At 37.0% G+C, this 243,793-nt stretch overlaps 1 protein-coding gene across 4 annotated transcripts; it reads right to left on the bottom strand.

Annotated features, from left to right (window-relative positions):
* Positions 1-15,438: 15,438 nt before the first annotated feature.
* MAP3K20 (mitogen-activated protein kinase kinase kinase 20) lies at positions 15,439-225,087 on the bottom strand. Of its 4 annotated transcripts, none has more exons than XM_020990990.2 (20): positions 224,833-225,087; positions 198,687-198,879; positions 131,267-131,354; positions 119,277-119,378; positions 113,574-113,639; positions 110,611-110,639; positions 110,378-110,515; positions 101,907-101,993; positions 94,865-94,939; positions 87,965-88,071; positions 77,563-77,698; positions 62,541-62,585; positions 60,309-60,339; positions 60,074-60,213; positions 55,701-55,763; positions 54,157-54,249; positions 32,087-32,203; positions 29,383-29,457; positions 27,175-27,325; positions 15,439-16,529 (listed from the first exon to the last, which is right to left on the bottom strand). In XM_020990990.2, exons 2-20 carry the CDS (start codon positions 198,843-198,845, stop codon positions 15,838-15,840), a joined length of 2,394 nt encoding a protein of 797 aa, XP_020846649.1. In that variant the 5' UTR covers positions 198,846-198,879; positions 224,833-225,087; the 3' UTR covers positions 15,439-15,837. The 4 variants fall into 4 exon arrangements, with proteins under 4 accessions (XP_020846649.1, XP_020846648.1, XP_078003096.1 ...); XM_020990989.2 differs by lacking the exon at positions 224,833-225,087 and adding an exon at positions 199,064-199,171; XM_078146970.1 differs by lacking the exon at positions 224,833-225,087 and adding an exon at positions 185,999-186,073 and having other exon boundaries at positions 198,687-198,754.
* Between the last annotated feature and the right edge of the window lie 18,706 nt (positions 225,088-243,793).

Here is a 243,793-nt window from a genome sequence, read left to right on the forward strand (position 1 = left end):
AAATTGTTCAAAATAGAGTGGTAACCTTATACAGAATTGAAAACTAATCATAGGAATTTTTGTTTTAATTTTTAAGAAAATCTTTATATTTATAATCCCGGCAGCTGAATGCCAAGTATATTACTTGTTAGAAATAAGGGCCTTCTCAAACCTCCTAAATAATTTCTTATTTGTAAATTTTCTTTTTGAACATGTTGATTTTTGTGTAGATCATGACCTTACTCTTCAGATCTTATGTTATGTACCTTCCCTGTGTACTTATTGGGAAATGCTATATATTACAGTGCTCTGTGTTTGTGTGTTGTCCCCTGAGGTTTCTGTTTTAACTAAACTTCCTGTCTTCCCCATTACCTAGTTCTGTGATTTCACAAAAAGGTGCTTAATAAGTTTGTTGTATTCAATAGGAAAGCAAGCAACACTAGCAAGTCAGCACAAGATACAGAGACTGAAGATGTTGAAAGGAGTGTTAGCCAAAGAAAACCTCCATATTTCTCAGCCTCTAGCCAGGTCACTTTTTCTTTTCTTTTTTCTTTTCTTTCTTTTTTTTTTTTTGTGAGGCAATTGGGGTTAAGTGACTTGCCCAGGGTCACACAGCTAGTGAGTATTATATGTCTGAGGTCACATTTGAACTCAGATCTTCCCGACTCCAGGGCCTGTGCTTTATCCACTGTACCACCTAGGTGCCCTTAGGTCACTTTTTCTTAAAGATAAAGATAAACTCAGAGAAATCCCACCTGCAAATGGGCACCTCCCATCCTCCACTCATAAGAGACTAGTGGGAAGCCAGGGGATAAACAGTCTTCTCTTGAATAAGGAAAATGCCTCCACAATGATTCTTTAAAAACCACTGTTGAATTTAGAAACAGTTATGGAGGACCTCTCCTGTGCCAGGCCCTGGACCTATAAGAATGCAAAAGGATCTCATGTTCTACTGGGGGGAAATATGCATACATGTAAATAGAGTACAACAAAGACTAAGGAGAGAAAAATACTGATATTTTCAGGTATCAAGGGGAGCTAAGTGGTGACAACTAAGTGGTGCAGTGGATAGATGCAGTGCTGGGCCTGGAGTCAGGAAGACTTATTTTCTTGAGTTCAGATCTGGCCTCAGATACTTACTAGCTGTATGATCCTAACCCTGTTTGTCTCAGTTTCCTCATCTGTAAAATGAGCTGGAGAAGGAAATGGAACACCTCTCCAGTATCTTTGCCAAGAAAATCCCAAATGAGGTTGAGTCGTGTGCCGTCTCTGACTCAGAGTTGGACATGACTAACAACAGAAAAACCCAGCTGTCAAAGACAGCTTCACAGACAAAGTAATACCCAGGCTGAGTCCATCAGGAAGACAAGGGGGAGAGAGTGAATTCCGGTTTGTATGAATGCTTACCTGAAGGTGGGTGACAGAATGTCAAATGTGGGGAATAGTATAGTTTGACTTGAATGCAAAGCACATGAAAGGGAATAATGGGAAATGAGTCCAGAAAGGTAGACTGGAAACCAGATTGTTGCAGACCTTAAAAGCCAACTTCATATTTACAAACTCCTTGCAAATGCATGGTGGCTGGAGGTGGAACATCCTTTTAGGGAAAAAGCTTAGAATAGTTTGGCTAAAAGTTGGCCAATACATGAATAACTTTAGGCAAATTCTGTATTAGCTACCTATCATATATGCAAAATGTTGATTTAATGTTTTAAATTAATGTTATTCATATAAAAATGTTAAATTAATTTAATTTAAAATTAATTAAAATTAAATGAAATTGTTAATATTAAATTTTAATGTTTTAAATTAAACATTTGCATTATGGCAAGACACATAAAATCCAGAACAAACAGCCCATTAAAATAGAGAAGTACACTGGGATCTGGTTCCCTTCTCCTGTTTACAGCCAATTAGGTCAAATTTTCCCATTGGAATGCAATGTATTTTGTGAATTATCTCCATTTTCTGTTTTCAGTGCCTTGGAATGGAATTGGTTCTGCTCTATCCTTGTTGAGTATAGGACTCAGACATTCCGAGTAAAAGACTGAACTCACCTTTTGCTTCCAGATCTGGACTTTTTCTCTCCCTGCATGGCCTCGATGGGAATCTTGTTGCCTCTTTCCATTTTTTGCCTTACATCCAAAGGATAGGGAGCTAGAGACTAGACCTATAATCTGATATGGGAAATATGGAGATGAGGAAACTTTGACTAATGCAGGTTAGAAACTTTGGACAATTGTCCAAAGCCTTGAGAGATTAAGTGATTTGCCTAGGTTCGTATGGCCAATGTGTTAGAGCTGGGACTTGAACTCAGGCCTTTCTGGCTCCAAGGCCAACTCTCCACCAGCTTTATGCCCACTGTGCTGGACTGCCTCCCTAGGATCATGGGATCACAGATGTAGAGCCGAAAGGAGCTTTTAGAGGTAAGTTAGTCCAAGTAGGTGGCTCAGTGGATAGAAAGGTGGGCCTGGAATTCAAATCTGACTTGAGAACCTTACTAGCTGTGTGACCTTGGCTGAATCACTTAACTTCTGTTTGCCCAGGAGGCAGCTAGGTGGCTCAGGGGATAGGGCGCTGGGCCTGGAATCAGAACTGAGTTCATCTGGCCTCAGACACACTAGCTGTGTGACCCTGGGCATGTCACTTAACCTCTGTTTTGCCTTAAACCACTAAAGAAGGAACTGGCAAACCACACCACTATCTTTGCCAAGAAAAACCTCATGGACGGTATGGTATGCAAAGTCAAGAGGAGTTGGACATGACTGAACAACAACAACAAAATCCAGTGGTATTAAACAAGAAAAAGAAAGGGATCCTTGTAGTACACATTTTGATTTAGAAGCCCACAAATTAACATTATCTATGTTGTATTGTATTTTTTTAAAATACTTTTTTTCCAAGTTTGTTTTGGGCCATACTCTGGTTTGGGTTACACTGGAATTTTGTGGGTCTCTTGCTGCTTTTGGACTACAAGTTTTACACTTCTCATCGACCAATCCACATTATTTAACAGTCAAGGAGACTGAGGATCAGAAAGGTTAAATGACCTCTCCATAATTACATGGCTAGTCAGTGGCCAAGTAAGGATTTGAACCCTATGCCTCTAAGTCCAGTGCTCCTTCTGCTCTTCCAGATACCTCCCTTTTCCTCCTAGTATATGGAGATAATCATAGTAACTGTGGGATGTGATTTAGTTAATATGAGGCACTGAATACAAGAGAAGTATTGCTACTGTTGGCATCTTTCCTACTTATGCTTGATGAAACTGTGTGAAAATAACTGGTGTGAGTGTGTGTGTGTATGTGTGTGTGTGCACATGCTCACGTGTGCACATGCACATTGGTGAAGGGAATAGTCAGCTAATGTGGCTCAGAAAAAAGCCTCCAAAATTACTTCTGAAAATATAGAGCTTCCAGTATTCATATTGTTTATCAGAGAGCTAAATCAACAAACACAGTCACATACCAAGCAAAATGAAAGGTCTCCGTTTTACAATAGCAATAACAACAAAAACAAAAGCCATCCTTAAATTCTCAAGATAATGTTGGGAAGACATACCCTTCATTCCTGAATCCAATAATAGACACAAACAACCCACATTCAAATTTGGGAATGTACACTCTCCAGGAATTTTCATCAGCTGTTACCTTGACAATTTGTGCAACTTCCTCCCAGGGACCAGGGTGTGGGAAAAACCAGACAGAATCAAAACAAAGCAAAACCAAGGAGAAGTCAGGATTCACCGGGTCCAAGTCATCTGCACGGAGTCGTTGTGCTTTTCTTTGGCTTTTTGAGAATGAATTCGTTAATTGTTTCTCAATTTTATTGGTCAGGACCAAGAATTATTTTGTTGAAGCAATTTATCAATTCAATTCAGTTCAATCCAATTCGATTTGGCACCTATTAAGTCCAATGAACTGTGGTAGGTTCCAAAGACATAAAAATAAAACAAAACCTAGTCTTTGATCCTGGTGAGTAAAATAAAACCAGAAGATGGCCCAGAGATGATGATTCACTTAGATACATCCAGAAACACCTCCAAACATCATGTAAGGGAGGAAGCCTGGAGGGGGTGGCAGACTTAGTTGTCCTGATTCTGCTACTACCCAATCAGGTGACATGAAGTAAATAATTAACCTCTCCAAGTTTATTTCCTCATCTGTAAAATGAAAGGTTTGATGACTTGTGAAGTTCCTCACACATCAAAATTTTATGCATCTATTTCTGGGCTATCTCTTGTCAGTTCCTGGACCATGGTAATACTCGCTATATTATTTGTTAAATTGAACTGAGTTGATTGCATACTAGTGTATTAGGAGATCCAATTAATTTGGTCAGTTAGAGGTTGAGTCAGCTTAGGAGCTAAGCTGGTCCCTTGCTTTCCCTCTTGACTATTTAATTATTCATCAGCAACTCTTTTAGGGGTGCCAGAATGGAAGGAAAGAAAAAGGTTGCAGGATGCAACTCAATTTAAAAAAGAGTTTTAAATTGATATCTTCTTTTTCTTACATCATTAGAGTTATACCAAGTATTCCTTTCCACCAACTAGAGAACCATCTCAATATAACAAATGGTATATTTTTTGAGAGGGGAAAAAAATGAGCACTACTATTCAATACATTGAGAAAGTCCAGAAATGTGTGCAATATAATACCCATGGGTCTCCCAAATCCACAGTGTTCTCTCTTATCTCTTCAATCTCGATCTTTTTTCTTCTGATCTTTGGTATGTAAAGCTGTTCTTTCCATTTACACTGCTGTAGTTACTGTATACAGTTGTCCCTTCCACATCACATAGGGGCATGGGGCCTCTGTGATCTGGAAATTTCATATAAAATATTTTAGCCCTCCCTTCATACCAGAGAAAAAAGTTTGAATTATTATGGCATTAAAAGATAAAATATGTTGGTATCATTCATTACTGTACATATATTTTATGCATTTCTGAGTTTCTAAAATTTTTCTGTGTCATCTTCTGGCCTTTGTGTGTAATCTGTGGCTTCTGCAAAACTCTCCCCAAATTCCCATTTAATTTCTTATGCTGACCTGTGATATAATGAAACTTTGATGAGGAAAGTCATAATATGGAAGGAATAATGGTATGTTATCTTCTTGGTTCTGCTTACTTCCCTCTGGTTTACTTACTTTACTCTGTGACAGTTATATAAATCTTTCCATGCTTCTTTGAATTCATCACACATGTCATACCTTATAGCACAGTAATATTCCATTACATTCATTTATCACAGTTTGTTTAGCCGTTCCCCAACTGATGGGCATTAACTTTGCTTCCAATGTTTAGTTATGACAAGAAGTGGTTGCTGTGAATATTTTCATATATATGGTGACTTTCCTCTTATCTATGGCTTTCTTGGGGTTAGGGTTAGGCTCAGTAATGGAGTCTTTGGTTCAAAGGATATGGACATTTTAGTTAATTTATTTGCATAATTCCTAATTGTTTTTCAAAATAGTTGTAGCATTTTGCAGCTCCACCAACAATGTACTAGTGTTCTTATTATTCTACTACCCCTTCAACATTGACTACCACCAATTTTTGACATTTTTGCCAATTTGCAGGAGATGAAGTGAAATTTGAGGGCTGTTTTGATTTGTATTTTTCTTATTATTATATATTCATTTAAAATTATTATTTGGAACATTTTCCATATGCTGGTAAATACAGTTCTTCTATTGGGAACTTTTTGTTCATATCCTTTCACTACTTATCTATTAGGAAAATGGCAAATATACATACATATATGCATATATATCTATACACACATATATACACATATATATGTATATATGTATATGTTTATTGTTTATATACCTTGTATCCCAAAACCTTATCAGAAAAATTTGATAAGAAGATATTTTTTCCCTTTTGACTACTTCCCTTCTTATCCATAGTGCGTTAATTCTGCTTATGCAGAAGCTTTTCAGTTTCAAGTAATCAAAGTTATCTATTTTATCTTTTGTCATTATCTCTATCTCTTGTTTGGTTAAGGATACATTTTGTAACTTGATTTTGTCATATGCTTCTGGTTAACAATGGGTTTAGTCAAAAAGAACGTCTACAAAAATTGCTTCAAATACGATTTTTTGAATTGCCGGTTGATTTAATTCACTATGCTAGTCTAGTTCCCAGTAACATAGCTGATTAAGGCCTGGCTGGATGACATATTTTGCCAAGAAACAGTTGTATATACAAATCACAAAATACTGTGTTGCCCTCTGTATACAAAGATGATGATTACTAGTCCATACTCTTTGAGTTTTTTTTTCCTCCAGTGGAATTAATGAACGTGTAGTGATCCATCAGTTCCTTTTTGTCCATATGGGACCAATGGTGATTCTGCAAGATGGCTGCCTAGGGTTTGGATTATTGATCAAGGCCAACATGTGGTACGTTGGGGTTGTGATGACATCACATTAAATTTACCAGAGGGTTTATTTTTTCAATTTTCTTTAGGTTTTTCCTGCTTTGACAGAGTTAGGCTGGTGGCTTTGAAATTTTCCACCTCATTTGTCAGCTTAAATATGAAGATAGTGGTAGAACTGTTAAACAAAACTTGCTACTAAGATCAATTGAAATTACTTCTAGCACCACAGACCCACCACTGTCATTGGCAAAGGGAAACATCAAATGGCATTTTCTTAAAGAATGGAACGCCTCTGTAATGATTTCTATACGAGTCCAAATACAGTATGTATCCCATGCAAATAGACACAGTGTTGATTATGACAGGTGCTACACTATTCCTAGAAAATTAATTTTCAACTCAGGTTTCCTCATCTCTAAGACAGGAGTTGGGAGGGGAGTGAAAGTCTAGAGAAATTATGTTGAATGGAGCCTAGGAGTACTGAGGAGAAACTAGGATCTTTATGTATTAGTTCATTCATTTTAGATCGGGCCTGTGATTTCACTGGTATAGGTGCCTCACTGTAAGGTAATTTATTCTACCAATGCAAATGGACACAGGCTGTACAAGTTATAGTCTCAGAAAGTCACCTGGAGCACTGAGAGGATAAGTAATTAGCCCATGGTCACCTCTTCTGAACCTATCAGAAGCAGAACTTGAACCTAGGTCTTCCTGACTGACACCAAGGCTATCCTCTACCCACTACACCACCCTGCCTCTCAAATGACCAGCCTGTATTGAGTATTTTGTGGTTTGTACCCAATTATTATAAAATTTCACATTGAACTTGTTTTGTTTCCTTTTCTGGCCCCATTCACCTACTTCTCTTTAAGAGTTGGAAGCAGAGTGTCATCCATCCCTACTGATGCTTCAGAAACTTTAGGTAGATAAACTTTTCCCAAATTTTTAATAACTGAGACCTAGCAAAAGATTTTTCATCAGCAGTGACTGCCATGTGATTGTTTTTAGTTTTAATAAGAGTGATCAATACCATCAGCTCCCCCTTTAAATGCTAATGAATGCTTTAACACAGCAGATGTGGACATACAGTACACAGCAGATTAAAATTAGGCACAAAATTAAATTGCTTACACACAGCAGAGGAGTCAGTTTGGACATCTTGATAATCAGTCCCAGCCAGCTGACGAATCATGCATTGTCAGTACCACCAACACACATTCTCCTCTGAAAATCTCAGTCAGATCAGGCATATTCTGGTATAATAGGGACCCTGCATCCCAGGGGTTTCAAGATCACAAACCTTTCTATACCAGGTATGTACTGGTCACAGGTCACACATCAAGCCAATGGGATGCTACAACCTAGAGAGAGGATCTCTGGGAGGGAGGGGTCCATCATTTTACTTTCATTTACAAAAACAACTCTGATCTGGTAGGGAAAGAAAGCCAAGAACTTGCATTCACACAAATCCACAACAGATGAAGTTTTCATGCGAAGCTTTAGCCAAGAGCTTTCTTATCTAATTGTCATTTATTCATTCACCAAATATTAAGGAGCTACTGTAATAATAATACATACAGTAATAATTCATATTTATATAGTATTTTAAGCTTTGTGAAGTGTTGTCCTTCTTTCTGAACACAGTAGGTATTTAATAAATTCTGGCTGGTTGAGTGATTAATTATCCCACTTTCACAGCTAAGGAAGCAATGGGTGAGAGAAGCTAAATGAATTGGCCAATGGTCCCATAGTAACTAAGGTCCAGAGTTATCTGACCTGAAAGGAGGTTGGGACTCTTTCCTTTGTATCAGGCTGCCCCTCACTGTGCATGGCTTTTTGTTAGATATTAAATGACACAGAAAAGGAATGGAAGATACAGGAAACAGTGGAATAAACATGGAAGTCAGAGGGCGCCCAAGTAATCAAAGTGTAAACGTTTTAAGATTTCAGAAAAGGAATAGATCGATATCCAAGGGAGTCACTGAGGAAAGAAAACCTTACTGAGGACTCTCTGATACCTCTAGTCAAAAATGTCTCCTCTCTCTCAGGCTTCACATTATATTGGTTTCACCTCAATGATGCACTTATTACGCATTATTGTAGACCCTATTTATCTATGTGCCCAATCCCACTATTGGACCCCAAAGCTCTATTGGGCAGGGAACCATATTTCTTTTGTTATCTCTCACAGCACTTAGCCCAGTGAAGGGCACACAGTAAGCACTTAATCAATGTCTGTTGAATTAAAAGGATAGGAATTGGCTGGGAGAATGAATGGGTAGGATTTGAATAGGTGGAAGAAGGGGATATCATTGGTATTCTATTCACTAAAAGGAAGCATGACTCTCAGTCTGTTTTGTTCTGAATTAAATAGGAACCATTTTTCCTCTTGGCCCAAGAATTTGCCTAATTCTGTCCATTCTGTCCTGCATTTGTTCTTCTTAGTCATGGGACATTACAACAAGATGCTAAAAAGTCTCTAAAGCCTGCTGATTCTTGTTAGGGAATCAAAAAACGTTTCCTAGATCTGATGATCTCATATTTGTTCTCTCTGAGAGGTAAATAGACATCTTTAAGGAACTTGGCCCCATCTCACGTTGTCTTTCACTGCCAGGCATCCTAACTTAATTGCAGTTATTCAAATCCAGTGAGAACTTGTGAGACTTGTTACCTGTGTGAATAGTGTCTCTGTAAATTGTTATTTCAGTGATGTCAGTCCTGGACAAATTGCTACACTCAAAATTTATGGCTCCTTACTGATAATGACAAAATTGGTGCTAGTAACAAATATATACTTAGAAACTCTAGACTATGAAACTAATTTAGCTGGATTGGGTCACACAACCAGTAAAATGGAGAACTAGAAATTTTCTCTGATCCTCTTGACCTCTCAGACTTCTCCAAGTTAAGAATTATGTGCAAGAGATGAAGCAATTTCAGTTGCCTCCATGGTCTAAAACACCAAGAACAGTAATGAAGCAACAACCCTATGAACCAACAAAAGAGAATGTTAATCTCTAATCCTTAACACACTCACTCAGCATCCCTTCCTCCAACAGCCACTGTGCTCTGGCAGGCCTATACAGACTGACTTACAGAATTGACCTACAGAGCTCAAATTTGCCCCACCTGTCCTCCTGCTCCTCTCTCTACACAGTAGAAAACTAAAAAGCAAAAGTCTGTTCTGGCTGGGGCTGTTGCATGGCAGCACTCTGTCCTACAACAGAACTCAATCAGACAACTGAGGAACAGAGGGAACAGAGGCAGGATGCCAGTGTGTGTAGCTCCACCAGGCCTGAAGCAAAGGGGACTAATATCCTACTCAGGCCAGTTCTGTCCTCCTAGAAGACAGCTGTGGCAGAGTCAAAGACTGGTGAATCATGAATTTCCCACTGTAGGAAGAGCCTGGGAGACCTTTGAGTCCCAGAACCTGGGGAACTACCATTAAAAGGAAAGGAGTCAGAAATTGAATGATAGGGGAATTTAAAGGGGGAAAGGTTGAAATTATCAAAGATCTCAGGAGGAAAAAAATCCAATTAAAGATCTTGAGAACAAGGAGATAAAACAACAGGGAAAATACTATTAACATGAGAGCATGTGGCCTATAGATTATCTAAATGAATTATACATTTATGAATATGTGTTGTGAGACAAAGGAAAATAAATCTACATCTGATGAAGCAGAGGGCTCTGTGGGTTCTTAAAAACCCATGGAACTACAAAAGTAGAATTTATGACCTCAACAGCAGAAATTGGCAGAATTAAAATGACAACAACAACAACTTGTATCCATAGGGGCAAACTTCACCAAATAAATAAAAGAGAAAAAAACAACAACAAACATTAAGAATGCAGACACATAGAAGTGAATGATAATCAAGAAAAAGTAAGAACATTAAAAACAAATATACCATGATCTCTATACAAGCAAAATCTAATTGATCTTGAAGATGAGATACTTAGAAATAAGAACTACACATACACTGGAACGGAGGTGTCAGATAGGCTGACTGGAGCTTGCTGGAGGTAGCCCAAACCACCTTAAAAATATTTAACAAAATAAATAAAAAGCAAATAGATCATAGATAATTTTAATAGGTCAATAGCCTGCAGGAATCATTTTGTAGAGTTTAGTGGCACTGTTTTTATTTGAGTTTGACACCACTGTTTAGAATACCATTCTTCTTATTAAACAGTGTAGTACAGTGGAGAGTGCTGAATCACATGACTTGGGTTTTAATTCTGACTTTGTTACTTATTACCCATGTGATTTGGGGCAGATTGCTTAATGCCACAGTTTGCCCATCAGTAAAATGAGCACACTGAACCAGTTGATATAAAGTCCCTTCCTGGTCTAACTCTATGATTCCAATCTTCCCAGCCATTATTGATCCCTCACTCATACAAACTCCAAACTTGTTTTCTAGAGTTCTTTTATACATTTGTACTAATCTAAATGATAATTATTTATGTCCCTGGACCATCTCCCTACTGGATTATAAACTCCTGGTGGTAGCGAGTATATTTCATTTATTTCTTCAAAGGAGAAAATTTATATAAAGCTCTTTTAAACCTTAATATGGGTTCTTAATCTTTTTGTATGTCATGGACTTCTTGGGCAGTCTGGTGAAGCCCATGGCCCCCTTCTCAGGATAATGTTTTAAAACATATAAAATAAAATACATAAGGTTACAAAGGAAAACAATTATGTTGAAAGATAGTTATCAAAACATTTTTTAAAAATCAAGTTCATAGATTCCAGGTTAAAAAACTCTTCCTTAAAGGGCCATATGAATATCAGCTATTATTAGAACTTAGCAAGATGCTAATAAATGTTCCTAGAATGACTGAATTGATCATTTAGTTTGATGGAAATAATCAGGCTTGCCCATCCCAAACTTGACAAACATCTCTCTTTCAACATGGCCAGATAGTAGTGAACAAGCATCGTGGAAAAAAAAAATCAATTCCATTATATCACCTTAAGATCAGGCAACTGAATGCAAATGCTGTTACTTATCAACTGACAGTAATTAGTCCATTAAGAATATTTCCATGATTTATCACATTCAGATCAATTTTAGGTGCTATTAGAGTCACTCCTGTCTGTTCATCTATTGTCCTAACCGTCTATCACTTTTAAGTAGGACAGTGATTATCTATTAAGGAAATAATCCAATTTCTCTGAGGTTGGAGCCTATTACACTAGGAGGTAGATAGATTGATGGATAGATAGATAAATAGATAATATACACATGCATACTTAATTTAAGATTAAGGGTGTTGGTCCTATTTGAGTCTAGAAGGCACTCTCATTTCAGCTTTGCTGAAATATTTAACCTGTCTTTCTATTGCAGGACCTCCCTATTGCCTCTAGGATAAAATTCTCTGTATCTAAAACTCTTCACAATCTGGCTGCAACCTATTATTGTGAAATGTCACATGTCTTCCATGGATACGCTCAACTTTCCATCCAAATTGGCCTACTTCAGGGTTGTTGTGAAGGTCACATGTGATTATGGATATTATAGCACTCTGCAAATCTAAAAGGGCTCTATAAATGCCAGTTATTAATTACTATTATTATTAGCCTACAGTCACTTGGTCTCCAGTATGGTGATGACTTCATTCATTGAGACTTCTACTATACTCCTGCTGAGCTCATGCAACATTTATAGCGCAATACAAGGGTCTGCTAGTAAATATTTAAAGCCGGGCTTCCCTTCCCTCACACTTCCCACCAAAAGTTCACAGGCACACATTTAAGTTTAATCTGCATTATCAGCACTTTGACACTTTCTTATGTCTTGACCAGTGGTACCAAACTCAAATAGAAATGGGGACCAGAAAACCTTACATAAGGACCCTTACAAGTACATATTGACTTAGAAAACCACAGATTAACATTATCTGTGTTTTATTGTATTTTTATTTACTATGTTAAATATTTCCCAATTACATTTTAATAGGGTTCTTCCCTTCTGGAGTTGGAAGGCTGTATGTTTGATCCATCTGGGCTAGATCCAGCAAAACAATATGTCGAGCCCTGATTTGTAGAGTGCCAATTTCTGAGGTGTAAATGCTCATATGGAAATTTTAACAATAGCTTTCCCAAGCCACTCAGAGTTGGCTCCAGTACACCCCTGGCTTTACTAGCTGTTGCACAAACATGACATTCCATCTCTCCCCACTTTGTTACAGAGACTGTTCCTACATGCCTGAAAGGCTCTCTCTCCATCTTTCTGTACTATAGAATCTTTCAGATCCTGGCTTACATGTCATCTCCTCTTAGGAGGTCTTTCCTGATCCCCAGTTATTAGAGTGAGACACCCTTCCCCAGTTAAATCCCTTTGTTTATATTTTATAGGTATTTATCTATGTACCTATTGTTTCCCCTAGTAGAATAAATCAATCAGCAAGCAGTTATTAACTGGCGTTTTTGTGCTGTTAAGTATTGTGCTTGCCACTGAGGATAAATACAAATGTGAAATAATCCCTGCTCTCCAGAAGCTTACACATATTCAAGTTGTCCCCTCTCCTCCCAGAGAATATAAACTCCTTGAAAGTAGAAATTGTTTCTTTTCTTTTTCTTTTTTCTTCTTTTCTTTTTTTGCTTTTTTATACTTAGTGCTTGGCACATGATAATTCAGCAAATGCTCGTTGAACTAAATTGTATTCTTTCCCCACAGGGCAGCTAGGAGGCACAGTAGACAGAGTGCCAGACCTAGTGTCAGGAAGATTCATTTTCCTGAGTTCAAATCTGGCCTCAGACACTTCCTAGCTGTGTGACTCTGGGTAAGTCACTTAACCCTGTTTGCTTCAGTATCCTCAACTCTAAAAGGAACTGGAGAAGGACATGGCAAACCGCTCCAGTATCTTTGCCAAGAAAACCCCAAATGGGGTCACGAAGAGTCGGATGTGACTGAAACAACTGACCAACATCAACAGCAACAACAAATCTTCCCACAAAGCCCAGGTTAAGTACTCCTTCCTTCATGAAGCCTTCCCAGATCTCCCCAGCTGAAACTGATCTCTCCACACTCTACTTTTCTGAGGGCATTTTGTCTCTATCTCTCCTTTGTACAGAGCTTAGCACGGTGCCTGGTACATAATAATCATAATTATGCTTGTTGACTGACTTGTCCTCAATATTCTACTTATTTGTACATGTGTCAATTTCCCCCACTCCCTGACCCCAATAGATCATAAGCTCCTTGAGGAAAAAGATCTTTTTCATCATTGTGCAACTCTTCTCCCAAAGCCAGAGTGGCCTTCGTCTCCGCTGATAAGGAGAGAATTCCATACCAATGGGCTTTGGGAGAGGGGTTCCACTTGTATTCCCAGCACCTGGTATGATACCTTGCTTAATAACAATTCGTTGAACTGAATTTTCAAGTTTATCAACCCAAACTAACAAGCATTTTTATTAAGTACTTACTATGTGTAAGGCATTGTGTTAGGTGCTAAGGGTACAAAGACAAAACAGGGGGAAATGGTCCTTGCCCTCAAAGTTCTTACATTTTCCTAGGAGGTGGCAGAAGGAGACAAAATATATAAGGAACTAAGGAGTAGGAAGGGAGCCCGACCATTGAGGGGCTCAGGAAAAGCTTTCCCTAAGTGCTGATCCTTGAAGGAAGTTGAGGAGTCTAACAGCCAGAGGGGTGAGGAGTGGATGCATTCCAAGCATGGAGGCCCAACAGCATCATTGGGGGAGGCATCTTTATCACCTGTGTAGGAGCAGATGTGCCCCATAAGAAGCAAATCTACTGTACTGTCATACCATGAAACCTTGGCTTAGTACACTTTCCTTCTAGCCCAGAGGTGGAATTAAAAAGGACCTTAAAGACCATCTAATTCAACCATTTCCTTTTACAGATGAGGAAACTGAGTCCCAGGAGGTTATGTAACATATTTAATGGGACCAAAGATCTAGAGCTGGAAGGGAACTTAGAAGCTATTGAGTCCAATCTATCATTAACTGAAGCACAGAGAGATTCAGAGACTTGCCCAAGGTCAAACAGGTAGTGACAGAGGAAGGATTTGAACCCAGGTCTTCTGGCCTCAGACCCAAGGTTGTTTTCATTATACCATACTGAATTCTACATATCTAACTAACCCAGTACTGTTTATTTTGTTTATTAAATTTGTCATTATGAATACCAATAACCACAAATAAAATGTTAAGTCACATTGCTAAATCAAGATAAATTAGATTGATCAGCTGCCTCTGTAAATGAAGGTAGGATTTCCTGTAATCTTCATCTTAATGCCCTTCAATTTACACCTGAACAAACTGTAGGTTCCTCAGAATAGGATTCTTGGGCCCTAAATGCTATACTTCAGCCAGACTGCTACTCTGGAAACATGAATGCACACTCTGACAATGACTGGTTTCTATTAAAAGAGCAGCATGTTATTGGATTTCTATAAAGCATTAAGAAAACTGTGCAGAGCAAAGGATATTGATATTCTGGGTTACTAATTCCTGAATGGGAACCTAAACTATCTGGGAATCAATACCAACTTATTTGCCAGGCTTCTCTGGTTTGTAAAATGTTAAGAACTGTGTATTTCTGATGTATGTACTCAGCAACTCCTGTCTGTTGTCCTGCAGGCAGCTTCCTCCCACCTCCACACTCCACCCATGCACTCCACCCCTCTACCCCCAGCTGCTTCCAGGCTTGCTGCTACAAGGCTGGTATTTACTGTCTTGCTCAAATAAAGATGTTGGTAATTTTAAATTTCTCAGCTTCCAGCTTGTGACGTTGCTGCCTTGCTTTCTATCTGTTTTCTTTCATGTCAAAATTTCTTAGATTCCAAGAAGTCTCACCATGGTGTTCCCAACCCTCCCCCACCCCCTTTACTTTGGTAAAATGCAGACAATAATATTCAAGAGAAAGGATCTGTCATTTGGAGCTTGGAAGAAATGTCCAGTCACCTGAGTAATTTAAATCTTTGGTTTCTGATGAATCTCAATGAATGCTATCCTGGGCATGAACTATAGTAAGACTGGTGACTTTTCTTTATTCAGTCAGGCTACTGTCCATAATAAAAACACAGATATGTGACTAAAATAAATACTAATCCACACTTTAATGAGATCATAAGTATTTTCAAAGTAATTTGATTTTTTAATAGGAGGGGCAAATGATGTTTTTTCTTCTGAATGGCAAATGTTAATTCAGAAAAAAAAATCAGAACAAAGAATTCTCCTTGATTTTCAAACCAGAAACTATCCACATTTCTCCCCCCTCCCCCATCCCCAAATGAGAGCAATGCTTGGTGACTGGCATCTTCAGATTTGCTCCTGGTTTGATTGCCATCTCTGAAATAGGTGGCATCCCATTCCCCTTTCCCTTTCCCATGACTAACATACTGTTGGGGTTTTTAAATAAAAGTCCAGTTGAAGGCACCACATGAGCAAAATCCATTACAAAAACCCTGTTTAGAAAACAAAATCAGCTAACGATGCATCAAAAATTTCTCCAGCCTCGATAGGCTCCTCTAGCTCTTTCTTTATTAGTTTTGACAGGAACAGGCCGGCGAGGTTTTTTGCGATATTCTACTTTTGTCCATCCGCCTTCACTAACTTTGCTTTCATCTTCATTTGCTCTTGGGTCATTTTCAGGGTTTACAGGCATCCCTGGGATGGTCCTAGGTTGATGGACTTCATCTGGGCTCTTTTTGGAGTCCAGTGACTGATGGGAACAGAGTGCTGATTGAGAGACTCTAAAGAATTTCCCAGAGTACCTTTCTGCTGAAGGAGCCGAGTGCTGGCTTTTCCCACTGTATCTTCCCTTGGGGGAAGAATTGAGGGAAACACTGCTTCGATTAGACTTATTCCTACTTCTCCCTGAATACTGACCCCTCTCAGAAGAGGTATCTGAATTAATGCTAGAAATACCACTGTCCCTGGAGTTTAGATGCAGTGAAGAGAAGTTTTTAGTCAATCCATATTGAGTAGGAGATGAACTTCGGGAATGATTTATAGGTGTGATTTGGTAATACTTAATGGGTGTTCTTTGGACAGCAGCAGCATAGGAAGCTTGATTGTGAAGGTAGGGTAGCCCAGCAGTAATAGGATTGCTCTGAGAACGTTGAAAGGAAGAAGGGTTGGAAGCAATTTGTCTCATCCTCAGGGTGTTTAACCATTGGCTATCTGTATCTGTAAAAGAAATGGAATTGAGACTCATAAGCTACTGCAATGTCACATTCCTGATTTATAAGAATTTTTAAGAATAACTCAAAGATACTAGAAACCATTTTACTTTCAGATGTTGAAATATAAACTATACCATTCAAATCATCCCTCTTTAAAACATTAATTGTAAGTATGAAAGTATTCTGGTATACGATATCATCCTTTTGAGATATCACTCTTTTATATGGAACAGTATATTGGTGAGTTGTATCTGCTTTGCTCATAGTTCTAAGAGTCTGAATCTCAGTTGCTAATTTTTGAATGACATACCATGGGATATTGGAGAGATATGGATACTGGAGCCATTATATTATTATGGGACAAAATGTAATTTATTTGATTGTTGACAGAAGATAAGAATTTGGTTACTAACCATAAGCTGAGGTGAAATCATTAGCAGAGAAAACTCAGAATTTGAACCCAGTAAGAGGGTGGAGAGAGGTGAAAGCACATATTTCATAACTAGATCAGCTAAGCTGGAAGTAATAGATATTACAGTTGCCCTTGAGGAGTAATTCTAAATGAGCAGAGGAACAGTTGACAAGCAGAAAATCAAAGAAGTTACCCAGTGGATCAACTAGTTTGGCTGAGATGTCATGTCTAATGAAGCGTTATTTAAGTATAGAATAGATGAATTCAAGCTTGGCAGTGGAAATATCTGTTAAATATGCAAGCTAAGTTTATCAAGGAACTTAGATAGACAGTTTCTGAGATGGAAAGAGGACACCAAAGTTTATAGTTCCACAACTGTGAGCTGCCCTGAGTACATGAGTTTTTCCACTCATATATCTTTGGAAGATTTCTGTAAATGGGTACTTACTATCTCCTGCAGATATTGAATGCGTTGACTGGAGAGTATGCCCCAGATTTATATATGGACTGTGATGTACTTATTATTCCTACATTTGATTTAAAATGAGCACCCAACATATTAATATAATTTCTTTTGCCTGAGCCTAAAGAAATGTATTACGTAGGTAAATGTTATGTTTAACATCTAAAAGTATCATTATATGTGGCTGGTTTATGGGAAAGGAAATTCATTGGTGAGGGCATGGAGATAAAGAGGTGAGTAGGGGAAGTGCATTCCCCACAACAGGGTTATCCCTAGGATCCTGAGGAAGTTTGAGCATAGCTACACTTTGGGAACCTAGACCTAGGGAAGCCTGGACCTGAGGAGGTTGGAGTAAGTGAGTCAGTTGAGAAAGTGAGTAGGTGTGTGAGTAGCCACCCCACCCACATATTATACAGGGTTATAATGCAATAATAACCACAATAATCAATGTTTTGATATGTTAATTATTTAGAAATATTAATTAACATATTAATTAACACACAATAATTAATATTAATTATTTGGAAACAATATTGTAATATTTAATAATGGCACATTAATATAATATAACAATATGCTAATAAGCAGCTCAATATTATAGCAGACTATCTCAAATAAAATCACACGTGTAAAGTGTTTTGCAAATCTTAAATATCATTACCATTATCATCATTACTCCTTTTCCTCCTTCTGACAGTAATAATACAAATGTCATTTAAAACAAGTGTGTTTATGAAACTTTTGTGATCAAAAGGCATCCTCCATTTAAGGATTTCAAAGTTTTTGACCAGTGGATATTTTCACATGTCAAGAACTTTTTTTTTTGGTAGTGGTGTTATAGAAAAGAAAATAAGAAAGAAAAAATACTTCAAACTGAGGTTCGATAGATGACCTTTAGGGTACCTCTGAGGTGTGATCCTGTCCATCTAAGACTCAACTGCAAATATGGCAACATGCGTAGAGAAAGTCTCTCTGTCAGAGAAGCTCAAGGTAGCATTTTTCTATGATACAGAATCATAGAACCTGAGACTTCAAGGATACCTCAGAAGTTATCTAAGCCTTCGCTATACCCAAGCAGCAATCTTCTCTAACACATTCCTGTTCAACAGCAAATGATCCTCTTCTTGTGGATTTCCATTAATGGGAAACCCATTTCCTCCTGAGGTAGCCTTTTGGTCAGCTCTAATTATTAGCTTAATTTTTTCATACACTGAGCCAACAAAGATGTCTTTGAAATTTCCAGACATTAATCCCACTTTTACCCTCTGGGATGAAATAAAACATGTCTACGTATAGTTGAAGACATTCTTGTGTTGGCCTAAGTCTTCTATTTTCCCACCTTATTTAATTGTTCTTGTATGTCAGGACTTTGGGTCCCTTCTGACCCTTTCTAGACTCACTCCAGCTTGTTAATGCCCTTCCTAAAATGTAGTGCCCCAAACTGGATTCAATCCAACAAATATTAGGCACCTACTGTATGCAAGGCATTGAAGGCTTTTCCATCCCAAAGAATATAAGTTCCCCAAGGTTTGGGGTTGTTTTGTTTATGTCTTGATCTTCTCAGCTTAAGATAATTTATGCCATATAGTGGGTGCCTAATATATGTGAGGAACTGAGTGAAATTGGAGGAACTATGCAAAGCACTGTAGACTCCAGATGGGACCTGATCAGAGCAGAGCATATACATATAATGCCCTTGTTCTGGGCATTATGATCTTATTAATTCTGTCTAAGATCACATTAGCCTTTCTGGCTGTCATGTCCTAGTGTTGATTCATATTAAGTTTGCATTCAAGTAAAACATCCAAGTCTTTTTTCACATGAACTAGCTTTGATTCCCTTATACTGTACTCACCATAGATTTTTTGGAATATAATTGTAGAATTTTACATTTATCATTATTAAAATTTCATCTTATTATATTTCATTCAGTATTTTAGTTTTTTGAAGTCTTTTTGAATACACATTTTGTCATGTAATATATTTTCATGGTTTGTAAATTTGACAATTGTTTCATTAATCAAGATTTCAACCAGAATAGGGTCAAAGAGAGAGAGAGCTGTTGTAATCCCCTAGAGATATCACTCCAGACTGAAATTGTTCCTTTAATTATCACTCATTGGATCCAGCCATTTGACTGGTTCTGAACCTACCTGACAACAGTATCATCTATCTCATATTCTCTAACTTGTCTACAAGGTTATCCTACAAGACTTTATCTCTTGCTGAAATCCTGGTATCCTTTCCCTGGTATTTTCTTACTCTTTAAGTCTAGTAATCCTTTTAAAAAGGAAATTTTGTTAGTCTAGTCTGAATTGTACTTGATAAACTCATGCAGACTTATAGTAATCATCAATTCATTTTTGAAGTTCTAAAAAGTCATCCTGTTAATAAGGCATTCTAGAATTTTTCAATCTGTTAAAATAAAGCAATGTTGAACTCACTTGCCTCTAGTTTGAAGACTTTACCTTCTTCTTCTTACTGAAAACTGGAGCAATACTAGTCTACCTGTAGTCTTGAAGCTTCTTTCCCAATATCCATAATTTTTTTAAAATAAGATCACCAACAATTATACCTTTAAATTATTTTTTTTAGTTAAATTTTTTTTTTTTTGCAAATTCTTTCATCATCCTGGGATATATCCATTGCAGCCTAGGGTCTTTAATTCATGGACAGCAGGCAGATATCTACCTACAATTTCCTTGTTTTTTTCATATTTCTATTATTAGCCATTTTCCCCCCATTATTTTTCAGTGGAAAGGCAGGATGGCATAGTGGATGCCATGATATAGCGGCGTTAGGAAGACCTGGGCTCAAGTCCTGCTTGTGATATACACTAGCTGTGGGACCCTGGGCAGGTCACTTAACCTCTTGGTATCTTCAGGCAACTTTCTACAACTATAAGTTGCAATGAAGATGCTAATCTGCTTTAGAAGAGTAAATTCCTCATTGGGAGCTCAATGAAATTATGGGTCTGGTTAAAAAAATATTAGTATGGAGGTTTTATATTACATGCTCTCCATTCTTTTGTTAAGACTTTAGTTATTCCACTTGTGAGGTACCATTTCCTTTGACCTATACTATTTCCCCCATCCTCTCCACCTATCCTTTAAGCTCCTGCTCAAAGTCTACTTCTTCAATTCATTTACTAGTGACTCCAGCCCCCTATTTGATCTTTGTCTTTTCTGATTTCCTGTAACAATTAGAAAGGACACATAGGACAGTGTTGAAAGTCAGGAGGTCTAGTTTGGCTCCTCCACTGATTCTCAATATCACCTTGAAAACTCCCTCTACCTTTCTGGCCCTTAGTTTCTTCATCTATACAATAAATTGTTGTTGAGTTGTTTTTCAGTCATGTCCAACTTTTCATGACCCCATTTGAGGTTTTCTTGGTAAAGATACTAGAATGGTTTTCCATTGCCTTCTCCAACTCATTTTGCAGATGAGGAAACTGAGACAAACAGGCTTAAGTGACTTGCCTAGGTCACATAGCTAGTAAGTACTTGTGGTGAGATTTGAAGTCAGGAAGATAAGTCTTCCTGATTCTTAGCCCAGTACTCTATCCACTATGGTGCTACCTAGCTGCCCTGTATAAGTCAGTTAGACTCAGTGCTTTCAAAGAATCCTTAAAACTTTATACTTATGAATCTAGAAACCATGAATCTGAGGATTTAATTATATGTTGCCTTGTATTGTTCTACATTTGTTCCATGTGAGCACATTTTGTCTCCTCAATTAACACTGAAGCTCACTGAGAGGAGGGGCCGTGTTTTATTCTTCTTAAGATTCCGCCATAACACCTAGCCTAGGCACTGGCCCCAGATGAGGTACTCAAGTAAGAACTTATTGATGTGTCCATTCATTGACTTGAGGTTAGGAATCAAACTTGCTTCTGTTGTTTCTTTTTGAGTCAATTCTTCTTCTTTGTTGTTGCTTCTTAGGCAATGGGGTTAAGTGACTTGCCCAGGGTCACACAGCTAGTACGTGTTAAGTGTCTGAGGCTGGATTTGAACTCAGGTCCTCCTAACTCCAAGGCCAGAGCTCTATTTACTGTGCCACCTAGTTGCCCCCTTGAGTCAATTCTTAAAGTCTATCAAGGGGCCATTTCCCTGAAATGTTGCAGAAAGGTCAAAACTGGCTTGGAAATGCTGAAGTAGGTGCTTTACATTCGTTCCTCATGTTTTCTTTAAAGGCAAATGGCACATATCTTGCTCCTGGAAATTATTAGGACTTCCATGACCATTCCTCTGTGGGTGGTTCAAGGACTTCCTGGAGTGGTAAATGAGAATATACTGGAAAAAAATAGCTCAGGGGAAGCCCTTATGTATCTATGTTCCTTTGGATGGGAATGACAAGAAAAGCCACTTTTCTGTACTGTACTTCATGCCATGTGGAGTACTTTCCTTTGTTAAGATATTTTCATTCTAAGAGAAACATTCCTTCCAGCTATTTTTTTTTCAGTTGAGAAAGAAAAGAATTCATTCCTGAGATTTTTTTTTCTTCATTACCTTAATGTCTGCACCACAGTACCCAACATTCCTGAGTCCTCCTGCCTGTTGTGACTGATTCCACCCACCACTCAGCCTGTTCTTGGCCTTTGGAAAACTCAGTCTCAGGAGAAGACTCTGCCATGCCTTCCTATGTTTATTCTCAGTCCTCTTGTTGGAACAGGGAGGTTTCTGTTATTTGTGTGTGTGAAGAAGACTCTTCACCTCAGGGTCTCACCCTGACAATTTTTATAAGCTACAACTCAATGATTCCTTCCCTTACTCACCCATACGATAAGGAAGGAAGAAAAAAAATTCAGGCACACTCAGTAGCCTTTGTTCAGGATATAAAAAACAACTCTTAAGTCCTTCTTGATGAGCAAACAAAGGCAGGGAAACCTGGAATGGGGGCTTATTATCCCAACCTGCGTTGGCTTTGGTGTCACTGCCAAGTTATTTTATCACCTTCCCACTTTTTTCCCTTCCCTTTAAAATATGGGTAATGTTAATTATTAACTAATCTTGGGATGAGTGCATATGACTCCAGGGGCTGAAGGAAGAGATTTTATATAGGTAGTATTGATAAAAAAAAAACCACCTGTAGGTGAAATACAAATTGTAGGTATATTTCAAAAGTTGAAATACAAATGGCAAATTTAATTTTTATCAGAAATGAATTTGGTGAAACTCTATTTATGGACATTACAGGGGAGATTTGACCTTTTTTTTTTTAGCCTCAAAAATCACTTTCTATCTATTGAAGGCAGATGATAAAAATTAATCTCATTATTTATCCATCTGCCTCTATCTATCTATTATCTATCTATTTGATCTATTTATTGTACTCTGTAAGTACTGTACTCTGAAGGTACATTGCTCAGAAATTATATACATCACAACATCATATGATTTCTGCATACAACATTTTATGGTTATAAAGTGCTTTAAATACAGATTTCATTTAAACCTGGGCAATAGGTTGTACACATACTATGATCACCATTTTGTAGAAGAAGAAACAATTCAGAGAGGTTAAGTAACTTCCTTAATGTCTCAAAGACTCATGGACTCAAAGATTTGGAAGGATTCTTAGAGGTCATCTAATTAAATCCCCTCTTTTTGCAGATGAGGAAACTGAGGCTCATTGAGGTCACAAAGTCACTCATCTAGTAAATGGAAGAATTGTTATCAGAACCCAGGTCTTTTTATGTCTAGCCACTACTTTCTGTCTCACAATCTTGCTGCTCTCAAGGCATTATTTGCTTCACCTTAGGATAGAGGATAAACAGCTTCAGAAGTTGTATATTATTTGTCTTTATTACATATTTGTTTTATTAAGAAACAGTAAAACAAAATTTTGATTTTCTGATAATGTTAATTAAATTACATCATGAGTTTTACATAGTTAATTTATACATATACACCTATTTGTGTCTAAGGGGTAGCCATCTCTAAGGTGGGGGAAGGGAGGGGTGAAAAAGAAAAAAAGGACATTTACATGATAGCTTTGTTGTATATTTGGAGGGAGTAGCAAGTTGTACATGGTAGATTTGCAGTTTCATGTGAAATCATCTTTTTTATTGTGCTGTGTTATGGAAATGCTTGTTTTGTTCCATAATTGAAAATAAAATAAATTAAAACAAATAAATTACACCATGAATGTTTGAGAAGAGGGGATTTCCAGAGCCATGCTGCTCTTACATTCTATGAGGTTTTTTAGATCCTAAATGCGGCTGTGCTGCTAAATGTTTTAATAAGGGGCTTTCTAAAATGTATGCACATGACATACTTTTAAATTTAATCTGTAGCATTAACATTTTCTCCATCCCTGTCTTAAGTATAGACAATCAACAAAACAATAAACCAAGCTCTGACTTATAGGTTTTGCCAATTTCCAAGATGTAAATGATTATACTGAAAATTTGAGAATCGACTCTCAGGAACCGGTTCCAGTATTACCCCTTCCCTGAAGGGAAACTTAAGTAGAAATACGTCATTGAACTTATCAGTAGCAGCTTTGGAGGTCGCCTGTTTTTAAAGTGAGAAAAATTCATTTGTACTCGAAGAACTCTGATTTGACTTTCTGTCGTAAGGTAGCATTGTCAAGGAAAAGGAGAACTTCTGCTATTGTCATTCAGTGTCAGACCATGAACAAAACATATGTACAGGTATGTATATATGTGTACATGTGTATGTATTTATGAATATATATGCTTATTGTGCATACATATGTTGATAATGATATGAATAATTATGGCTTTTCCCAGTATCTATATCCATCTCCCTCCTCCCAAATATATGTATACACACACTCATATATGTATATGTATCTATCTGTCTTTGTTTCTGTTTCTCTCACCTATCTCTGTGTATCTATCTATTAATCTCTATCCATCATTCTATCAAACTATGTCTATATCTATCTCTATTGATCTATCTATATCAATGTATACAATCTATTTATCTACATCCATCCATCCAACCATCTCTCTCTCTCTCTCTCTCTCTCTCCATCCACCCACCCACCCACCCACCCACCCATCCATCCATCCATCCATCCATCCATCCATCTATCCATCTATCTATCTATCTATCTATCTATCTATCTATCTATCTATCTATCTATCTATCTATCTACTATCTATCTATCTATCTATCTCCATGAAGTAACTGTCTTACATCCCAAAAATGTCTTGGGTCTAAAAGACATGCAAGCAAGCAATTCCATTTACTGAGGATTTGTCTCAATATGTCTTCATTCTTATAGCAACCGGCTTGTTTAATGAATATCTGAATTTGTGGGATTTGGCTACTTAGAGCAATTTTCTTCTAAGTCCATGTGAGTGTGCTGCACTATTTGAAAATATCTCTCCTTTCTCTTATATAAGATGTTCAATGCTATAAGTAGAATGCCTCTTTAGCCTCCTGTATATTCGTTCCCACGTCCTTTGCATGTGGGGCAAATCTTGAGTTACAAAGTAAAAATCAGGCACACTAAGTTTTGGTTTGTTTATTTGTTTTTTTTTTTGGTAGAGGAGAAGGAGCCAATATCAATTATTCTAGCCAAGAAAGGTCCTTCTCCACATACATGTTTTGAAATGATCACTATTTTTTTAGGGTGGATTCATATGCTTGTCTAAAAGAGGTGAATATGGATTATATTTTCTTAATAACTTGGAAACTTTGTATTTTTCAAGATTTCAAAATATTGAATAAATATATAAAATTCATATGTACATTTGTATACCTATACCTATACATATAAACATATACACAAACACACACACACACACACATATATATATGCACATACATATATACTCCATGTACTTTGCTTAGTACTACCAACTACTATACTATCTCAAACATGTCTCCTTATTTTTTTCCCTTTGTTCTTCTCCTCATCTTTTCATTTACACTATTACTTATTGTCCTCTTTTCCTTCATATCTTTTCCTTTTCTTTCCCCCTTGGCACTCAGCAGTAGAAATTAAGACTAATGGAGTTGTTTTTGATGGAGTAGAAGTTACAAAATGATCATGCCCTTTGACCTAGTAAGTTAGTTGTTGGGACTATACCTTGAAAGTGTTATCAAGAAAAAGTTATCTATGCAAAGATTTTCCTAGTAGCATTTCATGTGATGGCAAAAAAAAAAATCTGGAAACAACCTAAATATCCAATAATTAGAGAATGGTTAAATACATTTTGGTAACGAATGTAATGAAACGATATAATGCAATTAAGATGATCTGGTAGGAGCGGTATACAAAGAAATCTGGAAAGATCTAAATAATGAGAAGCAAAAAAAGTAAACTCACAAGAATGGATTATACACTCTAACCAGGAAGGAGGAAAAAAAGAATAAAAAGAAACACACAGAATTCTCATTAGAATATAGAGTGATTTTTAAAAGTTCATGATACTTTAGGCATTGAGATTAGTTTAAATGTAAATAGGTATTAAGCTAGTTTAGTTGGTTATATTAATTTTCTATGCACATTTTCCAATAAAACATTTTTTAAAAGAGATGGCTTTTATATTAGGTGGTACAGTGGACAGAGTGCCTGGCCTAAAGTCAGGAAGACCCATCTTGCTGAGTTCAAATCTGGCCTCAGACACTTCTTAGCTGTGTAACCCTGGGAAAGTCACTTAATACTACTTGCCTCAGTTTCCTTATCTGCAAAATGAGCTGAAGAAGGAAATAGCAAACCACTCTAGTATCTTGACCAAGAAAACCCCAAATATGGTCATAAAGAATTGGGCACAACTAACAACAACAAAAACAATAACTCCTAAGAAAGCATTTTGTGAGTGAAAAAAAAATGGCTGATATTCTTAAATATGTGTTCATTCATACTAGTGCACGTACGGCATAAATACACCTATGTGTAAGTACTTTACAGAGAACTTTTAAATTATAGTTTTTATTATAGTTTATCATGGTTTCTATGCTCTTTGACACAAAGCAGTAGTAGCACAATCTAATTTAGTGAGTACTTGATTTGAAGTCAGAGGATTTCGATTCTAATCCTAGCTATTCTACTTATTACCTGAATGATATCTAGCAAATCATTTTGCCTTTCCTGGTCTCCGTTTACTCAGTGGAAAAATGAGGGCGCTGGATAACGTCTAATTGTTCTGGTACTTTAAATTCTATAATTCTCTATTTCTTCAGCTATATAGTGAAATTTAATTATTATGCTTTCATGCTTACTTACTATTTCTCATTATTTAATGTTTTATTGATAGGTTCTGAACAGGGGTTCATAGCTATAACTCCCTTTATTTCCTATATATTGGATAAATGTTCTAGAAAGTAAGAATTGACAGTTATTAAGCTTTTTGAAGTTTGAAGGTGCTAATACAAACAATATCTCATTTTTATAGGTATTGTTATCCCCATTTTATAGATAAGAAAACTGGGGCCCATGGTCACAGAGCTAATAAATATCACAGGTGGTGTTTCAACTTAGGTCTTCCTGACTCTTAAGTCCAGTGGTCAATATGCTATGCTCTACTTCCTCTTAACAAAGCTGTGATTTATAGGGAAAGAGTCTAGACCTGTGACTTCATTGGTATAGTGAAGGGGAAAGGGAATAAGCATTTATTAAGCACCTACTATGTACTACACACAATGAGAATGTGGGAGGGAAATATGTCCCCTTCACACTCTCATTGTACAGATGAGGAAACTGAGGGGGAGGTCAATCTATGATTCCAGGTGTGATCTATTTCTTTTGGGGGGCTCTATGGTACCCCAACTATCTAGTTTACAAATCCTGACTTACTTGAGTTAGATCTGCTTCCAGCATTGCCCTCCGAGTTGGCAAATGATGTCTGAATTACAAGCTTTACTGCCTTTACTTCATCTACAGGCTTCGTTTTGCTCCACTGAATTGATTGGACATGTTTACTGCTTTTTGGAGATCTAACATCGCTCTGTTGAAAAAACAAACAAGGAGATAACAAGGGCAAAACCCAACAAACACATACAAAGCAAGATTATACAATTAGAAAGAAAACAACTGTGTCTTGCTACTGAATTTTTCCTTTTGGGAATATTCTGTATAGGCATTAGGTAGGAAATTTCTATCCTCTTTTAGTTTAGTTTTCTACCCATCTTCCCCTCCCCCAGCCCCTCCATTCTAGCATCTTAATTGGTTTAAAAAGATGGTTTAAGGTCCTTCTTCTGCTTTTCTTATCCTTTTAAACACAGGAAGTGAAAATACTTCTTCCCACCCAAAGAGCTATCCAAAAGTGGAATGGCTGGCCTTGGCAGTTAGGGGTTCTCTTCCTAATGACCTCCCCCCACTTGATCTCTCCCTGGACAAGCTGAGGCCTTTAAACAAAGGCTTATTGGGAATGTTGTAAAAGTAATTCTTGTTCAGGTATGGGGTAACTAGATGACTTCTAAGATGAGAGACTAACCACCCAATATCAATGTCCACAGAGATCACTAATCAGTATAGATTAGAGTATCTTTCTGGGAATCTTTCATCAATTCGAAGAAAACTGTAAGCTTAGGAACTATAACATGTTCAAAAATCTGTTGGAATGATGATATATTGAAAGGTAAAAACAAAAGGGTTTGGAGTTTATAAAAAATGAGGGGGAAAAAGTATGCCACATGGAATTTAGGTGAGGGAAAGAGACTTTACAATTATCCCTTCCATGTTGTAATTTCTCCCATAGTTGTTTCGATATATCATGGGTCAGCATAAGAAATTAAATGGGAATTTTTGAGGAGTGACACACAATGGCCAGCAAATGACACAGAAAAAGTTTAGAAACTCAGAAATGTATAAACTGTACACATAGTATTATATAATATCAACATACTTTTATCTTTTAATGTCATAATAATTCAGACTTCTTCTCTGGTATGAAGGGAAGGCCAAGAAACTTTACATGGATTTTCCAGATCCTGGGCTCCATGATACAAAAGGAGATAACTATATTTGGAAAATTTGAAAATCCAATCACTGTGATGGGCTTCTTATTTTTGGAGAGGTTATTAAGTCTTAACAGCCAAGGCAGGAGAGCTTTGAGGGGAAAAGAGCCTCCTTGCTCTTCATTCCTGCTCATCAAGCAACATTCTGGTACTCCAACACTGGTAAGGGGTGACTGAGGGGCATGAACCTTTAGTCACTGGACAGGTGAAAATTGGTCCCCCGATGAAAATCAGTCCTATGTGAATTTGGGGACTGTTTGTTGGAGTCTTCCTATCTCATTCAGGTTGGAGGTACAGCCTGCTCCTATTAGAATCATCATGGAAGTGTTGACCTGCTCCATTTCTGACCCGGGCTGGGTGCCCCTTTGTAGGCAGGTGGTTCCTCTCTCTACTCCCACTCACCTGGGCTTACCATATTGGTGCCTGACTTAGTGTGGACACATGATCAGTTTTAACCCTGCTGCAGCTCAGAGCTTTTGAGCTCAAGAATGCACCAGCCTCAGCCTCTTCAGCAGTGGGAATTATAGGCATGGGCCTATTTCTCCAGGGTTTGATTACCCTGAAATTGGCTACTGATTGGAGATATGAATTTCCAAGAATAAGTTGAGACCAAACCAAATCATAGACCAAACACTGGATTACAAAGGACTTCCTTAAGGTGTAGGCATCCATGACATACAACCTAGAACAGGCTGTCAAACTTCCTCTGCCTTATGATAAACCACTACTGGAAAGTAAAGCTCAAAGGACAGCACATTATCTAACCTCACTTGCCTTTGCCAAACTGCCAATTTAACTTTAACCTCTTACGTATTATTCTTCATCAAAATGCCTTTGTGATAATTACATTTCTCTATGTAAGCTCATCCAGATTCTCCCACTAATCTATTGGTACCTCAAGGGCAGAGGATATGCCACACTTTGATAGATATCACTCAAGGGCCCAAATATTATTTGTATATCATATACCGCATGACCACTTAGCAAACAAAGGCTAATTAATGGATGTTGAAAGAATTATTTCTCTTTTTTCTCCCACACTTACCTCATATGTTACAATGTACTCAACAGTCTGATTTGGATCAATTCCCACAATCCACTTTTCCATTACAAATGGTGGCTGAAAAGAAAATGGTCTATAATTATGACAGATTTTTAGTATTCTTTTTTTTTGCAGAATGATCTTCCAAACTACCTTTCCTATTATTCATAGGCTGTGTCCATCAGGTTATAATTTGGATTATTTCCCACACTAGATTTATATTTGTTTTGTATGTTTTTTTAAATTTATATATCTTGTTTTATTTATTATTTAAATTTATTTATATCCTTTTATTAAGGGGATTTGTGGGTGGGTTTTTTTTTTGCATTGTTTTTTGCTTTTTGGTGAGGCAATCAGGGTTAAGTGACTTGCCCAGGGTCACACAGCTAGTAAGTGTGAACTGCCTGAGGTGGGATTTGAACTCAGGTCCTTCTGACTCCAGGGCTGGAGCTCTATCCACTGCGCCACCTAGCTGCCCCATTTTGTATGTTTTGTACATAGTTATCTATATACACTTTTTCTCTCTGGTTAGATAAAAACTGCCTGAGGAGACAGCCTTATGTTTTCATCTTTGTAGCTCCAGTCCCAGGTACATAATACAAAACCATTACATTGTAAGCTTCTTGAGGACAGGCACTGTCTTTTGCCTCTTTTTCTATCCCCAGTATTAGTATAGTGCCTGGTATATACTATATTAATAAATATTTAATGAATGAATGAATGAATGAATGTTTGTTGATTAATAATGATAAAAAATAATAGCATTTATACAGCACCAACCATTAAACTCGGCATTGTGCTAAGTGCTTTACAAATAGTATTTTGTTTGGTTCTTAAAATAGCCTTGGGAGGTTGGTGCTATTATCATCCTCATTTTACAACTGAGGAAACTGAAGAAGAAAGAAGTTAAGTGACTTACCTAGGGTCACACAACTGGCAAGTGTCTGAATCGAGATTTGAACTCAGGTCTTCCTAACTACAGGCCCAGAGTTCTAACCACTGTGTAACCTATCAGCCTGATTTGACTGATTGTTGAATCTAAACCACTAAGAGGAAATGTTTCTTGCCTTTTTTTTAAGGTATGAGCTACTATTGTTTCAAAGTGTATGGGAAGAAGAGAAAATATTTTTCCTACATCTTTAAAACAATTGAGGAGGTGTCTATTTCCCCCCAAAAAACAAAAGAAAGTGAATATAAAATAATCATCTTTAAAAGTAAACAGTTATGTGGGAATAACTCATAGTTACATGGAGAGGCCCAGCAATGAAACGTTCTCCTGATGAACGCTTTTATAGTTAATGCAGATTTGGACCTTCAAGTTCTTTATGCACATTGAGAAACTAAGAGGCTGAATAATCTGATCTGATGTGCTCACCATAGATTGTCCTCCCAAAGGATGTCATCAAATACAAGTATGTATGAAAAATAAGATAGGTTGGTCATGTGCGGGGTGAACGGGGGGGGGGGGTCTTCAGTGAACTTATGAGAAGAATAGAGACAAAGGTTCTACAGGATGAATGGGTTGCAATCTGCATCACTGGAGGTGCTGTCCATACCAATGAGATCATATATCTATTTAAGTTTTTTATATCACTTACATTTTAACATACTTTAACATCTGACATTCTTAACATTTCTTTGCCATGTACCTCTCGTTTTCTTCATTGCATCTTGCTGGTATGTAGTTTTTACCATTTAATGGGGTTTGATTATTATTTGTAGCCAATATTCCTCAGCAAGGTGGTTTAATGATTACTTACACTACATATTGACCTTTGGGCCTTAAGCTGCTATATGTTCTGTTGGAGTGGGATTGTGATGGCAATGATAGGTTCTTGGTCAGAATCCTGCATGGTGTATGGTATTATGTAAATTGTATTATACTATGTATTAAATTATGTATGTCGTTCAGTTGTGTCTGACTCTTTGTGACCCCATTTGGGGTTTCTTGGAGTGCTTTGCCTTTTAATTCTCCAGCTCATATTACAAATAAGGAAACTGAGTTAAATGGTTAAGTGACTTGCCCAAGGTCGCACAGCTAGTAATTATCTGAGGTCAAATTTGAACTCAGGTCTTCCCCACTCCAGGGCCAGTGCTTTACCCACTGTGCCACCAGATGCCATATATAGTGCTGCATTATTCAGGTGCCTTAGGTAACTTGTGATTTACATTGGAGTTGTGACAAAACAATGAGAGATATTCTTCCCAAACACCTGTAGGACAGAGTACAGGGAGGCTTGCTTCATTAAAGACTTCTCCAAGCCTCCTGTTCTTCCTCATGTATATCTTTATTTCTGGCCTCTAAGGGAAGAGCAAAGAAAGATTACAGCTAGGTGTTCTTTCCAAGGTTTTTGAAGTTTGAAATGACCCTAAGTGTGAGCTCAGTGTTTTTATTGTTGGCATTTTCTTTTCCTTTAAATGTTGTAAATAACTGACTAAGGGTAAGGAAACCTGGAGTCAGAAAAGAAAAATTTTAAATGATTTTTTTTTCTGCCCTGCTTTATCATTCATGCAGCCTAAGTGGGACTTTAACAAAAAACTATTATGATCCCAATCTGCTAAATAAAACGTGCCTTTTAACAATCAGCTTGAGTCTGAGCTTATATGAGCGTCGAAAGGCACAAAAGCGCACTGCTGGAGTATTTTAATGTCTTTGTTTGAGATCCATGAATTCATAAAAGCTTTTAAGCTGTAAATAGAACCCTACCTTTGTCATCTTTAAAGTCTCCACATCAGGTAGGTTAGTGTTGAATGTCACATCCTTTATGTAGGTTATCGCAATTTCATCCCCATCCAACTCCATATACATTTTCCACTTGCAATCCTGGAATTAAAAACAAAATTAAAGAACTTGAGGAAGTGAAACAGTTTTTCACACACACCCCCAATCTCAATGTTTTAAAACCCACGAGTTATTTTGAATGTAGCATTATTGAAAGCATTTCTCTGCATGCCATCACCATCTCTCTACCCCACCCCCAATGCCCTGCTCAGTAGTGAAATGCCTTTGAATGACTTTCTGGGGTAGTGGAAAGAACACAGGATTTGGAACTGGAAGTTTGGTTTGAATCTCTGTTCTGCTGTCTACTATCAGGGTGACCTTAGGTAAGTTACCTTATTTCCACAGGCCTAAATCTTCTCATGCCAGGGCAGCTAGGTGGTGTATCGAATAGCACATTGGGCTTGGGATGAGGAAGACTTATCTTCATGAGTTCAAATCTAGCCTCAGATACTTGCTAGCTGTGTGACCCTGGGCAAGTCACTTACCCCGGTTTGCCTCAGTTTTCTCATCTGTCAAAAGAGTTGGAGAAGGAAACGGCAAACCACTCTGATACCTTTGCCGAGAAAACTCCAAATGGAGTCACAAAGAGTTGGACATGACTGAACAACAAAATCCTTTCCTATGTGAAATAAGATTAGGCCATATGATAGCACAGATTTCTTTCAGCTCTAAATCCTATGATTCTCATAGCATTTCTATTCATGTAGACCCAAGACATAGGTATTTTACTCTAAAAGATTTTGCATACTCCATTTTAGAACTGGAAAATTTATTTTCATAGGAGTCCACCTGGAGTGTCTTTCCTTAGTGTGTTGAGATAAGCTCTTATGGAACATAATCAAGAATAGCACTATTGAAAATTTATTGACTTCAAGAGAAAGCCAAGGGGCTTCTAGGCCTTCATTTAGACAACTTCCAGCTCAAAGCTGGACAAATTTCTGACCTGAGTACCTTCCTCTGCTTAGCACATTCATAAAAATGGAGAAGTAATTAGTGAGGGAAAAGACCAATAACATCAAAGCCCCAGCCTTATGCTCATTTGGACTGGTCACACAGCCCCTGCTGACAGAGCGCTTAGTGTTTACTTGTGTTGGGGCCTCAGCTGCCACAGCAACATTGGCCCTGAGAAGATCAGGAGGGTTAGGAACTGTTCCAACGTGCAAACAGCAGGAACTTCCTCGGGGCAGCTGAGTAATAAAGACTTAGAATTTTCATTAGCTCTGTTGTCTCTGCCAGGCAAGTATGGAAAGGAAGTTAGGCAAATACACATTTAGGAGATCTTGAAATGTGTTTGAGGATATGCTTTTATCTACCTTGTTTTTGCCTCATTATTTTGTCTCATAATCTCCAAAGGGGTGGAGATGGGGTTGGGCCCTACAATAACTCAGGATCTAAATCTTTACACACATGCGCAGGCAAACACACACACACACACACACACACACACACACACACACACACACACCCCTCTATACACACTCACCAATAAGATTTCCATGTTGTAGTGGAAGGGGAAGAAATACAAGAGCAATGCATCTGCAGTCTAGTATTATTAATTAATTGTTAAGATGAGAGGCAGTGTGTATAATGGATAGAAAGCTAGTCTCAAAAATGGGAAGACCTGGGTTCAAGTCCCATGTTTCATTCAAAATGGCTGTGTGATCCTGGATAAGGTTCTTAACCACTCAGGGCTCTAGGCCAGAGGCATCAAACATGTTGCTGCCACATGAAGCCCTTAAAATGGCCCAAACCAGATTAAAATGTGATTGGGAAATATTTAAGAAAATAAATAAAAATACAATAAAACATAGACAATATTACATTTTAAGATGAAATCAATATGTGGCCTGCAAAGATCCTTACGTATGATTTAATGGCCCTTGTTTCTATTTGAATCTGACACACCTGCTAGATAACTCTCTAGGATTATAAATTACAGAGATGGTGCCAATCTGCATTGATAGAAGGTGTCTCCTTGCTTGGGAGTTCCATATACTAAGAGAGTCATGAGTCCAATCCCTCTCTCTATTAAGATAACCAGAAAGCCAAGAGGGAAAGAGGTTGATGAGAAAAGTATAAAGACAGGAAGTTATAAGAAGTCATAAAGGATTAACAGTAAGAGTTCAGTAAATGTTGTTGGCCACTCCTTGACAATAGGGAAGAGGGGAAAGGCAGGTTACAAAGAGGTTTCCATAACACTAACAACCAATGCAGTCATCAAAACATCTATTAGCTAGTTTGGCTTCACTAATCCTTTTACAACTGGGGACTCTGTGACCCCCTTTCAACTTTCCTAAAGTCTTAGTTTGAGAAACACTGAGCTAAATACAGGCTTCTCCTGCACCTTCTATTTTTCTGCTATTTTTACCCCTTATTTAAAACACTTTTATATTAATGAGGAAAGATATTGAAAGAAGCAATAAAGCTACAATCAAGGAAGTCATAAGGAAAGGGAGAATTATCTATTCATTAACAAGTTAATAGTAATAATAGCTTCTATCAATCTAAGCCTTAAGGTTTACAAAAAGCTTTGCATACATCATTTCAAAGGACCCTAAGAATAATGCCATGAAGTAGGTGCTACTATTATCCCCATTTTATAGAGAAGGAAACTGAAGCTGAGACAGTTTGAGTGATTTGCCCAGGGTCACACAAATAGTAAGTGGTGAGAAAGGTACTGTTATTATCCCTATTTTTCAGAAGAGGAAACTGAGGCTGAAAAAGGTTAAGTGACTCGTTTAGGGTCACACAAATTTTAAGTGTATAACATGGGATTCAAACAGACGTCTCCCTGACTCCCCATTCCAGAGCTTTATCCACTTGGCCATGCTGGGTCTCAGATAGATACTACCTATGACATCACTGGATGAGAAGGGGAAAGAACATACAATTTTCACTGAAATGTAATCCCTAATTGAATTTCCTGTTTGCCTTGATATAGCTACAATGTGCTTTAGAGGCTACTACAACTTGTTCTGTATAGTCTGGCTAATTTTAATGTTCAAAGCATTCCACAAATATAGCAATTCAAGTGTTCTCTTAATTTCTTTCAATTCCAAATGACTGCAATGCCTGCATTTGATTTTTTTTTCTTTTTACTAGCTAGTTAGCCTAGGCAATTTTAGAGTTGTCTTAGAATACTAGGATGTAAATAGCAGTTCTTGAAATACCACAAAATAGAATTCTAGACATCAAAATATCATAGTCACCATTCCCCAAAGACATTCTAAGCTTTCTGGCCTCGCTTTCTTGTTCATATCATTCCCTGTATTTTCCCTTTACATCCTTGCCAGTTGAAATCCAGTTGATCGATTTGGATGAAGGCACTGACATTTAAAGTTGAAAGGCTCAGCTCAGACATCATGGCTTTTTTTGTGCCCTTCTTGATCAACCATAAATTGTATTTATTCTGTATATATTAATATATATTCACACACATGTGTATAAATGCATGTGCATATATACATATACATACACAATTTTCTCAGATATATGTATATATATACATTTACACATATTTTCTCTCACATATATATATGTATGCACATATACATCCACATATACACATTTTCTCATATATACATAACACATATTTCCTCAATACACAGATGTATACATATGAACATACATATACAGATTTTTCTCACAACGTATACATGTGTACATACATATACACATTTTCTCCCCAGATAGAAAGTAAGGCCCTTGATAATAGGAATTATTTAATTTTCTCCTTTGTATCCCCAGTGACTAACATAGTATCTGACACATAGTAGGCTCTTCATAAATGCTTTGTGGTGAGTTGATTCAGAAGTGATTCCTCTCACTTTAGACCACTCAGACACTTTTGCATTCTACTTTGTATATTTAGTTTAGTGGGTTTTTTAAAAAATCATATTTCATCTGAAAGGAAGCATGGTATAGGGTAGTGGTATCAAATTCAAGTAGAAATGTATCCCTGCTGGCTGTATATTGATATGGAAAACTACAAATTACCGTCATTTATGTTGTATTGTATTTATATATATTTTTTGTTAGGTATTTCCCCATCTTTTTTTTTTTTTTTGCTGGTGACATGCTGAGGCCACAGAGTTTAACACCTTTGTTGTAAGGGATAGAGAGTTAGATTTGAGGTCAGGAACATTCAACATTAGCTGTGCGACCCTGAGTGAATTACTTAATATCTCTGAGCCTCAGTTTCCTTACTGTAAAAGGAGGGAGTTGGACCAGATGGTTTCTAAGGTTTGTTCCAGCTCTAAATCTATGATTGTATGATCTCCTACTGATGGATTGTTAGCTCTTTGAAAGAAAGGGACTTCTAACTTGTACCTGTCTTCCTCTGCAGTGTCTTAAACAAAATAATACTTCCATAAATGCTTTTTGAATTAAATTTTTTGAATTGAATTTCCTAAGTCCTTGAGCTACCCATCTGTTGATGTATTTTATTATGTTTCAGTATTTCAAGGTCTTTGATTTTCATCTATGTGTGTAATCTCTTCACAGATGCAGATCTCAACCCTTTCTCTGCTTCAGTAGCCAGTTTTCATGCCTCGTTTTAGGCAAAACTTCATCATCATCATCATCATCATCACTTGGTGGCTAACCCTTTGGTGATAAGCATCTCTGAACTTAGCTAGGCGGTCTTGGATGTCACATACATGGTGCATTACCAGCTCTGAATATGAAGCTTTTTTGGTTCGGCAAGACCTGGTCCAGTATGTGAGATGCCAGCTATTTCACAATGAGTTGTGGGGCTTTCTTGCAGGGGAGGGAGGGGATCAAATAAATGGAATCAAATGACACTCACAGTAACCAAAGCAAACAAAACAAAAAAAACAAAACAAAACACCCACCCCTTCTGCTCTTAATTTGTAGATTTAGATACATTTAACTCTTATATTTTCATTATCCATGGAAATACCTGGACTGATTACAAAGCACCCATTTCATAGCCTTTCATAGAAGTTTGAAAGAAGCAATAGAGCTACAAGCAAGGCAGTTATAAAGGGTGCATTTTCTATCTATCTATCTATTTAGGTTTTAAGGTTTACAAAGTATTTTACATACCACTATTTTACAGATTCTCACAATAACCTTTGACTGGGGAGGCTAATTTTGGACACAAAATATCCAAAAGTCAATTTTCAGACTGAATGGAATGTCTACAGGTGAACTTTATTTAGAACTAGTCTGATAATAAGTGGAACAGATCGTTACCTACATTGTGAGATTTGAAGAGCCCCCACCAAAGACACTCTGCCCCAAATCCCTTGTCCCTAGGGCTCTGTCATGAATGCCTGAAATAGCCAGTTATTCACTCCTTTGGATTAAGGCATTGAAGTTTAAAACAGAAGTGTTAACTGAAAGGGATAATACATTTGGGCATTTAGGATTGGCCATTAAGAAATGTGTGAGTGCAGATTAGTTCATCAGATGAGCCACCAAGCAGTGATCTGAGGGAATGGCACATAGGGCAGGCTGGATTCACTGGCCACGAGGAGATAGTGAAATTCTGCTGTATGGAGAGTTGCCTTCAAGGAGAGGAGATCACATCAGGGGGAGGTGACCTTGGGGAAACTTGGTTTGGATATCCATGGGGCATCATTGAGTCCCTGAGGGGTGAATGAAAGAGAAGGTACAGTAAGGAGAAAGCAAGGGTATTTTTTGAAAAGCTTCACCATTTTTCTAGGGGCACCTCTGATTTTAGGTACCCCTCTCCTTTTCAGCTTCATTTATTCTTTTAAAAAATTATGGTGCTTTGTTTGGGGGAATGATGTAAGAATCAATGCTTGGTGTTACCCACCTCTTGAAAGAAATGATAAGCTCAAGATGCAGACTGAGACACATATTTTTTGGACATGGACAATAGGGGAATTTATTTAGGTTTTCTATGCATATTTGTTAGGAGGGGTTTTTTTTCTGTCCCCCATTGGGGGAAATTAACCAAAAAACCTATTTTCTCTACTTCTCACCTTCCTGGATAGAAATAGAGAAAAGGTTTCTTTCTTGTCTTTTTGTTGTTCTTGTTAATTGAAAAATCCAACGTTAAAAAAAAACCCACTCAGAGGTGATCACTACATAATATCTTTTCTTTTTTTGCTCAGTTCTTTCTTCTATGTTCATGCAAATAAACAATGCAATGGACAGGAGAAATGGATATATCCAGAGGAATACGGAATAGGAACTGGATAAGTGTTTTCAGCAGGTCAGGGTGCTCCTGAGTGGGGAAACTCCCTCTACCAAATGCAGGTTGGCACCTTCTGAGACAACTTAGTCCCAGAGCTTTGCCTTGGGTGTTGACAGGTTAAATGACTTGTCCAGGGTCATACTGTTAGAATGTATCAGAAGTGAGACTTGAACCTGTCTTTGAAACTCACTCTTGCTGTCTAGAAATGTGCCTAAAAATTACATGAAAAAGGAGCCATTCTCTAAAGCTAAACAAGTTGGTGGAAATGGAGTACAACTTCCCATTATCCCTTTCCCCCCCGTGAAACTGTACGCATCTTGTGACCAGGGACTATTTTACTTTTTTCCTCTGCCTAGCACCTGATAGGAACTTTATAAAAGATTTCTGAACAGAATTGAAGTAAATGGGAGAACTCACCTGTTAGATCATATAAACAGTTACATGAAGAGTTTACTTTTTGCTAGTTTTGTATCACTGAAAGCAAAGGTGGCAATCTTTAACCTATATATAAATACTTGTCATCTAAAAGATTCACCTTTGAAAAAGAAAAAAAAAAGATTGGCTTCTGGTCATTTTTAAAGCTCCTAGTAACAAGATATGATGTAAACAGCATTGGGCTTGGGGGACAAGGGGGCTAGGTTCATTTAATCACAGAATCTCAGAGTTCAGAATTTTGGGCCATCTAGACCAGCCCATACTTGACCGATAATCCCTTCTACCACCTACCCAACAAATAAGTGGTCATTCAACATCTTCTAGAAGAAGGGGAAACCTGTTACCTACCAAAAGCTATTCTGTTTTTGCACAGCTCCAAGCCTAAATCTGCCTCTCTGCACCTTCCATCTATTGGTCCTAGGTCAGTCCTTTGGGGTTCAAGTTCTGGCTCCACCACTGAGTAGTTCTGTAATCTTGGGGAAATCACTCAACTTATGTGGGCCTCAGTTTCTTTATCTGCAAAAAGGCTCTAGTTGATCTCTAAGGTCTCTGTCAGATATAATCGTCTATAGTTCTATAACTCTAGGCACCAATTGCTTCATTACCTACCAAAAGAGTAGATGGGAAAATATTTTAGATGTGAACTCATTGGACAAGTCTCTTCCCTACTATCAAGGCTTTTGATTACATTTTTTAAAGATTTGCAACAAATTAATGGTCCTCTTTGTATCTGGATGCAAATTTACTGGACAAAATGATTTCTATGTGGAAACAAATTCTTGGGGGAAAGAGAATATTGTAAGAGTTGCTTATCAATAGGAAAAGACTTGGAAACATTACAATGAATGGAGTGACTGGACTCAGGTAAGCAGCAGCTATTCATCTGGATGACAAAAAGCTTGCCTTTTGACAGTCTTTTCTGATCTTAAAGTACCTAAATAATTTGCATCTGGACACAAATCCACTGGAAACATCTTGATTTTTTTCACTTGATACAGCTAAAATTTGATCTTTAAATTTCCAGTGAGTGCCAAGGATGAGAATAATTTATTGAAGGTAGTTATTGAAATACTTGATTTTAGGACTGTGAGCATGGTGAATATGTAACTCAGAAAGGATCTAAACTAAGCCAGTTTGAACTGTTGCAACCCTTTCTGGTGATGTGAATATTTTTCCTGGCATTAATTTCTTGCCCAAATTAAACATAAACTCATACACTGTAATCAGATAGTATCTTAAACAACACTCAGTTAATACTAAAATAAATATTGCTTGGTGAGGAAACCACTGCTACACTCTTCACAAGCTGTTGGAAAACTCTTGGCATTCTATGCTAGCTCCAAGTGGTGTCAGATACTTTTCTAAGCCCTGACTCCTTTTTTTTTCCCCACTTTCCTCTCCCTTTCAAATTGAGACAGTAAAACTTTCTGAACAGAAAAAGAACAGAGGAACAGATAACTACTAACCTGAAAGCTCTAAATGTCTTTGAATAACCCAGGATTTAGACAAAACTAGCTGATGGTTTCCAACCTCAATTTTAAGGGAGGGAAGTTGTGGGGTTTGTGGATGTGTTTTTTATTTTCTTTTGTTTGTTTTTGCAATGCAGAAAAGTGAAAAATATCAAAGAACCACAGTTATCTAGGTTATTCCAGAAGGGAACATTCCATTAATGTTTTTAATCAGCTTTTTGGTTAGCATAGTAATTACCATTTACCTGAATGAAAAGAATAAGAACATCTGTAATAGTATTTTGTTGACCCCCCCAAAAAAAAAACCCAAATAAAACCCAAACCAAAGCAAACCAAATCTAGAGGTGGGGAAATGATAACATAATTATATACCTTTCAAGATCCTAGCAGATCAAACCTATTTCTTAAGAGGCCCCTGAGTCTTGAAAGAAATGTACATTCAGGGCTCATTTTAGAACACAGAGGTTGCCATAAACTTTTTTAAGATTCAAGAGGGGGAAAAAAACTGGAACTGGCATCTTAGCAGGAAATTGAATATTTCAAGATGTTCAAATGTAATGCAAGATGAAACAAAAATATGATACAAATGTTGGTCCTGCTGGTATTAAAAGTAGTAAGATGTTGTAGATTCCAGCCTCCAAAGGCTCCCTTCCCATTCTTAGCTATTATCTAGCTCAGCTGCTAAAACCTGCTGTTTTAAAGGCATAAGAGTTGAACCTCCAGTGACAGCACCTGGGTTATTTATCATTATGGATAACCCCGCTTACACTATATTTTATTATGTTGCCTTTAAAAGGAAGATAACACAAGTATGGTTAATTTGCTTCTCTTCTTTAGATATACAGTGTCATGACCCACGATGGCTTTGTCCCATGAGGTTTTTTTTTTAAACCAAAAAAGAAATCCATAAGAAACTCTCCCTAAAAATTCCATTAATAACCTCTTTTCGCGTGTATAGGTTGCAGGGTCTGGAACTAAGAATGTTTTAATCTCTTCAGCAAAACAATGTCTCATAATGATGTACAGGACTATTGCTGCACTGATGAAGAATCATACATAATTCAGCACCTTTCACTTGGCACCACTGCGATATCCTCATTAACAGTGGCTCACAGTGTCTGTCAGATGGTGTCCATGCGAATGCAGGCATTATATTGTCTCTGAGATGTGCAGCTGCTTCTATGACACTGCCAGTATATAAAAACATGACGCCAGTTTGTTTTATTTAGTGCTAAACCTTCCAGTTTGTAAAAACAAGGCTGACACAGAGCCTGACATGAGGCAGTGAAAATAATTAGCTCTCATTTTCTCAGCCTCCTATTTCCTTCTCCCTGCTGTGTTCTCTTTCCACTAAACCACCACATGTCAGTCGAAATGGGAGGCAATTAGTGGGCTCATTTCAGTCCCCACAACTGTGCTGAAAAGAAAGTATTTATGATGGCACAATGAACAGCTGAAAGATTAAATAACATTTGCCTTTTGAAAAGAAAATGACTTCTAGCTAAATGGGCAATTTTTGATTATTCTCAAACAAGCTTAGAGTAGTTGGTTTTTAAAATACAAGAAAGGAAAATGAGTCATTTTTAGGTGAAAGAATCAAATAAAACTTGACACAGTAATGCAAATAACTGATGTTTTATTGCAAAATATGTAAATGCGTTATACCCTTAACAATAGCCTGTGTCTAAGGTCAGGGCAGATTGGTGCCAACGAGACACCAGTACAGATAAGGTTGCTATATTGCATTTTTTTTGAGTTGTGTATGAAAAGGGGACTTTAGAAATACTGTTAAAACAGAGTGAAACCAATCAAGTGAAATACACTTTCCTGAGATGCACTGCATACTTGACTACATTAAATGGTTCTGGATGTGGGCTGCCATGTTTGCTAAAGGGCCTTTGATTATATTCGAAATCAGAAGGTACCAGGCATTTATCTCAGAAAGATTGAGTACTTCTTTCTTTTTAAAAAATATGTTAATTTCTGAGCCACTCAAAACTATCCAATATTCCCCCTTTTTGCCAAGGTTGATATAGAAAGCATCCCTACTCTAGGGGTTTGCTAGTTCATGGTGAGTTATCATTAAAAGGTTGGGTCCAACCATCCTTGGGTCTCACTATCCATTGGGAAGTCCTACTGGAGCATGCCTTGACATCACATACAGTGCAGAGATTCAGAGAATCCCACTGACTCATAATGTCATATGCTAACTTTCTTATAAAGGAACAATGGTTCATTCAGTCACCAGTGAGGTCTCCTCCAGCTCCAACATCGCTATGCTTCCATCATGACAGTCAGACTGTGCTCATCCTAATAGTGCAACTAAGAGGTACTTGTTTTATGACAGCCCAGAAGTCTAATAAGCCCTGGGCCCATATTGGAGTATTTCAGGACACAAATGCTCCAGTATGGATATTTATTAGAATTCTTTACTTTGGGGATAGGCTAGGATGTTGGCCTGAGGTTTAGGAGATCTGAGTCTTGACAACCTAGAACACTAGGATAAATTTGATGGGGGGAAATTTAATAGAGATATAAGGCTAATCTTACATTGGAGTTAAAAATCAGATTCATAATTTTACAATGGAAGAAGGAATGGTTAGATGATAGTTCATTTGCAAAAGAACTTGGTGGGGAGGTTAGTGGGCAGTCTTGGCAAGCTCAATAACAAACAACATTATGACATAGCAATTAAAAATTCTAATGTAACTTTAGACTACGTTAAGAGAGACATAGTGTCCACGGTGCTAATCTTGTCGTTTTCTGCTCTGGTCAGACCAGAGCTGGGATACTGTGATAATTTTAGGCCTCAGACTTTAGGAAAGACATTGACACTCTGGATAGTATACCAAGGAGGTTGACAAAGATGGTGAAAGCCTTAACATCATTCTATGTGAATGATCTGGAAGGAAATGGATTTGTTTAGCAAGGGAGGAGCTTAGTGTAGTAGAGGTAAAATGGAGATAGTAAAACCACCTACCTCACAGGGTTGTTGAAGATCTTATAAGAAAGACTATGCTACATATCGACCTCGCTTTGCAGAACTTAGCAAATACTACATAAATGTTGTTTACTATTATTAAAAAGAACTAAAGACTTAGGAAGGACATGATAGTTGTTTACAAATATGTGAAGAAAAATGGGATTAGATTTATTTTTCCTGGTACCATAGGGAAGAACTAGGTACTAAAAAAGGTGGGAATAGTGGTGAGGCAGATTTAAGTTTGATTTCAGAAGAAAAACAAAATAAAACTTTTGAACAATTAGTTATAAAAAATAGAAAGGGCTGCCCTGGAACATAATGAGTTCCTTTTTATGAGAGGTCTTCAGCCAAATGCAAGATTATGACTTACAAATTTATAGAAAGGATTTTCTTATTTTCTCTCAAGTAAGAGTTGGACTTGGCAGCCTCTGAGATATTGTATCCCTCTGAGCTCCCTGAATTCTCTTGGGGATAAATATAATGCGAATATCATTTAAATTTCAATATATTAAAAGATCTGCAATTTCAACCATGTGGGGGCTGTCTTCCTCCATTGATGCAGGTGGCCACTCATTTTTTGGTAGAAGATTTCATGAGTTGCTGTTGACAACCACCTGATGTTCTAACATAGGTACTTGGACGATGGATACATCAGAAAGCCTGGTCTCAAATCTTTCCAGCTTGGTGGGACTTGATGGGTACATGCATTCTCCTGGCATGGGCTTCAAGAATCTAGGGTTTCTTCCAAATAGCTAGCAAGGGCAGCTAGATAAAATTCTGGGTCTGGGGTCAGTTTAACCTGAGTTCAAATTCAACCTCAGTCATTCACTGAGGTTGAACTGTGTGACCTGGGACAAGTCACTTAACTCTGTTTGCCTCACTTCCTCATCTATAAAATGAGCTGGAGAAGGAAATGGCAAACCACTCCAATATCTTTGCTAAGGAAACCCCAAATGGGGTCACAAAGAGTTGGACACAACTAAACAATAAAAAAAGGTAAGCAAACTTCATTATGCAAAATTTTCAATGTAAAGGAGATACTTCATATGAAAAAAATTAGCAGTTTTAAAATTTACAAATAGTGTCCAGTGGTTTTCTTTCTTTTTCTTTTTTAAAAATTCTATACAAAATCCTTTTCTTTTCTCCCTGTTATTTTATTCTGTGAACACTTATTCTGTGAATTATTTTATTCATGTGAATCTACCCTTTTATAAAAATTATACTACAGAAAAAGACCTACTTGAGATTCTGGAAAATTTATAGGTATTTTAATATTTGAGAAAAGGGTAAATCTTCAATTAAATTGATTAAGCTCAACATTTTGTAAGCAACATAATAGAGGGCCTAAAGAAGTACTGTGTGAATAAGTAATACTTGAAAAACAAAGCAGTATTTTAAACTCTTAAGTTGAAAACATGATGAATGGGACTACTCAGTTACTTAGAATGCCCAGAGTTTAGTCATTGTGCTTTAAGTATGTAGATAGTAGATAAGTAAAGGAAAAAGAGGTAGAGGGAGAAAGTTAATTGGGCATTGACACATCACTTTTTTGAGTTTTAATTCTGTTTGCTCCTGAGTAGGAGCAGAAACCTTTCAGGCCTAAGTCTATGACCCTATGATCTTTCCAAGTACCTTCTCCCTTAAATACTTGAAGTGTCGGTTGGTTTGTGTAGAGGTGGAGCACACCTGGAGACCATTGTTGCCCATGGCTCAAGGAGATGTAGGAAGAATTTCTTTTTCCTTCACTTCAATCTAATCTTATAGTCCAATAAGTTAGAACACTAGGATCAATTTAATTTTAAGTGAGTAAAGTAGTTGCTATTAACTTTCCTTTACTCTGAATGGCTGCAGGGAAAATGGGGTGGGGGAGGAAATGTGAGAGAAAGTATCCAACAATTCAACACTGTCTTAAAGAGAATGAATAACTTAAACACGACTCCTTCAGAAATTTCTTCTTGAATCTTTCTGATAGAAATATTTTGGAAAGGTCTTGGTGAGAAATGGCTAAGTGATTTGACAGTTTATTCTTTGGCAATTTGAGGATGATTATTCCTTGCTGGTCAGATTTCAAGAATGATAACAAACTCCATTCAGCTTAATATCTCAATAACCACAGAGTGCCAGAGATGTAACCTCTTACTCTGAATGGAAAGATCTCTTTTCTCTGGCACCAAAGCAAATGTCCTAGATTACTGAATGTAAAGCATTCTTTATGTGAAATCAAAACAAAGGATTTAGAGCGTTTGGACCAACAAAATGCATTTTATGCAAAGGACGAGATGATGATGAATTTTACTTTCATCTTATATACTTGATTATAATTAATGAAATAAAACCAAACAAAAAATGTGCTTGCTATTCCAAGGTAGATGGAATGCAAAAGAATATTGCCAAGGATCTTCAAAAGATACTCCAGTTATCACTCTACTTTGAAAGGAGGAGATTGCTTTGGCAAATAAACACATCAAGAGACCTGGCATATAAAAATTCTGGTTGAGAAAGAAACAAGGTATTCCATTTCTATTTTAGAGAATTTTCATGCCGTTAAAACTGTCATCACACAGCATGGTGTGTAAGATAGTAAATGCCCGATTTTAATGACATTATAATTTAAGTGAATAGGAAAGAGCTCATTCTTATTGATTTTCTATTTACTTCTCACCAGTAATAATTTTAGCCTATAGATGAATTCTCCCATGAAGTTGAAGTAGGGCTAGAAACTGGACAGCTCTAGGTAGCATACTAGTATGCAAAAGTCTAAGGCCCTAGTATTTTTCCTCATTTGCAAGCTGTCATAATAACATTTCTCTATTCCTGCACCAAGCACAAAACTTGGGAACATAGGAGGTTTCAAAAGTTCTATCAGGATACCTTGCCAAAGTTATCTTGCCATTCATTTATTCATTTCTAAAATGGAACTAATTAGAAAGTAATTGAAACTCTTTGAAGAAAAGTCTCATTTTCTCATAATTTTTCTTCTCTTTCTCCCTTTCACTTCAATTCATGAATTTTTTTCTCTCTTTTAAATTTTTTTCCTTTTTCTTTTTAAAGAACACTCTTACTAGTAACTCTCAGAGCACTTAACATGTTCTATTTTCTATTATACTTATTTATGTACCCTACTAGATTATAAACTCCATAAGGACAAGTGCTATGTTTTTCATACTTTTGGATTCAAATTCTGTTGTTGCTCAGTTGTATCTGATTCTTTGTGACCTCATCTGGGGTTTCTTGGCAAAGATACAGTAATGGTTTGCCATTTCCTTTTCCAGGTCATTTCACAGATGAGGAAACTGAGGCGAACAGGGTTAAGTGACTTGCCCCAGGTCACATAGCTAGTAAGTGTCTTATGCTACATCCGAACCCAGGTCTTAGGGCAGCTAGGTGGTGCAGTGGGTAGAGCAGCAGCCTTGAAGTCAGGAGGACTTGAGTTTAAATCTGGCCTGAGACCACAAACTTGACGTTTACTAGCTGTGTGACCCTGTGCAAATCACTTAACCCCAACTGCCTAAAAAAATTTAAAAAAAAATCTACAGGTAAGGCTAAATGTTTAACAACCATCTCTCACTCAGAAAAGTATTAATTTACTTTCTATTACCTTCCTTAGTCTAGTCAATCAACAACAAAACAATATATCAGGCCATCATTTATAACTTTTGCTGATTTCTTAGGTATAGGTGCTTAAACTGAAAACTTAACAACAGGCTCCCCTGAGCTGGTAAGAGCTGGCTCCAGCACACCCTTGTGAACAGGACATCTCTACCTGAATCATAGATTCCCAAAGTCAGAAAGAACCTCAGAAACCACCTTGTTCAATCCATACCTACCGAAGAATGTCATTGAGCCTTTGCTTGAACGAATCTAGTGGAGGGAAACCACTCCCTCTTGGGGCAGCCATTGTATTTGTGGATAGTTCTAATTATGAGGATTGTTTATTTGGTTTTTTTTTTAACTTATACCAAACCTAAATTTGCCTTTTAGTAATTTCTGTCCATTGTTCCCAGTTGTGCCTCCTGGGGCCAGGCAGAACTAATCTAACCTTTCTTCCATGTGATAGCTCTCTAAATACTTGAAGACAGCTATCAATTCCCCATTAAGCAGAATCCTATCTTGAACTCACTCTTCACTGTCCCTACAAAATCTTTTTCATTTTCTTAGTTTTCCTATTTCTTTTGATGGCACTACAATTCTTTTATTCATTTATACTTGCAACCTGACTCCTCTCATTCTATGCATTTAATCCATCCCCAAGCCTTGCCAATTCAGCCTCTGTAATAAATCTGTCCATTCCTACTGCCATTATACTGATTCATACTGTTATTGCCTCTGTAGAAACAAATGCAGTAGCCTCCCTCTGGTTTCCTCTCCTTCCAGATTATCCTACCCCACTGCCAGACTGATCTTCCTGGTGCACAGGTATGCATTTTATTCTCCTGAATCATGTAGTAGCTTTCCTCTACCCACCAAATAAATACCAAACTCCTTAGCCTGATATTCGAGACCATACCTTATTTGGTTCTTTTCAATATTATACTATTTCCCCTTACATACTTGAAACTGCAGCTAAACTGGATTACTTACATCCCATGCCTTGGCTCATCCTTTTCCCTTTGCCTGGAATGCTTCCATACTCCACCTCCTCTGTCTACTGACATCTTACCTATTTTGTAAAACCCAAGGCAAGTCTCAGGTCTTCAATGAAGCCTTCCCTGATTTTGTCAAACTGAAAATTATTTCTTTCTTATCTGGACATCTGACTTCCTTGCACTTGACATACCTATCCCATTCCAATTTGTATTATGTTTATCTGTGTGTATGTTCTGTCTCCTCTTTCTGGATTATAAGTTCTGAGGCCAGAGAATTTGTCTTATTAACTTAGCATGCCCCACCAAACAGAGTACATCACATTGCATATCCTAGGTATTAACAAATATATCTTAAAATAAATTCTATTGTTGAATGTATATTTCTCAGAATCTAGCACAGGAATTGGTACACAGTAGATAATAAGTATCTGTTACATTGAATTAGTTGAACACACAGGGGGTCATAAATTTATGGACAGAAGAAACCTTTGAGATCATCCAGTCTAACTCCTTCATTTTAACAGATGAGGAAACTGATACCCAGGGAGGTCAAGTGATGTTCCTATACACTTTCTTGACTTTAGGAAGGAAAAGGGAGCAATTTTCTTCAATTGCTGAAATGGTTTATTTTTGCTAGAGGAAAATTGGTACCCAATATCCAAAGCTAAGAGAAAGTATGGCATTAAAATATTAATGTACTACATTTCCCCAATAGTCACCATTACTATACTATTTTTAAATTAAATTTATTCATTTATATAAATTTAATTATTATGCTACTTTAAGTACTACTATTATAAGTAATTTAATTACTACTATTCTGCATTTTAATTTTATTGTTACTTTTTTTGTTTGTTTTTTGATGGGACAATTGAGGTTAAGTGACTTGCTCAGGGTCACACAGCTAGTAAGTGTCAAGTGTCTGCGACTGGATTTGAACTCAAGTCCTCCTGACTCCAAGGCTAGAGCTTTATCCACTGTACCACCTAGCTGCCCCTTTACTGTTACTTTTATAAAGAAAAGATGAAATGGCCAGGAAGATAGCACTGAATCATAGAGACTTGGGAAAGAACCTCCTCTGTTCCACTCTCTTGCTTACTGGAGTTCTATGGCTATAAAGGGCTTTGAGGCATCAGGATTATCACAAATCTAAAAGGCAGTACTCTTAATGATTCCCCAGCAGCTAATTGGCTCAGTGGATAGAATGCTAGGCCTGAAGACAGGAAGACTCATCTTTTCTAGTTCAAATCTGGCCTCAGACACTTACTAGCTATGTGACTCTGGGTAAGTTACTTAACCCTTTTTGCCTCAGTTTCCTCATCTGTAAAAATGGCTGGAGAAGGAAATGGCAAACCACTGCAGTGTCTCTGCCAAGAAAATCCCAGATGGGACCATGAAGAATAACTAGACATGATTGAAAGCAGAAAGTAAGTATGTGGAGAACCAGGGTTTCAATTCTTTTCTTTGTTTCCCTGGCAACTAGTATAATGCTTTCATGTAGTAGATCTTTAATAAATGTTTATTGAATTCCTTAAATATCAGTTTATGAGTATTCAAGTAAGTGGTCGCTCATTGGTTTGGGGATGGCTGAACACTAACAGATTATCTCTGTGCCTTTAAGAACAATGAATATAAAACATTCAGAAAAATCTGCCAAGAATTGTACTAATTGATGCAATGTGAGATAAGCGGTACCAGGAGAACAATTTACTTGTTGATCACAATAACATAAAGGAAAACAAAACTGGAAGATTTCAGAACTCTGATTAATGCAGAGATCAGTTGTAACTTTAGAGGATGCAGAGTGAAGCATGCTTTCTGTTGTTTAGTAGAAAACTATAGGTATAGAACAGGGTAAACGTTGGCAGACAAGGCCAATGTATTGATCTGTTTTGCTTAACTATTTCTTTGTTACAAAGAAAAGTGCTTTTAGGCAAGGAAATAATTAGGAAGTAACAGCAAAGTAGGAACAATAATAATTTTAAAAAAATATTTAACTAAACATATTGCATAAGGGTTGTTTCTTTTGAACTTCAGAGCATTCTTTCCAAAATTGGAGGGTCAAGTTAAACAGGATTTTGTAGGAAAAAATAAGCCAGATCAAAGCACATTTCCAAGATAACTATTTCATGCAGTTAAACCTTAGGCCAAGTAGTTTGTTTACACAGTAGTTTACATGGTAGTTATGTTATGTACAGCAATGAATAAGCTAACCCAGCAGTTCTCAAACTTTTTGGCCTCAAGATCCCTTTACACTCTTAAAAATTACTGAAGACCCCAAAGAGACAGCTAGGTGGTACAGTAGATAGAATGCTGGGCCTGGAATAAGGAAGACCTAAGTTCAAATCCAGCCTCAGACTGTAGTCGTGGAACTTGGGCATGTCACTTGGGGATAATAATACCATCTATCTCACAGGGTTGTTTTGATGGTCAAATGAGATAATATTTGGAAAGCACTTAGTACAGTGCTCGGAACATAACAGTCATTAAATAAATGCTTGTTCCCTTTTCCCAAAGAGCTTTTATTTACATGTTGATATTTACCATATTAGAAATGAAAACATCTTGGTACTTCAATGAAATAATTTAGACCATACAAACTCCCTGAAAGGGTCTTGGGGAGCTCTAGGGGGGGATTGAACCAAGCTTTGAAAACTGCTGATCTAACCCTATCTTCTGTTAAAATATCTATTGAAAATTTTCATTGATATAAGAGCAAGCAAAAAGCGTGTTGGAAAATGTACTTCATTAAGAATCACTAGACAAAAAGTGTGTTATAGCAATAGACTCAGAAAAAGTCTTTGATAAAATATAGCATTTACACTAACAATAGCAAAGTATAGGTATAGAGGGGACTTTTAAAAATATCATAAAAAGTATATATCTAAAACCAAAAGCAAGCATCATATGCAATGGGGACACACTAGAATCTTTTCAAATAAATATGAGAGTAAAGCAAGGATGCTTATTCACTCTATTATTATTTGATAAAGTTATAGAAATACTAATAATAGCAAAAAGAGAAGAGAAAGAAATTAAAGGCATGAGGATAGGTATCTAGGAGATGACTATCTTTATTTATTGATGGTATGAAAATTACCTGGAAAATCCTGGGAATCAGCAAAGATACTAATCAAGACAATTAAGAGCTTCATTAAAGTTTCAGGCTACAAAACAAACCCTCAAAAATCAACTGCATTTTGATATAATATCCAAGATATAACATATTTGTGTGTGTGTGTGTGTATGTATATATATATATATATATATATATATATATATATATATATATATATATATATATATATATATATACGTATCAATATAAAATCCAAGATATAACAATAAAAAGGGAAATCTTATTCCAAATAACAAAAAAAAATCATAAAGTATCTGGAGAATCAACCTTCCAAGGCACACAAAAGACTTTTATATTTCTTACGTATTCAATTAATAAAGGAATAAAGAGCAATTTAGATAGCTGGAGGAATAGTCAGGGTACATGGCTGGGCTGTACTAATATAATAAGAACGACAATACCACCAGAATTAATTTATACTTTTAATACCATGCCAATTACATTATCAAATGAATATCTTGTAGAATTTGATAAAATAATAACAAATCTCATTTGGAAAAACAAATAACTTACAAATCTCAAGTCATGATCTAATCACAACAATTTGTGATCAGTCACACTAGTCATTCATTACAAGGAGCAACCTGAAATAAATGTGATCTAAAAGCTAGGCCACATATCCGGGTTTTGATCCTATCCCTGTGGAGCTAATATTCCATTTCATTCCTCCCATACCCTTCATGTGAAAAAATCTTCAATGGCTCCCTATCACCCTAAAGATAAAATACAAAAATCCTAATCTTGACACTTAAAGCCCTCTACAATCTTTCATTTACCATTTCTATCTTATTTCATATAAGTCTTCTTTATACACTCTCTGTTCTAGTAAAACTGCCCTGTTTGTTATTGTACATGACAATTTTGTTGTTGTTTGGTCATTCCGTTGTGTCTGACTCTCTGTGACCTCATTTGGGATTTTCTTGGCAGAGATACTAGAGTCATTTGCCATTTCTTTCTTTAGCTCATTTTACAGATGAGGAAATTGAAGCAAACTGGATTACGTGACTTGCCCTGGGTCATACCACTAATAAATGTCTGAGGCCAGATTTGAACTCATGAAGAGACTCTTCAGGCTTGACACTCTATCTGCAGCAGGTACTTAATGTTTGCTGTGCTGATTTGAATCATAGGTATTCATTGGATTTTGAACTAGAAGGTATCTCAGAGATCATTGAGTCTAGAATCTGTTTCTTTTACAAATAAGGAAACCGAATCCCAGAAAGTTGAATTGATTTTCTAACAAGAAATAAGAAAAGCCAGGTTCTGAATGCAGCTCCTCTGACTCCAAATCCAGGATACTTTCCTCTCTAACTCACTGCAATCCCATGACCATATCTCTCTCATTTTCAAATTGGTTTCCCATAACTCAAAAACAAAACATAAAAAAAACCCCCAAAACCAAAAAAGTAAAACAACACCACCAACAAAAACTTCTCAGCCCTGCAACTTCTCAAGCTACTGTCTATTCCTCCCTCTTCACTTTGGAATTTTTAGAATAATTACTCTGTGCTTGCTGGCTCCACCAACGAATTCTCAACCCTTTACAATCCTGTCTTCAGTATTCTACTGAAACTACTCACTCTGAGGTCACTAATGACCTCATAATTGCCAATGTTAATGGCCTCTTCTTAGATCTCAAACTCTTAAGTTTTCTGCTCCATTGACAAAGTTAACCACCCTTTCCCATCTTATCTATGATACTCTCTCTTTTCCGATCTTTTTTGAGGCTGCTCTCTATCTTGAGGCTGTTATCTTTTAGATGTGGCCTTCTCAAGTCTTCTTCATTGGTTTATCGTCTATGTAGACTCATTGCTATGGTTTCAATGCTCTATTCTATATTGATGATTCCTCAAACTGTAACTCTAGAACTGGCTTCTCCCTATCTCAGTTTGACATATCCAACTGCTCATTGGACATTTTCCCGTGGATATTTCAACCACATTTCAAATTCACTATGGCCAAACGTGCCCTTCCTTCTAACTTTCCTATTTCTCTTGCTGGTACTGCCATTTTCCTAACTACCTCAGGCATTAGCATTTAGGGGGACCAGAGGAGCCTTGTTGTAAAAACTGCCTCACACTGAGAATTGCATAAGTAGGATATTAAAAAACATTTGTTGAATGAATGATGGCACAGAGAGAAAAGCCTGATTTACTATGGCTAGCTATAACATGGGCCTTAGTTCTGTTCCCCCAACACCAGCAGTATAAAGAGGTCCTGAATTTGGGATATTGCATTTACATAAGTCTGTACACAATTTAGCTCTATTGCTTAACTTTATTATAAAATATTCTAATAAAGTATATAATCAGGAAGCTATACTATAAAAGGTCACCCTATAGTAAAGATTAGCTTGTGTTCTCCACTGTGTGTACTAGGCAACACACCTTAAGATTTGCCCCTGGAGGTAGTTTATGAGGTCAGCAATCAGTTGGGAACTGTTTTTTTTTTAATTTCACATTAATTTATTAATTTAATATTAATTTAGAACACATCTAATATCCCTTATTGAAAGGCAGGAAACTTTATAGATTAGGGAGCTAAAGTAGAATAAAGGAAATCTCAAATGGAATAAAATAAATTTAAAAGCATCCACATGATTTGAAATATAGTTGAGCCGCAAGGTTGTCAAGACATAGAAAATCCAACATATTCCCATCATTATGTTTGGTAGTAGCAAAAGAACCAACCAAACCAAAAAAACCCTAGAAGCAAGAGGAGTCTATCATTTGGAGAATGGCTGAACAAATTGGAATTTTGTAGTGAAATATTGTTTTACCCAAGAGAAATAATGACTATGAGGAATTCAGAAAAACAGGGGAAGACTTGTATGAGGTAGATTGAAATAAGCAGAACAAGAAGAATAATAGACACACTGAGTACAATAATATGAACCAAAATAACCCCAAAAGGCAGTTGAACTCAGATTAATTAAAATGATCAATCATGGTTTCTGAGAAGAGACGATGAAACAATTCCCCCTCTCAATAAGGAAGTGGGGGATTCAAGCTGTGGAATGCTGCACACATTATCAAATACAATAATTTCATGAGCAAGTTTTGCTTAGCTGCTTTTCTTTGTTATGAGGAATAACTTATTAGAGGCTGGGGGAGGAGCAAGTATGCCAGGAAACTCCCATATCGTAAAAAATAAAGACCTCAACAAAACTTAAAAATAAAAAAGAAATTTAGCTTACCTGTGGGCCAGTCCCTGGCTTCAAGTGAAAACCGAAAACAAGTTCAAGGTTTACAACCTTTTCTTCATTTTCTTCTAGTTCACCTGCTGAATCCTAAAATACAGGCACAGAGAACCACATAATCTGGGGTTATTGTTTTGTACTTTATACCTGGAGGGAAGAGAATGTCTCACTAATTTAGCAAAGGTTTCCTTTCCTGTCTACTATCTCACTTCTAGTATTATTAGGATTCCTTAGGGAATTCAGTTATACAGTGCAAGGGAAGGGACATATTCTAAGTTTTTGAGAATCTGGCAAAATACAAGCTCTTTTGCACTCAAAGGTGAATGTCACTGTCTTATTTTTCAGAGAAAAATTTAAGAACTTCATCTGCCACCAGGGATTCAGTTAGCACATTGAGATGCATTGTGGGACTTCACCTTGACAGCTTCCCCATGTTCAAGGCATTTATGAGCTATTTCCACTTACCTGTTATGTAGCAGCCAGAGAGAACATGGTGGGACTGCAAAACAGCCTGAACCTAGTGAGGGCTTCCCATGTGAGATTATCAGAATGTAGCATAGAAAAGTAAGGCCTTTAGAGAATCAGAGGAATCAGCTTTCATCACACCTCTCTTTGGACAAGATTTTGCAGCAAAGTATGTGAGTTTACTTCTGGCCTATTCAATAGGGCAGGCTTTAATTATGTCCACTAAACAGCAACACATCTGGTTGACAGTATTCAAAATGACAAAAATGAGATAATGCCACAAGTTCCTGAGCAAGTGATGCTTCAGGGACCCTCTGTGATATTTCCTTCAGGAACCTGGATACTGGGCAAAGGTCTCCTGGAGAAAGACAGGAGGCCAAGTCCTTCACTACAAATGTTAATATTTGGATGTCATAAGTTGAGATCTGTTCTCCTTATCATGAATATTGTGTTAATCTTTCAACCCGCAGGTGTCAAGGGTGTTTTAATGACAAACTTTTAAAACTTCACTCAAAGAGCCTTTTGTTTAGTGGAGATAACTTTTTTCCAGTGCAGTCATTCTAATAAGACTTCAAATAAACTTTTACTGACATTGGCAGATTGAGGAGTATATGTGACAGGTGCATGGGTTCCAAGTGTTTCCTGAGTCAGTAATTGTAGGTACACCTTCAGGCCTCTTTGCTGTTCCTCTGACAAGATCCCTCATCTCCCGACTCTAGGCATTTTCACTTATATCCTCTACGCCTGGATTTCTCTCCCTTCTCATCTCTGTCTCCTGGCTTTCTTCAAGTTCCTGCTTAAATTCCAACTTGTACACAAGCCTTTCCTGAACCCCCTTAATGCTAGTGTATTACCTCTGTTGAATATCTCCAAGTTATACAGTATATATCTTGTTTGTACATAGTTGTTTCAGATCATCTTCCCCATTAGGCTGCGAGTCCCTTGAGAGCAGGGACTGTCTTTTGCCTTTCTTTTATCCCCAGTGCTTAGAACTGTGCCTGGCTTAGCATATAATAGGTGCTTAATAAATGCTGGCTGACTTGACATGATTTTTAGCAAGAAAAGTCTTCACTTACCTTCATTAGTGGTGGGAAGTGAAATAAATTGAGGTAATCATTTGTTAATTTCTCAATGGCTGACTGCAAAAAAATTAAAATTAATCAAATTAATCATGTGCCTGTTACTCAGGACCCCACAGTAATAAGATCATGATTAAAACCAATAGTGCATATAAAGACCAAAGACTTTCATGGAAACTCTAATCCTGTAGGGAATCTCACATTCAACATATCCAACATTCAAGAGACATTCAACACAATGTATCTTATAATATAAAGCAGTATTCAAAGAGATACACAAAATGATAGAGTGGATTAAAAAAAATTGACTTCAGGGCCATGAGGAACAGGGTTCATTTGTCCCACAAACTGGTTCTGTGATGGAGCAAGTGACTTAACCTCCCAGTGCTCTAGGCATTTTGTCTGAGTTTATAAGTTACAGAAGAGGTATTTCCTGATTGGGAGGTCCCAGTATCACCTTATCCCCATCCAAAGAAGTGTGGGTGGTTTACACTAATTTAATAAAACATGAAGATGTAAGAAAGACAGGCAATATCGAGCTAAGAAATAAACAAAATATTCTTGCAGGTACTGTCAGGGTAGCTGTGACCAGCCAGGTCCCCGCTTGGTGAACGCAGGCTGCAAAACAGAAAAACAGCAATGTGCATGAACATCACATCAGTGACTATTTACCAAGGCTCAAATTCCATTAAATAGCTTATTGTATTTTAAGGACTTTCACGTGGATATGTCCAAAGCTCTCTCCCCTGAAGAAACACAAAGGATTGCTAAAAAATTTTTTATACTCATCAGGTGTAATTCAGTTTTTCTGTGAACAGCACATATTGTTATTCATGTAGGGAGGAAAACATACCAAATGTGTGTGTGTGGGAAATTAGATGCCTTTTTTTTTTTAAAGAAAAATGAAAGCTGTTGACACTTGACAATGTAATGAATACTTATTGGGTGTTCAATTCCTATGTTACAGTCCTTGTTGCTCTACATGGGAGCTTCAAGTGTATGGGGAAAGAAGGGAGCTGTGGGTAGGCTGAGAAGAACAGCCCTGGAGGAAAAGAAACAGCAAAAGCTTCTGGTTTTCCTACTTTATTCAAGGAGATTCATCTATATCCCAGCGGCACAGCCTTTCTGACCCTCTAGCCAGCTCTCAGAGTGAGATGGGCCGAGACCAAGAGACTCAAACTCACTCCCCTCAAATGTAAAATAAGGATCGTGATTCATAGATTTAGAACTGCTGAGGACCTTGGAAACCAACAAATCCAGCCAACTTAATTTAAGGATGGAGAAGTTTAGGCAGAGAGAGGTTAAGTGATTTCTTCAAGCTCACCCAAGTAGAAGGTGGAAGAGACCTGATTCGAACCTATTTCTACTACATCATAAGGCATGCTCTTGGGGCCTCTCAAGGAGAACATGCTCCCTCCTAGCTCAATGATCCTAATTCTGACTGGCAGGGGGAGCACTAAGGCAGATGTGGTCTTTGAGTACCTTTTCACCTCTTCTCTCTCCAGGACTTTTGCAGTGGATCCTAAGTCCCATCCCATCAGGGCTTTCCTTTCACTTTTCTCTGTTCAGGGGTTACACTGCTGACTACATCTGCTTTTTCATTTTTTAACTGGGGAGCTTTGAAGACGACAAGCCTTCAAGTTCTCTGATGATAGAATGGCAAAGAGTAAAGCTAACACCCTCTCCAATGGTACTCCCAGATGCCGCCTACACTGACATCTTATGAAATCTGTCCAATCATAGCCCTCTGATATCCACAAGAAACAGAATGATTCTATCTCTTGAGTATTGTTTGGACCTCCTGCAAACTTCCCATGCCCAGCACCATCAATATTCTGCAATCATCACATAGCATCCCCATTCTCTCCAGGCTTCTCTTAAATAGAGGAACTGGTGTTGAGGGCAAGGTTTTTTTTTTTTTTAATTCATTTATTTTTTTGAGGGTGGGCTTTTCACAACACAATTACATGTGCTTCTACCTGGGACCTTAGTAATAAAAAAAAATCCTTTATATAGAATGGTTTAACTAAGGAATGGTTAATGATGACAGAGTGACTTATGTTAATTATGACAGAGCCTCCTGATGAGCAAGCTGTACATTTTTGCTGGCTTATTTCTTGAGGTTTGCCTTCATTTGCCTGCACTGTATCCCAATGAGAGAAAAGAGACTGGATTTTTGCATTGTGTAAATTTGTTAGCAATGTAAACTGTGAGGTACTCATGCAGATGAGCCAATTTCCTTTGGTCATACTCAGAGGCTACCTTCACTGGGAAGCCTTGATCAATTCCAGGATGCATAAAGCCAACCTGAATGGACTTTAAAGGGGAATTCTCTAGAAAGAGAGCTTGAGGGTGATAGTCTATAACTGACTGGCAATTTTAAGAGCGATGGGATATTGTTGGAGGTACTGTGAGGTCATTAGAACTTGATGGGAAGCTGATACTCAGAATTTTTTCCTTTATTCTATTTTTACCATTCTCTTACTCCCAATGGAAAAAAAAAAGAACCAGTCTTATTTTATTCCCTAAAAGAACATACTTGAGAAGCTCTTCTGATAAATAATGCTCATTAGGTCATAGGATTTATGGCTGGAAGGAACCTTAGGCACGAACAAGTGCAATCTCTTCATTTATCTAATGTAGAAACTAAGGCCCAGAGAAATTAAATGACTTTCCCAAGATCACCCAAGTAGTAAGAAGCCAGAGTTGTGATTTGAACAAAGGTCCTCTCACTCCAAATACAGTGCTGTTCCATTATATCATGTTGTCTTTCATTTACTTCCAACAACTAAAAAAAATTTAGTAGCTAAAGTTCAGAAACCACAGCTCCTGGAGGTCTTTTCAAGTTATCTTAGGAGGACAATTGCTTTACCCTTTTATTTTTGCCTCTCTTCATTCATTTTGAGGTGATGTTTTATCTGGGGAAGACATTTGGAGAGTTTGGAATTTTCTGACCTACTTTGCCATCTTCCCAGAATCCCCTCGTTAGTGGTTTAATTCTGAAACTCCCTGCAACAATCTTGAGTAAGAATCCTTGGAAATACATGGAGACTTTGTAAGTAAACTGGATGAGTGGAGGTGGAACATCAGAATATGTGTGTTGATATCTACTCCAATTCAAAAGCATTAAGTTATGGAATTAATCAAATTTTCCCCTATGTTTTTCTTCCAAACTACTATAATTGTTGAAGGCACTACCATCATTCAAGTCACCAAGGCTCCCAACCTAAGTGTTATCTTCAACTCCTTACTCTCTCTCACTCCCACATCCAATCTGCCAAGTCCTGTTGATTCTTCCTTTATAACATCTCTTAAATGTCCCCTTCTCTCCTGTGTCACTGCCACCACTCTGGGGCAAGCTTTCATCATTATTGATGTAACCTTCTGGTTGGTCTTCCTACCTCAAGTCTACCCTGGCTCTGATCTATCCTCCATTCAACTGTCAAACTGGTCTTCCTAAAATGAAGGTCTCACCATGTTAATGAGCCCCCTCTTCCCATCTGCCTCATTTAATAAACTCCAGTGGCTTCTTATCACCTCTAGACTCAAATATAAAATTCTCTCTCCATTTCCAGTCTTCTTATATCTTATTTCTTTTTTGTTTATGATTTTGTTTTATTTTACTTAACAGTATTTTTTTTTCCAAATTAAATGTAGAGGCAATTTTCAACATTCATTTTTTGAAAGATTTCAAGTTCCAAATATTTTCTTCCTCCCTCCTTCCTGAACACACACCCCAATATATCAAGCAATCTAATATTGGTTATACATGTACAATCATGTGTCATGTTGCTTACACCTTATTTCTTCCATATACTCTGGACTCCTTAATGTTCCTCACACGAGACACTTCCCCTTCCAATTCTCATCATTTCACTGGCTGTTCTCCCATTCTTCAAGTTCCCCCTCCTCATCTCCTTCTCCTGGCTTCCTTCAAGCTCTAGCTAAAATCTTGCTCTCTGAAAGAAGTCTTTTCTGGTTCCCCTTAATGCTAGTACCTTTCCTCTGAGATTACCTCCAATTTATTCTGTATATATCTTGTATTTACATAGTTGTTTGCATCTTGTTTTCTCCATTAGACTATGAGCTCCTTGAGAGTAAATACTAGGGTCGGTTTTTTTTTGGGGGGGGGAGGTTTGACCTTTCCTTGTATTTCTAGTGCTTAGCATAGTGCCTGACATATAACAGGTGCTTAATCAATGCTTTTTGACTGACTATTTCAGTGTTTTAAAACTTTGCTGGATAAGGCAGATTTAGCTTAGGCCACTGGCCAAAATTTGGGTAGTCTCTTAATTAAATTTAATTTAAACTATGATGATTGTTGGTGATCACAGGTAATCACAGTTTTCAATATGTCTTATCTGAAATACCTTTATATGAATTATGTGTCCTTTAGAGATGATGCCCATGTCCTTTAAGTCCTCCTCATCAAGAAGCAGAAGCCGTTTCCCTGTGATGTTATTTTCTTTAAACAAGGTTGCATATATACTCATCTCTTCTGAAGAATCACCTAAGGGTTAGAAGAAAACAAACAAAATGAATCAGGCCAAACGAGGTCTCAAAGGAAACTAAATCCAAGAATTAAGAAAATATTATTCCACTTGCCTTTTCTGGTGAGTTGTTGCATCCAAAAGTACTGTGAAAGAGAGGGAGAATATAGTTTTAAATGCAGTTTTGTTGGCACTTTTTTTTTTTAATCCTGACATAGATTTTTTTGAAAACTTACTTGGCACTTGTGGCCAGGTTTAACACCGAACTACTCAATCTGTATCTATATCTATCTATATATTTTTCCTTAAATTTAAATTTCTGGCTCTGCTTCCAAGGGAAAATGAAAGGTCTTGCCATTTATAGTTTTAGAATTTTAAGGTTAACACTACAAGTATTTAATGATTCTTTAAAACAATATGTGCATCTTGTTGAGAAATTTAGGAATCTCATGGAAATTCTGTTTCTAAAGTATGTTCGGGATTTATATTTTCCACTTATTACAACAACTGAGAAACTGTATGGTATAACGGAAAGACAGCTGGCCCTGCAGCTAAGAAGATCTTGTCCTGCCTCTGATAACATCCCAGCTGTATGGCTCTGGGCAAATCACTTAGTCTCCCTGGGCTCTGGGCAACTCTAAGCATTGTTAGGAGGGAGTTTCCTTATCCAGGAATTCTCTATATTAATGAGATTACAGGTCTAGTCCCTCTGCTTATTGAAAGAGTTAAATGTGGTCCTAACCATTTAGCCATCGCTGAGGCAATTCACACAAGGACTGTCTTAGCCCTAGGCAGTATGAGAAGCAGAATGGAACAATGAATATACTGCAGGAGCAGGAAAGGCCTGGATTCAAATCCAACCTCTGCTACTTACCAGCTGTGTGATTAATGGTGAATCATTAAGCTCTCTGGGCTTCAGTTTCATCATCTAAGTAACATGGGTAAGACCTATATAGTCCTTACCTCACAGAGTTGTTAACGAGGCCCAAATGAGATAGTGTATATAGAATGTTTGTTATTATTGTAACATGGCAGAATGGGGGAAAAAAGGATTGGAAGGCATGGAACTTGGATTCTAGGCCTAGCCACTAATTAGTTTTGAGACCTAGGACAAATTGTTTAACCTTCCTGTGACTTAGTTTCCTTCTTTGCAGAATTTCTTCTAACACTAACACCATGATGGTGCAAGCTCTTATTATCAAACAAAAACTTGCCATTTCATTCTATGATAACTTTTAGCCCAGTGACTATATATATACATATATACATATGTGTGTGTATATATATGTGTGTGTGTATATATATATGTATATATATTAGGTGCTAGAGAAACCTTCTAAAAGGCAGTGATGAAGACCCATAACCCTGCTTGTGTCAAAGATTTTAGATGGTGCCTGTTCCTCATTAACCAAAAGTAGTCTGGTCCATGATCACCAGAAGTCCTTCTCATACCTCTGGCAGATCCTTTAGGAGGGGTAAAGGAAGAAAGCCTAGATCTCTCTACCGGTATGGTAGCCCATCTTTTCTAGGCACTAAATTATAGCTAGCCTATTTTTACCTTTTATCATAATGATCTCATGAGAGTGTAGAGCTGAACTCTGGGTGTCTGATAGATATCATCTAGTCAATTTTCATTATATCCCTAAGGAAAATTCATTGCTGTTTGCATGTAGAGAGACCGAAGACTAAGAATACTAAGGGCGAAGTAAGATGGCTACTTGATAGAGTTTTACTATGAGGTACAATGAGGCTTTTTATTGGACATAAGGACACTTGCAATTTCTACCCAATTTTCAGAAACCTGCTGGATTCTTAGGATTTGCAAAGACTTTCAGGAATTCCTTTGTATTTCCATTGTGGGAGTTTAAACTAAAGATGGCAAGCATGAGGCTATGTAGCTTGACAAATAGCAGGAGATGCAGGAATACTATACAGCTGTGCAGAATTCCAATCTTTACTCAATTTAGTAGGTCAGCTCTAAAAGAATCTGTAAAAGTAGCTTCATTAGGTTTCTTTAAAACCAAAACAAACCAAAAAGATTATGGCCACTTAGTCCTGAAGTAGACCCCAGTGTATCCTTATGACTTTTCAACCACATTCATTTATGGTTTGATCACCATCCAGATCAGTCAATGTGAGCACAAGGTATTTGAATGGCTTCAAATGGTCTTTGTTTTGCTCTTAAAGGGTGACTTTAAATCTCCAGTGGATTATAAGAAGAAAACTAGAAATATAAAGCTCATAGACTTTTCTATGGCTATAGTCACATTTTCACTTAAATCCTCGTTGCCAAATTCATTCTAAACACATCCAGAAAGAATTAATGGAACTAATAAAAGATGCTTACCACATCGTTTTCTGTCCATGCACCAATCTCAAAGGATGGCAGCAGCTGCATGGGAAATATGAAGGAGAAAAGAGTAATAATACCATTCTCTTTTGACCTATTCACCTAATTCCTTCTCTTAATTTTTGCCAGTCAATTGGACTTGGTTGCTCCCTCTATGTTTGACTAAGTCAGTATTTGTCTGATCATAAGATGTATTTATGAGCATTCCATGGATTTTGACAACAGCAGCAAATGATATTCACAAAGAATTTGCTACAACTTAATGAACATGTTATACAATAAAATACGTACAGAGTAGGAATAATGAACTTGTAGTTCATTCCTCAGTCTACGATAATCCTTCTCTATGATGGGTTTTAAAAGCATTAAGATGTGTCCTAACCCTATTAATGGCAGATTCCATCAAAGGTGATGCTTCCTTTACTGTGGATCTTCTCTTCATACACAGGCTGCTAAATTTCATTTGAATCATTATTGTCCCCATCCTTCCTCTCCAAACCCCAACAATTAAAAACTGATAAGGAAAGGGTATCTGATCATTCAACAATGGAGCCCCCAGCTAGTACAGTCAATTGTTAATTGACAATAATTTATAGGGTCATTTTGGAAAAAAATTATGAGCAAATTGATTTGAGTGTGCAGAGTTCTACAAAAGAAGGTATAGAAAATGGGCTCTCATGATCACAAAATATCATCTTTCTTTTGGATAGCTGTATACCATTAAATTCTGGCCTAGAAACTTTTCCAGATTTTACCTCAACCCTGCTCCTAATTTCAGGGATTATTTGGTGACCCTAGTGAAGAAAATATCAAGAATTAAGACCCTAACATTCCTATACTGATTTTACATTTCATAGTAGTCTTAGTGTTTGAAGATCTTTTGTGACAAATGTCAGACAGAGCCTCCTCCAAGATTTTTAGCTAATATTGGAAACCAAGCAATTATAAGGAATGGTGGATATAGCTATAAGGATGTGTATAAACAGTAATAAGAAATCAAGATACTGATGTGTGTGTGTGTGTGTGTGTGTGTGTGTGTGTGTGTGTGTAATCACAGATAATAACCCCAATATTGATAAGCAACTTTTTCTTGGGGAAGGAACCAGAAGTAATTATAAGGTAAGGAATTGCTGCTGTTTTGACACTGGCACATATATATCCCCTAAGACTGTGGTATCAAATTCAAATAGAAATGGGGGCCACTAGTCCACACATGAGGATCCCTTTGGGCCACAAATTGACTTAGACTTAAAATGTAGCATTATCTATGGTTCATTATATTTTAGTTTATTTTGTACATATTTCCCGATGACATTTTAATCTGGCTCTAGATACACTCCCATACTTGGGGGTAGTGCGGGTAGCACGCCTGCTATGTTTGACACCTCTGACATAGGAGGCTTTTTTCTAGAGATGTTCATCAGAAATTGTTTTTGGTGTCAAAGGTCAATCAATCAACAGGCATTTATTAAGGACTTGTTATGTACTAGGAGCTGGTGATACAAAGACAAAAATGAAACAATTCCTGCCCTCAATGCGCTTACATTCTAGAGGATTCTAAAGAGCCATCAACATCAGCATGAGACCCATGAATTGAATGATAATAAGATACAGCCCTTAACTTTTAGGAATTTAACCTGTCAATTGAATCTCTAGTAGGATTGCACTGAAAATAGCCCTTCATCTTCTTAATCACTCTGAACAAGCCACCTATTTTGCTGAATGAGGAGAAAAGAGTTCAAGGCAGTTTTATCTTCAGTATAAAAAAAAAATCAGAAGGTGTGCTCATTAATTATCAATTTCATTTTACCAAATACCCATTATTTGAGAGGCATTACGCTAGGTAACGGAGCCAAAACAACAACAACAACAACAACAAAGTAAAGAAATGGCATGGTGTCCGTCATTAAGGAGCTTACAGATCCAATAAGAGGGATAAGACATGTACATCAAAATGCATCAACTAAAGAAGAATGCTATAAGGGCAAAGGAAAGATCTAGTTATATAAAAATAAGAGGAGAAAGAGAGAGCCCATTTAGCTGGGAAGAGGATCAGAGAAATCTTACTGGAGAAGGGAGCCCTTGGAATAGGCTTTGGAGGAAAAGAAGGATTTTGACAGACGGAGAAGTGGAGGACTTATGGTTGAGGCAGAGGGGGATGGCCTGCACAGAGACAAGGGAGTAGAAAAAAGCATTGGGAAATAACTGATAATCCAATTTGACTGGAACATGATTGCATGAAGGGGAGTGAAATATGAAAGAATAAAGTGAAATAATTTTGGAAAGGTAGGCTAGAGTCAGGTTGCCAAAGGCCTTAAATATTAGGCTGTAGAGTAATTTGTAATGTGTTCCAGAAGCAATGAGGCACCACTGAAGCAGGTTTTTGAGAACAGGAGTGACATGGTCAGATCTATGTTTTAGAAAAAAATAATTTGGGTCCTGGGTAAAAAAGAGGAATGGAGAAGGGAAATTTTGGAGCTAATAAGATCATAAGATTGTCAAGCTAAGAAGCCATCTAATCCAACCACTTCATTTCACAAATGAAGAAACTGAAGCCTTTCAGTTTTCTTCCTCCAGAAATTGCAGTATGGTGAAGCTTCCATAATTACCTAGTATTTGTTGAGCAATTAGCATTGTGCTAGGTGTTATAAAGGATAATGAAGAAAGATAAAGGAAGGATACTGCCTTCAAGGAGGTTATAGTCCAGTTAGGAAACCAATACTAGCAAATGCCAAAAGAAGACAGTGTACTGTGAAAAGTTAAATTGTGTAGGGCAGATTAAGTGGTTCTAGGAGTTCAGGAGAGAAAGAAAACAATGGCTACAGTAGTTAGGGAAAGAGGTGATCAGGTTGGGCCTTAAATGATGAGATAGGATTTGGCCCCACTAAAGATGAACGGGCCCAGGGAACCACACAGGCAGAGGCAAGAAAAGTAGGAACGGGAAAAGTAAGAAGAACCTCTGGGACAGTGAGGAGACAGAGCAGAAGGTTTATTTTGGGTAGTAGTGGGATATTCATTTTGATAGCTTGGATGGATCCAGATTTAAGGGAGAAGTTTGAGAGTCAGGAAGAATTTTTCAGTCTCCATATTAAATGTCTAAGTTAATACACTTTGGGTACTTTGTTATAAGTCTCTCAGAAGAATACTTATCAAACTTTTGAAATCTCTATTATTCTATTGACTAGGTATGCTGTCTTCAATGTCTTCTCAGGGTACACTACATGAACGACCTTTCCCTATCCTATTTCCCTCTTTAATAGATGTTTGCAGAGGCTACCAAATGCATGTACTCACCTGTTTTAAAGAAAAGGAAGAGAAGATGACTTGGGGAACAGATTATAAAGCTAAGCTGGGTCAAAGAAAATACATTATAGACTTGTTTGCTTTACCAAACAGCTGGATCCAACTGTAAAGGCAAATTATTCCCTTAACCCTCCAAACACAAAAACAAATGTAAAATGAGAAGCTTTTTATCAGTTCAGAAAATAACAGAAAACTGAAGAAATATTTCTTGTGATTAAGCTAAATTTCTTCCCCCTCCTCCAGGGGGACAGTATGGGAATGCAAGGGACCCATATAGATTCCAAATGCTGAGTCAAACACAATCTAGAAATGAACATATGTTGGATGGAATCTTATTTATGGCTGAATTTGTAGTGGACAAAATCAGTAATTTTGGTGCTATTCCCGTGAAGAATTTAGGAGGCATGGAATAGAATGTGTCTTCTGATATTTATAGAAACGAGGGCCTTAAAGATGGCTCATTCCCAAAACCTTAAATGAGAAGCCACTAGGCTCTTTCTTTAGTTTGGATACCTGACTGATAGAACCCATTGGAGGTCATGAAAAGATCTAACATTACCAAGTCTCACTGGGGAAAGGCTGTCATGCTTCAAAGTGCTTTGAAAATGGACACAGAAAAAAGAACATGACAGTCTCTAAGTACATAGTGGCTTATCATTTTCTTTACATATTTCATCATTGTATAAATATAGTCAATATAAATATCTTAAATGGGAGAATCATTAGGGACATGGTAATACCCACAGTAACATCACAGTTCTAGATGTTGTTCCACCTTTTCTTCGAGATACAAAAAAACCCCACCTGATTCTCTACCTCATTATTGTATCAGTTCACTCCTTTTACTGATTTTTTTAAAAACTGCATGACTATGTGCACTGCATAGAGGATGGAGGGAAAAGTAGGAAGCATGTGACAATCATCCCTTTTGAAGGTGTTTAGAGATCCAAGCTAACACAGACACTGCATACACAGCAACACATAACCAAAGAATTTACTGTCAAAATGTTTATTGCAAAATAGAGTTTTAGAACAAAGGAAAGCAAAGGAAAAAAGTTCACATCAAAATGAAATGTATGACACCATTGAGATTACTGAATACATTGCTGGCTTTGTACTGGAATATTAAGTTTCTACTAGGAAGTAAGACAATGACGGAAAAGTCTCACCACACAAGACTATAATTTCATGCTCCATACAGATTCTTATACAAAATTCTGGCACCGGCCTTGCTCAGAATAATATCCCAACAGAATGAGAGAGAAAAAAATATTTTTAAAAAAACCACCGTGAAAATGCTGTCATTTCAAAGCTCATCTGACCACACTTAAAGAGTATAAATAGTATCATTTTCTATTATTTAGTACAAAACTTTTTCAAGAGTGCAAAAGCAATAAATGCAGTGTACTGTATCTGACATTAAAAAGGTATTATAACATTCAGCACACAATATAAAATATTTAATATAGGTGCTTGAAACTAAATCTGAAGTTAATATTCCCACACCAGAAAGCTCCACACAGGCATTAGAGTGCACACACTAAGTTGAAGTCTGGGGGAGAAAATGAAATGTTTTGTCCTCCAGATTTTCCTGGTAGTGGCTAATTTTACATTGTGGAAAATGCTTCATGAGTGCCCATCAAGCTACATTAAAAGGCAAAGAATAGAACAGATTGTCTCTAAGACAACATTTAAATGCTATCCTGGAAAAGGAGTCTTTTGAAAAACCTGTAAAAAGGTGCCTGATTACAGAAAGAAAATGAACAAAAGATGTAGGTGAAGTTGGCTAGTAACACCTTAGTGGTATTTGTGTAGTGTGGTCTCATTCTGACATGTGGCAAACTATTGCTAGTGTAATAATATTTAACTTGGAATAACTGGTTTCTTATTATCAGTCTTAAAATCTTTACTTCTTTGACTTGCAAAAAAAAAAGAAAAGAAATAAGATAAGGCCAAGTCTGTAGCATTACTATGAGATGCTGTTCTGGGTCCTACATGTTTTTGCCTTTCTTGGAATCCCAGTGCTTAGCACAGTGCCTGGCACATAGTAAGTGCATAATAAATGTTTGTTGACTGGCTGACCTGACTATTAAGTCCCTTGACCCTATTGATGTCCAATTCCAAATATCTGAACTGACTAAAGGATTATAAGGATCATAAATTTATCTGGAAGTGATCTCAAAAATCACCTAGGGCAACCCCCTCCCTTATTTTACAGATCGTGAAACTGAACCTAGAGAAGTTTGGCTACTTGTTACAGTTCACATAGGTAGTACACAACAGAGCAATGCTTTTATCCTAGCTCCCTTAACTTCAAATGTGTCCATGTGCTGCCTCTTAAAATGTGACTACTTAAACTGCTTGGTAAGGTCTGAAAAAACTAAGGTCCTTATCATCACCAATCCCACAATCTGAACTGAGTCCCTCACATTTGGTGTTGATATAAAATACAGATATTTCTGTTAAAAAAAATGAGTAGAGGGAAAGGCAGAACCATAAAGTCACAAAGCTAGTTCCTTGAATTTTCTCCTCTGAGAACTGAGGAGTTAGGGTAATTGAGAATGAACCAAGTTGGATTTTTCCCTTCAGCCCCATCTCAATGGCCAGTTTCCCCTTGTAAATGAAGTCTTCTGCCTTGTTATTCTTGGTGCTGAGAAGATAAAGGCTATGGATATTCTTAATTCAGGCTGAGTGTACATGTAGTAGCTATTATTTTGAAAATGCATGCACTGACTTTGGCAATTTGATTTATTACTCCTGAAGGAGAAGACACTCTAATATGAATGTAAAGCTGTCAGCGTCTACCTGAATAACCTTACAAATTAAGCCAGAATATTAAAGGGCAGTTAATAAGTCTTCAGATGTCTGGTCCTAACAATGATTATAAAAATGTAGAGATTCAATTCTCATTTTCAATACTGAAATTTCTCAGCATCTCCCAAATTGTCCTTACTAACAACATACATATCTTTATGAGTTAGTTACAGTTGTAAGACAAAATCTACACTAACACGTTACGTTTTGGCAGAGATATTTTAAAGTTGAATAAAAGTAAATTATAAAGTATATACTGAAACCTACCTCTATGGTTTTGCATTAATTCAATAAGTGCTTCTTTTAAAAATTCAAAGAAGAACCTATGGTTTGCTAAATTCTACCAAATGATGCTGGATAAAGGATCATTCTAACAAGAAATGATGATATGGTAGCTGGAAGCTTTCAAAATTCAGACTTAACCATGGCCAATGTCTTACTTTGCTTTTCATCAGTTGTGCTGAAATGTGATTCCATTTTAAAAATATATATTATCAAATAGCCCTACCCTAAATGAAGTTTATTAGAAATGTGCATCATCCAGCATATCTACTAAATAGCTACAGGAGTTACAAATGGATTCTAGTTCCAGCTCTTATAAGTATCATATCTCTTTAATTGACTGTAAACTCTACAAGTACAGGGATGAAGTCTAATGTATACTGTGTATGATAATGTATTTTTTTTCTTTTAGGCAATTGGGGTTAAGTGACTTGCCCAGGGTCACACAGCTAGTAAATGTTAAGTGTTTGGTCTGAGGACTCAGGTCCTCCTGACTTCAGGGCCAGTACTCTATCCACTGCACCACCTAGCTGCCCTATGATAATGTATTATACATACAAACATACTGTATTTAATAATTGTTTGTTGGACTGAACTAAACTTGCCCTGTGACCTCGATCAAGTAAGTCATTTTGCCTCTCCTAGTTCTCCATTTCCTCAACTCTAAAATGAGAAGGTTGACTAAATAATCTCTGGGGACCTTTCCTGCTAATTCTGAATATACCCTTTGACTTTCAGTGATACCTGGGCCTTTCTGGACAAATGGAGGAGCCACACTGCCCCAAATCAGCGAAATTACTAAGTGTTCCCTGAGTGGTAGGAAGGACTTCATGACACAACTCCAGGAAGAGAGTAATACACATTCTCCTCCTTGATGGCGCTGGGTCTCTTATAGCACATATGTGTACATTCTCTCAGTGTGGTCATGGCCAGCTACTACCATCCCTACACTGATGAGGAAATTGGCAAAGAAACATAAGTTAAGAAAAGCAGCTGCGTTTAAGTCAGCGGCAAAATTAAAGCACATAATGCCAGCAGTCCCTGACTCTCTGGGTTCTAACTTGTAATACAACAATCTTCCAATTGATTTAATATTAAAAGAAGGAAAATCCTCCTTTCCCAATAATTTATGTGTTCTAATTTGTTGTCAAAAGGTAAGATTTTTTTTCCTTTTATTTTTTTTTAATTTTTGTTTTTTAATATATGAAATGCCTAGATGCAGGAGGAGCAGCATGCATAGACACATTTTTCTTTACTTGTACAAGATGAGGGATTTGAGGCACAGAAAAGCTTTCCTTCATTTTTCATCGTTTGTCTACTACTATACCTGCCTAAGTTTGAAAGACTGTGGACTTTGGAAAGTATCATAACCCCCTCCCCCTCCACTTCTTGCCCCACACAAACAATGCATGGAGGGCACAAGTGTGTTAGTCACTAGGTACTACCCATATTGGTACAGTGGGAGAAGAATTATCTTTTGTTTGGCATTTCACAAACTCATTCTCTAACCCAAGGGTTAATCAATATGGGTCATCATGAACTTATTCTTTCTTTATATCGACTTAGCATGCATACTAATAACTTTGGCATTAATACAGCTTCCAAAGGTGCCTTACTTACTGTCTGTAGATAGCTCAGTACAGGAGAATTTATGAATAGCTGCTAAGGCTTTGCAATAGCCCTCAGGGTACAAGAGAATCCACCTGTTTGTTTACCTTACCTGACATTAGTTTTCTTCACTTGGAACATTATCTTCCTTTAGCTTCATGCTCCCAATGACTACAGGAGCAAAAACTATTCAGAACTGGTTTCCCAGGAAAGATTTGCTGAGGTCACTCACATTTCATTTTTTAGCCCCACTGACATAAAGAATTGTTTCACATATCACTTACAAAAATCTTAATATTTACTCCAAATGAGGAAGCTGGCACAACTTCTATAGATCTCTTTGGCAGTATTTTTAAAACTTTCAAAAGGGTATAGGAGTATAGAAGTTTTCAGGCTTGGATTAGCTATTACGATTGGAAATGGCAATGGATATATGTATAACTAATAACTTTTGTGATGGTCTTTCTTTAGGTTTTGTTAAGGGGAAAAATGCCACCAAAAGCATTTTATGGGAGTTAGTTTCAAGAAATAAATTGCTTCATAATTTAGTCTGGAAACAGATTGCTGACACTACTTCATTTAGAAAACATCTTAGCTTTGCCAGGTTTCTCAAGCAGTCACCAGAGAAATAACTATCAGTTTCTCTGTACAAGCAGTGGCATCTCTGAGTCACTGCAGAAAGAGGAATAGCAGCATACAGATGATTCTGGGGAAGTGTCTGAGAACCAAATTAGTGATTAGGTCATGATGGAGAGCTATTCAGATACAGAATCTGGTGCTATCCCCCCTAAGTAATTGTGGTCATTTTTCCTTTGAATTTTATTTCACAATGGTTAATTGCTTTTGAAAAATAGATTCAGGATACAGGATTACCATTCCATCTCTATTGACCATTGAAAGTAGGGCCATGTTTGGGACCCAAAAGGCTGGAAGGTGGTGCCCCCATCAATAGGAGCCTTTGTCTAATGTATACAATATGAGTTCGTTTACATAAAATAGAAGCTAACTTTTAGAGGAAAGTGCACTGATAAGTCTCCAAGGTTTGTAGAGATAAATATAAAGGACTCTAGCATTTGCTGTCAGTTTCAAAGATGAGTAGTCTTCCTTTCACTAACATGTTATTGATAAAATTGCTCAGGTTTTACTTTAAGCAACTGTGTTTCAAGAAGCACTAGGACGTTTTGGGATGAGATCTTACACAAATAGTAATTTGGTGTTGAAAATGTTCTTTGTTTGGGTATTACTGAAGATATGTATTTGAAACAACTTTCTTTGATCTCAGGTTCTTTTGTCAAAAATTTCAGTCACAACCAAGCATTTCTGACATCACCAAGTATTTTCATACAAAATAAATATGTAAGAAATTCACTGCTCTGATTTAAAAATAGGTTAACAGAAGAAATGAGTATTTAGGTTGAAATAGGAGTCCAGGAGCATTTGCTCAAAATACAAATATCTTAATCCATAGTAAGAGGGAAATAAAATTAAGCCAAATACACAGTACAAAACACTCGTGTTTCAAATATGTTAAACTATCCTCAGCATGAAAGTCAATTGTGCTTTTTTTAAGCCATAGAAATTTCTGTAATCAGGCACCACATTACAGTTGAATTGTGAGCTATGTCTATTTTTTCTTAACATTTTTCTTATTTTCCTTCAAAATTTCATTAAGCAAAAATAAATCAGTAGTAGTCTAAACAGAGAGTGCTGCCATAGTAAATGTGACTGGCCTAAAAAAAAAAACAAACCACAGTGTTAGATTTCTTCCTTGACTGTTTTTCATATAGATCAAAATTACAAGTTTCTTTTTTTTTCTGAACATTTAAAATTTTATTGCTTTGCTTTCAGGCTTAAGAGAATTCTGGATTTCTGATTTCATTCACTACTGTCATCCAGGTCATCCTCATCACCGTCATCATCATTGTCACCTTCTGACATGTCAAATTCACTGAACCCCAGGGCCATGTTGATTTTCTTTCCCCTTCTCTTAGATGTGGTTTTGGAAGAATTCTGCTTGGCTTGCATGTTTATCTGCATCCCCGAATGCAGGACAGCTCCTGCTTTGTTCATTGAGAAGACATCCCCAAAGCCCATCACCATCATGGCCTGTAGACTTTGCTTCATGCCATCTCCCTCCCCGTTACTTGTTGCTGTGATTTGACATGACATCTCTGCACTGTTTGATTCCTCTGTCTTAGATTCAAAGTAAGACTCCTCAGACATTCTTGCAGTAAGAGGCAAGAGAAGCTATCAAAAGGGAAGAAAGGACAGAAGTAAAAAAAAGGAGAGTTAAAAACCAAACTTGATTGAGGAAATAGGCACCACAAGATAAGCTAGAATTAAACAGAAGGTACAATGGTTAGTGAAATGAACTCAGGGACCAATGAAGGAATTCATTTAAATTCAGTTTGTTTCATTTTTGTTTTGTTCTTTACAAACGACAAGACAAATTCCAGTGGAAAGTCTATGAATAACCACAAGGAACATGATTTCAAATGAAAACATTATAACTTTCCAAGCCTCCATTTTGTGTACACAAAATGGTTTGGTAGCAGTCTCTTAGTTTCTGTTCACTTCACTTTACCACAGATTTTTTAAATTTTAATTGTCACATTTAAAAGTGAAAGGAAATAGATGGAAAATCCCAACAAAACCAAAGAAATCAAGAAAGCCTGGCCCAGAGCAGAGAAGTTTATGAAAATGTGCAAAAGAGTTCAGCAGGCAAGAGAATTTTGGGGAACCAAGGGCAGCCAACTTCTTTTTTTTTTTTTCTGGTTGTCACATTTGGGTATGGGCCTGAACTGAAAAAAAAGATCCACCCCTTAGCTCTTTCCATTTCTCCTGCATTTGGAGGCATTTCTGATTTACATAATTTACTTGATCTATGTCAGTATTTATTATAATGGAGATTCCTTTCTTGTGTAGGTTGAACTCCATGGTCACTGAAGCCCCTTCCACATCTCAAATTCTGTAATTCTGTGTATATTCTGCATATTTTGTTGGTGTCATTTAAAAATTGCAAACAAGTAAATCAATAGCCACATGTGAAAGCTGAGAAGGAAAGAGAAGCAATTTAGACTTTTCTTATCCCCTTTCTCTGACCCTGCCATTTTCCTCTGTTTTGGACTATCTTTTTTTTTTTTACTATCTTTTAATACTATTTTGCTTTGAGATGTTTTCTGTTCATGGTAGTCATATACAATGTTTTGTCTGTGAAGTGCAACTTTCAGCAACAGACTTGCCTCCATGTTGTTAATCATAAGACAGTAAAGGGTAAAGTAGCTGAGATATGGCAAAGTTACTGCCTCTCAAGGAAGTCAACCAAATTAGAATTTACAGCAATTTAGGACTGTTCCAGCATTTAGGTAATGTTGTGGTAGCACAGTGTGCAATTACTGTCCTCCTGGAATGACCTTTATATTGTGAGTCTAAAAACTGATTTTCCAATCCTTTCATTAAAGTTATGACTGAGTTTTTGAATGACATCTTATTCTATTAGGGAAATACTTCTAGAGATGTCAATACAAGAAAGTCACTTCAAAGAATCCAGCTGAAAGACTGCAGTGATGTGGAAAAATATTTTTCTTATGCCCTTTTGCTTTGGAAACTGGGTCTTTTCAGTCAAATTTCCCAGCTGCCCAAAGCAGTCTTCAGCTGGTAAGTGCTTAAGAACTATATTCACTTTTATTTGTTTTTAGGAGCCTTTCTTATTTCATGCCATAACAGACTATAAAGAGTTTACATAAATCATTCTGAGTTGCCTTTTTTATTCCTACTACATACCAGTTCCTCACAGACAATACATTTTCTTGTTATTCAAGAATAAAAATAGGAACTCCTTTTTCACAACATGTTTTGACCTATGACCTAGTCTCAACATAACATACAATGAGTTGAAAATTAATTTCCTCTAATAATTGTAGAACTGGGTGTGGGATAACCAACTGTTCATCCTTCAAAATATAAGGAAAATGCCTTATAGAGAATACTACTATTTTCATTCAATTATGCAAAGATACCTCCCCTTTATTGCCTCATTGTGGCATGGAAGTAACTACTAGATTATCAAAGGTCATATATGTCAGTAGAACACAAACTACTGAATGGAGGGCCAGGCTAAGTGAGCAGAAACTCTTCACCAAAAAGTTGTTTATTAAACTGGCCAACAACTCTTTGGCCACAACAATTCATGAAAACATCATCTAACATGTAGAAGGTCCTTGATCTGTGCTGGTGGAAGGATGGCACAAGTCAGTGGAAACACAGATCTTTTGAAGTATACAAGGATTACCTAAGTGCAACTTGCCATTTTGAAGAGAATCCAATTAATTTGAACATCATTCTAAACCATTCTCACAGCCACTTCTTTAAAGCTGTATTTACTATTTCTTTGAAGCTTCTATTATATAAACCATATTTAATATCAATTGGGAATTCAGATCCACGCTATGCACAAATGAAATATTTGTTGAATACAAACTATTTGAGTAAAAACATCCTTTCCTTCCAGCAGGTCAGCTTTCTGTGGAACAGGTGAGCCAAAAGTACAGTACAGAAAACTTGGGCTCTTGATTTTAAAAGTAAGGGGTGCAGTGGAGAGAAGGGATAAAAAGAAAGTCCTCATTAAGACTGCATCTCTTTCTGCCCAATGTTAGGTGATATTCATTAGCCCAGTTACATTATTGGAAGTTTCCTGAAGTGGAAGAAAGTTATTGTAAAAGAACAATCTCTAGAAGGATAAAAGCATTTGTTTTCTTATCTAGAACATGACTGGTCAGTAATAGTGTTATTGTGTTAAGATATAATCCACAAATTCTTACCATAATTCATGCCAAGAAACTAAGTAAAAAAGACATCTTTAAAAGTCCCCCAAACTATCCTTACAAGCAATTCAAAATTCATACAAAACTGGATAAAATTAATCATGCCATGCAGCGCTTTATAGTTTAAGGTCTCCATGTATTTAGAACTATTATCTCAAGGCAGAGAGCTGGCCTCAGAGAGTCAGGAGGACCTGGGATCAAGTTCATCCTCTAACACATACTGGCTTTGGGATCCTGGGCAAGTGATCAAGCCTCTTGGCACCCAGGGCAATTTCCTAAGACTTTAAGTTTCAGACCAAGTGATGATCTGCATTGATAGAGGGAGTTAAGTACTGGGAGTAACCAGTACTGATGAAGTTATACAGTGTGTAACAACAAAACAAAACAGAACAAAAACAAAAAATACACTCAGTGGTAAGAGTTGTTCTTGCCATCTTATAAATAAAGCAATTAGCCTGATCATTTGAATGATTATGGACGAACGACTCTCATGTGTAAGCATCATCTTTAGGCCACTAGGGCTGACTTTGTAAATAACTGCTGTGAACTTAGGACCAATGAGTCCTGAAATAATACCACCCCCACTATTGTTTAAATGTCCCATTTTAAAAATATTCAAATAACAAACTCATGCAATGCAATTAAATGTTACTTTGGTGGTCCACATGGTAGTCAGAGACAGGAGCAGCTAGGTGGAGCATACATAGAGCTCTGAGCCTGGACTCAGGAAGATGTGATTTCAAATCTGGCCTCAGACCCTTAACTAGCTGTGTGACTCCAGGCAAGTCACTTAAGCTGTTTCCCTCCATTTCTTCACCTGTAAAATGGGGATAATAATAGCACCTACTCCTCCCCCCACCCAGTGCTGTTGTGAAGACCAAATGAGATAACTAAGCTCTCAGCACAGTGTCTGGCACATAGTCAGTGCTATAAAAATGTTAGTTGCTCTTTTTATTATATCAAAATTCTTACTTGTATCCTTACAACTGGTCATTTTTGAAATACTAACTTCTTGTAGTAAAATAATAATTTTTATCATCTTTTCCTTCTTTATAACTGGTAAAAGCAGGACTGTGTCATTCATTCTGAAAAGTTTCTCAAAATTCTGAGAATCAAGTATAAGTCCTATGTGATCCTTATCTCCTTGTGACACTGAAGAAAAACCATATATGTACCTATACTCACTTAGGAGAATTATAATAAACATACTTTAACATGGAGACTCCTATGATGATCAGAACACTAGAGAGCTTAGGCTTCCTAATGGATAGGATGATTTTCTTTTTATAAAAGGGTGGAGGGGAAGGTAGAATGGATGGGATTTTATTAATGTAGCAGCTGATGTAAATTGCAGGGAATTGAATGACATGTTTTATTTTCATATCAATTTTCAGGATTTAAAAAAGAAAAAATTCTGCTCATTACAAGAAAACAAAAACTAGTGATATTGATATGTTGATGGTCATACAATACCATGGCAGTCTTATTTAAAAAAAAAAAAGATTACCCACATTGCTTCTTGGAGGACAACCAGATTTGTAAAAACCAAGATACTTTAAGTGAATCTACTTTTTATATTTGTCAATGTTTTTAAGTATCTGCCCTCTATGATCATACTAACACCAATGAATTGCACATGAACATTCAAGTTGGGTTGCCATGGAAATTTTATTAATCCATATTTAAGATATGTGGGTAAATACAGAGAAAGTAGAAAAAAATGGTTAAATCTGAGTTCAACTATTATTCCTACTAGCAATGTTATTTTTCAAATGTAGCTAACCAGCTCTGTGGGTAGTGAACTAGTTAATCATCAATGAGATACATTATGAGTTAATCAGCATTTAAGAATATTTTCTTAGAATTGAGATTCAGCAGGTGATGGTAAAATAGCAACAACAACAACAAAAACTTCTTGTCTATAAAGACACTGACAGAAGAACAGCTCTCAAGGACAAAGCCAAAAATAGAATACAATTTGCTGATGGTTTTCTCTGTGTTTTTTAATTGAAATTTGATATGAATATCACTTAGATGTAAATGGTGGACCACTATCAAATTACTGCCTGCAAAGCCATGGGGAGAAAGAATGAGAGTAAACGCCATGCTGCCATGCTTAGCCAATCTTTCTAAATGCTCTTTAAAGGGGAAGTGGGAAAGAGGAGGCTCATGTCATAGCACATACTTACAGGAGTATTGGACTGTTCGGTCAGCTTTTGCTCCCACATTTTTAGACGTCTCTCTCTTTCCTTCAGCTCCTGCTCTTTAAAGCTGAGATCTCGCTCCAGTTTCTTTAGTCTCTCAAGTGTTGCCTCGATTTCACATCTGTACCAGGACAACTAGGTAAGTCTTGGCTTTTCTCAGCAGATATAAATTGTTGAAAATTTCTATCAGAATGTTAAATAAAGATCTAACTCAAGCAAGCATCATACAATATTTAGTTACCTGGAAGAGGAAACCTTGATGTCTTTAAAAACTAAAAGGTAAAATTCAATGTTGGAATAATACACCAAATATGCCTAGCAATTTCCAAAAGTTCTCTTTTTAAATAAATTTAAATTTTATCACGTGTTTCTTTTGAATAACTAATGGTACCATTGATAATATTGAGGACTCATTTCCAAGGGCTATAGGGAACTCATTCAAGAGCAATTTCCCTAGCAGATAAGTGGTCACAGGATAAGAACAGGCAGTTTTCAAAGGAAGAAATCCATGTTATCAACCATCATATGAAAAAATGCTCTAAATCACTAATAACTAGAGATATGCAAATTAAAATACTTTGAGGTCCTACCTCATGCCTATCAGACTAGAAAAGATAAACAAAAGAGAAAAATGTCAAATGTTGAGGGGGGGAGTTTAGGAAAACACGTAAAGCAGTGAATTGTTGGCAGAACAGTGAATTGGTACATTCTGGAAAGCAATTTGGAACTTCACCCAGAAAGTTACCAAACAATGCATTCCCTTTGGTGTAACTATACCACCACTAGGCTTATACAGCAAAGAAAAAAATAAAGGAATTTACATAAACACAAAATATATAGCAATTTTTTTTGGTAATTTATGCACATGGTAGAATACATGCTGTAAGAAATGATGAAATAGACAATTTCAAAGGAAACTCAGAAGATCTTTATGAATTGAGGCAGAGCAAAATAAACATAATTAGGAGAACAATTTATACAATGAGAAAAACTACTTAAAAAGATTTTAGAAATCTGGTTAAGATAGACTACGCATCCAGAAGAATGAAAATAGAACACACCACTCATCATCTGACAGAGAGGTGATGAACTTAAAATGCAGAGACACATTTTTGGACATTTGTTTTGCTGGACTATGCAGCTATATATATATATATATATATATATATATATATATATATATATATGTATATATGTATATACATATATATATATATATATATATATACACACACACACATATATACTAACAGACTTGTTCTTTTATCTCATTTCTAAAATTTACTCAAGTAGTGGAATAGTGGGAGGGATAGATTAGTAAAACAAATACTTGTTACTTGAAAAAAGAACAAATCTAAATTCTATTCTTTGTCTCAATTGGATAACTACTGAAAGGAGTAAAGAGTAATTTGAGAATTCCAGTAATAGCTGCTTTAATTTTTTTTTTTGCTTTTTAGTAAGGCAATTGGGGTTAAGTGACTTGCCCAGAGTCATATAGCCAGTAAGTGTTATGTTTCTGAGGCAAGATTTGAACTCAGGTCCTCCTGACTCCAGTATTGGTGCTCTATACACTGCACTACCTAGGTGCCCCTGTTTTTAATTTTGATAGAAAGTCTCAGAACTAACTTAATTCTCACTTCAGGGACACTATAGAGTTTCTTATTCTTTTCTTTTTTAAAATATATTTTTATTTACTTTGTTAACTCTCCCTCCTTCCTACCCTTCCCCCATACCTTGAGAAGGCAAACAATGGTATCAATTATGCAAAGTCATACAAAATATATTTCCCTATTAACCAAGTCACAAAAGAAAACACATACATACAAGCAAGAGAAATGAGGTAAAAATAGTGTGCTTCAATCTACGTTCAGAGCTCATCAGTTCTCTCTTAGGACGTGGAAAGCATTTTTCATCATGGGTCCTTTGGAATTGTTTTGGATCATGGTCTTAATCAGAGTATCTAAGTCTTTCACAGGTGATCACTGTTACAGCATTGCTGTTATTGTGTACAATGTTTTCCTGGTTCTGCTCACTTTGTATCAGCTCATATAGGTCTTCCCAGGTTTTTGTGAAGCCATCCCACTCATCATTTCTTACAGCAATTAGTACACCACTACAATCATATACCACTACTTGTTGAGTCATTCCTCCACTGAAGGGCATCACCTCCATTTCCAATTCTTTGCCACCACAAAAGGAGCTGCTATGAGTATTTTTTTTAACATATAGGTCCTTTCCCCTTTTTATTGATCTGTTTGGGATACAGACCTATTAGTGGTATTGCTGGGTCAAAGTGTATATACAGTTTTAAAGCCCTTTGGGCATAATTCCAAATTGTTCTCCAGAATGGTTGCACCAGTTCACAACTCCACCAACAGTGCATTTGTGTCCCTATTTTTCCATATCCCCTCCAGCATCTGTCTTTCACCTTTTCTGTCCTGTTAGCCAGTGTGATAGGTATGAGGTGGTATCTCAGAGCTGTTTTAATTTGCATTTCTCTAAACAATAGTGACTTAGAGTATTTTTCATGTGACTATTGATAATTTTGATTTCTTTTTTGGAAAACTCCTATTCATATCCTTTGACCACATCATAGTGCTTCAAGTCCAAAACTTATTATCCTGTCTTTCCAGAAACCTCATTCTATTCCTTAATATGTACTCTAAACTCTGGCCAAAATGGACTACTCTCCTCCATGAATATATCTCATACTTTCTGCCATTGTTCATACAATTTTCTATACTTATAACGTCTCTACTTTCTACATGAAGCCTTTCTTGGTGTTTTCACCATCACCAACCACCTCCCAAACCTAGTAACAACTTTTTCCCAATGGACATCACAATGCACTGTTTTCCATTCACCATGTATAATTTTATATTATAATTATATGTATGTGTTAACCACAAGGGTTGGGGCTATGTCTTACCTAAACTCTATGTTTTCCTCAGCCTAACATCATGCTCTGCAAACAGTAAGCAGTTATTAACTGTGTTTTAAATGGAACTGAATTGAATCATATAGGTTCTTAACCTGGGGCCTGTGAACTTGGTTTTTAAAGACAGATAGATGGATAGATAAATAGCTGTATTTCAATATAATTGGTTTCTTTGTAATCCTATGTGTTTTATACCTTTAAATACATTCTTAGAATGTCATAGGTTTTACCAGAGTGTCAGAGAGGTTCATAACACAAAAAAACATTAAGAACTCCTGCTCTCAGAAATAGGAGTTCTTTCAGAAAGGTTTTTGGAACCTATAGTTAGAGACTCAGGTACCAGAAATCACACAAAGCTTCACTGAAAAAATTATATTAGATGTTTCCTTTCTCTTTGCAAAAAAAAAATAATTTTAGTTACTTCCCCTGAAATGATCCCTACTGACTAAGTAGTTTTTTTGTATCTCTGAGGTCTGAATGAGCACCCCACATGGGATCACAGAATTAATTATTTGGCCCTAGAGGGGTTCATTTAGTCCAATGCTTTCACTTTAGAAACTTGAGGCCCTGGAAAGCTAAGTGACTTGCCTAAGGTCACATAGGTAGCAAGTGGCAGAGCTGGGATTTAAACCCAGGACTTATTATTCCAAATCCAGTACTCTTTTTTAATGCCTGTAAATGTCATTATTGGTCATTGGCAAGTCCAAGGCAAAACAAGGAAGGAGGAAAAAAAAGGAGGAGAAAAAAAACCATCAGTAGGGACATGCAAAGACAAAGAGACCAAAAAAGAGGAGAAAGATGTTTATGATGGTTATAATAGTCAAGCGCTAACAACAGCTATTATAGGCACTATTCAGAAACATCTTGTCATAGGTAGCCAAACCTTTGGTTTAGGAAGTTGAAAATGAAGGGTGGCTGTACCTAATTAAAACTGTTAACTGCACTCTAAAGCCTGGCATTTCACTCCCAGGGAAACTGAGAGTAAATCAGTGCCCTGTTGTGGTTCCCTACTCTAATAACTACATGTATATGCCTAAATATAGTCTGAGCAGCATAAACTTCTCCATGGAGCAGGTGTCAAGGTAGGTCTAAATTTGGACCAAAAACTTTATATCCCACTAAGATGGAATCTGGCAAGCAATTAATATCATAATATGCTTTAATCACATTAGGTACTCTGAAAAGTGCCTTGTTAAAACAAGTGAGGCAATTAATGTTAAAAAGCAGCTGCTTGTGCCACCCTCAAGCACTTATTCTTTGTGAATCAATCATGGGGTGGGGGGGGAAGAACCTATTTCCCTTTGTGCACCAACACACGGGGATAGCACGTTGAAAGTAAGTACATAAACCACAAAAATAGCATCACTAAATACTTTGCTTTAGCAGATAGGGCGGGCTAGCCATGGAGCCAGAAGATTCAAGTCTTGGTTTGGACAAATACTGGCTCTGTGACTATGGGAAAGTCACTTCATTTCTCAGTGCTCCAGACAATGCTGTAAGCCTGTATCTAAACTGAAGGTGAGTTGCTGTCCTAAGTCTGTCCCTCTACAGTTTCCACACTTAGAGTTCTCTATACCAATTAAATCACAAATATAGATTTAAAAAAATTCCTCTACTAAAGATCGAAAAGAGGAGCACTGAATCATCAATTGCCTAGGATTTGTATTAACATGAAAAAAAATTCTAAAATTTGTCCTTGGGTTTTGTGACAAAACAAAACAAACAAACAAAACAACAACAAAGAACAACCCCAAAACAAAACACAAAAAACTTTATTCTCATTCCCAGGGAAAGTTTTTTGGAGTGTGTGTGTGAGTACGTATTTTAAATAGATGGATAGGGAGAATATAATAGCCAAAAGCTCATGCCCCTTACCCTTCTGTAGATCCTACAAGAGGTAGGTAGTTAGTGTTCCTACCATTTGGAGCATTCGCTTCTCTTGCCAATTATGCTGATCTCTCCAACGTGTATTTTTTAAAAACAGAACAAATGGCTAACAAACACATTTTTGCTTGTTAAGGATTTATCCCTAGCTTCAGGACTGAAAACCTTATGTCTCTACCCGCTGGGATCTCTAATTTCCCTGGAAAATCAGTCAACATTTAAATAAGTTATAGGCTGTTACACAGACAGACAGAAACAAATAGGTTGAAGGCATGAACATCTCCCATTTTTAATTTGTTTTAATTTGTTTCCCTGTGCCTCCCAAGGCTAATGAGAGTACCTGACGCCATGTGCCGTGAGGGCTGTAATACCTGTGCTGGCAGGACAAATTAAGAACAGTGGTCCCCCTTGCTTTGTTGATACCCTCCCTAGCTCAACCTCAATGCTACTTAAATGTAGTTTTTAGGTGTTTTAATCTATGCAAATTATGGTTTTCTCTTAAGCCAAATCCATCTAAGGTAAAGTCCTACTAACAGCAGTTTTTCATGTCAAAATCATGCACTGTACTATAATTATCTTTTTCATTAGACAGAAACTTCTGTTAAAATAAAAGGTCAGTCTGCAAAAGAAAAAAAACTCAGCCACATTGTGTATTTTGATAAAGTTGTATGGCATAATAAATCATCAATGTCATCAGAGGAAAAGCTTTATTGTCAAATAAGTGCACAAATTCACAAATACAGGAATCTAAAAAGGGTCAGACATGGCTGATATTTGTTTCCCCTAATTAATCTTTAAGCCATTGCATTGTGTGACTCAAGAGCAACTATAATTTGTCACAAGATCAACATTCTATATATGATTTTTACATATACAGAACAAAATCCAAAGATTAATGGTCTTTAATCTTTTTGGGTTTTCTTCTCATGATATTGCAATCACCAGTGGAGAACACTAACAAACAATAAATTGCAGAAAGCATGGAAAAAATACACATACTAAATCTGATTTCTCTTACACACACACAGACACAGACACACACACCACATACCTCAGCCATGCAAATTACCACAGGCCTTTGGCCTAAAAGGATTTAGGCAACTGTAGGAAACTAAGACTTCTAATGAAAAAGGAAAATATTACCCAGAAGACATTTTCTGGTTCCCTAATACTTGTAATCATGAACTCAATCATTACTAATTTGCTAGTAAATAATGAAGCATGATGAAAATATTGTGGCCTAACATATTTATGAAAAGTTTTAAACACTTAATTTCCTTTCTACCACCCAGAAAGGCAGTGGAAAGAATCTAATTTCAAGAAGACTCAGTAGGCATATTCAAACCATGTATTCAGCTTATTTCTGAAAGTAAAGTTTCACTTCATGTATGCCATGAAGCTTTGTTAGGTATAGAAAACTGTCAAAATTCCATAATTTCTAAAGCACTTGCTGAAATTTGACTCTGGCTAAAATTGGGTATTTGTACACATAAAAAAAATTGAAATGTGATAAATAATGGATATTTCATCCTAGTCTTTTTGAGAAATTAAGATGTTAATGTAACTAGGGGTTCAAGCCTAGCATTTTCATAAGACTTTCTTCATTGATAGAAAGAAGATTACTCAGTGCTATATACCTGCCTGAGGGGGAGAGTTGAAGAGAATGTGGAATGAATTGTGCCTTCTCTGACAGCTAGAAGCCAGAAACCAGGATGTTTCCTCTCCCAAGCTCTGGCTAGCTCTGCCCCTCAGGTAGGCACAGAGCATAGAATAATCCATCTTGCCACTAATAAGGAAAGCCTTATACAAATGTCAGGCTTGAGTGCCAGATTATATTAAGAAACACCTGAATGTTAAAATTTAACTAAAAAGCTAAACTTTTAGTCTGATTCATCAGAGTGAACTTGCCCAGAACTTTCTATATAACTTTAACTAATTTTATATCAAACTAAAGGTCCAGCCTAATAAAATACCATAAAACTACTGTGTAGTCTTTACACAAGTTTTTTTTTCCTCACAAGTTTTACATAAAAGATTGGCAACCTATAGAAATGGTGCCACTGAGTGGCATATAAGGCAACTGTTAGTAGCACATCACTTTTCATTATATTACTTTCCTTTTATACTTTTTCCCTACTTTTTCCTCTCTCCTTCTTTTGAACTTTTCTCTCATAAAAATTTGAAACAAAAGAAAACAAAAACCTCAACTTCTGTCCTCTTTTTCTCCTTAGGTATGGCATAGAACTAAGAACCCCGGGTTAGGAGTCAGCAGACCTGAGCTCTGATCCTAGCTCTGTTCTAGCTTCAGAGTTGGACAAGTCATTTTGTTTCTCTAAGCCTCAATTTTCTCATCTGTAAAATGGAGATGATATCCACCTGCCTACCTCATGTACTTGTAGTCAGATTCAAACGAGATAATGGATATGAAACTTCATTACACATGTCTATACCACTATAAGGTATTATTATCTTACTTTTTATGGGACAACTCATGAGCACTACTTGCCTCTCCCTCAGTGGCATTAAAGGGTAAAGAAGTTGCTGACCTCTATCTTAGAAAGTCTCTTTTAAGACTTTGGCCTCCTATTTTTCATCTTTGTCCTAGTTGTCTGTAAGATTATGATAAGACTCCATATCTGCCTCATGCGGTATACATTTTAATTTAAAACTGAAAAATGTTTTGAAGGTCAACGACATCATCCAATGATGTCTACTGAAAAAAAAATTACAGTAGAGTATTTTCCAATATCAGTGTTCTTCTACCAAAAAAAAAAAAGGAAAAAAGAGGGGTGAGTTGTTTGTACTTCATGTCACAGAAGACAGGTGACAAGATTTAAGTGAATTATTGACTAGAGAATTATTTTAATAATTCAGAAAATTTTCAGAATAAAATGTGCTAATTTAGGAAGATAAAATTTGTAAGTTTTTCCTAGGCAGGTACTTTATGAAACAATGTTATTTCTCAAGTATACCCAAATAAAAGAAGGAATTTCAAATACTATTTATTCCTAGGGTGAAAACTTTTGGCACCAACCCCTAAATCTCAAAAAAATTTAGTATATGAACCCTAGAGAATTGCTTTAGGCCCATAGAGGTTAAGTGACTGGCCTAGTAAATATTAGAAGTGGTAATTGAATCTAGATCTTCCCATCTCCAAGCCCAGTACTCCATCTAATATATAATACTACTGTTTCTTCCTTCAGTACTTTATGAAGGACCTGTGATCTTACATGTAATTTTGCATGTACTTCATCCATTAACATAAATCATAATCATTCCATGACTTAATAATTTTATGACTTCCTTAGGGAAAAAAAAGTAAATAAAATAATCCCCTAGTAGCTGAGTTTCTAGTGATCAGCCTCTCTGAAACTAGTGAAACTGGTCCTCAGACAATAGCCACATGGCTAATTATGAAAACCTTCCTTGAAGTCTTTCCATCTTGCCAGAACCTTCTAGAGCAGTGGTCCTTAACCAGGTGTCTGTGAACTTATTTTAAATATATATATATATATATATATATATATATTTTTAGGTTTTTTTTTTAGGCAACTGGGGTTAAGTGACTTGCCCATGGTCACACAGCTAGTAAGTGTCAAGTGTTTGGTCTGAGGCCCGATTTGAACTCAGGTCCTCCTGACTTCAGGGCCAGTGCTCTATCCGCTGCGCCACCTAGCTGCCCCTAAAAAATATATTTTGATAATTGTTTTCAACATAATTGATTTCCTTTGTAATCCTCTGTATTCTACTTTATGCATTTAAAAACATTATTTTGAGAGGAAATACATGGGCTTTACCAGGTTGCCAAAGGGGTTCAGCCTCTTCCCCCACCCCCAAATTAAGAACACTTGGTCTGGAGCTTTCAAAGCCTTGGAGAATCCTGGATTACCTTCATGTCATGACAAAGCATTAGACTAGTACTTCACTAGAGCATTAATGGAAGTGTGGCATAATGGAAAGAATATTTACAGCCAGAAGACCTGTTTTCTAAGCTGTTACCTACAACCTATATGACTTTGGACACGTCACTTAATTTCTCTGGGTCTCATTTGTAAAATGAGAAGTTTAGGCTGTGCTATGATCAAGTAAGTGGCTGACACATGATAATATTTAGATAGTGGAAGAGCCTTCAATAATAACTTATGTTCATCATGCCAAATCAATTAATTATATTCACAGACTTATTTGAATTTTTGTGATCTCTTCCTATTCCTATCATTTCTATGCAGTACTAACTCACTATCTACAAACTTTAAATTTGTTAGACTTCAAAGAGAAATCCCAGAGTTTGGCAATGTTTTACTTCCTTATTTCCAATTGATTTAGTAGGAAATGAAGAGAGCTTTTATTTTTCATTCCTGTTGCTTCCTTCAGCCTAGGAAAAGACCCGTTTGGATCTCTAAATTAATTCATTTTACCTAAATTCCCTGGTCTTAGTGGCGCATTTACTAAAAATAATGAAAATGAATGAGTTCAATGCAAAAGCCACAAAAACACAAAACCTCAAGAAAATGCCTAATTACAGGAATAGCAGTAGATAGGCAGCTATTTTTCTAAACGCTTGTAGTTTTAATTTGTTATCAGCAGATGGCGCAAAGTGTCTCCTTAGTGATAAGTGGAAGGGAGCTGGGGTGAAGTTACTTAGAATCTCTGCTGAGTCAGTTGAAGAATAATGTCAGCTCTAAAACATGCTATTTATACTTGAGCATCATGTGACCTGGCTCAAATTCTTCATCCTGTGCTCACTTTTTCCACTCACACGATGTAATTGCATCATTATTAAGTCTGTTTTTTACCAAATTCATAGAGTTCAATAACTTTGTAAATGTTTAAAATCTCATTTCAAAAAGAATATTCTTTGCCCCTTCTCTTCTCATCATCTACCAGTACACTGGTTTGCTAGTTTTATGACTGGGAAATAGTTTTACAGCAGTGTTCTAACTGGATGAGAGCCAAAGCTTCCTAATATAGAGTGTACACAGAGAAATGTCTGGTAACAATCTTCTCCCAAAGAAGATCTGATTTCAGTATTCTTTTCCAAACACTACAAAGCAACAAGTCCCATGGAACAGTCTTTGGGAAACTCATGTTATTTTCTGTCTACCTATAAACAGGAGAGCATATTAGGTAGGCTGTCAAACTTTTCACAGAAGTATTCACATTTCTAGAATGTACTTAAGACTGGAAATGGGGAGCTTTTTCCTGCTCCTTGGCCTGTACACAGCTGTGACACTCCCCATGCTCTTTAAATAGTTCCTATCTTCTGAGAGGCAGCATGTGGAATGGATAAAAAGCTGGCCTTGGAGCCAGAAAGAAAGGAGTTCCAATCTGGCCTGGGACACATACTGGCTCTGTGACCCTCAGCAAATCACAACCTCTTAGTGCCCTAGGAAAGTCACCAAGACCAAATATTACAAAGAAAGACCTAATTTGCAGAGGTAGAAGGATTTTTTTTCAAACAAGAGTCCTCTATACCAATTACATCACAGGCCCAATCTTTATGCCCATATTTTAAAAATAATTTTAAACTAAGCTGGTTTAAAATTTCAAAATGTAGATACTTACCTCCATTCTGCCTTATTATGCAGAAATGAGTTACACTGGTCAGGAAGGTTAGTGTCATTTGACATGGACTCCAGAATTGAAATGATTTGCTTGAATGATGGACGTTTCTGAAAAATAGGATAAGTACTTTTTCAGCAGGGATTCAAGGGAGAGATACTTTTGGTTTGGAGTTAATGGAAACATAAATATAACAATAAGTTATATTATATTATAAAAAATTATATCCTTCCCACCCAAAGATCAAAGAATCATAGATGTGGCTTTTAGACCTTTAAAGACCTTTCAATTCAACTCATCTAATTTTAGAGAAGATGGAACTGAAGCCAAAAAAGGTGAAGTGAATTGCCCCAGTGTACACTGGTCATAAGTTCCAGAGCTGGGATTTGATACATTTGAGTCCATCCCTTTTTGCCCTGTTTCAAGATAATCTACACTAAAAAAAAAATCAGATCCTCAATTCAGAGACATGTCTGGGAGATAATTTTGGAGCTACCAGTCTGATATTTTCTTCTGGAAGACAGCCTCGAGTGCATGTAAGAAGATGACTTCTCAAACTAACAAGTGCATGGAAGGGGGGGGATTATAAGAATAAAAAATTTAAATAATCCTCATTAAGGACATTGGTCATAAAGACAGAATCTTTATATAATGGCTTCTTTAATAGTGAGGGAAACTCAGTATTACTTGATAGCTCATTCACCCAAGACGAATTTTAAGACCAGTCAAGTCAATAAGTATCTATTAAGCACTTACTATGTGCCAGGCACTATGCTAAGCTCTGGGGCTACAAAGAAAGCCAAAAAAAATGCTCTCAAGGAACTCAAAGTCTAATGAGGGAACATATAAGCAACTATGTACAAATAAGACATATACAAGATAACCTGGAGATAATCTTAGAGGGAAGATGCCAGCATTAAGGGGAGTCAGGAAAGATTTCTTATAGAAGGTGGGATAAACTAACTCAACCAATGATTTCTTTGTACAAGAACTATGCTAGGCACTGGGGAAGCAAACACAGATACAAAACAATCCATGGTCTCAAAAAGCTTACATTCTACTAGTGGAGGGATATAGCACATAACAAGAAAGTAAATACGAAGTAATTTCTAAAATGGAGCATTAACCATTGGGATGCTCATGAAAGAGGAGGTGGTACCCAAACTTTGCCTTGAAGGAAGAAAATGATTCAGATAAATAGATTTGAGGGCATGGCCAGGTACGGGGAATGGCTAGCATGGAGACAGAAGATGCAATGTCAAATTTGGAAAATAGTCAAACAAAACTTGGTAGACCATACCATAGAATGTAGGAAGGAGAATAACATGAAATAAGGTTAAAAAGCCTAGCTGGGGCTTTGCTATTAAAGGTCTTCAATCCTTCAAGTTGAGGCTTTTGAATTGAATCCTTAGTTAAGAAGGGGCCATTGCAAGTTTTCCAGCAAGAGTGTGACATGGTGTGACCTATGCTTTAGGAAGACTATTTTGGCAGTTGTGTGGAGGATGAATTGGTGAGGGAGAGACACTAGAAATGGGGAGACCAATTAGGAAGACCAAAGCCTTACTGGCAAAGGCAAGACAAAATTTTAGGTTAATTAGTTTCTTAATTACTCATCCATTATGCACAAGAAGAAACACAGGTTGCTTTCCCTTTGCTTATTCTTTCTGAACTAGGAAACCTCTGGAGGGTCAATGAAGAATGTTCTTTTTTTTTTTTTAAAGAGTATCCATGCCCCAACCAACTTGTGGAGGCAATATTGAATACTCTTAGAATGACAACTTGCTTTTCCTCTTAGTTTCTATATTTTATTTACTTTAGTACCACAAAGATCTGTATTTTATTGGTGTAAGTACTCTTTTTGCTGAAACAGACTATAACACTGCAACTTAGTTGAAAATCTGTATAAGTTGCTGTGATTGGGAAAACAAAACAAAACAACAACAAAACAAAACTCCATGCAATAGCTGGTGAAGAGTTTTTTAGTATTGAGCTAAGCTGATGCTTAGCTCCTAGTTGGCTAGTCTTTTAATTATTTGTGTTTTTTTAATTAGCAATTTTTATTTTCTTGATAACCATTTGTTCATGCTCATTATAATAGTAGCAGGCACATCATTATGTGTCAAATGCTATGTTGGGCATTCGAGATAAAAGAAAAAAAATGTCCTAGTCCCTATCCTCAAGAAGCTTACATTCTACCAGGGTAGACAACTGTACACCCAGAAATATAAAAGTAGAGACAAAACAAATACAAGGTAATTGGAAGGGATTGGCACTAAGCCACAGGATTGCTCTGAAAGGGCATAAGGGGCAGTAATGAAGAACGCTGGGTTATCTTCATTCCAGGACAAGACATTGAAGGATTTTAGTGAGGAATGTTTTACTTAGTATGGGGTGGGGGTGGGGGAGAATTCCTAAGCCACTCAAACAAATAAACAAACAAAAAAACGCCCACTACTTTCAAAATCATACTAAGTGCACAACTTTGCTCCACATTACAGCTTCTTTTACAGCTGGAAGAAAAAAAGAATGGTACTGTTCAGTGAAAAATGGAAAATGCAGCACTGAAATGTATTTCTTTAGAGAGCAGTGACTATACTACTCCATTTGACAGACTCTAGCCAAGGTTGAGACAAAAGGTTAAAACAAAAATGGAGAGAGATAATAAAAGGATGATGCACATTCTGTCTCCATCATGCCTCATAATTATACCATTTCTGAACAAATTACAGTTGCAGCAATTAAAACATGCATTTTAATTTGGGAGCACAAAAACAAGTAGGAACAGTGTTGAGGTGCCTCTCTTTCTCTTGGGAACTGAGTGCTTCCTACTTTATGAAGATGGGTAATTTCTTAGCTTCCCACTGAAATAAGAAACCAAACTAAGACAAACATTCAGAGTCCAGACATCATCCCTTTCAAGTGAGTTATTTTGACAAGAGTTGGCAGTAGTCAATGGATGCAGCTCAATGAAAAGTGTGCAGGCCAGAGACTGAGAGCACGTGGAAAACAATGAAAGAATTGTTTAACTAACCCCAGGGAGTATATACGCTATTTTCCTTCCTTCATCTTTACCACCGACTTAATCTCTCTGCCGTTTATCAGGTTTAATGTAGTATTTGTGAGGCTACAGTCACTCATATGGGAAATAATTATAATATCACAAACAGTGGATTTTGATTTTAGGTAAAAAAGCAGCTAGCAGGAGCCCATGAACTCTGAGATAAAAAGCACTTTATCTTTAACTACTTCATGAAAAATGTTTTTTTGTTTGCTTTTTGTTTGTTTGTTTTTTACCCTCAAACTCCTAAATTCACAATGGGAAAGTTAGAATTTGTTCAAGAGATTATATCTCAAGATCAAATGATTACTATATGTGGCTGAATGAAACTAAGTACATGCACATTAGTATTATGGTCAAATTTGGGTCTAAATTGCTTCAAAAGCTCTTCTAGAAAGGTTTTGGTATTTATTCTTTTTAAAAATTTGGCTTTGCTTATGGGTTCTTATCTATTCTCAAATTCATATTTCTAGCTAATTTGGCTCAAAATGCTATATTTTAGTTTGTACTGACATAATCCTAGAGTGACTTGACACCTACTTAAAACCAACCATCATTTATGTCTACTTATCACTCAATAAGCATTTATCAAGCACTTACTCTATCTGTGGTAGGTACTATGCCAGGTACTCTCAGTAAAATAGTCTATGCTCTTGAAGAGGTGATATTTCATTGGGGGAGACAATTGATATATATGTAGTTGTGTACAAAATCCATACAAGACTATTTTGAGGAGAAAGGCACTAGCAAATGCTTAGTGGTAGAAGAACATTTTTTGAAACATGGGCTCTATATTTTACTATAATAGGCACCAATAAGCAATGAATTTTCTATTTAAACCACTCATTAACACAATGGTGTCAAACAAATAGAAATGGGGGACAGCAAAGTATACCTAAAGATCCCGAAGATCACATGTTGACATAGAAACTCATAAATGTTTATATATTTCTTTTCTTTTTATTAATACATCAACACATTAAAATGAGACTGAAATTATATTGTAAATGAGTTAAGCCACATTCAGTAGTGTTGTGGGCTACTGAGGGCCTGCCCGGCTATGCATTTGACACTTCTGTCACACAAACACATGAAAACAACATTCAACATAGACTACTGTCTATTGGTTGAGCAGTTACTGCATTCCAGCTTCAGAAGGAGGCAGCAAATGTACAAGTCTGCATTTTTGGGAGTCTGATTTGTGTGGCTACTTAATTAATATTTCCTGAGTACCTACTGTCTCCCAGGGGAATACAAAGTATAAGATAACACTCACTGCTGGCAACTGTTTAGCAGTAAAGTAGGCATACCTATAAAAATCAGTAGCATTACAAAGTAAAATATAATATAGGGCAAGTGGATGAGAGAGAGCAAGCGTGAGCTAACTGGGCAGCTAGAAGAGTTTCAGATTGATCCAGTGCAGGAGATAAGACTTGAATTGTGGCCTGAAGAAAGTCAGAGAAGCATAAAACGGTGGGTGGGGAGAGAGACAATGATTTAGTGGCAAGAAAATCCAAGACAAGTTTAAGATACAGTGAAAAGACTAGCTAGAAAAAAATTATGTAAGAAAGTAGTGGGTTGGATCAGACTGTGTGATTGTTACAAAGGTACTTATGATAAATTCACATACCCCCCTACCCTTTTATTATAATAAAATGACAGAGAGGTAGGAAACAAACAAAAAGCTTCTGAAAATTTGCTTTGAATGTCATATGGGTAGAAAATGAAAAATGATCCTTTGGTCCTTATTCCTCAGAACACTATGGTTTAGCCATTCCCTGCTACAGCTCCATGAATATACATACACACACACACGTATGTATGTATACATACACACATATGTATATACATATATAGCTTTAAAATTCAAATCCTAGTGTATACTTCTGTACCATAATTGGTCCAAATACAGACTGACCTAAGTACAGAGCATGACCCTAAAATGAGCTCTCTTTGATAGGATAAAAAAAATAGCTACAACTATATATACATATATAATATAACTATACATATCTATGAAATACATATATATACAAATAAAAATAATATAGATTACAGGTCTGCTCAAATTTTATACAAGTCAGATTTCACAAAAAAAAAAGAATGACCTATTTTCAATCCAACACAATACTGAATGGATTTTCTTTAAGAAATCAAAAAATTTCACTTTGCAGACTAATTTTTTTTTTACAAAGTGACTAGTTACAAAGGTATACAAAACAAATTCATATACAAAATGAGATGAAATTTTTAAAAATTAAATTTCTTGGTATCACAAAACCTGAAAAAAGCATCAAAAAATCTTATTGTGAAAAAAATTTAAAATTACTGTCAAAATGTCAGATTAGACAAATACATGTGGGGAAAGTGGTAACTTATCCTGATATACTACACATGCTCTAGACTAGTCTTGAAAATTGTCATTTACTATTAAAGTAGATAAATAGCTAACAATATAAGTGCGTCAGTCAATTTTTCTAAATGGACATTTTTGCTCTCAGCTCTGGGCATTTTCTCTGGCTTGTCCCCTATGCCTGGAATGGTTTCCCTCCTCATTTCTGCCTCTTGGCTTCTCTGGCTTCCTTCATGTCTCAGATGAAATCCCACTGTCTACTGGAAGTACTTTTCCTGATCTCCTTAATTCTAGTTCCTTTCCTCTATTGATTATCTCCACTTTATTGTGTATATAGCTTATTTGTACATAGTTGGTTGCATGTCATCTCCCCCATTAGACTGTGAGCTCTTTTACTTTTCTTTACATTCCCAGCCCTTAGCACAATGTCTTGTTCATAGTAGGTTCTTAACAAATGTTTATTAACTGACTGACCACAGTAGAAAGTTCTTTGAGGACAGGGAAGACCTAAGCACTATCTTTCTTGCTTTTGAGTCTCCAGTACTTAGCACAATGTCTGGTAGATAGAGCGTGATTAATAAATTCTGGTTGGCTGACTGATTAGAATTCTTCAAATTAAATTCTAGCATGCTTTCAAACCACTGAGACTTAATATGGAATAAAAAAATCATAATCAGGCACATCCCTACATGATTTCATTGATTCTGAGAAAACATACTGTTAAATGAAACAACATTACAGGGGGCAGTGAGTTTCATAGGAACAATGTCATAAATGCCACAAATGTAAAGACATTTTAGTGCGCTTGGGGAGGGGGTTGTTTGCTACAATGTATCAAAGACGTTATTGTGAAACATTTGTCTGGGCAATATTGTATGGAACATGCCTATTCTTTTAAAGGTCTGCTATTTGTACAATCATTGGCTCTTATAGCAATGCTAAAACCTGACAACCAGTATCTTCATCAGTACAGGAGCTCAATGGCTTAAAGGTTTACTGGTTTAATAAGCCAACTCTGTTAAAAGTGACAGCCCTTCATTTACAATGTTTTTAGTAGGTTGTTGACTTCGGCACTTAACTAATTTCATGAACATACCCTTAAGTCATTGATACTGAAAGTTGCAAAGAAAATAGATCTTTGATTTCTCAACTGAAATAAATAAGGCAATACCACCAGTTTGCAGTCCCAATTCTCACCTCTATGGCTCTTAGCTTCCTCAACAAGAGAATGTTAGAGAGACTATAAGCTTCACTTGACTGGCAGTCAAGAGTTCTGACATAAAATTTTTAAGAAAGAGAGAACCCACAATTCCTAAAGGTCAAAATGTAGTGTATTGGAATAAATAAATAATTTGATTACTATGGGGCTTAGATTCCAACAGCAGCAACACTTCAGCTTTACTGCTTGGTGAAGAGTTAGGGGTACTATTTACATTATGAAATGTAAAATCTAAACTGAAAAACACTTAAAATCATTAACTCTTTAACATACCTTTGAATCGGCTTCCCAACACTGATGCAGCAATTCAGCAAAGCTTCTGGGGCAACTGCTGGGAATGGTTAATCTCTGCATTAGAAACAGGATTTACTTGTTAATTAAGAAAAAACAATGGTTAGTTTAACTAATGCTATTTTTTAAAAAAGTGAACAGTAGCTTGAGTAAGATTTGCAATGTAAAGCTACTGTTAATATAGACTAGAAAAAGATTCATAACGACTGTGCTTTATATGTCTCTCCTCCCCAGTTAAGTCACAGGAGAGCAACAGGTAAAATCCAACAAATAGAAGTCAACATAGGAGCAAGTCTAAAAGGAACTATGACAGGTCTGAAAGAATCCAGAGTGTGGGCAAGTTGGAACTTACATCAACAATGAAAATAAAACCCATGGCTCTATCACTGTATTTCTTCAGGTTGCTGATGAAGTTTCAAACTATAAGGAAACAAGCCAGACAGCAAGGAAACGAGTTTGGCTTTTGGCAATAAGAATATGACTGGAGGTTGGGGGGAGGGTCTTTAGCCTGTGAGATCACAGAGCTAAATTTAAAGAACTACACATTTTTTTTTCAGCAGTATGTGTAGACACACTAAAGAACTGCCTGAGAAAATCAGACAGGAGAAACCTAATACAGCTTGATTCACTATTACATGGTTTGGGACATACGCTCAGTCAAATCATGTCTCCCCAAAAATAGCAATTGCGTACAATGAAAGTCTGATATAATACAATTAGCCTATGTCAAGAAAAGCAGTTCTGTTTCAGAGTTATGAAGGGGTTCTACTGTGTGTTTTACAAAAGGGATTTTCCAAATCCAGATTTTAAATAATGGAGTCAGTCAGACTTGGGAGGGGCTACAAATATGGGGGAGGGGAGTTCCTTTTTTTAAAATCAGCAACAGGTTGATGGTCTATATCTAGCTTAAGATATCTTTTAAAAGCTGCAACAATAAAAAGAAAGAAATTCCTGCTTTATCAGAGGGTATGCAAGGTACTTAGATGTATTCCAATCTTGACACTTTGTAAGCATGGTGAAATAAGACGTATTAAATTATACCTTAAAAAAACCCAACAAAATGTAACATACAGAAAACTCTAAACACTTAGATTATTAAAATAGCCAGGCATTTTTACCTTTCCTTTTAAAAAGTGTAAGCTATTTATAGAAGGGGAAAAACCCATTAAAATAATATATAGTCTAATTATAAGTATGAAATTGATTGTGTCTTTTAATTCACTCAAGTAGAAATGTTAACTTTAAAACATTATTAAAAGAATTATCTTGACATGGCAGGTGCATATGTCTCTTATTCTTATAGTACTTGCAAAGTTGGATAGTAGAATATATCACTCCCATTATTTCTTAACTACATTAACTTTTCAACTAGATATGTAGGAGGCAATATACAATGTAACTTATTTGTCTTTAGAAAAGTTACATTTGGAAACACTGGATAAATCTATAATCAGATATTTCATATTTATATTTGGTTTAGTGGTTTAAAATAGTTTTAAAAAAGCCTGAAGATATTTACATTATGATTATACTTTCTATAGATTTCCATAATACATTTAAAAGCATTCTGAAATAATAACATTTTATAAGTACCATGCTTTTGGGCAGAGCCAAGATGGTGGAAAAAAGGTAGCAACTCACCTGAGCTTTCCCTCAAACCCCTCTGAACACCTTTAAATAATGCCATAAAACAATTCCTGGACCAGCAGAACACACAAAAAGGATGGGGTGAAATAATTTTCCAGCCAAAGACAATTTATAAGGCTGTCAAGAAAGGTCTGTCACACCTGGGTGAGAGTAGAGCGCATATAGTTCAGGCTATGCCAGTACAGCCCCTGCCCCAGCAAACCAGGAGCAGGCCTTGGGAGCCACTAAATCAACAGTGGCAGCAGTTGCTCCTGGAGTTCTCAGCCCACAGATGGTAAGGAGGTCAAACAACTGGTCATAAGGGTAAGGGGTCTCTTTGCTAGCACTGAGGCAGGACTCTGTTGCTTTGCCTATATTCGAATCTGGGTCACAGTCCTGGGTGGCAGTCCCAGGGTGAGGAGGAGCACTAGCACAGCAGAGTTTGTCACCATAGTGGAGCAGGGACCTTCTACACACTTCCAGGGTAGAAAAGAGAGCTTGTGGTGACTCACAGACCAAAGAACAGGCCATAAGAGGAGTAAACACCTATCCTTAGATCATACCACCTTGGAAGAACTGAAAACTTAAAGGTGCCTAGAAGTATCTCTGAAAATAGCTGCACAAAACCTCTGAAACTTGGGACAATGCACTCTCCACACAGGAAGCAGAGCCTTACTTTAACAAAGAGTTAAAAGATAAGAAATAGGCTGGGAAAATGAGCAAACAACAGGGAAAAAAATTCTGAGCATACAAAGTTACTATGGTTACAAGGAAGCTCAAAGGATATACTCAGAAGAAGATAACAAAGTCAAAGCTCTTACATCCAAAGCCTCCAAGAAAAATATGAATTGGTCTCAGGTCATGGAAGAGCTTAAAAAAGATTTTGAAAATGAAGCTCAGAAAGGATTTGAAAATCAAGGTAGATGAAAAATTGGGAAGAAAAATAAGACTGAAGCAAGAAAATCATGAAAAATGAATCAACAGCTTGGTGAAGGAGACACAAAGAAATATTGAAGAAAATAACACCTTAAAAAAACAGATTAGGCCAAATGGAAAAAGAGGCACAAAAATTCACTAAAGAAAAAAAAACACTTTAAAAAGTAGAATTGGCCAAATGGAAAAGGAGGTACAAAAGTTCACTGAAGAAAATAATTCCTTAAAAATTTAAATTGTGCAAACGGAAGCTAATGACTTCATGAGAAATCAAGAAACAATAAAAAAAAAACCCAAAAGAATGAAAAAATAGAAGACAAAATGAAATATCTCATTGGAAAAACAACTGGTAGAGGAAATTACAATTAGCAATAGTAACCGTGAAAAAAAAATTTTGAAACAAGTTTCTCTGATGAAGGCCTCACTTCTCCAACACCTAGAGAACTGAGTCAAATTTATAAAAAAAAAAATAAGAGCCATTCCCCAATTGATAAATGATCAAAAGATATGAACAGTTTTCAGATGAAGTAATCAAAGCTATCTATAGCCATATGAAAAAATGCTCCAATTTATAATTGATTGAAGAAATGCAAATCAAAACAATTCAGAGATACTGCCTCATACCTATTAGATTGGCTAATAGGACAGAAAAGGAAAATGACAAATGTTGGAGGGGATGTGGGAAAAATGAGACATTAATGTACTGTTGGTGGAGTTGTGAACTGATTCAACTATTCTGTAGAGTAATTTGGAACTATGCCCTAAGGGCTATAAAACCATGCATGCCCTTTGACCTAGCAATACCATTACTATGCTGTATCCTAAAAGAGATTAAAAAAAAAAGGAAAAGGACCTTTCTGGTGGCAAAGAATTGGAAATTGAGGCGATACCTATCAATTGGGGAATGGCTGAACAAATTGTGGTATGTGATTATAATAGAATTGTACTATAAGAAATGATGAGTAGGATACTCTCAAAAAAACCTGGAAAGACTTACATGAGCCGATGCAAAGTGAAAGGTACTGTGGACAAAGTAACAGCAATATTGTAAGATGATCAGCTGTGAATGACTTAGCTATTCTCAGCAATACAGTGATCTAAGACAACTCTGAAGGACTTATGATGAAAAATGCTATCCATCCCCAGAGAAAGAACTGATGGTGTCTGAATACAGAATGAAGCATACTTTTTTTAACTTTATTTTTCTTGAGTTTTTTTCTTTTCTTTTCTTTTTTCTTTTCTTTTTTTGCTCTGTGTTTTCTTCCACAACATATCTAATATTGAAATGTTTTGCATGACTACACATGTATAACCTGTATCAAACTGCTTGCCTTCTCAATGGGGGAGGGGTGTGGAGGGAGGAAGGGAGAGAATTTGGAACTCAAAGTTAAAAAAAAAAGAATGTTAAAAGTTGTTTTTACACATAACTATGGGAAAATAAGGTGCTAAATAAAACCTTTAGTATTTGTAACAAATTAAAACATATCCAGATTATAAGTTAAAATATATTTTAAAACATTTGTTTAGAAATGGATTTTCCCTAAAATTATGTTGTTCCTTTTCAGAAGGAGTTTCTAAAGAAACAATTTGTAAAATTTGCTTAATTTTTTTTTCTAAAATATATCCCAAAACAATAGACTAAATTTTATAAGCGCTATCTTAAATATGGATGGTAATTCTGCTGTTTGGGTTAAACATATTTTAAAGTAAGCAAGAAGCTAAATATTTATAAAGCAGGAATTGTGCTGTCATAACATTCTGAATGAGTCGTTGGTTCAGTCTCATTAAAATGACTAGAGTGGATTTCCAAATTTGTTACAAACTTGAACTTCTTAGTAATGCCCAATCAATTTCCTGCCTGCCAGGCCTTTTAAAGAATTTATTGCTAATTCAGCATTGCTTTGGATTGCATTTCTGATACTCACTAGTTCAATAAGTTTTTCATGTAGAATCTTTTTAGGATTTCAGGGAACTCTATAAATTTTATTTTCTTTAATGTAGAAAGGGGCTTTTAATCTTTCTTGTGTCATGGACCCTTTGGCAGTCTGGTGGAGGCTATGGTATTCTTTTCTCAGATTATTAAAGTTTTTAATTACGTAAAATAAGATTACAAAGGAAACCAATTATACTGAAATGCAGTTATCAATTTTTTTTTAAACTTCATGGATCCCAGGTTAAGAAGTGCTGGTGTAGCATCTCAATTTCAACAGGAAATAAAATCATCTCTTCTGAAGGCCTCACAATATGCCAAAAGGAGAACTTAATGTACTAGAATGATTGCCGCTAATAGTCCAATGAGATCTTTAATCTCCGTTTGAAAGATGATAATGGAAATTAGGAAAAATTTGAATTCCATAGTTTTGGTAAGTTAATCATGTAAAAAGGGAGGAAAGCAAACATCTTTATATAGCCCAATTTTCTTCCATCTTGTTAAGAGAATTTAATAATATTCCTTCTTTGATTGACATACATTTGTTTAATTAACACAGAGTATCAGGTGCTTTGTATCATAATCTTACAGGTCACATTTCCCATAAACCAACTGGAACACATCGCTACCTTTGTAAACAATGGCTCACGTATGAGTGAGCTAGAAATGGACCTTGACGACATAAAGGAATTTTCTACTTAATAAAATAGTTGCATGACCAGCCTATAGTTCTGTTACAAAGTCTGAGAGGAAAGAAGGGCTTTAAAAAATGGTTATCCCCAAATCCTAAAGCTAATTCTCCAAAGCCAGCTTTCAAATTCCCTTTCACATCCTTCACAGCTACTCCATTGTCTTGACTAAGCTTTGGATCCACAATTGTACCTTACCATCATTCATGTGGAATGCTGTTTTCTGATTTCAAGCATTCTCTTGTACTACACATGTTTGGGGAACACATTTATTCTTGGAAGTACCTTTTCTCAGATTTATTGCAAGAAAAGTTAAAAAGAAGAGATTGCATTTCATTTTGAACATCAGTTATTTTCTTCACTTTCATTTGTAAGGCCAGTACCAAACATCTAGCCACCTCACTAGCAAAAATCCAACTGTCAAGCCCCTCATTTAGATCTCATATGCTTAAGAAGTCAGTTCTTTTGTGAATGTGTGACCACTTATCTAATGGTATACCAGGAAATAACATCACAATTAAATAAATCCTTATTAAACAAAAAGAAAGAAATATTCTCAACCACAATTTTATTTTAAGGTTTCCCCCCTTATAATCAGCAAATATGTTTTCCCCCATTTAATTAGCTAACCAGAAAACTTCTGTCATCCCCAATAAGTCTGAAGGACAATTTGCAAGGTTATCCTGTATTAAGTGTTTGAAAAGTTAGAAACTTGGTTACTACTAGTCAACAGTCCTTTTTTGGTTTACTCTAACTTCTTCCTGTGAGTACATGGAGATAAGAAGCAATATAATACATTTAAAGCATGTTTTAAAAAGTTTAAACTGTGCTACTCCCAAATCTTTCTCTTTTTTTTGACTATTTGTTAATTTACTCTATAGTTGCCTTAGCCACTTCTGGGAACTGGTTAGAAAAGATTTGAAAATCATGAAGCTATATGAAATAAAGCTATATTGTACAGCAAAGACAATGGCATGCTTCCATAAGGTTATCTACGTTCCCATAATACCTCGATATTGAATGCTTCATCCTTATGCTGACAATTTCCATGGCTGTACGTTTCAGTCACAATTTTAAACCTTTTCAAAATGTAGTTGCTCTCTTTGATATGAATGTGCCATGTTCTCTGATGTAGGCTCATAGGTCCGACTAACTGAAAGCCTCAATTTGTGGAAAGAAGAAAAGCGACGCTGGGGACACAGCACAAACGGTGTTTACGCCACTGAAGTCCTTTTGAAATGGAAAGGCTCTGCGTGAAGAAGGGAACAGTTATGCCACTGCCTCGCCAATTCCAGTGAGGAGCTCATCTTCAATGTCGTGGTGAACGTAGGTGGCAAAACTGTAATTTTTCCCCTTTTTTGAAACTATTTTTTCTTCTTTTATTTTGAAATTCTCATCTAAGCGACAGTTTCTTGTACTATAGTGACTCCTGCTGGGAGAGTTAAGTTGAAGTAGCTGAAGGTCTCTTACAGATAGATCAACTCCCGGCCAGTAAAAAGATGTCCTAAACGCAGGAGATGGAGTTAAACTGTTCCCCTACCTTGGACGCAATGGCTTCTTTCATCACTAAGAACAAACCCCTAGGTTTTACAATTGAGACTGAGAAACTAGTACAGTACTAGTACAATTTTTGATCTACAGCATCACGACGTGAAGCTGCAACAATTAGATGTAAAGGGTCCATTCATGAGGAATAACATCACTTTGACCCTTTGTGTTAGCTCCTACTGCTAATCTTTCCATAAGCGTGAACTTACTTTCAATTTGAAGAAGATGAAAAAGTCTTTTGCAAAACCCCAATACTGTTTTCTGATCTATGTACCTGAATGTAGAAACGTAGTCTTACCTCGTTTTTTTCCACTACAAGCCAAGCTACTTGTAATCCTTCCAAACCTTTAAAGGGGACCTCCCTTGTTAGCATCTCCCAGAGAACCTGGAACAAAAACAATATAAATTTTATTCCTGTTCTTTGTATTTTTGGAATATTATTGAAACTTGGTATAGCATATATCTGTAACCAATTACCAGCACATCAGATCCCATCTATAAAAACTTGAACAAATGAGCATATATATAAATAAGATTACCTCTAAACATTTTTATATTGTTCCTCTCTTTTTCTTTATTAAGAAATTTGGATTTAGAAACTGGAACATAAAGAGTCAGAGGACTTAAAAATTTTATCAAACCAATGGGCCTGAGTAAGCATCCTCATCTTATTATAATCTACTAAAATTCTCATTCATTCCCCTAAATCGGATTTTGTGTTTGGTTACTTGATATTTATGAAGTAATATATTCTTCCTGTCTCTACCTTGTCACTCCCACCCAGACTTTGAGAGATGTCTTTATAAGACAATCATTCAATATCTGATATATGTTTTGAAGGCTTAGTAATCCAATCCAAATTCAATACATGTTTTAAAGGCTTAGTAAAGGTCTCTTCAAATGTAATTTGCTCAAAATCCATACCTGTGCCAAAATACTTAACCCAAAATGGCAGGTACTTGAAAGAGTATAACTTCTAGGTTTCCAATTTTGGAGACATCTCTAGCCAACATGAATCCTCTTAGTGAATGGTCCACGTGGGACGTTAACATTTTCACTTTCCTCTACCTATAACATCTGTTATCATACTAAATTCAAAAAATCATAAAACCCTTTACTTTCATATGGATAGATCCACGGTTTATTTAGTTACTACTAGCTATTTCCTCAGAAATGACTAAACTTCTGAATAAGACTTTCTAAGTACATGACAAGATCAAGAGTGCTGAAAAGAATAAGGTGGTTCTAAAGACCAGGTAATGGATGTTGAGACATTAAGCTACTTTTCCCTTTGACAGCAATCAAAAGAATTAAGGTTCTCAGCACCTCAAGAATCAGGCCCACTTTACAGAAGGGCAAACTGAGGTGGTTTTTTTTTTGAAAAAGCAAATGATATGGTAGCACAACTGTAATTTTTGTATTCTATATACATGGACTCAGTCATAGAGGCAAGAGGAGAACTCAATGGTTTTGACTTCCACTGCTCTGCTCCAAATATAAAACATACTCTTTTCCTAAGTAAAAAGAACACAGATTGAGCATTAGATATCACTCAGGCAAAAGCTCTTAGCAGCATCCTCTAAGTCTATGTCCAATGTTGCCTTAGCCAGTACTCAGTCTTATTCAAGCACCTCCTGTTGAATGAATTCTGGCTAATACTGAAAGTAATTAGCAGAGAATCAGGGAAATTGGCAGATGCTGTTCAAGCAGGGAAAAAAATCCACTGAAGCATATTTGGGCTTTTAATCAAGTGTGTGAGGTGCTTCTTCAGAAGAGCTACTGAATAATTCTATTTGAGTCACAGAGCTTATTAGGAAAGGTAGAAGGGGTATTTTTATACAATATTTTCAGGACAAGAGAAGAATGAGAAGAGATATCCAATCACCTCTGTCTAGCCTAACAGTAGGCATAGGGGATAGGAGGTAGGATAGGGTAAGGTAAGGGTAAAAGGGAGGAAAAAATGAAACCCCTCAATTCGTTATTCCAATTACCACTCAACTGGTGGTAACACTCAGGAATGTAAGGGGTAGGAAGAGAACATGCGTGAAGTGATTTAATATTCCTACAGAGAATGGGCAAAGGAATAAGCCTAGAATAAATTAAAAGCCTCAGACCACCAAACCTTTAGAAAAAGTCTATGGCTTTTTTTTTCCTAGGACTTTCTTACACACAGCAAACTTGAACTAAAAACTTGGCTAATAACATTTTGAGTTAATGTGCATGATAAAGAATTAGGAGATTAAAAAAATTTAAATATTGATGTACATCTACATAGAAAAGTACCCAATTGGATGATTTCCAAAAAAATTACATGGAAGTTATATTTCTCTGCCCCAAAGAATATAAGCTACTTGAGGAGAGGGGCTGTTTTATTTTTGTTTTTGTATTTCAGGGACCTAGCACAGAATCTGGAGCATTGCTAGCATTTATTAAATATTTGCTGAATTTATTCTAAGGACTTTGAGTTGGAAATACAAAAGTTTTAAAAAAATTTTCTCTTCTTAGACATGCAATGGTTGTAGAACTCATCTGATGGATATAAAACAATTGGGGATTGAGCCATTAACTGCAGTGTTCTGAATGCCAATGATGTTTTTAGTTTAATTCTAGTACCAGCACATCTCGATGATTTCCTAGCTCAAGTTTCTAGCACACAATATTCCAACAGATTTTTCTGTCCTATCTACAATGGCAAATGTCAGAAGAAGGTTGAGCAACAGTATATAGGAAGATTTTCAGCGTTCTAAAAGAGTCAATTACTAGTATGCATCTGTAACAAAGCCATCTGATCAAGCTTGACTGTAACCTCAGTCCACCATTCTCTATTTCCCACCCCATCAGACCCCCACAATAAACTAGCTGAGGCTCTACTTTGGTCTTGAAAAAGCCATACCAGATCCTTTCAGTGAACTTAAGGAGGCAAGACAACTTTCATGTGCCTTCCAGCATTCTGAGAGATTCTGAGCTCATAGCAAAATAGGTGAATTTCTGTGGTCAACAACAGTGACTATGTACCCTAAAGTCTATTCCTCACAACCTGAATAGCATGGAAATCTTCCTCCTCAGAAAGCTTTCTCCATCTCATTTTACATAAAGAATGAGGTTATTCATTTTACAGAACTTACCTGTTGAAATAATTTTTGCTAAGAAAAAAATCCTGCTTTCAGTTTGGGGAATGATGGCTTGGGGAAAAATGGCATATTTTCTCTACTTTTCCTTTTACCAACAAAGAGAAGTCATTAACTGAGCAATGGCTTTTTCTGAAACATGGATCACAGACAACCAGGGCTGGTGTTTTCTCTCCTAATCGACTATTTTCAAAGCTCATTGTGCTTCAGAGGTTCCTAATATATAATCTCTTCCAAAAGTCATTTGGCATGTTATTGATTTTTAAGTGGAGAAAAAGAAGGCCTGATTGTTCTTAGAAGGATCACAGAACTCTCCTCCCCTCTAATTAAAGTCCATTTTTCTATAAAAGGGCACCAGATCAAATAATCAACACTTCTCACTTAATCCCAAAGAGGCCCTTCAAGTGGTGACTTAAATTTCAGACTTCTGCTTTTAGAATTACCATCACATACAAATATACAAACATCAAAATAAGTATCTATCATATTGTACTGTATCATATCGTATCTATCTAGCTATCATCTATCATCCATTTATCCATCTTCTTAAAGAAATGTTATTTGTTGATCATGGAAGAACCACTTGCTATGGCTTACTTGACAAGGGGTGGGGTCACTGAGTCATTTACTAACCATTTCTCTATGATGAATATATATATTTTAAGGCTTAAGTAAGTTATTTACTTGCTGCCAGACAGTTTTCATACCTAGGAGACACAGCTTTCAGAGGTCTAAGGCAAAATAGAAATAGATTTCCATTCCCTGCTCCCCAAAATCCAATTCATTTTTATAGAGTTTTGCAAAATAGCTAATTGATTTTTAACTGCCCTGTGAACCTCTGGAAGAGAATCAAAAGGTAGAAAGTGGAAAGACCTACTAACCAAAATATCTAAGTATCAGTCAGTGATCAAATATTTATTAAGAGCTCTCGCAGATCTGAAGTAATCCTTGGAAATATTTGTTATATGCCAAAAAGAGTTATGTCATTAATTCAAACTAAACCAATATGGAATTTGTGATCATTTTACTTGGGTAAAAATCTGACTTATCTGTATACATCTGTATGTATAGAAAATGCAAAGTATCAACTATTGTTGTTCTAAATAAATTGTTTAAATAAGATTATTAGGGATAGATTTAATTATTCCTCTCCATGCTACACCCCTAACTGTCCCAGACTTTTTCTACAATGCCCCAGAAATCTCTTCTGCTTAATGTCTCAAAAGGATCTATATGAAAAGCTATGGCAATAGTACAGGTTGCCACAAGCATTTAAAAATATATCATAATCCAGATTTTTCAGCTAATTCTTCTCCTTAGTGCCAATTTGTAAGTTCTTACTTTAATGCCTTGAAGACAAGAAACAAAGAGAAATGTGAAGAAGACTTTATTTTTGATTTTTCATATATTTGGTATTCACTTATATGCGTGTTCATTCATCTTTTCTCTTAACAGAATGTAAACTCTTTGAGGGCAGGGGCCGTTTAATTTTTGTTTCTGCATCCTCAGCACTTAGCACAGTGCCTGGCATCTAGCAGACAATCTATAAGTGTTTTTTGAATGAAGAGTGGCAATCAAGGCAATTGAGATGAATGACAACTTTTCCAGTTATCTCTGAGGTCCACTTTACTTTCTGAAGAATTACAGACATTCCCCTGCAGTCTTGGCAAATGTTCCCTCCCAAGTACCGCTCATTTCTAAAGGTATCTGCGCTAACATGATTATATTCTCCATCAAATCCATAGGCATTTTACTCTTATCTGTCATCCTCCCCACCCAACCACAATACCAAACACTACCTTTTAGATCTGATATCAATTTGTAGTTGACTACAGATAAGAGTCTGGAAAATGTTCCTTCTGCTCTTTCCCTACTTAAAAACCCTGACTACTGGGGTATTTGCTTAGGTCATTGCAAATGCTTTGGAATATGAAAGGGCCTGAGAAAAGTAAACACCCTTGCCTATAATTAAATTTAGTTTATGAAATACTGCTCTGAATGGGATTCTGCTGATGTAGCTTTTTAGGCAAGAAAAACCAGACATTTTAAGTGATGCTCTTCACGACTTTAAAATAGAAAAAGCTGCAAACAAAGTCATTCTGGGAACATTTCTGTATCTACTAGTCAAGAGAATAATATTTTCTCGTGAACGTAATTGGCCTTCAAAAGAATGTGAGGGGTGTGAATGTGTGAATGTGTGAGTGTGTGTAGGAGAGGGGGAGCAGAATTTGAAGAGATTCATGAGTTTAGAATATGAATTTGGAAATGGGGTGGGGGATAGGTGGAAAGTTTGCTTTATCTTGTTGAACTGTTTGTTGAAATGATTTAAATGTTTACTAAATCTCCAAATGGAAATACAGGAGGTAGACCTAGCCCCAAATCAAGATCTTGCTATAATGAGGTAAGATCTATACTGAGATCTCCCTAAATTCTATCTGACTCATGGAGAAAGTTCAGGCCTATGTAATGATGAACAGTGTTTAGTCACTTGAGTGGAAAAGCTTTTTTCCACAGTAAACTCAACATTTAAATCACAGAAAGGTTTGCAAATAAAAGCCCACTGAAAAAAAAGGCAGGGGTAGAAAAGAAGGCTAAAAAGATATAAAGGATACCCCTTACCCCACCCTGTCCACCTCCAATTTAACTCATTATAGTAACAAAGAAAACACAGGAAATCTGAGAATAACCCACAATGAGAACCTGTAGTCCCCCACCATGCTAGTAAGGTGGAACATGTGTTTCAATATTTAAACACAAAGTTGTTTTTTTCCTAAAGTCTTTATAGTTTACATCTGAAGTATTTGTTTTCAGTTAGCATTTAAAGTCCAATTCAATTGAACAAAAACAGGTTTTTATATCTCACACAAAGATCCCTAAAAAAATATTAGGTTTTCAAAGTATTATTTTCATAAATGAGGCTATTTTGAAACAAGGTCAATTTTCTTTATGACCAATGAATGCTCTTAAGTGGTCAGTCAAGATTTGAGAAGAGATTCCAAGCTTAACTGTAAGTGCCTGGTGAATTGAATTATTAAAATATTCACTTTGGATTTTTCAACATAGTTTTCAACACTATATTCAATTTTCCCCCTCAAAATGTAAAGCTGTGAATACCCAAATATATATACTTATGCAAATATGTATGAGAAGCAAAGAGAGAAGAATGAGGATTGAATATTTCAGCCAAAACAAGAGGAACTGCCAGAGGGAACTAAAAATTAGCTAAAGCATCATTTTCAGAGCATTTAGATCTTACTCTCACTGCTTTCTGGTTCAGAAATAAATATTCCTTTTATTTTTTCTACATACAAAAATACAGATAAACTTACCTTAAGGGACTACTCTTAATGATTCTATAATAGATTATGGAAGACAGTATCCACAATGGATTCTTAACATTTCTCTACCTCAACTCTCAAAGGTAGAATGTATATTTGAATCAAGATACCACTTTAAGACTCTCCTTTCTCTCAGAATTTAGATGTTCCTCCTTCCCTTCTCCTTTCAATAAAAATTATTTGTTCATTTCCAGTAATGGCTTACATCTCTTATTTTTGGTAACTGGCTCAGTTAAGTGACACTGAATCTTTGGTCAGATGCCAGTGTTGTCTTCCAAACTTTTAAATTCTAGCCTTTACACACACACACACACACACACACACACACACACACACACACACACACACACACACCTTGTCTGTAGCTTAGTTTTCAGCAAACATGGTTACTTAACAGACAACAAAATTTATATTCCATTATGTAATTAATTCAGTTACAAATTACATGATTTAATAGAATTTAGACTACTGAAAGCACGTTCAAAACTTGACTAAGGAGTTAGAAATAAATGGTAGAGAAGGATATTTAAGCAATCAGAAAAGAAGAGGGAAATATCTGATTTTTTTTCTTGTGGTGGGGGGAAATGGAGGAGTGGGGGATGTCTTTATACCCTCTGTCAACTGCTTTTTTTTCAGTCTGATTTATCTAGGAAGGTTCAATAGAGACCCCTGTAGGCTGGGGCAGTAAGTCAACTTCTTGTCCTAATCCTACAGGACTTTTCTCTGGAGAATTAAAAGATAATATAGCTAGAGAGGAGGAAAAGGGATGGGGGTAGGTAGGACAATATACCTCAGCCCAAGCCAAAAAGTTTACAGTGTGCCATTTTAAGAGTTGATGTAAATTACCCACATTTAAATTGTTATTCACAGCTTTGTTTTTAAAATCACAAAACAAAGCCCCTCAAAAAGTGCCTTCTTCCCATCCATGTCATTAGACTTTGTAAGACCTTGCCTTCTTTAGAACTTTCATCTGATTAATCTTGTACCTTTTCTTATTGTGACCTTACTTAATTCTATATTCTATTAATTATTTCAAAAACCTACTTAATACTATATTGTTTGCTTTTGTTGATATAACCTAGGCTCTAGTCCTGGGTTGGGGACCTTGTTACCCACTAATTAGCCTGAGGTTATAATTTTGTCATCTGTAAAATGAGGTTGGACTAAACTAGTGGTTTCAAACTCAAATTAAAACAGAGGCCACTAACCCATACGTAAGGTTTCTTATGGATCAGATATTTATTTAGTGTTAAAATATAATATTATTTAATTTATATACCTATATTATTTATTTTGTTAAAATTTTAACAAAAATATTTTAAAATATATTGTTAAATATTTCCTAATTACACATTAATCTGGTCCACACTTGGGAGTGTCGTGGGCTTCATGTGGTCTCATATTTGACACTTCTGGACAAGACCATCTCCAAGGTTCCTCCTAACTCTAATAGCTTATGAAAAATTATTAATACCTTAATTAACATTTATTAAGGGTATGTTATTTGACCAATATGCTGTTTTCATGTTGTTAAACTGTTTTGTTAACGTAGGTTTGTATTCCTTAGTTAGGTTTTCAACACTTTTAGGGATATTATGTCCTTTTTACTTCATGCCTTCTCCTCCATAATATCCTAAACCATAGCCCTAAATATAATTATCACTAAGAAAAAGTCTACTAACTCAATTAGCAGACCTCACTATTCTATTGATAGTTCCAGCTCCCAGAAATCTTTTCAGGTGAATCGTGTTTCAAACGATCCACTTTTTTCCAGCATAATTTCAGTGGTAGACATTCAAACTACTCAAATTCCACCCAGAAAAACAGACACTTTCTCTGAGGTTACAACTCAGAGCATTAGGGCCAATAGTATTATCCCAGATCTCTCCTCCTCTAGTGTGTTCTCATGAGCTAGCAATTTTTTTTCCCTCTAGAGAGAAAAGAAGCATAATGGTGACATATCATTCAGAACTGACACTAAATTAAAAAAGTTTATTTTACAAGTCAGCTAGAGCTCTCTATGATGCCCCTTTTCTTTTAATTTCAGTGGAATATGAAGACTTTTACAAAGACAGGATGAGTTCCTTCTATGTGGTATGGATAGTAGGCTCATAGACTCATAGCTAGAAAGGATCATGAAAACCATCTAGTCCAATCCCCTCTTTTTAAGATGAGAAAATTAATTTACTCAAAGTTACAAAGTAACACATGGCAGAGATGAAATTTGAGCACAATTACTCTAACTCCAGATGTGTCATGCTTTGTGCTTTCCATACCTATAATGGAATGTTAATTCAACTTACCACACCATAGGAATATGTATCACAAGTTTCAGAAACTGGAAGACTCTGGATAACTTCTGGGGCCATCCATGGAAAAGTGCCTACCAAGGACATGTGTGTTGTATGGTTATGGAACCGGGAGGCACCAAAATCACAGATCTGGGAAATACAAAATCACAAATCAACTTTGTATTTATTTGTGATCAAATAACAGTGAGATCCTTAAATTCTATATTTTAACAAAACATTCCTACCTTTAATACTCCATCAGCAGCTATGACAACTACAAGCAAAAAGAAAGAGAATTATATGACTATCAATCTCTTCTCTTTAAAGTAGCTTATTATTGATGAAAACCTAAAATTTCCGTGTTCTTTATAAGTACTTATAACTGAGTCACTTGGGAGATTTACAAAAAGAAGAAAATAGTAAGGCTGTAATAATGATGTTGCAAAGGAAAGGTGGCCTTGGTTTATAAACTAAAATACAGGAAATGAAAAGTCTACCAAGTCTTTTATTCATCAGATAATGGTACTGTTCAGTGGAAAAAAAGAAAAAAGTACTAGATTAGCAGTTAAAGTCTGGCCTTAGTTCTGCCAGTAGCTACTTTGTATGACTTTGAAGATGTCATTAACTGCTTCATGCCTAATTGTCCTCATCCATAAATTATATTTTTTTCATGTTGTATGTGTGAAGAAGTCTGGCTATACCAGGTTCCTTCTGGAGCAAGGAGGAAAGAAGGAGAAAGAAACAGCTAAAATGACTAACAAGTTCCTAAGTACAGTGCTTAATGCCAAAGGAATGAACACTACCCCTTGAGTTCATCCCTATCTAGCTTACTCATTACTAGTATACTCAAAGGTTTCTGGGATTTGCTTATCCTACACTGGTACTTTTTTAAAAGGGTTCAGCTCTTTTTGGCCTCATGAGCATAATATAGTCCTGAGAATCTCAGGCTATTAAGTAGCCCTTACTTCTGAGGCAGGGATTATTTCCAGGTACTATCACATACACTGACTATTTCTTTTCTGAGAACCAGAATTTATGTTCAGACCCAGGAAGCAGTAAGTCAAGCTGGCTAATTTAGCCTTACATGCTTTTATGTATTTACTAAAGACTCATTTATAAATAATCAAGAAACCCTTTACTTAGAACTTCTGAGTGTAGGGCTATATCTTTGTTTCATGTGATCCTGGACCAGACTAGATAAACTACTTTATTCCTACAAATACATTTTAAGCTCTAGAAGGGCAGGGGTTTATGTAGTATCCCTGTTCATATTCCCCAGAGCTGTGTTCTACATCTTATGCATCATAAGGGTTCAATGAATATTTACTATTATTGATGAGGGATGATAATATCTCTAAAACTTATCTCCCAAATATATCCTATGAATAAATCAAATTAAATCAAGAACAGATCAAATGAAATAACATAAGGCTGAAAAACTTAAATTGCTATATAAGGACCAGATGGTGTAGGCAAAGGCCTTTGTTGTTCAAAAGAAAAATTTGGTTATCAATAAAATTATATTAAAACAGTTAAAACAAAAAGAAGATGGTTAACTCTTTTCAATATTATGAAAAAATTTAAACAAGTATTGAAATACCTAATACAATCCCTTCTACTGACAGATTTTTATGGGACCTCAGAAAAATCATGAGGTTCCCACACATTTAACTCTTGACATATTCATGACTCTCCCCTGAGACATCTATTCAAATTAATTTGCCAGGGGACAAGGCATGTATTGTACAAAGGCATTAGCTGGATAGTTCTGGTATGATGATCACCAGTGCAATGATTAGCAGTGTTGACCTTTAAATGGTCATAATTAGTCTTCAAAGTTAATGTGCTATTAAGATGAATGGAAGATCAAGCCTCACCTTGTGCTAGTCTTTTAGCCTTGACTTAGGCTTAATGATACAACAATAGGCAGGGTGTTTGTTTTTTTTAAAGAATCAAATTTTGAGCATTGAAATCAGAAGAATTTGCCCAATTTTGCACATGGACATTATATCTTAAGGAATACAGCCAAGATATTCAGGAAGATCTAGAAGTCAAATTTAGTTTTGATGCACACAATATACTATTATAAATTAAGCTTGCAAACAGGAAGCTGCCATCTTCTTATTTCTGCTTTGTTGGAAACTTTTAATTCCTTACATGTCCATGTCTAAACAATACACATTCAAGGACAACAAGCAATATCTAGATTTCAACCAACCTTTGAATGATATTATGAGTTTTTCACTGTTGAGGCTAGGAATAGGGATACAATGAACTTTAATTTATTTTTCTTACAGAGCAATTTTAGCGGATTGAAATCACCAGGCAACTTACGGATGAGACTGACTTTTTTCCCCTTGATTTGCTGGCCATCCTAAGTACATCCTAAAAATTTTGAGGTCATAACAGTCTTTAAAAGTTTGCTATTTTCCACTGGAATCAAGAAACCCCCAAAATCATTTATTTTAGGAAAAGTATTGTAATCAAAATAGAAAACTCATAGTACCTAGTCCAAGGGAGCTTATAAGTGAGTACCAACATCACCTAAAACAAAGGGAAGTTAATGATCAACTGAAAACAACTAGTAGATTGTGGTGCTTGACTTGCTTAATCATAAGGTGGCAGCTACCACAATAGCCTTTGCCACATTTTTCACCTTTATATGTTTCTAGGTGGGAGAAAGGTGTAATTGGAGATCACTAGTACCTCCCCTTCAAGGGAAGCTCCTCTACCTCACCCCACATCCAACCACATGAACACCTGTCCAAGCATAATATCTCCTCATCCATTAGAAGACTAAAGTTATACAGGTTACAGGGGGGAAAGGGATAGCAATTCCCTGGACAGAGAAGAAACACTTCGAAAAGACTATGCCATTGACAGAGCTATTGATGTGGGTAGATTAATGGTTTTTAATAGCAAACCACCAAACTTCAGCTAGTTCTGCACAACTAAAAAATAACAGTCAATACATTTCCCCTCAGACAGATTTTAAGTGATACAGTGAATGGATGCTAATCCTTCCAGTTATTTTCATCACCACTTTGGCTCATACAAGTATGAGTGAGTCAAAGAAAAACTAAAACCAAATAATCCAAAAGTAATATGATTTTTCAAACAAGAATAAGCTCAGAACTGTTAGTGCAGAAAACCAAGCTTCCAAAATGGCTACAGGAAAAAGAAGATTAAAGGTACATAGCTACTTTACCATTTCTTGATTTGAGATCTCTGTGAATCACCTTGACTGGAGCCTCCATATGTAAATAGTGCATTCCTATTTGTTTGAGAAGGGGGGGAAAGGGATCACCAATGTTAGTTTCATAACACTGTGTCAGTACCACATTGCTTCTTTAAACAAAAATGACAACAGCACAAATTGGATTTTTGTATCTTGTTATTCTATGACTGATGGAGTGGAGACAGGAAATCATGGCACAGTCACATTGATGTACTTTGATCTGTTACATGTTGGATTATGATTAAAGGTGCTATCTATGGGAACTTCATTTTCTGGGTTTTGGATGAATCTAAGTGCTGTTATCAAAGTAACTGGTCAAAAGTGTGACCTAAGGCTAAGTATCCTAGGTATTCCATACCCTACTACCAGCAGTCCAAAGGTACTAAACATGAACTGGGGAATCTATCCTCTGGCAAGTAATATTAGTAGCAAGAGTTCTACAATTGAAGTCTGGAGACACTTAGGTTCAAACCCCACCTCCAATATTAATTTAAGTTGCCAAATTATGGTAACTTTATCTTTGTGAGCCTCAGTTCTCTTATCTGTCAAATGAAAATGATGATAGTACTTGTAATTCTTGACTTAGGACTGCTGTAAACATACTATAAAAACATGGAAAGCACATTGTAAACCTTAAAATCTTCTATACATATGTCTACTACTATTTTACAATATGTTTAAAATATTACAAATAATCAACATCCTTAATGTTTAGAAAATCCAGATTATTGACTGAATTTTTAAGGTTTCATCTGACTTTCTGGAGTGATCTAGATCCATCCAGGGTTTCCTTTCCTCATATTCATTACACCTGGGCATTAGAAAGAGGAGTAAGAATTAATGAGCTATCATTTACAAAGCAATTGACGCTTAGACAGAAATATATCATATATATAATAGATATAAAGTATTTTATTATTTTCACAAAGGCTTAGTCTCTGAAGAAATTTATATTTTAATTTGAACAGAAATTTTCTTCTACATATTTTGGCTAAAAGTAAGTCTGTTTAACTCTGTAAATTGAACACATAATTAACAAATGAAGTTTTGCCAATAAGGAATCCACTTAGTGTGGAAAAGCCCAGATTTGAGTCAGTGTCCCAGGAGTGATTTTTTTTTCGTTCTTTTGCTGCCTGAATTTACATATTGTCTATCTCCACAGTATGTAAGTGCTCTGACAGATGTGCTATTTTTGCAAGATGCAAATATAAAAATAGAAGAAAAATTTCTTCCCCTGTGTTTAAGCTATTCAAATGTTCCCTTCATGTAAAGAGGAGAAAATGGGAGCCCAAGGAATACCTCCTTACTTGTACAATTGCTTAAGTTTGTATATCCCCCCAAATAGTGTGTGGTTAATTTTGAAAATTCTGATTCTAGAAAATTATTTTTGTTGATATTTCCACTTTTTTTTTTTACTATATTCTCATTACTAAATTGTTTTTGCCAGGAATTATTTTTATAGTAGTAAAAGGACAAATAAAATCAAATGACATTATGTATAAAAAGTATTTTGTAAATCTTAAATGCCACGTATTTTATTATTTTTGTTAAAATTTATTTAACCTTTGATATTTCTGTATTTTAAAATATCTAAAAGCTATAGATAGAATGAACTCTTCTCAGAAGGAAAGAACTAAAGACAAGTTAAGAAAAAGGCTAATAATTTAAATGTTCTGAACAAGATGAAATTATAATAAAGTCTCTCTTACAAATTTGAACGTCAAGATACAGGTTCCCCTTCCCTTTTTTTCAAATGAAATCTTTTGAATACAATATTGATTACTTATTTACTGAGTGGATATAACACTTTTAATATTCTCAAGTTGTTAAAGTGAAATGCTTATGATTAGAATGTGCATTTAAAATCTTTCTCATTGAATTTGTTACTTCTTCCTATTATTGTTGTATTAATATATTAAGAGAAAAATTATACTGACAATAATTACTGAGATAAATTTCTGAAAAAAATTTGCCAAGCAAAATTGTTTTACACACTACAAAAGACAAAGACACATTTGTTGTGGTGGTTACTTTTGAACTATGTCACACTTATAAAGAATATGATTCTAAATACAAAGGCAATCATCACACTTATGATGGATCATGTTCCTAGACAAGACACTAAAGCTCCAATGACTCATGATAAACTTTATTTTTCCATAGTATAATGTTATGATTGGGAGTTAAAAAACCTGAACAAGAATTTGCTATCTAAGTTTTATAGAAATAACAGCAAATACTATATAATTCTGTATATTGCAAAATGTAAATCTTATTACATCTACAGAAATAAGATAAATGACGTATCAGTAATCAGTAATCGTGGGCAAGTAGGTGGTTCAGTGGATAGAGCACTGGGCTTGGAATGAAGAAGACTCATCTTCATGAATTTAAATCTGGCTTCATACAGTTACTAACTGTGTGACCCTGGGCAAATCACTTAACCCTGTTTACCTCAGTTTCCTCATCTTAAAATGGACTAGAGAAGGAAATAGCAAATCACTCCAAGAAAATCCCAAAATGGGGTCGTGAAGAGTTGGTCATGACTGAAGTGGCTGAACACACACACACAAAAATCTATCACACAAAATTATATTTAGTGTTACAGTATCAATGTTTACTATAAAGTTTTTACTTTTTTTTCAAACTACTCTTTTTTTCCTTTTTAAAAATGCAACAAATTTGAAAATGAAATAGTACCTTTTCTAGGTTTATATTAGTTTTGGGGAAGATGTTGATATGTGTCTTTTGAGGAGACTTCTGTGGAAACTTAAGGTTACTTCATACTATTAGAGAATTGACCCATAGATGTCTATTATAAGTGTTCAAGATCAGGTTGTTGGTTTTTCTGTCTTTAAAAATAGAAAGCCTTTCTGCTTTCTTAAACTGCTATCTCATTAGAGAAGTACAAGGTACTCATTCCTTTAAAATGTATGAGAATTCTTAGTTGCACTGAATTTTTCATCTTTTGGTCTCTCACCACCTCAAACTGTTGAAAATTCTTAAAGCTTTTGGCAGGTATGATGGTCAAATTCAAAGGCCCACAACGTTTGATCCTGAAGGTATAAAACCAAGTCTTTCCATCTAAGCTGTAAGTCCTACATGTTTCCTTATAAGAGTAGACTAAAGCCATGACTATAGTACTGTTTCTTCCCCTTTCCCCTCTATTTTTAGGAAATAATATAACTTTCTTTTATGGAAATAATGTGACTTCAAAGTATCAAAGTTGGTTCTCTCCCCCAGACATATTGAAACTTATGGATTTAAGTAACACAGCAGTTACTATGGTGAAATATTCCAACACTGCTGCTATTGTTCAGAACATTTTTTAGAAGTTTGAAGGGGAAATGCTCTAAGAACCACGTTACAGTTACATATTGCTTTACAATCACAGGACACATTTCCTCTATCCGGTCAGTTCAGAGGATTTTGAACTAGCAAGGTTCTAAGACATCGTTTGGTCCACCCTTTTAGCACAGTGCCTGTACAACTTAGTAGGTGCTGAATAAATGTTTCTTGACTGACAGCCAATCCTACAATTTTACATATGAGAAAACTGAGGTCAAGAGAGTGAAATAATACACATAAAATTACACAGGTTACTAAACAGTAGAGCTGAAATTTGAACTCAGATCCTCGTACTCCAATTCCAGTGCTCTTTTAACTGCCTCTTCCTATATTTCCTCCTGATTTGCTTAGTCTTTTCATCCCCGCACTGCTGCCGATGTATCCAGAGAGTACCCTAGAGAAGGGCTGTGATGTTGTTAGCTTAGAGCCAAATGACCTCTATGAATAGGATTTGTGGGTTTGAAGAGGGGCTGTTCTGGGATAAACAGAAGCCTGGAGCTATTCTCATACTTACAAGTAGTTTAGCAGGATACAAAACGACCAGGTTCATTTATATACAATGGATATTACTAAATAATGTAAATGAAAATCTAGGTAAATGCAATGGCAGGAAGGGGAGGCTTTCATGTTTGCACTGTTGCCATTCTTCTGTTATTTTGATAGGCTAAATGGGATGGGTTTTGTTGCAGCAGAACTTCTAATAACACTGTTAGATCTTTGCTTAAAGATGAGCCAGGCCCTTTGTGATATCATATGAACCCACAGAAAGATGACTGTGATATTACAACAAAATGCTTTGAAAAGGATTAAATTCTGAAACAGGATTCACCAGTTCTAGGTACATTATCTTCCAGGCTAAACCTCAAATAGGATAATTCCAAAAGGAATGTATTGCTTTTGATAATCAATATAACTTACTTTTTTTTTCTTTTGATGTGCAAATTTAGACATCTCCACTCTAAATGTTCAGATGGATTATTTGTGCCTGACCTGTGGTAGAGCCTTCTGAGCTCATATTGGTCTGATCACAGTCAGACACAATGTATGTTGACCTCAACATAGTGATGTCATTTTGGTCCTCTTGAGTATGAAGGACAACAACTAATAACTTACTAATCAAATCAAGGTAGGACTTGCTCCCTTTCCTGAATATGAAACATCATTAAATATTATTTTATATAGATGAATGCAGAAAGCTGATATTTTATATAATGACAACAGTTCACGTTTATATGGCATGCTCCTCCCAACAACCGTGTAAAGTGAGTAAAGTAAGTATAATCGTCCCCATTTTACAGATGAAGAAACTGAAGTGTAAGGAACTTGTTCACAATCACAGAGCTATGAAAGGTCTGAGGAAAGATTCAAACTCTTGTTGATTCTTAATTTACTATTTCTCCTCTTATGCCTTTAGATGAGCTACATAGAGTTAATTGCTCCAAGAAAATTTGGACATTGGCTTCCTAGGAGTTGCTGGAATACAAATGTAACTTCATTATTTAGGTCAAGTTGTTTCCAGAGCAACTTGGATAGTTATAAATAAAACTCCAAAAGGTTCACAGTTGTGAAAATGGAAAAGAAAAAAGATAAAAATAAATGGAATTTGAATTACTTCAGAAAGCATTAGGTTGTACATGAATTTATGAGAGAAAAAAAGGATTAGACATTTTATTGGCTAGTTTTCTGGGGACTTTGTAGGTTAAAAATATTTAATTTCCAAGAGTGATTTCTAAAACTGTATTAAATATAAAATGAAATCTGAATTGTTTTTATATGGCAGCATGAATAATATATTTTTTGAAAGTGATTTCTATTTTTAGTATATACCATGTATACAAAATGGGTAGACCTAATCCAATGATAAATCAGTTTCTCCTTGGGCCTGAGTATAAACCAAGTCTTGCAGAACAATGGCATTATGGTTTCTCCATCTAATGTGTCAAGAAATTACAGTGGTAAGATTGTCAATTACCCTGTCATATGATGCTGGGATACACTGAATTGTTGATGCTGGCTGGAGAGAAAAGAAGGAATGAAAATGAGGAGATAAGGAAAGGAAAAATAGAGTGGAAAAAAGAGAGTAGAGGTAGGGAAAAGAGAAAAGGAACTGAAAAAAGAAGAGAGAGTGGAAATGAAGAGAAAACAGAAGACAAGTTTAAATTTTGTAACAGGAATCAGTTGAGTATTAGTATATTCATTCTGGAAAGGGACAAGCATTCAACAATATAGTACAACAGGACATGAAACACTCTACTGCAGGAAAAGCATATTTTTCTCATTATGTTTTTATTTCAAGACAGGCTTAAAATCATAAAACACTCTTACCTTTAGCTACATCAGTGGCCCAAGTCATAATATGCTCCATATCCATTTCTTCACTTCTATTGCTGTTTATGTAATCATATAATGATCCTAGAGAAGCATACTCTGAAAAAAGAAGACATGCATATTAGAACCATAGATGCTCTTCTAAACTTGAATTTGATGATTCAGAAACAAGCCTTGCACTCCTGAAATATGAAAGCAGAATCGAGCCCTGTAGTAAAATGACTTAGGTAAAAGGCTTCATAAGTATATTAGAAAATTTAACAATTCACTATGCTAAAGTTTCTAAAAATTAAGTTATTCTAGAAAAATAATTCAAAGGCAAAATCCATTATTACAGACTTTTATTGGTTTAAAAGCAAAGAAGGAGAAAAATCGGCTACATAGAAATGAAAGAAATAAAATTAAAGGCTCCTAGAAGAGTATGTTTGGAATAAAGGTATGTATGCAAAAAGGGACATTAAAAAAAACTTGTATTTTCATTATACAGATTGTTAAATGTGTACATCAGAGCATATGTAAGATAATAATCAGACTAATTCTTGAAACACTTGTTTTTGTGAAGGGGCAGAATTGACAAAAGGCAGTTCTTCAAATGAAGCATTTCAATTTTACCCTTCACAGTTTAAATTATTGTTACTTAACACTATCATAACACATAATTTCACTTTTTTCAAAATTGAAAAGTGTCTTTGCAAAGGGCAAAGGACATGAAATTCTCCACAACATACTACTCCAATGCCTCATCATGGCTTAATGGTGAGCCTTGGTTCTTAAAGGCTATACCTTTAGGATCTCTGGTAGGTTCTACCATGTACAGTAAGCTTCACACAGAGACCTGGTAACAGTGTTTACTTCCCAAGGACCAGCGTAGCTAAGTTCAGAAGAGATCACCTCTCATAGACTGGCCACTAGGTCATGAATTCTTCAGCAATAGCAAACTATAAAACACAGAAAAACATAAAATGTCTAACACACCTGCACAAAGCCTCTATGCTTCTGCAGAGTGGTGACAGAGGCTGCTAAAAATCACATAATTTTTAGAACATCTATTAATATTAACTTGTTGGTTCTCTAAATGTGAGATTTCTTTTTTAGTGGACGCATTGCTAGAGAAACTGAATCATCTCAATATTGGTATTCTCTCTATAAAAAGACAAATGGAAGTTGCCTCTAAATGGAAGGGTATCTCACAGGTCCTTTTGGAGAGGCAAATAAAGGAATTGGTGGAGTTGGTCTTAATCAGGCTTCAACAAATATCTAGTAACATGATTTCATGGGATATTTCATCATCTCATATGAAAGCACTCCGGATGAACTTTTATAAAAAGACCACAATAAAGATAATTGCACCTTATGACCCACTATGAGGAGGGAGAAAAATTCTACAAAGAATTAATGAGAAACCCAAGATTTAGTTAACATATATTTTGATACTCAGTGACTTCAGTGAAAATGAGACTATGGCAGAGCTTGATAAAAATGTATTTATTTTGGAAAAGATGGCTTAGTAATAAGAAAGAGTAGGGGCCAAACACTCATAGACTACAGAGAACTCTCACACATATATTTACAGAATTGTGAGGCTTCGGGCATAGCAAGACCCACTAGCATCATAGCCAATGAAACTGACCATATCTTAACTTATAGGAAATAACCTGGATTACTAATGTGGGAGTGTTTTTCAATCAGCTTTCTCTTTCTGCGTATGTACTATCCACTTAGAACAAAGGTGAAAATTAATACAAATTAGAAGAAAGGACAGAAATGTGAAGCTAGAGTGTATAACTAAAACATTTCTAACCTGACCTATTTAAATAATCTATTATGAAAAAAATGGGAAATGGACAAAATAGCAGACATCAATACAAACTGACTGTTCAGTAAGAAAATTTAACCTACAAAAAGCAAATGCCACAACAAGGTGACCAGAAGAGCCAAGAAACCTCCTTAACCAGTAAAACTTGATTTTCTTGCCAAGGGAAGAGATGTGGCAGATAATATTAACACAAGATTAAAATACAAATTTGTTTATAAAATCTTATGGAAGAAAGGATAGTATGTACCTATAGAAGGAGAGGCAAGTTTACCCAAAGTGTTACAAGTGACTCAGTTAGACCAGATAATACTAAGAACATGAAATGGGGAGAACAACAAACAGATGAAAACTGGAAAAGATTAGTCAAGATTTTATAATGATCTATTCTTTTCACTAATGACAATGAATATGCTATATTTGGACTCTAACATCTATTTGAAAAATTAGGAATGTGGGGCAGCTAAGTGGCGCAGTGGATAGAACACCAGCCCTGGATTCAGGAGGACCTGAGTTCAAATCTGACTTCAGACACATCACACTTAACTAGCTGTGTGATTTGAGGCAAGTCACTTAACCCCACTGCCTAGCCAAAAAAAAAGAAAAAAAAAGAAAAGAAAAATTAGAAATATCATTACAAATTAGGAATGGACTAGTCCAAGTTACACAAAGGAGGTCTGTATTGGAGATATCATAAGAAGTGGATGCTACCAAATGACTCAAAAAAATTAAAGGAATTATATAAACCAGTAGAAAAGGAGATTGAGAAAAATCAATAACTATTGACTCATTTGCTTACTTTCCCATCACTATAAACTATTTATGGAAATGATCAAACATACTGAAGGCATCTTTGAGAATATGGAGACTTTCTTTTCGATTTGCTTGTTTTTTTTTATCATTTCAATTAAAAAGCATTGTTTGTCTCCTTGTTACCTCCCTCCTCCAACTGAAAAAAAAAGGTAAAATAAAACTCTTGTAACAAATATACAGTCAAGAAAAACAAAATCTCCCATTGGCCATGTATAAAAATGTATATTTCACCTCTACATATTTAGTCCATCACTTCTCTGTCAAGAAGTAGATAGTATCGGGGGCAGCTAGGTGGCACAGTGGATAGAGCACTGGCCCTGAAGTCAGGAGGACCTGAGTTCAAATCCTACCTGATACCAAACACTTGACACTTACTAGCTGTGTGACCCTGGGCAAGTCACTTAACCCCAATTGCGTAAAAGAAAAAAAAAGAAGTAGATAGTATCATCACCAAACCTTGGTGCTGTACCAGAAACAGTAACCTTAGAGGTCAAAGAAACGTAGCCTGCAGGATTGTGTAAATGAAGACAGACTCTTAGTCTGACTCCATCTCAAAAGGAGGTTTCCACTACCTTAGTCCTTTGGTTCCATCTAGACATTCTCTGAAATTAACTACAGAGAAATGCTCTTGTGAGAAAAGGCCTGATATTGGGTATGAAACATCAAAGTTACTCCAAAATTCAGACATTCTCTTCCTTCCCCAAATCACTTGACAACCTGTCAACTTCACAAATAAGGAAAAAGGCTAAGCAGCCTCACTTGATAGGCTTCTCTTGCTACCTGCCCTAAAGATGTTTGTTGTTCAGTTGTTTTCAGTCATGTCTGACTCTTTGTGACCCCATTTGGGGTTTTCTTAGCAAAGATTCTGGAGTAGTTTGCCATTTCCTTCTCCAGTTCATTTTATAGATGAGGAAACTGAGGCAAACAAAGAGTCACACAGCTAGTAAACATCTGCAGCCAGAGGTGAACTCACAAAGATGAGTCTTCCTGACTCCAGGCCCGGCACTCTATCCACTGCGTTACATAGCTGTGTAAATCTCCGTGTTTTGTTAGAGTTCCCAGTCACCAAACAACTAACCACCAGATGATGCTAATTAACTCTTTATCTTCTAGTTTTGCCTCTTGATTTATTGACTTCCAATCAAATGGACCTAAGTGAGAGGAATTACCCTTCAGGAGGATCTTAGATCTCTGGACTGAGGAATTCCCTAACAGCTGGTCATTGCATTGACCTAAGTTCTTAATTGTTTCTAGTTTGTTTGTTTTTACAATGTTGTTATTATGATACAAACTGTTTTCCTAATTCTGCTCACTTCACTTGGCATTTGTTCACATAAGCTTTCCTAGGTTTCCTTGGACCATCCATTTAAATAACTTCTTACGGCATAGTATACTTTACATTCATATGCCTTATTTTGTTCAGCCATTTACAGATTGATGGCCCACCCCTTTTGTTTCCAGTTCTTTGCCACCACAATAAGAGCTGCTATAAATATTTTTGGACATATGGTTCCTTTTCCTTTCTTTGATCTCTTTAGGGGTATAACCCTAGGAGTGGTATTGCCAGGTGACAGGGTATGCAGTTTAGTAACTTTGTGGGCCACAGTTCTAAACTGCTTTCTAGAATGGACACACCAATTCATAGCTCCTTCAACAGTGGGCCTATTTTCCCATAGTCCTTTCAATATTTGTAATTTACCTTTTTGTAAGCTTCAAATCTGATAAATGTGAGATACAATCTCAGAAAATAGGTACATTTTTACAGATACTATTCTATAGCAGACCACATCTATATAGTCACACTACTGATTAATTATTGTCTTGTGAAAGAAACAAAAGATCACATCATACTTATTGTGTGTTGACTATAAGAAAGCATTTGAACTGACAGAACAAAGTACCACTTTAAAGGCTTTCCTTAAACAATGTGTCTCACATGCACATGAAAAATCATATGAGATTCTTTGAAAGATTATGTGAGGCATAAAATAGGGGCACATATGCTCACCTAATGATGTTTGTCAGGGTCGTGCAGTCTATCCAGCAGATAGTAGCAAAGGCCAAAAGGAAAACAGATTCTCTATAGATGATGCAGCCCCTCAGATACTGATGGCATCAAGCCCCTAAGCATTGCACAGCCTCCTAACAAAATCCATAAGTACTCAAAAGAGTTTGGATTAACTGTCCATAAAAAATTCAAGTTCCTGAAGAATGTCTATTGTTTTGATGATGCTATACAATTATATGAACTCTTCAGAGAACTGATCTATCAGTATATACATACATGTATATACAGCATGTCCTAAAAGTCTTGCTGCAATTTAAATCCCTGGATATATATATATATATATATATATATATATATATATATATATATATATATATATATATATATATATGTATATATGTATATGTTCTATACATATAAATATAATACAACCATATAATTACACAAATAAACACTCATATATAAACACACACAGGCACACACACTATGCAAATACATACTGGGATAGAACCAGTTATAGAACTGAATAGGAGGAAAAATGACTGGATAGACTATGGGAAATTGTATTGTGTGTGTGTGTGTGTGTGTGTGTGTGTGTGTTTAAAGTTTGAAACAGCTGATGTGGGGCATGTGACAGGTAGTTACCTGGAGATGAGTAAATACATGAAGGTTTTGAAATTTTTCACAGGTTGATGAAAATGTGTACAACAATGTGGCATTATCCTCAAATGCAACTTTTGATCTCAGATCAGGATTTCTCAGGGTTCTAGACCAGCTTGGTCAGAGACCTTCTTTTTCTTTGGACCTCAAGTCTGAATTGTGGATTTTATATTTTGTCAATGTCTTGATACTTCAGGTGGGGATTGGATTATTTTTCCTCTTGGCTAACTGTGGATCTGGGGAAGTAGGGTTGGGTTTATCTTGCTCCCTACCACATTTTTCTAAATAATTGTTGTTGTTGAGTTGTTTTCAGTTGTGTCTGACTCTTCATGACTCCATTTGGGGTTTTCCCGGCAAAGTTTGGAGTGGTTTGCTATTTCCTTCTGCAGCTCATTTTACAGGTGAGTAAACTGAGGCAAATAAGGTTAAGCCACCTGGCCAGGGTCACAACGCTAGTAAATGTCTGAGGCTAGATTTGAACTCAGGTCTTCCTAACTCCAGGCTCAGCACTCTATCCACAACACCACCTAGTTGCCCCTTTCTAAATAATTACTGCTAGCAAAAATAGGCATGAGAAACAGGATGGCATGGTGGACAGAACTGTCTTTGGAGCCTAGACTACCTGATCTCAAGTCCTACTTTTGATACATACTTGGCTATGTTACCCATGGGCAAGTCATTCAACTTTTCATCGCTCTTAGAAACTAGATGACCACAAGTTGCTGAGAAGCTGATGACCTATATTGGCTGAGGGAATATCCTTACCTGGGAGCTCCCTATTCCACTGAAATAACAAGTCTAGTGTCTATCTTCTAGAAAGAAGTACAAGGGGTGATGAACTCTCATCCCACAATCAAGGTGATGGGATTACAGGTTGTGGCCTTTTGTTGAGTGGGAGAAGCAGACTACAACTTACCTTAGCACTTTACTGAGAGGACTCAAGGAAGTCCTATGATTGGCTCCTAGCAATTAGGTTTGCTTTTAAGAGATGCATCCTTCAAACAAAGGCCCACAACTTCTAAAGTCCAGTTAATTGGAAGTTTTCAATAATAAAAGCAGAGTAATACATCATAGCAAGTCTGTCTCCTGGACCTCAAGTAGAAAGGACATGATTTTCTGTTCTACTAATGCTTCTGTTTTTTCTTGGGGCTTAAAGCTCTACTTGCAAATCCAACTTCATTTTATTTTTGATAAAGAGCCAGGCCCACATTCCCCTGGGCTCACTTCTTATCCTCTCTATCTCATGCTTCCAACTCACAGTCTTAAAGATTTTTACAAGCATGAGAAAGCCTCACCTGAAGACACACAGATAAAACAAATAAAAATAAAACAAACCCAAACAAAATCCTTTGATAAGGATTTCCCCCCCTGAAACCCTAACTAAAGGTGCCTATGGTTTCCTGCAGCAATCAATCTTTTCCATCAACAAAGGATGTAGTGAAACAGTAAACTAGTCTAACTTCTTTCTAATACTTCAGCCTCAGACAGAAAGGCAGGTCTACCAGTGACTTGAAGCTGGCTGAGCTGGATTTAATCTCTATCAAAGATAACCTATATTTTTAATTTTTTTAATTAATTTATTTTGATTTATCAACAATCACTTCCACAAGCTTTTAAGTTTTAAAATTTTCTCCCCCCTCCCTTCTCCTCTTCCTCCCTAAGACGGCATGCAATCTTATATATGCTGTACATATACATTCCTATTACACATTTTCACATTAGTGATGTTGTAAGTAAGAATTAGAACCAATAAGAGGAACCACCAGAAAGAGGAAACAAAACACAACAGAAGAAAAAAAATAGCAAATAGTATGCTTCAATCTGCATTCAAACTCCATAGTTCTTTCTTTGGATGTGGATAGCATTTTCCATCATGAGGCCTTTGGAGATGTCTTAGATCCTTGTATTGCTGAGAAGGGTTAAGTCTATCAACATTAGTCATCGCACAATATGGCTGGTACTGTGTACAAAGATAATCTATATTTACACCATATCATACCAATCTACATGTATATTTTAAGTGAGGTTAGCAGTATTCTTTCTTGCCTATCTAACATCTTTTCTTTCCATAATTTGGCATACTCTGAGCAGGAAATGATGGAGATAATACTGATTGGGTCTTGAGTTTATGAAAGGCATGTTGGAAAAGTTCATGAAATGCTTTTGGCTGGTAGCTTAAAATCAAATAATGTAAACACAAGGTCAGGAAGATAAGCATCTGCTTTCTGGTAATGGGGATAATGCCTGCTAAGCCAGAGATTACTCTGCTTCAAGTGCCATGTAGCTTCTTGGGACTTAAACTTTTACATGCATGCAGTGATGCTGATTTATTCATTTGTCTTTTCTAAAGTGAAACAGAAAACAAGCCTCTTGTAGATCAATTAAGAGTCTGTAAGGTATAGTGGGTGGGGCACTGGAGTTGGAGCCAGGAAGACTGGGGTTCAAATCCTGCCTCAAATACTAGATGGGACCCTATGAAGGTTGGTTGATTTCTCTGGGTAGTAGTTTCCTCACCTTTAAAATGAGAGGATTGGACTCAATGACATTCTAGGTCTCTTCCAGGTCTAAATCTATAATCCTATGAATTTATATCCCAGAAAAGGGATTTTCCTCCCTAAAAGTGTTATGACTAGGGGGAGAGGGACAGAGATCACAGGTGATTGGAGGATTTGGAGATGGAAGGGATGTTAGAGGTAATCAAATTCAACCTTCTCATTTTACAGGTGAGAAAATTGAGGGCCTGAGACGTTGAGTTGCCCAATTTCATGCCAGAAGTAAATAGCAAAGACCTAGGTCTCCTGACCCTAAATCCAGTGCTTTTTACTTTTTACCATCTTGCTACAGGATTGGATGAAATCAAAGCTTTGGCTACTGTGATATTAATGAAAAAAATAAAACAAAGCATATCTAACAATGAAAACATGATTTGACATTTTTAGATGTGAGGAAGATAGCTGGAAATGAGACTGTCTTATCTACAAACAAGCCTATGGAATGTATAATCCACACCCTTTCTCCAGCCCCATTTTTGTTTCTTTCCCTCCAAATGACACCAGGAATAGTTTCTCCTTTTATTTAAATGAAAGCCCCACTCTCAAATACTCAAAGAGGAAGAAAGAAAGGTTTTTGATTTAAACAGGAGCACCAATCCCTTTGATGTGACACACTTTCATGTGTCACATAGGTGACATAGGTATAAGTCTGCCTTGGTGTTATCAAACTGGATTTCTGCAGATTAAGCCCAAATAGAACAAGGAACATAAACATTTAGAAGAAAAGGAGAGAAATCCAGAAGGCTATCAGAGATGATTATGACTGTGGTGATTTGGGGGATGATGATGACATTGGCAGATGTTTAATGTTTTAAAGTTCAAAAAGTTTAAATTTCACTCATAAATGTCACTCCTTGCCAGCAGGAGATAGCTTTTCAAGTTAATGTGGAATACAGGTGCCATGTATATAATTAAAATTATAGCAATTAAAATTCATAGATAACTTTAAAAATCCAACATGTTAGGCAATGATCCAGCCTCAATGATATTAAGACACTAATGAGAAGTAAAATGGAGGCATTTCAATTTCATGTAAGGGACTTGGGTACAGGTTCTGTGCAACTTATCTCTGGTATGCCTATATTTCCCCATCTTTAAAAGTATAGGGTTGTAATCATCTGAGAGGTAGCCTGGTCTAATGCACGGTGTACTGGACCTGTAATCAGAAGAACCTAGATTAGAATCTTGTCTTTGACGATTACTATAAGTTCTATGTAGGGAAGTGCTGATAAATGTTTAACAACTATCTCTCTTAGATATATACCATACATTTTAAATTTCATCTGCATCATTAACATAATCTCCATCACTTTCTTAAGTCTAGACAATCAACAAAACAATAAAGTAATGATTTGTAGTGTTTGCTGATTTACAAAATATGAATGCTCACACTGAAAATATAACAAGCGGCTCTTGCGAGCTAGAGTAAGCCAGCTCCAGCATACATTTGATTATGTGACTATAGTAACCTCTCTGAGACTCAGATTATTCATCTATAAAATGGGTAATAATGAGCAGGTAGGTGGTGCAGTGGGTAGGGTAACAGGCCTAGAATCAGGAAGATTCATTTTCCTGAGTTTAAATCTGTCCTCAGGTACTTCCTGGGCAAGTTGCTTAATCGTGTTTGCCTCAGTTTCCTCATCTGTAAAATGAACCGGAGAAGGAAATGGCAAACCACTCCAATATCTCTGCCAGAAAAACCCCAAATGGGGTCACAAAGAGTCACATGCAACTGAACAACAACAACAAAAATGGGTAATATCCACAGCTCCTAAGGCTCTAATGAGATAATATTTATAAAACCACTTTGTAAACTTTAAAGCCCTATAGGAATACAGTATCTGTGGTGTCATTGGTAGAGGGAACTCTGAGAAGAAGAAACTAATTCCCTTTACTGGTGGAGATCAGACTCTTTTCTGGGTCTTAAAGTTATTATGGAGTTGCCTGAGGCACTGAGAAGTTAAATTTCTTGCCCAGGATCACAAAGATAGTATGTGCCAGAGGAAAGACTTAACTCAGGTTTTCTGGCCCTTAAGGCCAGCTCTCTATCCACTGCCATGTTAAATACTACTACTACTACTACTACTACTACTACTACTACTACTACTATGACTACTACCACTACTACTACCACCACCACTACCACCATTACTACTACCACTACAACTACTACTACTGCTACTACTACTCTCACTGCTACTACTGCTACCACTACCACCACTACTACTATACTTCTACCACTACTATTACTACTGCTACTATTACCAGTACCTCTGCTACTGTGGATACCACTACTGTTATTACCACTTCTACTACCACTACTGTTATTACCACTTCTACTACAGCTGTGGCTGCTGCTACTAATACACTACACTCCTCCTCCTACTCCTACTACTACTATTGCTGCTAATGCTACTACTACTACCACCACAGTTACTTCTACTATTACTACTGCTGCTACTACTGCTGCTGCTGCTGCTGCTGCTGCTGCTTTTGCTATATATGGCATTGATTTGAATGTAATCTCATTGGGGGCAGCTTTTTTAGAATCCATTCTCATTTCTTTAATACACTTCTCTTAGTACAATGTAGGAGTACTCCAGGGATGTTTTATCTCTATGACTGATTCAAATCAATTCAACATCATTCAACAAACATTTACAAATTATTTCCCATGGTTAAGGCCCTGGGCTGGTATTGGAGTGGATATGTCTTTCCCTTAAAATTCCCCCAAAACATGAAAATATCTTGTTGATCTCTGATTCTAGAATCTCAATATTAAGGGTGAGGCTTAATTTACTGTGAATGTAACAAAGACTACAGAATCTGAAATGTAAGAATGAAAAAGGAGAAATGTATTAAGAAAGTTATAACTTGGTATAGACTTGGGAATTTGTGGAGACATTAAAGAAAAAAGAGATAATCTTTTGAAGATAGTTTATATGTAATTGATAAATTAGTCTACAAGTTTATAAAGTGATGACAATGTGTCAAGTAGCATTCTATGTGTTGGGATACAAAGACAAAAGTGAAATACTATCTGCCCTCAAAGAGATTCCATTCTGTAGTACACATTTTAAATGTATACAATAATAATACACACACACATACACACACATACACATATACACACACACAATATAAGTTATTTTAGAAACTAGAGAAATATTTGGGAAGAAGAAAAAGTCCTATCTTAGGGTAGACCAATGAACTCAACAACTCAATGACATCCTATTTAGACCTAAGTATCTAACATTATTGTCAGTCTGAAAAAAAAAGTGGGATTTTAATTAAAATTAGACCTGTGAAGAAGGGATTAAATTACTGGTCACATCTACTTTTGCTACATAATAATGTCTAGTAATTAAAATTTTTATATCCAACTTGAACCAACATCTCCCAAACTCTTTACATGGCTCTAAAAGACTATATTTTAAGGATCTTCTTGTTAGAAATGTCAGAGGCTCTTTAAAATTAAGCCCTGTGGTGATCATAGCCAACATTGTAGTCTTAACATTTTCTCACTGCAGAATAGAAATACATACAATCACAAAATACAAAAAAAAGGTGCAAAATTTTCTACATGTTCCATTTTAGAAAATATATTTTCACCTAGTTCTAAACTGCTGCTCCTAATTAACTGATGATTTAGATCAAGGTCATTATCAATTCAAATGACCAAACATGAAAAATGCTGTTCTCATGTCGGAGACCTTGAAGTAAGAATGTTCTGATGGGATTAAAATGCCTTGCAAAGAATTATAACAGGAATAGCTCAAGAAATCTTAATTTGTAAAAGGTCACAGAGTTGCAAAAAGCATCGCTCATTTCAACTAATTAAATGAAATTTTAGTTAAACAGTACCTTCAAATATTGGTATTGCAGCTGCAAGTGCATTTAAATAGCATTTACTCAGATATAATTAGCACAATTAAACATGGGTAGAAGTAGAAACACCATTCCTAATTATATTGATATAATCAGTTTTATTAATGCTTTATGGCAACAAAAGTGACATCTGACAGTAGAATACAGTTCAAAACTCTTTCTAGTGCTAAGCATTTTAACATATTTGGAGCAAAAAGCTTTGTAAATTGTGGAAAGAAAAGAAAAGCCTCTATACTAATAAAGGTGTTCTTACCTGTTACGATACCATAGTTGGGAGGTTCAAGAATTACTCCATAAAACTGGATGATGTTTCTGTGACTGAGGATACTGAGTATTTCTGCCTGTTGAAAAATCAAAGACAAGCTTGGATATCACTGCAATTTTCATGGTTATACAATGTTCTAGCAAATCAGAATTTTTCAATTTCTGACCACCTCAGTCTTTTATTTTCTCTAAATATACACCAATTTCTTTATGCAAAAGCCTATTGACTTTTGAAAAACTGTCTTTCATAGTACTCTAGGAAATAAAAATTTCCATTGAGTATTTAGAATAAAAACATGTTGGCAGGTGGTTTTGCAATGCTAAGTGTGCTATAATATGTTGAAGGGTTGTTACTATAAGGGCTTTCCCAAATTTTTACTTGGTAATACATCTGAAGCACTTTTACCTCTGCTATGTTCTATGTCTTTTGGGATACCAAACTGCTGAACAGGAATGCATGAAACATTCCTTTGTAGTCTTTCTTCCTGGACAGATTTTTTGTTTTGTTTTGTTTATTTTTGTTAAATACATTGTGCTTATCTTAGCCAACAGAGTAGTCTGAAGCGTTTCCTCTTTCTGTAGGAACAAAAATAAATTCTAAAAATATCCTTTTGTCAGTGGAATAGATTAGGTACACAATACACAGTAGTAAATGACCATGGTTATCTAGTGTTAAACTCAAAGATCCAAGCTTTGGGGGCAAGAACTCACCATTTGACAAAAATTGCTGGGAAAATTGGAAAGCAGTTTGGCAAAAACTAGAAATAGACCAACACCTCACACTACATGCAGAGATAATGTCAAAATGGATAATGATTTAGATATGAAGGAGGATATCATAAATAAATTAGGAGAGCATTGAAAAACCTACTTCTCAAATTTCTGAATAAGGGAAGAATTCACGAGCAAATAAGAGATAGAAAAGTTAATAGGAAACAATGTATGATTTTTATATAATGTAAAATTATAATTATATGAGATTAAAAAGTTTTTGCACAAATAAAACTAATGCAGCCAAAATTGGAAGGAAAGCAGGAAATTGGAGGAAAAAATTTTTATAGCTAGTTTCTCTGATTAGGGCCTCATTTCTCAAATATATAGTGTGCTGAAATTCATATTTGTGAAAATATGAGTGAATCCTCAATTGATAAATGGTCAAAAGATATGAACAGGCAGTTTTCAGAAGAAGAAATTAAAAACATCAATAGTCACATGAAAAAATGCTCAAAATCACTATTGATTAGAGAAATGTAAATTAAAACAATTCTAAGATACCACTTCACACCTATCAGATTAGCTAATAGGATAGAAAAGGAAAATGACAAATGCTGGAGGGGATGTGGAAAAATAGGGACATTAATGCTCTATTGGTGGAGCTGTGAACTGGTATAACCATTCTGAAAACAACTTGAACTATTCCCAAAGGGCTATAAAACTGTGTCTACCCTTTGGCCCAGCAATACCATTACTAGGTCTGTATCCGAAAGAGATTAGAGAAAAGGGGAAATGATCTATTTGTACAAAAATATTTATAGCCATTCTTTTTGTAGTGACTAGAATTAGAAATTGAGGGGATGCTCATCAATTGGTGAATGGCTGAACAAGTTGTGGTATATGATTGTGATGGAATACTACTGTTCTATAAGAAAGAATGATCAGGATGGCTTCACAATAACCTGGGAAGTCTTACATGAACTGATACAAAGTGAAGTGAGCAGAACCAGGAAAACACTATATATAGTAACAGCAATATTGTAACAATGATCAACTTTGAAAGTTTTAGCTATTCTGATAGATAATGATCACAGACAACTTCAAAGTGGCCATGATGAAAAATGCTATCCATCTCCAGAGACAGAACTGATGAACTGAGTACAGATTGAAGCCTATGTTTTTTACTTTCTTTGTGTGTATGTGTGTGTGTGCATGCGTGTGCACACATGTGCATATGTATACAAGTATGTGTATGTTTCTTTTAGAACATGGCTAATATGGAAATATATTTTGCATGACCACATGTATAATCGATATCATATTGCTTGCTTTCTCAAGAAATGGGGGAGGGGTGAGCAAATTGAAACTCAAAATTTTTAAAAATGAATGTTAAATATTTTTAAAAATATAATTAGAAAATATTAATATAAACAAATACATACTCATATAAATATATAATTATAATTGAATATTATAATATAGATATTAATATTGATGTTTTAAAAATAAAATGTCCTTTTGATAATACATCTAGATTATTAAAATTAGACAAGTTCTAGAAAAAGTAGGTATAATTCAATAGCTTTGATATGGTCATCATTGTCCTTTGAAAGGTTAGTATGATGTATGAAAAACAACACTAGATTTAGAGTCAAGAGAACTAGGTTTGCACACTATGTATTATCTTTGTGATGTTGGGCAAGTCATCTTACTTCTCTAGGGCTCAGTATTCCCATATATAAAGTGTGGGAGTTGGAGTAATGGTCATCATTCTAAAGGTCCTTCTATACAAAAAACTCTACAATTCTATGAAATCATGATGAATGATTTGCTAACAATAACTATGGACCCATATTGAACTTACCTGTATCTAACCTATCACTATTGTATATAGGTAGCTAACCTATCGCTATTGTTCTGTGTACTAGGGTGATCCAATGAGATAATGTATATAAAGCTCTTTGAAAAACATTGAGCAGAATGTAAATATGAGGTATTATGTAATAATGATGAAATAACAATAAAGGATGCAGGAATCAAGAAGCCCACCCAGATGTGCCTTGTACAATCATCTGGCTGCATCTTCCCAGGAACTCAAGAGGTCCTCATCTGATAGTAGTGCCTGAGTGACCAAAGATCTATCAAAACAGGAATTCAGTAGCCAAAATGTGACTGGCAGGTCCTCAGGATCATCAGATAAGCTCACTTATTTCTTTGTATCATAATAAAGCATCCTTCACCAAAGTGCTCCTCTAATGGTTCCTAGCAGCATGGGAGTAACCCTGGCTTCTCTGTTAGCAGACCATCTGCTCAGTGAGTCCTGCCATTTGGAAAGGCTTCAAGGACTACCCCAACAATGGACACAGCTATCCTAAAAACATCAGCCTAGATGAATGCAGAGAGGTTCGCCACCAGATAGTTGGCTAGCAAGTAATTAATGGATTTGGTCCCAGCAATTTAGGACGGCCATCAATTAAGGCACAGGGAGTTATGTTCATTGGGGGGAGGGACACTGAAAAAATACTAGGCCCCTGAAGTGCTGAAGTATAAATATAATGTATCAGAGATATGTTAGTTGCAGTGAGTGTGGTCAGGAGAATTCCTCATCTGCTAGTCTGGGATACTACAGGTACAATAACAAAACATATACTGCCCTTTTCAGTTAAAGTCATAGTTGTGCTACTGATAATGTATGTGACTCTGGACAAGTCACTCAATCTCTATGGGCCTCCGTCTCCTCAGTTGTAAAATGAGGGAGTTGGATTAGATGACCTCTAGGGTCCCAAGGTCTAGGGTCCTATGAATATTTTTGTTGATATTTGTCTTTGGTCTCGTGTTTATGTCCTAGCTCCCTGAAAGGCTCAATTACCAATAGAGCCTTTCCTGATGTAAAGTGTTGGTGAAATTGCTAGTGTTCTTCTACCTCCTTTCAATGAGTTTGTATTTATTTTGTATGTATTCTGTATTTATTTATCTATGTTACATGTTCTTTCCCCATAGAAGAATGTAAGTCCTTGAGGGCAGGCACTGTTTTTTTTGTTTTGTTTTGTTTTTGTTTTTTTGTCTTTACATGCCTGCAGCTTACCTTTGTGGCTGAAACCTAGTGGGTTCATGATAAATGCTCTTCAAATCAAAAGGAGTGTTGGTTGGTATCTGAGCCTTTGCAAGTAGATCCTCTTTGGGTAAAATAAATTTCTTTCCTTTTAAACTAATAAAATAAGTAGCTTTCCTTAGTTTCATGAAGAAATTCCCTTTGGAGAAACACCCTTAACTACCATAGCTAAAATGATTAAATTGACCAGCCATTTCTCTCATTTTGGTACTACTTTTTAGAAGATAAAGAAGGACTGGTAAGGAACTTCATTTTAATCACTGTTTATGTTATGAACCCACAAAAATTAGGACTCAATGATTTTTAATGGTGCATTGAAGCTTACTCTTTCTTCATTTGACATCCTCTTGGAGAACAGCTCAGGCTAGATTCCAAGGAACATGCTGCTCTAGTAAAGAGTGGGCTCTTTGGTTATATATCCTACTAAGGGCAAGCTAACCTGGCAAAACTGGAGGGGAACTGAAATCAAATGAAATAAATGGTGAAGATTTAACATTTGGGGACCATAAAAAGTCATAGAAAGCCAAGGTAAACTAGATTTATACAAATATGGTGCTTGTGTAGAATGCCATTCTGACAGCATGAGGAGCAAAAACATTTTACATATGAGTTAGAAGGAGTTCAGTGGGCAAAAGTACCTCCAAAACTCCAGCTAACAAACTTGTAATGCTACTAAAGAAATTGTTTCTGGTGCTAAAAACTGAGATATGACCGCAGAGGACTAATATTTTATAATATAAGGCCTTGAATTCACTTATAAATCAGAACTTCTGAAAGATGAGCCTTTTGTCAAATATTGACTAACAAGGAAGAGATCTAGGACAGTCAAGAGACCTGGGTTCAAATTCTATTTCTCCCAGCTATGTGACTTTGGTCAAGTCACTTAAATTTTCAGACTTTTAGCTTTCCCGTCCATAAAATGCACATAATTGCTGCCTAGCCTCTCTTGCAAGGTTGACATTAGAATTTGGTAAGATAATAGGTATGAAACCATTTTGTGAACAGTAAAATCAAAACAAACCTAGAAAAAGTTCTCTCTTATTAATCTAGACTTGGCTCTGTCACTAACTCACTGTATGACTTTGGGCACTGTCACTGTATGACTCTCCAATATGAATTTCCTCATTTATACAATGAGGGGATTGGACAATATGATTCATTGGATTGTACAATCACAGATTTAATAGTAGAAGGGACCTTTGAGGACTTCTTCAGTCTCTTCCAGAACCCACTAACAGTCTGACCACAAATTCTTCAAACAACAAAAACTTTTTTCTCTATTTACATTTTGGTCACAGGAAGAAGGTAAGTGATTCAGTGGATACAGCACTGGGCCTGGAGACAAGAAAACCTGAGTTCAAATCTGGCCTCAGATACCCACTAGCTGTGTAACCTCAGACCAATCACTTAAACTCTGTGTGCCTAATTCACTGGAGAAGGAAATGGCAAATCAGTCCAGTATCTTTGCCAAGAAAGCCCCATATGGGGTCATGAAGAGCCAGACATGACTGAATGACTGAATAAAACAACAAAATTTTGATCACACACCACTTCTCAAAACTGCACTGACCTTTCCAAAATCTAGAGTCTCATTATCTTTCCACTTCACCTATTCTGTCATTCACATGAAACATACTCTTTGTCTCTATTATAACTTTTGGGTCCCTTGACTCATCTTCTCTGCTAGTCCATCTATGGCTTTAATTGTTTCCATGTATATCTTGGCTCCATGGTCTATCTGCATCTACCATGTTTTACTAGGCATTGCATTAGAATCTTTTGCCCTGATGATCTTCGTTCCTGACTTTGGCACTTTATACAATGTCTGGCACATAGTTAGCACTTAATAAATGTTTGTTGAACCCTCATTTTGCAGTAATCTAGTCTACTATCTGATTTCTCTGTTCCTGCATCAAGGTTCTGAATAAAAATCATGAAATCAAACTGATTTTGCCCATTACAAATTTATCATTCCTGTCATCATTTAGGCTCTCTCAGTATCAGTCAACAAGACTTCTTTATTCTTTTGCTTCTTTGTCTCAATTTCTAAAGCAATTGGTCCAAATCTTTTCTTCTCTCTCCTCACCACTGATCTTCTCCCGACCTCTCCTCCACATTAAGTTACCTAATCTACCTCACAGGGAAGGTTGTGGCATGTATGAACCATTCCTCAATAGTATATGCCGCCCCCGCAACTGTAGGCTCGATAAGTATAATAACAATATCAAATTTAAGCTTTTTTTTTTAGCTCTGCACAAATAAGCAGTCAATGTTTATTGAATTAAACATACTGAATAAATATTATTCAACTGTGGAATTTACTACATAGGGTTCCCTAAAGTCTTAGTGCAGTTTTAAGTTTTAATAGCTCAAATAATTATTAAAGCTTTATTATTAATACTTAAAACTTTATTATTATCATTATTAATGTTTTATTAGCTTTAATAGCTTAAAACTACACTAAGACATTGGGGACATCCTGCATATTTTGCTTATTCTTTAAAAAACATTTTTATTTAAAGTTTTGAGTTTCAAATTCTATCCCTCCCTTTCTCCCTCCTCATTCCACTTTAATAATCTCATGTAAACTTTGACTAAGAATTATGCTCTTATACTCTTTTTTCTCTCTCTTAAATAAAATACTAAAAAGAGAAAATGTTTTTGACCAGAGGATCCATTAATAGAAACTGTCATTACCTAAAATGAGCTTACATTTAAACCTATCTCATCACCATGCTGCTAACTCAGCCTTGGACAGTCAATGCCTTTCTAACTCCCTCAAACTCCTCTACCCTCTGATAGGAGAGCTGGAAAATGGAACACTAAACCTCTCCAAAAGCTTTTTTTTTTAAAATAGAGGACAGAAATTGGACTTCCAGCTCACTCCACTATCCATCCGTAGCTCTGCTGGGTTTCAACTCCATGGAACAAGATTATCCTTTGCCAGGTACCTCCTGATGTCCTCCTCCCAGTTCCCTTTTTTATGTTGTCTTCCTCCATTAGATTGTAAGCTCCTATAGAGCAAAAACTTCTTTTTTAAAATTTGCATCCCAAGTGTTTAGCATACTGCCTGATAAATATTAATTGAATTGAATGGAATATCTGCATGCTATAAACTAGAAGGGCAGACTATTACCTCATAAAGGTATGATGGATCTGAAAATCCTTAAGCAGGGGTGGGTAACCTGTGACCTCAGGCCATATGTGGCCCTCTAGGTCTTCAAGTGTGGAAGTCCTCACATAGTTAATTTTGGATTCAGTCAAAGGGCTGCACTTGAGGACTTAGAGGGCCACATGTGGCCTGAGGCCCATCCCTGTCCTTAAGGCTTACCCAGGGTACTCAGCAGTTAATGTTTCCCTCTTAAGAAATGTCAATGATTAGTCACACAAGGTAAATACGAATTCCTCTAAGGAATTACCATGACCCCACTAGCTGATTCTGATACTTGGCTAGTTCAGGATCAAGTTCAGTATGCTCTTTACAGCAGTAGACCACAGGGCCAGCCAGAAGCAAACAAATTTCTTGCTAATAAAACTAGTTAATTGCACAGCATGAGACACCCTCTTTCTATGCAAAATTATAGGTTGAGGGATTTTCAGCTACTCCAGTGATCTGATTAGCTGAACGCTCCTAAGTGCTCTATAATATTACTCAACTGAGCAACAGAATTTGATTGTTTACATTTCAGAAAAGAAATGTTTGTCCCATTTGGCAATCTACATGTGGAAATCCACAAAATCATTGAGATGGATTTAGGCAAACTTGATTTTTTTTTAAGCGTCTGAAAGATCCTATTGCTGCCTGAGTCCTCTGATTAGATTGGCTCTTAATTATCAATCTATCCCTAGTCTGGAACTATATTAATGATTTTATTATTCCTATGATAAGTTTTTGTATGTTTGAATAGTGACTAATGAGAACTGTGTACCATAAACAATTGTTTGCCATTTTCTTTTTTTTATTAATTGTCAATAAGAGATACAAAATCTTAATAAACCCTTAATAAAAATGATAGTATTTTGAATGGAAGGGACCTAGAAGTTTTTTCCATCCTTGACCTTGAACTCTAGCCTTTATTCCTAGAGATGCTCCCTCAAACCCCCTCAAGCAGAAAACAGATCAGAATCTTATTTTCAAAAGACTCTAGAGGAGGTGCTACTACCTCCCTTAATAAGTTATTTTAGTATTTAATAACCATCACATACAGGATGTGAAAGTAATGAAGATGATATGTAGCACAGAGTCCTAGATTGATCATAGACTTATCCTCTTCAGGTTAAATATTTGCATTCAACAAAAATAGCAGCACCAAGGCAAGATAACTACCAGAAGACTTAATGTAAGCAGATCAGAGTACTTCTCCAAGCCTGAACAGTTCCTTATTAACTTGGAGGGAAAGCTGAGGCTAACACACAGTTGGCAACAGTGGAGCAGAAAAAGAGTGGACAGCTTTCAGAGATTTGGGTTACAGCACTACATTTGCTCATCTGGGTCAAAACTCTTGCAAACATCAAGACTGGTTTGACAAAAATGACGGGGAAATTCAGAAGCTGCTAAACAAAAAACGAGAACTCCACAGAGTTTACCAGCAAGATAGCTTGTCTGTCTCTAAGAAGGCAGAGTTTAACTCCACCAGAAGTAAAGTAAAAGTGAAGCTTACAGAGATATAGGATTTTTGGCTCAGTAAGAAGGCAGATGAAATTCAGTTTTCTATTGATTATAACAACCCAAAGTTCTTTTATGATGCCCTGAAGGCTATTTATGGGCCAAAGACCTATGGTACATCTCAGCTACTCAGTGCTGATGTAGCCACATTGATTAGTGATTAGAGATGGGCTGAACATTTCCATAGTGTTCTCAACAGAGTTTCATCAATCAATTCTGAAGCCACTAAATGTAAAACTCAGCTTGAAATCAATTCCTCTCTAGCCAAACTTCCAACTGAAGAAGTTTTAAATGCCATTAGGCTCCTCTCATTTGGCAAAGCACCTGGTACTGATTCTATTGCAGCTGAAATTTATAAGGCGGGGGGGGGGGGGGGTTCACTACTCGTACTAAAGCTGATGGAAATTTTCCAGGTTATATGGCAAGAGGAGTTTATCTCCCAGGAGCTCAAAGATGCTTCCATTGTCCATCTCTATAAAAGTAAAGGAAATAGGTTGTCCTATGACAATCACAGGAGTGTCTCTCTCTTAGTCATTGTTATCAAGATTCTTGCCAGAGTCATCCTTAATAGGCTGATCTTTGACCTGGAAGATGATCATCTACCTGAGAGCCAGTGTGGCTTTGGAAAGGGCAGAGGAATGGTTGACATGGTATTTGCTGCCTAACAATTCCAGGAGAAATGCCAGGAACAGAACAGAGATCACTATACAACATTTATTGATTTGATCAAGGCCTTTGATATATTAGTCATGACAGCTTGTAGAAAATTATGGCAAAATTTGGTTGCCCAGAGAAGTTCATCAGTATTGTATGCCAACATACGGAGGTCAGAAGAAGTGATAAAGGACACTCTCAAGATCTCTCTGAAGAACTTTAGTATTGATTGTGGGACACGGGAGACATTGGCAAATGACTGCTCCGCATGGCGTGCCCACCTCAAAGAAGGTGCTGTACTCTATGAGTAAAGCAGAATTGCAATAGCTCAAAAGATACATGAGATGTGCAAATTTAGAGGTATTTCCACTTCAAATGTTCATGTGGACTATTTGTATCTGACTTATGGTAAAGCCTTCAGAGCTTTACTACAGTTGGACACACTGTATCTTGACTCCAACATAGTGGTATCATTTTGGTCTTCATCAAGAATGAAGGACAATCAACTACCACCAGCCAGAAAATCCTGCCTTTTAACCAAGGGTGTTCTAGCGACAGCTCTATCCTGTTGGCAGAACTGATAATTAAATTTTCACTGTAAGCATTTATACTCCCAGAAATCAGCATTGTTACAAATCAGGATAGATTTATTATTTGGTTGATTGTCTCAATTTAAGAAAGTGTTAATCACACAGATTAAACTTAAAAGTGTGTGCATATATCCACAGCCCCCTGTTAAACAGATATCAACCCATCTCTGCTTTTAACTAACCTATATCCCTCCTGTTGAAAGGTGAGCCTCTTTCCTCTCTTCTCACCACCCATTTTTGGTCAGTGGATGTGGTGAACATTTTTAATCTTCTGGTAACACTTGTACATCATCATTAAATCAACACAAAGATGTTATTACATTGAATTTCAGCCTCCTCTTCTTCAGGCTGAATAATTCCAATCCCTTTAATCTTCCTAGACAAATCTTTTCCAGGACCTTAATCATTTTTTGGCTAAGTCTAGATAATGACACAATACCAAAAAATGTAGATGAAACATCCAAATGTCTGGAGTTGTGTAGATAAAGCATCCAGATGACTGTCTGAATTTTTCATTTTATCTAGAAGCTTTGGAGCTGTATATATCCACGTCTTTGTGGTTCCCCTGTGAACCATCTTAGCAATCTCCATATCACTGTCCCTTTGAAGGATACAGAATTATAGGTCTTTTTATAATGAAAGGACCAGATGTCCCTACATATTATTTCCCTACTTGGGTGCATCACTATCATATTTCCCCTTTAAACTTAAGTACTGCTTTCCTAAAAAATGTGCACCTAAAAACTTGTGTTCAGCTTTTATATCTATCATTATCTCTCAGCCTTTGTATTTGTACATATTTAGTTTATCCTTCCTCTCTATATATATGCTTTTATTTTTTTTGCAGGCAGCATTGTAATGGATAAAAAGTCTACCCCCCCCCCGTAAGGAATACATACCTGGGTTAAAGTCTTGCCTCTAACACACACTAACTGTATGACTAGGCAAGTTACTTAATCTCTCAATGCCATAAACAACTCTTTGAGAGTATAATTTAAATTTTTTTTCAATTACAAGCATTTATTTTCTATCTCTCCTATTTCCCTCATACATCAGAAAAAAAACCCAGCAAAACACTCATAACAATATGTATAATCAAGCAATATAAATTCAAGCATTAGCTACATCCATTTCTTTTTCTGCATATTGAGACCATCACCTCTCTCTCAGATTGTTATTAAGTTCTAAGACTATAAACTGAAGAGCAGGTATTCATTGGCAGAGGAAGTTCCCTCAACAGAAGTCTCCCTATATCAATGAAATCTCAGGTCTGGATTTCTTTCTTATCTGTAAAAATTTGCATAATAATGGTTGCCTCATAGAGGGCAACTTAGTAGTTTGTTGTCTAGATCAAATAAGGGGATATGCAAATTTTACAGCAAAGTGCTATAAAATGGTAATGATTATTACCTTAGATTAATCCTTATTGATCTTCTTCTTTCCATTTATGAAAGTTCCTTTGAATTCATATTATTCCTATCAAATATTCTACATAGTGAAAGTCAAAGCTAAAGAAACTGGAAAAGATTATCTACCCTCAAAACAGAAACCTCATTCCATCATGCTGAAGAGAAGGGAATAAGCATTGATATAGTACTCTGTGTCAGGCACTGGGATAAGTGCTTTACAAATATTCTCTCTTTTGATTCTCACAACAACCCTTCAAGGTAGGTGCTGTTATTATCCCATTTTATAGTTGGGAAAACTGAGGCAAATAGAGCCAGATTTGAACTCATCATCCAGACTCCAGGCTTGGACTCAATCCACTACACCAGCAGCAGTCTGATCCATGCTTAGCATCTGCGCTAACACTATGACTTAGTAAGTAGAATAAGTACTCCAAGGAACTAAACCAACTCAGTGCAACATTACCAACTTAACAAATATTTACTGAACTCTTACTATGTGTAAGACACTGTTTTAAGCATTTTGGTAAATAAAAACAGTGTCTCTCCTTAGTCTTTTCTATGTTAAACACCCTTTGTTCCTAAATTTTCTTCCAGCTCTAAATCTGTGATTTATGATATTTGACCATGTCTTATATAACATGGATTTTAGACACATTTGTTGGCCATCTTCTTCCAAATAGCCTTTATTTGTTCTTCCTAATTGTGGCACCCATGCCTAGACACAAAATTAAAAACTTGATCTAACCAATTCAAAGCTCCCTGGGGATATTAATTTCCTTGATCTAGACATTATTCTTCTATTATTGGAGCCTAGGAACTCACTCTTAACTTCTTAAAGTTAAAAAAAATTAATAACTTCTTTGAAAATCTTATCACCTCATTGGCTCAAACTGTGCATGTTTTTCAACTCAATACCCTGGAACTTTTTCAAATGCACAGATCAAGGCAATTTACCCTCTCCAACCACCTCCCCCCTCCCAATACACACATGCACAGAAAAAGTTATCTCAAAAGTCACCAAACCACCTTCTAATCTCCAAATTCCATTAGCTATTCTTTTCTAGTCTCCATCCTCTGACTTCTGAAGCTTTGGAATCATTGACCATCTGCTTTCTTCTTTCTCAATACCCTCTCCTGCCTTGGTTTCAAAGGCATGTTTTGGTTATCTTCCTATTTGTCTAAGTTTTTTATTTTTTTTTTGGGGGGGGAATCTCTTTTTCCTTCTCTTGACCCTTTGGGAAAGGTGTTCCCCAAGTGCTTCCTTTAGTAATTTCATTCACTTCAGCTTCAGTTACAACCACCAATGCTTTGGATTGCTATTAATCTCTGTTTGTTCGATGACAATATATTTTATATGTAATGGATATAACATACAATATGTATAACTATACTATATACAATGTATAATATAATATATACTATGCTATAAATTTAATACAGTCATTATCCTATCAAGCCACAAGGTAAAATGGAAAGACCAGGACAGAGGACCTGAATTTGAATCTCAGTTTTATTAATTGCTAACTATTGGACCCTAGGCAAGTCACTTAGCTTAGTTGGGTATCATTTCCATCATTTATAAACTGATTATCTCCAACATTCTTTCTACCTCTCAATCCTATCAGTGTGTCTATTCCTTTCTTTTTCTTTTCTTTTCTTTTTTTTTTTTTGGTGAGGCAATTGGGGTTAAGTGACTTGCCCAGAGTCACACAGGTAGAAAGTGTTATGTGTCTGAGGTCAGATTTGAACTCAGGTCCTCCTGAATCCAGGGCTGGTGCTCTATCTACTATGCCATAGCTGTCCCTAGTGTCTCTGTTTATAAGAACACATGCCCTTATACTTTTACAACAGCCCACTAAAGTATCTTCCCAACTACACTTTTTTCCACAAGATCATAAATTTAGATCTGGAATGAACCCTAGCAGTTATCTCATCTAACTCATTTATTTTATAAATGAGGAAACCAAAGTCAAGAGAAATGAAGTGACTGGATCAAGCTGAGATTTGAATTCAGGTTCTCTTCTTCCTAATCCAACACTCTTCCGAACTGCCCCTTCCAATCTATCTAGGTAAATTACACTTATACTTTGGTCTGCTCATATCATTCATTGGCTCAAAAATTTTCAGTAGCTCTCTTTTGCCTGAATAAAGTAAATAATCCCTTTCCTAGCATTCAAGGCCCTACAGAATTTCATAGCACCTTACCCTTCTGGGTGCCAATTATTTGCCACCCCTGTGCCTTTGTTCATAATTTTTCCTCTGCCTGAAATGTCATCCTTCCCATGCCTTAAAGAATAATTCAATACATTTACTCCATGAACCTTTGACCAACCTCACTTTCTTTTTCTCCCAATCAGTAACAGCCTCCTCCCTGCCCCCTGCCCCTCACCCTCACTGCCAAATATTAGTTCTTTTGGATTGTATAGTGTTCATCATTTCCCCTACTAGGCTACAAAATACATGAGGGCAGGAACCTGTTTTTACCTAAAGTAAAACTTTTTATCTTATTCAGTGCTCTCATTGAATAGGTATTTTATTAATGGCTAGTGAAATGAAGTGAAGCCAGGTCTCTTCTATCAGTTACACATGTAATTAATCTTTTTAAAGCCTAAACACAGAACCTTTCCATACTCCTATTCACTTTTATCTTTCTGCAGTCCCTCAATCTAACCTGTCAGTTTCTTTTAAAAATTCTTTTTTTCTGTCTGCCATTATCATCTATTTGTCATTGTGTCATCTGTAGACTTGATAGGAATGCCTTCTATAGGTTTATTCAAATCACTGATAAGATTTTTTTTTTAATAGAACAGTGCTGAAGAAAGAGCTCTGTCATTTACTATTAGACACCTCCATGCAGATTGACATTCATCTAACTAAATAAACTTCTTTGGATAGAGTATGGTTGTTTAAACAAAGTAAGACTTCACCAAACTATACTATCATATTCAGTCCACACTCCTGCATTCTGCCCACAGATAAAGAGACTCAGTGTGACAGAGTCTTGGGGGGAAAAGGCTAGTTCCTAATACCTGAAAATTCACACCAACACATTAGCTCTTGTATCTCATTCTTATCAGCCCAAAGCAGAGGACTATTTGATATTTCTGCTCTCATCTATTCTATCATGTACTAGGTAGCCTTCAAGGACCCTGTTCTGATCATCTAAAGATGTCTTTCTGTCCTCTATCTGGGTTCCTGAGGATTCCCCCTCAAGACCCAGATAACCCAAATTCTCAAGCCAGAGTTACCAGAAGGTTCTTTAAAAAGCAACATATGAAAGGAGAGCTTGATCTCCTGATTCTCTCCAACCCTGGCCACTCTGCTCTGCCCCAGCAATTCCATCCTAGGAACCCTGTGGACTTGTATGCCCACAATGATTCTGACTTGTTTTCTGCTTTGCTTTCCATCTATATTTACCCTTTAAGCCTGTCTCTGAAGCTCCAGCTACAAGATTCTATTTCATCTGCTCTATATATCTTTATTCTGATTCAAAACTAGCTCCAGTTAAAGCTAAGTAGGAACTCTGAATAAATAGATCCCACTCTCCTTACTTTTACATTGATCACTCACTGCCTAATTTTGATCAGGTCCCACTCTGTCTTTTACCCACTTGGTGATTGACAGTCAATGCTAACTGTTTGACAGCAACTAACCCCCCAGCTGGTTGAGTTATATCTAGCCCATCAGTCTTTCTGGCCTTCTCTGTCCCCAACATAACATTTTCCAAAAGTTTATAGAATTTTAGAGCTAGAGGTCAAAACACACATGTTATACTGTGGAAATTGATATTCAGATCAATTAAGTACTTTGCCCAGATCAAAAAGATAGCAAATGGTAGATATAGGACTTGAGGCCAGGTCTCCATACTTTTAATCAAGGGTGTCCTAAGGCTCAAATGAGATAATGGATGGAAAGCACTCTGCCAACCTTAAAGTTCAATATAAATGCCAGTTATTATGATTGTTATTAGCCTATAGTCACCAGGCCTTCAATCTAGTGATGACTTCATTACCTGAACCTTCTACTACACTTCTACTGAGCTCAAACAATATTTATCAAGTAATAGAGATATGTTTCAGTAAATGTTTAACACCCAGGCTGGGGAGTTGGAAAGGGGGGGGCGGTTGAGGATGCACACATACTTCTAAAGATTAAAATCTTTGTTATTAACAGTTTCTTAAGTCTTGGCAATCAACAAAACAATAAATTAAACCTAGATTTGAAGCAATTTCAAATTTCTAAGGTGTAAATGCTCACAATGAAAATTTAACAATTGATGCTCACAAGCCAGTTAGAGTTGGCTCCAGCATATACCTCCTCATTTTCCATAAAAGCAATAGAATTGTCTGTTTCAAATGGATAGGAAGATGATAGTGAAGAAAGAAGAGAAGGCAAAACTACTTAACTCTAATTTTGTAAATTTCTCTACAGTGGAAAGTACATATGTATATTGATAATAAAACAAAAATAGTTTAAAAGAATTTTAAAATGCAAGAGAAGATAAGAGGGCACCTAATTGCTCTCAATTAGTTCAATTGACTAGTCTTAGATGAACTGAGTGAGATTGCCCATGGTGTTTGAGGCATTGTGCATAGCAGATGGCCTGCTATGAGACAGGTGAACACCTTCCTAATTTTCACAGAGGCAAATATTACAAACGGGAGACTAGTAAGTTTTTACGCTAATTGTTAATACATTGTGGAGTGAATTATTAAGACGGTTTTTAAGCGCTTACAAGAAGTGATTACTAATAGCTAGCAAGAGCTGATAAAAGCCATTCAAGATGAACCTAACTCCCTTTGGGCAGGGTTTCTAGTTCAGGGTAATACAATCAACCCAACAATCAACCACCAAGCATTTATTAAGTGCCTACTGTGTTCCAGGCATTGTGCAAAGTACTTGGTGTGTAGTGTGAAAATAAGCTCCTGTCTTGAGGAGCTTATATTATACTGATACCATGGACATAATATATCTGTATTTCAGGAAGGAATTTTATTAAATATCTAAAGACTTGTACATGAGATGGCGGATAGGCAATAACAGGTGGATCTGGGACTAGTTGAAAAACTGAATGCAAATTCTTATTGCAGTAATAGAAGGTCTCTAATGGAGTGCCACAGTGGAATTCTCCTTGGTCCTGGTCAACATTTTTATGAATGATTTTGATAAAGACATAAAAGCATACTTACCAAATTCGAGAATGAAGTGGGGGGGGGGAAATCTCAACAGATTAAGGGAATAGATTGAAGCTAATAAGATGAATGTAATAATAAAGTGTCTACTATGTGCCAGGCATTGTGCTTAAGTGCTGTGGATATAAGAGAGGAAAAAGACAGTCCCTGCCCTCAAGTAGTTTACACTCTAATGAGAAAGACAACATGCAAATAAATATATACCAAGTGAACTATATTCAGGACAAAGAGAGAAGGCATTAGGAGTTAAGAGGGGCTGGGGAAGGTCAGATTTTAGGATTTAAAGAAAGCCAAGGAGGTTAGTAGTCTGAGTGGAAGAAGCTAATTGTAAAGCTCTGTTCCCCAGTAAAGCTTTATTCTGAGCCTTCATCATGCTGCAGAGGTGCCTGCATCCTTAAAGGCTGTTTCAGGGAAGTACAACTTCTGGTAGGTACTACCAATCTGGAAAGACCTTGAATATAGGCCCTGTAGATTGTAAGCCTGTCCTTTGAAGTCCAGTTTGGCTAAATTCAAAGAGACTCACTGACAGGTTGGCCCAGAACAATAAATCACAGATCACAGGAATTCTTCAAGATTGTCTAAGTCACTGATCACAACTCTACTATCTTGGTAGAATGAATACCTGCACCAACAAAATCATATATCATTGAAGTAAAGTTCAGTCTTTGGATTGAAAAAAATCAATTCCACAGGGGACATGTGGAGAGATGTAAAGCAGAAAGCAGTTCATGTGAAAAAGTCCTCAAGATTTCATTGTCTATAAGTTTGATGAGTTAGCACTGCAAAATGGCAGTCTAAAAATTATTATGAACTCAAGCTGCATAGATAAAAATAATTTCCAGAATGAGGGAGGCAAGAGTTCTACTATACTTTGCTCTGGTCAGACCACATCTGGAGTATATTGTATTCAGATCTCAATTAGCCTCAGAGTGTAGAACTTGTATCAGTGCATGAAAAATTACAGGGCACAGAGTTTAGCTCAATATAAGGGACAACTTGCTAGCAATTAGAACTGTCCAAAACTAGAATAATCTGCCTCAGAAGGTATTATCCCTCCCATCACCTATATCTTGAAGGGAAGGCTAGATGACCAGTAGCTGGGAATGCTGTTGTAGACTGGATTCATGCCTGGGATTGAGGTTGACCTAAATGTCTTCTGAGATCTTCCCCAACTATAGAATTCTATGATTTTTTTTTTAGCTTTTTGGTGAGGCAATCAGGGTTAAGTGACTTTCCCAGGGTCACACAGCTAGTAAGTGTCAGGTGTCTGAGGCAGGATTTGAACCTAGGTCCTCCTGACTCCAAGGGTGGAGCTCTATCCACTGCACCATCTAGCTACCCCCTATGATCTTTTCAGGGACCTGAGAGTCACATGATTGTTAAAGATTCTGTTTGTAGTCATCCTCACTCTGGGCACCATCAATTGATGCCAGCAAGAACTGGCATGTGTATGAGAACATGTAGCTATTTGTAGCAAAGAAAATAATGCATTCCCAACATTTTAATCATCCCTCACATCACTCACATTCTTGCAGCTTGAGATTAAAGGGATGTTTAAGGAAGCCTGTACTGTGAAATGTTGATCCTGGAAAAGTCTGGAAAACAATAATGATTCATTAATCTTACCAAAGCATGATGAGTACACTATCAGTAGGGCCAAATTTGAAAATGGTAGAGCAGGCTGGGCAACCTAATGTCAGGGTCTTGACAGAGTCTGGGCCTGCAGAATTTATCCTGAAGCCAAGGGCAGGTGAAAGAGACATGACCAGGTACTACAGCAAGGTATTTAAAGCCTTAAGAACATGAGGTATCCTTATTAACAGAGAACACAGATCACCAATAAAGAATCCAAGCTCTGTTAAGTATACCCCTCCTGGGCAGGGCATGAAAGGCTATATATATATATAGCAGGATACTTAGACAGTTATTACATGGTGATCTTAAGTGGTAAGATGGTAAGTGGAGTGGATGGAGGAAGAACTGTACAGAAGAAAAATTTCAAATGATGATGAAACTGCATGTTGCTGGGGGTAAAAGGTAACATATGGGTAAACTGAGTGAACAAAGTTAGTATGATGTTCACGAAAGGTTGGTAGGACATTAGCCCCAATGTCAATAAAACTCTACAAAGAATAGCTATAGTCATAAGCTAAAGAATAATGTAGTAGCATTGAGAGAAGCTAGTAGAGTGGACAGAGTACTAGATTTGAAGTCAAGAGATTGCCCTTAACTATGACCTCTAGGTCAAGTTATTTTCCCTCTTTAGACCCCAGTTTCCTTATATATAAAATGAAGGCATTGGCTTAGATCTCTAAAGTCCTACCCTTAGACCACACCTGCACAACTTGTAAGCTTCTTGGGGCTGCAGATAGGTTAGAATACAGACAGACAGATGATGATTGATTGCATGATGATGGTCATGTGACAAACACGAGAGTGGGCAGTGGCAACCCTACATTTTTCCTGGGCCACCCAAAATCCTTTGTGGTAGCCCGAAGGCGGTCTGTTGTGCAGGCCTGCCTTAGATCCTACTCCTAAAGTTCTAGGAGTCGATGAGCAATTAGGTGGGTATTACTCTTCCCTTCATCATCTGTGTCTAATTAGTTAACATCACAGCCACTGTGGCATTACTAAATAGGAAAATTCTATGCAAAGAATATTTCAATTTAACAAGTTTAATTCTTCAAACTTCTAAGTAAATGTCCCTCCTCCGCTGGGTTGTTGTGGGGATAAAGTGAGATGATATTTGTAAAGTACTGTGAAAACCTAAGAGCAATAGTATCGATGTTAGGAACTTAGCTAGCCATTGTTAGCCCTATGGTTGATCATTGAATTTTCAAAGCTAACCAGGATTTGATAAGAGAGGACCTCTATTTCCCTTTTCTGTCCATTAGCTTATAGTGCTACAATTCACTCAAGGCCAATACTATGATCCTTTTCCAATAAGTTCTATTGAGGCTCCTGTCAGTCTTTGGTTTTCAGTTTTTCTTCCTTTCAGCTAAGAGAAAGTAGTTTGTTTTGTTTACTTAGTTAAATATTTAAAGTAATTATAAAAACACTGGATATCCTTTGTATTCAAATGCAATGCTAGCAACTCAAGGTCAAGAAGTGTTTTTTTTAGTAGCAGTGATGAGTTCTGAAGGCAGTGTGATCACCTTGATATCAAGGTCACACAGCAGTGTGATGACCTATAAAGAACTGATCTTGACATCAGAAAGACCTGGGTTCAAGATCTGCCTCTGACATACTAATTACCATCCTGCAAGTTATTTAACCTTTAAGTGCCTCAGGCAACTTTCCCTTTTAAAAATCTTGTTTTTATCAATATATTTTATTTTTACCTCACCTTCACTTCTCATATATCTACTAGTGCTATTTCCCCTTCCCTCCTCCCTACAGGGAACCATCTCTTATAAGAAAGATTAAAAAGAGAGAAAAACAGTTCAGCAAAACAAAGCAACATATCAACCATGTCTGATGGTTTATACAATATTCTACTCCTATAGTCCCCTTGCTTGCTTGCTTACAATGAGTTACAGATAAATGGCAAATAAGTAGAGGGGATTCTCATACCTTGAATGATATCAAAGATCCCAGAACAACAACAAAAATAACTCAAAACAAACAAACAAAACCCCAAACAACCCCACAAACAAATGAACAAAAAAACCCCTACACATTTGTAAGACATCCAGATGCAAAACATTATACCTGAGGCTATGAGATAGAAGATAACTGATAAGTATAGGGACTGACCAAGACCTTGAATTCATGTACTTCCCTCATATCTCTTTAACGTTAGCTGCCTGGCCAGGTATCTGGGTAAACTGACATCAAAATGCAAGAAAAAGGCAGAGGAGAATCAGGAATACTGATTGAACTTTCAGAAGGCATCCCTACTTAACCTTATGAGCAATTATCACTATTTGCTAAGCACCCCCAGCAGAGTTCCTGCTGAGTATTATGGGCATCAGACTGAGATAAGCTATTTTTAAGGCGCCTGCTCCCAGCTGAGATCTGATGTTTTTGAAGCACTATAGCCAAAAGGGCTGGAGCCAAATCCGCCAAACTGTGGCATGTGGAATGAGACAAGCCCAACTTCTTATATCTTTCAAATCAGCCCATTAACCATACCACACAACTTCTGATGGCAGCCTCCCAATGACATGGGGTTATAACAGCCCCTGTACCAGAATGAAGGACAGAAATACTCACTGTAGCCATGGGGACAGGAGTATTCCCTTTCCCCCATCAACTTCCAGCTCCCAGATGGAAATAAGCTTAGCTTTGTCACCTCCCCTCATAAAAGTACATGTAGTAATCATATAAGTCAGACCTGCCATTATCCTTACTAGTACTACTACATACTAATACTAAGGAGTTGTGCTGTTTAATAAATGTCAAGTAATCAAAACATCAGTTTTGGTTACTAAAGAGAACAAGGTGGGGAGAAAGGTAGATCTTCACATCAGAGCCCACACTGAAAACCCATCTTACCATAAAGTTTTAGTAATAAAGGTCAATGGTTTTCATGCCTAGGATATCACAAGAGTCTTTAAAGTTTCTTTTCAGAAGAAGCCAACTAACATCTAATTAAGGGCATGTTAGATCCATTAAATCACATGCAATATTAGCAAAGTAAAATGAAAGCTATATAAGGCAGGAGTGAATGAGGTGGGGGGAGTCAGAGGGCTCAAAGGCATAAGGATTAGCTCAACGAATTTCTTAACTGAAATATATAGCAATTGTTTGTGCTGATAAATGGATAAGAGCAAGGCTCTTAACCATTTTTTCCCAGCTCTAAATCTGATGATTCTAAGTTTAGATGTATTCTTTTCTGAGTTAAATATGATCATTTGTATGGAAGGGACCACAGAGTTCACTTGAGGAACTTAGGAGCCTTTATTTTTCATTACTAAAATAAAGTATGGAGTTTAATTAGGTAATAATCACAGTAACAACTCACATTTATAAAACTCTGACATTTATAAAATGCTCTCCCCAGGGAAACCAAGTGAAGTAGGTACTCCAAACATTATCATCTTCATTTTAGCTACAAGGAAACTGAAAGTTAAATGACTCACCCATAATCATATAGCTAGCAACTATTAGAGCTGGGACATGAACCTCAGGCTTATGAATACCAAGTTGAATGTAATGGTCTTTGCACTATTCCATGCTACCTCATAATATTCACATTCTCAGCCTCTGATTTGGAAGTTCCTTCCATTGATGATATTATCTCTGGTTCATATCCTACCATCAGTTCACCATAGAGAGGAGTCTATCCAACATTCTGGTGGCCCTTTCTTGCTTTTGCTTGACACTAGAAGGATATGAGTGGAACACAATGGTGGTCTACTTAACAACTCTCTCCTTTGCCACATGACCAGCCCATGTTTTCTTCCTATCAAATGACTACTTGATGACATTTTACTCTTGTTTTCCTTTAGTGTTACTTACTGGGTACGTGGGAAACTATGGTGCCCACTCACATTCACCATGTACCTTCGTTGTTCTCTAGGTGATAATTGCTTTTTAATTATTTGGAGATGGTTGATTCCATGTGTCACTGCCAAAATGCATAGGTAGAATGTTGTCATCAAAAAGTATGGATAAGACACATTCTTAATCTACTTTATTTTCCCATTATGGATAGTTAGGCCAAATGAATCCTATTTAGAAGATACTACAGACTTATTTAACTTTTGGAGACAATTCTTAAAGAATTGGAAATAAAGACTACCCAAAAGGCAATAGAGTTCTATGGTGGGTATTATATAAGCTGTACTATAAATATGGAATTTCCTTATTATTTAGTTAAGGAGAACTGACATAAAGGATATTATCAAATAAATGTATGAGAAATAAAGAAGATAAACTAATCATTAGGCAAGAATGAGGGATAAATGCTGGATAGCCCATGTGCTTTACTGCTATACTTACAATATTAAGACAAAGAAAAAAGACCATCAGAACATTGAGTGGGCCCCTTTTAGCCTATTTATGAGAACACATGAACAAGTATTGCACTAGATAAGAAGGAATAGAGGGCTGCTTTCTTTATATGGGTCTACCTACATCAATGAAATTACAGACCCATTTAAGTATGTGGCTTATGTGGCCATTAAGAGGTAAGTAGGCATATAAGACTATCTTAACTCCTTAAGTAAGGAAAATAAAGTAGTGTGAAGTCAGGTGACAATAGTTACTAAACTTCTACTGTATGTCAATAAAGAACCCAGTATATATGAAGGGTTTGCAAATCCAGTTTCTTCTTTCTCTCTCCCTCCCTTCTCCCTTTCTTTCTCCCTTTCTTTTCCTCTCCCTGTACTTCCCCCACCATCTTTCTCTCTTTCTTCCTTTTCATCCCTCATGCCCTTTCCCTACCTCTCCTCATTTCACTAAAAGTATATAAGTGTAATGGTATCAGAGAGATAGAAAATCTAAATTTTGAATTAATAAAATCATGAGATAATAACTTAGATCAAAACTGCTATCAAATGTAATGGTACTTTAGGAAATTATAAGAAAAACTGTCTTTTTATCAACAGCACAAATACTGATAAAAATTACTTTTAAAATTTCAAATAGTTGAAAAATCACAGGGAAACACAATTTATCCAAATAAATCCAAGACTGTAGCTACAAAACAAAATCTTTCATGATTGTGAAAGAATATGGAGGGAGAAGTAAGGGGTTTGGGGTGGAGAATATTCCACTGTGATCAAATTTTAGCATATCATTAATGTTATTAATAATTTTCAAATAAAGACTTTGTATGTTGGACATTTTGGACAAGAGGAATAAATATAAATTAAAAACTATCAAAGTTAGATTATGTATAAGATAGATAAATGCATTAAGTATTCAAGATGTAAAAAGAGCTCTGGGTCACAAATGACAAGACAAACATTGGTATCCCTGGTATTATACAGGGTATGCCAAAAGTCTTCATGCAAGGTTTAAACTATTAAAGCTTAAAAGGTAATATAGGATGAATACAGATTTAGAAGTAAAAGAACCCTTGTAATTATTCACAAAGTTTTTTTAAAAATATTAAATGCCATGGAAACAGCTTTTCTCTCTTACCCCTACATACAAGTAGCATCTCTTGTTGATTCTGCCTCCATTATATACTTGGCATCCTTATTTCTTCTCCATTGCTGTTATCATTATCTTATTCCAAGCCCTAGTTTGCCTTGATTACAGTTTAGTCTCCTATCTGGAATTCCTGTCTCCAAATATCTTACCCCTACAAAACTGCACACTGCTGCTTGATTAATCTCCCTAAGGCACAGCTATAAGAATGTTACCTTCTTTCTTTAAAAGCTTCAATGGTTCCCCACAACACATAAAATAAAGCTTAAGTTTCTTAGCCTGTCATTCAAGGCCCTCTGCAAAATGACCTCGACATATCTTTCTAGATTTCTTTCTCATTAGACTGAGACCTCCTTGAGAAAAGGAACTGTCTTTTGCCTCTCTGTGTATTTCAAACACTTAGCATAGAGCCTGGCACATAAATGGTGCTTAATAAATGTTTATTGATTAATTGGCTGATTATACATCCTCTACTCCAACCAAACTGGACTATTTGCCATTGTCCAAGTATATATAGATATATCTATAGATATCTATAGATATATATATTCTGTCTTCTACAGGAAGACTTCTCCAAATCCCTCTTAATTCTAGTGCCTTCCCTCTTTTAATTATTTCCTCTGTGTGTGGGGGGGGGGGGGACAGAGGGGAAAGAGAGATTGGCAGCTAGGTGGCACAATGGATATAGTACTTGACCTGGAATTAGGAAGACTCATCTTTTTGAGTTCAAATCTGGCCTCAGACACTAACTTGGTGACCTTGGGCAAGTCACTTAACCCCATTTGCCTTAGTTCCCTCATCTGTAAAATGAGCTGGAGAAGGAAATGGCAAACTACTCCAGTACCTTTGCCAAGAAAACTTCAAATAGGGTCATAAAGAGTCATACATAACTGAAAAGTGAATGAACAACAAAAATATATTTACATTTTTTTCCCGCTTATTTTCTCCCCTCTACTAAATTGTAAGCTCCTAAAGGAACTTCTTTTTGCCTCTTTTTGTATCCCTAGCACTTAGCATAGTGCCTGATACTTTGTAGGTACTTAAGTGTTTATTGACTGATTTACTGATTATATGTACATCTTTTCTTACTTCCATGCCTTTGCTTACACCATTCCCACTTCCTAGAAAGCAATCCTCCTCCACCATTCTGTTTAACTAAAATTTACGTATCTTCAAGGCACAATACAAACAGTAATTCTTCCAAGAATTGATCCCTTCCTCTCTTCCCATTTCCCTTCCCCAACCCCACCATACACGCACAAGCTTCAGGTACTTTTTTCCTCCTATCTGGACATTTGTTAATACTACTCCTATAACAATATATTCAACTTTATATTATAGTTAATTATAGAAGTAACCTATTCCTGGCTGATAAGTAACTCCTATCTGGCTGTAAATTCTTTGAAAACAAACATTGGGTCTAATTCCTTTTATTTATTTCTCAGAAAGTCTAGGCCAATGATTGTTTATTGAACTAATAAATGGTTAAATGAATGAATGAATGAACTGCATAAACCAAACTAACGCAGATAGAAAAAATACTTTTCTCAACAGTTATTCTACTACTTTGTCTAACTTGGGATCCTATACATGGAAAAATTTTTTTAAATTAGAATAATTTGGAATATTTTGAATCTTTTGGCAACAATCCAAAAGAAAAAAAAATAAAAGGCCTGGAAAGATTTACCCAAATGAGATTATTTGGCCTAAGAGAAGTCAGAGTGAGAAGCAATTCATTAATAAATATTTTTAATGGCTTAGTGACAAGTGTTTTTATACACATATTTCAGCATGTTATTTTATAATATGATTTTAAAATTTTATTAATCCTTCCATGTTTGATATGAAGCCATTTCTACTGAGGGCAGCACAAGGGAATTAGGTTCTGAATTACAATTCAAGTTTAAACTTTATCAAAGAAACTCAAATTAAAATTTAAAAAGAATTTCTGGTCATGAGGACTGTAGAACTTACTGCCAAGAGAAGTTGAAGAATTTTAATAAAAGATACACGCCTGTTTATCTAAGATGGTTTAGGTATAACCCTGCCCTAAAACACATTGAGCTGTAATTTAAGGGGCAGCCTGTCCTTAGTTGCTGGGGATTTTGGATGAAGAAAAGAAACAAAATGACCATTCATTATTAATGCTGAGATAGTAATACATATACAACTTTCCAAGTATAGGGAACCTTTTCCCTTAAAATGAGAACTTTCACGAATAAAAGATTTTTTTTTTGAGTGGGTCTATTTTATCTCACCGAGGCTGGAAGTACAACACCCACTCTTGGGCTCAATCCCACTGATTGGCATTTGACCTGTTCCATTTCTGACTTGGATTTATTTGCTCTTCCTTAGACAGCCAGGTCTCCTTCCCACCCACCCTCACTACATCAGTGGTAGATTTAGCACACGCACAAACCTATTAGCTTAGTCTACTGAAGCTCAGAACTCCTAAATTCAAGCATTCTACCAGCCTCAGCCTCCCCAGTACCATGGACTGCAGGCTTGCATCACTATGCTTGGCTAAAAAGGAAGATATTAGGAAGCTGATTATCACATAAAATATCAGTTCAGTATGTTAGGAAAACAAATCTGTGGTCAATATTTATATAAATCTCTATCTATCCCATCTACCACCTATCATTCTCTCAAAAAAAATTTTTTTTGTGCCACTCTCTTTTCTCCCATTATCCTCCCTTTCTTACTAGCAACCACCTCTAGAACCACATACAACCATAGAACCTAGGCAATATATAATTGGAAGTTCAGAATGTGAAAAGCATAAGATAATCATAAATCATAAATAAAACAACTTAAAGTCTTCCTTAAAGTTGCAAACACCTGCAATGTCTGTATTCACATTAATATGGGAATCTTCTCAGTCTTGAAGAAGAAAAGGAAGAATCCTAAGCAAACTGATAAATCAAATTTGTGGGATGGCAGACTTATTACTTTTTTCTTGACGTTTGTATTTTTGTTAACAGTTTAAGCATTTGTGTGCTTAAACTCAGGCTACTACAACAAAAATCACTGGCTGAAAAAAATCTTTCCTTTTGGCATGACTCATGGTCATTTGCTTCTTAGGACCTGGAGAATTTAATAGGTATATTTAGGTTCAAAGTGTCTGTCACTAAAAATTTTTAAAGGAATTTTAGGCAAAGAACATTGTCATTTCTATTATTGAAAAATGTTCCTTGATTCCTTTTACAGGAAGAACATATCAAAATGACTTGCTCAGAGGGGAAAAATTACTTCTTAAATTGACATCTTAATGAAAATTGCTGCTTCTGTCTTTTCCCACCTCCATACTGACGCCTGCCTCACTAAACAGGGAACTTGGGGTATTTATAATTCTCATCTTTACACACCTGCACAACACAGTATGCCTCAATACCAAGGTGGCTGTCAAAATACAAAAGATTTAATGTAGTCATAAATGCTCGTTGAATTGAATTGAATTTTGGGGCAAGTGTTTTGGCAGATTTGGCAGATTCCTACTCTCAATTTTCTGATTTCTTCCAGATCACAGCAAGTGAAATATTCAGGACATGTATTTTTAGGCTTTAAACTTCTACTTTTAAGATAATAACAAAAACTCTACACATTTTGTGTCATTAAGAGTTTGATAAAATCCAATATTTTAACATATCTCCCCAACATTCACACATGCACATACACACATAAGATTTTATTTTCCTCTTTAAGACTTACAAAAACATAATACCAAATAGTCTTTATAATTCAGGTAATGAATCAGGTGGACCAACTTTCTGAATATTTTCTTTGCCACAGTCTCTGAAAAGAGGCACTTCTTAGAAGAAAAAGATTGAATAAAGATCTTAATAGTTCAGGTCTGAAAGGCATTTACATCAAAACCAGGTATAGTGGTCCAAACCTGAGCAGCCAAGCACAAACTATACACGATGGATGTCGGCACACTTCTGCCTAATAAAATCTGAATCAAACACTCTGCATCTGATTCTCCATGTGAGCTTTTATGCAAACTTCTAAAGTGCAAGGAATCCTGGGGTGGAAGAGCTATTCTGAGAGATTTCACATAGTTCATGTAATTAGGGAAACCACTTCCTTTGATTGTAAGTGTTCAAAACAGCTGAATTTCTTCTATCAAAGGAACTCTGTGATTTGGGTCACCTCTTTTACTTTTCCTTTCATGTTTCTCAGGATGAGAGGTGAAGCTGGAGAGCACATTATTTAGAGGGAAAAAAAAGATTCGGCTTTTTGTTTTAGGGATTGAACTTGCACCATTCAAAGGTTATCATTTAGAATTTCTCTTGCTTCTTTCTTTCTCTCCCTCTGCTGCCTTCCTTCTCTGCTGAAGCTCTTCACTAGTTGGAGAGAAACACAATCCAAAATGCCAATTTAAGGCAGGATAGAAAACTGGCATATTGTGCACAAAAGGATTCTAATTTTAATGTTTGGGCTTAAAACATAATTAGAAAGGACTGTTATCTGCAGGATCTTGATCTTCGTTTTGGGTTCTTTTTTGTTGTTGTTCTAGCTGTGAATAAGCCAAAAGGGGGAGGGGCAACAAATCCAGTTAAAGAAAGTTACCTCTCTGTTCTCTCCCTATGCCTCTGGTGCATCCTTTTCCCCTGAAAGTGGAATGCAGGCTGCCCTTCAGAAAGGTAGATCATGCTGCTTTTGCACCAGCTAATCTCAGAGCTGATGCTGTTAAGGTATTCAATGCCACTTATTCCAGAAGACCCTTGCCAGTTTAACATACTGGGCTTCTGTTGAATATATAAACCAAAAGAGCTGGAAAACCAATCCTCATTTTCCCATTTTGATTCCCAAATTTCTGCAGAACAACGAAGTACAACATCAGTCTCCTTGCTGGAAGCTTTACCATGCAAGAAGTCAGTTCTTAAGAATCCAAGTTAGTGAAAGCTAGCAAGAGAACAAGGCATATTAGAGCTCTAAAAGATCCATCAGGATAATTTGAAGATCACCTATATTTTACAGATAAAGAAACTGAAGCACAGAAGGGAAAAGTGATTTACTTGTAGTTATGCAACTAGTTAGCAAAAAGATATGATTAGAACCCAGGTCTCAGGAGACCTCTCTCAGAAAAATGTTTCTCCTTTCTAAGTTGAATGAATGGAAAGTGGTATATTTCCTTTTTGTTGTTCATATTTCCCCTTCTATTGTGCCTTTATTTTTTAAAATAAAAAACCATAAACTTTTCAACATACAAAGAAAAAGAGAGAAAAGGACTGTATATGTGAAACTGTGTATTTGGGTTACAAGTGGTTTGTGAAAATGGTGTATTTTCGGGGCAGTTAGGTGGTGCAGTGGATAGAGCACCAGCCCTGGATTCAGGAGGACCTGAGTTCAAATCCGACCTCAGACACATCAGACACATAACACTTACTAGCTGTGCGACCGTGGGCAAGTCACTTAATTCCACTGCGTAGCCAAATATATATATGATTTCGGAGCAGGTAGGTGGCGCAGTGGATAGAGCACTGTCAAATATGGCCTCAGATCAAACAGTTGACTCTTACTAGCTGTGTGACCCTGGGCAAGTCACTTAACCTCACACAAAAAAAATTGCCTCACACACAAAAAAAGGAAATGGTGGATTTTCCAAGGTCAGCCATGTCTATGGGGAAGAAAAAGAGATTACAGCATGGGGTGAGGGAGGAAGTTAGAGGACATAAAAACAGTTGGGAACATTTAAAAGAATAGAATACTTTAAATGATGGGGATTGTGGAAAAAAATTTAAGGGAGTCACATGAAGAGAGTAACTAGATGACATATCAAATACTGCTTCCTTCAATAACAAGGTCAAAATTCTGTCATTCACAAACACCGGTACAGGTTTCTCAATTTTAGGATACCATTCAAATTTGCCTTTTACATTTTCAAGGCATATGGATTCACTACAAGCTATGTGACACACTCTGCTTGATTTTCTACTCATTTGGGCGTCTTTTAACTCTTCACCATGCTCTTACTCTTCCACGGATTTAGGGAAAGAGCTTCCTTCTGCCAACAAGATTGGTCATATCTTTTCATATTCCCAATCTTCCATCTATTTTCTTGTCTCACCAGTCTTTGTTGTTGTTGTTGTTGTTGTTGTTGTTGTTGTTGTTGTTGTTGTTTTTAACTAATGTAAACAACTCTGGCATCAACCCCGCCTTCATCACGAAGGATAATTAATACAGGTACATCTTCATGTACTCTGTTTTATCCTCAAATTTTAGTATTTCAAAATAAAAGCTATGTGATATTTAAAAACTGCATTTCACTATTTTAGGTGCACAAATTTTTTTTAACAAAATGATTTTACTGAAAGATGTATCTTATCACTCAAAAACAATTTATAAAATTCTCCATAAATGGCCTACATTTAGCAAATACTAAATGATTGGTATCAAGTAAATCACCAGTTAAATTGACACTCCAGAGTTTTTCTAAATATTTTTGGTTTATTTCCCTTTTTATTTCTAGTTTCTACCTACCATTCCAACAAACTTCTTTCAATCCTTCTTCGAAATCCATGATACAGCATGGCATGGCAAGTTGAGTTGAACAGCCATTTTCCCATGGAACATGTCATACCTTCCCTCAAGGGTTTTGATTTGGAATCAAACCCACTGTGGAGGACAAAATTCCATGCTAGGACAAGGCTAGAAGGTCCCCTTTACTCCATGGCTAAACTAGGAAGTATTCTCAGGTGAATCGCCATCCAAAGATCACAAGATGGTGCCAACAAGGACCTGAACCATATTTCTTTTAATTTTCTTGATGAACATTATGTCTATCTTATTTTCCACTTTGTACCTCTCTTTTTCATCTTGCTAGGGAGGAAAACTGTACCTACCCCAATGCCCAACGAGTAACAAAGCCGTAAATACACACTGATGCAAAAAACCCCCCAAAAACCTATTGTCATTATTTGAAACTACCATGTTTTAAAATAACTGTTGTATATTGTTACCTAATAACATATTAACAGCTCAACCAAAAACTCAATAAACAATTTTAAGCATTAGGTTAGCTACTGGTGATACAAACATATGGTTCCACTCCCAATTGGGCCTGGCATTACTCTGAAAAAATGGTACTGTGAGGCTGCATACGTACACAAAGATGTGACTCCTGATTGTGTGTTAGACACCTGGGAGAAGGAGTAGACAAAGAGAAAGAAGGCAAAGTGTAAACTCTGAAGGGTAAAGGGGAACTTCCCTCACTACAGGCATGTTGGAAATGTGTTTTCCACTATATCATATATCTGGCATCCCAATATATTCATTGATTCCCAGTGCCTATAATTCTAGAAACTGCTAAGAGTGGATCTTATATGAGTATTCTCTTTCAGGTTGAGCTGAGATTTAATTTCACTCCAGGATCCCAGAGTATCCTGCCTTTCATATATTCTATATACTAAACTAATCTATATAACTCTGCAGATACTGTTTTGCTACTTGCTTTAATAAATATGTTTGCTTGTTATCCATCATTGCTTTTTACATAATAAGCATATGGTGGGGAGTGAAAGCTAAACTGGACAAGATTAAGTAAGCTCTTACCTTCCAGGTTGGGGCAGAACAATTCCCTTATAGTGACCAAGTAAAGTGGCTTTAATCCTGATAACCCACCGAAAAAGACTTGTACCTTTAGACTTCAAACATCTGGTGTGTAATTGATAGAAATATTTCCAAGAACCATAACCCCTTTGAAGATACCACAGCAAAGGAGTAATCACCCAACCATGGCTGTTCTCACAAAGACAGAACTCCAGTCTCCTTGAGCCATGGAGGAGGGCATTCCAGGTTTACCATTCATCTCTGCTACACACAGGCCACCCAGTCCTGTTATATGACATTCAATACTATAGAAAGAAAGAATAAAATAATCTCTCCTCATAAAGAGCTTATGTTCTAATTGAGGAGAAAACAAGTAAACATACAATATATGAGAATAATAGAAATAAAATATGTAAAAATAAAGAGGATAAAATACAGAGAGTACAGCTGAATATACTTAAAGACTAATATTTTCTCTCCATTATATGCACCTAATTTGATGGTTACTTGCTACAAGACTGGTAAAATAAATGATGGTTTGCCTTTTTTTTCATTGTACATCAGAATAAAATCACTAAATTCCTAAGAAATTTTCTCCCCAACTCCTCAACCAAATTGGGCATCTGTGGCAAAATGACTTAAAGACATGGACACTAAAGACAACGGGGAATCTGATGGCAATTTTTAAAAGTAATTAATTAATTCTCTATTAACACATCTTAAAGGATCATAGAGTTTAGATATGAAAATGGCCTTGGAAATTATCTAGTTCAATCCCCTCATTCTAATGAGGAGGAAACTGACTTGTTCGAAGTCATACAACTAATACATAGCAACACTAGGATTCAATCCTAAGTCATCTTCTTCCCAATACTGTGGTTTTTCCACTGTATCATGCCATGAGTTAAATCCAGGTCTTCTGACTTACAGGTCCAGGGCTGTATCTCAGAGGTAGATTTCCAAGATTTAGAGTGGTGTTTCCAACCTTTGGGGAATTGTAATATCCTGTTTTATTTCATGATCCTTCCTCGCCCATATATTTACTTCTAAAATTAAAATATGAATAGTTTCACCTCCCATGAGTTAATTCATATCCCCTTCTTTTATGGAAGGATTATTGGGAATTAGGACAGTAGAGAAGAAACACAGAGTGAGAGAATATACAGAGGGTTTTGCTGTCTAGTCGCTATTAACTGAACTGAGCAAGAGGGAATGCCTGAAATTTCTTATTAAGGCAGACAAGAAACTCTCTGAAAATGCTCCTAAAAAGAAAGCGATTATAATCTCAAATACAACTCACACATGCACTCACTGACCAAAGGCCAAGAGAAAAATACCTGTCAAAGGTCTTTGTTGAAATGAAGCCAAAGTCTATTTTTAGAACTGTCTATATCAGTTACAGCCAGAGGTTTTGAAAGACATTTGTTGGAGCCAGAAATGTCTTTAAAACACCAAATACAGTTGCAAATGAAGTTATTTTTAAAATTAAAAAAAAATTTGACCCAATCATGACAGCTCCCAATGCTTAAAACAGGCTTGCTTAGAATAGGAGCTTCAGGGAATTCTAAAAGTTTCAGACAGACTAGACTCTTAGAACTCTGGACAACTATTTAGTGGTAGTTGGGTGAAAGTCGCAAGTCTTCAATAAAACTTTCTCTTCAAGAATAATGACTCTTCCTAATTATAGTTTCACTCATACCTGCCACCTCCCTCCCTCCATCCAACCTTTTGTCTTGTCAACAATTCTCAACAACTGGCTTCCTAGTCAACAGTAATGAAACATCAGCTGTACATGGAGTGCTGGTCATCTGTCCTAGTATCATTTTTTTTTAATCATCATTCCCTTGTTCATCTCTAGGACTTTCAAAAGTACACAGAAGCTTTGTTATGTATATAGACTATACCTTGGGGCTACCAATATAATGAGGTCTTCTTTGATTACTAAATCTAACTTAAATCCCCCCTGAGGTGCAGTGTAAAGAATTTAGCATCAATCTCTTCTACTGCATAGAAACACTTTTTTCTGTTTTGTTGGTTGAGCAGTAATATAGGAAAAGAAAAGTGTTATGATTCACTGTATGCTTAAGGTTGGTTGTAGTACCACCTGAAACTGTTGAGTTCAAGTCGAAACTCTGAGGGGTATGTGGATGAGTCAGATCAAGTGAATTTTTTCAGTATTCTCTAATTATTCACAGTTATACACTCATAGCCCAAGAGTTTCTAAACATGACTTTATTAATATTGTATAGCTTCCATTATGAAGCAGCTATTAGCAGATAGAATGCTGGGCTTGGAATCAGGAAGACCTGAGTTCAAATCCAGCCTCAGACACTTACTGGCTGTGTGAACCTGGCACGTCACTTAACCTGTTTGCCTTAATCCACTGGAGAAGGAAATGGCAAATCACCCTAGTATCTTTGCCAAGAAAACCCCATGAACAACATTGGCATGTCCATGGGGTCACTAACATGACTGACATGACTGAACAACTGAACAACAATAACTTCCATTAAAGAGTATAAATGACCATTTTAATTTCTATCTTTTAATTAAACAAAATTAGAAAAAATAAAAGTACTAATAAAATTTGAATATTTTGAATTTAAAATAAGTTCCCCCCACCAGAACAGCTGTTGGCAATCTGGTTAAGGGACTTGCTGAGAGCCACACAGCTATGATTGATCAGAGGCTGGTCTTGAACCTAGGTCTTCCTGACTCTGAAGACAGCTGTCTCTCCACTATGCATTGTCTCCTATATATAAGAATATACATACACACAAAAACATATATATGCATATAAATATATAAGTACCTATGTGAATTTGATACTGTGTGCACATGTATTTGGGGGGGGGCAGGTTTGACCTGTAATTTCCTTGCTTCAGGAAACTCTTGATGTGGAAAATCTCTATATCAAAGCAGGCTGAGGGTAAATATAATGCTTTCAATGGTCACAAGCTTCTCTCTCAAACAAAGCCTCATTTTAAAATACCAGTATTCATCTGTTGATGCTATGTGCAAGACATGGAAAATGAGAGTGTCTGAAAAATTAAAACTATAGGCCACTGAAATGAGAGTAGAGTCACATGATGGGAATAAGTAAGCTGCAGCATGGGTTCAGTGAAGAAATGAGCAGAAGGAGCACCATATAAAGGAGATCATCACAGAAATGTATGGCTGGAAATGAATGCAGGTTAGTCATACAGGAAGACTAAGGGGTAACAGATGGGCAGTTCAAAATGTCCACACCCTTTGACCCAGAATCCCTGCTCCAAGGCATCTAGCCAAAGGAGTTCAAGTACAAAAAGAAAGGTCCCATGTCCACTAAAATATCCACGGCACTTTTCTCATGACAAATAATGGCACACAAAGTAGGTGCTCGTTGACTAGAGAATGAGTAAACAAATTATGCTACATGAATGGAATGGAATAGAGAAGAATTCAGAGAATAGGAGGTCTTTAAAAAATTTTTTTTTATCTATTTTATTTTTAATTTATGAAATAAAAAGATGAGTGCACATGAAACTGGAAAATCTAATATGTACAACTTGCTATTTCTTTCAAATATAAAACAAAGTTATCATGTAAATTTCTTTTCCTCTTTTCTCTCCCCCCCATATGGTTACCATTAGAAATAAATATATATGCCTACACACATACGCACACATAGGTAAAGTCATTCTCAATGCAGAACTAATGCAAAGTAAAGCGAAACCAGGAAGAGACTCCAACCAAAGACTACAAAAATGCAAAAGGAAACTACCAAAAGCAACAAATTGAATACTACACGAGTGAGGGAGAGAAGGCAGGCATTCAGAAACAAAGGTGATATAAAAACAAAAGGTATTTTTTAATGAGAAAAAGGTGGTTGTGATAAGGGATATGCAATTCTTACCTAGCTAGATTGCTGCCCTCCACGAATCTCAACGGCCTAAACTAGGTCTGAGGAATTGTAGCTAGATAGAGTGACGTAGAAAGTTTAGAGGCTTGTGGTCTGGGCCCAAGTAGATTAGTTTTATTCATACTTGTATCTGTTGCTGTGATGTGTTCATTTGGAACCTGTGAATTCTGTTTTCCAAATACCTCAGGACAAGGAGTTGGAGGACCTGGTTTCAAAGCCCCACTTTGCCACTTGCTATCTATATGACCTTGGACAAGTTATTTAGTCTCTCTGGGCCTAGTTTCCTATTCTTTAAAATGAGAATAGTAATACTTAAACAACTTGGTTCTCAGAGTCATTTTAAGGGCCAAATGATATTTTATCATTTACAAAACACTTTGTAACTCATAAAATATATTTATAATTTCCCTGTTTAAAAATGCCCTAAAATGTTTTCTTTCGGTGGTCTAGAACGTGTGCATTTTCTTCTCAATGCCGCTACACTGAATTCTTACTATCTTTCAAGTCTTGGCTCTCAGCCACCTTGTCCGTAATGTATTTCCTAGTTTCTCTGTTTTAGATTGGGCTAAGGAGTTTTATGTTAGTATGGTCTTATTATCCTTTGTGGAGATGGGTAGACTTGATGAGTGAAACAATTTCTCTTCTCTCCTACCTCTCTAAGAGCAATGTTTTTACTAGTACTGAGATGTGTGTGGGGGTTAACACTCAAAGCTTACTGGCGTGCTCATTTAATAGAGTATGAGTGAATGCACCTGGCTATACTAGCCTTTAGCTACCAGATCGCGCATACTGTGCAAGAGAGATAGCATCTACCATTTCCAGTGTCTCTCCAGCTTTTTCTCTTCTCAGTACTTTCTGGATTTCCCTTTCCTCTCTAGTGGTATGGACATTCCAGTAATAACTCATAACTCTCTTAGCCCACATGCCCCTACCAACTTGTATTACACACTCCTCTTCCCTCCTCAGTGTAACCTCAAAGAATTCATTCAATAGGCTAAAACACATTTATGACAATGAAAACAAATATAAAGTGAAGCAACTGAGCACATCATTGCTTTTTCCAGCTCATCCTATCTTAATGCTTCCCCAGAAATTTCTCTCAACTGCTAGCTTGTTAATGCCTTTGCTCCAAACTTCTCTTCTAAAATTCCCGTTTTCTATTGGGGCCACTAACTGTCCTCCTAGGAACCTTAGAGTCAACTTTGCCTCTTCATTTTCCCTGCCCTAACCCCTCCCCCTCATATCTAATCAGTCTCAAAGTTTTCGCAATTCCACCTCCAAAATATAATTGATAATCATCCAGTTCTTTGGTCCTCAGCACATCTTTCCTGAACTATCGCAATAGCCTTCCAATTGGTCTTACTTTCTTCCTTTTTCTGTTGTTCCAATCCATCCTCCATGTGGGAAGCACAGTTATTTTTCTAGGCACAGTTCTGACCATATCATTGCTCTCCAGCTTAAAGAATTTCAGTGGCTACTTGTTGCCTCGAATATACAATAAAAACTGCCTTATCCTCATGTTCTAAGTCCTTTAAACATCAAGCTCCAACCCACCATTTCAGCCTTCTTTCACATTATCCTTTTTCACACCATCTACAGTCTAGTGAAACTGGATTATCTGTGGATCCTGAAATTTTACATTTTATCCCCTAACTCAGTGATCTCATACAAGCTATTCCCATGCCTGGCCTGTATGTATTCCTTTTTCACCTCTTAAAATGCTTAGCTTCCCTAAATAATAATAGCATTTTATAGCTCTTTAAGGTTTAACAACCATTTTACAAATATTATCTCATTTGATTCTCACAACTCTGGGCAGTAAGGGCTATTGTGATACCCATTTTGTAGATGAGGAAACTGAGGCAGATAACAGTTAAGTTACTTGCCTTGGGTCACATAACTAGTGAGTGTCTGAGGCTGGATTCGAACTCAGATTTCTTGACTCCAAGTTCCACACCTCAAGCTCCAGTTCAGGTGTTACTTCCCATTAGAGATCTTTCCTGATACTTTCCTTCCTGCAAATATCAATTTCTCTCTCTCTCTCTCTCTCTCTCTCTCTCTCTCTCTCTCTCTCTCTCTCTCTCTCTCTCTCTCTCTCTCTCTCTCTCTCTCTTTCCTCCCTCTCTCCTTCCCTCCTCTCTCTTTCTCCTTTCTGTTTCTGTCTCTCTTTCTCTCTCTGTCTCTGTCTCTATCTATCTCTCTCTCCCTCCCTCCTCTCTCTTTCTCCTCTCTGTCTCTGTCTCTCTCCTTCTGTTTCTCTCTCTCTCTTCATATTACCTTGCACTTACTTATTTGTATATGTATCATATACCTTCCAGTAGAATGTAAGGTCCTTGAGGGTAGTGTCCATTGTTTTTTGTTATCTGTGTCCCCTTGCTCTTGCAGAGTACTTTACACATAATAAACAATAAATGTTTGCCAAACTGAATCACAGTGAGTTTTGTAGGGTTATGGAATGAGGGGTGGGGTGGAGAGGATTGACAATCTGGCTTCTTTCCTTCCATTTTCTTTCTTTGACATTAAAGCATTGATTATTATTGATGGGAAACATTGGTCTTTACTGTCCAGTTGAAATTCTGAAAGGAATCATAAAAGCTTAAAAACCCCTTTAAGTTTGTGTTTTACTGAGGAAATAGGCATCTCCAAACCACATATACTGAACAAAACAGAATGAGAATAGTTGCCTCAGCTGAGCAAGAACTCTACACCTGGTCCAAGGCAAGACCCCTAGAACAGCAGTTCAGGGCTGGTACACTGCCCATATGAATGTCTCTTCTTACTGAATGGCACAGTTAACAACGGCAAACAGGCACGACTGTGGGGCTAATTCCCCTTTCTTCTGTATGGTCAGTGATGTCTGTAAAATAAATGTTTTTAAAACACAATGTGGCACTTTGGAAAGAACATTGACTTTGGGGTTGGAAGATTTGTATTTAAAAATTGGCTCTGTCACTTACTACTTGCATAACCCTGGGTGAGTCACTTTACTTTTCTGGTTTTACTTCTTTTCCCCCCCTGCAAAGGAGAATGATTCTTACAATGGAAATGACAGAACAAAAATGGCTAATAGGAAATCTAAGCCAGGGTAAGTTAGGCAACAGTAAGAGAGCACCCAACTTCACTTTATGAATTCAAGTTGATTATCCAACATGAACTACATCTTTTGGTCCTGAAAAAAGTGGCAGATATGACTGCTGAACACGGTGATATGTAAAAGATTACGTAAAACAGGAAAGTCACAAGACTAGAGAAGGGCAAATGTTGTACCAACTTTCAAAACAAGAAAGAGAATAGAATCTGCAAACTGTATTCTAGTGAGCTTGACTTCAATTCCCCAGAACATTACAGAATGAATCATTAAAGAGATGGTTTGCAAAAATCCAGAAAAGGAAGGAGTGATTACAAAGGGCCATCATGGCTTCATCAAGAACAGGTCACACCAGACTAACATCATCTCCTTTTTGTGCAGAATTACTAAACTGGTAGATGAGAGAAATACTGTAGGTATAATTCACCTAGATTTTAGCAAAACTTTTTGATAAAGTAGTTTATATGATTCTTGAGGAGAATATGGAGTAGACAATAATACAATTAGATAGATTCAGACTAGTTAGATGGCTGGACTTACAGAAGAGTTGTTAATGATTCAGTGTCAATGTCTCCAGTGCAGTACCCCAGAGATCTGTGCTTGGTCTTTTTTTAAATATATTTTTATTAATGATTTGGACAAAGCCAAATGTTTATGCCTTCTCTGATAAGGTATGGTTCTCAAAGTTACAGACAACACAAAGCTGGGAGAGCTAGACAACATAATAGATGACAGTCAAGATCCGAAAGGATTGTGATGAATCTAATAAAACAAAATTTAATAGTGATAAATGTAAAGTCTTGCACTCAGGTACAAAAATAAATCACCTTCATAAGTATATGATGAGGAAATACAGGCAGTAATTGTTCTGAAAAAAATCAGGGAGGTGGGGCTTAGTGAATTGCCAGCTCAATATGAGTCAGCAGTGTGATGTGGCGTCCAGAAAAGCTAATGCAAGCATGGACTGCATTAAGAGACATAACTTCCAAGAATAAGGAACTGATAATCTCACTCTACCCAGAGCGGGTTTTTGTTGTTGTTTGTTTTTACATAATGCTATTGAAGCATTGCATTGTTAGCCCACATGCCAACACACACATATCCTACCATTATTTTTCTTGTACCAACTACAAGGAGCTAAATCTAAAATCCTGTGTAGTCTCAGCTTTAACCAGCATTTTCAGATGCCACAGCAGGGAAAACATTTGGAATAGAAAATTCTTCACATTAGACATAGCGTACCTCTATCCAGACACCTTAAAGAGGCAATGTGGTACAACTGACTTACAGTAAGGAAGAATCTGGGCTCAAATCCTGCCTCTTACAATTTTTAGCTGTATGATCATGCTAAATCATTGAATTCCTGTGCCTCACTTTTCTTATGTGTAAAACAGAGGCAACAATACCTATTGTACCTACCTCATAAGGTTACTGTGAAGCTTTAATGAGATGATATATGGAAAGCACCAGTCCTAATAGGGCTAGATATCAACTATTATTGTTGTTATTGTCATTTTTATTGTTGTTATTGTTGTTATTATATTCAATTCTCCCACCTCAAAGCATTTGCCATCTCTTATTCTGGTACTAGAATTTTTCTTATAATTTTCTAACTGAACAGATTATTGCAAAACAGAATAAGAGAATGGACATTACTTTTAGGAAACTGAAAAGGAAGCAAGAAAAAAATAATTCCCTTAGCAAACCTCCCTCAGAAATGATTTTTATTTTTAGTTTTCTGGCACTGTTCCTTTTTTGATAAGAGACTTATTCAACATTACTACATTCAATAACATAAGGTTCTACATCAAAGACCATTAGAAATATCAGTGAATTATTTGAAAATGAACCTCATTTTCTATTTTCAAACTGTGATGTGGCTTGAGGCTTTTCAGCTGAAAAAAAAAATACATGTTTAAAGTGTGTAGCAGATGAGCCCAAGGCTAAGGGGAGGTCATTATCAGAGTGTGAGGATATCTCTGCCCAAGCTAAGATTCTGCAAAGCCATAACTCTATTTTAGTTGTAGCCCCTGAACTACTGGAAGAAAATAGTATGGGTGAGAATTGCACTGTCTGGAAAAAAAGGAGCTTCCTAAAGAAGGTAATGGAAATGAGAATCTAAGCCTCATGTGGATGTATCTGAAGGAACATGAAACACACACTTCTACCAAATGGGTAAACCAAGGACTGTGTAGGGAGGAATAGCTGCACCTTTGTTCCTGTACAGAGGAGCCTAGGACTCTTATTCTACAATCTCTTATCTCCCCTCCTGTCCCACATTGCTGAGACATCTCCTCTGCTCCTGAATCTATCAGGACATATGATATATAAATTATAAACCAAAACTTCTTACAATTAATTACAACATTCTAATGTTCATTTTAGAAAACTAGATCTATAAAGAAGGTCTTATAACCCCCTGGGTGAAAGGAAAAGAGAGACTGAACACATTTGCCCTTCTAATAGAGAAAAAAGATAGTGAACTGTTCTAATTAAGATCAAATTCTAGCCAAAGCTTTTCCATTAAACACTTTCTGATCTTTAAGGAATTCAATAAATCTTCTTTGCCAAATATATCCTTTTCTTCTTATAGTCTACATGTACCCAGTCACTATACAACAGGATTACTTTAAGTTCATTTAGCAACATACATACACATAAATGGGTGTTGTATGTATATGTGATATATATATTTGTATGAGAGGCAGTGTGGTATAGGGGATAAACAGCTAGCTTCAGATTTAAGAAGACCTCAGTTCAAATCCTTCCTCTCACATATGAAGTATTGGCTGCTACTCTGGACAAGTCTCTGCCCCTTAGTACCCTAGTCAACTCTCTAAGACTATTAGTTACAGAACTGGTGCTGACCTACACTAGTAGAAAGTTTCCTCACCGGGCATTCCTAAAAGTTCTGTCTTTGTAAATAGAAACTCCTCTTGACGATGCAGATCAACACTTGTCCTGCAACTTTTTGTCTTAGAGAGTCTTAACTTACAAATACATGCACACATCTATATTCACTTATCCATCAAAAACTTAGGTAACACACAATTTTTACCTTCACAATTCCCTAAGCTATTCTTATTGTCTTCTTCATCTACTGAAATAGCTTGTAAGAAGTAACTGGTCAATAAAAATATTTGGTTAGTATTTTCTTCCCTCCTAGAATCATCAGAGGACCTGAGTTCAAATTCTGTCTCTGCTATTTAATACCATGTGGTCATAGCAAGTCATTCTCTACACCTTAGTTTTCACATCTGCAAAATGAGGGATTGGACTAAATGGTTTGTAATTTCCCTTCCAACTCTACATCTTATAAGCACATGAATTTAAAAGATGACTTACTTCAGATTTGTTTATTTCAGGCATATTAATTTAAAATACACTTTTTCTTCCTTTTAAACCTAGATGCCCTAACAACAAAAGAAATATTCTGCAAATCCTGCTTCTAACAATTTTTAGCTGTTCTACTGTTTAGTCATTCAGTCTCATCCAACTCTTCATGACCCCATGGACTAAGCTCTTCTATTCTCTACTATATTCAAAGTCTGTCCAAGCATTATGTTCAGCGCTTCTATGACACTATCTATTCATCTCATCCTCTGCTATCCCCTTTTTCTTTTGCCTTCAAACTTTCCCAACATCAAGGTCTTTTCCAATGAGTACTATCTTCTCATTATGTAACCAAATTATATAAGCTTCAGCTTCAGTATTTGGCCTTCCAATGAATAGCCTGAATTAATTCCTTTGACTGATTTGATCTCCTTCTTGTCCAATGGATTCTCAAAAGTCTTCTCCAGCATCACAGTTTGAGAGCATCATTTCTGCAGTGTTCAGCTTTCCTTATAGTCCAACTTTGATAGCCATACATAGCTACTGGAAAAACCATATGTTTGACTATATGGACCTTTGTCAGCAAGATGATGTCTGCTTTTTAGTATGCTGACCAGATTTGCCATTCCTCTCCTTCCCAGGAGTGTTTTTCAAGTTGCCATCTTCAGTGATCTTTAAGCCCAAGAATATAAAATATGACATTGCTTCCATTTGATGGGATTAGTTGCCAAGATCTAAATTTTTTTGATGTTAAGTTTCAAGCCAGCTTTTATACTCTCCTCTTTTCATTCTCATCAAGAGGCTTCTTAATTCTTCTTTCCTTTCTGTCATCTGAGTGGTATCACATGCATCTGAGATTGTCGATATTCCTCATGGCTACCTTAATTCTGGCTTTTGATTTGTCTACCCTGGCATTTTGCATGATATACTCTGCATATAAACTAAATAAGTAAGGTGACAATCTTAAACCACTCAGTTGTTTCAATTAGGTTCTAATTGTTGCTTCTTGACCTGTATATAGCTTCCTCAGGAGACAAGTAAGATGATCTGGCACTCTGTCTCTTTGGGGACTTGTCCCATTTTGTTGTGATTCACACAGTCAAAGGCTTTAGTGTCGTCAATGAAGTAGAAGTAGATGTTTTTCTGGAACTTCCTTGCTTTCTCCATAATCCAACAAATGTTGGCAATTTGGTCTCTTGCTCCTCTGCCTCTTAGAAAACCAGCCTGCTCTTCTCATAATTCTTGGTTCACATATTGCTGAAGCCTATTTTGCAGCCTTGCTGGCATGTGAGATGAGGGCAAACTGTTCAGAAATTTGAAAATTCCCTGTCATTGCCCTTCTTTAGAACTGGGAAGCAAACTGATCTTTTCTAATCCAGTGGCCACTGTTGAGTTTTCCAAATTTGTTGGCATATTGAATGCAGCACATTAACAATATCTTCTTTTAGCTCTGTTGTTAGCAATGCTTTCCAAGGCCTACTCAACTTCATTCTCCAGGATATCTGGCTTTAGGTGAGTAAACCACACCATCATGGGGTGATCTTTCTTATATGGTTCTGTATATTCTTGCCACTTCTCTTTAACCCCTTCTACTTCTGTTAAATCATTACCATATTTGTCTTTTATCATGCCCATTTTTATGAAATGTACCCTTATTACCTCCAATTTTCTTGAAGACATCGCTTATCTTTCCCATTCTATTATTTTCTTCTATTTCTTTGAATTGCCCATTTAAGAAAATCTTCTTATCTCTCCTCGCTGTTCTTTGGAATTCTGCATTCAGTTGAGTATATTTTTTCTATTTTCCTTTACCTTTCACTTTCCTCCTTTCCTCTGCTATTTGTAAAGTCTTGCCAGATAGCCATTTTGCTTTCTTGTTCTTCTTTTTCATTGGAATGTTTTGCTGCCTTCTGTATAATATTTTGAACCTCTAGCCATAGTTCTTCAGGCACTCTATCCCTTATATCTGTTTATCACTTCCACTTTATATTTATAAGGTATGTTATTTAGGTCATGCATATATAATCTCATGACTTTCCCTACTTTCTTCAATTTAAGTATGAATTTTGCAATAAGAAGCTCATGATCAGAGCTACAGTCAGCTCCAGGTCTTGTTTTAATTGACTGTATAGAGCTTCTCCACCTTTGGCTGCAAAATATGCAATCTGATTTTGACACTGAACATCTGGTGATATCCATGTGTAGAGTTGCCTTTTGGGTTGTTGAAAAAAAGTGTTTGCTATGACCAGTGGGTTATCTTGACCCTCCTTCATTTTGTACTCCAAGGCCAAACTTTCTTGTTATTCCAATTATTTTTTTATTTCCTATTTTAGCATTCCATTGGTGTCACTCTAGAAGATATTGTAGGTCTTCATAGAACTGATCAACTTTGGCCTCTTCAGCATAAGTGAGTTTTAGCACAGACTTGTATTACTGTGATGTTGAATGGTTTACCCTGGATTAGAACAGAAATCATTTTGTCATTGTTGAGATTATAACCCAGTACTGCTTTTCTCACTCTTTTGAGGGCTATGCCATTTCTTCCAAGGCAGGGGTGGAAAACCTGGGGCCTTGAGGCCACATGTGACCTTCTAAGGTCCTTGGGTGCAGCCTTTTGACTAAGTCCAAGTTTTACAGAACAAGTCGTTAAGGGATTTGTTTGGTGAAGTTTGGATTCAGTCAAAGGGCCACAGGTGAGGCCCTAGTGGGCCACATGTGGCCTCAAGGCTGCAGGTTCCCCACCCCTGTTCTAAGGCATTCTTGCCCACAGAGGTTAGTATATGCAATGATCACCTGAATTAAATCCACCCATTCCGTCCATTTAATTTCAATGACACCCAAGATGTCAATGTTTAATCTTTCCATTTCCTATTTGACCACATCCAGTTTGATCATGCTAAATCATTAAATCTTTGTGCTTCACTTTCCTCATCAACAAAATGGAGACAACAATACGTGTAAGAGTATCTACCTCTAAGGTTGTTGTGAGGTTCTAATTAGAAGAGGTTATGTAAAGTACCAGCCCTAATAGGGCTATGTGTCATCTGCTACTACTATTATTATTGTTATTATTATATTCAATTATCCTGCCTCAAAGCATTCACCAATTATCAAAATAGTTTCAGAGAAGCAATAAAATAACTCTGAAGTCAATCAAATGACTTGGTTTCTCCAGTTGGAAGAGGAGAATCTTCATTCTAACATCAGATAATATGCTTTGAGATCCAAATGTTTAGATGACTTGAATGCAAAATGCATAAATGCACTTTTTAATAGTGTTTACCCATACCACAGATTTAATCTGTATTACTCAGGAAGGTGTCAAATTATGACCTTGTTGCTTGTATAACAACAGGAAAAGTCCATAATATGGGTATTGTCTTGGTAAAACAGAGAATTTTTTGATAACATGTCTGACAAGTTTAACAAAGAAACTGGTAGCCATAAGAAGTGTATACTGGATACTACAGCATTCTTTCAGACACAGTCCCATAGATAAGTACTATTTTTACGTATTTTAGAATTTATGCCCTTCTGCACAATTAGAAATAACAATTAAAAATTATTAACCTATTTTCCTGTGAGTGATTACAGATGTTTCAATTAACACACTCAAACAGGGAAATCTCACTAAGGAAACGGGGGGGGGGGGGGGCTTGCAAAATAAGTCAGGTAAATAAGAGGTTTGCAATTTTCTTTTCTTTGGAAGGAAAATAAAATATTTTACTTATATATATTAAAAAAACAAGCTATCTCTGAATGGATAATTTTGATTAAAATCTTTCCTTTGGTGGTGATAATCTTTTCATTTCCTTTTTACTATTTTCTCAAATAAAAACTGTCATATTGGCCAAAGTACTTGTAATATTTTGGGGGAAACCTCCAAAATCACTTGGGAGGGAAGGGAGGTGAAACCTTTAAATGCAAAGGAGATGTCTTCAGATTTAATGTTGTCCTATTATATCTACAAGACATGACACAGGATTTAACTTTACATTTCAGAAATGATAAACAATATAAACAGAGTCCAAGCATCCCAGAATATTTCCCAAATAGATTCTGCCAAGAGGATTCCTCTTGGAAAAGCCTTTACTCCTCTGTCTGTGGGTGGAATGACGCTTTCCCTGGTAAAAGGTAACAAGCAAGGCAGACAGACCCCTTTCTATTCTCCTCAGTTTTGTCTCATTCATTTATTTCTGTGACTAGACTAGGACAAAGGAATCAACATGACAACACTTTATCACACACACACACAAAAAACAATCATCCAAGGTCAAAGAAGGTTGAGCCTTTGATTTCTGCTTTCCCTTTTCTATTCTGAGTGGTTTACAGAAATGAATCCCAGGAATGGAATGTACCCCTTGTAACATCAGAAGGAACCTAGGCATTTAACAATAAGGAGATATGGAAATGACATTTGCATTTGTAAAAGTTATTTCCTTCCTAAATAGGCTTTGCAGCAGTGTGTGTGTGTGTGTGTGTGTGTGTGTGTCTGTGTGTGTCTGTGTGTGTGTGTGTGTTTACATTGAAACAATTTGCTTGGCAAGCCCTGTTTTAAAATTTCACTTCCAAATATCTTCTCTGAAAAAAACCTTCAATATCTACTGTATCAAAGAAGAAAATGGTTTTTAAGATGACTTTCAAAAGTTGTATGCCTATGCCACCAATAAAGTATCATCTGGGCATTCATATTAGTTTTTATTTCAACATTCTTTACTTTTACTGATAAATATACAATTAATCTTTTGACTATATTATATTTATCTGAGTAGGAGGAATAGCATAGAAAAAAGAAAGGGCAATGTTATGCCAGGGGACTGAAGCTTTCATGTAGGGTTTGTTCCAAGTAATAATGAGAGTCAAAGTCAGGAGGATAAAATTAGGCAAATCATTTACCCTTCCTGGGCCTCAGTTTCCTCACATGTCCAATAAGGAAGTTGGATTAAATAACTTCTGAGGTCCCTTCCAGATCTAACTTCATGATCTTATGAAAAAATACTTTAGGGTAGCCTAAACAAAGTTTGAAAATTAGGCCTCCACCTAAATGTACAAAATAAAGAAATGCTTAATTCTAGTATATTCAAGTTAATGGGACTCTGATGCAATTAAAATGGACAAATACAAAAATACAAAGGAATCTACCCATTTCACAATTTAGTAACTCAACTCCCACAATCTTCCCTGTTCAGTCTGCCCACTCCATCAATATGACTTGAAAATATTACCACCTACATCCTTGACTTGACCTACTTCTGTCCAGTCTTCAGCTCAGGTATTTAGCTGTTGAACTCTGACTCCCTAATCATCGCTTATCTTTCGAATGGTAGCAGGAACTGAAAACCTGTCTCAAAGGTAATTATCCTAAGAAGAAAGCTAAACACCAATGTGTTGTACATAATACAAATGTCTAACTCATGTAAGCACTGATAAGTACCCTTTCCTTTTGAAACAGTCTTAACCATAATTCAAAAGAAACATGGAGAATTTCAGGGCAGATTTTGCTTATAAATGAAAGATGTCAGTACATCAATCTTGCTTTCTGTGCCTCTTAATCATAACCAAGTGTACAGAAGGAAAGAAATTCTTTCTCCTCTCTGAAACCATCTCTGAATGTAAAAGTTAATGGAGACTCTGCCCTTCTTTCTCTGCAGGGCTCTGCTAAGATAAACAGGTGTTGAATGTTTCCAATAGTTTATATAGTGTTCTTAAAAGGGAAATTTTCTTCCTACTCATTCTGACAAATGGCAGTAGGTAAACATCCAAGGATTTGTGAAAATAAAACATGATAAAGGAAAGACTTCAATATACTAGGAAAGCCTAGATCCCAAATTTTCTTGCTGTTATCCCCTATTGATTTTCTCCTTAATAATGATTCCCATATACATCATAGTCAGGTCTGCTAGCAAGAGGGAGGCATCTGTCACCAAAATTCAAAACTAAAGACTTCACTATGTCGTGAAGTTCTCAATTTATAATCATTAAAGGGGTTAGGGTTGGTGAGGGGAATGGGAAGGGTATCCAAAACTCAGAAAAGCTCAAATTACATTAAGTTCTGGGTTTATCTATAGAATCCCTTAACTTAAGATGGCAAAAATCCTGAACCACAAGACTATTCCCTTCTATGTGTATTCAGTTTGACTAGAGGAAAAACTTCAGAAAAATAAAATGGAATAAGGATAATTTTTTTCATTGTCCCTCACCATGGTCTAGAAAAGTATAAGAAGAAAATATCTAATACTAGCAATACTACTACTAGCAGTATACATAAGACACTCACACATATTATTTGGGGAGGCTTTGGCATATTGCAAGAACCAGGAGGTGTATTAAATATATAAAAGTTTTAATAAAGGCTAATGGTTATCTCATTTATTCTTCAGAACTTCCAGAAGACAGCAAGGAGAACATTAATTTCATGTTTGCAAGCAAGTCTTGCAAAGACAGGTAGAGGTACTTTGTGCCTTAATAAACGCATCAACACACACAGGGTTGTGAGGATCAAATGAGTGTATAAAAAGCATTTTGCAAATCTTAAAGTGCTACATAAATATCACTTCTATTATCCCTACAATTCCATGTCAAAGTTGTTTCCTAACCTAAATAAATTGGGTATGTTTTCTTTTTAAACACCATACTTGAAATTCCTAAGTGTGTTTTTTGGTAAATATTTTAAACAATATGTTTTTAAAAAGAAGATGATGCCCAGAAAGTACACAGACCTGAATCAAGAAAGCCCAGGTTCTGGTTCTTGGCCCTGTTCTCAAGCCCCAGACATGGCTGTACCTCACTCCTCATGCCTGCTGCTGAAAATCCTCAGTAGAGCTAACAACCTCTGCATTCTCTTCAAGTCTATTCTATTTCATATAAAGTCTGGATTGAGTATACCTAGTCTCCCTTTGCTAAGTATTTTTTTTTCCTTCCATCTTGGTATGCCATCCTCCTAAGTATCCAGTGTCTAAATATTTAATTCCCTTCAGCCTATATTCAAAACTCTTTGCAGGGAAGTATTTGGTAAAAAAAATAATCAAAATTACAAATGACCAATACTTCTCAATATGCCATCTTCCCTAGAAAAACCTACATTTTAACTGGGAAGAATGGGTTTAAGTCAAAGGAAAGAAGCAATGACTAAATTTTAGGCATTAGGTAAAGGTGAAATTTGGGAAGGAAATGGGATTTTCCTAGTACTCCCTCAACTCACGTCAGAGAGGTGGTCATCCAATTCATCTACTCTTGAGGACACTTGAGAATCTGCCCACAGCACTGGATTTCTGGATATAGAGTCAGATTCTCTCACGGACATTCCATGGATTAAAAGGGAGGCCCTGCATAAATCTTGAATGCCCGACATATTTGGTTCCGATCTTCCCTATGGCCTTGAAGTACTACCTACATTTTCAGAATAAAAGTACAAAGTAACTTTGGACCTACTTAGACGACAGACTCCCAGCGAACAACAAAGTTTCCCTTGAAATATGTGAATAAGGAAAAGTAATTTTTTCTTTTTAATGGAAAATTCAGACATCCCAGAAGTAGCTTAGTGTTCCATGGATAGAAATACAAATCCTTATGTACTTTTTTAATCATCACAATGAGTTACGAAGCCATTTTGATAAAGTCTCTCAGCTACAAAATGACCAGCTTATATAGCTATCATATTATATGTATATACACATATCATAATATAAACATGTGTGTCAGAATACCTATATCTATCTATCTACCTGTCCATCTCTCGATTGCATGCACTCTATTTTTTTCCTGAAATTGTTCAGACTGGTGATATAAAGACACATTTTCATTTAGGCAGCTTAATTCCTCTCAGATCATGAACCTGTGAACACTTGCTAATTAGAACAGCTATGAAAAAGCTACTGTTATTCTATTTTTTCCCTTTCAAATATTTTATTTAAGACAAACTAGCCAGAATAGGAATTCCTGGATGTGACTTGATTAGGGTCATTCATTCAAAGTCAAACTAATGCCAGATTATATTTACTCAAAACAATCCACAACTCAGTCAACCTAGGAAGTTTCAATATTGCCCGAGGTGAGTACAGTTTCAAGGAAACAAATCCCTTTCTATGAAATCAAAGACTTTCTGTGATTCTCACAAGGATCAGTGGGTTATCAATTTAGAGATAGTGGATATGTAAGCAGATCCAAGATATATCATGCTGGGAGCACTTCATGGAAACAACCAAACTTAAGATAAGAGTAATTGGTCTAATGCCCCTGTCTAAAGAAATGTCTTTTTGTACTTCTGGTAATCTGAGGGATTATCAGTGATGTTGGGGCCACTATCACCTCTCACTGGAGGATCACAAAAGCCTTCTAACCAGATGCACTAAATCTTCCCTCTCCAATCTATTCTCCACATGGCTACCACACTTACATTTCCAGAAAACAACCAGATCTGATTATGTCATTCCCTCTAACCCTCACCTTACTCAAAAATCTTAAGTGGCCTCCTACTGCCTCTGGCATTTAAAGTCCTTCACAATGTAGGTCCTAGCTTTACTTTCTTGGTTTATTTTGTATTGTTGTCTTTCACCCACTTTCCAGTCCAATGGACCTACGAGCTGTTAAGTGACACTCTATGTATGTCCTACTTCTGTCCTTTTGCAAAGATGGCTCCCTATTCTTGGAATGCACTCTGTCCCTATCACTACCTCAGGATTCCTCGCTTCCCTCAAATTACAATTTAGATGCCATCTCCTATAGGAGGCCATTGATGGTCCTCTCTCTTTCTTGAAATTATTTTGTTATTATTTCATGCATACCTGGCATTTTTGTTTCTGTGTATACATTGAACCTCTTCAGTGGAATATAAGTCCTTGAAGGCAAGAACTATCTTTGGTTTTTGTCCTTGCATTCCCAGCTCTTGGCCTTCCATAGAGCAGGTGCTTACTAAATGCTTGCTGAATTAAATTAAATTACATACAGATCACTGCACTTGAAGGCAGGAGATCTGGGTGTTAGTCTTGGTTCTGTAACTGCATAATAATAAATAGCAATAATTGTCGGTAAGTCAACTAGCATTTATTAAGTGCCTACTATGTGCCAATCACTGTGCTGGGGATACAAACAAAAGCAAAAACAGTCCCTGCCTTCAAGGTGCTTACATTCTAATGGTAGAGACAACACATAAACACTATGTACAAACAAGCTATATACAGGATAAATTGGGCACTATCTCAGAGGGAAAGCACTAAGATTAAGAAATCTTGGGAAAAGCATCTGGCAGGAATTGGGACTTTAGCTAAGGCTTGAAGGAAAGCCAGGGAAGCTACAAGGTCTCTAGAAATAATGAGGGAAAGAATTCTAAGCGTGGAACTGACATTTCTACAGTGCTTTGAATACATTATTTATTTGATCCTCACAACAATGCTGTGAGATAAATAGTACAGGTGTCATTACACCCTTTACAGATGAGTAAACTGAGGCTTAGATGTCAAAATGATTTGCCCAATGTTATACATCTATTGAGAATTGCAACTAGAATTTGAAGCCAGGTCTTTTCTAATGTCACAGTTAGCACCCTTTCCACTACATCTTACTTTCCTTCCTATTTATTTAGTTGTATGACTTCAGGAAAGCTATGCCACCTCTTTCAACTTCAATTTCCTCAACTGTAAAAGGGGAATAATAATATTCCTTCTGTCTTCATAGGTAACCAAGTGATCTGTTTTTAGGGCTGTTGTTAGGATCAAATGAAACAATATGAAATATCTTGAAAACTGCAAAGCACCATATAATTGTGAGCTACTATTCATCACAGTTTCCAAAACTGAGTTCTCAAAAAAAAAAAGTACTCATGATATAGTTGTGGTCATTTATTCTCCTGTATGCCCTTGAAATGGGGAGAAAAGTCTAGCAAACCATTATAATCAGCTAGGTCTCCAAAAGAGTCAATAAGCTATTTACTAGCAGGAGTATTAGTAAGGCACTTTTAAATTGTCCCATCCATACAATAGGTTCTCCCTAAGAAGTAAACCTGAAAATAAAATCTGAGGTTTTAGATTAAAACAGAAGTAGTGTTTGCATTGAAGTGATGCAGCTTCAGGCCTTTGGAAGAGTTATGAGGTCAAGTCAACAAACATTATTAAACTTTCTTACTATGTGCCAGATACACTGCTAAGAGCTGAGGATACAAAGAAAGACAAATATACAGTCTGTCCTCAAGGATCTTGCATTTTAATCTGGGAGACAACAAGTAGGCAGAGAAAATATACACAGGGTAGATGGAAGGTTATCAGGCCAGGGAGGTTCTCAGTTACATGTATATAAGTGAGTTATACAGAGAAGGTAAAATTTGAGCTAAATCCTGAAAGAAGTCAGAAAAGCTGAGGCCAAAGGAAGAACATTTCAGACTTGAGAGACATCTAGTACAAAGAATCAGAGCTAGGAGACAGAAGGTTGCTTGAGGCACTGCAAGGAGGCCAGTGTTGCTAGAACATAAAGTATGTGGAGGAAAGTATAAGAAGATTAGAAAGGTAGAAAGGGACCAGTTTATAAAGTGCTTCAAGTGCCAAACAAAACAGTTTGTATTTGATCCTAGAAAGCCATTAGAGTTCACTGAACAGGTGGGTGACATGGTCATACCTACACTTTAGAAGAATCACCTTGAGGGTTGGCTGAGTGGTGGATAGAATGGAGTGGAGAGAAACTGGTAATGTATAGATCCGCCAGAAGGCTTCAGGGGGGAGATTATGAATGCCAGGGTGGTGGTTGTGTACAAGGGGAGGTATGGGAGAGACCTTGAAGGTAGAAACAATAATGGATTGGATATGTGGGGTAAATGAGAGGTCAAATATGACGTCTTGGTTGCCTGTCTGGTGGGATGTGGTGGTGCCCTCAACAATATGAGAGAAGTTGAAAGAGGAAAGGTTAATAGGGAAAATATAAATGAGTTCTGTTTTGGACATGTTGAGTTTGAGATGCCTGTGGGATATCCAAATCAAACTGTCCAAAAGGCAATTGGTCATTCATATTATTTCCTAATCTTTATAATTGCATTGTACAGAAATTCAGATTTTTTTTCTTCCAAAATGATTACTTTGTAAAGCACAACCCACATTGCCACATTTTTATTGTCTTTATTTATAACAAGAATTGTCCATGTGATAAATGGATATCTTTTATGCATCCAATTTAATTTTTAAAAAGTTGAAAAATGAAAAAAAGGGTAATTTGATAATGAGACTAAAAGCTCAGGAGAGACTAAGATTAGATTTATAGATCTGAGAATCATCTCAGAACTGATAACTCAATACCTAGAAGCTGCTGAGATCACCAAATCAGATAGTATAGACCAGGAGAAGAAAAGAGGGGCCAAGACAGAGTCTTGGGGGATGAAGAACAGTCAAAGGACACTGAAGAGCAGTCAGACATCTAAGAAGAGAGCCAGGAGAAAACAATGTCACAAAAACCTATAGAGAAGAAAGTATCCAGAAGAAGATGATTCCCATTGTCAAATGGTGCAGGGAAGTTGAGAGGGACCAGGACTGAGAAAAGCCCTCTAGATAAAGAGAGACACTGGTAACTTGGAGAAGGCAGTTTAAGCTGACAAATTGGGTTAGGAGCCAGATTGTTGAAGATTTAGAAGAAGAAGAGAGAGAAAGTGGAAGTAGCAAATGTAGACGACTTTATCAAGGGGTTTAGTCAAGAAGGGGAGGAGAGATATAGTAAGATGGCTAGCCAAGATGGTCAGATGACCATTTTAAGGATAGGGGAGACATGGGAGTATTTTCAAGCAGCAGAGAAAGAGCCAATAGATAAGGAGACACTGAAGATCAGAGAATGAGTTAGGATGAAAGTGGGTCCGATTGGCTGGAGAAGTTGGGAGGGCCTGGGATCAAGGGGATAGAGGGTTTGGCTTTGGCAGGAAGGGATTCCTCTTCATTGAAGACAGGATTAAAATCTGAATTTCATGAGAGAAGGAGGAGGAAAAGAGGGGAGCTTTCAGCAAATGGTCATAATTTTTTTTGTGTGTGTGAAGTGAGTGCCAAGGTCTTCAAGTTAGACAGGAGGAGAAGGGGTACAATGGGAAGCTAGACGACAGATGAAAAAGTCTGGAACAGTTACTCTGGGGAGTGAGATAGTAAATTTATCTTGATCTGTATATGGCCACTGGACCTAGATAGCTCTGGAGGAGAAAGTGAGACTGGTGACATTGCACAGCCCTTCCTCACTTAAATCCAATTCAGTTGTAAGTCATGTCAGCCTCTTCCTGAAGTCACGGTCTTCTTCAAGAACAAAGGACAAATCACAACATGAGAGTAGTCTGAGCTGCCCCAATGGGGACCTAGAGGGCCAGTTCCAGTTGGGCAACTCAACTTATTCTCCCTTCCCCTTTCCTGTCCCCATATGGGGTATCAGGTACCCCTACCTGAGGCTGTTCTGCCGAAAGGAAAGGTAAATTTTGATGGCTGAAACTTACCTAGTTATCTTGGGGTTTACTGGCTAGACTTCCTTCTTCAAGATCATGTTTTAACTCAGTTCACTCTGGCTCTAAGCACCACTTAAAGATTATTTTTTCAGCCCTGATGGCTGTGAATGTTAATAGTAATTGTTTCTCTTTAGACCAAGCAACCCTGAGGGTCTTCCCCTCCCAGCTTGATTTTTCTTTTTAGTTAAAAGGGCCCTATCTTAACAGGCCTAATCACTGACTGGGCCTTGCCTCACTCAAAATGAGAACTCAGAAAGACCTTAGCTTAAAAATGCCAATATCTCTCACTCCATCCTGGGCCATCTCCAGCTGATCTATATCTTGCCACTAGACCCAGATGGCTCTGGAGGAGAAAGTAAGGCAGGTGACATTGCACAGCCCTCTCTCATTTAAATCCAATTCAATTGCAAGACATGTCATTATCTTCCAGATGTCCCGGTCCTCTTCAAGAAGGAAGGATAAGGGCAGCTAGGTGGCACAGTGGATAAAGCTCTGACCTTGGAGTCAGGAGGACCTGAGTTCAAATCCGGCCTCAGACACTTGACACTTACTAGTTGTGTGACCTTGGGCAAGTCACTTAACCCTGATCGCCTCATCAAAAAACAAAAAAAAGGACAAAGACAACCTGATTAGGGAGGAATAGAGTGTTTGCCTCAATGTAGTAAGGGCACAGCTGAGGTTTGGAAGCATAAATTATGAATTATGGGATGACTTTAAGAAAGCCAGAGTGATTAAGTATAGGCCAAGCTAGCCAGAAAGCTTCAGCCGCCTATCAAAAGTCATCACAGGGGAACTCAAAGCTTTAAAAACTTTTAAAAAAAGTTTTAAAATCGTTTTAACGTGTAATTGGGGAAAAATAAAATTATATTCATGTGGATACATATACGTCATCACAGAGCTCCTCCAACAAACTCCTTGATGTTGTCTTCCAGCGTTCCACTTGCTGTTCACGTTACCTTGGTCGCATAGTTGCTACACATCAAGGAAATGACTTCCTGTGGTCACAAAGGATTTTGAAGATACCCGGGCTGCTTTTAGAGATAGAAAAAAAGTAGTTTGGACACAATTTGACAAGAAATATAAAGAGAATGTCTGAAGGGACCTTAAGACTACAAGCTTTTTATTAAACCAAAGAAATTGATTTTATTTTTTAAAACAGAAGTTGAATCATCTCTTACGAAATTTCTAAAAGTGGGTAAAGGAGGAGGGGTTCATTTCTCCTTCCATATTGGGCTTTGATTTCAGGTTTTGAGTTCCTTAGAAACTATTTCAGTTGTGTGATGCAACTTAATTTTCTCCTAGACTTGCATAAGATGAATGTTATAGTGTGTGTGTGTGTGTGTGTGTGTGTGTGTGTGTGTGTGTGTGTGTGTGGAGAGAGAGAGATGTATATATATATATATAAATATAGAGAGATAGAGAGATAGATGGATAGATAGATAGATAGATAGATAAACTGGAACATACTCATCACTGTAACTGCAACACAGTGTCATATATCTGAGTATGTTAGAATGTATCTGTTAGGCTTCCTACTGACTCCAAGCATAAGGCCAATAAAGCTTTTCAGGGAAAACTAAAAACTAAACTAAACTAAAACTAAAGCAACATCTATATTCACACTCAGTTTAATTTTTCTCCTATCCACCCTACCTCCTACCGCCCCAGTGTCTTAAGTCTCTCTTTGTTTCCTTACACTTCATTTTGCCTTAGCAGAGCAATAAGAGTAAGAAGGGCTTCATCTTGCAAGATGGCTTTTGTATAAAATATTTTTCTGGCCACACCAACTGTTTCAAAATGCAAATTTAATATCCAAAGAGGCCAAGAATATAAACAAGCTTTCTGTTGCTTATACTTTGCTTAGTACAGCACCTGGCAGACAGTAAATGCTTAATAAATGTTTGTTGACCTGACTTAATAAATGCTTGTTGAGTGGTGCAATGGCTGTCTCCTTAGAATCAGAGAGACAGCTACTATCTAGGCAGATACTATACAACATGTAATTCATGTCTTTTTGTTTATCACACTTCCCTTGACCCCATGCCATCCAAATATATCTCTCTAATTACTCCCCCTTACCAATTACCCTAAGAATATAGACATTAATATCTGTAGTACATATTGTAAATGCATGATATTTAATCATTTAATTCAGGAAATAGATCAAAGAGCTTTAGAGTTGGAGCCTTAGATCCTTCTACCCCTGCCATGGGTTAGCCACATGACCTGTTTCTGTGCCTGTTTCTTCATCTGCACAATGAGGGTATTGGACTAAAGGATTTTTGAAGGGCCTTCCAGTTCTGAGGTTCTATGCCCTTGTTCAGTATATGTTTAATGATTTGTACCTCTTTTGTAACTGCTTGCCTCAGGTTTTGTCTTCAATTATAAAGTTCCAGATGACAGAATGTCTGTACATTTTTTGTAAAGTGCCATACAAAATTTTCAACACATGCTTTTGGATGATTGCTGAATGGTACTAATTACTAAAACCAAACAGCATACTGCTCCTGAGTATCAGGATAGTTCATGAAGAGCTTGCAATTTTTCTGTAAGGCACAGTGAAATAAATGCTCCCCTTTCATAAAGCAATTTTTACAATTCGTTATGCAGAAATTAGGTATATGTATTAAATGAAGCAGGCAGCTGGGGTGCTTAGATAGAGTGACAAACATTGAGTCATCTTCCCGAGTTCAAATCTGGCCTTAGACACTCATTAGCTGTATGACTCTGGGCAAGTCACTTTAACCCTGTTTGCCTCAGTTTCTTCATCTGTAAAATGAATTAGAGAAGGAAATGGCAAACCACTACAGTATTTTTGCCAGGAAAACCCCAAATGGGGTCATGAAGAGTCAGACACAACTGAACAACAACTGAAATACAACAACTTAAATGCAGTGTGGTATAAGGGAAAGAACACTGTGGAAGACTTGAGTTCAAATCCATACACTGTTACTTAGAACCTGTATGACCTTTGTGCAGGTCACTTTACCCCTCAGGGCTTAAGTCTCACCAACTATAAAATCAAAGGATTAGACTAGATGATCTCTAAAATCCTTTCCCACTCTAAATTTGTGATAACCTAGGTAAACAAAACACGACAGCAGACTAATGGAAACTGGTCTAGGAAACAGGACAACTTAGATTCAAGATCACCCTCTGGCATATACTACTGGCTGTGTGACCTTGTGTAAAGCACTTAACTTCTCAGTGACATAGGCAACTCTCCAAAATAAGAGGCTACAGATAAGACAGCCACCTGCTCTGGAAGAGGAAATTTCCTCACCAAGGAGTTCCCTGTATCACTGAAATCATGTTTGCCTCTCTTCCTCCATTTGTATCCCTATACAAAGATGTGCCATTTCTAATAATCAATTATTAGCCATATTAAAATCCAGGGAGTATTCTGGATATGGTAATGATATTATGTATCCTACACAGAAATTAGTACTTAATCTTAGGTTACCCCTCAAAAGAAACTAGAGCTCATCAAAGACAAAGGCAATTAAAAATATTACGGTCTTTAATTATTAGCTTATCCTTAGAGTTAGCTAAGGTCTCAATTAATCAGTGAAGAAGTATTGACTAAGTGGTAGGAAATAGACATTCATGTTTTCCTACAGAATCATCTCATTGTGTACTGCTGTGTCAACGGAAAGGCTCTCTTTTTTGGCATTTTAGTTGAGAATAAGAAATATGAAACTTTAAAAATAGAGTAAAAAAAAGGATTGATGGGACAACTTGCAAAAGTATATTAGGTACTATGGGGGATAAAAATATAACATAAAGGCAAAATTCCCTGTCTACAAGAAGTTTACAATCTATTAAAAAGACTTCACATCAATACACAAAAAAGTTAAATAACCATACAAGATGACAAAATATGCGATTTCATAAGCTAGTGTAGAATTAGGAACCAAATCAATAAGTGCTATTAAAAAAACCTACTTTAGGGGTTACAGAATATCTTCAGAACAACAATCTGACCAGATGGGGGTACTATTATTCCTATTTCACAGATGAGAAAACTTCTATGGTCAAAAGTTTAAGTGTCAGAACTGGGATCTGAATTTGCTCTACTCATCCTAATAGAAGAGTTTACTGTGAATCAAAAGGAGTTCAATGGCTTTCATGGAGGGTAGAATTTATGTAAAGGGACAAGAGAAGGAGAACTTTAGGTAGGGAAACAAACTGAGCAAAGCGCAGAGGTGTGAAATATGGTTAAATTTAAAGGGAGTGGGAGTAAATCAGTTAGGATGGAAATTTAGAATGGCAGCTTATATTGGGAAATAATGCTTGAAAGGTAATTTGGGGCCAGATGAAGGAGAGTCCTGACTGAATCATTGTGAAAGGACACTGGCTTTGGAATTTTCCAGTTAGGGTTCAAGATATGGCTCTGCCACTTACTACATGTGTACCCTTGAGCAAGCTGCCTTTACTCTCTAAGACTCAATTTTCTCATGTATAACATGGGGACATTGATATTTAGTCCTGCAGGACTATGTTTAAAGTGCCATATAAATATAGTTATTATTATTAGTTATCCTGAAGTATCATATATGCTTGCAATTCTTAAGCTTGAGTTTACTGTGCTATATGATGCCAAGACAGACCTGATACTTAAGTGAAGGTGGGACCCATTTTTATGGAGAGATTTTATGGCCTAAGAGTCGATCTTTTTAAAATATGTCTCCTAACCTATCCTGCCAATGGGTACAGAATTTTAACCTTCATTCCTCTGAGTTACACATAGAACACCTAATTCAAAATGTTGGGTAAGAATAAAATATTAAGTCATTGTCATCCATTAGCAGGGATTATTTAATCAGATTAACTACTTGAGCATTCAGAGGAAGTGATATAATGTAAGATTCAGTGGCTTAAAAGCAAAATAAGTCCTATCAGACATAATATTACAGGTTCAGAACGGGAAGAGGACTTAAAATTTGTTTAATTCAAACCCCTTATTTTACATCATTACTGCCTAGGTGAATGTGGTAGATTATATCTTGGTAGATTTAGCCAATAAGGTGATAAAATATAAGAGGGGGAGGTGGATAGGAGGGCAAAGCCCTGTTTATTCTGTCAAAGGTATCTGGTATTACCTTTAAATTTAATAGCTTCTGATATAAAAAGGCTTTATGGAAATAGATAAATGGGAGTGGAATTCTTCTGTGGGTGGAAGCTGCAGTTGTAGAAAGAGTATTGACTTGGGAGTCAGAGGACTTGGGCTACAATCCCATGAGTGATGTCAACTACCCATTTGATCTTGGGCATGTCAGTCAGTCAGTATAAATTTCTTAAGCACCTACTATGTGTCAAGCACTGTGCCAAGCACTGGAGATCCAAATAAAGGCAAAAAACAGTCCCTGTTTTCAAAGAGCTCACAATCTAATAAGTAAGACAACATTCAAGTAACCAGGTACAAACAAGGATATATATTATGCATATACACACATATATACACATATGTATATACATACAGTACAGATTGTAGATAATCAATGAAGGGAAGGTACTAGTATTAAAAGGGATCAGGAGGGGCAGCTAGGTGGTGCAATGGATAGAACACCGGCCCCAGATTCAGGAGGACCTGAGTTCAAATATGGCCTCAGACATATAACACTTCCTAGCTGTGTGACCCTGGGCAAGTCACTTAACCCCACTGCCTAGCCAAAAAAAAAATAAATGAAAGGGATCAAGAAAAGCTTCCTGTAGAAAGTTGGGTTTTGGATTTGAAGGAAACAGGAAAGCAAGGAGGTGGAGATGACAAGGCAGAGAATTCCAGGAACAAGGGACAGAATCTCCCTGAGGCTCAGTTATGGATAAGGAATGTCATCTTATTATCAGTTATAGACAAGGAAATTGGACTAGATAGCCTCTGACCATCCCTAGATCCATATCTTTCTCTACTCACTGTATGACATCTTGAAAAAAAAAGTGGTTTATAAGGAGGATCTTGATATATCACAGGAGTGATGCCAATTTATCAACATATTTATCAAGCACATTATGGGTACAAGTACAGCACTAGACTTTTGAAGGAGTTACAAAGCTAAAAGACCCAGTTTTCCTTTCCTTGTCTACTACATTCTTGAGAAAAGATCAGTGGGGAATGGGGAGTTAAAATGGGATTCCTATAACTCTAGTTGTAAGAAAAGAGATCTTGCAAAATCAATTTTTAGCCTATAAATCTATGAAGGAGGGTGGGGAAGGGTGGGGAAGGAAGCTCTTCTAATGACCTAATAAAATGATAACAGCATTAAACTTGCCCTCCAATGGAAAACCTCCCAGAAGGGAGGTCATTCAGAGCCAGCAGCAAGCACTCAATATCTATAAACTGTGTATAAAAAAGATCGCCTCTATTTTTAGTGCTGCCCAAGTTCAGCATCCATTTCATTTTCCATTTTTGTCTTTTGTTTTACTGTTATTTTTTTTCCTTCCGATGAGAAAAGTAGTTAGGTCCTTTTGCTGAGACAGATTTTATATAATAATCCTTTCTCTTCATTTACAAACATTCATGTTACAATCCAATGATACACAAAATCATGAAACTAATTTCTATGCCTTCCAACATTACTTCCCTTGTTAACCTTTGGTAGAAATTTGGAGTTGAAGTAAGTTGGAAAAGTTAGGTAAAATGAAGACAAGCTCTCGGTACATAAGAATTACATTTCTTTCCAGTCATTCTTTAAAAAACACATCTTGTTTCCTCCCTACTGATTTGTAAATCTCTTTTCCTGACACTATTTTAACACTAGTAGAATTCAAGGAAACACATAGGCTTTCAGAATCCCAAAGCAAAAGCCTGTACAGACACGTCTTGAGCAAAATGTCATCAAACAAAACATAGTAGTACCAGAGGAGAATTAAATTGGGAAATGAACTTTTAAAAATTCGTGTTGTGAAGCTGATGAACCGTTTATGTTTGTGACAGCACCTTTCTTTCCCCTTTGAATGTTTTCAATAACAACACAGTTTAATTGGTTGGCCTTTTAAAATGTTCAATTCCACCCCATCCACACCCCTCCCCCACTGCTTACATTTCTTTCCAAAGAGATCATTGTCTCTCATCTGGAATTTAGCAAATAGATACCAGGAGATAAATAGATCTGTCTATATCTGAATACATATATTTACACACATGTAAATACATATATTCATGTATACACACACACACACACACACACACAGACTTCTGGTATTTAGCTATCCCTGGGACCACATTGTTCTTTTCTGTCTTAAATACTTCTTACAAAATAAAGGAATATTGTAAGCAAATCTGCAAATAACATAAACAAGTTAGAAGAACCATGGCTGACGCACAACAGAGTTTTGGCTCCAGAACAGCTCTGTTGAAATCAACATTAAGCACTTCAGAGGCACACGCTGAAACAAGAAAAGTGATGAGATGTGGTATGTGAAGGGGATTTTATTTATTTTTGCTAATGTTTTTTTGGTTTCTTTTGTCTTTACATTACTGACATTTCCCACTTTCCCATTCCCCACCCCCATAAAACTCTCTCTGGCAACAACAACCAAAACAATCAAGCAAAAATATTTAATACAGTAACCACATCTAGTAATGCATACACTATTCTGTTCCAGTAACCCTCCACCCCTCTGCTATAAGATACTATGTTTTATTATCTGTTTTCCTGTATGTTCATTAGTATATAAAGAATTTTTAAAATCCACAATTTATGCAAATAAGTATGGAAAGTAATTTATTATAACAATGGTTGACAGAAGTAGGATTTTTAATTAAATGTTTCCAAACCTAATATTTAATCTGTAACCACCATTTTTGGCAAAAAGGACAAAAGGCCACTTCAGAAGAAGAAGTAAATTTTCTCTAAATGTAAACTCTAAGTTAAAGATTAATGTGGAGTGAGCTATACTATATTTCTAATTACATGAGTATGTTTTGTGAAAGATAATGCTCTACAGCTTCCAAAATTGGTGGCTGTTTATTTATGTACTTTCTACCTTGGAACATTTATGTCTTCTCACAAAAGAAAGTCACATTGGGTAAAAAATAACAAGGTGCAGCAAACATTTCTGCCAGGTGAAAACAGGTTTCTGATTTAGTCCTCCATGTATCCTGGTATAGCAGAAAGACTTAGTATGGAATAGAAAGATTTAGCATCAGAACACTCAGTTTCAAAAACTAGTTCTATTTCTAACCGTGCTACCACTTGACCTCCCTAATCTCCCTAAACCTCAGTTGCATCCTAATAATGCTTGCTTTGCCTACATGACAGGACTAGGGGGGAAGTATTTTATGAACTGTAAAGAAATGTGTTAAGGTGAGTTATTAGTTTTAATGTAGCTAAACCATCTACATAAGACTAGGAACCCATTCTTCCCCTTACACACTCACAAGTATTACCAGAATATATATCAATATATATAATAGTACAAATAGCAACAGATGGCATTTATATAGCACTTTAAGGTTTTATAAAGCATTTTTCATGTTATCACCTTTGGTCCTCACAACATCCCTGTGAGGAAGGTGCTATGATTACCCCCATTTTACAGATGTTGCTGACAGGGTAAGTAGGCCTGCTTTGCCTACTTTGCCTCTGATAGGCCACAGAGCTGGTAAGCGTAGGAGTCAAACTTGGGACACCATGTTCCTCTATCCACTGCAGCACCTAGCTACCTTAACAGTATTCTAACAGCTAATATGAACACGTGCTATATAGTATATTGATAATTTATAAAGTAAACATATTTTTCCCTTCCAATAATTAATGCTGCTGTATCTGACTATCTTAAATGCCATTCAACTCCCATTAATTCAGTAAATGTTGACTCCTTCAATATAATTTACAATCAATCAATAAGCATTTATTAAATACATGTTATGTGCCAGGTACTATGCTCAGTTTTAGGGATACAAAGATGATAGCAAAATATTCCCTGCCCTAAAGGAGTTTATATTCCAATAAGGAACATAATATATAGATATATTTGTTGTTCAGTTACTTTCAGTCATGTCTGACTCTTCATGACCCCATTTGGGGTTTTCTTGGCAGAGATCCTAGAGTGGTTTCCCATTCTCTTCTCCAGCTTATTTTACAGATGAAGAAATTGAGGCAAACAGGGTTAAATGACTTGCCCAGGATTACATAGCTAATAAGTGTCTGAGGCCAGATTTGAACTAAGAAAAATGAGTCTTTCTGACTTCAGGTCTGGCACTCTACCCACTGTACCACCTAGCAGGCCTTATAAATACAAATATATAGGTCAATAGAAAATAGATATAGGTAATTTTAGGGTGTGAGTCCTTAACATCTGGTCTGTAAACTTGTTTTTTCAAATATATACACATATACACACATATGTATACATATATATATATATATACACATATACACACATATGTATACATATATATATATATATATATATATATATATAACTGTATTTCAATATAATTGGTTTCCCATATAATCCTTTGTGCTTTTCTTTTGTGAATTTAAAAACTTTATTCCAAGAAGAGGTCTTTTAGACTCCAAAAGGGTCCATGGCACACAAAAAGATTAAAAACTCAGGGAAGAAATTAATACTCTTTCAATAACAATAAAAAATTCTGAATTGTATACCAAAGAGGAAATTAAATTTTTCCCATACAACCAGGTGCTTTCAAGTATTTGAAGTATCACTGGAATTAACTTTTGAAAAAGCCAACTTTGGGCATTTAAGTCAAAATAATACACAGCATCTCTCTGTAATGTTTCTATTTATCCATGTGCTTATCTACCTTTAAACACACAAGCCATACCCTCAATAATAATGCATTTGTGTTCATGTATGAATTTGGATGCATTTAATGCTGTTATACCAAAAATTGTTTCATATCTCATAAAAGCCCAGGATAACAGATTGGACCTGAAAGGACCCTTAGAGGACTGTAACTCCAACCTCCTCATTTTATAGATGAAGAAACTGAGGCACTGAGAGGTTATTTGACTTGTCTGAGATCACACCATGAGGATCTTAAATGGTCAAATTTGAACCCAGGTTTTCCTGACTCCAAGGCAATATCTGCTATCCCATGTTGCCTCCTTAATGAAGTTCCATTACATATGCTGACAACATTAACACAGTTATATGTCTCTCTGAATAAATATTTGATGAAAACTGACTGCATTTGGTTGATTTTATTTTAAAATAGCAGTTCTTTTGTTAAAAGTCAATTGGTCAACCAACATTTCTTTTTTTTTGGGGGGGGCTAGGCAATGGGGTTAAGTGACTTGCCCAGAGTCACACAGCTAGTAAATATTATATTTCTGAGGCCAGATTTGAACTCAGGCCTATCTTGAATCCAGGGCCGGTACTCTATCCACTGTACCACCTAGCTGCCCCTCAATCAACATTTCTTAAGAGCCTACTATGCTAAGTGCTAGGATACAAATAAAGGCAAAAGATAGTCTCTGCTTTCAAGGATCTCATAATCTGACATGGGAGACAACATGCAATCATGTACAAACAAGATAAGTGTAAGATAAATTGGTAGTAATTAACAAAGATGGACAAAGTACAGTTTCCTGTGGAAGGTAAGATTTTAGCCGGGACTTGAAGAAAGCCAGAGAAGCCAGGAGGTGAAGGTGAGGAATGGGAGAATTCCATGCATAAGGGACAGCCAGTGAAAATGTTGGGAGATGGACTACCTTGTTTGAGGAATATCAAGGAGGCCAGTGTCACTAGACGGCATTATGCCTGGTGAGGGAGGAAGGAGCAGCTGAAGGTACATAATATGTAAAAAAGAATGGAAAGTCTGGAGTAGAGAGAGATTCTGAAGTAGAGAAGGTTTGCCAACCAGGTTTTATATTTGATCCTGCAAGTGATACTTGAGTAGGAGTTTATTGAGTAGGAAAGTAAAGTCAAAGGACAAGAACTCTGAAGTTTGTTTCTATTCCTTTTGTCATCACTAGCTTGATCTTCAACATGAAGTAGGATCTGAGCTAAATTTCCTAATCTAAAAAATGGGCACAAATTTTCTATAAAGAACTTTGAGAGGTAGCATGACTAAGCAGATAGAGAGCTAGCTATGAAGACATACATTCGCTTCTAACATACACTGGCAGTGTGACCCTGGGCAAGTCACTTAATCTTTTAGGCAACCCTCTAAGTCAGGGGGCTTTAACCTCTTTTGTATGTTATGGATCCTTTTGGTAAGATAGTGAAACCTATGGACCCCTCCTCTGACTAATATTTTGAAATAATTAAAGGAAATGCTAAATTTCATTAAGAGATTTTGTGATTAAGTAATTTTCTCAGTAGTGGTCAGCTCTCTGTGACCCCATTTGGGGTTTTCTTGGCAGAAATACTGCAATGGTTTACCATTTCTGTCTCCAGCTCATTTGACAGATGAGGAAACTGAGGCAAACAGGGTTAAGTGACTTGTCCATCATCACATAGCTAATGTCAAAGGCCAGATATGAACTCAAGAAGATGAATCTTCCTGACTTCTCTATCCACTGTGTCACCTAGAGATTATTGAAAATAAAAATGTAAATTTTCCCCATCCAAATTCATGGACTCCCTGAAATCTATCCAAGGACCTTGGGGTTCCCAAGTTAAAAACCTTGCTCTAAGCCTATAAGTTGCAGAGAAGGTTCCACCCTACATTGATAGAGTAAGTTTCTTCATTCAAGACTTCCACATATCAATGAAATGATGGTCCGGTACCTAATCCCTATAAAGCTCCTTGAGTTGATCAGATGAAAGGCCCTAGGTGCAGTATAGAGTAAAAGACTGTTTTATTACTTGGCTAGCATTCAAACATTCTTTTTTTTATGTAGAAGGAAAGAAAGAGCCAAACCCTATAATTTTGCTTCACACTGCTCTCCTGTTTTAGGTACACACTGGTTTTAAGAACTCCCATGTCTTAAGTGCTTTAGAAATCCCACAAATACCCTAACGGAGAGTTATCCTAGTGACCTAGTCCTTCTGGCCTGGCTTCACCCACTGGAAACACAGTTGGTAATCATACAGCACAGCTGGGAAGAAATTCCTTATGGCACTGCTCTTTAAGTTGTTTTCCCTAATCAATTGTTATGGCTATTGGCAGTAATTAGTGGGGAAAAAATTATATTAGTCAGGGAGATAGAAAAGTTATTTCTGGAAACATTCAGTTTATAAAGATATCTGGAACAACAATACTTAGCCAAAATGATTAAATTGCATATCTAATAAGTGATGTGACTAGGAATCACCAAAATCAAGCTATTAAAAGCAATCCTTAATATGTTCTAGGTGAAGAGGCTTAGCACAGAAAGGTGCTGGGCTCTGGGGAAGCCCTAACTTGAAAGGCAAATAGCTGTGTGTAAAAGGCAAAAGAGTTTCACAGCTTCCCATAATTGGTAATTACTCCCTGGCCTATAAAAGAGCATCAAGATGTCCACCTTGGTGATCATGCTTTGGCCTCGGAGTGAGAACTAGCCCTTGGGTGTGTTTGCAGGGGATTGTGGCACAGTAATTGAATGAAAAAAGTAAAATGGTGGTTAGGGAGAGAGAAAGTAACCGAGTCAGTGTGCCTCTGTGAGGAAAAGTGATTAGATATATGGGTAGAATGATGTGTTTCTTCATAGTATGAGCACCTTGGGGATTGCACATTGATTTATGGGAACACAGAATGAATACTGAGGCTTATAAAGGCTGGCATGTTTTTCTGGGGTTTCAAGTCCTGAGGATGGCTATGGCTCTGCCTTTTCATGGAGAGATAGAAGCATTTTGGGAGCTGGGATGACCATGTTCTGGCCAATGTAAATATGGGACTGGCATAGTTTTGAGATCCCCTATCATGGGCAGTAACCATGGGAGTCTGAGAGAAAAAAGAATTTTGTTAGAAGTTGGTAGACATTGGGTTTGTACATGGAGGGTTGCACATAAGGGCCAACTTTAGAACTATAACTTTGTACATGAAAGGCCAAATTTGAATAGTGTCTCCAACATAAATTTGAACATTAAAAGATGCTGCATTAAATTACTAAGATGGATAAGATAAAGCCCTCAGACTGCTCAGATGCATTTCAGTTTCCTTCCAGGAGAGAACCTTGTCTTTGGCCTAATTCAAGGGCCTAATTTCTCTGTTGGTTGGTAGCAGAATAAAGTGACAACAGGTGCTAGTAGAGGGGATGCAACTAAAACTGGGGATTTAAGTCTTAGGACAAAATACAACTTTCAAAACTGATTAAATGTGGCCAACATTCTAAGGTGCTGCCAACTGTATAAAAGTCTCATAGTACCCAAAGAGGGAAATGGGTAAAGAGGAATATGAACTTCATGTACTGCTCTCCCATGACTACCCCATCTAGCCAGGGGAGTGAAAACCTTGCTTCCAAGAAGGATTTGAATCTCACCTTGCTCCCTCTGAGGGCCAGGGAACACAAAGTCTTTTATAACGTGGAAAGAAATCCTCTTAGTTGAGATGACCCCTAGCAGAATGCAACCTCAAAGCACACTCACTGTAATAATTTCTGTTTATGGGGCTCCCAGGATGAGAACAGGAAAGTTCCATAGATCAGCCCCACACACTTCTTCATGTCCCCTCTGATAGGAGAAGCTTACAGAAATGTCATCAAATCCAGTTCTGATTGTAAAAGACGAAAAAAAGTTAAGCAAAAGCCTTACCTCTTTCTCTATCTTGAGCAGCTTCTTCACAGCCACTTCCTTGTCTTGTGATATCCATCTGGCTCGATAAACACTCCCAAAACTCCCTCCGCCGCAGTTTTCAAAAAACTGCAAGTCATCAAATTTGATTTGCACAAAGGAAGTACCGAGAGACGACATCTCATAATGACAAAGTAATATACCTCCACAAAATCTGCAAAGAGAAAAGAGTCCAGTCAGTTCATGTCCTATTAGAACAGCCCCCGAATCCTATTTTAGGTAACATAGAATGTGTCCTTTGGAACACTCAGAGGGTACCACATTAACTGAAGAGAAAGAAGGGCAAGAAAGGAGCCTGTAAATATGTGGGTTTTTTAAAAAATCAAAACAAAACTCACCCTGGCAGCCTATGAAAAATTTAAAAACAACTCATCCAGGCTTTGAAACACAGCTGCCTACAGAGAAGTGGCTCAGATTTCCCCTGCAGCAGATTTGAAGCCACACTTCCTGCCCTCATGCACACAAGGAGGAGGTCTGTGAAAAGGCTAGTGTGTCACCAGGTCTATCATGAAGCCCTGACAAACTGGAAACGTGCTTTCAATTGCAAGCTTGCATAGCTGTTCTGGAATCCAAAGCATGCCATCTTTCCCCGTTGTGATCATTTTACACAAAATATACACAGCCTAAGCAACTGAACATCCTGGCAAAATTACAGCCCAAACCTGGCAAAACCAAACATGCAAAGAGCACTCAAGAGGATAAAAGCAACCTTTCAGTTACAAAGATACTATAAATCTGGCCAAATGTTTTCCACAAGTATCTCCCTGGTCTGTATACCATAGCAAGGTTTAATTAAAGAGCAGAATAGTTTCCCTTGATTACAGTATATTAAATCATCCCAAAGAACACTGCCAAGAATGAATCTTATGGTTGTTAAATTTTTTATTATGTTTGTTGCCAAAGGAACAGAATACCCCACCCATAGATTATAACAGTGATACCTTCTGTAGTCTAAGGAGTTTTACTACTACCCAGGTACATAAATGTTACTACTGCACAGTGACAGCATTACTGGACACAGGTACAAGTGATGACAGCTTAAAACTTGGGGCAATGAAGGTTTTGCTGATATGAGATGACAGAAGTGTCATCACTGAAAACAAGTAAAGAAGCAGTGCCTAACTATATGCTCAGCTACTCAAGACTCTTAACATGGAACAGACTAGGAAGCCAGTGTTAGAAACACTGGGTTACCAAAGAACATAGGTCTCAGATATGAAATCAAATTCAGAGGTAAGATCAAGCCTAGATGGGGATTTTGTTTCCTTCCTTATCCTCCATGTTCGAGGACGCAGAAAAACAAAATGATAAACATTTTAAAGTCTAGCTACTGTATCAGATACAATTATAATTCTTTAGTTTTATCCCTCATTGGCTACAATAGTCTTTTTACTTCAAGACAAAACCAGTTAAGGCAATATAGGGGAACAAGAGAAAAAGTTAGGATATAGTTAGCTGTGCACTGGAATGAGAGACAATCAATCCATGAGCATTTATGCCTACTATGTCCCAGGTACCACAGAATGCAAAGGGAAAAAAAATCACTTAATGAAAATGACATTGGTTTTCAAAAGAAAAGAAACCACCAACTGAAAAATTGTCTCATATCATAAGTAATGATTTCTTCACTTAAGAACATCTACTAAACTTGAATTGCTGATGGAGGAAAAACTTAAGACTACTGAGACACTAGAATAGGTTGATTAGGAAAGCTGATTTCATTTCCTGGAGGTCTTCTTTAAAAGAATAATTACTCACTTGTTCAGGAACGTTTAGGTATGATCTGGCCTAGAGGCAGAGGTATGTACCTAAGTTCCATCCAGCTCAAGAACTCTATAAAGATCATTACTGAACTATCTACATTTCCAAGTATATTAGATCAAATCCCCAAGTATTCCTACTTAGCTTTGAAAAAGTTGGCCATTTAAATATATATATATATATACATACATATATGTATATATATATACATATATGTATGTATATATGTATATATATGTATGTATATATACATATATATATATATATATATATATAATATATATATATATATATATATATATTATATATATATATATATATACCTCCTGCCACCTCTAAAAAAAAGAGACACAGGTAGAAAAGATGAGGGTTTGGAATTCTGTTCCATTTGCTCAACAGGTTCTGGAGGGTGGGGACCATTCCTATATGTCTTTGTAGCTCTCACAAAGCCAAAGTTGCACCTTGCACACAGTAAGTACTCACATATGTATCTATTCAATGAATAAAACTATTTATCATAAATAGGAAAGCTTCACCATGGTAGGGGAAGAGGTTGGGGAAGAAGAACCAGCTTTTCAAGTTGTTCTGAGTTTCAATCAGTCAAAGAAATGTCTATTAATCAGCAAACTTGTATAAGGCACCTGTTAAGCTCTGTAGGAGAATGAAGCAGTGTAGTATAGTGGATAGAGTGCTGGATTGAGAACGAGGAAGAACTGGCTTCAAATCCTTCCTCTGACACTAGCTGTTTACAGGCAAATCACTTAACCTCTGAACCTCATTTTCATCGTCTATAAAATGGAGCTATGAAAACTGGCCTTAACTATCTAACAGGGTTGTTCTAAGTCCAATGAATAATGCGCACAAAGTGCTTTGCAAATCCTAAAGTACTATATAAATGTCAACTAGTATTATATTAAGAAGCATAAGGCATGGGTCTTGCCCCTAAGGGGTTTATAATCTTGACTGTTCATAGTGAAAATTTCTGATAACACTTATTCTTAAAGGTAATAGAAGATAATTTAAAAGTGTGAATTGAAATTCAGCAGTGATTAGTAATTTATTAAATTACCTGAATAAATATGGAAAATATTACCTAGTTTGTTGTCTGGTTATTTAAGAACACTTTGGTTTTTGTCATTTTCTCTGTGACATTTTGTTACAACAGTAGAGTGGGAAGAGGAAATTTTGTTGGCAAACCCAGTGGCACCTTGCATATAAAAATACTGATTACTAAAAATTAATATATCTGACAGTCAATGACTTTTCAAAAAGAATTAATGTTGTAAATTTGAGAAAAAAGCCAACCATCCCTCATGTCTTATAATTGAAATGAATACATGTATTCCATCTGCTGATTTTTAAAAAATTACTGCCAGGTATTCATTTTCCTGTTTTCACTTGGCTTGATGTAAACAATACAAATTCCTGTCAGTTACCCAAACTTATAGTCTGAAATCAAAATAAGAGAAAATTAGTTAAAAGAGTTTAAAGGAAGTTAGTTTATTTTCCCAGAGAGTCATTTCCCACAACATACTTTTCATTCTCCACTTGCTTGAATTACCTTAGTTACCTGAATAGTAAATGGCCCTTGCAGGGTATTTCTCTAAGAAACATAAAATTCTAAAAGATACCTTGTCCTTCTGGGAATGAGCAGTTAGTTATCATACAGGGGCTACTCACCTCCAGGAAATAGATAGTAAGAGAAGGATCACATTCTTAACATAGACACAGTAGTCATACTGGAGAGGAGGTGCCTTTATGTCAGAGGCTGAGCCCAACTGTAGCTGTACATTTGTTCTCCTGGCAGCCTGAAGAAAAGATATCACCAGTACTATTCCTAGCTGACCTGTGATGAGGATTCACTAGTCAACAACAGTGGAAGATCAGGGGAGCAAGGGATTCTAAGGTAGCAGCTTATGAACAAATAAAACGGTAAGACCTTGGCATCAAGGGTGGTTTAGAAACAAAGCCTACTGGAAAGGATGGACTAAGAGAATAGGGATGGGTCAAGGAATTGTAGAGTGAAGAGTAGGTTTAGTTAAAGAAGTTTAAGAAGTTGGGCAGAGACTGAAATTCCAAACTTGAGACCTTGGAGACAGAGCAATTTGAGGAACTTGTAAAGACCTAAAGAATGGTCATTTGGGAGTGTGTGTCTGAAGCTGGGTGAAAAAGGTCACTAATTTAGTATCATAAATATGCCTATACTTTACAGAAATATAACTTAGAACAAGAAGACAAGAAAAAGAAATGAAAGGAATGAGATTTGGCAAAGAGGCAAAATTATCTTGATTGAAGATGATCCAATGGAAGAGGCTTGGTTTTGTGTAGTTCAGTTTTCATAACTGTCATCAGCCTACCAAGGTTCCCCCAAGTCAAGGAAGGGGCTGGAATGGAAAAGAAGGAGCATGAGGTGGGTAATAAATCACTGAACAACTAGGAGAATATTTAGAAAATGGCCAATAATACAGAAAAAAGTGGGAAACATATGGTAAAATAAGATCCTGTGGAGACTGTGAGAAAGGTCATGGAGGATGGCAGTAGAGGAATTGCCTTGGGAGCCAGAGTAAAGAACAAGAAGTGTATAGGACACTCCTCCTGGTCCTGTGAGTTAAGAAGAAGAGAACTGGTCACTACTACAGAGGTTTGCAAGGGATGTGATGGCTTCAGAGAAGAGTCACATTAAAGTAAAAATATGGACGAATGTTGGCAAAAGTTCACAGATATAGGAGAATTTGTTGACAATGAAACAAGCATTTCAAAGGACACAGTAGAGTGTGCTAGGCAATGGGTGGTCCAGGTTGAAGGGCGTTAAAGATTTGGGAAGAGGTAGTATGGACATGCTATTGGCAGGAAGGCAATGAGACTTAATAACAGGGATTGGGGTGCCAGTACCCCAGGAGGCAAATTAATATTGTATGTTCCCTAGGGAGAACTTAACCAACAGGATTTACAGAGTTGATCTGCCCCTGAATTTTGAATCAAATTTGGATTCTTGGATGTTATAGAATATGCCTCCATGATATTGCTCCTCCAGTTACGCTTTATAACTTTGATTGAGGGAAGGGCACTTGGAGCTTGAAGCTCTGGGCTTATGGTCTGATATTATGGGGAAATGAGAAAGATCAAAGAACTATGGATAAGATGTCAATGCACTCTATAACCCTTCTGATTGGTAGCCATTCAGTTGATGGCTGAACACTTCCAGTGCCAGAGAACTCACAAGGAAGTGCATGCTACTTTTAGAAAACCCTAATTGTTAGGAAGATATTATTTATATTGAGCTTTAATCTGCCTTCCTGTAGTTTCTTCTCATTGTTGCTAATTCTGCCTTCTGCAGCTGTGTAGATTATGGGTCTGTCTTCCATAGAGCAATCTTATGCATAATGGAAATCAATTCTTGTTCTTGATTTCTTATAACCCTCCCCTCCCCCAAACACACAAAAATTGTCACCTTTGTATAATTATCATGTCTAATTCCTTCAGCTCTTCCTCCAATGACTTGACTACTAGACTATGCATCATCTAAGTGAAGTCAGCCAAGTCAACCAGCATTTATTAAGCATCTACTATGTGTCAGGCATGGTGTTAAGTGTTGGGAATACAAAAAAAAAAGGCAAAAAACAGTCCCTGCTTTTATGGAGTTCACAGTCTAAAGGGAGAGACAGCATGCAAACAACTTTTTACAGACAAGATATATACAGGATAAATTGAGGGTAGTCTCTGAGGGAAAGTATTAAGATTAAGTACTGGGAAAGACTTCTTACAGGACACAGACTTTAGCTGAGGCCTTAAGGAAGCCAGAGAAGCTAGGAATAGAAATGAGGGAAAAATTCCAGGCACGAGGAACAGTCCATAAAAATGCTTCAAGTAGGGATATGGAGTCTGGTGTTTGAGGAACAGTAAAAATGCATCACAAAGTGCAAGAAGACTGACAAGGTAGGAAGGGGCAAGGTTATTGAAGGCCTTAAAAGACAAACAGAGAATTTTGTATTTGAACTTAGAAGGAACAGGGAGTCAAAAGTTTAATAAATGGAGGAAAGGGAAAAAGGATAGTGATATGGTCAGAATTTCACTTTAGGAAGATCAATTTGATAGCCAAGTGAAGAACAAATTGGAATGGGGAGAGTCATGAGGTGATGACAGCCTGCCTGAGGGCAGTTACAGTGTGAGAAGGCAGAAGGATGTGGTGGGGGAAAGTGGGGAGTGGGGAGAATGTAAGAGAATCCAGAGTTGAGGATGACCCCTAAGTTTCCAGCCTGGATCATTAGGAGGATGGTGGTACCCTTGACAGTAATATGGAAGTTAAGAAGAGGAAAGCATTTGGGGAGGGGCAAGATAACGAATTCAGTTTCGAGCATATAGCTTAAGATGTCTATGGGACATCCAATTTGAGAAGTCTGGAATAGACAGTTGGAGATGAGAAACTGAAAATCAGGAGAGAGGTCAAGGCTGGAAAAAAATAGACCTGAGAGTCATCTGCATGGTAATTGAGCCCACAGGAGAAAGTAAATGAGAAATTAAAATAGTATAGGAGAAGGGGGCCCAGGAGAGAGCCTTGGGAGGCCCTATAGTCTTCCTTCTCTGAATGCATTACTGTTTGACTCATTTCTATGTTATTATCTAGTCATTTCACTTGTGTCTGACTCTTTGTGACCCCTTTTGGGGATAGTTTGTCATTTGCTTCTCCAGTTCATTTTACAGATGAGGAAACTTAGGCAAATAGGGTTAAGTGATTTGCCCAGGGTTACACAGCTGTAATTGTCTGAGGCCGGAGCTGAACTTGAAAGATGAATCTTCCTGACTCCAAGTCTGGTGCTTTATCTACTGCATCATGTAGTTGCCCCTATTGTTTCTCTACACATCTATATTCAGGAAACGTATTGGATAGACTACTAGACTTTGAGCCAGTAGTACTTGGGCTTAGATCTTTGCCACTTGCTAGCTGTAAGACCATGGAAAAATAATTCAATTTCTTTATGCCTGCTTCCTATGAAGGGAGTTAGAGTAAATGACTGCTAAGGTCTCTCTCAGCCCTAAATCTAGGTTCCTATGAGCCTATGATCCTAAGATACTGCACTACGAAGCAATTAGAAATATGATCCAGTTCTATGTATGTAGAGTCATACCCTTGGGTGGAGGTGGTGAATGACATTTGTAGAGGAATAAAGGGAAGCTTTGGGACCCAATGGATAGGCATCAGGCCTGGAGTCAGGAAGACTTGTCTTCCTAAATTTGACCTCAGACTCTTACTACCTGTATTACCCTGGGCAAATCACTTAATGCTCTTTGCCTTCATTTCCTCATCTTCAAAATGAGCTAGAGAAGGAAATGGCAAACCACTCCAGTGTCTTTGCCAAGAAAACCCCAAATGGGATCACAAAGAGTCAGAAAGTACTGAAAACGACTGAACAATAAAAACAGAAGCCTCAATACTGAAGTCTGATTATTGACACAAATGCTCCTTGGTACATATTCTAGCAAATTTCACCCCACCCTCTTCTTACCTTACACCACATCCCCAAATACTTCTAAAGATCAATTCCAGTGTTTAGATCTGGAATCACTATGGGCTTTCTGGGTTGCTACTCAGATTCAGACCCTTCTAAGACCAAGAAAGCAATCTTAAGCCATATGGCTATCCTGGTCCTAAGAGTATGAATCCACTTAAAGGCAGGTTTTGGATCTTAGTTTGAATTCCTTGTTCCAGGACCCCAAGATTAGGGGTAATTAAAAGGAGGACTAAATCCCTAAATTGGAAGATTAGTGGGCTCTGAAGGAAACTGAGCTCTGAAGGCTGAAATGTCATTTGCCACGACCTTCATTCCATGACATGACACATTTGGTCAGATACTTTTCTAGAACTGCTGTGACCCACTCTGGAATCCCAACCTGACATCTGGAAATTAAATATGTATGAGTGGAACCATACAGTTACTTGCATGTTTTATTGAGACTTAAAAACAAAGTCTGAATTCTGTGGACATTAAAAAGAAAGCTCCTCAGGGGCAGCTAGGTGGCACAGTGGATAGAGCACTGGCCCTGAAGTCAGGAGGACCTGATTCAAATCCCGCCTCAGACCCAACACTTGACACTTACTAGCTGTGCGACCTTGGGCAAGTCACTTAACCCCAATTGCCTAAAAGCCAAAAAAAAAAAAAGGAAGCTCCTCTTGAACCTGACAAAGTATTATAGACTTTGCTGAAAAAGTTGGCCAATTGAGAATCTCTTCCCTATAAGAACACTGGTAAATTAATTAATATGCAATTTTCTCCCTGATTGAGTTTTTCCTACTTTATTCATGAACGAGCATTTAGGGTAGTCAACTGAACAATTTTATACCCATCAGCACAGGGAAATCTGAGTTGATAATCATATTATGGTAATTTTGGTAAGAATACTATCTGATGAAATAAGGACAGTTAGTTACACAAAATAACCTATGATTGATTATGTAGAGCAGTTGTGTCAAACTCAGAAACAGACCCCTAAGAGCCACACTGACCTTAAATTAACTTTATGTCATATTATATTTTTTATTAATTTTGTTAAATATTTCCCAATTGCATTTTAATCTGGTTTGGCTGCACTCTGGAGTTTTGCATACCTGACACCTCTGATGCAGAAGAACCATGTTAGTTGTTATTCTAATACATCAAGTTAAGGATGCTGCTCCCACAGAAGTCCACTGCTTCTTTTCTGGGTTTTCATTACCCCAGTTGTTTCCAATGTCACAAAACTCTTAAAACAAAAGTCACTAGGCAGCCAGTAGCATAATGGATAAAATGCTGGGCCTGGAGTTAAGAAAACTGGAGTTCAAATCTGGCCTCAGACACTGAGTTGTGTGACCGTGGGCAAGTCACTTAACCTACCTACCTCAGTTTCCTACACTGTAAAAAGGGGATAATTATAGCACTTACAGGATTATTGTGAGGATCAAACAAGATAATATTTGCAAAGGGCTTAGCACAGTGCCTGGCACATATTAAGTGCTTAATAAATATTCCCTTACCTATTTTTTCTACCATCTTCATATGTATATATAGATAGATATAAACATACATATATTATATATATGTATATAGATACATACACAGATATACATACATACATACATACATACACATACATCCAGCAATTAAGGCTGATGTTGAAGGACAGATATCACAATACTCAAACAATGATAGGGTTTCACAATTTCCAAAGAGATGGAAATAGTTGATTTTGTAGCTGAAGTCATCCATTCAAGTAAACTGGTACTATTGTGTGAGAAAATTATTTTTTTAGCCAATAATTAAGCTGTCATCTTGCTTTAGATTTTATTTTGTCTCAGGAGTCAAATGATGAATCTGGGCTTAAACCTTCTGGCTTTAGTGGAAATCCCTAGAGCATTAGGGTACCAAATTAAAGCTTTCATTTTTCAGGGGTAAAAATGTGACCTTGGTTTCTCTGTTTTAGAATTTGCTATTTTACCTTTTGACTCTTCAGTCAATTGATGGTTAGTACAAATATGTTGGGTTTTAGGATTCATTCCATGGTTTTATCACACAAAATATAAACAATGCAAAGGTCAAGCATGTTGACAGATGATACAAAAATCTGTGTAGATTGACTTTGAGCTTACTGATAGATAATGCTAAGGGATCAGTGACACATTGAATTCCAAGTATTTGAAGAAACCATTCAACTCCCAGGAACTCTTTTTTACCTATTAATGTCTTATTAATTCACATAAATCAAAACCAAAGACAGACAATTTTAGGATTTAATCCAACCTTTCTATTTATGATTTCTATCCCTGTAGTTATTTTAGCAGTAGAACTCAGAAAATTTTGCTTTTTACACTCTCGTCTGGAATTCCATCTTACAGCACCAGTGGTCTGAAAAGACCCATAGTCTTTCTGATTATTAAGCATCCATTACATTCATAAAGTGCCTCCAAATCCCCATCTGTTTCACCAATCATCATTCAGAGTACATATGATTTTGCACTAATGTCTGCTTATAAAAAAGACTTAAAGAAATAGACTTAGCACAATTTTAGGAGTATGGTATTTCCAAACCCAGTAATTTTGAAAGTCTAAATAATTTTCTCCCATCACACACTGCTCCCCTAAACTACCTCAATTACACAATATTATTATGCTTTTTGGAAAACCCTTATTTTACAGTAACTCCATTTTCCTTCAGTTCTTTGCATCCTCTGACTTAAAACGTTAAGACATAATGACAGACTTTTGGATGTTGGCCTTTACATCTACCTTTTTCTGTTCAGAAAGCTTCAAAACTAAATGTGAAGCTGCAGCTATACTGGTCATGCAGTGGTAAGAGCCCTGGCTTTGGAGTAAGAAGGTCTTTGTTCTAATCCTGGCTTTACCACTTATCACCGCTTGGTAGCCAGATGGCACAGTGGGTGGAGCCTGGGGCTTGGAGTCAGAAAGACCTGAATTCAAATCTGGCCTCAGATACTTACTAGCTATGTGACCCTGGGCAAGTCACTTTAACCACTGTTTGCTTTAGTTTTCTCATTTGTACAACGGGGATAATAACAGTACCTATCTACCAGGATTATTGGGGAAATTATGTGGGATAATAATTGTAAAGCACTTAGCACAGTGCCTGGTATAGGGTAGGTGCTATATAAATGTCAACTATTATTATCACCTATATGACCTTGGGAAAGTCACTTAATCTTCCTACAGTTTCCCCCTCTGTAAAACGGGGACTAACTCTAAATTGAGAACACTTCTCATTGGCAATGCTATCTTACTGAAACTAATCTTGCCTTTTTTCAAATTTCTTCCTTTTATGACCTTCCGGTAAAGCTTCTGTCTTTGGGTTACATTCTTAAAGATCTTAACTTGAATTTATATTATACAATACTCACCATCCTGCACATGACTAGAGCCACTCTACAGATTTTTGTTATGTCATATCAATAGGGCTCTCACTGAAGAAATGCAAATATTCTTTTCCTCCCTAACCAGTTTGCTCTTCCATTCACCATAGCGGCTATTGCAAACATTGTCATCCCTCCTCAATTCTTCCAAGGTACACTGTATCCCTACTCTCTCAGCCTAGTACCTCACGCCATACTTTCACTGAAAACTCTCTCTGCTCCCTTCCTCATCTTACATCAATCAGACATTTTACCCAATTATCTATTCTACCTGTTTTCATATGAAGAGGTGACCTTTCTCCTTGCCAAGGCAAACATATGTAACCTTGATCCAATTTTCCTCCATCTAATCTAGTAGACTGCCCCTCTCTATCATTCCTACTTTGTCCCCTATCATTAGTCTCTTCTTTTCTATGGGTTTTTCCCCTGCTACCAATGTCTCTTCTATTATTTAAAAAATGAAAAACAATCCTCACTTGATCTTACCATACTTTCAATTTTCCTATATCTCACTTCTTCTTCTCGGCCAAACCACCTGGGAAAGCCACTGGCACCAGCTGTGTCTTCTTCACCATTCACTTCTAAACCCTTTGAAAGCAGGCTTCCAATCTCATCAACATTCAAACGAAACACATCTCTTCAAAGTTAACAATGAGCTCTTAACCACAAAATCTAATGGTCTTTTCTCAGTCCTTGTCCCTCTTGACTTCTCTGTTGCCTTGGACAATATCAATCACCTTCTTCTTCTGGATACGTTCTCCTTTTCTCCTGGTTCTTCCCCTACCTTTCTGACCACTCCTTCTCATAGTCCTTTGATAGATCTCCATCCTTGCAAGGATGCATCCTTCAAGGCTCTGTCCTAGGCCCACATCCATGTCTCTCTCTCTCTCTCTCTCTCTCTCTCTCTCTCTCTCTCTCTCTCTTTGTGTGTGTGTGTGTGTGTGTGTGTGTGTGTGTGTGTGTGTGTGTGTGTGTGTGCGTCTTTCTTCCCTCCCCTATTTTGGACAGCTTATCTCATAGGTAATTCAAACTCAATGAACTCATCTTTCCTCCTAAACCCTCTATTCTTCCAATTTCTCTATTACTGGGAGGGGTATCACCACTGTCCCACTAATTCAGATTCATAATTTCAGAGTCAACTTGAACTTCTCACTAATAATCACCTCAAATACTCAACTCTATTGCCAAATTTTTTGTTTATATGTTCACAACATCTCCCAATACATCCCTTTCTCTCCACTCCCAGCCACCACCCTGCTACAGACTCTCATTACCCCATCCCTAGACTACTGTGATAGCTTTCTCTTTGGTATCCCTGCCTCAAGTCTTGCTCCATTCCAATCCATCCTTCCTGCAGATGTCAAAGTTATTTTTCTTTTTTTTTTTTTCATTTTCAATCGGGGTTAAGTGACTTACCCAGGGTCACACATCTAATAAGTGTCAAGTGTCTGAAGCCAGATTTGAACTCAGGTCTTCCTGACTCCAAGGCCAGAGCTCTATCCACTACACCATCTAGCTGCCCCAAAAGTTATTTTTCTAAAAGGCAGGTCTGACCCCATCATCCCCCTTCCATTCAACAAATTCCAGTGGCTCCCTGTTACCTCCAGGACCAAATGTAAAATATGCTGGCAGCCAAAGCTCTTTAAAACCTGCCTTCATCCTCTAAAACCAGACTTCTTTCTTTTTATTCCCATCAATTTACCCTATAATCCAACTACACTGGCCTAAACCCAATCTCTCCACCCTGTGCCTTTTCACTGGCTGTCTCCCATGACTGGAATATTCTCTCTGCTCATCTCCAGTTCCTGGATTCCTTAGTTTCTTTCAAAGTCTGAGCTCAAATCCCTCCTTCTGCAAAGGCTTTCTAGGTATCCTCATCCTTCCCCCCCCTTCCCAATGTTTTTCCTTTGAGATTACCTTTGATTTATACTGCATGGCAAAGTTATTTGCATATTACCTCTCCCATTAGAAGAGGAACTCCTTGAAAGCAGGAAACACATTTCCCCCCCTTTCCTTATATGCAAAGCACTTAGCACGGTACCTGGCATCTAGTCAATATTTAATAAATGCTTGCTATTACAAAGTTCCAAAGGACATATTATCAAAAATGCTATCCACCTCCAGAGAGAAAACTGATGGAGTCTGAATGCAGATTGAAACATACTTTTTTTTACTTTATTTTTTTCATGCTTTTTTTTTTGGTCTGTGTTTTCTTTCACAACATGACTACTATGGAAATATATCTTGCCACACGTATAACCTATATCAAATAAAATAGTGACAGCGAGGTGATGCAGTGAATACAGTATCAGGCCAGGAGTCAGACACTTACTAGCTATATGACCCTGGACCAGTCACTTAACCCTGTTTGCTTCAGTTCCCTCATCTGTAAAATAAGCTGGATAAAAAATTGGCAAAACACTCCAGTATCTTTGCCAAGAAAACTCCAAATGGGGTCACAAAGAGTTCACTGAAACAACTGAACAACAACAACAACAAACAGTGAAAATCATAAGAATAGGGCTTTGTGGTAGATAAATTCAAGTCTCAAATTTCAATGTGTAGAAACACTACAAAATTGTTGTAGCAATGCAGAGGTGAATAGCACCCTTTGCAAGATAATTTCTATTTTTCTGGACTGAGCCATTTTGACTGTATTGCTAACTTCACAGTTCCATGAAAAATTCAAAACAGAAAATATTCATCGTGATAGTCTAACCTTTTGCAGAAGAGCATGACTAGCTCTGTACTACACCCAAAACAGTCATTGTTCTCTTCCCAACAGATAGAGTTTGGATTTTTTTTTTCAGGTGGAGAAATGTCTATGTTTCCATTGGATTCTTTAGCTTCTACCATCAGGAGCATAATGGTGCATTCATATTTCTGAACAGTTTGTACCACCACATTTTTGAACAATAAACAACTGTCCCCATATTAGGCGCACATTCTATGGCAAATTTCACTTGATTTTAACTTCTGACAGCAAAAGCCCCAACAACACTTTGGTGTTCAAATGGAAGAACAACCACCATTTTGAAACTGTGACAGCAATGCTAACTTCATATGTTCTTCTGAATACCACATGTACAGACATGTGGTAATTAACTATGCCAGATGAGCTTGTCCCTGGGTGATTTCAGAGGGGTATTGTATTCTCTTTTTGAAGTGATGAGATAAACTATAATTGTATTAGAGAGAGTCCTTTCTTTCTCTTCCACTGCAGAGAGATCTAGTTATCTCTGTGATTACCTAGAAACACTAGTAGAGCCTGGATGGACTTTAGGAAATTGTATCAGTATCCTACCCAGATCATTATATGTCTGGAGCTCATGGAACACTTCTGTCTCTCAAGAATTGAAAATGTATATTACCAATGGCAATGGAGAGACAGGTGTTGGGTGTAAGGAGATTGTGACATAACAAAAAGAACTATGTAGAACTGGATGTGGGATGTCATCAAAGAAATATATGATTAGGGGCAGCTAAATGGCACAGTAGATAGAGCACCAGCCCTGGAGTCAGGAGGACATGAGTTCAAATCTGGCCTCAGACACATAACACTAGCTGTGTGACTCTGGGCAAGTCACTTAACCCCAGTTGCCTTGCCCAATATATATGTATATAGATAGATAGATAGATAGATAGATAGATAGATAGATAGATAGATAGATATAGATATAGATAGATATATACATATGTACATATATATATACATACACATATATATGTACGTATATATATGTGTATGTATATATATGTGTATGTATATATATGTGTATGTATATATATGTGTATGTGTGTGTGTATATATATATATATATATAGATATAGATATAGATATAGATATATATATAGATATAGATATAGATATAGATATATATGTAAGTATGTGTGTATATATGATTAAAGAAGATGGGCTGGACCCAAGGCAAATACAAGGGATAGCTAAGGAAAGCCTGTATGCTACATCCTTGATACCAAAAGAAAGTGAGAAAGATACTCAATAATTAGGTGGATTTTTTTTGTGGCAAACTTAGTGGCAGGCATAAAAAGGCCTCAATCTACATAACTGGAGAGAACACACAGATCCTTTTAACCATCTGATTACTTGAGTATGGATAGTATACCAAAAACTCATTAGAGGTTAGAGAAAGCCTGGAATTTTGGAAATAACTAGCACCACAGGCCAGAGTACCTGTGGGTAAAAAATATAGGTAACATAAAACCAAAGAATATTACTCTTTTTTAAAAAAAGAGATATATTCCAATGTACTACTTTCTTGTCATATGTTTTTTCTTTTTAGTAGAGGTAGAATTCAATCAACCAACAAGTATTTACTAAGTGACTGCTATGTGCCAGGCAGTGTGGTACTTACTGGGGATATGAATACAAAGAATGAAATACTAGCTACTCATGATAAATTTATATTCTAATAGGGGAGAGAGCAAGTCCATATACAAATATGCATGACATAAAGATAGATATCCATACATAGCTACACAGTGTAGTTAAATTGATACAATGTATCAAATGAAATTATATTATTTTTATATATTACACATCTAAAGTAGGTAAATACAATGATACAATGAATGACTGCTGTCTAGGAGAACAGAAAGTAGGGTTACATCATAAAAATACCATTTTGATAGGGTCTGCCATTGACACTAAAGTTGGACCAGTCGATATGAAGCATATAGATTTCATTTTCTGGCTCACTTACTGCACAGTAAGTTGCTATGCTTTATGGTGCTGTAATACTGACTGATTCTTTGTTGCTAAGGATTTTGGAGAAGACAGGGAAGAGCAGGTTATGTAATTATGGATCACATTCTTCAGAGTTTGTTAAGAAAGCAACTCACTGGTGGGTGGACAGAAACAGTAAGTATCTGAGAGGTATCAATAGGTTCAAAGTGGTACCCATAGCTTCCATCATCTTCACTTCTACCTATATTTTGCCACTTATTCTATGAACTCTACCCCAACACTCCATTTTTCATTATAATGGATTCACATCTGATGTAGAGGCTTGGGCCTAAAGTCAGCATGGAAGATAAAGATTGAGTTTAAGCCAATCTTTAAACAGTTATAGCTAGAAAGGGACTCAGGTTTCTTTAAAAGGTGACAGTTTAAATCAGAGAACATAAATCTGAGATGGTTACTATAGGAACAACTGAATTTTTTTTAACTACATCTAGCTAAGCTACTGATAAAAGAAAGCCAGGATCAGGACTTCTACTCAAATACAAAAAAACAAAAACAGGTAAAGACCTAGCTGAGAGAAAATGCAAAGAAAAAGGAAAGATACTCAAAAGGACTTCACATTGTAATTATATCAGAGGGCTATCACACCATCACATGACTTTATTCTTCCTGCTTCCCCAAGAGGCCAGTATACACAAAGAAGTCAAAGGGACTACAGCTGACCTGGAATGCTAAGATCAACCAACACTGTCTCTCTCATTAGTACTACCAACCTAAGCACAATACTTTATAGGTATGATGAACGCGATTCTAGAGTCACATTCAGCACAGGAAAATAGAGAGGTGGCCAAATAGAGTGAATTGGACATTGGACTTGGAAACCAGGAAGACCTGGCTTCAAATACTGTTATTATTCAATTGTTTCAATAGTGTCTGACTCTTCATAACCCCATTTGAGGTTTTCCTGGCAGAGATACTGGAGCAGTTTCCTATTTCCTTCTCTAGTTCATTTTACAGATAAGGAAACTGAGGCAAACAGGGTTAAGTGACTTGCCCAGAGTCAATCCTGCCTGACACTAATTATGTGATCCTATGCAAGTCACTTTACTTTTCTGTGCCTCAGTATTGTTATCTACAAAATGAGGGGCATTGGTCTCTAAGGTCCCTTCCAGCTTTAAATCTATGATCCTACAATTCTAGGAGGCCACACACATACTGGGACCTACTGAGGGGACAACAGATTCATGTTTTCCATCTCAGACTCACTCATAAGTAGAATAACAAGGTGAAAATGCCTTCACTATTTAAATCATAACTTTTCTTTCTTTTGGCTTAGCATACACAGATGAATGCATATAAGTTTCATATGTGACTCCACTCTATAGGGAAAGGAGAAGATAGTCACAGTGGCTTGCTATGAGCAGTGGGTTCAATTCTGAATATTACATTTTAGTGGGAGTCACTTGAATCTGAACGTGTTAAGAGGAAGGGGACTAGAACAGTAAGAGATGCAAATGAGGAATGATTGAGGAAAGTGGAGAATAGTTGGCCTGGAGAAGAGATAAATAAGGAGAAACATAATTGCCTTCAAATATATTTGAAGGTCTGTCATAGAAGCAGAATTTGATTTATTCCTTATAGTTCAAGAGGACAGAACTAAGAGAGTTAAAAAGAGGCAGATTTCAGTGCAATACAAAGAATTTCCTAAAACTGAAGCTATGCAACAACAGAATGGGCTGTCTTGTGAAAATGTGAGCTCCTGGTTATTGGAAGTGCTCAAATGGAGGATAGACCACTACATGATGTTGAAGACATTCCAGCTTTTGATGGGGGAGGGGGGAGGAATGAAAATTGGACTAGAAAACCTTTAAGACTGTATAATTATCTGACTCTGATCCAGCACTACTCCTTCTTCTCTTGTGGATGCAATGAGAACCTTATGACATCCCCAAAGGGGCACAGTAATAGCTACCATGATTAAGGTTTATCATATCATTTGGGAATGGGGTAGTGGGTCCTGGGAGCCATATGAGAAACTTTTTCCTACAAGCCTGCCCCAACATTCTCCAAATGTAGAGAGCAAAATATGCCTTTAAAGTCTCAGTGTGACTGGTCCAAAGCTTAATGAACTTTCTGTTTTGTTGTTCATTTCTTGGATCTTAACTCAGTCCTGCATTCTTCACTATTGAACTATATCGCATTGATCTAACACTGCAAGCCTAGGCCAAGGTCAGGCTGGGCTCCCTAGAATGTGTGGGCCCTTAGTAGGACATGAGGTCATAGATTTAGTGCTAAAAGGGACCTTAGCATTTAGTCTGACCCTCTCATTGTACAGATGAGGAAACTGAGACCCAAAGAGGTTACCTGACTAATAGTGACGAAGGAGAGACACCAACCCCAGACGTCTGACTCTGAGCCCAGTGCTCTTAGAACTCTATCACACTGTCTCATTTCTCCCATGACTTTTGACACTTCATTAAAAATTACAGTCAATGGCATTTCTTCATTTTTCTGGTTCCCCTTGAAACAAGATTATACTAAACTACGCTAAGAAGAACCAGCTATGAAAATGGTCCCACCAGGTTTAAATTATGACCTCAGGGTCATAACTTCCCCTATTTATATAACCTCTGAGTTCTTTCTGACTATTTCTCATGCTCTTTATATAGATACTAAGTGCCTTAATAATATCCTTCACAGATCAGATTTTATATTGGAAAACAACTTCCCCATACTTCATATACTAGAAATAAACACTTCAACATTGATGTATGTAAGTCCAATTTATATCTCTCCGTACTCTTAAAGTCCTTACCAGAATCTGAGCAACAGATTATTTTAGAATATGATGATGTTAAGAGTCAGGGGAGCAGCTAGCTCCCAAAACACACACTTGTATAGCAATGGGACAGAACACTTGAATTTAACAGGCCTCCTTCTGGGTGGAGTAGGCAGACACCTCTGTGATATAGTTTGAGGGGCACGGAAAGGCTGTGATCTGACCAAAAATATTTCCCTCAATAGTTTACAATGATCATCAGCCTGAATTGCCCAATGACAGTTACTTTGGAAGGCAGGGAGTTCCTCTCAGTGGACAACTTCACAAAATGGCTAGATGTGCCCTTGGCAGACAGCTCATACAGAGAGTTGCTTTTACCACTGAAGCGCCTTTCAGTTTTAAAATCCCACAATTCTATTACAGGAAATACTCTAAGGCAGGGGTCCTTAACCTTTTTAAAAATTAGTTTGACAACTATTTTAACATAATTGTTTCCTTTGGAATCTGAGGTATTTTATTTTATACATTTAATATTAGTTTAAGACAGGGGCCATACACACACACACACACACACACACACACACACACACACTTTTTTTTTAAGAAAAAAAACCTTGCCTATGCATAGAGAAACATCTCGGTAAGGTTGTTCAGGCTCAGAGCAGGCAAGTAGATCTCAAAAGCAATTCACAGAACTGTGAAGAGTCTTAGAGTTGGAAGGGACCTCAGAGGCCATAACACCTGCACATGAATTTTCTCTATAGTATGTTGCTGTTGGTCAGTCGTTTTTCAGTTGTGTCCAACTCTTCATGACCCCATTTGGGGTTTTCTTGGCAAAGATACTAGAGTGGTTTGCCATTTCCTTCTCTATCCCATTTTACAGATGAGGGAACTGAGGCAAACAGGGTTGAGTGACTTGCCCAAGGTCATACAGCTAGGAAGTATATGAGGTGGAATTTGAATTTAGGTCTTCTTGACTTCCCAGTCCACCACTCTTACCCTCTCTGCCATCTAGCTGACCTGACTGACCATCCTATGACATGGCCTACAGTATTCTTATTCTGGTCATCTTTTTCTGGGCATGTTCCAACTCGTCAACAATCCTAAAATATGGGGGTCATAATTAAATATAGTACCCCAAACATAGTCTCCCTGGAACAGGATAATGGATCTAAGGCTGGACTCCAGGGACCTTTTTGACCATTAAAGGACCTTGGAGGCCTTTTTGTCCAACCTCCTCATTTTACACATGAGGAGACTGAGGCTGAGGGTGGTGAAGTGACTTGCCCAAGGTCATACATGTAGTAAACCCCAGAGGCAGGTTTTGAACTTAGGACCTTGGTCTCCAGGTCCATGCACTGTACTGCATCTGGATATTAGGCTTTTTGTATCATAGTCTAAAGTCAGATTAACTTTTTCCACTGACAACACACAGCTAAATTATGTTAATCTTATTATGCAGCCAGGTGTACAGTGAAAGGAGTGCTAGAGTCAAATCCAGCCTCAGACATTTACTAGTTGTGCTACTCCGGCCAAGTCATTTAACCCTGTTTGCCTCAGTTTCCTCATCTGTAAAATGAGCTGGAGAAGGAAATGGCAAACCACTCCAGCATCTTTGCCAAGAAAACCCCAGATGGGGTCATGAGAGTCAGACAGGACTGGAACAACTGAACAACAAGAAGACAATGCAGTAAAACTCTCCAATCTCTTTCACGAGGACTACTATATAACCATTCTACCTCACTCTTGTAATTGAGGAGTTATTTTTGAAGTGTAGGATTTGACTTTTACCTTCATTAAATTTCATTATATTTGAATTGGCAGATTGTTCTAACCTGCCCAGGTCTCTTGGGATCTTGATCCTGCTATTCTTTCATCTCAATTTTACGTCACCCAAAATTTGATAATTATGTATATGTGTCTTTATCTAAGTCACTGTCAAAACATCAAATAGTCCAGGACCAAAATCCTTAAAAAGAATATATCCATAGTGCACTTCCCTCCAAGATGGCATGTATCCATTGGCTTTTTTTTTTCACTGGTATTTTCTCTGGTGAGAAGACTTCCTCAACCTCTGTTCCACTATTTTCACAATCCGAAACATGCATGTTTAAGGGTACTCCCAGAGGCAACTCTACTACAGAAAAGTAGACGAGGATTGGATATCAAACTAAGCTAATCAAACTCTGAGGGAACAGAAATGCACACCCTAGCACTGGGTCCTAGAAGCCTAATACTACCTACAGTGAGTCATATTGGCAAGCCAAATCTGAGACCACTCCCCCCACTTGCTTTCACATTGACTGATAAGGTGCATATTCTGACATAGCATCTCCCACTGAAACTTTTGGGGAATTATTTTCAAGCTGCCCCTTGCAATGGCATTTACCAGTTGACAAGTTCTTTTTGCTTAGGAACATCTCCCTAAGCTCTAAGAGTCGAGGCTTTGTAGCCCTATTTACCTTGCCTTTCTACTACTGACAAGGGCTTTTTAGAGCAATGTACATTTTCCCAGGCTTGAGGAATTTGTTTATGTGAAAGGGTACTCAGTAATATATTGGTTGACTAACTTGCACATAGTAGGTTCTTAATAAGTATTAGTTGAATTGAATTGAATTGACTAACTCATCAGCAAAGAACCAGTTCATCTGGAGATCAATTTGGAAGTATGCCCAAAGGCCTATAAAACTGTGCATACTCTTTGATCCAGCAATACGCATCAGAAATGAGGTCACTATCAGAATTGCTAGGTCCATATGGTACGAAGTTCCTCAGTGAAAGCATTATGTGGCATATTTCATCACAAGTTACTGAGCTTAAGGTAATAGTTTTCACTATTTTATCTATATGTTAATTCTTTAGAATTAGTTTTGAAATGCCATTGTGGATGTGATTAAATAAAACATGTAGTCTAGAATTTTAGTTATTTCATCATTTTTAATAACAGTCACAGAATTTTAGAATGGGAAAGGACCTTTTCTAAACCATATAAGAATCAGCTATAGAACATTTCCAACAAATGGTGGTCCAGAGACAATGTATAAAGTGACTTGCAAACTTTAAAGCTTTTTAAATGTGAACTTTTATGACGATGATCATCAATCAGCAAGCAGTTAGTTACTCAGCACTAACTCTGTGCCAGGCACTAGCTAGACAATGAGGGTCATCTCCAGTTGTCCTGATCTATATCTGGCCACTGGACCCAGATGGCTCCAGGAGAAAGGTGGTGACTTTGCACAGCCCTCCCTCACTTAAAACCAATTCATTTGCAAGTCATGGCATTTCCTTCCTGATGTCATGGTCCTATTAGAAGACAAAAAAAAACACTACTAGGTCTGTATCCCAAAGAGATCCTAAAAAAGGGGAAAAGAACTACATGTACAAAAATATTTATAGCAGCTCTTTTGCAAATTTCAGGAATGCCCATCAATTGGGAAATGGCTGAACAAGTTGTTATATGAATGTAATAGAATACTATTGTTCCATAAGAAATGAGGAGCAGGCAAACTTCGGAAAAACCTGGAAAGACTTAACATGAAGTGATGCTGAGTGAAATGAGCAGAACCAGGAGAACACTGTACACAGTAATAGCAACATTGTGTGATGATCAACTTTGATAGACTTAGCTCTTCTCAGCAAAGCAATGATCTAAGACAATTCCAAAAGACTCATTATGGAAAATGCTATCCACATCCAGAGAAAGAACTAAGGAGTCTGAATACAGATTGAGGCATACTATTTTCTCTCTCTTTTTTTTTCTTTCTCATGGTTTTTCCTTTTTGTTCTGATTCTTCTTTCACTAATGTGGAAATATGTTTAATATGAATAATCAGATTGCATGCCATCTTGGGGAAGGGGAGGGAAGAAATTTTAGAACTCAAAATCTCATAAAAGTGAATGTTGAAAACTAAAAATAAATAAAGCAAAAAGAAAAAATTTAAAAAGAACTAGTTCATCAGGGTTTCCTAGAAGAGAGCAGGACCCTTAGGATATATGACAGAGAACAGGTAAGTTTTATTTTGGCATAGAAGAAAGGAAGAAGAGTCTAGACACTGCTAAGGGAGACTCCAAGCACTTGGGAGGTAGAAGGTAGGTGCTGGGGAATATGTATGTCCAGCGGGTCGGGGAGGAGGGGAAAGAGGAGGCAGAGGGAACAATGCTAAAGATAAATGTCAAGTTCATCACTTTAACAAGACAAGCCCTGACTTAAAACTATATCTCTCAAAATCATCTTATCCTCAACCTATTTTGTTTTTCTTTTGTATGCAGATCAATTTCATACTTTCCTAAATACTTTATTGATATGTTGTCCATCTGAAGTTCAACCTGGGATGTTAAAAAAAGTCATAAACACTTTGCCCCATAAAACTCTTTATTTAGGGTTATTTAGCTACTGATCTAGTCAGACTCTGACACACACTGTCTGTGTGAATGTTGGGAAATCACTTAACCTCTTGGAGCTCAAGGCAACTGTCTTACACTCTTAAGTTGCAAAGAATTCATTGGTAGAGAGAATTTCCTCATCTGGGAGTTTCCTCCATCAATAAAATCCCAGGTCTTGTCTTTATCCCTAACCTACTGTTACAGCAAGCAACTGTGCTAGGAAAAGTTGGGACAGCAGGTTCTAAATAATCCACTTAAACTTCAGGCATTCATAACTTTCCTCCCAAACCAGGTATGGCTTTCTAGTCATATATTTGATATATTTGAGGGATGTATTAACTGAATTGTTTACTAACATCAGTATGTGAGATCTGGGAAGACAGTGGAAGATGGTCCACACCTCAAAAGAATGTCACCTCCCACAAGCTAGCTACGTAAGTCAGGCCAAGATTGGCCTTAACTTTCCTTGGATAGACAAGAAAATCTGACTGTCAAGCTGTATTGGTTGTAAGAAAATGAAAAACAGATGATCTAAATTACTACTTTTAATTTTAGGAGCTTAACATTTGATTATCTCATTCTAAGACTTTCAGGAGTATTTGCACAGATGTCTCCATTGAAACTTGTGATTCTTCTTTGTCTTCATGATCTGGATTCACAACCTCATTAGATATCTTCACTAGAATCAAATGTCTGCCTCATTTTTTAACTCAACACTGTCTTTTTTGTTGTTGTTCAGTTGTGACTAATGCTTCGTGACTCCTTTTGGGGTCTTCTTGGCAAAGATACTGGAATGGTTTGCCATTTCCTTCTCCAGCTCATTTTACAGATACAGATAAACTGAGGCAAAAAGGGTTATGTGATTTGTCAGGGTTACTCTCTGGCCAGATTTGAACTCAGGAAGTTGAGTCTTCCTGACTCCAGGCCTAGAGCTCTATCTACTGTACTACCTAGCTACATGGAACACTATAACAGCTTTACTTCTGGCCTCTCTTCCTATTATCTACATTCTAATTTCTCAAGTGCTTTCTCTGATAATTAATTATTCATCCCACACCCCTGATTATTTCAGTTTAAAATTCTGCAACCCTGTCAAAGTCAGTTTCTCTGCTCATTCCAGATAGGCACACTGCCAATATATTGCCAATAGCACTCACTCTTGCACTAACTTAAAATACACAAGACTACTTGCCAAGTTTCCTTATTTGGCAAGAAGGTTCCTTGGTTCCCAAGATCTTTGACCATCCATTTTTAGACCCAAATCTTTGTACTTAATATTTGAATATTGCTTTCAGTCTTTAAAATACCCTGACACTCCCTTCAACGGTAGGGGAAAGAAAGCTAGTTACCTTTTTGCTTTACTGGTAAAGAAAAATCTTTGTTGTTCAACTATGTTACCACCCACTTAGGAACATATACAGGTTTGCCAAAACTGAGGAGCTAAATATTAATTCTCCTTTCTCTGTTTAAAAAATAACAATACATTCACCTTAAGAAGATTAAACTGCAAAAGATTAAAGAAACTCACTACAGACTACTCTTTAATTCATATAAATTTACAGAGTTGCAGTGGAGTATATGGAAAATATGTTTCACAGAGACCAAAAGCCATAGTTTCTACACCTGGACATGCCCCCATGGAGTTCCATGACCTAGGCAAGTCCATTCAAGTCTCTGGGCCTCTTCTCTAAAATGAGGGGTTTGGACTCCATGATTTCTGAGCTATCTTCCAAGTTATAGAAAATTCTATAATTTTGTAAAATCTCTCACTAGTGTAGCTCAAGTTTAGAACAAAGGCTCTACAAGGCACCAGTGCTATAATTATAATGCAGTCATCTCTTTTGTCTTTGAAAATTAAAAAGGAATGAAACTGCCTGAAATGGACTTGCTGTACAGGAAAAAAAAAATTTAACCAGTCTTGAATGCCTTTATTGTCTGTGCCTTACAGAAATGTTTCTAGAGTATTTCAAATGAGGCCAGAGGAGGAGTTTGAATTTAGATATTTTGAAATCGGCACGAACGTTAAAATAAACATATGTTTTAATAGAAAAAAACATTTCATGGAAAATCCCAACTTTTTTTTTCTACAATAGGATGACAACACAACACATGGAAGTTAACTATTGCCACGTTTTTGGTATGGTTCAGTCTGTTGTCAGTTTTACCTTATCATTAAAAACAATAGTAATAAAAATAACTATGCTGCACTTACATGAAGAGGACCCCCAAACACTTTACAAACACTGATTCTTAAGCCCAACAACTTATTGCCAACTTTATTTTTTTGAGGGCAAATTCAATGTTATCAAAATATCCATTAAAGTTTTACAAAAGATGAAAGAGATCAATTACATAAGGAATCCCACATTGGCTAGGCTTACTGAACAGTGTAAGGCGGGTGAATTCACTTGATATGAAAACATCAGACTCAATCTCAGAGATCAGGATAACTACACAATATTGTTTCCTTTTTGAAACTTGAAGAGAAAAGAAACCTCAAGATTAGATGTGTAGAGAAAGTGGCTTTTCTTTTCATAATTGTTTAAGATCAAAGGAAGAGGCCAAAGTGTCCTTTATATCGGCCTAATTTTGCAGTAAGCTACAATTATTGAATGCATACACTCTTAGCAGATTCTGAAGGGCAAGTTAAGTGCCCTATAATCTCTATTTAGAGGACATGCTGCCCCAATTTGACAGGCACAATGTTGCCTGAACAAAAATGAACAGAAGACCAACTACAAAATCCTTTTTTTGTTTATGTATACTTCTTTTACTTTTTGTACACGTTTTCTTTCCAAAATTCTTTCGGGGGACGGAGGGGGAGGGGCGGGAAGAGGAAGGTTAGGTTCATGAACAGGAAAAGCCGGTGTCTCCCTAAACCGGTAAGGGCTGGAGCCAGGGAGGGGAAGGCTAGAATGCCGGCAGAGAGGAGGCATACAAGAGGAGAAAAACTGTAGAATATGCAAGAAAGTTGGAAGCTTCCTCCGGTCACACCCGCGGGTTCACTTGCTCTGTTAAGTGCTCTGGACGTCAGGAAAGTTCTTTAAAGGATGGAAAAGGCAGAAAGTGTAGCTCATTCTTGGCCCGTGTGACCCTTCCAGAAGAGAAGGCGCAATTTGCACTTCAGCGTAGGAAACTTTGCCCGGCCCGAACCAAAGTCAAGGCCGACGTCTGAACATTGAACTCCCCAATAATCAAAGTTGCGTTGGAACTTCCCTCGCCTCCCCTTTTCTTTCTTGAGCTCTCCACTCGATTCCCAAGGGCTGGGCCCCCCTCCGGGAAGTGCCCTCCCCAAAGCTGCCACCGGGGCTGGCACCCGCAGCTGGGAACTCGGGAACCCAGTTCTCTCCTCTCCGCCCGCACCGCTCTTTGGAGAGGCCCCCTTTGGACTCCCCGTGCCCGGACAGCCCGGGCGCACGCTACAGTCCCTGCCGAGGCCTACAAGCGAGGGGCCCGAGGCGCCCCTCTGGCCTGGGACAAAGTGACAGCAGAAGCAGTGGGCACTCGGGTGCCCCCTTCCCTAGGACCTGAGCTCCGGGCAGGACCCCTCTCTCCTTTTCCCTCCACCCCACACGCCTCTTACCTGCCTCCCCCTCTGGACCTAGCGCAAGAAGCCCGGCTCCAGGAGCGGGGAGAGCCTGGCCAGGAGCGAGTAGGAGGCGGCCCGGCGAGCGCGAGCTCAGGCGGAGGGTCCGAGACGGCGGGAGTTCCAGGCAGGCGGCGTGAGTGTGGTGGCTCTCCCACGCTTCCGCTTCATGTCACGGAGTTAAACATTCCGCCTCTCTTCCCCTCTCCAATGAGGAAGCCACAGTCACGGCAACAGCACCACCTACCCTCTGGCAGCAGCTATGACCCCGGCCCGGAACATCAGGACCTGGCTGGCACTGGCCAAGTTGTCCCAGACCCCTGCACTGCTCTAACCCTCCACCCCCGGGGAAGAAAGAAGGCAGACGATCTTGGGGAAACTCCAAGGAGCCGCGTAAACGAGTCCGTCTAGACTCGAGATGTGGGGGAAACCGATGTGCAGCCCGCTCTTATGCACACCAACCAAAACCATCTCTTTGAGCCTCCCTCCTCCTGGCTTCAAGTTGAAGCCTCACTGAGCTTTTTCACCTTGACATTAAGGAATAAAAAACAGCCAAATCCCAGCCAAGCGAAGGCTGAAGCCAGCAGCCTGCTCGTTATATAAGAGAGAAAGATGCAAGTTCAATAAGAATCCAAAGAAATGCCATAGTGCTCTCTGCAGACTGGAGAGCTAGGAAAGGGAGAAAAAGTAGAAAAATCCCACTATTGATTCCCTTTCAGTCCTCTATAAATATATATTTTAGGAAGTTACACTATGCATTTCATCAATAATATTAGAAATACTTGGAGACTGATGGATCTGTTCTCTCATCTGTGATGGTACTTTCATTAGGGCACAACAAAAAGAAACCCATCCATTCCTCACATCTTGTGCAATTCTTGTCCAATCAGATACAAATCTGCCATAGGAGGATCTACCCAATATTCTGTGAGACTTCCTCTTGAATGACCTCTAGACGTTGAATTTGTTGTTGTTAGCTCTTTGTTTTCCAAAAGAACCAGTCCTGACATCTTGACTTGTGCATGAATTGGATTGAAGTGAGGCAGAGTTGCACCAAGTCTTCAGCTTCACTTTCTCTTCCAGAGGCATTGAAATCCAGTGACAAAAACAAAAGTCAAGGCACTAATGATAGCCCTGGATGCAGTGGATAACCTTGGTGTCTTTGATGTCTGACCAACCTCTAAGTGCCCCACAGCACCTGCTTCAGCCACCTTCAGGACCTGTTGGAATAAATTATTCTCATCTGCCCGTTCTGTTGGGGAAGTTTTCACATGCTGGGGCTAGACACCTCCCTAACTCACCAACCAGTTTGAGGTCCATCAGTGACCCCTCAACCTGGTTTAGCCCATCTGCTGAGAAAGTTTACCGGGTGTGTCCAATTAGTGCTATAGCTTTTTGGAGCCACAGACTGAGTGGCCGGTAGACAACAAAGGAGAATGAGCAGCATTGAAAAGGGTTTGGCAAGCCCTCACACCAGAGGGGCTAGATCTCCTTGAGCATTCCACACAGCCCAGATATTGAGTGGATACCTATGGAACACCCAGGTTGTCGAATCAAAAGTCAGAAAGGATAGAGCTTGGGGGGAAAAGTGATAGTTACTATGCAGGTGGACGAGTCCAACCAGCAGTTGCAGATAGAGAAATAAAGGGAGAAATGAAGAATGGGAGTATAGATTTTGGGAATCTTTTGCAGCTGCAGAAATGCGTAGGTTTCTAAGGGAGAGAGTAAGAAAAATTCATAGGATCATCAATTTAGATCTGGAAGGGCCCTTAAAGCCCATCAAGTCCGACCCTCTCATCTTACGGATGAGGAATCTGAGGTCCAGGGAGGTTAAATGATTTGCTAAAGATGGCACAGACAGTAACTATCACAGGTGAGATTTTACCCCATGTCTTCTGACTCTGCAGTTATTATTCTTTCTGCAACATCAGAGTGAGGACAAAGTCTTATTAGTTAGACATGTACTCTTAGGGGACACAAGAAACAATTCAGAAAGAGCACTTTGCTCATAGGCACATAATAAATGTCTCTCAAATTGAATCAAATCAGTAAATGTCTACTATGTACTTTGTGCTAAATAAGCAGGGTTGTTGTTGTTAGTTGTTTCAGACATGTTAAATTCTTTGTGATCCCCTTTTGTGGTTTTCTAGGCAAAGATATTGGAGTGGTTTGCCATTTCCTCCTCCAGCTCATTTCATAGAAGAGGAAGCTGAGGCAAACAGGGTTAAGTGACTTTCACACAGCTAGTAAGTGTCTGAAGCCAGATTTGAACTCATCTTCTCAGACTCCAGGCCCAGCATTCTATTCACTCTAAATTCTCTGATTTTTAACCCAGATGTGTATTGGGCAGCCTTAGCAATCATGAAGCTTTTTACAAAATGCATTCTACTTTTTGCAACATTCTTAATCCATATTCTATCACCTTCCCAGGCATCTTTTGTTGCTTCCTTCTACCACCTCTCCCCATGGTAATAATCTAAGACAACCAATCTGTCCAGAGGAAATACATTATATTTGAATCTCATCACAATTAGGGGAAAGAATGGTTAGTCTTGTTTCTCCAACTACATTGTGAGCTCCCTCCTTAGAAGTCATAGGCCAAATCTTCAACAGTTTACCTCATGAAATATGTAATTAAAATACACTGTCCAGAGCATTGAAACTGAGGCCTTGGGTGAAGCACAAAGTTTCACTAAAATGCCATCTGAACCCTTATGGAGATTACACACACACACACACACACACACACACACACACACACACACGCACGCACAAATGTGTATATATATATATATGTATATATACACATATGCACACGAGTATATAAATACAATGTACATATGAGTTTATTTGCATATGCACAAATAACTAAGATAAAATCATGCATAAATATCATATTTCAATATCTACTCATGGAACGTAGAACCATGTTAAACACATAATGATAGGTGGCACAGTGGATAGGGCTCTGACCTTGGAGTCAGGAGGACCGGAGTTCAAATTCACCTCAGACACTTGACACTTACTAGCTGTGTGACCCTGGAAAAAGTCACTTAACCCCCACTGCATCCCCCCCCAAATAAAAACACCACATAGTGATGCTCAATAAATATTTGTTGATTAATATCATATTTCCAATAGCTTCTTCACATACACATCAACTTCTTCATTCAGCTTATTACCTAATTCATTTTAAGATTAACCTGATTTGCTAATCTTAAGGACATATATGGGTTGGTGCTAATTTCCCTGCTAACTTTGATTTTTCAATCTTTCAATTTTATTATTCGTTCCTGTTTAATCCTCTTGGTCTCCTGAGTGCTAGACCAACCAGAGAGTCTGTGTTAATTTCAAAACCAAAAGGAGCCTCACAAATCCTCAGTCATCCAGCCTTCCTCTTCTTTCACTTCAAATGATTCCAATTTTTTTAAAGGCCCACTGTCATTAATAATGCAGAGTGTCAGATATCAATCTCATTATGATAGAAGGATAAGCAAATCAGAAGAGAGAAAGCTTCCAAAGTAGTCTTCCTCTTACCCTCTAGCACTAAGAACTATGGTGCAAGCTCATACCCAAAGGCACCTTCTCTAGCCATCACAGATAGCCATCTTAGATTGTGGTACGTGTAATTCTGTGTCTGGCTCCTAACCATAAATTATTATGCTAACGTACAAAAGACGGCATTTGAGTTCCTTTGCATCCCTAAGATCCTGGGAAAATCCCTGCTCACAATCACCATGAATTTAAATAGTAAGTTATTTTTTGAAGGATAAAATAGAATAAATGGAAAAAAATTTAAAAATAAAAGGATAAATAGAATTTTTCTTCATCAGCATTATATTCAATTGACAAGATTATAGTTTTAATTTAATTTTTCTTATTTAAGAGTGTCCTGTAGTGTCCCTATATCCTTTTGTCTACTCTAATATACAGATTTTGTCCACGTTTTCAGCCTTTGCTTATGTGCATGCCGTTTTTAACCTTTGCCTTTGCATATGTATAGGACATATGAAAAGTTCTTCCTTCTCTGATAGTCTATATTTTTCATCACCTTAAAAATGTAGATACAAATTCAGATGTCTGGGAATCTTCAACTGTTTATCCATCATGAGTCTGTCCACTTCCTACTCAGAAACTTTTCAGAATGTATATTGTTAGTTTCTGTTTTATCAATTTTCATTTATGAGTCTGTAAATGCTTCCTGGGCAAGTCACTTTACCCTGCTTGCCTCAGTTTCCTCATCTGTAAAATGAGCTGGAGAAGGAAATGGCAAACCACTTCGGCATCTCTGCCAAGTAAACCCTAAATGGGGTCACAAAGAGCCAGACATAACTAAATAAGAATAACAATAAAATACTTTCTTCAGCTTGTGTGTGTGTGTGTGTGTGTGTGTGTGTGTACTCAATTAGACTATAAGCTCCCATATGTAAGAAGCTATATTTTTAAAAACCTTTTGTGTTTCATCACAGTGCAGACATTGCGTAGATATTGCTAACCGACTTGTTGACTGGTACCATTGTATAATCATTCAATTAAAGTCAACAATTATATTCATGGCACTGTGCCAGGCCTTTTGATACAAAGATATGTTTTTTTTAAATGGCCTAGTTCTCTCCCTCTGGGAGTTTAACTTCTTTGCGGTAGACATGGGCAGAGCCAAGGATAATTTAAAGTAGGAAATAATGGGGGCAAAGGAGCAATCCAGACATATCACTCCAAGAAAATTTGAGGAAGGAGAGGAGACTTTTAGCCAGGGAGAGGAGCAGCAGGAGATAGAGAAGGTATCATTGCCAGATCAAGAATTGTCTAGCTACATCCAAATTACTCAGAAGTAAAGGGCACAGGAGGTCCATTGTTTTAAGGTAGTGCGTTTATCATCATGTATCAGCTTTCCTTGGATTTTTTAGCTCCAGAATTTTAAGTATAAAATCAAGCTGAGGTTACTACTTCTCCAAACCTTTTCTCTGCCCTTTGTGTCAAGCCTGACAACCTGGTGTCTTTCTCTTCCCTTTTATTGTCTTCCCTGAACACCCAGACAAGTGCCAAATCTTTCCATTCCTTTCCCTTAGAATTGCCAAAACCCTGATTATCCTCCAGCTTAACCTTATCAGTCAATTTTCCAGACTACAGGTTTTCCCTTTCATTCAATCCAAAGGTTATTGTGACTGCCTTCAGATATAACATAGTCTAATTCATATTATCTGTGCTGAGATTAGCTACATGAGGTTCAAGTCATCTCCCCACTTCTAGCTATCCCAGCCCTAACTCCTTCTTCCCTGATCTTAGGCTCCCTTCCTCTGCTTCATAGTCTTGTTCGGCAGTCCCTCCCTGCCCCCCAGCCAAATAATAAAATGTTTGAGTTGAAAAAGGCTTGAGATCATGAAATCAAACTCATTTTTTATATTAGGAAACTGAGGCACAACAGAGGATAAATGGTATGCCTAAGGACCCACAGGTACAAAGTAGCCAAGCTACAATTCCAATGTCCATTTTTGGGCTGCATCTAGAGCTCTTTCTGCCTTACCTTTTCCTCATTACCACCTCCATCTTTACTGCCATGGGTCCTCATTGCTAACTCAACACCTCATAGCTGATGCTCAAAGATGAAGCTTATCTTTCCTGCTGTGTTAGCTTATCATCCATCATCCTATACCATGAACACCAATGGTCTCCTTTTCCAGAACTAATAATCAAGAGGTGACTATAATGTGTCTTCCATTACTGAATTTCATCACTATGCTATCCTGTTGTTCCCCAATAGATGTTGTCTGCTCTCATTTTACCTTTAAAACACTGCTTAATGTTATCCTATTAGTCTCACTGTTACTTATTTTCCTAACTGCCGTGGCTTCTCACCCCTGATTTTGCCCAAACTACACCTGTTACTTCATTCATTCCTGGTTTTTTACACTTATCCCATGCTGTTTCTCTATGTTTATCCCTCCAGGGAGCTGTGCCAGGCCTGGTCTTAGTTAACAGTATTACAGATGATCCGAAAGAGGGAGTTCACAGCAACATCTCTGGGTTTATAGATGACACTGAACTCTTCCAGGCCAAGTGAATTCCAGGCTAAGAAGCCAAAGATCTCCAGGGAGGCTGTGAAAAGCTATTTGCGGAGGGTAGAAAATGGCAGGTGAGCTTAAGCACAGGAAAGTATGGGGTAATACATTCATGGAAAAATCACTCAGGCTATAGAATGGTTGTGAAGTGATGAGGCACAAGTGAGGGCTTAAGGCAGGGGTCTAGGAGCCATTGTTCATTCAGAACATCACTCTATTGTGCTGTTGTAGCCAGAAAAGTTACTATAGTTCCATCCTATGGTGCCACTCACTGTCAAAGACAAAATATTTCTGTAGCTCAGCCTTGGACCTCACTAGCACAATACCTCTTAAGCTCCATTATTCCACTTCCTCCTGAAAACTCATTATTCTGCCTCAAATCATTAAGTAGTTAAATAATTAATCAATTCACTTGCCACAGTCACTAACAAACTCTTCGTTGCTTCTATAATTATTTTTTTTAACAAAAGTATTGCCTTTATATGTGATACTTTCATGGCTTCAAAGACTTGTAAAAGGACAAATTTTGCTTTCTGGTGGTGCACCTATGCTACTAAGAGATGCTAATAAGGTCACCCTTGGGAGACACCATTTCATATAGGGTAGACACACACACACACACACACACACACACACACACACACACACACACATATATATATATATATATATATGTGTATATATATATGTGTGTGTATATATATATATATATATATATATATATATATATATATATATATATGTAACAATCCCAGATTAGAGAGAGGAGAAAATATAGCACATAACAAAAACTGAATTTTTTATTACATTATATTGGAAAAAAAGCAACATTTAAATGGCCAGGACATTTGTTTGTGATGTCCTAAGCGAGATCAATTAATGGTAGCTTACCATCTAGAAAGTACAATGCAGCATTACCTAAATGGTGAAACATGGAAACTTGGTGATGAATATAATGTGAAAAGCAATGTTAGGTAAAACATTTCACTGCTATTTATAATTTTATCTTACTTTAAAGTATGAAATATGTACTTTAAAACTTAACAAATTTGTGACTTTATCAATATAGATTTTTCCTACACTGATGATAACATTCCTCCAGGCCTTCTAATCCTGTACAATTCTTGCCTATTTATTTCAGCAAATCTTACCTAAAGAGCCCACAAAGTTGCAAGAAAACTTCTTGTCATTATTTAATAGGTCAAAGGTACCTCTGTAACATTCAGTTCATCTACTCTCTCTACAACACTAATTCATTTCCTTATCTGGCTACATATGTCCATGATGGAGAATACTCACCAGAAACTCTTACACCTAGGGCAAATTCAAGATCTTCTGTAGCTGCCAAAAAGATGGCTTTCTGCAATAGCAAGTACTTTGAGATCTTCTTAAGCACTTTGTAGTTTCCCAAATGTGATACATCCTGATCTTCTCCCATTAAAATCTGAGCCCAGCTCATTGTCCATCTGTAACCACCTCTCCAAGATGCATCTACAGATGCATCAGTAGACTTCCCACCCAATTGCATGTCTTAACTCTGACTACATTAATTTTTCATCCACTTTGTTTTTCCAGTGTGGATAGGCTGATCTCTTTCAAATGAGTATGAATTTCATTGAAGACACTTTGTTTTGTCATGGTGGGGGTGCGAGCGGAGGGGTAACTCAAGAAGTATAATGCCACTTCTAAATGTGATAACTTTTAGAGAATTTTGTCATGAAAAAAGAACGTGAAATCTATTTGGACCCCAATGAAATTTCTTCCATGGCAGTGGAAAATAACACTAGTTGAGGTTCTGATCCTCAGCAGATTATTGAACAAGGTAACCTCAATAGTTGTAAGTGTCATAGAATCCTCTAAGATTTTAATATAAATGTGAGAAACACCTTGATTGAGAGGCTTTAAAGCTTTATTTTGTTCAACTGAGTCAATGCTTTTTGAAAAAAGATAAGGAAATAAGGCAGAGTAAGATACTACATTCTCTATTCCCATTTGTATAATTGCGAAGTTGTGAAATACTATAGAAAATTATTTTGGTAAAGCTGACTGTTTTCTTGTTTTCATTGAGGATACCCTGCATGGAAGATGAGATTTTAGCTGAGACCTGAAGGAAGGTGTGGAAGCTAGAGAGTAGAGATGAAAAAGGGAGAGAATTCCAGGCATGGGAGATAGCCAATGACAGTCAGGAGGTAGAGTGTCCTGTTTGAGGACCAGCAAGAAGGTGAGTGTCACTGGATGGTAAAATGCCTGGAGAGGAGCAAAGTGTAGATGAAGGCATGGAAGCCAGGTATTCAAAGAAGTAGAAGTAAAGCTAGAATACATTCCCCAACAGAGAGGAATGGGCAGAATGGATGTTAATCATACAGCATTCTGAAATGATTTTATGTATATGATATTTTATTTTCACCCAGTTACATGTTAAAATAATTTTTTAACATTTCTTAAAGTTTTGAGTTCTAAATTTTCAAATAATTAGAAGTTATAAAATGGAGTCAAAACCCTCCAAAGGAGAACTGGGAAACCATTAGCACTGAATCCTAGTCCATAGTATCCAGAGATTCTAAACTCCTGTGCATTTAGTTTGTTGGGGTTTTTTTCCTACCAAATAGCCTCCTGACTGGTCTCCCTACCTCACGTCTCTCCTCCCTTCAGGCTGTCTTATGCACTTTTGCTATAGCAATTTTTCATAAACAAATATCTCACCATGTCATAGCTTTGTTCAGTCAACCCCAGTGGCTCTTTAATGCCTGTAAGAAAAAAAAAAAGGATACTCTGCATGGATTCATCTATTTAGAGTTGGAGGAGATCTTAGAGATCTAATCCATTCCTCTCATTTTACAAATTAATAAATTCAGGCCTAGAGAGGTGAAGATTACAATGGTTAGTGGAAGAGCTGGGATTTGATTGTAGGTCCTGTGATTCCTGGCCTTTTCCCACAATACCATACATGCATAGATAATTCTTCTAATAACTTTGTATGGATAAGAAAGTAGGCATATGGTCAATAGCAACAACATTAATACCTATCATTTAAATAATGTTTTAAGGTTTTCAAAGCTTGGTATATTTGATCCTCATTTGATCCTCACAAAACCCTGTGAAGTAGATTCTATTACTCTTCCCATTTTACAGATAAGGAAAACTGAGTTTAAGTGTGGGGCAGCTAGGTGATGCAGTGTATAAAGCACTGACCCTGGAGTCAGGAGGACCTAAGTTCAAATCCGGCCTCAGATACTTAATATTTACTTGACTGAGCAAGTCACTTAACTCCATTGGCTAGCCCCCCCAAAATGTGGGAGAGGGTTCAAGTGACTTGTGAAAGGTTACCCAGCTAGTAAGTATCTGAGGCAGCTCTTCTTGACTACAAGTATAGCACTGTTACCTACTGCACCACCTAGTTGAAGTTTAGTGATTCCTGCTGTCACCTCAGTGACCTAAAAGCAAAGAATTAAGGTTTATGATTTTTCCATTCTTTATACTCTTGCCCTCATCTGACATATCTTGAAAATTGACTTTGAGTGTCTTTGACATTTTACTGCACCTAACATACATTTCTTCTGAATATCTTTGGTCAGGTCCTCCCATCTTCATCTTAGCATATGCATGGTGAGGTGGTAAAATTTAAATGTAGTGGTTCTATGATCAGCACCAATGGGATTAGATCACTATCGAAATGCTGACAGATTTGTTCCATATTCTATGTCTATTCATTGTCCTCATTCCATTTTGATCTTTGAATATTTTAGAAATGAGCTGGCCTAGCCAGATGTTATTGATCTTGACCTTGGTTCAGGTTATCAATGATCTGACTGTACATAATTGGCTAATTAAAAAGTATTCCTGTATCAGTACATAGTTATTTCTTCTCTATTGAGATGTAGCTTTTTTTTTTTTTGCATGATAACATTTGGTCCTTGAGTCATCCAAGCCTATCTGACTCTTCTTGAAGAAAGTATTCATCATATATAGGTGTAGCCTCTGAGTGGTCTTCAAGCCTTTGGCTTCTTTCATTCCTTAATCCTAACCTATATTTTCCAACACAGTTTTAATTGTCCTCCTACTGGTTTACCTTCTCATTAAAGTCACCAAGAATCAACACATATGCTTATTTGTTTTAGAGAACTTTGTTAAGTTCTTTATAGAATTTCCCTAGTTCATGCTGAGTAATGGATGTTAGGGTTATCATATTCATCTCTTTTTTTTGTAGGAAAAAATACTTTTGTAAGTGGAGTAGAATATTATAAGCTCAAGACAACTCATAGGCAAAGAAGTTAACTCCCACAACTATCACTCATCTCTGCAAAAAATGTTTATATGGAACATTCATCCAATAAAAGCCAACACCCTCTCTCCCCTGAAATTTCATCCAGGTTTTTCTGAAAAACCTCTGGACTGCATGTTTGTCTTAGAATGTCCTCAGAAGACTCTGTCAATGGTTAGATAATTAGATAAAACCCCCAGAGTCTGTTCAAATAGCAGAGGAAAAGAGAGTGGGGGAGAAGTTATTCAAACTTCATCTTCTTTCCTTGTGGCTTCTCCTCTCTTCTTCCTCCTCTTCAGCCTCCTTGGAAACCACCCCAACCTCAAAAGTTTCCTCAGCCTTTGCCACCAAAGCCCCCCTGGCTTCCTCTACTACCACCTCAGCCACTGAAAACTCCATGACCACCACTGCCATGAGTGCTACCATGGCCTCCAGAGCCACTGGGTTTGGCCAAATTCAGAGTTATTTTCTTTCCATTAATCTCTCCATCTTCCATGGCCTCTTGCAGCTTTAGCATCTTTTTTTTATGTAAGACAATTGGAGTTAAGTGACTTACCCAGAGTCACACAACTAGTGAGTGTTACGTGTCTGAGGCCGAATTTGAACTCAGGTCCTCCTGACTCCAGGTCCAGTGCTCTATTCACTGTGTCACCTAGCTGCCCTGAGCTGTCCTTTAGCTCAGCTTTATAGAAGGAGCATTCACAGGTTCTCCTCAGAGTGGTAAATAAAGAAATTGACATGTATATACATTTTCTCTCTCTCTCTCTCTCTCTCTCTCTCTCTCTCTCTCTCTCTCTCTCTCTCTCTCTCTCTCCACACACACACACACACACACACTATGCACATACATACATAATTTATTTCTTCACATAGTATGTCAAATCCTTGATTATTAGACAAAAAACACACTTTAAGAAAAATAAAATAAAATAATTAAATTAATGTTTCCAGACAATCTAAGAAATATAATTCTGAGTCCCCCTGTCTTGTTTTCTAACACTTCAATACCCAGAATTTTCTGTACTAGTTTTTGTTTCACAAGCCACAGTGGCCAAAAACTTCATCACCTAGTGCCCAGCTCCTTGTGCCTTTCCTTAGGCTGGTTCTTAGACAGCAGATGCTATCTGCTACCAAGCCTGTACTTAAAGCCTTATGTTTTGTTGTCATAGCTTTTGAAAATCTAGACTCAACTCTGTGATGGTACTTCAGGGAAGGCTTTCATAGAGAATGAAATAATGTATGTATTAAAAATAGTCTTCAGTGTGGCACTTTCTCATTGTGAAAAAGGGCTGAATTTGTTCCCTTTTGCTACAAAATATCCTCAATTAACTTTTATTTTAAGAGCATTTTATATGACTGTATATCTCCTTTTCTTTATGGTCTATGTCAATCTATTTCAAGGCCAAAAAAATGTCTTGTGGCCAAATATAAATATGAAAACACTTCTATAGAGAATAGAAGCACCTAATTTTTTCTTCCTACAATTTTTTTTCCATATTAAAACGTGTGGAAGGGGAAAACATTAGAGGAAAACCCAGAAAATTTAAAAGTATTGACTTCAAGATTTTAGCCCCCAGTTACAGGCTAAAAATCACCTTGTTCATTGTTTTCTAAATATGTTATAGTCTCTTCAAATGGAGAATTTCCCTTAAAGGCTCTGATTTTTCTGCCTCCTTTATTAAAATAAAATGAAGGAGAAAATCTCATTCAGTTATCCAAATAATAAAGAAGTCATTTCAGTGTGTTTTAAGATAAAAGAAATAAAAATTATTTCTTACTTTTTTTTCTAAAGAGAAAGATTCAGTTTTGAACAACTGGGTCACAGCTTCTCTCTTATGAGAGATGTCAATTAATAAGTGAAAAACAAGCAGCTAAAATGTTATTGAGTCATACCTCACAGAGATAACTTCAGGTAGCTGAAAATACCTACCTGGAAAATACTTCAGGAGCCTTTGGGATTGAACCAGATAGCCTTCCCTTTTTCTTGCATATGACAGGGAATGAAATGATCCCAGAGCTCACCTTTAATAGTTTTTTTATTGATAATGAAGCTTACCTAGTCTGAAAATCTGAGCCCTTTCTTCTTTCTTTGAAGGAGGAACCTGAAGAATATGGAATCAGCTCAAATTTAGGGACTTTTCTCCCAAGACTAGTAAGAATATCATGAAACTAACACCTTTTTGGAAGTGCTGGGAAGCAAGAAAGGAATTGGTTCGCATAAATCAGGGATTCTTTAACTTTTTTATGTTATGGACCCCTTTGGCAGTCTATTGAAGCCTATGGATCCCTTCTCAGAATAATGTTGATAAATGTACAAAACAAAATACATAAGATTATAAAGGAAACCAAAAGTTAGCAAAAATAAAGACATAATCCTTTTTTCCCGCCCAAATACATGAAATTTATCTCTGACTCCTTGGGGATACATGCGTCTTGAATTAAGATGATAGATACAGATACAGATATAGATGATCCATTGGGGTTCATTGCTTCTGCTGAAACAGCGGTTATTCCATCATCTCCCTTTGCCCTATCCAGTGATGTCATTAGTCCCTTTCATTTGAGACATTTAAGATGGACTGGAGTGGGGAAAGTCTTGTGGTAGGCATATGAGGGTCGGAAGGGCCTTCTTAAACTTGTTGATTCCAACAAAGGGAAGTGGGAGGGGATGAGGACAGGGGAAAGAGGGAAGTAATTTAGTTTATTTTTTTTTAAAAAGTCTTCTTTTCAAAAAAATTCACATTATATTTCCTCACTATATATCAATTAATAACCTCAGTGGCATAGAACATAAAATACTGTTATTTAGAGTCAAGAAGATATGAGTTCACAATGTGTAACTAATGCTATGACATTGGACAAATTGTTTGACCTCCCTGTCTTCAATTTCCTCATCTCTCACATGAGGGGTTTGAACAAGATTTTTAAAGTTTTTTTTCTAGCTCTAAATCTGTGATCCCGGGCCAATTTATTGACTATGTAGCCTTATTAGATTGAACATAATTTTTTAAAAAATCTCAGTTCAAATTCCACACCTGCCTTCTAATAGCTGGGTGATCATGAACAAGTCAATTCAGCTCCCAAAGCCTAAGTTTCTTCATCTACAAAATGAGAACAATAATCTTTGTAATACCTATCTCGCTGGATTATTGTGCAGTTAAGATGAGCAATGTATGTAAGCTGTTATGCATAAAAGTATCTTTAACTTCAAACATTTATAGAAAATTGTTGTATAAGTTGAGTCAATTGGCCAATGAATTTATTAAGCATCTACTAAGTGCCAGGTACCATGCTAAATGCTAGGGATACAAAGAAAGCCAAAAGACAAGCTTTGATCACAGTCTAATGGGAGAGACAACATGAAAACAATTATACAGAAACAAGTTATATACAGGATAAATGGGAAATAATCAGCAGAGGGAAGGCAGTACAAGTTAGGGGGATGTAGAAAGGCTTCTTGTAGAAGACAAGATTTTACCTGGGACTTGAAGGAAGCCAGGAGGTAGAGATGAGGAGGAACAGCATTCCAGGCATGGGGAACAGCCACGGAAAATGCCTAGGGTTGGGGAGATGGCTTGTCTTGTGAGAGGAAAAGCTAGGGGATCAGTGTTATAGATTAAAGTGGGGGAGAAGGAAACAGTGTGAGATATAAGAAGACTGGGAAGTGGGGGGAATAAAAGGGTTAGTAAGGGCTTCAAATGCTAAACAGATGATTCTATGTTTGATCTTGGAGGTGATAGGAAGCCAGTGAGATTTATTGAGTAGGAGGGTGACTTGGTCAGCTCAGTGCTTTAAGAAGATGACTGGATAGCTGAGTGGAGGATGGACTGGAGTGGGGAAAGACTTGTGGTAGGCAGCCCCAGGTTGCAATAGGCCAGGTGTGAAGAGATGAGGGCCTGATTGAGGGTGGTGGTGGCTTCAGAGGAGGTGGTTCAAACGCACATATAAGCTTCTCAAGGGCAAATTGTTTCACTTTTGTCTTTATATTCACAGCTCCCACCATAGTGCCTGGTACATAGTGGGTACTTAATAATTGCTTGCTGATTGATTGACTTACTGACATATGTATTCCTTTCTTTACTCTCTCCATTTCCATACTCATTTTAGCATACTTCCCAGCCTCCAATTTTTCTTCATTCTCCCTAGGACCAAAGTGTCTACATATAGTCCAGGTTCTGCCTGGAGCTGATTCTATTGCTATCTCTGACTCTATTTCTTGACCTAGGGCATCTTCTAATATGGCCTCCATGGCATATATTGCTCTAACACTCCCAATCTTTTGTGCATTGGTCTTTTGGAAATTTGAATCTCCCTGAATTATAATAATCACATTTAAAAACTTAATCTATCCCCCCATTATGTTTTCTAACTTTTTAAGGTCCATTCATAGACCACTTCTGCCTGCATTGTTGTTTGTAACACCTTTCAATTTAGTATCATCTGCAATTTTCATTAACATGCTATTTGCTCTCTCTTCCAGATCATTAATAAATGCTGTTTCTTATGTATTAGATGTTGCGGTCGAATAAATTTAATTTGCTGTTCTAATTTCGATGAATGTTTTCTAAAGATACAATGTGGTTAAGAATGGTCTTAACATGGGCTTAAATCCATACCAAGTTTATAGTTATTTTACTATTATGCAATCCATTTGTGTTCTCTAATCAGTACTGTTGTAAGCTCCACTGAAGCAATAATCTATTGATTTTCTCTTGCTACTTTTTCAATACAGTCATCATCTGGGTTTTAAATGCACTGCAATAGCAGAGATAGAGCTATTGTTATGCAGTAAGTCATAACTATTTATAAACAGGAAAATGGAGACTTTTTTCTCAGTAGATAGTCTTCCACTGATTTAAGAAAAGTAGCCCACGTTAACTAAATTGCATTATAACCACCATATCTGATTTCCTAATTTGTATTCTCACTGTTCTAAAAAGAAAAAGAATCCAATCTGACTCTTAACTAGCAGGAGCGACCATATCTTACATAAACCTCAATAATTAGGGTAAGAAATTTGATCACTGTCTTCTAGTGAATCTGGGGTAAATCTGAGATCACCATGTTTATTATGCTAGCATCAACCACAGCACCTCCTAAATCAGAGAATGATCTTTACTAACTTATTTTTTTTATGAAATATTACTTTATTTGGAGAGGTAACCCATAATAGATACTAAAGGACCTGGGTTAGAATCCTTCTTTTGACATGTACTAGCCTGTGTGGCTTTAGGCAAGCCGATTTTTGACTCAATGATTCTTTGAATTAACCTCCCAGTGCCTCCTAGTTAACCCTCTAGGACTATTTATTATGGGCAAGTTATTAAATTGCATTAGTGGAGGAACTTTCCCTACCTCAATGAAAGTATAGTTCTGCTCCTCCATCTCCCACCCCCCCAAAAACCCCAGCAATCTTTTATTAGGCCTTTGATAGCTAGGTGGTACATCTTCCTGAATTCAAATCCAGCCTGACACTTGCTGTGTGACCCTCAGCAAATCACTTCACCCTGTTTGCCTCAGTTTCTTCATCTATAAAATGAGCTGGAGAAGGAAATGGCAAACCACTCCAGTACCTCTGCCAAGAAATTCCAAATGGGGTCACAAGTCAGACACAACTGAATAACAATTACGGTAAGATTTCATCTTTGAGGAAGTGAATATTCTAACATATTACCTGCCACTGCATACCTATTTCCATATATTGGAATTTAAAAAGCATTGTGTATAGCAATTTTTTTTCATCTTTCTAGTTAATATTTTCAGGAAAAATGCTTCTCTTTCTTCTTTGGATGGCTTATCACAGAGGCAGAATTTGGTGATAACTCTTTTTTTTTAATTTTGGCTCAGTGAGGAGTATGTCTTTGTAGCCAACAGAGCTCAGGCTGGGCCATTGAGAGGGTTACGTAGGATGAAATGGATTCTTCCCAGATCTTATTTAAAACGCCCAACTCTAATTCTGGCAAGAGCCTTGTGGATGAGCTCACTGGCTACACATTTCAAATGCAGTCAATTTCATGCCTGTTATTTTGCTACACTCCTTCCCAGTCCCATTTCTTCTTTCAGCAGAAGACTTGTTATACTTTTCTGAGAAAATAAAGGACATTTGCTATAAGCTCTTCCTTCTCCACTTCTCTATGTCTTAAAACCCCTAGACATCATTCTGTATTTTCTCCTCCCTTACTTAGAATCTGACTAAGAAGTGGCCCCTCTACTCAACAAGGCAAACACATTTACTTCAGCCTTTCTTCCTATGCCCTCTCCTCTCCCTGGGAGTTTGTTTCTACAATGTCCAGCCCCATCTCTCATCTTTGTCATCTCCCTATCTACTGGCTCCATCTGTGCTGCCTACAAAAGTATGTTCCCATCCTAAAAATTAATAAAATAAAATCCCTTAATAGAGCCTCTCAACATCTCTAAACTATAGTCCTTTCTCTCTCTCCTTTTCATAGTAGCTAGGTGGTACAGTGGATAAAGCACCAGCCTATAGTCAGGAAGATCTAAGTTCACATCCAGCCTCAGACATTTACTAGCTGTGTGACCCTGGGCAAGTCACTTAAGTCAATCAGGTTTATACCTTTGGAATTATCTTCAACTTCTGCATCCATAGGTTCCTAGAGCTGAAAGACCATGTCTTTCACCACCATATACAACCAGTTGCCAAATCTTAGTGATTTGACATATAGCCCATCTCTTGTATCCATTCCCCTCTCTCCCATCACATTGTCTTCACTCCATTTTAGGCACTTGTCACCTCTTTCCTAGACTATTGAAATAGCCTCCTAATTTGTCTTCAGGCTTCATTTTCCTCACTAAAATTCATCTTCCACATTCTTGCCAAAATCATGTTCCCAAAGCGGAGTCTAACCAAGTCATTCCCCAACACCAGAAGTTTCCATGGCTCCATTTTGCCTCTAGGATATAATAACAAACCCACTGTTTGGCATTTAAAGCCCTTCACAGCCTGGCTTAACTTTCCAGGCTTATCATATATTAATTACTCTCCTTCATGTGTTCTGCATCATAACTCAACAGCCTTTTTGCTGTTCCTCATATCTTGCAGTCTGTCTCCTATCTCCATGCCTTAAAAGAGACTTTTCTCCCTATCTGGAATGTGCTCCCTGCTGTGCTCCCTTGCTGAGAAGCCATAACTTCCTTCTTAGCTCAGCTCAGATACCACCTCCTACATGAAGCCTTTCCTGATTCCTCCAAAGGCCACTGCCTCCCTGTCCTCAAATTACCTTACATCTACTTTGTATATATTTGATTTTTTAAAAAATGTCTTCTCTTTTTTTCAATTAGGCCTTTATGCTCTTTCACTTGTGTGGAATATATGTACATGTGTATGTGTTTACATATACATATATAAATACATGCATCTATATGTCCATTTATCCATATATCCACACACATATATGCAACCATAGTACAAATATCTAGTCCCTGGATGATTCTTCTATATATATGGAAAAATAAAAATAATACATTATAAAATAAATTAATTAAAATAATAAAACAATAAAAATGTGTCTCTATACATACACACCACAAACATGTGTTTATGTGCATGTATGTTGATACACATGTATGTATGCATATATACATATGTATATACACAAATATATGTATATATGTGCATATACACATATATATTTGTACATACATACTTTTACACACATACATAATCAAAGGGCTAGCTAAGGATCTTGGGATTTGTAGTACAGTTGCTTAAAGAGAAGTCTGCATGTATATATTGTTTCCTCTTATAGAATTTATACTTCTTCAGAGTAAAGACTATTTTGATTTTGTCACAACAGTGCCTACTACATTGCCTGGCACATAGTAGGCGCTTAAACACATGCCAATCAATTGATATTTCAAGGACAAGTTCTTGAAGAGACAAGCAAAGGAGCTGGCAGACCAGGCGGAACATTTGATACTGTGACCTCGCAATGCTCATGAGTGTAAGCTAACAAATCACCATGAAAATGATGCAACTTCACTATTACCATGTTGCAAAAGGATCAGGAAGCACGGGAATTTTGTCCATATCTTCCAAAGCAGGTCAACATCTATTTTCATACTTTAGGCCTTCAGTGCAAACTTGGGTAGAGGTCAGGACAGTGATAATTACATAATAATAATAGTTGACTTTTATACAGTGCCTTCAGCTTTTCAAAGAACGTCGCATAGATTAAATCATATTAGTCTTATGACAGCTTTGTGGTTATTTTCTTCATTTTATGGCAGAGGCCCAGAGACATTGAGTGACTTGCCCGTGGTTACTCAGGTAGTAAGTGACCGAGGTGGAATTTAAACCTAGGTCTTCCTGACTCCAAGTCTAGCACACTGTCCGCTGCTCCACATTACCTCTTGTTGTAGGAAAGTAGGTTTTAGAAGAAGGAAGGAAGGAAGGAAGGAAGGAAGGAAGGAAGGAAGGAAGGAAGGAAGGAAGAAAGGAAGGAAGGAAGGAAGGAAGGAAGGAAGGAAGGAAGGAAGGAAGGAAGGAAGGAAGGAAGGAAGGAAGGAAGGAAATAAGCATTTATTAACTGCCTACTAAATGTCCGAAACTGGGCTAAGTGCTTCATAAATATCATCTCATTTGATTCTGATGACAACCCTAGAAGGTAGGTTATTATTA

This window comes from Phascolarctos cinereus, unplaced genomic scaffold, assembly GCF_003287225.1.
Source record: "Phascolarctos cinereus isolate Bilbo 61053 unplaced genomic scaffold, phaCin_HiC Scaffold_726;HRSCAF=1367, whole genome shotgun sequence".
In the NCBI taxonomy this organism is placed as follows: Eukaryota; Metazoa; Chordata; class Mammalia; order Diprotodontia; family Phascolarctidae; genus Phascolarctos; species Phascolarctos cinereus.

Coding starts and splice junctions, on each gene's coding strand:
- MAP3K20 (XM_020990990.2), bottom strand. CDS start 198,845: ATGTCGTCTCTCGGTACTTCCTTTGTGCAAATCAAATTTGATGACTTG. Junction 113,640..119,276: donor GGCCACTGATGTAGCTAAAG/GTAAGAGTGTTT, acceptor TCAAACAAATAG/GAATGCACTATTTACATATG. Junction 29,458..32,086: donor AGACTTTAAAGATGACAAAG/GTAGGGTTCTAT, acceptor TTTTCTTTTCAG/CCACCATTTGTAATGGAAAA.